Source organism: Acomys minous (genome assembly GCF_964271855.1).
Source record: "Acomys minous genome assembly, chromosome: 7".
NCBI classification, from domain to species: Eukaryota; Metazoa; Chordata; class Mammalia; order Rodentia; family Muridae; genus Acomys; species Acomys minous.
In genome coordinates this window covers 96,925,222-97,213,579 of record NC_140488.1, presented here as the reverse complement: position 1 = coordinate 97,213,579, position 288,358 = coordinate 96,925,222, and the positions used below count along the sequence as shown (strand labels likewise).

General features: G+C 36.6%; 2 protein-coding genes across 4 annotated transcripts; one reads left to right on the top strand and one right to left on the bottom strand.

Moving 5' to 3' along the window:
• Positions 1 to 31,506: 31,506 nt before the first annotated feature.
• LOC311601535 (RNA polymerase-associated protein LEO1-like) lies at positions 31,507 to 33,377 on the bottom strand (the record flags this gene model as incomplete). The annotated part of the gene is given in 2 exon segments (XM_084789032.1): positions 31,507 to 31,544; positions 31,547 to 33,377. Coding segments are annotated over 2 exon segments (1,869 nt in total).
• Positions 33,378 to 67,776: 34,399 nt separating this feature from the next.
• GLRA2 (glycine receptor alpha 2) lies at positions 67,777 to 270,535 on the top strand. 3 transcript variants are annotated; one of them, XM_084788990.1, is made up of 9 exons: positions 67,777 to 68,347; positions 70,494 to 70,627; positions 112,560 to 112,627; positions 120,854 to 121,077; positions 141,287 to 141,369; positions 144,087 to 144,224; positions 146,046 to 146,260; positions 219,983 to 220,132; positions 269,030 to 270,535. In XM_084788990.1, exons 1-9 carry the CDS (start codon positions 68,280 to 68,282, stop codon positions 269,306 to 269,308), a joined length of 1,359 nt encoding a protein of 452 aa, XP_084645116.1. In that variant the 5' UTR covers positions 67,777 to 68,279; the 3' UTR covers positions 269,309 to 270,535. The 3 variants fall into 3 exon arrangements, with proteins under 3 accessions (XP_084645116.1, XP_084645115.1, XP_084645117.1); XM_084788989.1 differs by lacking the exon at positions 112,560 to 112,627 and adding an exon at positions 112,401 to 112,468; XM_084788991.1 differs by lacking the exons at positions 112,560 to 112,627; positions 219,983 to 220,132 and adding an exon at positions 112,401 to 112,468.
• Positions 270,536 to 288,358: the final 17,823 nt, after the last annotated feature.

Sequence of the window (288,358 nt, the reverse complement as noted above, 5' to 3'; positions counted from 1 at the left end):
TCCTGTGTTGAGAATCTCTGTTTAGCTCTGTACTCCAATTTTAATTGCGTTATTTGGTTTGTTGCTGTTTAATTTATTGAATTCTTTATATATATTGGATATTATCCCTTTTTCCGACATAAGGTTGGTGAAGATCTTTACCCAGTCTACAGGCTGTTGTTTGTTTTATTGACAGTGTCATTTGCTTTACATAAGCTTTTTCCATTTCATGGGGTTTCATTTATTAATTGTTGATCTTAGTGCCTGAGCTGTTGGTGCTCTGTTCAGGAAGTTGTCTCCTGTGCTAATAAGTTCAAGGCTCTTCCCCTATGTCTACATGTAGGAAAACTGTAAATAGATCCATGTTTATCATGCTCCCCAAAACTAAAGTCCAAGGACCTTAACATAAAACCGAAAACATTAAATCTATTAGAAGAGAAAGTGGGGAAGAGCTTCTTGAATTCTTTAGGTGAAATCTCTCTCAGTACAGATAACTCTCTTTGGATATATTCTCAAAACTCATTTGATATAGGCCATTATTTTTAACTAGGGCCATTGAACAAGATTGATGTTCCACAGGGATTATTTTGGAAAAGTGGATATTTTTTAGGTTTGCCTTCAATTTTAACACAATATCACCTGTTACAAAAATTAAGTATGGAGTATGTTGAAATCCTAATAACATAAACTTTAAAAGAAGACGACCATCAAGGTTGGCAGATCTGGACCTGGGGGGTCTGCACTGCCGTACAAACCAAGGACAGTGCATGCAGTAAACCTAGACTACCTATTCAGATCTAGTCAAAGGACAATGCATTTTTCATTGTCATGGGGAGAGCAGAGACTGACTCTGACATGAACTCTGGGGCCCCTATTTGGTGGTGAGGCCTGGTGGCACTCAGAGGAAGGAGAAACAGGCTATCTAGTTGAGACCTGATAATCTGTGATCACATGTTGAGGAAGGAGGTCCCCTTCTGTCACAGGTCTAGGGGAGGGGAATGGGGTGAAAGAGAGAGGGATGGGGAATGGGAAGACACAAGGGAGGGTATAACAATTGGAATGTAATCTGAATAAATTATTTAAAAAAATTTTTAAATAAGGCAAAAGAAAAAGAAAAAAAAGATGGAAAGTAGCCTGGTACTGTGGTGCATGCTTATAATCCCAGCACTTGGGGAGGTAGATTTCTGTAATATTGAGGCCAGCCTGTTCACAGAGAGCGTCCAGGACAGTCAAGACTACATAGAGAAACCCTTTCTTGAAAAAACCCCGAAAAAGGAAATTAAAATTATTGATTTTAAAAAAGGAAATTAAAATTATTGAAGCTGCTGCTTCAACTTTATAGAAATCTGATTTTTAAATTTCCCTTTAATATAATTTCAAGGTCAATAGAATTTTACTATATAGCTTGATTTTGAAGGATTTAATAATATCACAAAAATTTATAATTAGGAGAGTCATAATAATTGATACTTTGAAAGATACTTTTCAGAAATCAAAGTGCTTCATAAATTAACTTTTTAATTGTCACTTTAAGCCAAGATTTGTCTTTTTCATTCATGTTCTAATTTACTTATGGCAATGCTACCTTTTCATTTGGGTACAATTTTTTTAAAAAGGAACTCTGCTTGCAAATTTCTTTTGAATAAAAGGTAGAATAATGGAGCTAAACTTTCTCAAAATTAGTAATAAATTTCAAGGTAAAATAAGCTTCATTATTATGGTCAGATATATTTTGTTATCATAATAGCCTAAGCTGAATTATTATTTTAGCTGTCCATTTTCTGACAACATTATGCAATTTATTTGCATCTTTGTACTCTACGTTATTCAAAATATAATTTATGACTGTCTAAATGGCCTTAAATTGACTCCAAAAATTATAAGCCATTGGCATTAAAATATTGAAAACCAAAAGTACATTAATATCACTGAGAATAGGAGATGATGACCTTCATTGTACAGATTCATCAGCATAGCAGTATTAATCTTAGTACTTGAATAATGGTCTTCATGTTTGATTCTTTTATTGAAAATTCTAGAAGGTTTTGCTTATAACCTTGTCTAGAAAAATGAAGGTTACATAGAATGACTTTTAGTGCTGCCTTCCAACTTCTTCTGAATCTATTTATTAGGAAAACAAGTTACCCAAGGGGGATATAATGTTGGTTTCTCTATTTCTCTTAAAGTGGGTTGCTTTTCACTTTTCAAATGTTCACTGATATTTGTTGAGAAATCGATCTTACAAAATCATATTACTGATATTTAAGGGACAAATCAAGGGTTTCTGACTAGAGAGGAATTTTATTGATATTCTATTATTAGGAATAAAGAAAAAGCATGTTGTTCCAGTCTTCATTTTACAGCTGCTGGTAGTTTTACTCTAAATATCAAATTATATTTCCCTTTATCACTCCTCATAAAAATAACAGTGAATCTATGAATTAGATCACACCATTAGCTATGATCACCAGATGGCTTAAGGACAGACAAATGATCAGATTCTTATCCTAAGAACCTTTGTATTTAATAATTGATGCTGGACATGTGTCACTACTACTGTTCTCCATTTAATTACTTTTCTATTTTCATCAAATACATTAATGAGAAGAGCTCTAATAAATCATGTGCAAAACCAGCAAAGCACTTAATTAACATGTGCTCCCCTGATTGATAGTAATCGAAAAGCATAGCAGTGTTGAAGTGTTGCTTCAACCAACATGAACAAATACAAGTTTGAAAGCATGATAGAAGAACTCTATTCTTGTTTAAGAGCTAACCGTGACAACCACCAACCACAATGTGATTAGAGAGAGAAAATATTTCAAAGACAGTGCACTCATAAAATGCACAAACACATACAACATGCATATTCATATGCACACAAACTGTGCAAACACGATCAGATCAAGTGAATGGTTTTAAGCTAAAATTGTTGCCAAAGTTTCATGTGTGCTGCTGTTTATGGAAGTTGTGAAACCTTCAAGAGGTATGACATGGCTAGTGAGGATTGCTTACAAGATGCAAGGCATTTGGAGTTATAGGCCAACCGTGACTCTCGTCCAGTCCACTACTTTCTGATCCACCAAAATGTGAAGCAGCTACTCCCCACTCCTGGCAGTATAATAATAACAAAGCCACCTCAGTCACTGTGTCTTGGACTATCTACCCTCTGAAATTATGAACCCAAGTTTAAAAAAAAAAATCTCTCTTCTGTCTACCCTATCAACAAAGAGCAGGTCCTACCTCATCTAATCTGAAATTTCCCCAGAATATATGACAAGATCTACCTCACAGCTAAAATAGGTTGCCTATGTTCCCAATCAGTTTTAGTATTCACCAAGTGTACATATGGTAGAGCACTACTTCACCTCAGCTAAGGCTCCCTGGCTGATGGAAATTCCTAAAGACTATTCTCTTCTCCTTCCAACCCCTTTCCCAGCACAGTGAGATAACTGGATGCAGCAATCTTTGATTATCCTATGTAGCATTTATCTTATCAAGGGTTGCTATGTGTTTGGTAAAATGAATTAGGGATTTTTGAATGCGTAAAATTTGTCTTACAGTTCGTAAAATATTCCAAATGTAAAATAATCACAAAGAATAAAAGGAAGACTGAAGAAATTGGAGTATGTACTAGGGGAGAAAATTTGCCCTTTCTAAATTGACACTTGTGTAACCAAGAGAGTACAAAAATTAAGAGCAGAAAGATTTCTTTTTGCTCACAGAAACACAAACCTACTTTTTTACAAAGTCTCAAGAAAGAAAAGATTCACATTATGTAAATGTAATGTAAAAGTAAATGTAAAATGTAATGTAAAAGTAAAACTTATTTCTACATAAAATACAGTCAATATATGGCTTAAGCAAATAAACCAAGACATCTTCTCATGAACTTAAATGTTCAAAAGATAGGTTTAAAAAAACAACTATAGTTGTTTAGTGCATTTCACAAAAGCTAATGAGGATAAAAGTTGCTTTAAGAATCTTCTAGATGCTGGTGAGGCCTCATACAAACAAAAGCACATACACATAACTTTCACACTTAATTTAGCCATGGAACCCATTACAGAAAACTAGAATTGCTGTATTGTTTGGGCTTTAAACTTTCCTCCAAAAAGTCTATGAAATATTTCCCTTGTTCTGTGGGTCTCTGCCATCTTTCCTACTCTCTCTCATTTTATCTCAGAGTAAACATTTGTTCATTCCCATTTAGGACAATAAAACAGTGAAATTAGGCTTTATTTCTATACATAGAAGGCTATAAAAGGATGTCATTTTCTTTCATCTGTGATCAATGTAGGGATTTGCTGATATTATGAAAAGAAATGATTTCAGGTTTTCATAGGAAAAGAAGTAGTTCTAAACTGAGAAAATATGGAAAAGAGGGTCATTTTTTCCTTCACATTTGATGGCATGAAAAGGAGTAGAAAGCAAGGGAGGATATGAATGGACACTGAAGCTTCTCTGGCTTTTTCTTCTCTTTGACAGAAGAACACACTTTCAGAATGATTTTACAGAGGACCTCATATAGGCAATTAATTATTGAAGTCTTCTGAAAGGTTCTCATTTCAGTATGCATAATCTTAATAAAGGTGGTCCAAAGCAGTCCCTAGGCCTAGGAGACCTTATCAGTGGCTACCTTTGTCATAACAATATGGAGTTGTCATGCAGTATAATCTGTTATAGTTCTGTTGGGCCATTGGACCGTTTAGTTTCTCAATGTACCAGGCTATCAGGTCATTTCAGTCTTTCATGAATGGTCAATCAAAGTCTAATCCTTCTATCCAGGAGAGATGGATTATTATTTTTTTACTCTCTAGCTTTGGAGCCTAGTCTGACTTGAGACACTTGGAATCTTGGGCAGCCTTGTGCAATGGTATAGCCTTTGAGCAGTTGGATTTAGGAGTTTGAATATAAGCAGTATTGTAACCATAGGTCATAGGCTGATTGTCACTTTATCTTTCACTAAAAACTCAAGCACCTCAAAATGTAGTGGCTTCAACTATGATTGTTGCTTCTCTTCATGATTTCAAAGTTTGAAAATTGGGTTTGGGTTCCACTGGGTAGTGTCCATCATTCTCCTGGGTAATGCTTTCAGCTGACCTCAGCTTACTAGTTTTTAACTAGAGTCAATGTGGGCTAGAGCTTGCTAATTTAGGATGATCTCAGCGGGGGGGTGACTGGGACCTTTAATCTTATAACACCAAATTTGTTCATTTTTTGTCATAATTAGTTATGGGTGGACTCAAGAAACATGTGGATCTAAATAGCTGAATTGGGATCACTCAGAGATGTTGTTAAAATTAAGGTTTCAGGTCCAATTAATATATATATATATATATATATATATATATATATATATATATATATATATATATATACACACACATATATGACATGAAAGTGGAAGTAAACTCTAGGAAATGGGATAGTAGTCAGGAGAGCAAAGAGAAGGACTAAAGGGCAGGAATAAAAGGGAGTCTAATGTCATCAAATTCCATGATATACTTGGAAAGCATCTATATGAAACCTAATCATGTCTGCTGAGAATATACACCAGTGAAAATTACATATAATGTAATAAATACTTTCAATACCACAACTACACATAGACATGCATATACATAAACAAAGACGGATGATTGAGACAATATTGTTAAGTACAAAGTATCCTAAGTATACAGAATGATGTTATTGTGATAAAAAAAAAAAGTCCCTAAGAGAAGCCAAGGCTACATAAAGAAACTCTGTCTCAAAAAAAAAAACAAAAACAAAAACAAAACAAAAACAAAAAACCCAACAACAACAAAAAACAACCAAACAAACAAACAAAAAACAAGGAAGAAAGAAAGAAAGAAAGAAAAGGTTTAATTTGACTCACAGTGGATGGTTACTTGGTTCTTTCACCCTTGGGCCTGTGGTAAGGCATCATATTACATCTCTGAGCAACTGTTAATATTCACTTTGTGGTACTTGGGAAGCAGGAGGGGGGGAGGAAGGGGGCTAGTGCCTAAATATTTTCTCCAAAATCACATTCCAATATTCTAATTTCCTCCAAATAGCTCTTACATAGCAAAGGTTCTAGCATCTCCAAAAAAGAAGTGCAGACTTAGAACTGTGACTTTGGATGGCATTTAAGGCAAACCATAACACAGGTATTTTCTGATCTAAGTTTTCCAAATACTGACACTAATTCTGATACACTTATGACTAAGTAATATGTCATAACCTATATTTTGTAAAACAGCACTCTAAGAAGTATACTCCTAGCACATTTATTTAAATAGTTTTTGTTTATTCACTCATCTCTACATGGTGTGTACATAATGCCTTACCATTTATCCTTACTGGATATCTCTTATTAGTCACTCTGTAGTACCAATGTTTCTCAGACTCATGTGTGGTAAAATGGCATATGGGTTGTGAAAGAGAGTATGAAGCTAATAGTTTTTCTAGTTTCAACGTTGTCATTTTTGTTTGTCTGTTGCGTGTGTGTGTGTGTGTACATGCATAAAAGTATAATTGACAGTGTAAGTTTAAAACCCAAAGTGAAGATCCATAGCTTCATGATGACTAATTTAACTGTTTAGAAGTTTGTTCAGATGTACAAAGTTAGGAACTAGGCAAGTGTTGGAGTGGTTACCTCAGTCTAGCTGTGTGATGTTTTAATAAAGTGATTTTTATTTATAAAAAATAAAAGAGGAAACAATAATATGTATGTGCTTGCATGTGCCTGCATATGTGTGTGTGTGTGTGTGTGTGTGTGTGTGTGTGTGTGTGTGTGTGTGTGTGTGAATGCCAGAGGACAACAAAAGCCTCTTCTTCAGTTTCTATCAACCTTATTATTTGAAAAAGTGTCTTTCACTGAAGCCAGAGCTCAGTAGTTTGGCTTGTTAATGCCCGGCTGGTGCTCTGGAGAGGGTAGATTCTCTCTGGGGTTGGATTGTGGGTGCCCTTCTTGTTCACTTTATCTCTTGGATGGCGAGAGCTGATGGCTCAGGCAAGCGATCAGGATTGAAAGAAGAAAAAGGAAGGAAAGGGAAAAAGAGCCCAAGGTTTCTTCTCTAGGGACTGGCTGTACTGTGGCTGAGGAGAACTTAAACTGACCACCTTTTTTCCTATGGCTGAGGCTGTAAAAGCGGCTTCTGGCTAGAGACTGCACGGGGTCGTAAAAGGAGGCTCTTTGATAGGCCTCTTTACAGAGATCTCCAATAAGTTGGTGTAAACATAGGCTTATTAGCTGTAGAAGGCTGATGGCCCTGAGTCTGCTAACTTATTTGCGAATCTACAGAGAAATAAGAAGTAAGAGAGAGATAGAAAATAAACCACTCACACACATACATTCAAGAGAAGAGGATCAGGAGAAAAGGTGGATGAAATCAGGCATCTTAACTTCAACTGAAGTTGAGTTGCTCCATTTTTTTCTCTCCTCTGTTCTCCCCCTCACGTTTATTGTAGCCCATATTTATACTTCTGAGAAAAGGGAATTACCTCATAGCCAGAACAGTACAGTTAATCACAAAAGCAGATGAATTCTAAAATACAACAGGTTACATGCTTTAAATCTAAACATTTCTTATCTATGTATCCATTACATAAGTTCATGGTGAGTTCAGAATGACAAAGATTGACAGGGTCTAAAGTTAATAGGGTCAGAAACTTACAAGAGTATACAACTTATCAGTTAGGATGGACCTGACTATACATTATCCAGCTATTTCTCAGTTCGTTATGAGCTCAGGACAATAATTTTGTCTGTCTTTCATTCTAAGAAACAGAGTAAATTCAGACATCTCTAGGTAACTTCATTCCACATAGGTTCACATGGAGTTTAAACAAATTTGGCTATATTTATGGTCAAATACCAGGATTCATGGTGCCATCTGCGGTGGAGGCTTATCTGAAGCCACAAATCTGCTGGTAGGCTATCCTAGTGAGGCATCTGGAGGTCCACAAAGGTATTTATTGCAGCTATAAACTAACTTTAACTTTTAAAACTATTTGAGCCAAATCAGGAATTCCATAATCAGGGATTAATTCATCTGGATAACTAAAAGTACATCTTCAATAAGATCCTCTAGGAAGTTTGCTCAATCAGAGCTGGTCAGTACCCAGAAAATAACAATTCACACCAATGCCAGATGTATTTACTTTTGGTTTTTCGAGACAGGGTTTCTCTGTGTAATCTTGGCTATCTTGGACTCGCTTTGTAGACCGGGCTGGCCATGAATGTAGTCCTGGCTGTCCTGGACTCACTTTGTAGACCAAGCTGGCCTTAGACTCACAGTGATTCACCTGCCTCAGCCTCCCTGGGTGCTGGGATTAAAGGCATGCGCCACCATGCCCGGCTCTAATGCCAGATTTCAGAGAGATGCAGCAGTGCACAATTGACAGGGTAGTCAGAGGTTGGAAGCAATTCTGGGGCACATCACGATACAGACCTTGCAAATATCGGATCACCTCCAGAGATCTCTCATGCCTCCTGGACTTTCCCAAATCAATGGCTCCTAACAGCATGTTAGAGGCTGGAAGCAGTTTCGGGGTACATCGTGGTATAAGACCTTGCAAACACCAGATCACCTCCTAGACAGCCCACATGCCTAGTGAGCCCCTTCAACAGGGCAGCTCTTGGCATTGGCTAGACTGGCTGACCATTGATCCTCAGACATCTCCTTTTCTTCTCTTCCCCAAACCTAGAATTTCAGGAACACATGGCTTCGCTTGGCTTGAAACATGTGGTTGCTGATGATCCAAACTTGGGGTAACATGTTTGCAAGGCAACCTCTTTATCAAATAAGCCATCCTCTCAGCTGAACACTTGTCTTATTTTATTTTGGTTTCTTCTTAATTTATTAAATTGTATTTTCCTGTTCTGCACTCCCTCCCTCTTTCACCCTATTTCCTTCCCTTAGATCTGTGACAGAAGGGGACCTCCTCCAGTACTATATGATCATAGCCTATCAGGTCTCTTACTGATAGCCTGCTTACTCTTCCTCTGTGTGCCACCAGGCTTCCCCACCAAGGGGAAGTGTTCAAATAGGGAGCACCGGAGTTCATTTCAGAGTCAGTCTCCACTCTCTACTCAACTGTGGAGAATGTGCTGTCCATTGGCTAGATCTGAATATGGGTTCTAGCCCAATGTACTGCATACATTGTCCTTGGTTGGTACAACAGTTTGTGTAGGCCCACCTGAGGCCCGATCTGCCAGCCTTGATGGTCTTCTTGTGGGGCTCCTGACCCCTCTGGGTCTATTTGTCTCCCCATTCTCCCATACTTCTACCATCTGGAGTCCCAAAAGGAAGACCCAGCATCTATCCCAGCCCCCCTGAGTGAAGACTCTCAGAGAATATCCATGTTGGGCTAGTGTCTAATTATAAGTGAGTATATAACATGTGTATCTTTCTGGGTCTGGGTTACATCACTCAGGATGAACATTTCTAGTTCCTTCCATTTGCTTAAAAATTTCAATCTTTCCTTCTTTTTAGTAGTTGAGTAGTATTCCATAACGTAAATGTACCACAGTTTCTTTATCCATTCTTCGACTGAAGGACATCTGGGCTGTTTCCAGATTCTAGCTATTAGAAATAAGGCTGCTGATAGTTGAGCAAATGCCATTGTTGTGTGGTGGAGAATCTTTCAGGTATACTACAAGGACTGGAATGGCTGGATCTTGAGGTAGTCCTATTCCCAGTTTTCTGAGAAAGTGCCAGATTGATTCCAAAGTGATTGCACAAGATTCCACTTCCACCAGCAATGAAGGAGTATTCCCCTTTCTCAACATCCTCACCAGCAGGTGCTGTTACTTGAGATTTTGATCTTAGCCAACCTGATGTGTGTAAGATTGAATCTGAGAATCATTTTGATTTGCATTTCTCTCATGACTAAGGAAGTTCAGCATTTCTTTGAGTGTTTCTCAGCCATTCTTTATTCCTCTGTTGATAATTCTCTGTTTAGCTCTAAACCCTATGTCTTAATTGGGTTATTTAGTTTGGTGGTGTTTAATTTAATGAGTTTTTTTAATATATATATATTTTGGATATTAGCCTTTTGTCAGATGTAGGGTTGGTGAAGATTTTCTCCCAGTCTGTAGGCTGTCGCTTTGTTCTGTTGACAGTGTCCTCTGCCTTACAGAAGCTTCTCAGCCTCATGAGGTCCCATTGGTTAATTGTTGACCTAAGAGCCTGGGCTGTTTGTCTGAACGGTTGTCTCAATGGACAACCTCCTGAGCTTCTCTATCCCCAGTTTCAGATTCAGTAAGAAACAACAAGTTCTTAGGCCACCTCTGCTGCTCTGAGAGCCACAGCTTGAATATTGCTGTCATATATTCCAGTCTGTTTTATCTGGTTCAAAAACTGTAAAGAAACTCATGTTGTCTGACTTCGGCTGCTGATCTCTAACCATACTGGCTTCATTTCATGATTTGCTTTTGTTGCTTTCTGATTGCATTGGTTCCTGTGGGCCTTCCACTATCTTAGACTTGCCCTTGCATTGTGTAATGAACATAGTGGATTCAGCTGGTGTTTCCCTAGAGCCTGCCAACTGCACTTCAACCATTGTCGCACTGACACATTTCCTAACTGTGAAGCTGTTCTTTATGGTCCTCTATTTTTTTTCTCAAAATGCAATAAGATGGCTCATATCCCAGTCTAAGGATGGTCTCCGTCCCATGAAGTTGAGAGTGTTGTCTCCTCAGTGATAGCAGATCCATTTCTTATGTTATTCTGATAACAATTATCATTTGTTTTAGGAACACCTCAGCTTGGTCCTACTGGCCAGGGAGGGAAATAAAAAGATGTGTGTTATTGTACTTTATTCTCTTTGGAAAGTGAGTGACTACAATAAAGAGAAAGTGAAAGATTCTTGTAAATTTTATATATGTGGTGGGAACTGCATGATGCAGCAAGTTATTATATTTCTTTCTCTTCTCCAAATGCATAAATATGACTTTTGGTGTATTCATTCTATTCATTTTGCCCTGGCTATGAAAAGCGGTAGAGGGAAAGGATACAGAGATAAATATAAACTTTCTTAAAATTCTACTGCTACTCAAGTCACCAATGGAACATCTTTAATTGTTTAATAAAAATAATAGAGAGCTTATTACTATATTGAGTACCCTAATCATCACCCTATTGTGAAAAGCCACAATCTCCTGGAAATGATAACTGATTAATGCTTTGGGCACTTTCGAGGAAAATACAATTTGTGAATTGGATGTCATCAAGTAAGTTCTCTCCCACACTCATAGATGAGAGATTCCTTGGGGCCAGAATGATGTTCTGGGGATCATTAAAGCTGATACCAACATCTCCCATTCACATTTATAAGTCAACACTTATACTTATGGTTGTCTTATCTAATGAGTAGAGCATGTTTCCTGAATTTTCATCTAGATAATTGAGAAGTTCAACTTCTTTATGGAGAAAAAAATTGGACTTAGTGCCCAGTTCAATCTGGAATCACTTCCAGTGAAATGCAGAATATTTTTATCTAAGTGAGAATATTTAATTTTCGAATTACCACCTACACTCAGGCAAGAAACTCTAATTAAACTCTGTGTCTACACACAGAAAGAAGACATGAAAGTAATTTGGCGACTTGTTGAGAAAAGAAGGGTTTCGATGGGAGAGGGAGGGAGGGAGAGAGGAAAGAAACTGTGTGCATTGGAGAGAGAGAGAGTGAAAGTGAGAAAGAGAGAGAGGGGGATTAAAATTCATTGTATCAATGTATGAAATACTGAATAAAATTTTAATAGTTGAAATATTTATGTAACTTTTCCATATAGTCATCTAAAATTAAAAGTACTTTATTGAACAGTATAAAACATATACTCTAGTGAGAATTTTGGTTTAAAAAAAAACCCAGTTATGTTATTTGAATATGTTTTTCTTTTAATCTTAGGTGTGGGATATGGGGCAGCTGCTTCAAATTGTCCACAGCCATTAACGATGATTATCTCCTGCTCTAGGAGGGACACGATTTTTGCCAGCTGCAGATAGATTAATTCTGGAGAGGATATAAGAGGGAGAGCCCTGAGAGGGCTGGTAGTGGCTGCTTCTCTTTCTACTGTTGTCCCCTGCTGCTGGTGGTCCCTGCTGCTGTGTTTTCTATTGCTGGGTTGCTGGGTTGCTAGGTTGTTGGGTTGCTGGGCTGGGTTGCTGGGCTGGGTTGCTGGGCTGGGTTGCTGGGCTGGGTTGCTGTTTGGAGATACCCTTATTAGCAGGAAGTAGTTCAAAGTGGTCTATGACCCCTTTCCCCTCTAGCCTTCTTTCTTGCCTGCCTAGTCTTGGGTGCGGCAGTTGAAAGGGACTAGGGTACAGAAGTGTGGTAGATATAAGAACCTAATAAAATAGCTAAAAATGCACACCTACAATATACTTGTCAGATACTCCTTAGGAGTTTTGTTTTGACTTTGGAAGACTGCTACAATGGTCTTTCACAGAGACTTCCCGAGAACATCACACAAGCCCTGAAGTAAAAACATTCTCAGAAATGTTTTCCTTGGAGCTAAGTTTTGCATGCTAGCCAAAGAGAATATTTTAAGAATCCCCCAACTGCACTAGAGATGGGGTTAGAGGAAGGACCGTAGAGGTTGAGGTCTTCTGACAGCGAGGTCCATGCCATCCTTCAAGGGTGCAGTATGAAAGGGTAGTAATGTCGCTAAGACTATATGCTGCAAATTAAGATGCAAATTAAGTTGGATGCTAAGCTTTTAGAAACCTTGGCCTTAGTCATGGTGTCTCTTCACAGCAATAGAAGAGTGATCGAGAGACTTAGGCAGCATTGTAAGGAGCTTTCTCTTAGATCGCTGAGATATAAATCACATAACACAGTTTAATGGAGTTAAAATCTGCATATACATATTAATATTACAAGCAAACCAATACTTGTCAGAGCATATACAGGAGGAGGAAGTCCCCCTCAGTCACAGTCGTAGGGGAGGGGAGTAAGGGGAAAATGGGAGGGAGAGAGGAATGGGAGGATACAAGGGATGGGATAACCATTGAGATGTAATATGAATAAATAAATAAAATTTAAAAACTTGTTAAAAAGAGTTTTGTTTATTGAACTGACATGTAGATTTGGTCAAAATCATGATTAATACTGGCTAGCTTTAGATAATACATTACCCACCAATGATTTAAAGTCTCATTTTTACCTTTAAGTCTTAGATCTCCTGATATCAATGCATTCAAACAGCATTATCTTGGCTACAACAGAATCTTTCCCTGATGTATCAATCAACTCCTATTTAAATAGTACCTCCTGGTAATCATAGTCTGTTATATGACCTTTGGTACTCATGTACAGTTTGTGTGTCCAGACTTGAACTTTTGAACCACACTAGAAGAAATACAGGGCCTTGCCTGAAATTTTGGAATTGTAACTGACATTCAAGGTTCTACTAGGACTGCTAACCTAAAAGGAGGCAAGAAACATTCACAAGTGATGTATTATCTTATTTTTCACTATATTTTGGAATCAGAGAAATGCAGAGAGAAAAAATAGAAGAAAAGGAGATAGAGAAAGTTGAAGGAATACAGACAACGTCTTTTTTCTTGGAGCTTTGATTTATTTTTTTTATTTTTGAAATTTTTATTAAATATTTTTACATATATATATTATTACACATATAAACAGTAAACTACATGCAGCAAGAAGAACCATGAAAGAGTCAGGAATTACATGAATGTTATATTCTTAGTGTTTTGGCTATTTGTATTTGGCAGCCTTGAAAAAAATTCTTTCCTATCTTGCTGATTCTAAAATTCTGAATGTAAATCAAATATCTATCATATCATATCATTATTAACTTAAACATCTATTTAGACCTAAAAAGTCTTAACCCCTAAAAAACTAAGCTTAGTTGTAAAACTAAACTGTCTTAAGCCATCATTCTAAACCATTTCCTTGATTCCTTGGTAAAAAAAATAATGGCTTTTTGCTTATACTAGTTTGAATCCACTGAAATCTATTTTCATTCTGTAAATGCACCAAAAACAGTCCAAGGTAGTATGAATGCCTTATCCATACCAATGTCCAATTCCATACCTCAAAATCCTACTAAATGCACCTGAAAATTTCATATACACATGTAAATGTACCCCATTGGCATTAACAATGAATTAAAATATAGTATTTATGCTTGTGGATATATAATACATTTTAATCAAATGATTAACTTCTTGTCACCTGACAAATGCATACTTTTAGAGAAGTCAATTTCTATTATTAGTTTGTGGCAGATTTATAACCATTTCTTCTCTAAACAAAACTGACTCACTCCTATCATCAATCAATAGTTGACAAGCTAGGGAGTGAAACATCCCTATATGCATTGGAATGATAACTGTCTTGATATTATATAGATCTTAGGCAGGCAACTGCAATAACTTTAGTTCATGAGTACAATAGTCCAGTCATGTCCATAAGACACTATTTCACACTGACCTCTGTCTCTTATGGTCTTTCTCCCTCTACTCTGAAGACTTTCCTGAGCCCTGGGAGAAGTGTTATGATACAAATGGCCCATTTATGCCTGAGCACTCCATAGACACTTATTCTTTGCACTTTGACCAGTTGTGAGTCTGTATTAACTGTGTTTCTCTACACAAAGAAGTTTCCCTGATAAAGAGAGAAAGCTGTACTAGCTTGCATGTATAAGGATACATATTTAGAAGGCAATTTGATACAGTGTTTGCTACACAAATAACAGTGGTAGGTTCTTTCCTAGTTTACTTCAGTAATTGTGCAAGAATGTGGAATGCAGATTATTTGAAATTCAATTTAGGCTGGTTCTCAGAATGGAGATACTATTAATTCAGGAGCAAAGAAAGCATGACTATGTTTTCTATTGCATGGGTGACAGAGTAGATTTCAGGGTTAGGAAAAGGAACAGGTAGATGAAAAGAGAGAGGGAAAACAAGAATAGAAGTAGGTAAGAGAAAAATGACTCAAGTAGAAAATATAACACTAAACTAGGTTCTGAACAATGATATGATACACTTTTTCATTTATCTTCTAGAGATTTATTGGCTGCTTAAAAGAAATTATACTGGAAGCTGAATAACAAAGACAGATTTTGCTCACTTTTCACACCATCGCTCAGGGATCAAAATTTAAGCCTTATTTAACTGACTCAGATTTAATACTGCAGCCTGAGATTTTTCATTGTTGTTTTTGTTTGCTTGCTTGCAGTCTAGTTTTCAAAGGGTCTTCTGGCTTTATTTCTGATCTATGGTATCAGATTCTACTTTTCACCTTCTGGCGTGATTAGTGCCTAGGTGGCCCCTCTCAGCCTTCACTAAGCTCTTGGTATTTACTGGATTCTCAAGTCAGTGATAAGTCCATGTCAGGACTGCTCCTAATGGATTCTCTCAGTGAAGTCAATGGCAAGTAATAAGATGGAGATGAGCACTTGGTATTGGCAGTTGGCTCTCATTGCACACTGGCAGTCTAAAATGAGGATCCAGCTGCCCATCCTTGAGTTCTTTCACAGTTTAACAGTGGGTATTTACTGGCAGAGGAAGTGAGGCCTGTCCTGCAAAAATGAATGGGTGTTAGAAAACCACCCAATCTTCATTACTAAAATTAGAATGTTATTATGTGTCTTCACGAGATATTCTAATAAGCCAATTATATGTTGAAAATAAGAGATTTTTCCTTTAGTGTACAACTTCAAATGAGTTCCATGAGATTAATAGAAAATACTGTTATCACTTCAGAGCCTGAAGAGTGATTATGTCATGCTGGCATATAAACAACACATAAATGCACACACAGAGAAATCCTTGGTGGTGAACTTCTCTTTCAATACAATGAAATTTAGTCATATCTATAAATCTGTGTTCATATATACTCTAACATCTCAGACTGTAATTATGGCTTTGGAAAATTGAAACAAAAAAAGGCACAATGAAATGTTTCCATTTTATATTATAGAATTCAATACAGTTAAAAATGAATATAAGTACAAACAACAAAACAATTAGGGCCAACCATTTGGTTTAATTATATGTCCCAGACTTTTGTGAATGTGATACAATATCCCATTGTTGAAAATCAGAGAGAAATCTTTCTCTGACAGTAAATGGACTTAAGAATCTTAATAAGCCTTCCTTGATGGTTCATCATGGATTACATGAAATGTGATGTTTAAAGAACACATTTATATATGAATTTAGGTAAGGATGCTCAATGAATTATTTACTGAAAAGCATTTTGTCTGGCTAAAGTAGGCTATGGGTGGAAGTATTTCTATGCATAGTGTGCATAATAAACTGAGTGAGCCATTCCATTTATATAGACAATATTATTCTGCTATTACTTTAATTCCAGGGAAATCCCATTCTGTTCAAAAATATGTTCAGTGTCATGTTTTGAAAGTTCAAATTATTTATCAATGCATGGGAAACAGGTAGGACAAATAATGTTTAAGAAAAAATTCTGTCATTTGACTTTGTTTAAGTCAACTACTGTTATAGGGCTATTTGTTAAAATGTTTTTAATGTTTTTGTTACATCTTAGAACGATGACCAAGAAATATATTAAAACTCAATGGTAATGGACCAGAGAAAAGCTAAGTGGTGTGTGAGTGTCTCTAATTATAAAATTGCATTCACAAGAATAAGATAAATTACAGATCATCTTGACAAGGTACCTAAAAAACTGAAGGTCTTAATGTTGAACATGTCAAAATAAGATTTTTCTTACCATCATTATCATTAATGTCATCATGTTTGTCATGTTCCAGATGTAAAGATGAAATTTTCACTCTCCATGGAATATTTAATACTCATATAAGTCCTTTGAGATAGATATTAGTTTCCCCATTCATAGCAGGACAAATTCTCAGAGCCCCAAAATAAAAACCTCTAAGATACAAATAACATAGCCATTAGTGCCTTTCTTAATAAAGCATATTTAAAGGCTCGAGGGCAACTTTGTTCTGAATTATCAGCATGAAAGAACTATCAGAAAGTGATTTAAAAATCCATTACTTGAATAGTCAAGATTGGTAATATATAGACACACTCAAAAGCTTTTCGTTTTGACCTCTTATTACTGTAGTAAGTAGTAGCACCCATTTTCCTAACTGGACATCAGAGAGGTAGAAAATCTAGAGACCAGAATGAGATGCTGATTTTGGAGAACAGCTGCCTGACTGCACCTCAATACCTCTTGGATTACTTAGGTAACTTAATCTAACTAGTCCTTAGTTTCTTTACTTGAAAATGATAAGAAACAATATCTTAATTTAATTGGTTTGTAGTAATTATCACCTGGAATATTACATGCAATATAGTCACTATTACAGGATAAATGTTAATTCTTATTATTTGACTACAATATTTATTTCTTACAACTAAATTGTTCCCCAGAAATTATGATTGGCCCCTTTCCATATCCAACACCATTAGCTTCTAAATCTGTCTCCCTATGATAATAAACTACTTAATAGCAGATGTCTAGCAAAATTGTCTTTTTTATGACTGAGAACTCAATGATGTTTTAGTGCATTAAAATGTGTCAGTAACAAGACAGATCTTTTATTTCAGGCCTTGGACTATTTTGTAATAGTCTCACAAATTTCAAAAGTGAAGTCATGATGATTTAAAGTAGCTACTGTATTCTATTTACGATGCAAAGAGGAAGGACGGAAGTATTCTATAATGGCACCCTGTACATACTATGACTTCTCTTGAGGAAGGATTTCACTTCAGTATGGTCCTTTTTTCTAATGTTTAGTATCCTGTATTTTTATTACAATCTTTAAAATGATCAAAGTCAGTAATAATGAATATTCCTGGCAACAATGTATTAGCAATATCTCAAGTCACTGGGTAGTAGTATTTGGGCATAGCTTTAAGAGTCTTTAGAAATATGAGTGATAGTAAGCAGAGATATAAGTATAGTGTAGAGAGACACAGTTGTTGGAAAAATATTTGGTAAGGCATCCATTATAAACCCAGAAAGGGTAAAAGCTCTGCTTATGTAGCAACCACAAGATTAATCTGATGTTGATAGTGTTAACCTGATCACCAAATGCTTGGTACTCGCTTTGCAGACTGAGACACAAAGAGAGCCACTTTATCATGTTAGTGATGGCATCTGTCATCTCTTAAAGTCTCCTGGTCGATAAAGTCATGTCAAGTCCTCGATCTTGAGGACAGATGCAATTAAACAACTCCTAGAAAGCATTTCGCCGATGAGCCACAGCATAGAATAATGATTATTTTTGTAAACATTGATGGTTTTATCCAAGGAGCTCAACTATTCTATTTCTATACAGATCTAGGTCTCTGCCACAACTATCTAGCCTTGGGCTCATGCCCAAGCAGCACTAATTCTTAAAAATAATGTTTTCTTTGAAGCCTTGGTGTTACAGCAACATTGTTTCTTTTCCTTATTTCCAAAGGTAAACATCTATACTGTTGTATATTCCTTTGCTAAGAGTCAAGCCTATAAGTATCACCTTCTAAAACAGCTTCTTCCATATCCAATTCACTTGGTAGTGTAACCCAAAAATTATCACTTGAATATGAAGCCATTTCTAATTTTAACTGCCTATAGAAAATTAAATTCTGAGCTGGATTGTGTTTTATAGTTATACCTCGAAATCAAAAGAAAGAGACTATATAGTAAATGTATAGACATACTATGTCCAAACTTAAGCTATGTATTCTGTGTGTAATATATGAACCTTAATATATTTACTTATAGATGGAGTCTGTTTAGCAATTGTTCAACAAACCAATCTCATTGTTTTTACTGTGTAACTTGCATATAATTAATATGTACAATACGGTATTTTGGTGAAATTACATGTAGTGAAATTGTTAACAGTGAAAAAAGTAGCATATATTTAATTTCACATTGTGTCCTTGTTTTGTGATTAAGACCAAAAATCTACTCTTTGTTCACATCTACAAGAAGCAACAAATTGATTCATTAAAACTCTCATGTCCTCCTTTATATCTTTGCTTACCTTAAAAACTGTTCTTTGATGTAAAACTACATTTCCATGTTCTTCCCTCTCATCCTGTGTATAACCATAGTAAATACTTGTATTTTATGTTTCTGTATATTTTGCTTTTGTGTTTTTATAATAAAAGATATACACATAAATAAGATTATGCAGTCTTTCCACATCTTACTCATTTCACCAAGCATAATGTCCTTCATATTTAACTTTATGTGTCTCTCTTAATTTTTTTTGCGACAGAGTCATACTCAATATGTAATCCAGGCTGGCCTTAAACTTATAGTATTTCTGCCTTAGCCACCCAAGTGCTAGGATTACAAAGGTCTGGCACAAGGACAAGCTCAGATTTTAAAAGTATTCATTTTTTGTGCTGCTCTAGGAATCAAACTCAGAGATGCACCTATCTTAGAAACCCTCTCTATCAGCGAGGCACAACCCCAACTCCAAAGTCCTTTTCTTTTGACACAATTCTTCCTTTGTATTACACATTGGATTCATCAGAAAATCCCCTTCTCTTCATAGCATACTTGAAATCTCACCTCGTGTAACAATCTCTATATCTATCACTCTATTCTTTGTTGATCATCTCCTATGTGGATTTTTGTATTGACCTCATCACTAGTCTCTTTACCTCTGCTCTTGCATCATAAAGGCCTACTGTCAATGACACCCCAGAGTTACACTTTAAAGATCCAAGTCAGACCATGATACTCTTCTGCTGAGAACCTTTCAGTGGCTTCCATATCACTTTATGATTGACTCCCAGCACTCCCCTGACTACGTCTCCTGTTTTTCTCCTTGTGCCATCCGTTAGGACGAGAGTATTTTATCTTTAGCATTATGTCAAGGAAAGCATCTATTAGCTGCTATTTTGTGTTTGGCTATTTTCTTTCAACAGTGCAGTGATGAATACACTGATATTACATCATGATGAAACAAAAAAGAGAGACCTGAACTGTGCTCACATATACACGGAAGACAGGATACATTAAAATGTGAAAATACACAAATAGTCAATGAAAAAAAAGCCTGAAGTAGTACTCATAGACAGAATGGTTGGCACATGGTATCAGAGAGTAAATAAACCATCTTCTCAATAATGAGTTAATAAAGAAAAAATTGATACTACCTTACACAAATGTGCTTACCAAGGAATACATACAATATAATTTTAACTATGCAATGTACGGAACATGTGGAGTGAAATAACTTTTTGTACGTAAATTTTCAAGAAGATATACCATGAAGTACAAAGTGTCATAAGAAGAAAATTCAAGGATATACTTAATTCTGTGGTGGGGTAGGATACAGAAGAATCTGCATGGGTGCTTAGAAATTTCAGGTATTTGGGTAACAGTTTCTTACTCTGGATTGTAGAAAACATGGATTAATTTACTGTTCTTTGAATTGTATACATTCTATCCTTTGTACTTCAGTACTATGCTCAGTAACAATATGATGCTCATGAGTGGCAGAATTTTCTTAGAATTGTGCTGATCATTGTAGTATTCCAGACACACATGAATGTGTCATATTTAATTTAATATATATTTCATAAATTTAAATTTCTAAGTTGTATTGTGATAGGTGAAATATTAAATGATCCTATGCCCTTTATTATTACCATATCAGACACTACAGATTATTTGAAATCACTGTTCTAGAACATTTTTATTTCCTTAGATTACACACTGTTTTTATCCACCTCTTACAAATGCAATTCTGTCAATATGATCAGTAGGAGATGAAGCAAAGATTTACTTCCTAGAGTTTTGTTGATCCTCTTTGTTAAAAAAAATGACATTAACAAATATGTCAGACTTCATATTTCAGCTTATTTAACTCATCAAGTGCCAGCATGAGACTGCTTATTTTTCAGATTTAAGAACTCAAAGATAACTGGTTTCCAGGCAAATAAGTTTAGCTTTCACCAACAAGATTGTGAACAGAATTTCATGTGCTAAAAATATTCGATTTGAAAAATTTAAAGCTATGTTTCTTCCAAGGTAGAATGAGTAGTGGCCATCTAGAAAAAAGACATACTGCAGAGCAAGAAAATGGTCTTCTCATCCATTTTCTAGGTTTTAATTTTCATCTAAGTATACATTGCAAATCTGAATAATTTAGATCCTAGGACTTTAATGAGTATCTGCCTTTGTTCTCAAGATCAAATAAATGGGTTTCTTTCCATATTTTTCTTGCTTTTGTGGAGCAGAATCTGACCTTAGGATGTGGTTTTCCTCCTTTATTTTCAACTATTTGTACACCTGAACATTCTAAACCATGGCTGCATATATCTAATATGGCTGACATGAGGGTAGTGAAAATTTGAAATTGAGGTTTTAATTTGAAGAAATAATAAACCGTTCTGTTCTCTCATGTGTCTAAGCCATGAATTTCTGAGTGGTTGCATAGAAATCTTGCTTTGGTACTTCAAATGCAGAAATGACTAAATACTCCTTATTAATATCTCTTGTTGGTATCTTTAAAAATTTCAAGGAGAAAGAAAGATGTGAGCCTTCAAGATAAGATTCAGATCATATTTTATCTTTTTGTAACATTTGTATTAAGTGGTACTCAAGTTCTCACAAGAACCCTCAACTGATAGTAGGAGGAATTAAAAGTTGAGTGTGAGTTACAGTTGTAGCAGTCCTGTCTTTAGTCACAAGGCTCTGGTAGATGCTAACATTGATGATAAAATAGGGGTTTCTCACACCTGATGAGCACTTATCAAGCCATTAACAGTAGGAGTGGTAGAGTAGGAGGGATAGAGCTGCTTTCTGTCTGAGCCCAGGCCATTAAGCATATGTCTATCTTTCCTGGCAATGCTTTATTTCAAAGTTATGAACATTTAAATGATCCATATTCCTGAATGCCTAAAGAGATAAAAAATCTTTTAAAACACCACTTAATTACTACCACTAACAAGAATTCATTGATGCACAAGCGATGAAAACTCTAAAACTCATTGCAGATTTTCATAACAGTAACAAGAATATTCACAAAACAATTTCTATCTTACCATCCAAATTCTAATTCTAGCCTCAACAAAGAAGGCATATTTTGCTATATTTAAGTCCAAGTTTGTTTTTTATATTTTTACTCATTCATTGTTTCTTTGTTATCATTTAATGTCCAAATCACTGGTGTTAAGTCCATGAGGTGTAGGTGCTCAGGAACTCAAAATACTGTGTATAACAAATCTTTAATCATTTTTATCTGTAACTATTGTATGCATGCTGAATAAAAAGATGTTCCAGTATATGAACTGCTAAATTTAGATATCTGCACATGCTGTAATTAATCAACCACAAGGCCATGTAAAATCTTTTTAAATATGTACTCAATTTTAATCCCATTTCAAGTATTTCCTTAATCAACTAATCCTAGAAATATAAGTAAAATTATGGTGATTTGGGATTTTTTTCTGATAATATAAACAGTTACTCATACTGCCTCCCAAAGCTCATAAGTGTTACAAAGCTTTGGTTTACATCATGTAGAGTTAGGTCTTCTTCTACTGATTAATATGTACAAATTGATTATATATAAAATTTGGAGCAGCAGGAACCCCTCCCCCCAACTACTGATGAGAGACCTTCAGTTATTCCTAGAACAGAAATTGGGATATATGTCTGGGTTCTTTACAAAGGAACCTGAATAAACCCTTTCAAAAACCAAAGAAAACCCTTTCTTCTTATCTAAAATGATTGATTCCTTATTGTTCCCTCCAAATACCACAATATATGTCCAAACATAAGGAAAAAATAAGACCTGAAGCAAATTCAAGAGACGCTATGCCTGTAGTCTCTTACTCAGACTTGTATTAATTTTGACTTTCTTAGATATTACTGGGGAGGGGATGTACACAGCTAACCTATTGGTCCGTGTCCTCTCCTTTCAAACAACTCTACCACTCATTTCATGCTACTAATCCTTCTAAGGCTCAAGTTGTGTGAAGACAGGCAGTCAGCTCCCATTTCTCCAGAGGCTGCATGGACAATGTGTCAAATATCTCTGCAGTTCTGGTTAAATGGGCAAATTTATCTGTTCTTCTTCAGTGAGCTGAGATTGAAGTCATTGGGAAGTGAGGGGGCAGCAGGAGAGGTGACAAAACTGGTGACACACTCTGGCTTCAGTCCCAAGATTAAAAGATAAGATGTGATGACTCATTCCCATGTAACAAATTATTTTCACAGTGAAATTAATTGGAAGACTGGGTAAAAGTACAACCTGATATGTATCTTTTGCTTAAAGTTTAAATGGCAAGGACAGGCAATTTTCTTAAGAATAAATTCTTTTTGTATAACGAACTCCTTTAGCTCACTTGTATGTATACCACAGTTTTCACCTCAAATTACAGTTTATTAGCTTGCAAAATTCACGTTGCAGTTGATAACTGGGAAGGGAAGAGTGAAGCAGAGAATCTGTGGCTGGATCAAAGACAACAACTACAACAAATAAAACAATGAAAATCTTGTGTCCTTTATGCTAAATCAACAGGAGCCACTTCTGCTGTAAAACAACAATCTCTGTCTCTGTCTCTGTCTCTGTCTCTGTCTCTCTGTCTCTGTCTCTCTGTCCCTCTGTCTCTGTCTCTGTGTCTCTCTGTCTCTCTGTCTCTCTCTCTCTCTCTCTCTCTCTCTCTCTCTCTCTCTCTCTCTCTCTCTCTCTCTCTCTCTCTCTCAGTAGTAGAGTAGTGAAAAGAATGGAGAGGAGGGGATGACAAACCTAGAGAACAAAACCATGTCTTTCCTTTGCATCTGTGGGTTTTCTTGGGCATTTTTAAATGCTGGCTTATCACACTTCCAAATGGGTATAATGATGGCCAGCTTCAGCCATCAATGCACGCTCCAAACATAATAAGCACTAAATAAATATTTATTAACAGCAGCTGACCAAATCAAGATTAATTTAGCAGATTGTGATTTTTTTCTTCTCGTTTCCATTTTTCCCTCTGCTGCTCTCCCTCTAACTGATTTTACATCTCTGAATTCCTTTAACTAGGCTCAAAACAGGGATCACGATCAGAGTCACTGCAAAATATGCTTACTTAGCCTTGGCATTATGAATAGAAAACAATGTCTTTCTAGAGGAAACATACTATAAACAGTTGTGTTTATTCTTTTTTTAAAAGGGAAGTTATCATTCAACAATTATTTTAGCATGTGTATTTTCTCTAAAGTGGCTCACAATCATACTTTCCCTTTTGCATATTTATCCAAAGGTCTCTAATTCATCATATTGAAGAGATATTTGCATGTCAACATTTATTGCAGCACGCTTTAAAATAGTTAAGTGAGGGAACCAACCTAAATGTTTATCAACAGGAGATAAAAAAGAATGTGATATAAGTAAACAATGGAATATTTTTCACTCCTGGAGAAGAATAAAGCTATGTCAGAAAAATATATACAGCTGGTAATAATTATATGAAGCAAATTAAGTCTGTCTCAAAAAGAGAAAATATTTCTCAATAATGTATCTTCAAATACTAGAAAACTGAAAAGTCTGAACTAATTCCCTTGAGACTTTTTTTTATAAGGTTCTAATTCCATTCATGAGAGTGGGGCTCTTATAACTTAATCACTGCTTTAAGGACAAACTTCATAATATTTTTACATTAGATCACAGGTTCCAAAAATATATATTGTATGTACATATATTAAAATCTGGAAAATAAAATAGATGACAACTCTACTTGAAAACTGATAGGCAAATATTTATGGCAGTCTTGATGTAAAATATAATCCAAATGACTTTTGGGATATTAATTATTTGTGTGATAATATAGCTGTACAACAGTATAGTACTCAGTAAAAAAGGAACCAAGGTTATAAAAATAACATGAATGTATCTCAAATATTTGTGTTCAGTGAAAGAGAGTTGTCTAAGAACTTATGTCAAAACATAAACATGCCACATGTAAATGTATTTATCTATTTTTAATTTTTTAGTTTATATAATTATTTGTAGTACATTTTGATTGTTATCCCCTTGCTTATCTTCCTGTTCCCACCCTCGCTCACCATTCTGCCTTATTCTGCTTCTTTAGCCCTCTGACAGGGGGGCCTTCCTCTCCTACCTTCTGACCTGAGGCTATCATGTCGCATCATGGTAGCCTGCTTCCCTTTTCTCTGTGTGCCCACAAGGCCATCTGCCAAGAGACAGTGATCAAATCACTGGCATCAGAGTCCCTGTCAGTGGCAGTTCTCACTCTCCTCCCCCTGACAACATGGAGAATAAGCTGTCCTTCGGCTACATATGAACAGAGGGTCTAGGTTCTCTCCTTGCAACATCCTTGGTTGGTGCAACAGTTTGTGCAGGCCTCCCTGGGTCTAGATCTACCAGGCTTGATAGTCACCTTGTAGAGCTCCTTAACCCTCTTTGTCCTTCGATCCCTCAACTCTTCCATGCAATTCTCAGTGCTTTGGCCAGATTCCGGCTGCAAATCTCAGTATCTTTCCAAATTCCATGTTGGGTGGAGTCTCTCAGAGGACACCTATGTCTGCTTAATATCCACTTATAAGTGAGTATATACCATGCATATCTTTCTGGGTCTGGGATACATTACTCAGGATGATCTTTTCTAGTTCCATCCATTTGCCTGCAAATTTCCAGATTCCCTAGTTTCTGATAGCTGAGTAGTACTCCACTATGTTAATGTACCACAATTTTTTTTATCCATTCTTTGGTTGAGGGACATCTAGGTTAAACTTCAAGACTCTGAGGAAAGAAATTGGAGAAGATATGGGAAGACGAAAAGTTCTCCCATGCTCATGGATTGGGAGAATCAACATAGTAAAAATGGCCATCTTACTAAAATCAATCTACAGGTTCAATGCAATCCCCATCAAAATTCCTACACAATTATTTACAGGCCTTAAAAGATCAATTTTACACTTCATATGGAGAAACAAAAAAACCAGAATAGCTAAAACAACCCTGTACAATAAAAGATCTTCTGGAAGAATCTCCATCCCGGATCTCCAGTTGTACTATAGAGCAACAATAATAAAAACAGCATGGTACTGGCATGGAAATAGGTTGGTTGATCAATGGAATTGAATTGAAGACCCAGATATAAACCCACACACATATGGACACTTGATTTATCATGAAGAAGCCAAATCCATACAATGTGGAAAAAGATAACATCTTCAACAATTGGTGCTGGTCTAACTGGATGGCTACATGTAGAAAAATGGAAATAGATCCATATTTATTACCCTGCACAAAACTAAAGTCCAAATGGTTTTAAGACCTTGACATAAAACAAGACACACTAAATCTGTTAGGAGAAAAAGTAGGGAAGAGCCTTGAGCTCATTGACACAGAAGACAACTTCCTGAACACCAACAGCTCAGGCTGTAAGATCAACAATTAATAAATAGGACCTCATGAAACTGAAAAGCTTCTGTAAGGCAAAGAAAACTGTCAACAGAACAAAAAGACAGCCTACATGATTGGGAAAAGATCTTCACCCACCCTACATCTGACAAAGGGCTAATATCCAAAATATATAAAGAGGTCAAGAAATTAAACATGAACAAAACAAATAACCCAATTAAAAATGGGGTAAAGAGCTAAACAGAATTTTCAACAGAAGATATCAAAAGGCCGAGAAACATTTTTAAAATGCTCAGCATCTTTAGCCATCAAGGAAATGCAGATCAAAAAGACTCCAAGATTCCATCTTACACCTATCAGAATGACAAAGATCAAAAACTCAAGTGACACCACATGCTGAGTATGTGGAGAAAGGGAAACACTAGTCCATTGGAGTGCAAACTTGTACAACCACTTTGGAAATCAATCTGGCACTTCTCAGAAAATTGGGAATAGACCTATCTCAAGATCCAGCAAAACCACTACTGGTCATACCCACAAAAGATGTTCCACCATACAACAAGGACATTTGCTCAGCTACATTCATAGCAGCCTTAACAGCTCCATATAAACTTAAAAGTAATTAAATAAAACCATCATTTTTCAGACTCTGTGCATGAAATTATTTGCAAATGCTAGCCCCCAGGTATTCTCCTTGTCAGGTGTCCAATACAAATTCTTATAGTATTCATTGAAAGGCACACATGAAAATTTTCATGATGCTACTGTTCAAACTACCCCATCCTTTTCAAGAAGCTACCAAGATATCCACTAGTAACAGAATGGATAGATACAGTGTATATGTGTGAGTGAAGAATGGACTGCAACTATACATAGTACATCCACATGTTTTCATAAGTTAGTACTGAATGTAAGGATCAAACATAAAAGCTATAACAAAACGAAGGTCTTAGATCCTGGGGTAGCTTCACCTTTGGTGGGGGAATAAGTAGCTGGAGATAAAAGAGAACATCTAATTGACCTGGGTGCAATTGCTGTGAATGTTCAGAAACATATCAAGCTATAGTCTTTTGATTAGCATATTTGTTTTATGCATGCATTAATGCACTAAAACGTGGATATGCATTGTGCTTTCCAAGAAAAGTTTTAACAGCTTGTATCAGCTTTGCAATTGGGATTTTTGCCTCAAAAGTCATTGTGACCACTGAATTACAGAAGAAAGGATGGATATTGCATGACACTGAGATGTAAAGTGATGTATTTTTTCTGGATTTTCTAAGTAGAACAACCCTACATCCTGTCTTATTTAAAGAAACTGGTAGCCCTGAAGCATTCTTCAGCCCTGGCTGTGTTTCTAAGAAAGATGCCTCTTTCCCTCAGAGTAGACTGCCCAAGACTAGGGTCTTTCACTAATAAACAGGGAAAGTTCTGAGCTACTCAGATGGTAACAGAGCTCTTCTTGGAAGAGATGGACTCTGAAGTCCACATGTTGCTGGAGTTATGAGAGACTGGGAATCACTTTCCCATAGAACCACGCAGATAGCTGTCATAGCAAAATTGCATGGGATTTCTACAACTTGCTGAGAGTCAGGTGGGAGAGAGAAACAGAGAGATTTGAGCTGAGGCTCACCACAGCACCTGGCCTTTAATCAAACTCTTTTCATGTCTCAAGGTAAGTGCAGGGACTTGGTTTCCTGTGTCACTTCAGAGGGCTGCAGCTTCAGTGGTGGCTTCAGGATAAGTGATTAAATGATGTCTTTCATTGAGTCCTTGCTGGTGGATCAGAGTCAGCCAAGGCCTCACAGGTTTCCATACAATGTGTTTCCCAATGCCCAGAGAAAGGGCACAAATTGCACCGGACCCTTTGAAAGTTTTCAGTGAAACGTATTCTCCCTTAGTATGATTACAGCTTTTTATATTTCCCTCTAATATTATGTATTCGCCACTTAAAATTATGCTCAATACAAGAGATCAAAATGTCCAAGAAGCATATATAAATCTTTTAAGAAGAAATAGGCTTCCTTTCCACATTTAATAATCATGCTTTTTGCACTTGTGATTAATGTATAATTTCAACATAGGGTAGTTGGGAAAACAAAGTAACTATTTCCTAAACATTACAGAAAACTTTAATGCAATCTAGCTGATGTTATGTATTACTTTTGGACAATGTTTCAAATACTTACCCAAAGAATACATATATTTTGTTGGGTGATATAAGATGTTACTCTATCCTCTAGGAGAACTTGTACAATTTGAATGAGAAGTAGAAAGGAGCTTGAGGGAGAGAGAGGAAAGAGAGAGAGAGTCTACCAAGTACAAGTTTATTGAACATGAAGTGTTTATGAAGCTCGTGACTTACAATATATATGTTGACACATACATATATGTATATTTCACATATATCGTAAATATAAGGCTATATATGAAATGTGTATATATTTCATATATGTATATATACATTTAATCTTTGCATTGAACATTAGTTTATTGGCATATTTTTCATTTATTTTGTAATTCTTATTCTTCATGCATTATATCATGACCACAGTTTCCCCTCCCTCCACTCCTCCCCGACCTCTTACCTTCCTCAGATCCAATCCTCCTCCATTTTCCTTCAAAAAATGGATGAGGCAGGCCTCCCAAAGATACTGAACATGACCTAATAAGATAGAATAAGAAGACTGGCACAAACTCTCATATTAGTGCTGGATGAGGCAGTCTAGTAGTAGGAAGAGGGTCCCAAGCATAGCTTATTTTATAAATGACTGTCTACACTAGAGCCTTAAGCCTGTACAGAAAAGAGCAAAGAGAAGAATGCAGTTTTTGTTGCCTAGTGATATCTTCAGACATCATTACTATTGTTAGCCTGGGAAGCAAAAGTCCATTGTACAGAATTGAACTGGGTCTCTGGGTTTTTGTTTGTTTGCTTTTGCTTTTATCTGCATATGTGAGTATGGGACTGTGTTGGTACCATCTCACCCTGTTTTGAGATAGGGCCTCTTGGTTTCATGATGCATATGCCAGTCAGGCTGGCCTGTGCACTTTGGGGACTCCCCTGTATCTTCCTTTCATCTCTCAATAGAGACATTGGAATTAAAATAGTGCACTATTGCACCTGGCTTTAGATTGGGACTAGGGATGCAAACTCAGGTCCTTACACTTAGGTGACAAGTACTTTTCTAACTGAGCTATCAGGATAATTCTGTTTCACACAATCTAAGACCACTCTGAAAAAACCAAACCTTTGTTTTAAGACAGTATCTTGTGAGCTGATAGTCACAGCTGAGAATTCATTATTCTTTGGGTAAAAAGGAGGAAAGAAACCAACGAGGATCAAATTGATGAACCCAGCCCTAAGGAGGAGAAGTAGGCACATCACTGGCCAACAAAACTAGCCTGTGTGACAAGTTCCAGTCCAGTGAGAGGCCCTATACCAAAAAAATGAAATTGTGGCTAGTACTCAACAAATGACTCCCAAACTTGTCCTCTTGCCTCCACACACACATATGCATACCTGCATATCCATAAACAAAAAGAGGGAAAATAAATATTAGAAACCAGTGGTTTATATGACCCTGATTTCCAACATTTTTTTCATTTTAGCACCAAATTATTAGAAATCCTCCACAATCCCCACATGCTTTTATTCTAAAAGGTTTAAACTATTATCTGGGCTCTTTATTAATCCCCACCATATGTGCCAGAGGCACCTCCTGCCAAATGTCAGGCCCATTTTATAGATATAGGATTTGGGCAGCTTAATAGAAGGCATGTCAGTCACACCCTCAAAGGAGTGAGGATCCAAACCAACTGTGATCCCACACTTGCTGGTTTCCCTGCTGTTGCCCTCTTTATTAAGAAATGTGGTTTCTCTTGGTTCCACTCTGGTACTGCTTCTTGGATGGTTACTAGGCAACTTGAGCTATCACAGTCTGACTGGTTCAAGATACCCATGCATCAAAGTCTTAGAAAAATGAGGAAAACCTTTTTTATTGTATGCATGTTAAATTTAGCCTAATATGTCACTGCACCCAGGATCAGCTGTGGGAAACAAATCGTTGATGCAGCACCAAATACTGTGAATCTGATAGATTGGGTTAATTATAAGCTGGTAGTCATGTCAATATTTTAGACCACATAAGAAGAAAAAGAAAATGCACATGGCTTTGTCTATAGAGTTTAGACCCCGAGGCACTCAAATAAATACTTGTAGCATGTAGAAAATGATGTAAAGGGTATGATGAGAGGTCAAGCTAGAGGAGAGAAATCATACAATAACCAGGGCAGCTGATCTTAGCTTCCCCGGACTTTCTTGGCAATTTCAAAATGAGAAAACAAAAAGGTGAAGGGAGAGGGAACAAATCATCAAGTTACTTGACTCATAATCCCAGGAAGGAATTTCTTAGAAAAGGAAAGTGGTAAGTCTGTTATAACTCGATTGTGGATCCATATAGACTTTGCTGTGTGAAGAAAGTTTTGCCCTTGAGGACAGAGGAAGTTTCATAATATTGTTATGGGCTTTCAAACAGTAGTTCAGCCCCAACCTATAGCATAATGCTCGGTGACACAATTAGGTAAAAAAAAAAAAAAAAAAAAAAAAGGTTAAAAAAAAAAAGGTTCTACCTCTTCAGAAGGCACAAGACGTGGTCCAGGGAGAATGTTCACTCCCCTCTGTTTAATAATGTGCGTATTTGTACCCAAACCTAACATTTATAAAAAGTTCATTTTGCAGTTTTAAAATTGTGGCAACAACTACTGACATATGAGTGAATTAATAATTGTACCTCAGGATGTTCTTTGTTCTTCACAAACCCATCAACACAAACAAAAGAAAAATACCCACAAATGCCCCTGAAATCCTCTAGTTTTACATTGTGCTGTATCATGTTGAAACACCATGAGTGATTATGAAATCCATATAAAATGCCCAGCATCCTGTTATACAGTAAATACTGGCCAGTAGCTTGGGCTCAATCAAGGATATATGCTATTGCTTTCGTTTCATTTTTTTTTTTAACTAAGTGCTTTTTAAATTTTTACTTATTTTTTCATTTTCTTTTGCTTTTAAATGTTCTATTACAACTAAATTTTCACAAAATAATTAATCACAATCAAAATAACTCATATTTAAATCGTATTTATAGACAAACTCTACACTGGATATATAAAACGCATTCACAGTTTGTACTTCAGTCATCTTCTTCCTCCTCATCACTGATCACATACCCTTATGCATTTTGTATCCTTTATCATCATCTTCTGCTTTCCTCTTTCCAGAAGATGCACCTTCCTCATCACTGTTGAGTTTCTTTGCTTTGAGTAATCTTTGAGCCTTGTCTTCTTCTGAGCCCTCATCACTGTTTGAAGAGTAGATTCTGGCCGGTTCCTCATGAGTCCTTCCTTTGTGGCTGGCTGCCAGGCTGACGGACTCCTTGCCTTCCTCCTCCTTGTGTTGAGAAGGCTCCTGGTAGCTGGTGCTCATGCCCTGCTGGTGCTGCTTCTCTCTCATTTGTCCCTGCTGTGACTCCCTCCTAATGGAGGCCCTCAGGCGAGCTTGCTCTTTCTTAATCAGGTTTGTGCGCTGGTACTCAGGGTCACGGCCCACCATGGGTAAGATTTTGATCTTTGGTTTCTCTGTATATCTCTTTGCAAGTGACAGAGTCATCTTCCTGTGTGTGGCACTGTCTGTAGAGTGAGGTCTGAAGGTGAGCTTCGTCTTAAAGACAGCCTGCCCCTGCAGCTCAGCACCTTGTCTTATGAAAAGATGGTTATGGTAACCCTGCAGTGGGGCTTTGTACACATCAAACACTTCATTCCCTACATGTAAAGATATGCTTCCATCTGACCACTTGACTATCCGAGCGTTGCTTTGTTTAATCTCATTTCCTTCTTCATCTCTGTGTATCCTCCATCTTATAGTATTTTCTCCCTTCAATTTTAACCTGGTTCTCCCTTCTTCATCCAATATCTCCTTTTCTTCAAATTCATCTTCATAATACTGAGGATCAAAAGGCCTGGGCTCTACACTGAGGAAGTTGGGCAGTTTAACAAAACAGAAGTAGTTTCCTAGGTCAGTGTTTACTTTGGGGATTTCTACTTCTATTCTGGTTTCAGGTATTGGCTCCTCCTGCTGCTGATCCTGAGGCAAGGCATTTTCATCCACAGGCTGTCCTGGAGTAGGGGGCTTATCTTCCCCATCACTCCCTGAAGATATGACAATTACATCTCCAAACAGATCCATAGTCCCACTATTTTCTTCGGGCACCTTGGTGTCACTATCCGCTTCCGAATCAGATGGAATTGCATTCTTGAGCTTCATTCGTAAAATCCCATCTTCACTGTCACTGCCTCCTGTGGATTCTGACTTCTGGTCCTGCTCCTTATCATCATCTGAATGCCTTCTCTCATCATCCGAGACTTGTGGCCTTTCATCATCAGAGTTTTGCATTTTCTCCTCATTGAACGCCTGTGGCCTATCCTCATTGTCTGAATTCTGCTTCCAGTCATCATCGTCAGAAACTACAGGGCACTCATCATCAGAATTCTCCTTTTGCTCCTCAGACAGCTGTTGACTGTCATCATCAAAAAGGTGGGCCCACTCATCAACTGTGTTCTGCATATTCTCCTCGTCATCGTCTGAGTTCTGTAGCTTATCTTCATCAGACCCTTGCTCCTGCTCCTGGTCATCGGTATCATCGTTGCTGGCTTCAGAGCCACTGTGCTGAACTACGTCAGACGGCTCGTTGTCCTCATGGTCAGAGTGCTCAAAAGCCTCTGAAATATTGTCTGATTTTTCGGAGTGATTGTCACTGCCACTGTGAAGAGAAGTCCCCTCCTCTTCACTGTTATCTCCAAACAGTTGCTCGTTATGGAGGTTACGGAGCTGTCCTGAATTACCTCTTTCATCTCGATCACTCTCGCTGCCGGTGGCAGAGTTGTTGCTGCCGGATGCAAGGTTCTCCTGGTCAGAGTCTGAGTCAGACCCAGGATCAGACTCTTTGAGCTCGAGCTCAGCCTTGCTCTCGGCTTCGCTCCCGAAGAGATCCTCCAAGTCCGACATGGCAGTTCCGTTCAGTCCTCGGCTTTGGCCTGAGAACCCGGGCCTGCTTTACGGCTGAGCCTGCTTTACGGCCGGAGCCAACCAAGCACGACGGTGTCGTAAACACCCTGCTTACTTCTTTATTTCTTTATTCACTTTGCATCCCAATTTTAGCCCCCTCCCTCCTCTCCTTCTGGTCCCACTTTGGACCAGGTCCTTGGCCTGGCAGGCTTCTTCTAGAGGGAAGGTTAAGGAGCACTCCTGGCTGTGTCTTCAAGCAGGCAGGAGAAAGTACTTTCCTTTCTGTAGACTTCTAGCGAATAAAAGAACCCTAAAAGAGTTTAAATAAACATTGTTAGTCATAATATTCCAGTATGAAAATAATTTAATGGTTTCATACAAACCAAACACAAGCTAATTAAATATAAATTATGGTTTTGAAAGCAAAATGAGATAGTAAGATATTGTTTACCAAGAAGCTATTTTTTTTTTAACCCATTGATTTGTTACAAAACCAGATAGGTATGGAAATAGAATGCATATATATATATATATATATATATATATATATATATATATATATATATACACACTTTATTTTCTAGCAATTAGTGAAATACATATCAAAATAATTTTAAGATTTCATTTTACTCCACGTAGAATGTCAAAGATCAACACAACAACTGACATCAAATGCTGGAGAAGGATTGCAGAAAATGTAAAACTCATTCCCTGTGGGTAGAATTGCAAACTGTTATAGCCACTATGGAAATCAGTGTGGAAATTTCTCAAAAAGCTAAAATTAAATCCACCATATGACTCACATATACCACTCTTTGGCATATGCCCCAAAGCCTCGATAGCTTACTCCACTGACACTTGCTCAGCCACGGTCATTGCAGGTAAATAGATGGAAATAGAAAAGATCATACTGAGTTATGTAACCCATACCTTTAAAGACCAGTGCCACATGTTCTCTTTTATAGGAGGTCTCTGGCTTTAAATCTTCAGATGTGAATATATATTTTGGAATAACTGAAGAAACCAGTAAAGTAAAAGGGGGACCATTACAGAGGAATTAGGGCATCAAAGGAAAGAATAATAGTGAGATACAAATTATTTTATGGAGAAAAACAGAGAAAATGGGGGGGTCTAATTAGAATGAGAAAGATGAAGAAGAAGATAGGTGGGTAAATTACTGTAAGGATGTCTGGAAAAGGCATAAAGAAGCATACTATCAACTATCTATATAAAAAGATTCAATACATGTACGTTTGTGTTCAAATATACTTATGTAGTTTAAATTTAATGCTCCAATCTGGGCTGACAATGCTTCCTTCAAGAGTTTAAGAATATCCAACAATGTCCTAATCATCAGGCATGAGAAACCTATTGAGTTGTTGGTCAGCATTGTCCAAGAGACTCCCAAAACAATAAAGGCTATTGTGATGCCAATGGTTGCCTTCCACACTCTCCAGAGGTGGAAGACAACCCCCTGTTGCTGAAGACACTGTGGACTTCAGACACATGGCTCAGAAACCCCTGAGGTGGAAGAGCTGGAACTGATTTTCTCCCTAAGGACTAGCTTTCCTGGTAGCAGAAGGCACCATGTATGCTTTCAAAGAAGAAAAACAACCAACAGTTCTACCTAGATAAGCTATGATGCCTATGAACCATAACAATGATCAAGTCAATCAGAGACCAGTCATGCCTAGTCCCGGAAATCTAACCACTTACCCACGGTAGTGAAGATTTTGATCTTGGAGGAAATCCCAGTATTGCCACTTTACAAAACCAGCATAATCCATAATTTCATTCTAAACATTTGTCCTTATAGTCACAGATAAGTATTGTCTTCAGTCCTTATCAAGGAAATTTCTCTTTGTAACAGAGAACATTACAGAAAACTACAACCAATCAAAATGCAGTTGTGAAGCCCAGAGCCCAGTCCCAAATTATGCATCTACAACATGGCTCCTACACCTAAGGCTCAGAGATCATTGCAGAAGAGGGGACAAAAAAATTGTTGAGAGCCAGAGGATCAGTAAATTTCTTTGTGAACTTGAGTCCCCAAGTCAGAAACTATATCCATAAACTTTCACTGACCTGACTACATAAACATGTGCAGAACAAGGACAACAATAAATAGGCATGCTAAAGTGGGCATAAAAATCCTAAGAGGCCTAAACCACACACAAAGAACTACAGGTAACTAAGGAATGTTGAAAACTAGAGAAACAGTCTTTTCCAGGTTAATCCAACTGGTTACCCAATACGAAGTGGTCAGCCCTGAAAACCTACATGCAAGTAACAATGTACTGACTGGGCAGGTACATGTGTGTATGTATGTGTGTATGTGTATGTATATATGTACTTATGTGACAATGATAAGATTTTTAGGGGTAAAAGGGAAAGGGAAAATGACATTGGTGTTTGTGATATACAGTTACAAGTAAACTAAAAAATTTAAAGAGAAACAGTGGTTTTAATAAGCATTAGAAATAAGTACAATGTTTAGACATCAGTTGATTTATAATGAAATCAGACAGAGATGGAAACAAAATATAAACTATATACTTCATTAATAATTGAGGTGAAATGACATAATAAATAGTCAAAAAATAAATTCAGTAATCAAAGTATAAGATTAACTTATACAACTATAAGTTTCATTTCCGTGCCTCAAATAAGACCTGTAGAGACATCCCATACTCCTTGACCAAATGTCTGAACACAATACAAATGTTATCTCTTCCAAATACCTATATATTTAGTGCAATTTTTAAAATAAAAAATCCAATAGAATTTAACTAGACAAATTATTTTTAAGTGGATGTGAGAAATACGGACCCAGAAGATCCTTTTATGGGTGAGTGAATTTATAAAATAGAAAACAAACAATGTATGTGAGAAATCAAAGTATGCAAAAGTTGCCAAGAAAGTTTTAGCAAAAGTAGAAAATATAGGCTTCTTCTCCTGCCTATTAATATTAAAGATTGGTTTATTCTAGATGCTTCCTCTCAGCATCTGTTTTGAGGAACTCATCATGACACAGTTGTTATGATCATTTCAGAACTGACTCATATTTGCAAGGAATGTCAGAATTTACATGGGTTCTGTGCTTATGAATAGGATGAAGAAGCAGGTAGGGGAAGTGAGGCTAAGCTTTTTACAGCTAAAGGTTCTAGTCCAGGGTTTGTCAATCTGTGGGTTGTGACCTTTCTTGGGGGGGGGGGAGGAGAGCGACCTTTTCACAGAGGTCATCTAACATTATACATTAAAAAACACAGATATGTACACCACAATTCATAACACTAGCAAAATTACGGTTATGAAGTAGCAACAGAAATACTTTTAAGGTTGAGGGTCATCTAACAGGAGGAATTGTTTTAAAAGGTCGCAGCTTTAGGGAGGTTGATAACCATTATAGCCAGCTGTGTCTCAGATGAGCTGTGGGTCCTGAAAGCATTCCTGGGATCACTTCCCCGCTGCTCTCTGCCTCTCTGTTAGGCTTTTTAAAGCATTTACCACTGTGCCCTGGTCCTCCTCCTCATCTGCACACTTTGCCTTGTTTTTCATCAGTTGCCTGCTTTGCTTGTAAGTCTGTGATCTGGCGCTGCGCCCAGTGCTTTGTTCTGGCCTGGCCACCTTTATGCTCCACTTGGCTTTGACCCAAGATCCAGCAATTTTTTCCTCACTTGCTTCATTCTTTCCGCTGTCCAGAATTCCAGATTTAGTCATAGCCTCATTCGCAATTATACTGCTCCCTCCCTAGAGGAAAAAAAAAAGGTCTCTAGTGGATTATGACAAGTGGCTAGACTCGGAGAGATTTGATGCCTGAGAGCCTGTCTGATTTATCAGCCCTGCATCTCAATCATAGTTTCATTCGTTTGCTCAGGCATCCGTGGCAAAGGACGACAGTCTGGGCTTAAACTACAGAAATGTTTTTCCTCAAGGTTCTGCAGGAAAGACATCTAGGATCAAGCTGTCAATGGAGTTGGTTTCTTTTAGAGCCATTCTCTCTGTGCAACTTTCAGATGGCCATCTTCAATCTGTTCCTTCCTTCCACATATTATTTCATTTAAAAATTTTTTTAAATTATTTTTTTACATGTACATGTATATTATTACACATGAATACAATAAACTACATACAGCAAGAAGAACCATGAAACAATCAAGAATTATAAAAATGTTACATTCATAGTGGTTTTGACTGTGTCTATGTCCCAATTCTTATTTTAAAAAAGGGTGTCTGTCAGATATATTGGGCCAGAAGGCCAAAGATGATGCCCCAAAGTTATACAGAGTGTTGGGTGACTGTTCAGGCAGCAATCTGTCTTAGTCACTTTTTTTTTTCATTTTGGAAGCTGCTTACCTGCACTCTGGGTTCACTCAGGTAATTAAGTTTTGTCCTTTCTCAAGTCTCTGATGGGTTTGAAGACCAGAAAGCTTAGTCTTTCAATTAAGCTTAGTAGGTTAGTGGTTACGACGTTTTTAGATCAATATAGATGTTTTAAGTTAATAGAGATGTGATATGATAGATATTATTCTCCATTCAGAAATTTAGACCCAACAAGATAGGAAAGATGTTTACTTCAAATTTGCCAAATACAAATGGCTAAATCACTATGAATGTGACATTTATATAATTACAGATTGTCTTGTGGTTCTTCCTGTTTCATGTAGTTTATTTTATTCATGTGTAATAATATAAATGTATATGTTAAAAAAGAAACAATAAAAATTTTCAAAAAAAGAGAAAGAATAAAGGACACTCATAACATTTGACTAAGGCTCACCCACTGACCTCATTTTACCGCAGTTAATTCTTTTAAATCCCAATGTCCAAATACAGTCACATTCTGAGTACTAGGGGATTAAAAATTCACCATAGAAATTTTGTCACGTAAAGGAAAGACCCAGTTCAGTGTACAGCACTAGTTCAGACACCTACATCAGTAAACATTTCTACCAGGAGAAAACTTTGAGCCAATTATTTTCTTTAGGCATCACTTACTTTCTTTTAAAAAATAAAGAAGATAAATTGTGATCTAGTAGAATTGTTGTGAAAATGAAAGAATAATAAATATAAAAAATGCCTGAATTGTAGTTGTTACTCAATAAAGTATTATTACTATCTTCCCAGTACTACCATAAGTAAGAGTACATTTAAGAGTGATTATATACATAGAAATACTAAGGTACTCATTCACTTCATAAGTACTAATTGAGCACGGACTATGCACAATCATCTCCCATTATTTCTGGTGATTATTTTATATGAAGTTACCCTGAATACTGAATTATTACTCCTAAAGGAAGTAAAGAGTTTTGCTCTTAACAGCCTCTAGGCACACATTTTTATCACTTTATCAATATATAACATTATTTTATGTGCATTCACATTTAAAGACACCTTATTTAACATATAACATTGATTTATTGACATTGTACTCCTAACTATCAATATGACTGAAAGGTGTTTATCTAATGTATGATTCTTTTCCATAAAGCAAACCTTCTTGCACTCTCAGACCTTTTACACTTAAGGACACAAGATAGCATTGAAGCAGTACTCCTGGCAAGCATTCTTATTTTATTTCATTCATTTTACATGATAGGCAAGGGCTCTAATATTGAACAGCATTGTCAGCACATAAAACACATTTGAGACAATGAGTATACAAACAAAGAAGACAAAAATGCAACAAAAAGTATCATAAATTTGTCCTCAGCAGGGTATTTTGTCTTAGTTTGAGAATTGAAACAAGAAGGCAGAATTACCATTTTGCTCAACTGAGGTTATTGATATGCATGCACATCTGAAGACTACTTTTTTGTTGCTTTGCACATATCCATGAAGAACTGTGAAAGTGTTGTGAGTACTTATGTTGAAGTTTCATATAAATTTCCAAAAGTAGGTAAATTCATCAATACATAATCCTTGGAAACCACAGATTGACAGCATACTGAGCACTATATTAAAAATCTAGCGCAAACTTAAAAAAAAAAAAAAAAGAGTTCCGTAAGCGATACTTACTGTCTAGAAGGTGACAGGTGGTAAGGTGGCAAAACAAAGGTTTAATGAGTGACCTAGTGACTGAAAGGGCTGGCAAAGAAAAGAATATTCTAAGCATCCCAATCTCCTCCAGGACCTATCACTGCACCTTTTGAGCCATCAGTTTCTTTTATGGCAATGGGGTAGGTGCTATTACAGTGAGCTCCAAGATGAATAATGTAGGTGGTCAGCATGCTTTCCTGTGTCCCCAGGCTTATGGGATGTGCTTTCACTTGACTGAACTAGAGCTAGCAGTCTCCCTTATCTTATGTGGTCTCTGTGCATGACATTGCTTCTCTTCGATGTGGCTTGAACTCACCTTTCAGTGCTCTATCCAATGCCAACAACCAGAGATCTGCAAGAAGGAGAGTATGTACATTTTTCTAGTCCCATTTGATCTTGTTCTATCCCCCTAACCTGCTACTAAAATTTAAAACAAGGATTCTGTGCAGATAATAACATGGAGAAAGAGGAACACTTACAAAGTTTGGTAGGAATGTAAACTCATAGAGCTACTGTGGGAATTGGTGTAGAGGTTCCTCAAAAAATAAAACCAAAACTACCATATGACCTAGATATACCAGTAGCTATACCAGTTCTGAATATTTATCATCAACATCCCACCAAAACACTTGTATATCCGTGATTATTTCACTAATTACACTAGCAAGATATGGAATAAACCTTGATGTTCATCAATTGATGGATAGATAAAGAAAATATGGTACATATATATGGTAGTCTTTTATTCAACTGTAAAGAATAATGAATGATGAGCTTTTGATAAAGTAGATGGAATTAAAAATCACCGTATTAAAGAAATAAGCCAGATTCAAAAAGGAGATTATTGGGGGGGGCAACAAAATGACTCAATTGGTAAACATACTTTCTGTCAATCCTGGAAACCTGAATTCAATCCCAGGATCTCACATGTTGGAAGAGACAACTGACTACTCTGACATATACATACCATTATCTTCCTAACTAACTAAATAAATATAAAAATGTTTAAATGCTCCTGTCACATGTTTTTTCTTATGTGTAGAATCTAGAAGTCTGTGTGCGTGTGTGTGTGTGTGTGTGTGTGTGTGTGTGTGTGTGTGTGTGTAGACATGAAGGTAGAAAGATGACTATGAGAGAAGAAGAGACATAAAGTAAAGTGAAAGGCTAATGGAGAGTAGGTAGGGACACAAAAGAGAGAAGTTGTATGGGAGGACAAGAAAAAGTATGACATATGCAAAATACATTACACTGTATTTTAACTTTAAAAATTAATTAAAACATAAGGAACAAACAACATTACAAACAAGTATTCTTCTGAGTTCCAGCTATACATACTAACCACTAGATAGGCTTTGAACAACCACCGACATCAGTATGTGATCCAGAGCAATCTGATAGGCTCTGGTGGTGGGTTCCTAGCATCTTTACTTTCTAAGGTTTCCTTAGTGAAGAACCACTACTTTCAGTTCTTTGCCTTCAATTCATCACATATAGAAATCTTTGTTAGTGTCTGGTGAGTATCAAGATACTGGGTTATAAGTTACAATCCCAAGTTTAGTTTTTTGTATTAATTTATTCAGATTACATCTAAATTTTTATCCACTTGCTTGTCTTCTCCTGTTCCTCCCTCCCTCCCTCTTTCACCCTATTCCCCTCCCCTAGGTCTGTGACAGAAGGTGACCTTCTCCCCACCATATGGTCACAGCCTATCAAGTCTCATCTTGGTAGCCTTCCTATTCTTTCTCCGAGTGCTTCCAGGCTTCTCCAACAAAGGGAAGTGGTCAAATATGGGGCACCAGTGTTCATGTCAGAGTCAGTCCCCAACTCCACACAACTGTGGATAATACCCTGGTCCTTGGCTAGATCTGAGTAGGGGTTCAATATTTACTGCATGTGTTGTCTTTGGTTGGTGCAGTAGCTTGAGCAGAACCCCTGGGTCCAGATCTGCCCATCATGATGCTCTTCTTGTAGGTTTTCAGGACCTTCTGAATCCTTCTATTTCCCTATTCTCCCCTATTTCTCTCACTTAGAGTCCCATTAGGAGGACTCTGCACCTATCCTGATCTCCTGGTAAGTGAAGACTTTCAGAGGACATCCCTGTTGGGCTAGTGAGTTTATACCATGTGAGTCTTTCTGAGTCGGGTTAACTCCCTCAATATAATAATTTCTAGTTCCATCCATTTGCCCACAAATTTCAGGATTTTCTTGTTTTTAATAGCTGAGTAGTATTCCATAGTGTAAATGTACCACAGTTTCTTTATCCATTCTTTAGGTTCTGGCTATTACAAATAGGGCTGCTATGAACATGGTAGAGTATATGTCCTTGTTGTGTGGTAGAGCACCTCCTGAGTATATTCCAAGGAGTGGCATAGCTGGGTCTTGAGGTAGCCCTATTCCCAGTATTCTGAGAAAGCACTAGATTGATTAGCAATGTGGTTGTACAAGTTTGCACTCCTACCTGCAATGAAGGAGTGTTCCCCTTTCTCTATATCCTTGCCAGCATGTGTTGTCACTTGAGTTTTTTATCTTGGCCATTCTGATGGGTGTAATATGGAATCTCAGGGTCATTTTGATTTGCATTTCACTGATGACTAAGGGCATTTAGCATTTCTTTAAGTGTTTCTCAGCCATTAGATATTTCTCTGTTGAGAATTCTCCTTTTAGTTCTGAGCCCCATTTCTTTTTTTCATTATTATACTTTTTATTAATTTGTTCATATTACATCTCAATTGGTATCCCATCCCTTGTATCCTCCTGCTCCTCCCTTCCTCCCACTTTCACCCTATTCCCCTTCCCTATGTCTGTAACTGAGGGGGCCTCCTCCCCCTCTATATGATCATAGGATATCAAGTTTCTTCTTGATAGCCTGTTACCCTTCCTCTGAGTGATATCGGGCCTCCCCATCAAGGGGATACAGCCAAATATGGGGCACCAGAGTTCATGTGAAAGTCAGTCCCCACTCTCCACTCAACTGTGGATAATGTCCTGTCCATTGGCTAGATCTGGGTAGGGGTTTTATGTTTACTGCAGGTATTGTCCTTGGTTGGTGCCATAATTTGAGCAGAACCCCTGGACCCAGATCTGCCCATAATAATGTTCTACTTGTAGGTTTCTAGCCATTTCTTGATTGGGTTATTTGGTTTGGTGGTGTTTAGTTTCTTGAGCTCTTTATATATTTTAGACATTAGACCTTAGTCAGATGTAGGATTCGTGAAGATCTTTTCCCAGTCTGTAGGCTGTTAACAGTGTCTTCTGCCTTACAGAAATTTCTCAGCCACATGAGGTCCCATTTATTAATTGTTGACCTTAAGGCCTGGGCTGTTGGTGTTCTGTTCAGGAAGTTGTCTCCTGTGCCAATATGTTCCAGGCTCTTCCCTACTTTTTCTTCTAACAGATTTCTAAGTTTAGTTTTAAAACTAGCATCACTGGCTCTCATAGAGGGACTATCCTAAAAACTTCCAACTCAGAGGTTGGGAGGGCGGGTGTCTGGAAAGAGATTTGGAAATGTTGAAGGCTGGCAAATATGAACCTAGGGGGGCCTGCACAAACTGAGACACCAACACAGGACAATGCATGCAGAGAACCTAGACTCCTGTTCAGATATAGCCAATGGACAGCTCATTCTCCACATGGAGAAGGGGAAGGGAGAGTGGGGGGACTGCCTCTAACATGAACTCTTCTTCCCCTTGGTGGAGAGGCCCTGTGGGAGCACAGAGGAAGGGGATTCAGGCTACCCAGGTGAGACCTGATAGGCCTGTGGTCAGATGGTGGTAGAGGAGGACCCCACCTGTCAGAGGTCTATGGGAGTGGGATAAGGTAGAAGAGATAGGGAGGATGAGCATAGGAAGATAAGATCTAGGGGTTCATAATTAAAATGCAATGTGAATAAATTATAATAAAACCAATACTTAAAAAGTATTTGACAAAAACAGAAGTTGTAATGGGGAAAAATGGAGCTAAACAGGCTAACTGTAATGTCTTGCTTGTTGGTTACTTGCTTTTCGAAATTTTACTAAACTTGTGAGTAAAATAAAAACCAATCATTTTGAAAGGAGCCCATACAAATGAGGAGGCCTAAACTTTAAAAAAAAATGTTGACATCGCAGTTCTTTAGCATCTAATGAACTCGGAAGAAACTCCATTTATTGACTCCTGGATCTACTTTGGTCTGTAAGGTTGGTCTCCACAGTGATGAACACACAATCTGCTGTCATGGATTTTGATAGGAAGAGGGATTTGTAAGAAATACTAAATACAAGACAGTTTTACCACAAACTCTAAAACATGTTTAGAATAAGGAATTCAAATAGTTTTATCTCCCTCACTTTGTAAGACCTTTATGCAAATGTTTTAGCCCCCCTCCACACCCAGTAAAATCAATTTTCCTTTTACGCAAAGGCTCCCTGATGCATTCTGGAAATGTAATGGTCTGGATTAGTGATTCTTTTTTCCCTTCCTCCTTCATTTCCCATATACCAATCATTTTAAGACTTAGTCAACTAAATAAGACTTTGAGGTTGAACCCAACCAATGGAGAAAAGACAGTCACCACCTGAGTTAGAATAAAAACCAAGCGCACTTTCTGTTTATGTGTTCTGTCTTCCAAGCATCCCTTCTTGATCAAGAGAAAAGTTTTGCCTTGTCGGGGAAACAAATACACTAATTAACAGATTTCCTTTACCACAGTATGCTCACAATGTCATTGATGTCTGTGTAGTCATAAATTTGGAAGAAATAAATGATGTTTTTCCCTCCAAAGAAACAAAAACAAGAAGAAAAAACCTCATTGTTTACTGAATAGAAATGAAAGTAGTAGATCTTTCACATGATAGCTTGAATACTTCACGACATGAATTTTAATGCTATTTTGTGGCTCTAATCATATCCCTTGAGTGCTTTGGTCAGTGTCCAAAGAGGGCAGAAAAGACATAGGTTTGAGCCAAGCAGGATTCTCTTTTTATTGTTTGTTTTTGTTTTTGAAAAAAAAAATAAATGTGTCTGAGTCTTTGAAGGAGTTCAGATCAGAATCTGAGAGGTTAGCTTAAAATAGATTGGAGTGGGCAGATGAACAGAGTAAAGGCAGTAGGCTCTCCATGCAGGACCAAATGCTGAGTCAAATGAAAAGAGCACTTTACGTTCCTCTCAAATGGCATGCTGAAACCTCGTACTTATGTTACCCAGCAAACCATTTTAAAATAATATGCAGAAGGTCTTAAGGTGAATGAAATTTCAAGACTAATTTAGACACACTGCTTATAAACAGTAGTGCTAAGACATTTCTCCTGTTTAAAGTTATCCTCTGCTGTTCCATTAGGTTAGGATACTCAGTCCATGAGTCTCACAAGGAGTAAAATATATAGCCATCTTCCAAGATCCAAGATGTGATGCTGTTTGAAAGTTTTGGCAGTAAAAGAATTGATGATGCAAAGAAGCTGAGACATAAATTTGAATCAGAATCTAGAACATTCCAGAATGAATTAGAAGTTGAGATCAGGAAATATTCATAAGGCAACTAACTAGAAGATACCTCCTACCCACAAGGATGGCAAGTTTGATTAGATGATATCTCCAAAGACTAGATGTGATCAGATGACAGAGGTAAATAAATGAAGACTAGATAATGGTTTGTTGATTGTTCATCACACACACACACACACACACACACACACACACACACACACACACTAATAAGTAGATAGAATGGGTCTACACAAAAGTGAATCACAAATTATGGTATTAGAGGCAGAAAATAGAAAGCCAGTCTTAACTATTGTATTTTTGAGATTAAATGACTTTATGAATTATAAATATGAAAGGAGACAAAAGTGTTCCTAATGGAATGTTTTGGATAGAACTAGAAATGATCATCCTGAGTGAGGTAACCCAGACCCAGAAAGACACTTATGGTATATACTCACTTATAAGTACATACTAACCCAACATAGATGTCCTCTGAGAGTCTCCACTCAGCAGGGGATCAAGACAGATCCTGAGACTTACAGCTGGACTCCAAGAGAGAGTGGTATGGAAGAATGGGAGATGGAAGGACCCAGAGAGTTCAGAAACCACAAAAGGAAGCCATCAAGGCTGGTTGATCTGGACCCAGGGGGCCTGCACAAACTGTTGCACCAAATAAGGACAATGCATGCAGAGAACCTAGACCCCCTGTTCAGATATAGGCAATGAACACCTCATTCTCCATGGTTGTGGGGAATGTGGGGAATGACTGCCTCTGCCATGAACTCTGGTGCCCCCTATTTGATCGCAGAGGAAGTGGAAGCAGGCTACTCCAATGAAACCTGATAGGCTGTGGTCATATGGTGGTGGAGGAGGTCCCCTTCTGTCATAGGTCTAGCGGAGGAGGATAGGGCAAAAATGGGAGGGAAGGAGAGAGGGTGGGAATAGGAAGATACAAGTGAGGGGTAACAATTGGGATGTAATCCGAATAAATTATAATAAAAAAGAAAGAAAAGAGAAAAATCTTTAAAACAAACCAAACAAACAAGAACAGAACTGTCATTAAGGAATAATTAGGCCATTGGGTACCTCCTCATAGAATAACTAAAATTCTGGTTTCTTTGGAACATTTAAAGTTGAAAAACTCTAAGTCCTGAGCAAACAGGAATGGTTGATTATTATAATGCTGTCTAATCCTGAGCCAAGACTATGTACTTTCTGAATAAGAGAAGGCCTGTTCTAAAAAAGCCTATGAAAAGATCTAGCCAGGAGGAGAAAGGCTAGGGAATTAACAATGTTCATTTAGAGCTTGCACAATTGCTTTGAGATCTTCTGAGTATCTTTCATTTCTTGGTTTCTACATTTGCCAAATGATTGCATGAGACTCTAGAAATTACTTTCTTTCTTTCTTTCTTTCTTTCTTTCTTTCTTTCTTCTTTCTTTCTTCCTTTCTTCTTTTCTTATTTCTTTCTTTTGGTTCATTTTGTTTTCGGCTTTGATTTTTGAACAACAATGTTTTTTTTCTTTTATTTAAAGGGGCTGAGAGATGGCTCAGCAGTTAAGAGCACTGGCTCTTCTTCTAAAGGACTCCAGTTCAATTTCCAGCACCCATATGACAGCTTACAACTCTGTGTAACTCCAGTTCCAGGAGATCTGTCATCCTTGATGTTATATGTAAGTAAAAGACCAATGCATGTAAAATAAAAGGCCTCTCAGAATTAGAGACATGAACATTTGTGTTCTTTAGGCTAAGGGCTGGATGGACTATAACCATTAAAAATATTTTTCTCATGTAATATATTTTAATTATGCTTTTTCTCCCTTTACTACTCCCAGTTCCCACTCCCCCTCTCATCTCAAACAGGCTTCTACAGGATATTAATAAAATATAATAAGACAAAACTAATACATTGGAATAGGTCAAAACAAATGAAAGGAAAAGAGCTCAAGTAAAAGCACAACAAAGAGATAAAGACAGAGACTCACTTGGTTGCACATTCAAGAATCCTGTAAAAGCACTACCTCAGTGGAAAAGATATTCAAAGCAAAGGGACCCATGAAAGAAGCTGATGTAGCCATTTTAATTTCTGAAAAATAGATTTCATACCAAAACTAATCAGAAGAGATAGGGAAGGGCACTGTATACTCATCGAAGAAAATTCCACAAAGAAGACATTTCAATTGTTAACATCTATTCAGGAAACAGGAGGACAACCAAGTTTATAAAAGAAACAGTACTACAGCTTAACTCATATATTGACCCTCATCCTCTAATAGTAGCTGACCTCAGTACCCTACTAACACCAGTAGACAGGTCATCCAGATAAGAATTAAACAGAGAAATGCTGAGTTAACTTATGTTACAAACCAAGTAGACCAAACAGGCTTTTACAGAATATTTTATCCAAACTCAAAAGAATATAACTTCTTCTCAGAACCTCATGGAACTTACTCTAAAATTGACCAAATTCTCAGGAAAAAATGGAATGCTCAACAGATCCAAAAAATTGAAATAATGCCCTGCATTCTGTCAGACTACCATGGATTAAAGCCGGATCTCAACAACAGAAACAAACTTACAAACTCATGAGCTTACAAAATCATGAAAACAAAACAACTGAATGAAAATAGGTCAATTAAGAAATTAAAGACTTTCTAGAAATTAATGGAAATAAGAACACAGCCAAACTCATGGGACACAATGAAGGTGGTTCTAAGAGGCAAGTTCACAGCACTGAATGCCTACATAAGAAAATTGGAGAGATCTCATACCAGTAAGTTAACAGCACACCTAAAAACTCTAGAACAGAAAGACGAAACCACTCCCCCAAAGAATATGTAGCAAGGAATAATCAAACTCAGGACTGAAACCAATAAAATAGAAACAGACAAACAAGAAAAACAATGCAAAGAATCAAATAAAGACAGTTGATTCCTTGAACAAGATTGACAAACCTGTATTCAAACTAATTAAAAGGCAGAGAAAGAGAAAATCTAAATTAACAAAATTAGAGATAAAAGGAAAAATAATAACACACTGAAGAAGAGCAAAGAATCATGAGGACATAGTTTGTAAACTTGTATTCTAACAACTTGGAAAATCTAATGAGATGGATAATTTTCTCGATGCATGCCACTTACCCAAGTTAACTCAAGATGAGATAAGCAATTTAAACATATCTAAAACCACTAGTGAAATAGAATCAACCATTAAAAGTCTCTCAAAGAAAACCAACCAACCAACCAACCAACCAAAAAAAAAAAAAAAAAAAAACCAGACAAATAAGCAAAAACACAAGGCTAGATAGCTTTAGCACAGAATCCTTCCATACTTTCTTTTTAAAAATTAATTTAAATTTTAATTTGTTCAATTTACATCCCAATTGTAGCCCCCTCCCTTGTTGCCTCCCAATCCCACCCTCCCTCCCTCATACCCTGTCCCTCCCTCTCTTAGTCCTCAGAAAGGAGAACTCTCCCCCCAACATCTGACCTAAGCCTATAAAGTCTCATCTATACTACTTGTGTCATATTCTTCTGTGGCCTGGCAAGACCACCCCACCATGGGGAAGTTAACAATGTGGGGAAGGGGAGAGTCCATGTCAGATGTAGTTCCTATTCCCTATATTGTGGGACCCACAAGGAGACTGTTCTGCCTATCTACTACATCTGAGTAGAGGGTCTAGGTCCATATCATATATGGTACTTGGTTGGTGCATCAGCCTCTGTATTGTAGTGTGGTTATCCTGTATAATGTGGCTAATATCCACTTATGACTGAGGATATACCATGGGTGTGTTTCTGAGTTTGGCTTACCTGACTCAGGATGATCTCTTCTAGGTCCATCCATTTGCCTGCAAATTTCAAGGTTTCCTTGTTTTTAATATCTGAGTAGTATCCCATTGTGTAAATTTGCCACAGTTTCTTTATCCGTTCTTTGGTTGAAGGACATCTAGGTTAATTCCAGATTCTGGCTATTATGAATAAAGTTGCTATGAGCATAGTTGAGCAAATGTCCTTGTTGTATGGTAGAACATCTTTTGGGTATATGCCCAGGAATGGTATGACTGGGTCTTGAAGTAGACCTATTCCCAAACTTTCAAAGAAGAGTTCATATCAATACTCCTAAAATTATTCCAAAAAATAGAAGCAGAACAAATATGACACAACTTGTCTTATGAGGTCACAATTATCTTGATACATAAAGCCCAAAAAGTCACAAAAAGAAGGATAATTTCAGACCAGTCTCCCTTATGTACATAGATGCAAAATTCTCAGTAAAATACTTGCATACTGAATCCAAGAACACAAAAAAAAATGTCATCCACTAAGATCAAGTAGGCTTCATCCCAGGGATGCAAGGATGGTTCAACATATGAAAACCAATAAATGTAATCCACTACATAGACAAAATGAAAGAAAAAAATATGATCATCTCATTAGATGCTGAAAAATCCTTTGACAAAATCCAACACCACTTCATGGTAAAAGTCTTGAAGAGATCAGGAAGACAAGGCACATACTTAAACATAATAAAGGCAATATACAGCAAGCCAATAGCCAACATCAAACAAAATAAAAACTCAAAGCAATCCCACTAAAATCAGAACAAGACAAGGCTACCCACTCCCACTCTGTCCATATCTCTTCAATATAGCACTTTAAGTCTTAGCTAGAGCAATAAGACAGCTAAAGGAGATCAAGGGGATACAAATTAGAAAAGAAGAAATCAAAGTAACCCTATTTGTAGATGATATGATACTCTACATTAAACAACACCAAAAATTCTACCAGAGAACTTCTAGAGCTGATAAACACCTTCAGTTAAGTGGCTGAATACAAAATTAACTTTTAAAAATCAGTAGCTCTCCTGTATACAAACAATATATAGCTTGAGAAAGAAATCAAGGTACATTGGAAATTGATGGAAGAATCAGGTTACTGCTTTGATATGCTTGCTTGTCATGAGAATAAAGGATAATGAAAGCAATATTCTTATTGTGGTACTTCTCATGAGACAAACTTTATGCATAGCAGATGAACCAGTTTCAACTGTTACCCTCAATTGCTTAACACTTAATCCATACCAAATTGAGTTCTTCTGATAGTCTGTTTCTAGCATTACTTTTTTACTTTGATCTATGAGATTCTGTCTACAGTCATTCTTTTGTCAAAAACCTATATGTTTCAAACTGGATGCAATCTTGCTGCTGGATGAGCCTCAGCTCATATCCATGGTGGTGGAAAGATATGAGGCAAGAGACAATGGTCTATCACTACCTAATCTAGTGACTCTCAGCAAATTATTTTACCTCTCTAAACTTCTTGATTTCATATCTAAACAGAAATGTTTTTCCCTCTCATTATGGTTGTGGATATTCAATTATAATGTTTGTCAATTGTTTATTATGCTATATGTTACTTTAAATGTAATCTTTTTATGTAAACTGGGCTTGTTCAACATGAGTTTCATGAAAATGCATGTCCTGGTTGTTTGTTATTGCTCTTAAATGGGGGAGGTATCATAGAATAGAGAAGTAGCAATTGGAAACCTTTAGATATGGATTTTTAAGGTAGCTAGTATCCACAAATACTCTGACTAGCAATGATGTAGATTGTACCAGTTAAAGAAATGTCTGGCACACAATACAGCATGTATCACTTACAGACCTTTTAAAGAAATATTCAATATTATTTATTTACTTATCCTTTTTCTTCATGGTATTTTCATTTATTGATGTATGATAAAGAAACACAAATCAACGATAACCTTTATTCAAAAGACACTGAAAAAAAAAAGCTGTTTCCAAGGCAAATGGGATGCATTCCAAAGCCAACTGGCATTTCTGATTTGTGTTACTCATGCCATTTCTCAAAACTGCCCAGGGATAATTAAAAGTCAGAGGAGGAAATTTAATTTTTTTCTGTTAAGGTATAGTGGCTATAGTAAAAGGAGAGCATTACCATTTTAGAGGAGGAGGAGGAAGAGAGTAGTACTTGATTAAATCTAAAGCAAGCAATCAATTCTAAGCGTATGCTATGGTCAATTTATCCATTAGCTGCTGGACAAGAGTGGCATTTGGAGCTGACTTTTCGAGGCATTGGCACCAGGCCATTCCTGAAGCACACAGTCATTATGGAGACATTTAATTAGTGCATTTTGCATGATTGCCTATGGACACAGGAGGAGCAATGTGCCATTTGGCCCTTTTTAGGGTTGGTTGATGGCTAGAGAGGAGGCCAGCCTGCCGAGTCATGTTAAGTCCTATGAGGTTAGGAACTTTCTACTGTTTCTATTTTTTAACATCCTTCATTCACTGAATAGGGCTGGGAATGTACAGGACACTCAGTAAAATGTCTGTTAAGTGAATAAGTCGACTTCTAGGTCAGCAAATTTAAAATACTTCTAGAAACCTGATGGTATCACTAGTTTAGTTCAGGATAGCTGGTCCTAGAAAATGGCAGAGCCATTATTTAAATGCAAAGCTTTTCAGTTCTAGAGTTCATGCTTACTGCTGTCTGTTGCAAAATTGACACAAGAAATAAATGTTATGACCTTCATGATTGGAATGGCCTGTGACTTGGGTACCCATCCCTCAGGCCTCACTGGGGCTGTTGCCTTTCACTTCTCTTCTTCCTAGGGAGGGATATCATAATGGTGCCTCTCCAACTCTTACAAGGAAAACAAAACTGGATCTTTTCCTGTGGGCAAAAAGTCCTCCTTTTCTTTATTTTCGCGTATTGGATGTATTCTGCTCTTGCCTTCAAGCATTCAAGTTGACACTTGGGAGCTCAAAAGATTGTAGTTTAAATCTAAAGTGAATCTGGCTCTAAAATCCTATCTTGCCTTTACGTGGTTCCTAACAGTCTTGTGTACCACCATGTCACCCTTAAGCAACCTTCAGTTGAATATTTTTAATATGGTAATGGAACTAACAACAGTGTTTAGTTTAAGTAAACATGATAATGTTTTTAAACAAACTGACCTCCTTTTTGTGATCAGCCAAGAAATAAAAATAAAGACAAAAACAAAAATAAAATTGCTTGAGATCTGTGATGTATCCTGGGGTTGGGGGCATTCAGACTTGTCATATTGAAGAAGCAAAGAGCTATCAAAGCTATAATCTTGGGATCCTGTGATTTGTCATTAATAATCTATAGGAAGTGTCAAGAGAAGATTTCTGTGTCATATTTAAGTGAAATATGTCTTACACCTAAGGAAATAGCTATATGTGAGTTTAAGATACAAGGTGAAGCCATAAAAGAACAGAGGAAACTGGGAATCTTCTCTCCAAGAAGAATTTGCCCTTGACTCTTGTTGGCCTTGGCCTGTGTTCCTTTTTTCTTCATTAATTTATTTATTGTTCATTTTACATTCCAATCACAATCCTGCTTCCTCCTCTCCTCCCAATCCCACCCTCCTACCCACTTTCTTCATACCTCCTTTCATTCACCTACCTCCCCACCCCCTGGTACCAACACACCTTGGCACATCAGGACTAAGTGCCTCCTCTTTTAAAGTGAAAAAGAGCACACCAGAGTGTGATCAATACCAGGGAGTACTGTGGTACAGACAGAGATAAAGACTTTGATTTTCCAGTTGAAAATAGTAATCCCAGTCAGGCTACCATTGACATTTAGAATCTTTGCACTATGCCTTTCTAGCCTTTCCTTTCTCTCTTATTCTTCACATCTTCATTGGCTCAGCCCCTGCTTTTGTTCTAATGTAACATCACAGAAAAGCTTTAATTGAATTGACGTGAGTACAATTCCTGGCCCTCCTTAAGAAGATTTCATTGTTGTTTTTGCATTAGAAACCTGTTGTTGTCTGAAACTAACACTTAATTTTCAGTGCTTTTTCTCTCGGAGACTTTTCCTCGTCCCTGAAATGGTTCCTTACTCTGTGTTTCTTTCTTAAAGAACTACTGTTACTAAATATTTTCATTTGTCTGATAGTTTTTTCTTTCTGCCTTATGTTTTGTAAAAGAACTTCGCAGACACTCAAACATAGATTAGAAGCTATGATCCTTCAGAATATTGAGTAAGTATTTTGGTTTTGCTATTTTTGTGTTAATAGTATTGCTGATAAATCACCTTGCTTGTATTACATAGTGTTGTTTTTTTTTCAACTTTTGACTTTATGATCTTTTATTTTGTTTTTCATTAATTAATTAAGATCCTGATTAGAACTTCTTCTCCCTCCTCTCCTTCCAGTCTCTCCCTCTCACCCTCCTCTCCTTATGCCCTCTTTGTCCTCAGAGAAGGGGAGATCACCCTATGGATATGATCCTACTTTGGCATATCAAGTTGTAGTAGGACTGGGTACATTTTTTTATGTTGATACTAGATAAGGCAGTTCTGTTAGGGGTAAAGGATCCAAAGACAGGCAACAGAGTCAGAGACACCCTCTGCTCCTGTTGTTAAGGGTCCCATATGAGGACCAGGTTATACATCTGTTACATATCTGTAGGGGACTTAGGTCCATCACATGCATGCTCTATGGTGGTTCAGTCTCTGTGAGCTCCTATTAGCCCAGGTCAGCTGATTCTGTAGGGTTTCTTGTGGTGTCTTTGACCTCTCTGGCTGTTTTAATCCTTCCTCCCTGTCTTCCGTAAGATTCTTCGAGCTCTGCCTAATGTTTGGGTGAGGGTCTTTGCCTAAGTTTTCATCAGTTACTGGGTGAAGTTACTTAGATGAAAGTTATGCTAGGCTTCTGTCTACAAGAACAGCAGAATATTAATAGTGTAGGAGTAGACTCTCACTCGTGGCCTGTTTCTCGAGCTGGGCCAGGCATTGCTTGGCAATTCCCTCACTTTCTGCTCCCTCATTATCCCCAGTCCTCTTATAGGCAGAAAAATTTATGGATCAAAGGTTTTGGTTACAGGACAAGAAAGTTTCATGTTCCATATCCTCCTATTTCTAGAGTCTTAGCTAAGGTCACCCTCATAGATCTCTGAGAGTTTCCATTGTCCTAGATTTCTAACTTGTCTCAAAGACAGCTCCCCACACTGATTCCAGTTCTTTCTCTTGCCATCATCCCACACTTGATCCCTCCTGTTCCCCTTCTCACCTCATCTCCCACCGAGTTTCCTTCATCCATTCATCCCAGATGTCTATTTTATTTCCCCTTCGCAGTGAGAGGGTCTCTTGGACCATACTTGTTACTTAACTTCTTTGGGTCTGTGGATTATAGCATGGCTATTCTGTATTTTATGGCTAATATCAACTTCTAGGTGAGTACATACCATGTGTGTCTTTCTGGGCCTGGGTTACCTCACTTAGGAGGATATTTTTTAGTTCCATTCACTTGCCTTCAAATTTGATGATTCCATTGTGTTTAATAGCTGAGTAATATTCCATTCTGTAAATGTATCATATAGTTTTTATCCAGTCTTCAGTTGAGAGACATCTAGGTTGTTTCCAGTTTCTGACTATTATGAATAAAACTGCTATGAATATAGCTGAGTTTGAGAGATGGCTCAGCCATTAAAGGCTAGGCTCACAAACATAGACATGGTATTGTTTTTAAAAGTAATTTTCTGGCTGTTTTTTTAAAACAGGGTTTCTCTGTGTAGCTCTGACTGTCCTGGAACTTGTTCTGGAGACCAAGCTGACCTCTAACTCAGAGGTGCACCTGCCTCTGACTCCTGAGTGCTTGGATTAAAGGCATGCACCACCACCACCTGACTGATGTCAAGGGTTTTAATGCAACAATATTTCATTGTTCCTGAATCTCACTGAAATCCCTAATTATGATGATTCAAAATTTTCATCACTTCTGAAAAATTTTTCATCATTATGTCTTTAGAAATTACCTCTTCTGAATTCTCTTATTTTTTATTTATTTTTATTTTTTATGACTTTTTTATTGAAAAACAAAATCATTCATATTACATCTCAATTGCTATCCCATCCCGTGCATCCTCCCATTCCTCCCTCCCTCCAGTTTTCACCCCATTCCCCTTCCCTGTGACTGTGACCGATGGGGACCGCTTCTTCTCTTACTTTTTAAACTCTTATTTAATGTGTGTGAGATAGCCAGTACCATACTATCTTTGATTTAGCTACATGCATCTTTCATATCTTCAAATGCTTTGTCTTTGTGTCTTGTTTTCTTGGTGAGACTTTGTCCATTCCAGTTCAATAACTGTCTCATTTGTCATAACTAATATGACATTCAAATGGCTCACTAGCTTCAAAAAGTTAATTTTACACTTTCACTTATAGATATTATATTTGGTTGTGTTCTAGATCAATTATTTCTTTCTAATCATGTCTTTTTGTAATTTCTAAGCAGATTTAATACATTTCTGACAATTCTAATACCTGATATATTTTAATCTCTCACTGATTGCTTCTTTAGCCCATACTCATGAGTTTCCTGCTATGTGTCCTGTGATTTGTATTGGCAGATCATCTCCACAATAACTTTAGTTAAAAGAAAACCTTTAAATATGATGAAGTTTGTTTCCCCTAAGTAAATTATCATTCCTTATATAAAGATACTTGAGCTTGCCAATTTGGAGGAATTTTAAATAAATTTGTGACTTGAAGTATTTTGATTACGGATTTACTATTACTTAGTATCATAAATATTTATGATACTTTCATACTACTACAAATTTTATAATTTTGTGCTATGTTTAATGTCAAGTTTTTGCTAACCATGTTTTCTAGCTATCTGTATGTTTTACCACATTGCATGGCTCATTTACTTTTTTGGGTTTCAGGCTGCCTCTCTCATTCTCCAATCTCCCTAAAGTGCCACTAAAACTTTAGTCACAGGTCTCTGTAATCAAAAGATACTCCAAGACACTGTGCTTTTAGCACTTGAGTTTTACTATGAATTTGTGCTTTTGTGTTTTAGGGCTCTGAGAATTTCCCCTATCTCGAGGACATTTTATCTTTTTTTTTAAAAAAGCACACATATATTTTATTCATATATTTGAGACATGTTTTAGTGAAAGTCTTTGCAGTCCATCTTATCTTTATTATTCAACTACAAATCTAGCACACTTATCAAAGACTACTGCCCATTGAATCATGCTTTCTTCTATTTTAACGATGCTCCCATCTATAATGAAACTTGGTGATATACACTCAAGTTATAGAATGCAGAAAAATGGAGACTGTATGACTCCCAGGGCTAGTTTAGAAGAATTCTTACATCTGCAGTTCTTACTGTGGGGAGCCATTGTCTCAAAACTCACCCATAATGGTGTACGAACCTGAGCATCAGGGGAAGAACATGCATGTGTTTCCTAGCTAACTGTCCCAGCTGAGCTCCTGCTCAGTACCCTATGACTAGTGTAATATTGCAATCATGTAAGCAAACCATTTTGGAAGTGTAGCTCATCGAACCTTCAGATGACTCAAGCCTTAGCTAGTCCTACTTGTCATACAATTCTGCTCTACCACTCCTGAGTATACACTGAAAGGAATCAAAGTCAGAATATCAGACTATAAAATCAAAATCAGAATAAAATAAAGATACCTACGCCCTCTTGTTTATGTCAGCACTATCCATACCAGCCAAATTATGCAGTCAGTGTAAATGTCTGTTAGCAAATGAATGCATAAAGAAAATGTGTTATATTCATAGTAGAATAGAATCAGCCACAAAGAGGAAAGAAATTGCATTATTTCCATACAATGCATCAAATCAAGGATCAACATGTTAAACAAAATAATACAGCTACTCTTAAAGACAAGTATCATATGTTTTGTTTCATATATGTGATCTTAATAAAACAGAGAGGAGAGAGAGAGACCGAGCATTGGGGAAAGGTGAGAACAAGGGATACTAACTGGAGATATGATCAAAATGTATCACATGCATTGTAATAATGGAATCAACTACTTTGTAAAATTTATATAGGATTTAGTACACACACACAGACACACACACACACACACACAAACAGTTATTCATGAATTCAAGATGAGGTAGTTTGGGAAACAGGAATATTTGGAGGGTGTAAATGATTCAAATGCAGTATATTCATATATACAATCCTCAAATAATACAAAAAATTGTCTTATACTAGCATGTTTAAAGACAGTTTATTATATAGCAATACATTACTAGAACAAATATATATTGTATGCCTTTTTAATTAATTTGCTTCTATATATTATAATATGCTGTCCTAATATGATAGATCATCTTGATTTTTCCAACTCTCAGAAGATGATAACATAAATTTTCTATTTATACACATTTTCACACACATCTGTCTGCCACTATGTGTGTATGGTGGAAACTTTAGATATTAATCCAAATATTAATATCTAAGGAACATTGAGAGAAAATACAGGGACACGTGATAGAAAATACAGGACATGTAATATTTGAATCATGTGCCTTTATTACCATAAAGTTGACTAAAGAAACCATTTTTATATCTCTATTACAATATTTAAAACAGTTGACTTAGAAAAGATTCATTAAATGTAATAACATTTGATACATAACAATTATTCTGTTAAAATTAAAATATTAAAAATATGTGCTATAAAGAAAAAACACCACCAATTAAAAAAAGATATATAAGATAACTGGTGGCCACTGTTAAATAATTTGGACATATAAGTCGAGAAAAAGAAATAAACAAATTGAAAGGGTTTTTTAAATCAATTAATAGGTATTTGGTAGGCAAAATCCAATCTGTAAATATATCACATTGGCATTCAACCACATTAGTAATCAGACAAATGCAAACTAAAATCAGTATGTGATGGTATTTAACAGTCTCCAGGTTGACAAGAATTAAAAAATCTGAAAATGCCAAGTAGTTGGTAAGGATAAAAGTAATTACACATTTTCTGCATTACAGGAAGACTATACATTGTTATTACATATTAAGATACAATTTGGTAGCATCTGACAAAACTTGGCCAGTGACTACCCTGAGATTGAAGAATTCTTCCTCCAAATATGTACCCTTGAGAAGCATTGCACATGTACAGCGGAAGAAATGCTCAAGAACATTATGCAGCATTATTTATTGTAGCAAAAAAAAATCCAACTAGAAACAACTCCAAATCTCACCAGCAGTGGAACAGATAAATAAATTGTGGAATGCTCATTGAATGAAGCAGCAGAGCATGAAAATGAATAAACTCTTGCTAAGTAAAACAACATGACATTGGCTAAATAAAGCAAAACACAGAACACAACTTATGAACACTTTACATTATGAGTAACTCTTTAAGATTTCTGTAAGTACTAAAATTACAAAGTAGAGAAAGATACTGGAAGACATTTAATATAGAAATCAACACAAAAGAGAGAACAATGGATTAGCACTTGGGTTTACAGAAGTATTGTCAGTTTTCTTTGTCTTATAGATTTCCTTTTTTTGGTGTGTGTGTGTGTGTGTGTGTGTGTGTGTGTGTGTGTGCGTGCGTGCCACAGTGCATGTGTGGATATTAGAGGACTACTTTGGGAAACTTTTTTACTCTTTGCACCATAAATTCCTGGGATAAAACTCATATAGTCAGGCTTGCATGCAAGTACTTTCAGCGGCTGAGTCATTTTGTCAAAGTTGATTATCTTTGTCCTAGTTTATCTGTAGTTACAGAAATATTTGTTTTATTAGCCTTATATACAAGTTACCTATTCTCTAAACATATTTTAAAGTGTACAATAATCCATAATGTATCATTTTCAAGATGCAGTGAACATACCAGTTAGCAATGGAGTTGACAAGGCATAGAACACAGAAAGAAGTCTGACAGTAAAGCAGGCTCCCATGCAAGGAATGAGTCATGGGCACAAATGGCTTAAATATTCACTATTATGAAGCTGGAGATGGGATGACTCCATAAGTTCATTTGATTTGTGCTTACTCAGTGTTTTCACATTTTAATCATAAAGTCATTGTCATTTTTCTAATGTAATGTTTATCATTAAGCACTTCTGTATACAACCAAGAAGCTTGTACATTGGATTACCTGATGTATTTTCATTCCAGATGATATGTCATGCTCTGTGGTATTACAGCACCACTATGTCATTTTCTAATTAGTAACATATTTGGAGGACTAACAAGATGGCTTTTGTGAATTTGTCAAGGTAAGCAAGCACCAGAATTTAGGCTGAAGAATACATAAAAGAATGTTCACTTGTGGTATTTTTTAGGTACCAGTAAGTTACTCTCCCTGTGTTAACAACACTAAAATTCTACTTCCATCACATTATTTTCATCTTTGCGTACATAAGTCCTTAAACACCACAAGTAATACTTTGCCTCATTATTTTCAAAACATATATAGCACTTTATTTATTGTAAATACTTAGTCTCTTTTTGTTGGTTGGCTACAAATGGATTAATTAGTTATACAAATATCATCTCTGATTCTACCATCTCTTCAGCTACCATTGATTTCTAATACAAAACTATTGCTATTATTTCCGTTTGAATCATCTACTTGATCTGAAATCACATTTTTAGAATTTTGTGAATCCAAGCCAAGTCCAGAGTAGACATTTTAGAAAATGAATGTAGATATTAGAGACATCAGCTGTAAGAATGTAAACTCTGAGAACTGTCCAAAAATTTTTTTCAGTAAGACATTTTAAAGATGAAGGTAACATGAATGGCAGTTTCAAATCAGATCTAGGGCAATATAAGCATGTGACCTTGCAACAACCATTTCTTGTTATTATTTATTTTAATATTTACAATATAGCAGTGGAGGAACGTTTCTAACAAGGTTAAATGTCATTGCATTGAATTTATCCTCTAATTTATTTTTTGCCTTTTTATTTGCATTTCTCACTTTGGCCAATAGAACAGTAATCACGTGCCATGAACCATGGTTGGAAATGGAAATTATTTCAATTTGGGCACATTTATGGCCTGTGAATACTGAACACTAATAAGTTGATGAGGTTCGGTTATGAAATGACTTCCAAGTAATTTAATCGAGAAATACTCTGGACGGACATCTAGCTGTCTGCTTGGGAGCCTGGGAAAGCAGTAATTTCACATTTAGGCTTTCTAGCCTTGAAGCTTGCAGTTCTGCAAGCTGAGTATCTCTGTACATTCCACAAAATACAGGGGACAGAAGCAAACTGTATTTCCTAAAACAAGAGAACCTGGGAGTAGAGTCACATCAGTTCTTCGCATTTTTCCCAGTGGCAATGCTGACCATTGAAAACTGTCTTAAGTTTGTTAATATTACTGTTTGCAGTAACCTGTACAAATGAACATGTAGAGGCTATGCTTCCTACTTCATCATCCTTCTCTCATTCTTATCTTCACAGTAACTTATCTAATATTAAAGAATAGGGGCTTCAAAATGCCTTTCATTTCCAATATAACTATGTAAAGAAATACAGAACATGTGTGTCAGTTAGCTACCTCGTGAGTCATGTGCTGTTGTGAACTCTGCATGGGGTATCTGTCTGAGAGACAGACCTACTTGATCAATAACACATTTGAGGTGGTTAATTCTTTGTGTCAACTTGACTGACAAGAAACTCATAGGAACTGGTAAAACATTATTTTTGGTGTGTTGTGAGTGTATGTCTGGAGGAGACTGGTGTGTTAGTCAGTGCTAGGAGTGGGGGAAATCATGCTTCAAGATATCAGAACTCCAGAGTCTCAAGTCCTGAACTCCAGCAACTTATATTAATGATTGTTGCTCTGGGTTTTCAAACCTCTAGTCTTGAACTAAATGTTAAACCACTGACTTTTCTGGTTCTGCAGCTCTCTTACTTTGACTTACTCACAATACTGGCATCTCAGGACCTCCAACTTTAGATGACCTGTTACCTATTACAAGCCTTTTAGCTGCTGTCATTCTATTAATCAATCTCACTAATAAACCACCTACTTAGCCATCTACATACAAGATTATATATAGTTAAATAAGGGCAATTTCTCATACTTATTTAATGAACTATGTGATTAAAAAATCATAACAATTCCCTAATCTGATGCCAAATTTTTTTTCATCTTAAAACCTATTCTAGTTTTGAGCCATGTGATAAAATGAAACTATGTTAAGGCATATGAATCTTTCCCACAATTCAAGAGGATCATTTTATTAACTGAAGTTAGATTTATTATTCTTTCTGAAGAAGCAATTCCCATCAATTAAAGATTTTATAAAAACAACTGGGTGATTTATTAGTTCAAAATTTCTCCTAATATTCCCTGTGCATCAATTGTAAGTTAATGCATGCTTTTATAACCTCAACTTAAACTTTTAAAATGGAAAGAGCAATGCTCATTTTTTAGAAGAGTTTGCTTAGTGACTTGATGAAGGATATTTATGTATAATACACCTCTTTGGCCTTTCCTTCAAGAATTTGTCTCTGAGGCTTTTAATGTTAATTTTTCATTAATAATATTTGTGTGTATCAGTGTGCATATGTTAATATAATGGTGATCAAACTGCCGCCAAGAAAAGACATTTACTGTAACAACATCAGAATATGGTTATTAAAAGCAATTATAGGCATACAATGTTCATCCAGTGACTTAAAGAATAGTGTCAGTCACACATGTTGAGAAATAATTCTGTTCATTTGTTAATTAGCATAGAAAGTATTCCTTTGTCAGTTGATCATAAATACTCTGAAAAAATAATGAAATTACATGAATGCTACACTCTTCTTTGGAAAAATATGGGTGTTAATTATTTTTCTGCCTCAGAATTTATTTTTGAAACCTTTGAAACATTATTTACCTGCTAGATATTTGGGGGGATTCAAGACAGGATTTCTCTGTGTTGCCCTGGCTGTCCTGGACTCACTTTGTAGACCAGGCTGGCCTCAAACTCAGAGATCTGCCTGCCTCTGCCTCCTGAGTGCTGGGATTACAGACATGCTCCACCATGCCTGACATTAACTATTTTTGCTACATATTTTTTAAGACAGTTATTAGTAAAGGATACTGACATTCATCTAAAATGTTTCTTTCACCTATCTATTTAAATGTTTTAGATATATAATGATATAAAGACCAATCATTGTGTGTTTATTTTATAACGTTATATAGTGGATCAAATATTCTCACTTTTCTAACAAGAAAAGTACAGATTGGGGTTACTATAAGCTGCAACAGGTTGTAATTTGGTAAGTTAGACGTGAAGGAGGATTAGACTTTAGGATGTTCATTGCTTCACAAACTTTTTCAAAGTTCCCAAGTCTTACTGTCCTTGAAAGTAGAATTGTCCAAGGAACAAAGTCAAAACATAAATTTGAGCAACCAGTAGATGCCAGGGACTGAGAATAAGAACCTGAAATACTTCCATAGCTATGATGTCCTGTGACATTCAAGAGTATTCTATTTAGTAATATTTAAAATGATAATATTATCTACATTTTAGACAATATGAGAATGAGGTTCAGAGGAATTAAATGACTTGTACATGACCACATAACCAATGATTTTTAGAAGTAGAACTTAGTTAAGTTATATTCACAACCCTCTACTTTGATATTTATTTCATGTTACAATGTTCGGATCCACTGAAATTGATTTCCTTTCAAATAGTCATAATCTCAAATCTTTGTTTCATAATAAGTAAATTTGTAGAACGATTTGTAATCTTATATAATTATTTATATTGCTTCATTTAATCAGTATTTCTGTGTATACATTTAAAATTATCATAGGGAAGGGGGATTGGGGTGAAAGTAGGAGGGAGGGAGGAATGGGAGGATGCATGGGATGGGATACAAAATGAGATGTAATATGAATTATTTTATTTTTCAATAAAAATGTGTTATTATTTAAAAAATAAAATAAAATACAATTATACCTTAGGTGCCATTATTATTATTATTATTATTATTATTATTATTATTATTATTATTATTATTATATGTATTGTCATTAGCACTAAATATATGGGAATGCAATACCAGAATGAATCTGCTATCTCTGTTCATTGTAAAACTTATCTAAGTCACTGTAAAAAAATTTCTTTAGAGGGTCAACTCAAAAGAAGAAAGGGATATTTTTGCTTCATTGTTTCAGAAACTCCAGCTAGTGGTTGCTTGACTATATCTCTGTGGGGCTTTATTGATGCAAAACATCATGGTGTAGATTATGTGATACAATAAATGTTCTTTTTATGTGATACATCATGGTAGCCTCAACAAAACCAAACAAAGAACAGGATACAAGGTATAGACTTCAAGAACACATTCCCAGTGACCTACTTCCCCCAACTAGGGCTCGCTTCTTGCAGTTTCTATCACGTTGCAATAAAACATTCAATTATGAGCTTGTTACAAGGTTAATCCATCAAATTCCCATGATCCATATCATGTTTCCCAAACTCTATCTCTAAACATTGCTTTGAGAACCAAACTCCCAACACTTTATGATTTGAGATACATTTCACATCCGGTGTGTAACACTAGCTAATGCTAACATGATTCGTGAATAACAGTTTGGGAGTATTAAGATTCCTTATAATAGGAAGAGCTGGTAGAGTTGTGAAGGGTAAGGAAAGCTTCCATGAGGAAAGAATTTTTTAATATAGTTGAGCATTCCATTAGATTAAGCACTATAGCAAGCATAGGAAACTAATGATTAGAAGGGATTAGAGGAGCAGAGTTAAGTATAGTCAGATTATGTGGAACTTTTAGACCATACTAAGTCATTTTTTGTTGTACCCAAAGATCAGTAGAGAACTATAGCATTAATTAGAAGCAGTGCATGATCAGATTCTAGTTTTGATCCTTTATTCTGGTTGCACCATATTGAAAGAGATTGTTGGTTCTAGTGGGCCAGTAAGGTGACTAATACACAGCATAAGAATCTCACAACTGGAGTTGGGGAAGGTAAGATGTAGAAAAATGGGTAGATTTGAGAAATAGCTGGAAGACAAATGAGGCTTTGTGAAAACTGTTGTGGAGACTGATGAAAAGGGCATCTCAGAGGGTGTGCTTTGCCCAGTAATTAGTGATACTGAAGTAAATACCATAGAATAAGATCAGATGGATCTTTGATACATTTTATTTTAGCATGAGAAGAATTTGAAGGTATACAGAGATATGAAACAGAAATTATCAAAGATGCAGATGGATGACGTGTGTGTGTGTGTGTGTGTGTGTGTGTGTGTGTGTGTGTGTGTTTTACAGAGAAAGTTTGTGGAAGTTATAGAATCATAGTATTTCCTAATAGAGATTCTGTATTTCTAACAAGTTCTTATTACCTAAGGGTGATGTTTCAAGCCCATGATCACACATTGGATAGCAAGGCTTTGAATGACCTTTTGCCAGAATTGTATGCCACTCAGACGGTGACACTTTCTGAGATGCTTCTGAGATAAAACACAGCAGTGCCATGTATTCTGTTTACATTAAAAAATCAATTGCATACATTTGTTTTTATAATTCTTAAATCTAGAAAAAAGTGCCTCATTTTAAACGACAGCAAAAGCTATATTGTGTAGTGTGAGACATCTCTGTACTCCAGCTTCAAATCTGTTCCAAATTCATCCACATAGAAACTCGAGGCCTAATTGTATCCCGCTGGCCTGATATTCCAGCCAAATTAAAATCAATTCCAGAAGTGTATCTCTTCAGTCAATTCTACATAGAAAAAAATCATATGGTGTGTGTGTGTGTGTGTGTGTGTGTGTGTGTGTGTGTGTGTGTGTGTGTGCATGCTTAAGACTATGTCCAAAATAAAATAGAGATAACAGTAGAAGAAAATGATTTGTCCCAAATATAATACTGTAATGATGCTCAATGTAAAACAATTATTTCACACTTTCTTTCAAAACATAGAACCATGCTAAAAACCAAGAGGAGCTAAATCAACCAGAAGAAACTCTATGAGAATGATGCCTCATTTCATTTAAGGGGGGGTCTGGTAGGTTTTTGGTTGCTTTCTTGGGCTATAGAAGGTTATTTTCATTGAGAGTTGGTTATAAGTTATTATTGGTCTTATTTAGAGAGAAAACAAGGTTGGACTCAGAGATGTCTCTCTTTTAATTTATCTCCCATTCTTAGGTTTGGAGATAGGGGTTGAAAAGAAAGAAAGGGGAATATAGAAATATATAGAGAATATAGAACAAAAAATAAATTAGTGAATCTACTCCTCAACTTAAGGCCTCAATTGTCACTCACAAGGTTTTTTTAATCTACCTGTATAGAATTTTGTCTATAGATGCATAATAAGTTTCATTTTAGATACAGTGGTATAGAATTCAAATGTAAGATTATTCATCATGCTCATTACATATATATGTATATATATAGTTCTACTCTAATATGAGATATTGTACCCATATAACTCAATTATAATACAAAATTTACTTCCAATACTTCGAAAGTGCTATTGGTGGCTGTTTAGGATAAATATAAGTTATACAAGTTTATTATTAGTTGATCAAATCATGGTCATATCAATTACTAGTCTATTTTTATTACAAGGATATACATCTTAGGTTCAATAGATAGATATGATTCTATATAAAGATAAGATAAAATAGATAAGGTCTTCAAAAACCTCAGAGACATACAATATAGGTTATTTAAAAATGTTTTTATTATTTTAAAGACTCACTGATAATGAGACAGATTATCCCGGGTAACACCCAGCCTCCCTTGAAGAGGATGATGAGCAGCAAAGAACCTCCTTATGGAGATGGCTTCAAATGTGGCAAAGAAGTCACTGGGCAAAATGTCCTCATTTCTATCATAGACAGAATTCTGCCTAAAAAAGGACAAACTTGAATACCAGCAGAGCCGACAGTCAAACTCTGCCAAGACAGAGTAAGCAAGTCCTCAATAGTTCCTGCTTCACAAATAAATCTGTCAGATATATTGGGCCAGAAGGCTGAAGATGATGCTCCCATGTTATAGAGAGTTTTGGGTGACTATTTAGGTAGCAAACTGTCAGTCATCTTCTCTTTTGGAAAGCTACTAACCTGCACTCCCAGTATACCCAGGTAATAAAATTTATTCCTTCTCATGTCTCCGATGGGGTTGAAGACCAGATAGTTTAGTTTTACTATTAAGCTTAGTTGGTTAGGGGTTAAGAAGTTTTTAGGCCTAGATGGATGTTTTAAGTTGAAAATGATGAGATATGATAGATATTGATTTACATTCAGAAATTTAGATGAACCAAGAGAGGAAAGATGTTTTCTTCTAGGCTGTCAAATACAAATAGCCAAAACACTAAGAATGTAACATTTATATAAAAAATATAGTGAGTTGTAAGGCTATCACAAAATTGTGACACTATATTATTTTACATCTGGAAGATAATTTATAGAGGATCTAATTTACTCTCTTCATTTTATTTCTCAGTTTTCCTCAATTTGGATTCAATATCTTTTAAGTCACAGAAAGAACTCACGTTCAGTTTGCCAATGACTTTCTTGCAACTGAGGCCAAGAAATATTTATTTATTTTTATCTTACTTGACATATTTATAGTATGTAATGTCACCAGTCTTGTTTCTCAGAGTTTTTCCCTTTGTGACAGAGTAAACTCCCAGTTTTTCTCTTGTTCCATCTTCTTGTCAGGCACACGCTCTTATACATGGCTTACAGACATTTGATTTCCTAAAGGTTGTATTCTAAGACCTCATTTCTTCTCAGGCCTGTAGTATCAGAATTTGTATTTCAGTGGGATCTTCCTGTATTAAAAAAAAGTGAAAAGAAACTTAGATTTTTTCTCAGAATTTACCATTAAAAAGGTATTAAAAAGTATAGATTTATTTTTTTTTAATTTGTGCTGATATTTAAGCCAATCCGAGGTTAAGTTTTTCATTTCTGGAATAAATTAAACAATAGTAGTGCATTATCAAATCAAACCCTGTGGTAGAATGCCAAGATAGTCAAGGTGTTACATTTCATAGACAAATGCAAATTCCTCACCCACTTCATGGTATCACATTTCCATGGGCTACCAGTTGCTAGTGTTCAACTAGTTTTCCTTTCTCTTTTTATTAATAGTATTTTTAAATTCAATTGGAGATATCAGGTTACCTGATACGCTTTTGTACTGGACTTAGAAACTTTCATTACTTTCAGTCCCTTTAGCCAACATAGGTGAAGAAAAGCAGCACTTAATTATTCACCCCTTCCTGGTGATTAACACCTGTGCTGGGGAGGTAAAACTAAGCCCCTGGTCTCACTTTTTGCTCCATTTCTATCAGGGAGCCCCGGTCAAGCCTTAACCAGGGCAGAAAAAGATTGCTACTGCCCCCTGCTGGCTCACTGTCTTTTTTCCTTTCCGTAGTTCATGACTTGAGGATGTCCAAAGATTTTGAGCCACTGAACAGTAGAACGAACTTTCTCAAGTAGGGAGAGAGATCCGTTGAGAACAAGAGGTTAAAATCAAAACAAAACACTCAAGAGGCGAGAAAGGCAGAAAGATGTTCTAAATTAAGTTGCTAGTCTCCGCGAATCGTTTTTTCTTTTTTCTTTCTTCTTCTTTTGTACACGAAAGCTTCTCTAAGCTGAGAAAATGCACCTTCCACTTCAGTACAGGACTTATCTTTCCCACTGGTTTCCACTGACTAGATGTTGACTTCCCATACCCCTATTATAATTTAAGTAGTGTGGAATTTGATCTGTGTTTTCCTAGTTTACTTTTCTGATGCCTAAGCTTCATTCCGGGCTCTTCTGCTTCAAACTCCTGTCCCGCCTACCCACAGGCATTTCTAGGAGCTCAGACCCCAGCCTCTCTCTCCTTTTTCCCTCTATCAGGACCCTTAGCACCGCACCCCTTTCCGTAGCCAGTCACTCTTTGCATTTCAACTGCTAGCGCATCTCCTCTTGAATGCCTCTCTCCGACCCCCGCCCCAAGCTACTGAAAAAGGAAACATGCGCACTTCAGAGCTAGGAGCTGTCCGAGTGCTGAAATTTATAGGCTGGGTAAGATCACGTCTCCGTCTCTTTCTGTAGCCCTCATTCCAGCACAGGATCTCAGCATTTTCCCCCTTTCCTCCAAACACTCCAACGCACAGAGTCTTTTCTTCTCCCTCATTTACAACTTCTTTTAAAAAGAGAACATTTTCTAAAGAAAGGGGCTGTGCTGAATAGAAAAGATATAAAACAAAAGCCACAGCAGCCCGACTTACAGCATGGCATTGTCACCAGCCCCCTTTGCATGGTAATGCGATTAAGGTAGCAGCATTTTTATTATTCAGGAAAAGCAGCTAGGGGATTCATCAGTTCTGAGGCTTTGTCTCTCCTGGGCTAACTGATGGTCCTGAGCCTCGGTTTGACCTGACCATGATGCCCAAGACTGGCACTTTTTGTTTTTTCTCAGCAAACTGTTCAACCCCAGATCTCTTTTTGATTTTCAAGGAAACTAGATTCCTGCCAGATTTTGAATCTAGACAGTAAATAGACACTTTGTTCTAGTCTTCTTTCTGGAATCATTTTGGGATATTTTCCACAAGCATCACAGAAACAGGAATGAACCGGCAGCTAGTGAACATTTTGACAGCCTTGTTTGCATTTTTCTTAGGGACAAACCACTTCAGGTAGGTGAAATGATTTTGCATGCTGATATTTTCCACATGAAAACTGTTTAAAAGAGAAAGTATGCAATGATCTATTTGTTTGTTCCCTGAATCATACTATTTAATGTTGTAGAGGAGAGTTTGGTCTCTTTTGTTCATTAAAAAGCTTAATTATGGTGGGAGGGAGGCAAATGTTCACAAAAGCAAGTTTCATGTTGTATAGCTGTACTCTATGCATTTCAACAGACATTTTCACAGTCAATGTGATATTAAGATTAAACTAGAGAGTTGTGTACTCTTTACATTTCAGTATAAGGGTGATATCTTTTGCTTTCAAATTCTTCTGGAAGTCATTTAAAGGGATTATTGGGTGTAATGTTCTTTTTTCATATGGTGGAAGTGACTAGATTAATTTCCCAAGAGCATTCTCATTTTATGCAAAATAAATAAGAACCCTGATTCTCAGCCAACTTGGGACTTCTGTTATATTTCACCAACTATAATCATACTGTGAAGTCTATGATTTGGGAATTTTTTCAAGTAGTAAATATCTTTATACAACTCCATTCTACTGCTTGATCTATTTGAGAATTGATTGCATATCAAATTTTAATTTAAATGACATATTTGTATTTATGCCCATATAAGAAATGGTGTGTGTATAATTAAAACAAGTGAGAAGTCATTATTTGCATGCTTGCATTTTCTACATAATTTACTAATTGTGAAATCAATTGATACTTCAAAATATCAATTTTATTGCCAGTGAGTGAAATAGCCAGTTAATGACATAAAGTCTAAGACAGGCTAGACATTAAAACTGAAATTAATAGAAAATATAGGACATTTAATGTTTTACAAGATTTTATGCTATTTTTTTCACAGAACCAAGAGAAATTGAACACATAGAAATAATGCTATGGGTACTGGGAAAACCCACTCTGTTCCTTTCAGTTTTACACCTCTTACTATCATTAAGAAAGATTGTAGGCTGGGTTTTTATTAGTCATCACCATCATCATCATCATTACCACCATCATCCTCAGCCTCACTCCAACCACCATCATAATAAAATAATGTTTGATTAATCAGATGAATCTGCATATGGGAATGTGAGTATTTCTGGATGACTATATCAATTTTAACTCTTACCAAATGTTCATATTATCTTTGCACTTAATGCCTCTTATTTGAAAAACTGGTATGAATGTTGTTTTATCTTAATGGCAATTTTAACACATTTTTCAAACACAACCATATATTTGTGTGTGTGTGTGTGTGTGTGCGTGTGCGTGTGTGTGTGTGTGTGTGTGTGTGTGCATACAAACACTTTAGTGGCATTCAGTCAGCTATTCATGTATTGTGAAAGATTTTTGTTACAAAATAAAAATGCAATTTTATATGATCTTTATGTCTTCTAATATGAACATGAAAATCTGAGAAATTTTTCAGTCACACTTTACAAGTTTTGATAATGTAAAAGGTCAAATGATTCAGAAATTATATTTCATTAATGCTTTATTGGAGACTCAGCAATTCATATGTTCATATATGAATAAGAACTAATAAAACAATTGAACTAACATACTCATTATTGATCCATTTTAAAATGGTGGAAAATTTCCAAGTGAATGGTCTTCTTTTAGGTAACACTTTGGAAAAGGCTAATGTATGATTGCTGCAATAGAACAGTAGCAAGTGAGAAAATATGTATGTGATAATTACTTGAATTATTCACCCCATATTATATATTTATCACAAATGATAGACTTAAAGATGAAATGTTATAACAATATGAGAAAATGATTTTATATTATCACATGAATTTAAGAAGCTGTTTTGTGTTCTCTGATAATTCTAAAGACAAAAGTCCTTTGTATATCCATAAAATCTAGACCCTGAACCTATACACATTATCCTACTTGAAACAAAACATCATTAAAACTTGGAAACTTGGGTGAATTTGCTCAGGATTTATTCTTCACATCAGTTGAAGCTAACTTTAAAGAATGTGCAAGTTAAGAAGTTGATCAAGGCTTAAAATTTTACTATTTTTCTTAATGCTAGTATATTAAACGTCTTTGCCAGAATGTGGTTCAAATGTTTTGCATTAGTTCTCAGAAGATGAAAGTGTAATTCTTACTAAAAGAGTTAATAATGTGTTCAGGGAAGCTTTCTGCAAAGACCATGACTCCAGGTCTGGAAAACATCCCTCGCAGACACTATCTCCTTCAGATTTCTTGGACAAATTAATGGGAAGGACATCAGGATATGATGCAAGAATCAGGCCAAATTTTAAAGGTAGGTTCCAGTGAAAACTAATGTACAGCCTTGTGAAATGCCTCAGGTGTAGGAATATTTTCCACTAAGGAACATTTTTAGGCTTATTGTTAAAGAGAATTGTCAACTATGTCATTTGTTTTATTTTGCCACTCTTTTACATTATTTCTAGATTTAAACATCTTAAATTTTACCTAGCACTTGTTGTGTTCAAAAATATCCCTTTATTAAAGATGGACATGAAGAATAAAAAACTTTCCTTGATTTTACTCTAATCTACAAGTAACCCTAGTGGCAGAGATTGTTGTCATAATCCCTACTTTTTTTTAAGTGGGACGGTGGCTGAAAATGAGTACAAGAGTAAATGAGTTTTGCTTGCATGAACACCTATGAGAACACACATCAAGTCCAATGGTTACACCAAAATACTCAGTTGTTTTAAATATCTATATCAATGTAAAGTTTACATTTTAATATAATTCATGTTATTTTCATTATTTCAGGCTTCTTTAACTTTTAGACTCTATTGGAAAAGACTTTAATTTAATATATCAGATATTTTCAACTCCAAGTTACTTTAACATTTCAATTATTGACTTGAAATTATTTATCTGAGATTAACAAAAGGAAAGAATATAGGCGTCTAAAATACACCTGTCAGAGATGGTAAATACTTTCTTTGTTTAACTGGCAGAAAACAGAAGATTAATTTTGTTTTTGGTTGTTTAACATTACAAAATATAGTTGTTAGTCTGTAGAAGTGATTAATTTATCCATTTGTTTCTTTTTACTCTGAATCAGAAAAAGAAACTTATTAAAGAAAATAACTGTTTCTAGAACTGAATTGTTCTGATGCTTTTGTTTTTAATACATATTTTAGAAGGCAAATATCCTTTCTAAATATTGAGTGTAACATAATGCACTGTGAAGTGTTTATGATATTTTATAAAGGGGAGACTTTGAATCTATTATATAGCAATTCATACATCTCTTTGATTTTGCTCATCAATAATTTAATTATATTACTTTCCTTGAGTTTTGACTTTATTATTGGCAAATATGAACATGAAAACTAAATTCTAAATGTATTCCTTCTTTAAAAGCAATGCCTCTGAATATACTTTCTTTTGAGCATTTTCTATAAGTTGTATATCATAACTCAGACAAAACAAATTTTCTTTTATTTGAAAATGTTGCTAAAAAGACAGCTAAGTTCAGTTTTCCTGAAGAACCGGATATTTGAAATGAAGTTATATGACTAACAAGCCTAGAATCAACTTTCAATAGGATTGGTCACTCACATATTTAGAATCTAAAGCATATTTGCAACACTAAATGCTGGGTGCTTTGGAAAACAAAAATGAAACAGGTGTATGGCAAAAACCATTCAATGAGGGAAAGAAGTTGTTATATTAGTTAGTATAGTATTTGAAATAAATTAAGTACCATGAGATAGTATGGATAAAATAATAGAAGGTCCCTCAAAGTTGAGAGATAATTTCCTACTAAGCCATTCATAGAAAGCCTTCTTTCATCTAGATAGTAAAACTGCTCAAGTTCATAAGTATTTTTGTGTGATAAGAGCAATTGCTTATTGCCATAAAATAGTAGTAAGACAAGCATTTGTGTGACCACTTACTATTGGAATGTATACATGAAATGAACTATGATTTTCACAAGTTCTTTTTCCTCTACTATTTTTCTCTGTGGATGTCTTTTAGAACTTATGGTTCTAAAAGATAAATGAATAAAGAGGTTGAGGTTTCCTGTGCAAAGTCACCTCTTTGTGATCTAGCCAAGGCAAAGGAAAAAGTACTGGATTTTTAAAGGACTTATAAAAGATAAATGAAAAGAATATCACTTTCAATTCCAAAAGGAATGAGTGTCACTGGGTTTGTCTTCTCCCTTTAACTCTTCATTACAGCAAACCCTATTATTCCTTCACAACCTTATTTAGATAGCCCATTTATATTTGACCATGCCAATTACTTGACACTTTTCCAAGGTACTCTTTACTTTAGGGAGTTTGTTATTTCAATGTACATGACTTTCTAGTATTTTAAAGTGAAATAATTCCTCTTCCTTGGCACTCTAATAAAACATTATATGTCTAATAAGATGAGTACGCATATTTATGTTTTATTAATCTACCCTACAGTGTGTTTAAGAGGGCAAGGTGCCATCCTATTTAACATATAAACGCATGAGTGTTTAGCAGTATAAGGCAAAGAATTCATCCTTTTTAGTATAATGAGAAAATAAGAAATGAAAGAAAGAAATGCAGATTAAATTGTGAAAATTATTGCATCTAATTAACTTAGTAGATGTTGAGAGTGGAACCTTGGACAGCAGTAGACACAGTGGCAAATAAAATTTATCTTAAATTAGCAGTGAGAAAGAAATTAAAATAGAGGAGACTGATTTTCACACGAACTCTAGTGCCCCATATTTGACCACGTCCCCTGGATGGGGAGGCCTGGTGGCACTCAGAGGAAGGATAGCAGGCTACCAAGAAGAGACTTGATACCCTATGAGCATATACAGGGGGAGGAGGTTCCCCTCAGTCACAGTCATAGGGGAGGGGAGTAAGGGGAAAATGGGAGGGAGGGAAGAATGGGAGGATACAAGGGATGGGATAACCATTGAGATGTAATATGAATAAATTAATAAAATATATTTTAAAAAGAAATTAAAATAGAGAAATAATTAGGAATTTGAAGCATCAAGAACCTAGGAAGAAAGCTACATACTTATTTGATAATGTACAAGTGAGAATTTTAAATAATGTATAGAAATGAGAAGCAATTAAGAGATGTAATTGCGTCTAGTATAGGGAGAGACTCCTTCTAAAGCAAATTGGTCATGATAATAATAAACATGATGATGCTGCTGACACTGATAACAACAGTGATTAAGAAAAAGAGAGAAAAACAAATATTTACCACAAGAACAAAAGTCAAAGCCAAATATCGGCTACTAAAGTACAGAGAATGGCTACTCTATGAGCCATAGGATATCTTAGGAGTTTTCTCTATTTTCCTTGCTTGTCTGTTTTGGAAAGAGAAAAATCAAATACAAATGTATAACTTTTTCCTACTGAAAAGCTTTTTTTCAGGTGTACTTTCAAGTCAGTAAAATATTGCATGTCTCTTCCCTGTTCCTGATGGACTTTGAAAGATGTCATAATAGTCCTACATATATGAAGGGAGATAGATGCACACTATGAAAAGAAACCAGAAATACTCCAGTCTTAGCCTCTGTAATTGAGAGACAGTCTTAGAAACTACAGGAAAAAATAGCTTTCTGATGTGCTAAGGCACAAGTGTATAAACAAAATCATGAGTCAGAGTTGCCAATTGAATTCTATCTGTAATATCCATAGAGATGTGAATCAGATCCTACCAAAACTTAAATGTTCAAATTTCCCTGTACAGGTAAAAATACAGATATACCCATCCACAATTACCTTGTCCAAGACCATGGCAAATGTTGATTCTGTATCAATAGAGTTGCCTCTTTCCTCCACTTGGGTTGTTTGCGTCATTTTAGTTGATTTATCATGGTGTTGTTCCATCATCCTATCACATTTGCCATTGTCACTATTATTGTACCTTGAAAATGTAACTTTCAATATTAAGCTTTTATGAAATGGTCAAATGTGGATAAAATGCATTAGTTCTGTTTCTCATTTTGAAACAAAACCTGTATCTATTTTAATACAATTTTCTTTGAAAATAAAATTAACCTCAATTTAAATCCTGAATCTCATCCCACCGTGAACAAATACATTCCACTGTAGAAATCTTGGGGACAGGATTTGTAATAGATAATATTAGGGTATAATATTATTCCACATCTTTGTGCTTACCATGTAAAATAATTTTTCTCATGTCTAGAGATCTGTGTTTGAAAGTGGGATCTGTGACATGAAAACCAATATTTGCATTCAATATAGCCTTCTTAAATTGCCAAAGACTTAGGAGATAAAAGAATGTTTCATATGTAGTTAGAGCTAGATTGGTCCTCTTCATGAAAGCAAAGACCTTCAGACTTTGTCTTTTGGAGACTCTGTAGATCAATGCAGTTGAAGTAAAGATATGAATATCAATTCCTGTCCAGCTGGCACACAGTTGTAAATGATACCTCTCTCAGTTAGGGATAGTGTAGCCAACCATGACCATATCTTTGATCACATGGACATTGGATATTACTGTGGATTCTAAGAAAAGGGGATACGATACTTCTAAGTAGTCTGCAGAAAGTAGGAAAAGGCCTCAAGCACCCTATAGGGCACCAAAAACCTTGGTTATTCTGAGATCTTCATTTATTAGAAACTGCAGAAAGCATTGGCTCAGCTACCTTGATAGAAATTATGGAATCATATGAGTTATCCATTGAATAAGTACTTTCTTCACAGAATTCCTACTCTGTTTTATCTTGGGATTTCCAAAATTAGTCAACAGGCTTGAGATAAATCCAGGTTTTAAATTCCTGGGATGGGAAAAAAGCCCAATGGAATAATGCCAATGTTGAAACATATCCAAGTAATTCTTAGAAAATAAAAAATGCTTGCTTTTCAGATATCAGTAACTTTAAGTGTAAAAATATAAAGTATATAAATATAGCATATAAATTTGAGATGTCATTTTTTTTTAAATTGTGGCAATAGCACTCAGTTCAAGTGGACTAGAACTAAGTCTAACTACAAGAAGATATCATTCCTATTAAGATAAAATGTTTGTCCTTGACTATATACTGAAAATGGAGTAAACTAGAAATTTGAGGAAACTGTAAGACAACGAAGGGGGGGGGGAGAAAGAAAGAAAATTAGATTACTCAAAACAAGAATGCTGTAATTTTAGGACAAAGAATAAAACCAAGTTACAAAGTGTTTTCAGGATTTTAAACATCCCCTTCCAATGTACATAAAACATTGATTATAGATCTGTATATATGCCAGGTTTGTATATGCATTAAAGGATTTGAAAGATGCACAGGAAAACAGTAGTTACCTATTCAAAGTGGGGCTAGTTACCAGGGTACTTAGGACAGAAAGAATTTTGGTCATTACACACATGTCTATTTCTAAAGGAAAACTAATTAGTAAATATTTATTGAAAAGTAGAATTCAAGGATTAGTCTCTCTCAAATTTCTCAGGTGTTGGTTACAGATTAGAACTAGTGCCTCTTTACATAGAGTAACAGAAATGTGGCCTCATTTCAACAGTATTCAAAACTCCTGCCTGAAATTCCTTCACTAATGTATTTTTTAAGTTACCTTGTTACTATGATGGCTCAAATTATATTAAAACACATGGTGGATCTAACAGTAAGGGTTATTAGTTACTTTCTCCGAAACTTATTTGGGAGTATTCTTTCTAGTCTGGAAAATGTAGACCATAGATTTGGAGGTTTGTTTTAATTATTTCAATTTTTTTCTTTGATGCTTTTTATCCATGCATAAAAAGCATTCTTATTACTCTCATCTCTCGCTCTGTCAAGCTCTCAAGCTGCCGAAAAATCCATTTCCCACATTTATGTCTTATTTTGTTTTGTTTTGTGACCCACTGAGTGAGGTTTTGCTTGTTCTCCTTTGGTTGGTTGGTTGCTTGGCTTTTGGAACAGGGTTTCTCTGTGTAACAGAGACCTGGCTGTCCTGGAATTCTATTTGTAGACCAGGCTGGTATCTAACTCACAGAGACACACTTTTCTCTGCCTCAGGATTCTTGGGATTAATGGCATGCACCAGAATACCCAGCTCACTAAGGGAGTTTTTAAATAACAAGACAATTGCAGGTAAACACATGGGTCACAAAATTTGCATGTAGCTGTTTTGTTCGAGAATGGCGTTAATGAAGATTTGAACGTCTGAAGTCCACTGATTATATCACAATTCACTTTAGCTATTGTGTGATGTACGAACATTAATTGGTATATTTATATATACACTAGCCCCCACTATTTGCCTTAGGCCCACAGGATACTTCTCAGAAATTTTAGTTAGTATCAAAATGAAAGCACACATGCCATCATAATGATTCAGGACAAAGCTCAAGCCAAAAGGTTTAGCAGCATATCATCTCCCATTGCATAAAGACAGAATAGCATTATAGAAAAAGTCCTGGACTTGATTCTAGATGATTCATTTTTATGTTGTGGTTCTGCCACTCTTTAGAAAAGATATCTTCACACTAATATATGTCTTGAATATTCTTGTGTCTTTAACTGCCTTGTCTGGGTTAGTCTGAGAGTCAAATGATCCAAATAGAATCATACATTTTAATTGTTTTCATCTGTTAAAATTTTAGCAAGTAAGTAGCTGTAATTACTTGCAAAGGCTTATACAAGATTGGGACTTAAAACATTCCATCATATGGTCAATAAGAGCCGCCCAAAACAATGGTAAGAATATAACAAACTTCCAAAAGTTATTCTTTGATCTCCACAGATGTATTGTGCCATGTACATGCTCAGAAATCCACATCATAACAAGAGGCATGCACATATACATACACATTGATAATAAAAAATAAGTTCAGTAATGGAAGAACGAGGGCTTTTTGAGACCATGAGCTCGTTACTCTACCTCACCCCACATCTATTAGTAAATAATGGATGGTGGGCCAGAAAGAAACATTTTCTTCAATGGCATAGCCACTGTTAAGGTGCTTATGTCCTATAAATGATCTCTTACATAATATAAATCAACAACAACCACAAAAATAGACATGCAATTAGAAGGGAGACTAGTTGTGAAAAAGAAAAGGATCAGTAGCTATGAGAGGGTGAAGAGTGGTGCATGGGATCAAAATACATTATATACATGTATGGAAATGTCATAATAAAACCTCTTATATTATATCCTTAATATATGCTAATAAAAGTAATAAATCCAAGTTGAACTTGTTTTAAAATGAGTATTATCAATAATGTTAGTTATTATTATGATTTTTGCATTATTTTAAACAACATTTACTGTGAATGTCAGGGCTTGTCCTTCGTGGTTATATCCTCATAGATGTATGATTTGTTTTAATTGCAAGAAACCATTTAGACATATTCTAGCAATTAGATTCTACTGATAGTGATTGTAAAGTAGATGGTATATATATCACCTAGTTTTCCTTTTATTAGTTTAGTGGGTGCATTTTTTTTAAGGCAAAAGGGTTCTTTGAACTACTTAAATATAAAGTCAAGTGGGATCTATTTGTATGAAGGCATTAATTTTTTCCTTTCAAATATCACACAGGAATATTATGTTGGATTTATCTAAAAGAATAAAACAAGTAAAAACTGCAGAATAAATTTTACCCAGTCCATGAAAGGGAGATCCTGAATTTAACTGGAGTTACTATGAGTTTTATTTTTTATATATCCTTATGCCTGGTTACTATCATTGCTATCATTGCAAGGTTCATTACACAAACACATGAAATTGATTTCTAATTTTACAGTAAGTGTTTTAAAGAGAGCATTTGATCTCTACAACGGGGGGGGGGCGTTTAAGAGAGGCCCATCATTTACTCTTGAGAAAGTGTTGCATAACTCTATATATATTTTCTTTACTGAAAAAGCATGAACATCTTGTGCTGAGTTCAAGAGAGCTTTCTGTCCCTTCCTATATTGAGGGACAAGTTTGTTCATTTTGTTAATAAATAGTAGTTTAATTTTAAGAAAAGAAAGCCAAAAATAATGACATAAAATATTAAGGTGTATGATCAGTTGATAATCGGGGAGTATAATACATCTAGCTGGAGTTATTGGGTTTAGAGTAAAAAAAGCCATCAATTTATTCTTAATAATGCTATAATAGATATTTTGTGGTGTTGGATTAGACAATTATTTGAATGAGGCATTAGAAAGGGAAACATATTTATTTATCAAGCCTCTTAACATGACTTTTGGAAGTATTATTTATTATATACTTTCATTCACTGAAAATATCTTTTCATATAATATATTCTTATCAAAGATACTTAAGCACCATGACATTCAGTATTTGTTCACTGACTTATCTCTTGAGAGTACTGTTCTGGATATTTATGACTAATTATAGATACTTGTAACATGAAAAAGCTACTCAAGGATTGATATGAAGAAAAGATTTATGTATCTGAGTGTTATTCAGAAGTGTGGATGTCATTTAAGAATAAAGTTAATAGTTTGTGCAGCTGAAGCCTAATCTGGATCAACAACTCAGAGAATTACTAGGAAAATTCAAGTAGGAATATGAGGTCTCTTTAAATCTTGTCCTGAGGTGTACATCCATCTTTCCATTATGAACACAAATGCATCAAACTGTGGCTCTGTTTTATGTGCACTTCCATACAAGAGGAACATCATGCAGTGTGGAATTTATGTGTCCAGCATATGTATGTGTGTGTGCTATATGTGAGAGAGATAAAAAAAAAAAGGCTGAAACATGGAGAGATAGAATGACCAAGTGAGTTGTGGGATTGAAAGAGAAAAGTGTTCTTATTGGTAATAGAATAGTTTCCTTTCTGTTGGACTTAGTAAGCCTGCTAATATTAGTAAGACTGCCCTGTGGCAATTCCATGGTGAAATGCACTGTGAGCTTACATTTGGATACAAGATGTGATGCCAAATCTATTTGGGGCAATATTTCCAAGACACAATCTTCTGTCCATACTCTTCATTTCTACATATATCTGATGCATAATTAAAAGGAAAGAATAGTTGGGTGAGGGATTCAAAGAACATAGAGTAAGGAGTATGCATCTCCAGGAAATGATGAGAGCTGGAAAGTATTGTTTGTTTACTATTCCCTGTCTGATCTGGAGCTATTTATTGTTACAGTTCTGCCTCTCTAGGAAACTTCATCTACTTTAATACAGAAATTTTCTTCCATTTTTGAAACTCAAGTGTGTGTGGGATTTAATATAATCTCTGATCTTCTAATTTGCTTCTATTTAAATATCTTAGTGTTGATTCCTAAGAACCACTTCATGTCCAACAAGAGAGTAAAAAATATTTTTGTCTTTAATCTCACAAATGTGCTGAGAAGCAGAAACTTATTTATTTAGCTTGGAACCTCAAAGTCTCTGTAAAGTAAGAGCCTCAAGTATTTGGCAAACTTCATTGTGGTCACTCAAATTAGATAATATGATCCAGGTGTACTTATAGCTGTCCCATATTATAGTCACAATGGTTTCTTGTATTCAACTTTTTCCGTTTAGCTGACTAATTTTACTACAAGGGCTTTATATGCAGTATTCTGGATAAACAAATTTAGGATTTAATATTAAAACAAATTCACAATAGAACAGATGTTTCAAACACAACGAAATGATCAAAATTCAAGGAAACAGGTGTGTTTACCCTGATTTGAACATTATACAGTGTATCCACACACTGAAATGCCACATGAAATTTTACAAATGTGTACAATTTTAATGTGTAAGGTAAAGGTTGAAACACATATTTTGTGCCATACTTCTCAAGCTTTGCTTCTGCTGAATCTTTGGATGGAGAGATCTGAAATATTCAACAGATCTACTAGTTTCTGAAGTTTAACAACTGTAGGGCTAGAATATTTAAAGCATGATGCTTTCTTTATAGTGCTTTGCCTAAGATATTGTATGCCCATAAGGCCTTTACCAAACCAAGAGCTGAAACACCACAAAGAAAAAACATAACTTAAACTGACTCTCATGTGTCATACTGCGGTTCTGACAGCTTTGGCCAGTCCTCTGATTCACTGGTATCATTTATAAATAACAGACCTAGATATTTCTTTAGTTTCAATCCAATATTTGTAGTACCTGGTCTTGATAGGCTAAGTTAATAGATTTCAGTGTGTTCTTTTGTGAATTATTGATTCATCCACAGAAGATCTTTAGGTATATCCAATCTTGATAGAGAATTGGTCTTTTCTCTGGGAAATAATTAATTCTATCCAGAAATTTTGTAGTAGTCCATATTTTATTTCATCATTCAATACTGTTAAGAGAGTTATTTTTCCCTAGGAGCACCTGGAAATGTACAGTTGAGTTACTGAACAAATAAGCCAAGTCATGCCTTGGTTTTGGCTTAGGAGACATAAATTCATGTATAAGACAATATCTGGAAAAATAGCTAGTACATATATGCTTACATTTTTATTTTGAGAATTTCATACAGGTATGTAATGAAAAATGATTGTATCTATCCCACTTTTCCCCTCCAATTCTCTTCTTTTCTACACAATATGCCCTCACAACATTATGACACTTTTATAACTCACTGAGTCTAGTTAGTATTGGGACTGTGTACATCGTTGTGGGTCCATGCACTGGAAAATGGGAAACCTACTAGTGGTCACATCCTCAAAAAGAAGAGTTCTCTTATTCTAGCAACTCCCCACTGTCAAAAAGCTTCTTGGTAATAGGGAAGACCTGGAGATTACTGGCTGGTTTGATCTTGTGTAGCTAACCAGAGTTGAAGTGAGCTCATGATTCCATTAGTCATGTCATATACAGAAGACAGAACTTTAGAATACTCTTCTCCGTCCTTTGGTTCTTTCATTCTTTCTGCCTCTTCTACTGCAATGTTCCATGGACGTTAGGGGTGGTGGGGTCCCTTTTAGAAATCAGAAGGTAAAATTGAGGACTAAGTAAAAGAAGTGGGACATAAAAAGCCATGTGGAATTCTATGGTTTCTATTGTTGTGATAAGGACCATGACTAAAATCAATTTGAAGATGAATGAGTTTATTTCATCTTACTGCTTGTAGTTCACCATCTTGGGAGTCAGAACAGGAACTCAAGGCAGGAACTTGAAGGAAGGAACTGGTATAGAGGCCATGGAGGAATGTTATTTACTGTCTTGTTCCTCGTGGTGTGCTCAGCCTGCATTCTTATATACTCCCAGGGCTATCATACCAGAGGTGACAGCACTTACAATGAGTAGTGTCCTTCCATATAAGTCATTAATTAAGAAAATGTAAATACAAATAAATGTATTCTAAGTTTGTTTGCTTAGGGAGACACCTTAGTCATTAAGGTGCTTGCCATGTAAACATGTGCACCTGAGTTCAATTCTAAAGAACCCATGTTTCAAAAAGCCAGACATGGTGGTGTATGCTTTTAGTCCCTGCCCTCGGGAACAGGAAGCATGTGGATACAAAGGCTTGCTGTCCGGATAGCCCATCTGACTTGGAAGGACCAGACCAAGAAGAAAGCATGTGTCAAGTTAAAGGTTGATAGCATATGTGGAATGGCATCAAAGGCTGACCTTTGGCTTCTATACACATGCATATACATGTACATACATACCCACACATATATGGCACTGATATGAGCACTTATCTCTTGTCCATGTATATTACACATATAAAATAATCTTTCATATATTTAGATAATTCATAAAAATTCTAGAAAATGTTTTCAATGAGATGGATGCAGGAGAAATGCCTTGGAAATGTCACTAAATATCTTGGGAATGGATGTCAAACATGCATATATATTATAATTCTTTAATATTACATATATTAAGCAGATTGTGTGTTATCAAATATAATATGATTTTACATTTTTCTTTAAATTTTTTTATTATTTAATTAATTTATTCAGATTACATCTCAATTGTTTTCCCCTCACTTGTACACACCCGTTCCTCCCTCCCTCCCTCTTTCACCCTATTCCCCTTCCCTATGTCAATGACCGAGGTGGACCTCCTCTCCCACTACATGGTCATAAGCTATCTTCTGAAATTATCTACTAAGTAAAGAAACATGAGGTTCTATTTTTCTTTCCTCGGCCTCTTAGAATTATATAGGGAGTGGAAAGATAATGAAGCTACCTCAATTTAATCAATGACTCTTGATCTGTGCCATTTATTTCATACAGTAGATAAAGGCCCATTGGTGATGAAGCTTCTGCACATTTTGAAGGAAAATAACCATTTATTTAAAGCATTGCCTCAAGATGTCCATGGTGACATCATTAACATTGCTACTATTATGGTGTACAATTAACATTAAATCTTTTGGTGATTGTAGGTTGGAAGTGAATGAAGATTGATCATGTATTTTTAAATTATTTTTATTTGTTTATTATTACAATTTATTCATATTATATATCCCCTCTCTTGATATTTTCCCATTCATACACTCCCTCCCTCTTCTGCCCTATTCCCTTCTTCTAGACCTCTGACAGGGGGAGGGGCCTCCTCTCCCACCATCTGAACACAGCCTATCAAGTTTCATCACGATAGCCTGCATCCCCTTCCTCTGTGGGCCCACAAGGTTGCCCAGCCAAGGGGAAGTGATCAAATCGCGGGCACCAACAGTCCCTGCTCCCCATCTCCCAGGTAGAGAATGAGTTATCCATTGACTACATCTGAACAGGAGTCTAGGTTCTCTGCATGCATTGTCATTGGTTGGTGCATCAGTTTGTGCAGGACCCAGGGGTCCAGATCTATAGGCCTTGATGGTCTCCCTGTGGAGTTCCTGACCCTTCCAGGTTCTTCCATCCCTTCATTCTTCCATACAACTTTGAGTGCTCTGCAGAGTTCAGAAGCCCTTACTGGGTAGAGTCTCTCAGAGGACATCTTTGTTGGGCTAATATCCACTTATAAAACAATATATACCATGCCTGTCTTTCTGGGTCTGGGTTACCTCACTCAGGATGATCATTTCTAGTTTTATCTGTTTGCCTGCAAATATAAAGATTTCCTTGTGTTTAATAGCTGAGTAGTATTCCATTATGTAAATGTACCACAGTTTCTTTATCCATTGTTCTGTTGAGAGACTAGCACACCATTTTTTTAAAACCCTGTCTTCAGCTTTTCTTTTGATTAGCCTGGGTATCTGACTCAGACTCCTTGTTATCACTTTCTTCCAATATCAAAGCTGCATGCCCATTTCTAATGAGGCATTGGATACTGGGTGGTTTGGTAAATCCTTAGTTTTAGTTATCATGGAATATGAGCAAGAGGATACGACTTTATTCTGTTATATATTTCTTTCCAACTGAAGCAAACAAAGTCTTCACAAAATACAACTGTTATAGAGATATTTCTGAAAGAAGATGTTGTGCACACCGGTGCTATACCTAGTGATGCAGCAGCCCTGCTACCACAGTTGTAATTTTCTTTTTCAGAGGAGTTTTAGTGGTTAAATGCTTTTCTAAAGTTTGAGGTCACAGCTTATCATTGCCATGGTTGCTATGATATTCCATATTCTCCCCTCAGAAATATCTTCATTCTTTTCCTTGATACCAGTGTTCACTCTGATAAGTTACACAGATACAATCGATCTGATTCTTATCAAACTAATCCCACACTATAATAAGATATATTCTCTATAGCTCTCCAAATATAGGAAGAATGTTTCATTGTCTCGGACACCTATCCCTTTTCTTTCCCCTAGAATCTACATTTCTAAGATTTAGGTTTATTTCTCATGCACATTTTCCTCATTTATTCACAACTTCATTCACTTTTTCATCAGTAAATATTCCCATTGAAAACACAGCAGTGACTTTTGTTCCATAGTTCTCCTGAATGACAATGGAGTTTACAACATACAGGGCTCACAGAAATCTATGAATCTGACACTTTGGCAAATATTCGGAAGCTTATTAAATAAAAATTTCCTAAACAAGAGAATATATTTACCCAATAGAGAAAATTCTAAACTTCTGTCTACTGCATTTTTAAGTACCATGAATACACACATGATTTGTTTCCTCTGTCCTTTTGGATCTGGGCTTACAAAGACCTTCCAGGTAAACAGCATTACACACCACCGAATCCTTCCAGTGAATTCGTTTAAGAAATAGCAATGTTTAGTTAAAAGCACTGTAGCATGGGTGAAGAAATATCAGTGGTGCTTTATGGAAGTATTGGTATGTTGAGGCTTCCATGATTACATTTTTCCTTTACCATGGGGCTTTTCTTCTTTCCCCAAATGTTCAAAAATATAGTTATTATGTAGAAATTTGGTGCCATGTGCTAACAATATGTGCCAAAATAAACAGTGCATACATAAAATCTCAAGTGAGCAGGTACACTGTCAGTGTCCAACTTTTCATATAAATGCCAGAGGAAATTATCTGCTTCAGTGATAAGGCAGAATACTTGAGGGTATTAACTAAAAGTGTCCAACAGTGACATTATGTAATATGCCATATAAATTGCAGAATGACACCTTTGGAAAGAGTTATTGACTCCTGAGGGGTGATGTGGCAGGTGCAAGACGACATAGAAATATAGAATGGGTAATAAATAGCTCCTACAGGAAAGCTAAGATCAGAAATAGCTCCTGCACTCTTTTTAGAAATCCATAGTGCAGCTGCTCTGGAGGGACTGATTGGCTGTATCTTTATCTGAATGCATGAGAAAGGAAATAGAACTGTCAGCCAGGGGTGCACAGAGCTTCAAAATCTTAGGCTCCTTGCAGTTCTTGGGCCTCTAATTAGTCTTGAAATTCTTCTAGGACTTCTGTCCACATTCTGATACACTTGATACACGTGCACATGGGCTTACAATGGCCTTCATAGTTAGGTTCATGACTCTATCTGCCTAAGCCTGGCTTTCCCCAAAGTGGAGATTATATGCAAATGACTTTATTATGGAATAACAGCCAGGAGCAATGGGTAAGAGAGTAAAAACTGGACAAGAATGAAAACTAAGACAAGATCCAACAGACAATAGCCTCTGCTAGACCCTTTAAAAATCTAGAATGGAAGATACACCCCATAGTTGTCCTGGTTGGAAACAAAAAGTGAACACTTATATTTACTTGTAAACGTTATTAATTAAATACTAATCTCAAGCTGTACATAAATGTATAAATGGAATACATCGTTATAAGCCTTTTTCTTCCCATGTGGTCCAAATGAGTTCTAGAAGCCTCCAGTTTTTCCATGCCCTCAAATGTTTGCTTCACTCTCTTTCAATCATAAACTAGCTATAGAAGGATAGGATTGGACTTATTTCATTCTCCATACTACCTCTAACATTAGCAGCCAGCAAGCAGCCAGTAAACACTCATTAAATAAATAAATAGGTAGATAATAATATTCTTTAATCCCTAAATCTGGAATGATCAAACCTGGATATGAGCTACTCAACTAAAATATTCAATCCACCAATATTTGTTTCATTTAAAATTCATGAAGTCTATTCTTATGTGCTAGTTCATTTGGCTCTTTATAACATTTCCTTGAACAGAAAACAGGCAGAATTTCATTTGCCATTCTTGTTGTTTAGAAGGAGAAAGAAGTTATTTTTATGGGTCATAAACTGACATTATCTTTCCATATTTATAAACCCTAGGATGGAGAGGAATGTGTGTCATTAAAAACAATGACAGAGTCATTTAGTCTCTATCTGAAACACTGTATTGAATATATTTCTACAATAGTTGTTTATCTTTCAATTAGAGGTTTAATTCAATTTGTCTTTGAAGCCTCAGTTTCTGTATATTTCCTGTCTTTTGAGGAACTAAAGAAGTAACTATGTTGAATGAGTGAATTCTTGTATATATGGACAATTATTAAGTATACACCACATATTTGAGACTATGCTGTCATTATAGTGTATATGGTATTATATAATTATAGTGTATGTGACATTACAGCCTGAGACCTTGCCTTCCCTCCTGCGTTTGAGGATAAACAGGTTTTATTTCCTGCACACAATGCTGAGTAAGCATGTACTACATTGATATGGTATTTTACTTAACCAACAACAATTTACACATTCTGCCAACTCCTTTCCTAAGCATCCTAAGTATTAAGTAAATAAAGCCAATGGTGCCTGAATAATAGTAACTATTAACATTTAATATGTCTGAACTGTCAAGAAGTCATGCTGAAGATATATAGTCTACCTATTGGTGACTGCCCTTACCTTCTTCTAACCAGTGAGCTTATAAGGCTGAATATAGAATGGGGAGATTTAAAGTAACAGCACAAAATAGAGAACAGCAGATAGAAAAGGAGTCTCAAAGGAACAAGAAAACTGAATCTTAGAGTCCCTCTTGTACTGGGAAGGAAAGAAGCTTTCTTTACTCTGATAATGGTTGGGAGTAGAGGGGAAGGTATTCAGTAAACTTAATGTCCAGTGGCTTCTATATCCTTTGTGAAGTTGTACCCTGCCATTTGCCACAGAGACATCATTTTTACTAGCACAAGCTTCTCTTTGATGCAGCCATTGTGCAGTCAAAAAGCATATGAGACCTCTCATGTGTTGATATTTGTCTGCCTATTTTCAGAAAGTGTTTAAAAGTTCAGATACACCATAAGTGGTTTCTAATACTATGTTACACCCAGGTTGTCTTGTTGACCAGGAAGATAATTTGTATATTTTTAATGTGTTAAGGATGAATACCAAGAAGATGCAGCCTAAAAGTATAATGCAAAAGTCTCAAACAAAAAAGAAGAGACAAGAAGGGACTCAGTATTCAAGCTATTCATTAACTGGATTTTTTTTACCTTTCTCATTTCACATCATTCTCATTGAAGAGTCTAAAATATTTAATAAGAATATCTTTAGCTTATAGTAACTGGGTTGTTACTATGTGTTAAGTTTATGCTGCATTGCATATTAATTCATTTAGTTCTCCCAAAAACCTTGTAGAAAATTCATGCATGTTATAATTATCGATGCAGGTTAAGAACCAGAATGTAAAGCTCACAGGGTAGCTCATTGTATTAGTTGTTTTTTCTCATTGCCATGAAAACATACCTAACAAAAGCATCTTAAGGAAGAAACTGTTTAATTTGGCTTGAAGGGTCAGGGAGGCAATATGGTCCATTATGGCAGCTGTGATAGTTTTTAAAATGGCTTTGAGGTGTAAAAGCCCATATCATGCCAGTTGGCTCTCTACTTCGTGGTTGTTGTTGCTAATCTGTGAGCTCTCCGCTACTGCTCCAGTGTCATTCCTGCCTATATGCTATCATGTTTCTGAAACTATAAGTAGTCTGCAAACAAACTCTTTATTCTATAAGTTGTGCTGGTCTCAGCAATAGAAAAGACATCAGGAAAGGTATGGCAGCTAGAGAGAGGTAACTGGTCACATTCCATCTCTGGTCAAAAAGCAAAGAAACATGAAGGCTGGTGTGCAGCGAATTTTCTAACTTTGTATTCAGTCTACATCCCGATTCCATGTCATGGTTTTCTGATATTTAGGTTGGGTCTTCCCATCTCACTTAACCTTGTCTGGACAATCATTCACAATCACACACAGAGTGATTATAAAACTAGAAAGCTGGCAATGGAGATTAACTGCCAGACTCATTGATACAGAGTAAATAAGAGGGAAACAGAGTAAAGGAATGGCTTTTGATTTCAGGCCATCACCTTCATTACCATTAGTGGATTTGTGGTGCTGTACATTGACTTTATGAGTGAGCCTTGTATTTATTACTTAATTACACAGCCATGTTAGGGGCCTGTGAGTCTGCAGGCCTGAAAAGGACTTTGGAGTGTCTTGCCTCAGGATCTGTTTATTCTTCAACATTATATCCTGAGATTTGAGCATATTATTAATTCTTTGTAAATATTTGATGAATAATTAAATGAACAAGCAACACTGATTTATCTCCAAATACCCAACAGCTTTTTACATGGGAAGTATTGAAACTAGTTTGTATGTTGAGAGGTAGCTACAGCACGGAGCAGTATATGGTTGAGGAAAAGAGACTGAGCACAGATGCTGCTGCTTTCCTCGAGTACATATAAATAATGTGTGTGTGTGTGTGTGTGTGTGTGTGTATATACTTTTTACCACATACATATATACAGCAAAAATTCTGAGAATGGCATTTGTAATCTTTTTTTTCCAGAGCATATTATGTTTGAACATTCCAGGAAAAGTCTGGCAATGCATGAAACATGCTTTTCATTCTGGCATTATTATCCACTCGCATAGTTTATGTCACAGTAGAATTAGTTGTATGGGCAATGGGAATATTTTTCCATTTATTTATTTACTTAATCACTTTACAGCCTGATTATAGAGCCCTCCCGCCTTTCCTCTCAGTCCAGCCCTTACCTCATCCAGACATTCCTCCCTCTACTTCTTCTCAGAGAAAGGGAGCCTCACCCCTAGGACCAACCAACCCATCCTGGCACATCAAGTCACAGAAGGGCTACGTGCATTCTTTCCCACTGAGACCAGACAAGACAGGCAAGCTAGTAGAAATGAATCCAAAAGCAGACAACAAGCCTTGCTCCCATTGTTAGGGGACCCACATGATGACCAATCTGCACATCTGCTGCATATGTATAGGGGGCCTAGGTCTAGCTCATGCTTTTGTTTTGTTTTGTTTTGATTGGTAGTTCAGTCTCTGTGAGCCCCTATGTGCCCAGGTTAGTTGACTTTATAGATGTGGTGTCCTTGATCCCACCTGTTTACTCATTCCTTCTTCCCTCTCTTTCACAAAACTCCCCAAGCTTAGACTACAGTTTGGCTGTGGGTCTCTGCATCTGTTTCCATTGGTTGCTGGATGAAGCCTCTCAGAGGACAGTTATGCTAGGCTCCTGTCTGTAAACATAACAAAGTATCATTGATAATGAAAGGGGTTGGCTCTCTCCCATGGGGTAGGTCCCAAGTTTTACCAGGCATTGGTTTGCCATTCCCACAGTCTCTGCTCCATCTTTATCTCTTCACTTCTTGTAGGCAAGACAAATTTGAGGTTGAAGGTTTTATGGGTGGGGTGGTATCCCTCTCCCTCCACTGGGAGTTCTGCCTGGCTACAGGGGATGGCCACTTCAGTCTTTATATCCTCCTAAGCCAGAAGTCAGAGCTGGAGTCACTGCTATGGACTCCTGGGTCGCTCCCCTGTCCCAGAGATGGCCCCTCCACCAATACCTCCAAAGATTGACTTCCAAAGTGGTTGTACAAATTTGCACTTGAGTTTCTTGAGTTCTTTTTATATTTTGGATATTAGCCCTTTGTCAGATGTAGGATTAGTGAAGATCTTTTCACTCTATTGACAGTGTCCTTTGTCTTACAGAAACTTTTCAGTTTCAAGAGGTCACATTTATTAATTGTTGGTCTTAGTGTCTGAACTGTTGGTATTCTATTCAGGAAGTTGTCTCCTGTGCCAATGAGTTCAAGGCTATTCCCCACTTTCTCTTCTATTACATTAGTGTATCTGGTTTTATGTTGAGGTATTTGATCAACTTGGACTTGAGTTTTGTTCAGGGTGATAGATATAGATCTATTTGAATTCTTCTACATGCAGGCATCCAGTTAAACAAGCACCATTTGTTGAAGATGCTTTATTTATTTCCACTGTATGGTTTTGGTTTCTTTGTCAAAAATCAAGTGTCTGTACCTGTGTGGGGGTTTTCCTGCATCTTTGATTCAATTCCGTTGATCAACCTGCCTGTTTTGGTGCCAATACCATGAAGTCTTTATTACTATTGCTCTGTAGTACAGTTTGAAATAAGGGCTGGTGATACTTCCAGAAGTTCTTTTATTGTACAGGATTGTTTTAGCTATCCTTGGGTTTTTACTTTTCTATATGAAGTTGAGAATTGCTTTTTCCAGGTCTGTAAAGAATTGTGTTGGGATTTTGATTTATCTCACAGTAGATTTAACTATATGGACCTTGGGATTATTTTAATCTCATAACTTCCATCATTAGAATATAATGAGAAGTATCAAGTGAGGTAGGAAGTGTATAATTTTATTGTCTCTTATTACTTTATAAAATATTTATAACAGGAATATATTCCAGGCTTGCTGGGTGAGCAGGGAAGGAGAAGTTCGGAGAGCTGATTGTTGCGGTCCTGTTCTGTCAGGATTAGCAAGATTATGTTTGAAAATTCACTTGGTCTTCTGTTAAGCAGAGGGATATTTTCCTGCTTGTATAAAATGTTAAGTAAACCTTGTAGCAAAGTGCACATTGACTACAAAATTTTTAGGAGAGACATTGAAATGGTTGAAAATTTCTAGAAGTAGTGACAGAAACTCTGGGTCCTTATAGAAATGTATAGCTTTCCCTAGCCTTCCTGTGACAACAAAGGAACAGATATAAAGCAACTCTGAGCAAAAAGTCCTTGTCTATAGACTTGTGCAACTACTTATCAAATTATATCATGGATATTAGGCATTCTGAGTAAGTGGAAATGGCACTGAGTGAAGTATAAGTAATAGGTAGAACATTATTTGGCTATGAGTAAAGTTACAGATGCCAGACATGATAGCTCTTGTCTTAGTTACTTTTCTATTCCTGTGATAAAAAATACCTTGAACAAAAACAACTTGAGGCAAAAAGGGTTTACTTTGTCCCACAATTCAAGATGGTAGTCCACCCTGGTAGGGAACCCACACCAGTGGCAGCTTGAGAGAGCTGGTCATGTTGTATCTAAAATCAAGAAACCCATGCTCAGCTTGCTTTGGAAATGGTCATGTGGCTTTTTCTTTCAGTTTGTTTATATGATGGATTACACTGTTGGATTTCCATATATTGAACTACTCCTACATGCCTGGGATGTTGGTCATGTTGAATGATATTTTTGATATGTTCCTGGTTGAGTTTGCAAGTATTTTATTGAATATTTTTGCATTAATCTTCATAAGGGAAATTGGTCTGAAATTTTATTTCTTTGTTGCGTCTTTGTGTGGTTTAGGTATCAAGGTGACTGTGGCCTCATACAATGAGTTTGGTAATGTTCCTTCTGTTTCTATTTTGTGGAATAGTTTGAAGAGACTTGGCATTACCTCTTCTTAGAAGGTCTGGCAGAATTCTGTGCTTAATCAATCCAGCCTTGGGCTTTTTTTTTGGGTGGGGTACTTTTGAATGACTGCTTCTATTTCCTTAGGAGATATAGGACTATTAATTTGTTTACCCAATCTTGATTCAATTTTGTTTTTTTTTCCCAACCCAAGCCAAGAAGCTTTATTTGTTCTTCCTTTTCAGCATTTAAAGAAAAACCTTCACTTGTTTCTACACAGTAATATAAGAACGAGTTGCTGGGAAGGATAATTTAATTGATGTCTTTTTCACTGCTATTATTTATTTATTTATTTATTTATTTATTTATTTTTATTTTATTTTATTTTTCTCCTTTATTAATTTATTCTTGTTACATCTCAATGGTTATCCCATCCCTTGTATCCTCCCATTCTTCCCTCCCTCCCATTCTCCCCCTTATTCCCCTCCCCTATGACTGTTCCTGAGGGGATTACCTCCCCCTGTATATGCTCATAGGGTATCAAGTCTCTTCTTGGTAACCTGCTGTCCTTCCTCTGAGTGCCACCAAGTCTCCCCCTCCAGGGGACATGGTCAAATGTGAGGCACCAGAGTATGTGAGAAAGTAATATCCCACTCTCCACTCTACTGTGGAGAGTGTTCTGTCCTTTGGCTAGATCTGGGTAGGGATTTAAGGTTTACCACCTGTATGTCCTTGGCTGGTGCCTTAGTTTGAGCAGGACCCCTGAGCCCAAATCTGCCTATCATAATGTTCTATTTGTAGGCTTCTAGGACCCTCTGGATTGGTCATTGGTGGTTATCAAGAAAAGTGTCCATTTCGTTTAGATCTTCAAAATTTGTGACTTATAGGTTTTTGCAGTAAGGCCTAACAATTCTTTGGAATCCTCAGTGCCTATCATTATGTCTCCCCTTTCATTTCTGTTGTTGTTGATTTGAATACTCTCCCTCTGCCTTTTAGTTAATTTTGCTAAGGGTTTGTCTATCTTGTTGATTTTCTCAAAGAACCTCTTGGTTTCATTGAGTTTTTGATTCTTTGTTTCTAACCTATTAACTTCAGCCAGAATTTGATTATATGCAGGAATCTATACCTCTTAGGTGTGTCTGCTTCTTTTTGTTCTAGAGCTTTCAGGTGTGTTGTTAATTTGCTAGTATGGAATTTCTTCCATTTCTTTGTGAAGGTACTTAATGCTATGAACTTTCCTCTTAGCACTGTTATCATTGTGTCCCCTAAATTTAGGTATGTTATGCCTTCATTTTCATTGAATTTTAAGAAGTCTTTAATTTTAAAAAATTTTTCTCCATGACCCAGAGGTCATTAAGTGGGAATTTATTCGGTTTCCATGAGTATGTAGGCTTTCTGTTGTTGCTGAGTTCCAACTTTAATCCATGGTGGTCTAATAAGATGCAAGGGGTTATTTTGATCTTTTTGTATCTGTTGAGATTTGCTTTGTGACCAAGTATATGGTCAATTTTGGAGAAGGTTCCATGAGGTGCTGAGAAGAAGGCATATTCTTTTGTGTTTGGGTAAAATGCTCTGTAGATATCTGTTAGGTCCATTTTATTCATAATGTCTATTAGTTTTAATATTTCATCATTTAGTTTTTGTCTTCATGATCTGTTTATTGTGGAGAGTGGTGTGTTGAAGTCTCCCACTATTAATATGTGAAGTTTGATCTGTGATTTAAGCTTTAGTAATGTTTCTTTTATGGATGTAGTTGCTCCTGCATTTGGGGCATATATGTTCAAGATTGAGATGCCATCTTTCTGTATTTTTCCTTTGCTTTAGTATGAAGTGGTCTTCCTTATTTCTTTTGATTAGTTTTAGTTGAAAGTTTATTTTACTTGATACTAGAATGGCTGCTTCAGCTTGCTTCTTGGTTCTGTTTGCTTGGAAAACCTTTTTCCAGCCCCGAGGTCATGTATACCTTTATTGCTGAGGTATGTTTCTTGCATTCATCAGAATGATGAGTTCTGTTTTCACATCCATCTTGTTAGTTTGTGTCTTTTTGTTGCAGAGTTGAAGCCATTGATGTTGATAGATATTAATTACCAGTTGTTAGTTCCTGTTTTTTGGATGTTGGTGGTGGTAGAGTATGTGTGAATGTTTCCTTTTGTTTGGTTTTGTGGATGTGGGGTTATTTTTTCCTGTGTTTTCTTTGGGGTAGTTAGCCTCATTGGGTTGGAGTTTTCCTTCTAGTATCTTCTATAGGCCTGGATTTGTGGTTAGGTACTGTTTAAACTTGGTTTTGCCATGTAATATCTTGTTTTCTCTATCTATGGTGATTGTAAGTTTTGCTTGGTATAGTAGTCTGTGTTGGTGTCTGTGGTCTCTTAGTGTCTGCATGATAGCTGTCCAGCTCCTTCTGGCTTTCTTAGTCTCTGCTGATAAGTCAGGGTAATTCTGTGTGCCTTTATATGTGACTTGGTCTTTTTTCTCTTGGAACTTTTAGTATTCTTTCTTTGTTCTGTACATTTAGTGTTTTGATTATTATGTGGCAGGAAGATTTTCTTTTCTGATCCAATCCATTTGGAACTATATAGGTTCCTTGTATATTTATGGGCATTTCTTTCTTTAGGTAGGGGAGTTTTATTCTATGATTTTATTGAAAATGCTTTCTGGGGTGTGGAGCTTGGAATATTCTCCTTCGTCTATTCCTATTATTCTTAGGTTTGGTCTTTTGTATGTCCTAGATGTCATGGGTGTTTTGTGTCAGGAGCTTTTTGGTTTTAATATTTTTTGACTGATGTAGCAATAAGTTCACCTGTATCTTTAACATTTGAGATTCTCTCTTTAATCTCTTGTCTTGTTGGTGTTACTTGTGTCTGCAATTCCTGTTTTCTTCCCTCGGTTTTCCAACTCCAGAATTGCCTCAGATTGTGTTTTCTTTGTTGCTTCTAATTCTCATTTTTAGGTCTTGAATAGTTTTATTCATTCCTTTCTTCCTTTGGATTACATTTCCTATAAATTTTATAGGTTTTATTCAATTCCTTCATCTGTTTACATGTATTTTCATGTATTTGTTTCAGAGATTTATTTTCCTCCTCCATGGAATCTATCATTTTCATCACCTCATATTTAAAATCTTCTTGTGCTTCAGAGGTGTTAGTATCCCCAAGGATTGCTGTGGTAGTATCACTGGTTTCTCATGATGCCATATGGCTCTCAATTTTGTTGCTTGTGTCCTTTCGCTGGCCTCTAGCCATCTGGTTGTCACTGGTGTTATCAGGCCTGAAGGTTCCTCTTATGGGGTCACTGTCTGTGGCCCAGGTGGGCCAGGCAAGTCAAGAAAAGGCAAAGAGAGTTCCTAGCCAAAGGCTGATTGCTAGGGCTCCCCAGAGACCTCTTCACGATGGCAGCAATAGGTGTTATAGCATGCACCCAGCTCAGTACTACTAGGTTCACTGTCTGTGTCCCAGTTGGGTCAGGCAGGAGAGGATCAGGCATGGAGAACTCCAAGCCAAAGGCTTTTTGGATGCCCCTCAGGCCTCCTTAGTATGGTGGTCAATGTGTTTTGTGGCCAGTGCCCAAGTCACCTCTGTGGTTTCACTCTGTGTCCCAGATGGGCCTGGCCTGAAAGGACTTGGTGGAGAGAGATCCAAGCCCCAAATTTCTCTTGTACCTCAAGAGCCTCCTCTGCTCCTTTGCTGGCTATGTCCTAGATGGCCCCAGTCAGGTGGGGAGCAGAGAGAGAGAGAGAGAGAGAGAGAGAGAGAGAGAGAGAGAGAGAGAGAGAGAGATCCAACCCCAAAATTGCTTGGATGTACCAAGGGCCTCCTCTGCTAGTTCCCTGGCTGTGTCACTATTGGGCCCAGCCATTGGGGAGTGGGTGGAGATTGATCCAATCCCAAAACTGCTGGACTGCCCCACAGTCCTTCTTAGGATAGCAGCTAATGTGGACTGTGGTGAAGGAGAGATAAACCTGTTTTTTAAGATCGCAAGTGTGGGATTGGAATGGTCTCGTGAGAGAACAGGTGAGGTTAATTCATTAGAAGAGCAACCACCTCGTGCAGGAGCTTAATTGTTGCCATCTGAAAAGATCCCTTAAAAAGACTCTGGGAGGAGATATATAAATGAGCCCAGATTGGAGGCGGGGCTATTTGGAGACTTGGGATAGTTTTGGCTGTTCATCGCTGTACTTCTAGACGACACTCCTAGAGAGAATTGCTTGAGGGAAGGCTTCAGGGCTCCGGCTCCTGCTGAGGTTCTGGGTTCTGGTTACTCTAGGTTCCAGCAGAAGAAATCCTGCTGATTGTGCCAGGAGAATCACTCCTTGGAACTGAAATCCTTACGGTTTTGTTATTGTGTCCATTAATCCTCATTTTCTATTGTTTTGGTTAGTCTGCTTATAAGTGACGTATGCTCGGTGACTAAGTTGTTAATAAAAGATATTGGTTAAGAAAATTGAGCCTACACTGTGGCTGGTGCCTAACTCCCCTCTGCTGGTTTGCTGTTTGTGTCCCAAATGGGCAGACGTTCATTTCTTTACAATGAAGTTTTATTTCATCTGATACAATATGCAAAATAGAGTCTTTTGGTCTCAACAAATCTGGTCTTTATCATGAAAGAATTATATATATATATATATATATATATATATATATATATATATATATATATTCCAAATTGTTCATTTGGCAAAATATCCCAGCTTTCATGCTTTCTAACTATAGACTTCTTGACTTCAAAGATGATGTCTCTAGTTATTATCATGAGCCCACAATAGTAATATGTCTAGTGAGAGAATAACTTCCTGCACTTCAAGTGTAAATCATATCTGGTGAATGAGAAGTAACTTGGCTTCTTTACATTTGATGGAAAAGTTCTTTTTGGCTTAATGCCAAAGAACACATCATATTGTGTTGCAGGTACAAGTATATCATATCAGGATTTAGACTCTTTGTTACTTTAAATATCTCTAATTATGCAAAATTGGGATGTTTCAAATTTGACAAAGAATATGAGATAGAGAAAAATAATGCAGATCCAGACTTCAATTAATAGTTATACAATTATATCTTTTCCCTTTTCCCTTACATATAAAGAGCTATGCTAATCTCCTGGAAGGAATATATCCTCTCCTTTCCATTTTCACTACAAATTCACTGATTCCTTTCGTCTATTCCATTCAAAGAACATTCTTATTATCATATTACATTATAGTCTGATTCATGCCGTTATATGACAAATTATAAGTTAACTAAATGCAGGTGTTGTGTCTATTTTGGTATTCTCAGAGCCTTATAGGATACAGTTTTAGTATTTTATTCACGCCTTTAAGCTCTTACAGCATTAGTGTATAATTTGACTTCTGAAAGGTAGTGGCTACATTCCCAACCTCCCTAGTTCTACAACCCTTTAATACAGTTCCTCATGTTGTGGTATCCCCCAACCATAGAATTACTTTCACTCCTTTCATAACTATAATTCTGCTGCTGTTATGCATCTTAATGTAAATATTTTGAGAGATAACAGTTTGCCAAACGGGTTGTGACTCACTGATTGAGAACCACTTTTGTAAGGCTTTCTCTTACATGAACCATATTGTCCATCCTTGTATTACACAAGAAGTGAAAATGAATTTAATGACTTTGGAGAGGCCTTTTATTTACATCAATGAGAATCAATGTAAAATAGCCAAACTCTCTTTTCCTTGAGAAGAATAGTTCAGTGATATGTCTATAATGGTTTCTACAGTTGCTCACAAAAATGGCTTCATTTTTTTAATCAGATAAAAATTAACACATTAACTCATCTTTTCTTATCTACCTGCCTTCTCTACTTAGTCTTGAATATTCATTTCCTATCCATGTTATTATTTACATTAATAATAACGTATTTTAACCTCAGTCTTTGGCATAAGGAAAAATAAACATCCTTTACATATGATTCCATTAAATGCCCTTTTAATTAAACCAAATTACAGAGAAACATAGTGTAACATGAGCTAAGACCTAAAAGTGCTATGCTCCCTAAGTGCTGGTGACCCATTAGTCAAATGTGAGCACTTGTAAAAATGAAGAACACTATTATGATTCCAAGGCAGAAGCCCTAGTTGTTAGGAGAGAAGAGTACATATCAGAAACTCTGGCTTCTATTTTTAGATCCCCACTGACACAGAAAACCTGTTTCCCAACAGTTCAGTGGTGACCTTCTCACAGTCAGAGAAATGGTGCATGATGCCTAAGGAGAAAACAGGTTTCCATTTGTAGAAGCCACAGAGGAATAGATGAAGGAAATCAGAGCTTAGATCCTGTTCCTTGGCAGACATGGTGTATTATGATTTCTTTTGACAGCTAAATAGAAAGTGGTGTATTGCTTCGCAGTGCAATGGTCATGAAGAGTATTTAGGTCTTCAAACTTGCCATGCCATGCTCTGAGCTTCAGCCCCACAAAGAGTGCTGATCTTTACATTAAGATCATCTTTACATCTTTTGAAATCTTTACATTAAAAGACAAATTTCCAAAAAAAAAAAAGAGACAAATTTCCAGTCTTATTGTAACTTGTTATGTCATGTTCATTTTATATCCTTAGGAGGCCTGCTCTTTTCTGAAGGGAAACAAAGGAAGCCTGGACCTTGGGGAGAGGGAAGGTGAAGTGAGGAACAGCTGGGAGGAGTGGAAGGAGGGGAAACTGAAGTCAGGATGTAATGTATGAGATAAGAATTTTAAAAATGTAAAATTATGACTCTTCTACAGATATAAAATCAACACATGTTAAAAAGTGTTTAAATTTCAATCAATTAGGAAAACAAAGATGGCACAGCCAGATCAAAACAAATGCCAAAGAACATACATAAAGCGAGAATAGTAAGATCACTGTGGAAAGGAAAGCAAGACTTTACCTCTCTCACAGTAGGAGAAAGAAGTTATTTGAGCTTTTACAGAACAGAATTTGCATGTCCAAAAGATAGTTTACGCTACCACCAGTTATATAATTACACAGTCGTACAATAGCTCTTATACAATCAAATAATAACAAAGGATATGTTGTACAGAAAATGCATAGGTGTTCATGGAAGGGAATTTTTCCCTTAGATTGAGTAATATAAAACCCACAACGAGTAATCAGTTATTTTCTCTGTGCAATAGCCCTGGCTATCCTGGAACTGTCTTTGTAGACCAGGCTGGCCCCGAACTCAGAGATCTGCCTGCCTCTGCCTCCTGAGTGCTGGGATTAAAGGCGTGTACCACCACACCTAGCCTACTTCGTACTCTTTTAAACTCCAGGTTTTTGCATGAGTAGAGGTGAGGGAGATAAATATGCAGAGTAGAGAAAACAACTGATTCTCAAAGGGAAAGACTCATCCTAGATCAGGCACATTGAGGGTGGTATGACTACTTCAAGAGAAAAATCTCGAAGTTTATAAAGAAGATCTTTCTGTGATAAGAAAAGGGAAGAAAACAGAAATAGCTACCATGTCTTGTACAGGATCTTTTTTGTAAGGTAGTGTGTAGGTGGATGAAGACAAGGTTTCTCTGTATAGATCTGGTTATCCTGCTCTCTAAACCAGGCTAGCCTTGAATTCAAAGATGCCCCTACCTCTGCCTTTCAGGTGCTGGGATTAAAGGCCTGTGCCACCACCATCCAGCTCAGGCACATGTTCATCTCTCTCAGCAAAATTGAGAATTGAGTAAACAATTTCATCTTTTAAAAATGAGGAAACTGGAACCTAGAGAATGAAGTAGCCTCCAATCAAGTAGTCAAACAAATAGTGTATAGCAGAGGCAGAGTATTAAAGCCAGCTTTTATGACTGTAATGGCTTTTTAATGTTATTTCATGGTGTACTGGTGGAGAGGCGTGAAGCTCAATAAACCCCACCTCAAACAGAGAAGCTCAACAGAGGCTTCAAAGAAGCATGTATCCATGTTTCTCATTGGTAATTCTCATGCTTTGCCATAATTCCTTCATTCCATTGAGTGCTTTGGAGAGACAACATAGAGTTCCCCTGTGAACTCTTAGGCTAAAATAACACACTTGATTTAAGTGAATTACTTGTATGGAGAAAGGCTAGACATATGCACTCACTACATCACTAAGCTACTGGGATTTTATTTCCAGCGTATTACTCTTTGAACATGAAGAGATAAATACAGCTCCTATTTTTTCACACAAAGGCTCATATTTTGGTCAATAATATACATTATTGAGTGCCTAGTATATGACCAAAACTATACTGAATACACAGTGAATCAGACACAAGCCATGGCATGTACACAGCATACTACAAAAAATTTAGACCAATATTTTAAAAAATAAGAATAGCACAGCATGGAAAAGTGTATAGGATTTGGGAAATGCCAAGAAAGATACCTTTCAGATTGAATAATTTTTTTAAAAAACACTAATAAAATGTTATTGGATTGCAAAGAATAAGAGCAGCAAAGATGGAAGTGAATGTGTATGTGTGCATGAACCACATCCATGAGTTATTATGATAACCCGAAGGATAGCATAATTTTTTCATTACAAATAATTAATACCAAACATCTATTTTTAATTTGTTAAGAACTGACAAGTTGATGAACTTGATATTCATTTTGAAAGTAATAGAGGATTCAATTAACAAGAGAAAGTCATGTTTAATTCTATTCTTGCAACTTCCTAAAATGAAAGGAAATGCCATTTGTGTTCATGAGACATTCTCAGGTCCCCTTATTTTTACACTGATTTCAAATGGCATTTAAATTTTTCTTCTTCTCAGGGCAAATGGATCCTTATTTATTATCTAAAGCAATCCCAAGACAGAAGGAACCTTATGTTTTTCAGTGCTTCTCTGTCAGCTGGCATTTTATTATGACATAAATAGAAATATATGTAGATCTACAAATTACTTTAAGCCTAAAGGTTCCATTTTTCCTCAAACATCTTAAAAACAAGAGATGAATCTCGTACAACAATGTACTCTAAATCTCCACTAACATTAATACCCACGTTATATATATATATGATTCTGCAATAAACAAAAAGGCAAGAGTTTACTTGTATGACAAACATCCCTTGGAGCTGCTTGTTTTATAACATGGCTTTTTGTTTCAGCTGACATTTCTTAGGGAATGATTCAAGATATTTTCTGCAAATTGTTTTTGACTCATCATTAATGCTTGGATTGGTCATATTTAGCACCACAATTCACCAACTAATTATAAATGAGAACTAGACGATCAAATGTAATGACATATAATGGGCATTCAGTAACTACTTGATGTTATGAGGGACTAGAGGTGTCTAAGAACAAAATACATCAATCTCAAAAAATGTCTGCCAATTTAATTTACAATTTGCTTTCATAATGAACAAGCACAAGGTGTGAGGTTTATATCACTGCCTTGTTTTTTAAGTATTTATTTATTCATTCATTCATTCATTTATTATTCTCTTTACATCTTGGTCATCCCCATACCTCTTTACCTTCTAGTCCCACCCTCCTTCCCCTCTTCCTTTCTCCCTCCCCTATGCCCCTGCCAGCAGTTTCTCTTTTCTCTACAGACCTTTTGTCCTACTGCACTCCTCTCTCCCCAGGTCTGATCTCCACCCTCATATCTATCTGTGCTTCCTCTCCTACTTTGTTCCCTCTCTTCAACCACTAACTCTGTCTATTCTTTTTACCCTTCTAAGTAAGGTTTAAGTATCCTCTCTTGGATCCTTCTTGTTACTCATCTTCTTTGGGTCTATGCAATGAAGCATGTTTATCCTGTACTTTATGACTAAAATCTACTTATAAGTGAGTATATACCATGTGTGTCTTCCTGGGTCTGGGTTACCTCACTCAGGATGTTCTTTCCTAGTTACATCCATTTCTATGCAAATTTCATGTTTTCCTTGCTTTTAATAGCTGAAAATGCACCACAGTTTATTTACGCATTCTTTGGTTGAGGGGCATCTAGGTTGTTTCTAGATTCTGGCTACTAAGAATAAAGCTTCTATGAACATAGTTGAGCAAATGTCCTTGTACAATGAGACTCTTCCAGGTACATGCCCAGGAGTGGCATAGCTAGGTCTTGAGAGAGGTCTATTTCCAATTTTCTGAAAAAGCGCCAGAATGATTTCCAAAGCGGTTGTGCAAGTTTGCACTCCCACCAGCAATGGATGGATGTTCCCCTTTCTCCACATTCTCACCAGCATGTACTGTCACTTGAACTTTTGATCTTAGCCATTCTGACAGGTGTAAGATGGACTTTCAGCGTCAATTTGATTAGCATTTTCCTGATGACTAAGGTCATTGAGCATTTCTTTAAGTGCTTCTTGGCCATTTGAGATGCCTCTGTAGATAATTCTGTTTAGCTCTGTACCCCATTTTTTAATTGGGTTATTTTGTTTGTTGGTGTTTAATTTCTCAAGTTCTTTATATGTTTTGGATATTAGCCCTTATTTGGATGTAGGGTTGGTGAAGATCTTTTCCCAGTCTGTAGGATGTTGTTTTGTTCTGTTGACAGTGTCCTTTGCCTTACAGAAGCTTTCCGTTTCATGAGGTCCCATTTATTAATTGTTGTTCTTAGAGTCTGAGCTGTTGGCGTTCTGTTCAGGAAGTAGTTTCCTGTGCCAATGAGTTCAAGGCTTTTCCCCACTTTCTCTTCTAATAGATGTAGTGTATCTGCTCTTATGTTGAGGTCTTTGATTCATTTGGACTTGAGTTTTGTAAAGGGTGATAAATATGAATATATTTGCATTTTTCTACACGTAGACATCCATTTAGACTAGCATCATTTGTTGAAGATGTTGCCTCTTTCCATTGTATGGTTTTAGTCCTTTGGTTGAAAATCAGTTGTGCATAGTTGTGTAGGTTTACTTCTGGGTCTTCAGTATGATTCCATTGATCAACCAGTCTATTTTTATACCAGTATCATGCAGTTATTAAATTAATGTTGCTCTATAAAATAGCTTGAAGTTAGGTATGGAGATACCTGCAGAAGTTCTTTTATTGTACAAGATTGTTTTGGCGATTCAGGGTTTTTTTTTTTCATGTGAAGTTTAGAATTGTTCTTTCAAAGTCTGTAAAGAATTGTGTTGGTATTTTGATGGGGATTTCATGGAATCTGTAGATTGCTTCTTGTACAATGGCAATTTTTACTATGTTAATCCTACCAATCCAAGAGCATGAGACATCTTTCCACCTTCTGATATCTTCTTCAATTTCTTCCTTTAGAGACTTGAAGTTTTTGTCATACAAGTCTTTGACTTGATTGGGTAGAGTTACCAACACACTTATTTTTGGCAATTGTGAGGAGTGTAGTTTCCCTAATATATTCCTCAGCCTGTTTGTCATTTGTATACAGGAGAGTGACTGTTCACTGCCTTGTTTTTCAATAGTTCCTTTTATTGAAAATAGTTTTTCTCATACAGTATATTTGGATCATCTTTCCCCATTCTTCAGAGATCCTATGCACTTCCCCATCCACCGAATTCACCCATTTCCCCTTCTTCTTGTCTCTGTCTGTCTGTTTCTCTCTCTCTCTCTCTCTCTCTCTCTCTCTCTCTCTCTCTCTCTCTCTCACACACACACACACACACACACACACACACACACACACAGGCAAACAAATACTAAAAAAGAAAAACCACAAAACACACACACTTGCATGCACATACATATACCATAAAAATACAAGACCAGAAACTGTAATATACAAGCAAATGACTATCAAGACAAAAATTGTGCAAAAAAAGCAAATAAGTCAAGAATTTGCAAAAATTACCATTGAGTTCATTTTGATTTGGCCATCTATGCTGGACATGGGGCTTGTCTTTCCCTTGACAAGTAGATATCAATTGAAGATAGCTTCTTGGTTAGGCATTAGAGTTTGTGTCTACTTTCCTCTCTCAGCACCAGGACCTTGTCTGGCTTGATGGTCTCTGTGAGTTCATATGCATGTCAGTCCTGTTGTGTCTGGAAGATGTTGTTTTCTTGGTGTCATTTTCTATTTCCTTTTCTCCATAGCTCCCTGAGCCCCAAGGAGTACTATACTAACTCTTTTTTTTTTTTTTTACCACAAGTGTCAATAGGCATTCTCTAATTCACAAATTTTGTTAAAGTAGGTTAAACATTGTCATAAGAAAGTAATATGGCTGAGAAATGTTTTAATTATAGCAATAGCATATGGTGAAGCAGAAGAATATTCTTTTTTTAAATTAATTTATTCTTGTTACAGCTCAATGGTTATCCCATCCCTTGTATACTCCCATTCTTCCCTCCCTCCCATTTTCCCCTTATTCCCCTCCCCTATGACTGTTCCTGAGGGGGATTACCTCCCCCTGTATATGCTCATAGGGTATAGCTCATTTTATTACCATATAGCACATGATCCTTGAATACACCTTCTCTCAGCTTGCTACATTAAACATTTTTTTAATATAATTTAGTATTCCTTAACTAGGAGAGAATTTGTTCAGGGAGAACATTTGTAAATGCTAGGGTCCATTTCTACAAGGAACAAGGAGCTTCTTTTGCCTAATTGCTAGAGACTAGGGATGCTGCTAGACATTTTATAATGATCCAGAAAACTCCCCACAACCAAGAAATAACTGCACCCACATGCCAATGTCACCAAGGTTGACACATAATATTAAAAAAATATATCAGTAGCAATCATTTCAAAACCATGTTGACTACATGAGTTCTCCAGGCACAATGTTGTGACACAATTCTAGGAGCAAGAAAGTTATAGAGAGTGGTACATTATTGATGAGAAGATCCGTAAATTTGAAAAATATGAATTTACAGAGTAAAGAGAAAAAAATTGATAATATCAGCAACATTTTAGTAAATATTACCATTAGAGGCTGTAAAATTATATTTTTAAACAATTTATATGAAAATGATTGGGTATGGAGATGTAGTATTAGACAGCTGTTAAGTGAATAAAAATAATAAATATACAAATATATAAATCATTGTTTTTGCAGAGGACCCAGGTTCAATTCCCAGCACCTAAATGGTGCTTGCAACCATCCATACCTGCACTTCTACAAGATCCAATGCCCATTTTTAACCTCCGGGGTCCCCAGGTATGCATGTGGTTCACAAATATACATGAAAACAAAACACTCATATATATGATAATGTACTTCCTGAATACTTTAACAGTTTGAGAACATTGAAACAAAGATAGTAATATAGCAAACATTACTATTATTAATAACAACTATTTATGAACAAATATACATTACTACTAATTCTCACAATTGTTATCACTAATCCTATTATAAAGAAGAGCTAACAAATTTAGAGAGTTTCTGTAATCTGATTACTCAACAGGTTGTAATAATTGGAGATAGCATCAAAGAAAAGCCAAACTAGTAGCCACTCTATTTCTTTATTTCAAAACTACTTTTTTGGGTTTTTGGGTTTTTTAGTTTGTTTATCTGTTTTTGTTTTATTTTGTTTTGTTTTTGAGACAGAGTTTCTCTAGGTAGCCTTGGCTGTCCTCAACTTACTTTGTACACCAGTCTGGCTTTGAACTCATGAAGATTCTCCTACCTTTGCTTCCCAGGGTGTGTGCCACCAAGCCTGGCTGGAAAACTACTTTTGATTAATATGACTTAAAGTTTATGTTTTTCAAAGTGGAATTAGTTTATGCTTTATACTATTGTGCTTTGCTAACAGCACTGACTTTCTCAAAATTGTTCAGCCTTAAGTCAGGCATGGTGGTTCATGCCTGCAATTGAAAGTGATAGAGGAAAGCTTATATAGGCTTTGGGGGCGTGCCTTGGGCTATATATCAAGACCAAATAGACTATGACTCAAAACCAAAACAACAGAACAATGATCACCCAACATAAAATGATGTAGCTCATCCTATTCTTCCCCTTTATGCCATGGAGAAAGCACAATACAATGATAACAATTTGCCAATATTTTCAAATTCTCTGAGATTAAGCAAAGACATTTGCCTATCTGTCCATGCACTATAACTTTGCACAGGATCAATTAGTAACTGGTACAGATGTCACCATTTCATTTGTGGTATAAAAAGATAATTTATGAGGTCATTTACTATACTGCATGGGAATTTTCTCATTTCTATCAATATTAGCTGGTCCAAAACTAGTGGTTTACCAATTAATGAAGATATAAGAATCAATATTTTGCTAGGTCTTTACCTCTGAATAATTTGTCCTTTATGAAAGTACGGATAGACTAACCAACAGTATGCAGTTAATTCATGGTGAATTTTCAACTAAGTTGCTTATTATAATTGCTTAGATTATTTCTAAAGTATGATGATGACATTTGCAATTTTACTTTCTTTCAAATTACGTTCTTTAATTCTTGTCTCACCACATGATTGCTACTATGATAAGCTGTTCCTCTTTGCAGTCATATTATCTTCCAAAACTTTCTGTTGACCATCACCACACTGTATAATATAAAAGAAATTCATAAGAAACAGTGCTTACTTGTGCCATATATCAAAGTTCTAACTATATTTTTTTAATTCACCTGTGATCTAGTTTTTCTTTATCTTTTGAGGCAACAGCAATGATTATTATGTTAGACAAAAATCTGATTCCAAAGGAAATTTAACTTCTATATGCAGCAACCACAAATATTTAATATTCCATTTACATACAAGGGACTTACTCCGAAGCAACTCTGATACTTGAAGACATGTTAAATTATTTACAAGAAATAAAACGCAAAATGAAATGTCATACTTGACTATTTGTGACAAAAGAGAAAATATGATATTTTCATGTTGAAATTCAAAGACTGTTCTATTCCTGCAAGTAATCGTTCACCTAAAATTGATGTTGGATAATATCTGGGACAAAAGTAACTACTAATGACTAACTGTCTTGGTGTCATACAAGATTTTCTTCTTGATGCTTATTTTTAAATAAAAAATAGCATAAAGAATTTAAATTATGGAATGTTTCTTCTTAGCATAGAAAGCTCTGTAAAGATGAAAATACATTATATTATACATATGAATTTATGTAAATAAGATTACTTAAACTAATGATGAAAATACAGGGATATTTAAAGAGAACATGGCATATGTTCATAAAAGAGTCATTTCACCAAGAATATTGAACAATTCCAAACCTATGCAACTATATATCTAAATATCAATTTTTCAACACATATTCTTATTCTTTAATTTTTATTCACTTCTATTCATGTATATGTGTCTGTGTGCATTGTGCACGTGAGTGCAGTGCTCACATAAGTCGCAAGAGAGTGTTGTATCGCTTGGAGCTGAAATTACAGGTAGCTGTGAGCTGTGTGATGCAGTGGCTGGGACACAAATTCAGATCCTCTGCAAGAGCATAAAGTTCTTTTTTAACTCATTAGCTATCTCTCTAACCTCTCTACAAATATTCCTAATCATGACATTTGCCACCATTGAACTGATTCTATTCAACACTCTCTTTTAAATAACATTAATCTCAAACCTATCATTACCCCACAGTAAACAAAACAGAATGGTTAAATGTAGGTCTTTAGTTCATCTTTTACATATTGACTGGCTCATTTCCCTCTATTGTTAGCATTAATTTATGTTTAAAAATGCATAATACTGTTTGTAATAGCATGCATATGAATTCTAAAATACATGAAAAACACATCTATATATTGATGGAAGAAACAAACATTTATCTAACATAACAACAATGAGTTATTTCAATGCATAATTTTAATATACAAAACAGCATACACAGAGAGATCATTAAGGAAATAGAGAACATGAATAAAATTTAAACCAACTCAATATAGCAGACATACACAAAAAAACTTACCTTATGAGCAGATTATATTTCCAAGTACACTTGAAATATTTTTCAGAGATTTAAATCAAGTCTAAATACATTTTTAAAGCTTGAAATCATTAAAAAGCATCTTTTCTGAGCCAGGCATAGTGGAGCATGCCTGTAATCCCAGCACTCGGGAGGCAGAGGCAGGTGGATCTCTGTGAATTTAGGTCCCAGCCACCATATCACACAGATCACAGCTACCTGTAATTTCAGCTCCAGGAGATACAACACTCTCTTCTGACTTATGTGGGCACTGCACTCATGTGCACAACCCACATAGACATACACATGAATAGCCAATCATGGTGGGTAGGACTACTGGGGATCAGTAATACACAGAAAACTGCAAATTTCACAGGGTTTTGAAAATGAGAACATTCTTAAAGAACCCATGATTCTAAAGAAATAGAGATAAACCAAGAAAAACTCACACAATACATAAAATTTCAAGATACAAGGAAAACAGTGCTTAGAGAACAAGTTATAATGTAAATGTTATACTTCAATGATTGTGTGTGTGTGTGTGTGTGTGTGTGTGTGTGTGTGTGTGTGTGTGTGTGGAGAGAGAGAGAGAGAAAGAGAGAGAGACATAAACCCAAACTCTGAAGAGGAAAATAGAGAGTAGAAAAGCAGTTATAGTATAACAAAACCAAAAGTTGGGTCTTTCAAAGTTCCACAGAAGTAACAAAGTAACAATCATTTAGCTAAGCTGACAAAGAAAAATAAAACTGAGATGGTTCAAACTTTGAGAATCAGAACTTGTAATTGCAATACTGAAATGGGAAGCAGAAATGGGTGAATCCCTAGTAGCTGTTTGCCCAATTAGTCTAGCCTACCTCGTGAAGTTCCAGGCCAAGGACAGAATCTGAATCCAAAATAAATAAATAAGTAAATAAATAAATAAAAATTTTAAAAGGGAGAAAAGTGCATAAGGAATGAAACCCAGTAGTGTACTCTGACCTACAGACACACAGAAGCACACAGGCATGCACACATATGCTTGCACCCCACATACATTTACATACCACCAACAAAAGTCCATTTTCAATAAAATTTAAGAAAGTAAAGCATATATACATATTGTAAATCTAGAGAATGTATGTTTGTACACAGGAAAACACAAAACACTGATGGAATAAGTTAATGAAGTCATAAATTAGAAAATTGTATACCATGTATATGTGAGCTATTGAGACAAGGCAGCCCTTCTCAAGTGAGTTGGGGCTAGTTGATGAAAAGATTAAGGGAAAAAATTAAAGGAAGAATGAGTGAGAGGAAAAGGTGGAAAGGAAGGATTTAAGAAGAGAAAATAGGAACAAGAAAGGTAAGACTTTTGCGGAGGAGACTAATCAGAAAGGAATGCCATGAGTATGCTAATAAATCAATCAGAGATGTTAATGGTTTCTCTCTACTCGTTACAGAGCACAGCCATTTCACTGGTGATCGCATGTAAGAGCATGCTATTGACAATCAAAATGTCTAATCAGATTATTGGACTAAAATACAAATATGTTGGCACACAGTAGCATAACCCTTTAAAGCAAATTTTAAAAAATCCTTCAGGCCAAAAAAAGTGAGTCTTAGTATTTCAGCACCTTCTTATCATTAGAATCGTAGCCAATTAGGGCAGAAGCCTATTGGCTATAGAAATTTTACCCAAGGACCATGCATGGAGAGGACCTTGGCCTCCTGCTCAGATGCATCCAATGGGCAGCTCAGTCTTCATAGTGTCCCCTAGTAAGAGGAGCAGACACTTTCTCTGTCGTGGACTCTGTTGCTTCCTCTTCCTCCTGGTGGGGTGCCTTACCAGGCCACAGAGGAAGAGGATGAGGCAGACCCCATGAGACTTTGCAGGCTGGGGTCAGTTGGTAGGGGAGAAGGACTCTACCTCTCTGAGGACCAGGGCAGGGGGATGGGGAGGGGTGAAAGGGATGGTGGACTGGGAGGAGACAAAGGAGGGGCTGCAATTAGGATGTAAAGTGAATAATTTTTTAAAAATGAAATTGAATTATAAAAAGAAACTTTGCCCTTGTAGTTAAGAATCCTTAAGGTTAGGCAGTTTCTGTTAGTTATAAATGTTATGACCTTGAGAAAATCAATTTAAGTGTCAGTTAGAGTTCTGTAGAGGAACAGAAATAATAAAATCAATATATAATCAGAAGGAATTTATCAGATTTCCTATACAATACAGTTGGAGTGATCCAGCATTTCTTATCTCATACCAGAGTGGCTGAAAGTCCAGTAGTTTTTCAGTTCATGAGGCTCAGTGCCTCAGTTCTCCCAATCTGGTACTGAAGGCCTGGAGTATTTCTGGAGAGGCACAGGTCCATCTTGGGAGCTTGAGGAAGCTGGTCTTCGTAGCATTGAAGGAATTATCAGAAGTATAGATCAACATTGCTCAACCTGTGGGTTGCGGCCTCCTTCAGGTAACATATTAGATCACCTGCATATCAGACATTTACATTATGATTCATATAGAAAAAGTACAGCTATGGAGTAGCCATGAAAATAATTTTATGGTTGGGGGTCAGCACAATACTAGGGTCGCTGCATTAAGAAGGTTGAGAACCACTGATATAGATAAACTTGTAAGCAAGAATGAAAGCCAAGTGAGCAGAAAGCATTCCTTCTTCCATATTCTTTGTATCAGGGTTGGTATCAGAAAGTATCACCTACATGTAGGGTTGGTATTCCCACATCACTCACTGCAGTCAAGACAATTCATCTAGACATGTTCCCAGGTCCACCTTAATACTTCACTGAGACTCTCTTCCTAAGTCATCAGAGGTGGTATCAAATTGATATTTAAAAATCGACCACCACAGTTAACTACTTTTATGCCTAATTTTTTTTCATTGATAAATGCAAGACAGAATAGTACCTAGTCACCGAAGCATGACATACATTACTCACTGGCACACAATGAGGTTTTAATATTTTAGTTCTTACAACACCTTGCTTTAAAAATAGCTCTTTTTACCCAGGGTTTTCTTTCTGAATTTTTAATTTTTTATTATAATTTATTCAGATTACATCCCAATTGTTATTTCCTCACTTGTATATTCCTATTCTCACCCTCCCTTTCTCTTTTTCTCTTTTGTTCTATTCCCCTCCCCTATCCCTATGACAGAAGGGGACCTCCTCCTCCACCATATGACCACAGCCTATCAGGCCTCATGCCTTTCTTCTGTGTGCATGCAGGGCCTCCCCACCAAAGGGAAGTGATCAAATTGAGGGCACCAGAGTTCATGTCAGAGGCAGCTCCATCTTTTTTCAAGTTTTTACGTGCAAATATGATTTCACTTCAAATGAAATGCTCAGGACTGAAGAGGTCAGATCAAGAAATATCAAGTATTTATGAGAGCAGTTTTTGTTTTGTTTGTTTTTTTGAGACAGGGTTTTTCTGTGTAGCCTTGGCTGTCCTGGACTCACTCTGTAGACCAGGCTGGCCTCAAACTCACAGTGATCCACCTGTCTCTGCTTCCTGAGTGCTGGGATTAAAGGCGTGCAATACCACACCTGGCTACTAGAGCAGTTTTTAAAAGCCTCTTGTGAGAATTAAAACAATATGTGTATGTGTGTGTACATGTTCATTAATGTAGGCACACATACATGTGTGTGTGTGAATCTTGAGGACAAAGGACAAGCTGTTGAGGGTGTTGTTCCTCAAGTGACATCTACTTTTGTTGAGATAGGGCTTCTCTCATTGGCATGTAACTAACAAAGTAGGCAGAGCTAGTTGGTCAGGGGTTCCCAGGGTTTTGCCTGTCTCTATTTCCATGGTGCTAGGGTTACAAGCATGTGCCAATACAATAGGCTTTTTAAAAAAGTGTGGTTTCTGTGGACTGAACTTATAAGACTTAGAGAAAAGCACTTTACCTAATTAGCTATCTCCCAAACCCTCTAAACTTGATGGCGCTAATGTGCTTAGGATATGATAGCTTAAAAGGTATTTTAGGTTCACACCCACACTGTCAGTTAGCAGGAAGAATAAAACAAATAATAACACGACCAAAGCTTCTGATGTTTCCAAGCCAATTGGGTAGACCAGACAAATAGATAATTTGTAATAGTTTGACATCAAAGGTTTAAAATTTCAATTTTCTTCTTTAAAATATTATAATAGTGCAAAGTGGATTCAATGAGCATTTTGAAATGGCTTTATCCTTTTTAAAAAATTCCTATCCTCTTATCATTCATTTTCTATTTTGATTTATAAAAATTCATTATAATCTAAAATGAAGTACTTCTTTGTGGAGAGAAAAAATCAAACACATAAAAATTCTCATGACATGTTTCTATGTGGTCTAATTTACTTCTTACTAGCAGAAAATACATTTGTGACAGAATTGTATAGCCAAGAAAGAGAAAACTCAACTTTTTCTACCAGGCTTTGAGGCTTTGTGCCAAACTTCTCCATTCAGAGCTTGCCAGCTGCCTAGGTACAGAGCCAAATAGGGTGTTGCTTGTACTCAGCTGATGAGAATTTGTCAAGTAAAAAGGAATGCATTTCTGTAGAGGAAAATTGTGAGTGCATAGAGGGTTTGCAACAGGGTTTTCCTATATCAGAAAGCATTGGTGTAAATTTCCAGGGAGGCAATAAACATATTCCCTAGAAAACATCAAACAGGGAACCTCTGACAGTGATTTACCTTTTGACAAACGACAAAAAGAAAAAGAAGACTACTGTCATTCTAGTTCTGCATCTCTGGAGAGAAGAGTAGATCTTATTTTGGTCAAAGTACACTGAAAATGTGGCAATCCTTGCTTTACACCAAATTTGCTCTGGCAATAGTATAAATATTAAGTGACATTCCTGCCTGTGTTTATATGTTAATATAAGTTGGCTTAGTTTGTTTATCTTCTTATAGTCTGTTTTCTTCACGGAGAGTTAGAGTATACCTAGAAGAAAAGGAGTAAATTCAGAGGCATTATCAGAAACAAAGTAACATGCCGATTTAAAGAGAGATGATTCAGATCCATCTGGAACTCCCAGTTCAGCACTATGTTGATTCCGTGGTCCAGATTATTTCATTACCATTGGTAATGCCTAAAACACTGATGATCTAAAGATTTGAGGAGAGCAGCCAACCAGATGGCTATTGTCGCATAAATTTATGCTGATGAATTCAGCTAAACAATCTTAGCATGTATTTTCCAAACTCAAAACTCTTTGGAGGTAAGTTATCATTGCTTACTTGCCATTTTTTCAAAGTACAAGTGGGAAGTTATCATGCACTGCTGGGTGATTTTTTTCTTTGCAGTCTCATCATCATTTTCATTTTGTGTACATCTCTAACCACAGATGTTGATGGAGCTGTAATGTTGCTTCAATGTCTATTGCAATATTTTTATTGCATTCTGCAGGTCCTCCAGTAAACGTTACTTGCAATATTTTTATCAACAGTTTTGGATCAGTCACAGAAACCACCATGGTAAGTGCTACAGTGCCACTGGCAAGAGAAAAACGTGACTCAATTATGCCATGAACACAACCTGTCAAATTTTCTATTGTTCAACTTACAGGGCCTCCTGTAAATGTTACCTGCAACATATTTATCAACAGCTTTGGGTCAATAGCAGAAACTACAATGGTGAGTGGGCCTGAGCATTGAAGCCATCGTGTGAAGGAATGGGATGTGGAATCACCGCACCCTTGCATATTTACATGACATTTACTGAGTGCCAATCTCTAACATAACCATTCTCTAAAAACAGACATTTATACACCTTAATTTCAGAAAGTCCTTTGTCAAGGAGCTACAGCTTAAAACCAAGTGATCTTTTACCCATCACCACATAACAATTTTGTAAACATATAATTTTCATTGGGGTTGCCAGAATGAGCAGAAATAAATGTCAATTTAGGAGTATGAAAATATGTTCATTTCCAATGTTTCATGAGTATAAATTTTTAAAGTTTTACACATGATCATCATTGCCATTCTTTTACTTATTATTATAAAGGCTAGGCCATCATCAAGCTGGCCTGTTGTACACTTATGATATCACAAAGAGAGATTCAGAAGAGCACAAATGTACACACCTATATTCATATATGCACATATAATTTTCTTAGCAATAGAAAGTAATATCAAGCTCACAGCAATTACACAACATTTTCACATCCTTGAAAACATACACCTAATAAAATACTCATTGACAATATGTAGTGCAAACATCTTTCATCTATTTGAAATAGACTCAAGATCTATACAATGTGCTAAAATAGCTTATCAATAAAATGGCCATGTTTCCAGTGAGCCAGACCATTAGAGCATTATCCAAACCCCACAAAGCTCTAGATTACAGTATAGAGATTACATCTGGGGTGAAATATTTTCTTGGTATTCACATGGTTTATTTAAAGTTCTTAGTTACTTGCTTCTAATTTGTATGGTTATTAAATTATATAGCCATACTAGTGGATGATATCACAGTGAAATAGGAGTTGACTTTGACAAAGTATTATCATAGCTGAATCCTACAAAATGTCAAGAGGTGAAAAATGAACATATGATGTCATCTAAAAATGAAAAAAAAGTTTCAGTAGATTTTCTCCTTTAAGCTTCTAAGATCATGTTTAATGAATTGTTATATTTTGTGGTGTCTTTTGATGGAAGGAAAAATAAATTTACCTTTACTAGTCAGTTTTATTTGCAAAACATAAAATGTAATAGCATCTAGTGCCCAGTTTAACATTACTCTGAAGCAGCAGCATCCAGAAAAAAGATTTTAGCAGGATGTGTAGTACATTAAGAATTTGCCTAAATAGGTTAGCTTTGATCAACTCATGGGAAACACTAAGCAAGAAAAGAATAACCCAACTCTGGGCTTGACACTCAGTCTCTGTCTCTTCTTATTTTCCTTATACCTTTAAAAGAGGGACAACGTTTCCAGTAGCCCACTGTCACCAGCTTTACACGATGGCATTCAATGACCATATTTGCACGACCTAATGCTGATTGCATTAATTAGACTCCTAAGTTGCCTTGATTAAATCTCCCCATTGCATTTTACTCTCAATAAAAAAATGTAAATGTGCACCTTCATTAATACAAGAAGATAAACATTTAAAGAGATGAAAATTGAAGTAATGGATACCCAATTTTCCTCAGTCTTTAAGATTATAGAGCTGTTAAGTACATGGGCTGCTTAGCTGCTTCCTGGACACTAAATAAGTGTCCTTTGTCATGTTTCCTATGAAAAATGGAAAGTGTTGCTCAAAGGTAATGTCAACAGCCTGTCTATCTGCTGTGCAAGATAGATCACATTGCATGTTTAGAAGAGTGTTGCATAGTGTGCTTCTTTTATTTCACTTATTAGCTTTTGATGTAATGACAAGCTTCTTTTAGTTTTGAAGAGCATACACATATATATTGTTTTCTTATGGCTTTGATATGAAACTAAAAAAAATCATCATGTTTATATTCAAGAAGAAATTCTCGTGTCATGGAGGGTATGGACTAGCAAATGCTTCCTAAATGGAAAAACAGGAAGTATTTTAGACCTTGGGAGCCAGATGCACTCTCTCTCTCTCTCTCTCTCTCTCTCAAAAATAACAGACTGCATCAAATTTGCCAACCACAAATTTAAGACATTAGTATTTAAGTAGATATATTTCAGTAAGAGTGTGGCTATTGCTGTATTATAAAATAGGTCTGGCTTCCAAGATGATTGAAGCTTTGCCTGGTGTCTACCAGGTTGTCTAAATTGGGTTAGGCTACAAAGTAGCACAAACTAGTGGTTTATAAACACTAGAATTTATTTATCTACTCTTGGAGGCTGGAAGCCCAAGAAGAAGATGCTCATGCACTCTGGTGCTGATGAGGGAACTGTTAAGGTTATAGACTGCTAACTTCTTGCATCCTCTCATTCTAGAAAGTTCTTTTGCTCTGCCCTCATAATAGAATACTATCTTGTTGGGAGTTAGACTTTTAAAAGTGATGTTTGAGAAGTTATAAATATTTAGCCTAATACATGTTCACATACTGTCACAGGCCAACTGTACTTTATCAAAAGTCTAGGATTCTACAGTCCATAAATTTGCTGACACTCCCCAAAGCTGAACTCAAAATATTGGTCAAAATTAAACAGAACCTCAACTAATTTTAGTTGCAGTCATAAACTTTAACTTCTATGCATGTCAATTAGTGTTTTCTGTGGGTGATAGTTTTGCTTTCTCTGACATTTCAGCAACTATTTTTTTCCAAAAATGCTTCCAAACAGAGTTTCTGATTATGTTTATTTTCTTCTGTTTCTTTACACCTCATTCTCCTACACGGATGGAAGTAGCATTATTGTTGGTTTAGTTTTAGTTGGTTGTTTCTAAAGAAGACATGATTTTCTGTTTCAAGAACTCAAGTCTCCTATGGTATCATACAATCAGCCTCAATCCATGGTTAATGACATCACACTATGTTATTGTTAATGCTGCCTGTTAACAAAGTATTGACTTACTTACAGAACCATTTCTTTGATACAAGTGCTGAAAATATGCACTGAGAGGATAGTATATTGTTACTATAAGGAACAAATCTGTTTTATGGAGCATCAGAATGATATGTTACTCAATAATAAATATTGAGAGAAGCCCATGGATTTGGCCCTGTACTATGATGATTCAGCAGATATGTTTTTTTAATTTATTCAGTTTACATCCTGGTCATAGTCCCATCCCTCCTCACCTCTCAATCTTACCCTCCCCTCCTCTTCCCCATCCCCTCCCCCTATTCCTCAGAGAAGGAGAGTGCCCCTTCCCATCCACCCCAGCTCATAAAGCCACGTCAGGATTGAGTGTGCCCTCTTCCCTTGTGGCCTGACAAGACAGTCCTACCAAGAGGAAGTAATCGAAAAGCTGGCAAGAGAGTCTATGTCAGAGAAAACCCCTCCCTCCTTCCCCTTACTAGAGACCCACATGAAGCCTGAGCTGCCCATCAGCTTCATCTGCGTAGGTCTATGCAAGGTCCTTAGCTGGTATTTCAGGATCAGCAGGCCTCTCTGGGCCTTGGCTAGCTGGATTCTTGTGATGCTCCTAGCAGCAGATATAATTTTGAATAGTCTTCAAAACTTAGAAGACCAGGAAGGAACATATCCTGAGACAGGTTATATTCTGTTTTTGATAGTTACTTTATCCTTTCCTTTTTTCTCTCCCCCTTTTCTTTAGTTGCTAATAATTATTGAATTTACAGGTCAAGAAATATATTTACCACCCTGTCTTTCTTAAGGTTGAGGCAGAACTTGAAAATATTAACAACATAAATAACAGCTAAGGGTGTTTCATTCCACTATATGCCACTCTTCCAAAGACTGAGGCATCAGAAATGGAGATGAGAAGCTTTCTTCCAAGCTTCAAATGGCTGCCTGGAGCAATGTCAGTGAATTCTGTGTGATTTGGGCTTGTAGGTGCCTCTGTACTACCCATGCCCCAACAGTAGATTCTGAGTCTTGGCGTATTTAGTGGATGTGAAGAATAGATAGATGTACATAAATGTATTTGCCAGTTCCTGCTACACTCCATGGAGTTATTTTGCCATTGATCTGAAATTGAATTCCTGAGGAACGCAGATGAGAAGGTGGACAGAAGCTGACATGAATGCCTGTTGACCTATAACCACTGAAAGAGCATAACGGTTTACTTTAATTCAATAGCTGAATATACGCACCACAGAAAGGTACTAACCGACAAGAGATAGCATATTTTTCTGTTTATTATTTCTGACATCTTAAAGAATAATCAATATATTTCCATAAACTTGATATTCTGTTAAGATGATACATGAAATGAACTTACTCCCTAAATTAGTAGTGAAATACGAAAGGCCACATTCATCACAAAGCACCCACCTACCAACATAATTTAAAATGCAAGTTCTCTGATTAAAATTAATACAGTCAGTTTTGGGATCATGAAAGTGTTTTTGTAGTGTAGGCAGGTTTAAAAACCAAAGTATGACATAAGCATTTTGGAGAATCAAGGAAACATACTGCTATCTGTTATATATTTATAACTAGATTGAAAACTGTACACACACACCAAGCAATAGGAGGAAATGATGAAGTTCAGTGTGCATATTTATGAAATAATGTGCCCAACTTTATGTAAAAATTCAGAGCTATGCATAGTAGTGCAAACTAATTCACCCAAAGGAAACAAGGTTTATGGAGTAGGCATTGCTTTAGAAGGTATCAGGAAAAGAAACTTGAAAAATTCTAAATTTGACATAAAGGACTATTATGGAGTGTAGGTATTCATATTGCTAGTGTTAAGACCACAATAAAGATTATGAAATTTATGTATGTATTTTGTTTTTAAAATGAAATATATACACATATATAATATAAATGTTTCTATTACCTTATCCAATGCCCAGAAAGCCAATAATATAGAAACAAATTTTAGTACAAGAAAATATGTCATTTATTTGAAGTAGAATTTGTCCTTAGAGAGTGCTGGCAATGTAAAAGAGAATATACTCTGCATTTAAACGTCTTTCTCAGTGTTTACTTTCCCTTTAATATTTTATTGAGCCTGGAAGCAGGAGAAAAGTCAAAGACTACAAAATTATATAACTACTCTCTTATGATTTGTATTATTAAGTCGTGAATTTATTTGTAAGTAAACAGAAACTATGCATTAATGTATTACACGTTCCAATGCATTTATCATACACTGAAAATTATAGTAAACCTGAAGAATTGCACAGACATTGCTGAAAAATCATTTCTTTGGCAATCTACTTTCTCTATATTCTTGTCTGTCCCTATCTATTTTTAAGTACTTTTAAGGATTGTTATCTATATCTCATCATTAACAAAATTATGGATAAACCTTAAAGACTACACATCCAAAAGAATATCTACTTATAATTAAAAGGTGTAGTATATATTTTATTTCATATATTGTTGGATAAAATATATTTCCTTCTACATATTCTTGTTTATAAATAATGAAGAATTTATTTTAAATGAACTTTAAACATTTAATGGTTGAAATGAAATATAATTGTCTTGGTGCTCTTTAAAAAATTCTAACATAACAAAGAAATGCTCAAAAATTTTGTTTTTTTATTAAATATTTTTATATATACTTTTATATTATTACACATATATACAATAAACTACCTATAGCAAGAAGAACCATGACACAATCAGGAATTATATAAATGCTGCATTCTTAGTGTTTTGGCTATTTGTATTTGACAGCCTTGAAAAAAACATCTTTTCTATCTTGGTGTATCTAAAATTCTGAATATAAATCAATATCTATCATATCTCATCATCATCAACTTAAAACATGTATCTAGACCTAAAAACATCTTAACCCCTAAACAATTAAGCCCAGTTGTAAAACTAAGCTACCTGGTCTTCAACCCCATCAGAGACTTGAGAAGGAATAAAATTGATTACCTGAGTATACAGGGGGTGCAGGTTAGTAGCTTTTCAAATGAGAAAATTTTCCTGATATAAAATTCAAAATATAAAACCAGGAAATATTGGGTAACACTACTAGGGACCTGGTATAATGATTTATTTTGAGATATTTTTCTTAAAAGTCATCACTTTAATATATCATGTCACTGATTTAATATCCCCTAGGGTAGGTCAATAGGCAAGTGTAAATTATTCTCAGGGGCAGAGGAGGATGACAAGGATATTATGTTTGTGACTTTTATTGCTCACTGATTTCTAGCTGGCTTCCCATGGCCTTTTGCACCCTAAGGTATTTCCTAGTGAAGAAGCTCTTTTTTTCTGAATAGTCTGATATTTAGCCCTTTTGCTTTTGTTATATACAGCTGCACTCATTTCCTGGAATTTGAGTATCTCTAAATTTATCTAGGGAAAGAGAGCTTCTTCTTTCCTATTCCTAACTGAAACAAGCATACAAACTCTCTCCACCCCCAAGACTTCTTTAAGAATTGATTCTCATTCCAAGAAACAGAGAGGAAGGAGCAGCATAAATCAGAGAGTCCTCATTTCCTTCCTTCAAAAATCTTAAGAGCATCTCACATATACCAACACAAATACAAACACCATATTGTTGCCTTCTTATTTGTCCCTTCTTTAATTTTCACAGATCAGGCTTTCTTATTCACTATTCACACAAATAGCTAATGATTAAATAAACATCCATTCACAAGGAGATACTGAACCCCAAATAATCTCTTTCTGACTACAGTTCTCTGGTCTCTTTGGACAACTCCAAAAATGAATGATAAGAACATTGGATCCCTGCCATTCAGTCCATCGCTCACTGGGACAGCCAGTGAGCTAACAAGTTGGGAGGACATTTGAAGTACATCACAAAATGGCATCCACTCTGATTTGAAGATTTGGGGTGTAAAAAATATTGGTAGCTAATAAATGTCACCTACTAAACCTTTTCAAGTTAGAATGTTCATGATGCATAATGGATAACCTTAGTTACTTACTATTAATAATGCAGCCTTTCCAAAAGATCTGGGGTTTGGTCTTGATTTGCAGTGGTTAAAAGCTATTTGATTTGTAGCTGTTCCAGTCTACATTAGGAACCCTTCCTTATAGCATTCAAATTTTCTATAGATTGATTATCAGAAGTCTATATTTTTAAAAAGTCATAAAATTTTAATAGGTTACTATATCTTCATCTCTAAAATGTTTTCTTTTGACCATGGAAGAATTAATGAAAATATTCTATCCTTTAGTGATTTCCATGGTATCTGGCAAATTGAACAATATGGTATTGTGAGATTTTAGGAGCCTAAGTTAGAAAGGTTTCAATTAAACCAAGACAGACTAATCACCATTTAAGAAACATAATGATCAAAAAACAATTACATGCCAAAGATGTGAAAATGAAGCCAATAGGGCTTAATTGAAAGGTGAGAGAAGAAAAACAAACAAATAAATATGTCTACCACCTTTAATAACTACAAGTGACAAGAGTGATTAGATCTGACATCACAGTCCTGGTAGACTAGGGACTCCCAATGATGCCTCAGTCAGTCTAGATCAAGTTAACTAGTGCTTCCATGAATCTAGAAGTCTGAATACAAGCCCCTAGAAAAGTATTCACAGTCACATGCTGATTAATTAGCACAGAAGGAAATGTTCCCATCAAGTGAGAATGGCAAGGCTTTTAACCCAAGGCTCCCACTAGGGTGAAAACCTTTGTCAGAAAGTTTTCATATTGGAAAAACATGAACAATTTCTATTGGAATGAAGCATCAGTCTACTTTAGACTTAACACATTGAAAGAATTCAATGAAATATTCCAGAGTTTTGAAAGTAATTAATTATGAAGGAAATCATTTTGTCAATGTGAAGCATCTTAATATTTTTATGATTTTAACAATATTGGTCTATCATAACATGATTTTATAAAATATTCACTCCCACTTTTCAGGAGGTTGTTTTTCTTCTATATAGAGCATCTAAGCAAAAAATGAGTTTAAAAATAATTTCATTTCTGATTTAGAAAATGAATCCGATTTATTTGGTAATGTGCCATGACAGAATGACTTCTGTACTCATCATTACCTTGTTATACAGAAAGATCATGTTAAATTAATATTATTTCAATCAATAATTAATAATTCAATAAACAGTCAAGAAAATCAATTTGCTTAATTGGTGTTCTGACTCGGTCGAATCTTTTTTCTTCTTCCTCTCCACCCCAAATCTTACTAGAACTGGATGTTTTATTTTCACCAATGAGTACAGAGACATGTTTGATCAGGCAAAAAGACTTTACCAAAACAGAAAGAAGGGGAGAGGGAAAATAAATAGATTTCTTAAGCCTGGTGGGCAATAAGTGGTTCTTGTATATAAAATTTCTGTAGGACTACCGAGTGAACATTTTTCTGAGACAACAGTGGAATGATTCACGACTGGCATACAGTGAGTACCCGGATGATTCCCTGGATTTGGATCCATCTATGTTGGATTCTATTTGGAAACCAGATTTGTTCTTTGCCAACGAGAAAGGGGCCAATTTCCATGATGTCACCACTGACAACAAGTTGCTGCGTATTTCCAAGAATGGCAAAGTACTCTACAGTATCAGGTAAGCCATTGTTGGTTATATCTCTTCATTTCTTGGGTCCTAGAGATGCTTGATTCTTCAGGACAGGATGTGTATGAATATATGACTTTGTGGTTTCTTCTTTATTATTTTAATCTTAAAGTAAGTGGAACATTTCACAAGGTTCCATGGTCTTACAAGTGTGATTCACAACAAAAGTGTATCAAGTAGGCTTATGGACAGGTGATGGTATTGTATAAACCTATAACCAAACGTATTAAATAAAGAAATTGCAGGATCTTCAGTCTAATTGGCATGGACCATAACATAGTATATGAATTCTCATTTCAATAATTCTTTCATTAAACCATAGACAGAATATTCAATGCATCAGCTTCATCATCAACAACATACTCTGGGCTGAGAGGAGATTTTATCCTAACCTCATTTGTACTTCTAAATAAATATACAAACTTAAGTCCTTTATCTCTTCATTTTTATTGGGCTTGAATTTGTGATAGAAAATTTCTGAGCTTCCTTTTTTTTTCTGAGACAAGATCTCTGGTCTGGGCTGGTCTACAACTCCGTATGTAGCAGAACATGATACTGAACTTCTGAGCCTCTTGCCTCTAACATCTGGACACTGTAGTTACAGGAAGGAGCTACCACTCTCAGTAGGGGTGGGACTGGAGATGAAAGCCAAGGCTTCATCAATACCAGGCAAATACGCTACTGACAGAGCTACATCCCTAGGCTCTCATTTTAAAACATTATGTTCAAATGTGTCCTCCAGAGTCTTTACATCTCTAGGCTTAAAAAATTGTCTTGTTATTCTCAATACTGATAAGCATCTCTCTGTGGTTGTGCAAGGTTCTTATTTTTTTTTTCTGCCTTGTATCTCAATTATTGCCATACATAAGTTAAACATAAAAACACAGATTTTTTATTTTTACATATACATTTATGTTATTACACAAATATATAACAAACTACCTATAGCAAGAAGAGCCATGACACAATCAGGAGTTATATAAATTTTACATTCTTAATGTTTTGACAATTTGTATTTGACAGCCTAGAAGAAAACATCTTTCCTATCTTGGTGCATCTAAAATTCTGATTGTAAATCAGTATCTATCATATCTCATCATTATCAACTTAAAACATCTATCTAGACCTAAAAACATCTTAACCCCCTAACCAACTAAGCTTAATATTAAAGCTAAACTATCTGGTCTTTAACCCCATTAGAGACTTGAGAAGTAATAACATTGATTATCTGGGTATACTGGGAGTACAGATTAGTAGCTTTCCAAATGAGATGACTGACTGTTTGCTACTTAAATAGTCACGCAAAACTCTTTATAATGTTGGAGCATCATCTTTGGCCTTCTGGCACAATATATCTGACAGACATATTTGTGAGGCAGGGACTATTGAGGACTTGCTTACTCTGTCTTGGCAGATTTTGGCCATTGACTCTGCCTGCATCCAAGTTTGCCCTTTTTTAGGCAGAATTCTGTCTGTGGTAGAAATGAGAACAGTTTGGCCAGTGGCTTGACACAGATTTTTTTTAAATCAGAGATTTAGCCAAAAAGCCTTGACTCTTACCATGGTCCATGTACCAAGTTTCATGATCTACAAAATTATAAGACACAGATCACAATCTCCATCTGTGGATATTCTTATGTAAATTAAAGATGTAGATGTCAGAGAATATTTTCTTTAAAGGGCCAGATTTCAGTCATTTCAATTGTGCAGACTGTGATGCCTCTATAACAAATACCAATGGATATCATGTGAGAAAAAATTCAATAGTGCAGGGTAATGCTGGCACACTAGACCTCGTTCTTTGGCCATGGTCATTCAGGTTAAGAACCTGTTATATAACTTGGTTCTTTACTGTTTATTTCATTCACAGACCTAGTAATTCCATAGCTTGTTCCAGGTTAGCTGTCTACTATGGAATGCAGCAAGCTGCTCATTTGGGATATGTGGCAGTATCAGTGTTTTCCTAAAGAATCAGACACATTCCTTCAATGCCAATTTCATTGTTAAGGAAACTATATTCTGCATAATATTCCATTTGTGTGATGTGCGATGCAGTGTTGGGCATGACCTAAGTTGATGTGACCTGATAGAACGGGACATATGTAGAGCAGGATGCTGGAAAGGAGAGTTATAAAAAGTAACACAGTGTATCAGCTGCTTCAGCTAGTCTTTTGGGCCCCGAGTGGTGTTTGTTCTAGTAAATACCTAGCATTGTGCACTGCAGAAATAAAATCAGGTTGTTGCCATTTCTTTTTGTTTTGCAAAGGTTTCTCTGCTCTATATTGGAGAAGGATCTATATTCTTTGGACATAAGTCCAGAGGCAACTGTGATATCTCTGGTTCTGAAAGGTGGCACAATTCTCTTTACTTTGATTTTGAGGGGTTTAAGTTGTGGATAGTCGCTGAAATCTGAGGGAAAAAATTCTTGGCCATGGAGAACTAGAGGTGCCACGTTTAAGAAACACAAATTTTATGCTTTTGGCTTTTGTTGTCTGTGTTTTTTTTAATGCTGGCTTGCAGTCATCTTGCAGTCGCTTGACCCAGGGGGACCTGCACAAACTGCTGCACCAACCAAGGACAATACATGCAGGGAACCTAGACCCCCTGTTCAAATGTAGCCAATGGACAGCTCATTCTCCTAGGTTGTTGGGGAGCAGGAACTGCCTCTGCCATGAACTCTCGTGCCCCTGCTTTGATCACTTCCCCTTGTTGGGGAGTCCTGCCCCCCCACACACACAAAGGAAGGTGAAGCAAGCTATCCAGATGAGACCTGATAGGCTGTGGTCATATGGTGGGGGAGGATGTCCCTTTCTGTCAAGATCTAGGGGATGGGAATAGGGTGGAAGAGGGAGAGAGTGTGGAAAGGACAAGATATAAGCAAGGGGATAGCATTCAGGATGTATTTGAATACATTATAATAAACTAAAATTTAAAAATAAAATATTATCCAATATAGAAAAAAGAAAGAAAGAAACACAAGTCATTGGCAAATTGGATTGCAGAAGTGTAATGATTTTTCTAAGAGTTTTCAATGAGCCAGACAATACCTTGAGCATTAAATATCCAGGATGAATGAGATAAGACCCTTGCCCTAAAAAGCCTCCATTTTACTGAGGCACAACCAATTAAGAAATAATAATAAATAGTAAAAAAAAAAGAATAGAGAAGTAATCATAGCTTTATCATTTGTTTTCTCAAAATGCTGTTAAAATCTGAGTCAGTGCTTACAGTTTTGAGGGGCATTAGACTCAATTACTTAATGGACATGTCTGTTGTCTTGTTATTGGTAGTTGTTTTCTTCCTTTAAATTAGATCACTTCTGAGAGTTCACCTGTCCTTGTTTCATTCAGTTGCTATGGTAAGAAACTGGGACCTAAAGCAACTTGCACAGGAAAGGATGTGCTTGGCCTATGCTTTCATATTGCAAGCCGTCATAGAGAAGTCGGGGCAGGGACTCCAACTAAGAAGCATGGAAGGAACAATGCTGCTTTCTGGCTAGCTGTCTGACTCTGACTTCCTCCTGAAAGGATGAGAACTGGATTATTGTCTGGGCCTTATGGCTCTGTACCTCCGCCATCAGAGTCATCTAACAGTGGCTATCTAATACCAGGGAGACCTAGAAGTTGGTCTTTTTTTCTGTCTAGAATGCTGTGTGCCTTATCAATTCCAATCTGGTGTCAAAGGCTTAGAGGGTTCCTGGAGAGCCATTGGTTCTTCATCTATGTTGGTATCCCAAAAAGCTTTTTCTAACATCAGTGAAGGACTCAGCAGCAGCAGCATCAACAGCATAAATTAACTCTGTGGCAAGAGGAAAGCCCAAGTGAGCAACAATTTAATAATCTTCCTTCTGTTGTGACGTTGTAAGCATCTGAGATACTACCAGAAGGGGTCACCCACATTTTCAGTGGGTCTTTCCATGTCAATTAAGGAAATTAAGACAATTCCTCCATTAAGTCTCCCTGCTCAGGTTATTTTAAATTTTGTGGCAAGTTGACATTTAAAACCAACTGTCACACTCTCTCAAACCATCAATAATTATAGAATTGTTTCTGCACAAAACAACTTCTATCTCCAAAGCCTTTGCTTGCCTCATCCTTAACCTTTGTATGAGCTAAAACCTACTTTTTTACAGCACTGGAGGCAAAATGTCTGTAAATACTTTTGGTTCAGTTCCCAGTTATAGGTGATGATGATTCAGTCTCCTACCTTCCTATAGTGCTGGAGTTGTAATAGAAAACCCATGGGGACTGACATTCTTGTCCCTCTACTAATACATTGCAGACACCATTGAGAGTAGGTAGAGTGTAGGTTTCTAGACAGACACCCAACTGTGCCCCCTAAACAATCCTGTCTGATGACCAATTCTATCCACATATAAAAGGCTAACATTTCCCACATTGCCTTCCATTCTTGACTCATACTGGGGCCCGATGCAAGAGCTTCAAAGGATTAAGATTCTAGTTATGGAATGATTTTTTATAGAATGAGATAAAAGAACATTCTTTATTTAGATGACAGAACTGAAAATAAAATGTACACTGAAATGAGACTTACCTAAATGTTACCATGATGATGCTGTGGTTATTTCACTCCGTGCTAATGAGCCCCAGAAACACATATTTGTTAGTTATGAAAAGCTGTGATCCTATCTCTATATGCACAACTAGATCATGTTTATCTTTATATCTTATAACCCAGGAAAACTATAACATCATTTAGTAATTCTGTCTCCAAATATCCATTAGTTTTGTGACTTAACTTAATGCAGTAATTGATGACTATAACATAAGCACCCACACCAGAATTAAGCACTAAATCAGGGAAGTGCTGTTAAACGCCATGGAAACCACATGATTCCATTATTCTTAGAGAAAAGTAAGGTTGTGAAAGTTGGAAGAGATGACATGCACTATGCTGGTGGTTTGAACAGGAGCTGAGTTAAGTGATACAGAGAGGATAGTTTTAGAGAAGGGCCTTCAAAAATGTAGCATCTGGGAATAAATTTATGAAGGCATTGAAAATGTACTGTGTACATAACAAATTCTCATAGTTTCTGGAAAGCTCTGTTGAGTTTGATTGAGTTCATAACTAAAAACATACAATGGATTGGTTCATATGAAACTCAGTTAAGACCCTCATATGCACACTTTAAGGAAAAGAAAAAATTGTTCATCAAATTATATGGAAGCTTAATAACTACTTGTATTTGAGTTCATCTGACAACCTAGCAATAGACAGATTTTTCTGCATTTGGAAGTAACTTTCCCCTGCATTAACAGCCATCCATTTGCTCTTCAGGTAATTACGTAGAGACAGAATAACAAGACGGTATCTTGGGACAACATGAAAGCCATACTTCCTTCCCTTATTTAATTTGTCCTCTAAGATTACAAAACAGCTCTCTCCAACCTCACCAGCTCATCATCCTGACTCAGTTTCCTCTCCAAAAGGAAACGTAACCAGGAGAGCACACAAAATCCAGTGTTCCTTCTGACACTATATCAACTTTTCTTTTCTTCCCAAACTTCAAAACTCCTTCCTGATTAATTAAAATGTTTTCTCATGTTCTGGGCAGCTTGAGAACAAGAGGAAATTCTTCCTTTCAAGGTGCCTGGTTCAAACTGCTTTTAGACCTTGAAACCCTTCTCTCCCAAAGTATCCAATTCTAGAAGAAAAGTGAGAAACCTGATTAGGAAGCATATCAGGGAAGATTGAAATACCTGTGGCCTTAAAACCTTCAGTGAGAGTCTGAACTGTCAGAAATTTTGAGCAATTTCACAAGCACAATCTCAACCATTAACCTCTGCTTCCATGAGCAGAAGAAACTGTAGGGCATTTTCAAAATGCTAAGACCTATATAGTTTTAGGCAATTCTACAGAGATGATTGACTGGTTCAACAATTGGCTAGATATGTAGGTGAATCTTATTCACAATGTAGGTTTGAACCAACAGAGTGTAAAAGCCAGTCTATTATTACTCATTACTTAAATTTTCTTATGTCAGGAAGCCAAAGGGAAAGCCATAGGTTTTAGTAAAGCTGACTTCTGTTGACAAGGACTTCTGATGCTTTTGAAAAATCCATTCATGGCATTAATCCCCAGAGAAACATGCATAATGTCACTGTGGTCCTTTCAAGACATATAAATTATTTTGGTACATTCTCCCAGACTATATTCTAGAGCAGTGATTCTCAATCTTTCTCATACTGTGGTGAGCCCCAAACCATGTTTGAAGCATTTAAAACTACAAGCAAACATATGTCCTATAGAAGGTGTGATGGTGATCTCTGGGCAGTAATTATAAGGTGGATAATTAGGTACATAGATAATTATGTAAGTTTCTACAATCCTGGAACAAAGCCATTGATAACTGAGTTACTTCAAAGAATAATAAAACAACAACAAAAAAGATATCTCATTTCAGTAAGGTTATTGAACAGTCAGATGAAAGAAAGGAGGGAAGCTAGGCCAATTAATGATAAAATGCTATGGACATAAATATCAATTCTGAGGGCCAGGAAGACTTAGATTCAGACCCAATATTGCTAAGTGATTGTAAAAAGTTATTTAACATTTGTTAGAACTGTAGTAGTTTTTTCTCCATTCATACTAAATTTCAGTGAATCTCTTAGAGGATAAAAGAAAGTGGAAAGGCAGTTCTCCCTACCACCCACCCTAATTTATATGCATATATAGATTCTATTTAGTACCTAAGCCATCCAGATACAACATATTTTCCACACTTAGTACAAATCAGATATTCTCCCAGTCTTGTGTTTTCTCCTTTGGGGAAGGCAAATGCCTAATAATGGAAGTGATAATTGCATCTTTTTTCAGATAATAATTAGGCTGGTTCTGGATCTCCCGTTTTAGATCTTTGTTAAAAGTAAACTTACTGACTGTGCGTGATTTAAAATTGCTATCTCCTGTGTGACTTTTCCTGGGGAGAGATGCACACAAACTTTTATCTATTCACCTCAAACTTGCCATTGATGACAGACCATTGAACAAAGAGAGAATTCTACTCAAGGGTATCTTCGCAAATCAATGTATTCGTCAGGTTTGCTTATAGGCACATGGATATAGAAGCTACTTGCAGGAACATTGGTTCTCAAAGACAGCTGTATCACTGGAAAGTCCCATTCAAAATTTGGGTAATGATTTATAAAGTCTGCATTACTGAATTTTCTTGCTCAATGTGCGAGCCACTCCAGGAAAGAGTTTTCTCTTCCCCAGAAACTTTTCATTTTTTTCATATAATCTTAGAGAGGGGCCTCAGGAGCCTAACAACTTTCCTGAGTAACAAATGCCTCCCTTCTCCCTCCAGGACAGAGTGTTTCAACTTACAGAAAGCACCTTTTTTTTTCATTTTGTTTTGTTTTGAGGCAGAGTTTCTCTGTGTAACAGTTCTGGCTGTCCTGGACCCTATTTGTAGACCAGGCTGGCCTTGAACTCACAGCAATCTGCCTGCCTCTGCTTCCCTAGTGTGGGATTAAAGGCGTGTGCCACCACGCCAGGCACCATACTAAAAGTTTCAATGTCTCAATGCTGCAACATGCTAGTGGATGAACAAACACACATTATGGTCCCATGTGTCAGTAGGTATAAAGTTACTTTGATTTGCTCAAAACCATATCTGCATTTCACAAAATACTGTCACTTGTTCTGGACTCTGCTTTGTCAAAAGTACCATGATCCAAAACAAAATGCTAAAGTCATTGCCATATAGGTCTTTTTTTATCTCTTTCTTCACCTCACTACTGCTGTTAATAGCTATAGCATTGGATACATAGTGACAAGGGTCAAGTCATTTCCTATTGTTTTAATGTACAGGCTAGTAACAATTTATCTTAAAAAATATTTGGGTGTATAATTAAACAGTAGATATTAAATGAATTTAAAATTTATTTAAATCTGCTACTTGGAGCTCTTTTTTTTTCTGGTGTTCAATTTAGCCCTCTCCTTATTCAGCACCTTCACAACATTTTTCAGAAAATGTGAAAGCATTTGAAGTTGTAGCTGCAGATACATCCGTTTTTCTCCAAGTGGAATCTAGTACAGATTTGGACTTAATTAACATGAGCCAAACATATGTGTGCACCACACACAGATGGAAAGAGTTATTATATTTTTGTCCCTCCTAGCTGGTATTGCTCAATGCAGATGGGTATTTCCTATGATGCCTTCTTAATGTTTGGTAAACATGGACCTTCCTACTCAGCCACTGAGATTTCAGGCAGAAAGAGGAATAGAACAGCTGATGATCCAGACAATGTTGCCGTTGATATCCTCCATATCCCAGCCTCAGACTGAAGAAACAGAACACTGGGCTTGCCTATTTGGAATCAACTGAGAGCAGAGTGTGTAATCTTGCAGCTTAGGACTAACCTGTAGATCTGGGCCAGTCTAAGACAGTAGTAAAAACATGATGTGCCACTGCTGTCCAGCCACACTCCTTATAAGACTTTCAGTATCCAAGACTTGTCCTAGGAAATGTGGGTAGCAAAACTAGGACTCTATCAGCTGGTTTACACAAAGACAAACATAACTATTAATACCTCAGACATTCTCTTCCTAGCTTTGTATTTTAATAGCCATGGGGCCCTGTAGTTAAATGTTTATGTTTATTAGTTGATTTATGTGTAACAGCCAAGAAATGGTAGGATTTGCACAAGGGTAAATTGAAATTATTCTAGAGCACTTAACTCCTAACAATTTCACAATGTTTATGTGAAGATCCATGTCAAATAAAGCCATGCCTGTGCTTGTCCATGGGTCAGGAGATCAGGAGTCCAGATGTGGCATGGAGTGTGCAGCATGTTCTCCATAGAGTATATATGACTAGACTCAAAGTAGTAATTTCATTATACTGTTTCCATAAGAACAAGTTTAATTCTTTTTTACTCTTTCCCCTGGTCTGGCCAAATTTGGACTGATAATTATTTTGTTGTGTTTTAAAGGAGAGCTCCTTATGTGTGTACCTTTGTTTCCAACTATATGCATTAATTAATATGTTCAAGACACCCTTCTCTGGATTTAGGATGTTACTCAGTGTGTGTGCTTATCTAGGTCCCCAAAGTAGGCCTCTAACTCCATTCAGTTTATAGGTATGATTTATGTTACCAAAAAAGATCACTTAGGTCAAGGAAAATAAGACTTTTTAAATGGAGACTTGGAAAAAAACTTTTATTTATTTTTTTAATTTTATGTTATTAATTTATTCTTGTTACATCTCAATGGTTATCCCATCCTTTGTATCCTCCAATTCCTCCCTCCCTCCCATTTTCCCCTCACTCCCCTCCTCTATGACTGTGACTAAGAGGGACTTCCTCCCCCTTTATATGCTCATAGGGCAGCAAGTCTCTTCTTGGTAGCTTGCTGTCCTTCCTCTGAGTGCCACCAGGTCTCCGCCTCCAGGGGACATGGTCAAAGGTGAGGCATCATAGTTCGTTTGAAAGTCATACCCCACTCTCCACTCTACTGTGGAGAATGTCCAGTCCATTGGCTAGATCTGGGTAGGGGTTGAAGTTTACTGCCTGTATTGTCCTTGGCTGGTGCCATAGTTTGAGCGGGACCCCTGGGCCCAGATCTGCCTATCATAATGTTCTTCTTGTAGGTTTCTAGGACCCTCTGGATCCTTCTACTTTGCTATTCTCGCATGCTTAAAGTCGGAGAATACTGGGTATGGTGTGAATGTCTTTAATCTCAGCACTTCGAAGCAGAGGCAGGCAGATCTCTGTGAGTTTAAGACCAGTCTGAACTGCATGGTGAGTTCTAGGCCAGTCAGAACTACACAGTGATACCCTGACCCCAAAAAGTTGGAGAATAAACTCACAGCTATTAAATATCCCCATATAAAAGTGTGATCTCCTTGAAGAATTTTTAAGTTTATTTTTATCCTTTATATACATTACATCCCTACCTCAGTTTCCCCTACCTTCCACCCCCAGTCACCTCCCACATACAAGTATCACTCTTCCTCCTTTCCCTTAAAAAATAAAAGAGCAGGCCTCCCAGGGATAACATATGGACATGGTGTATCAAATCACCATACCCAAGGTACAAACCCTCCTATCAAGGCTGGACAAGGCAATCCAGTAGGAGGAAAAGGGTCCCAACCACAATAAAAGGAGTCAGACATACCTCAATCCCAGTTAGGAGTCCCGCAAGAACAAGCTACACAACCATAACTTATATGCAGAAGACCTAGCTCAGACCTATATAGGGTCCAGGATTGCTGCTTCATTCTCTGTGAGCCCATATGAGTCCTGTTTGGTTGGTTCTGTGGGTTGTGCTCTCATGGTATCCTCAACCCTTCTGTCTTCTAAAATCTTGCCCTCATCTTTTTTGGTGTTCCTCTGGCTTCATCTTTTATTTGTAGGTCTCTACATCTGCTCCTATTAGTTGCTCAACTGATGCCTCTCTGTGCTAGGCACCAATCTATGAGTATAGCAAAGTATCATTAGGAATCATTTCCTTGACTTTTACCAGTCATATTTGGTTCTATCTTGGGTCTCACTGGGTTATCCAGCCTCTGGTTACTACCCAGCCACACACTGTTAGGTGTGCCTCCCTCTCGTGGTGTGGGTCTCAAGCTGGACCAGTCATTGTTGGCTACTCTCACAAGTTGCCCACCACTATTACTCCAGCACAACTTGCAGGCAGGGCATATTGTAGGCTGACGGTTTTGTGGCTGGATTTATGTCCCTTATGTAGTTATAGAAGATGGACAGTTCAGGCTCAATATCACCCATTACTAAGAGAGTTCACTAAGGCCACTGTCTTATATTCCAAGGAGTTTCTACTGCACTAGGTTTCTACATTGCTTCCTCCCAAATGACCCCCAATTTCAGCCATCTCTCTAAGTACTCTTCCCACTGCCTGCACCCATCTGTTCTCATCCACACATACCCCCCATTCCACCCTCGAAATCTATTCTACTTCCCTTTCCCAGGAAGATCTAGGTGTCCCTTTTGAGCCCTCTCTGTTACTTAGTTTCTCTGGCTCTGTGGATTATATCATAATTGTCCTTTACTTTCCAGCTAATATCCACTTATAAGTGAGTACATACCATGAATATCTTTTTGAGTCTGGGTTATCTCACTCAGGATGAATGTTTCTAGTTCCCTCATTTGCCTGCATTGGCAAGTAGCTGTAATTTTGTAAACAGCTAAGTAATAATCCAATGTCTAAATAGTATCACATTTTCTTTATACATTCTTCAGTTGAGGGGCATCTCAGTTGTTTCCAGTTTCTGGATATTATGAATAAAGCTACAAACATAGTTGAGCAAGTGTCTTATTTCAAATGTCTGACATAAGGTATCCCAAAATATTGCCAAACTATTGCTATAATCAGTTACAGCCTAGGTAGGGTGTGATTTAACACCAGCTCCTCTTCCTAGCTGGTAGCTAACCTAGCTCCTGATCGTCTTGCTGTCCTCACAAGATTGTTTGTCGTAAACTATTCTTGGTTTTGTTGCTCCAGCTCTAACAACATGCTCTCTAGGATGACCTCGATTATCTCCCTCTTGTGCATTGTCCTAATACAATCACAAAGCAGCCTACTTTCAATATGTGCCCTGCTCTGGTGTATAAAAGAAAGAAATATTTCCCAAAGATGAAGGTAATGCTCCTGAAAACTTACAGATTCCATTTTCAAATTTTCTCTTATTTACTTTACAAAAACTCCTTGTTTTTCAAGTTTATTATTTGACAGTGAAGTCATCCCTTGGGACATGTAAAGCAGTGTTTCTTAAAGAAGCCACTGGGATGCCATCAGCCCTACCTGGACTTCTCATTAAAAAGTGCCTAAGAATGTGAATTCTTTTAAAAAATCCCTCAGATGATGTTCTTATCCACCAAAGATTAAAACTCAAAATGCTAAAGACAATCAAATTAGCAGAAGGTTTTAATACACCAATTATCTCTCAATTTTTCACTTCTTTTTCCAATGTGTGAGTCTTATTAATGATGTACTTTAAATGGGATTCATTTATTTTATGTGTGTAAATGTTTGCCTATATGCATTTTGAGTTGTGAGCCGACATGTACGTGCTGGGAATCAATGTTTGGGCCTCTGGAAGAAAAATTATTCTTTACTTCTAAGCCATCTGCTCAGCTCCTAATGATGCACTTTTCACTTCTAAGTTGGTCCCAGGATACCTCCACTTTTAGGGTCTCAATGGGTTATGATGACAGTCTTGTTTAACTCTCATTATATCCTATCAAATCATTCCAAAACTAGATTCTCATATGTTTCAGAAATGTTAAGATAAACAAATGAACTGTTTAGAAGATCTAAACTTTACAGTAAAGCCATTCTTTTTTTTTTTTACTTTTTTTTCTCCTTTATTAATTTATTCTTGTTACATCTCAATGGTTATCCCATCCCTTGTATCCTCCCATTCTTCCCTCCCTCCCGATTTCCCCTTATTCCCCTCCCCTATGACTGTTCCTGAGGGGGATTACCTCCCCCTGTATATGCTCATAGGGTATCAAGTCTCTTCTTGGTAACCTGCTGTCCTTCCTCTGAGTGCCACCAGGCCTCCCCCTCCAGGGGACATGGTCAAAGGTGAGGCACCAGAGTACAGTACGTGAGAAAGTAATATCCCACTCTCCACTCTACTGTGGAGAGTGTTCTGTCCATTGTCTAGATCTGGGTAAAGCCATTCTTATTTTCTCAAGAAAAGAATGGACTATATTCTAGAATGTTGGACTACAATGCTAGTTTACTTAGTGGTTTTATTACTGTGATAAAACAGCATGACTAAAATCAGCTTTGGGAGGAAAACAGTATATCTGGTGTACAGCTTGTAGCCCATCATCCAGAGGCGTAAGGGCGGGAAGTCAAGGCAGAAACCTTGAGACAGGAACTGAGGCAGAAGTGATGGAGGAGTGCTGCCTTCTGACCTACTGCTTATGGCTTCATCAGCCTCTTTCTTATAGGACCACCACCCCAAGTTGTCCCCACCACAGTAATATGAGCTTTCCTACATAAATCATCAATCAAAAAATGCCCTACAGACTTACCAACAGGCCAATCTGATGGAGACATTCCTTCTGCTGATATTCTTCCATCCCAATTGACCCTAGCTTGAATCAAATTGACATGAAAACTAGCCAGTGCATACCCTAGTAGGTGTGTGTGTGTGTGTGTGTGTGTGTGTGTGTGTGTTCAATGATTATATCATCTTTATATACTATTTTCTAGGAAGTCACTAATTTTTTTTTAAATGCTATTACTTGTTCTTAGGTTTTCATCAGATTCCAGAGGGTAAATTTGACTATAAAAGGAAAGCTTTGACTTTTAATTACAGTTCAGAATCACAGAAATATCAAACAACATGCATATAAGGGTAAGCAAGGAAGCCACGAGATTCAGTGTACAGCTCTTCATACGCTGCAGCTACCACCAGATCTCCAAAGTCATAATAGTTCTGATGCCAGAGAAAATATAAAGCTAGTACACTTTATAAGGAGATACAAGACAACCAAAAATGTGACCAATTCTGCTGGCTTACCAAAGGAGGATACTAGCTTGGTAACAGGTTCCTTTCTGAAAGAGGAAATATGGCGTATCAAAAGTCATTAGTGTTTGGTATCAGTTTGAGTGGGGTTTCTGTAAACTTAAATTTGGTTTCTCTAAATCAGAGACAATTCTGTTTGCCTTGAATGATTGTTCTCCCTGACTGTACGGGAATGGGAGTGTTTGGCCTACAGCAAAGCGACCAGAGATATTATGAATCTTCTTATTGTCGTCATGATCCACTTTTAAAAATACTTTGGTACTGAAAGAACACCACATGTTGTGCACTCTCCAAAGTATCCATATGCCATTGTTTGCTGTGTGCAAAATATAGTCCCCAACAAAGGGAAAACAACAATATCCAGGAAGCACTTTTTCCCTCCTGAAAACAGGAAGATCCTCTGTCCTCTCTGTCTAAATAAGACAAATTATTGTATCCACTAGAACTAACTCTTCCAGAACAGCACATTGCAAATATTTGCTTTAGGGAAAGCAGACAATACATTAAAATGTGTGTTTTTACCTGAAAGTCTACTTTCTCTTCAAATGGTATTTTTTCCCTTCAACACTCTCACTGGAATAGATCCCCAGTTTTAACACTTAGCTTCTTATGAGTCATAATTGCTTTAAGACTCAAGAAACCTTCTGTCGCCATCATGTTGTTGTTTTAAATTATTGATTTTCATTGTTCTCACAGTGCATGACCAGCCTTGGTTATGGACCTAGCTACCTAACTGCGGCTCAAGGACAGACAGCACATTTTGGCACTTTGCTTTGGGTTTATTCAGTTTGTTTCTAATGAAACATCTAACGACTAACAAAAGGACTCAGGCAAGCTTTCCTGGATTCCTTTGATAGTCCTGTAATTTAGTTACACTCTGTGGGCTCTGATAACCAGCCTTCACCCTTTTAAAGCCATTGTCATTTCCTGGTCCCATAGAATGAAAGTCTGAAAATTTCCCACAGGGTTCCAGGGTACTGATGGATTTATTTGTTCAACAAATATTTTTTGAATGTGTATTTGTCCAAAGAATAGTTTTCAGACTGTATAAGAGAAGTCCAGCCTTTATGAACTTGAATAGTATTAAAAGAGAAAGGTCACATGAATTTTAAAAGTACAAAATCATATTTGATTTAAAATAGGAAAAAGATGATAAGCTATTCGTAATATCAGTATATACCAATAATTTAAGCTTTAAGCAAAATATAACTCCAAGAGTTGGTTGTATGAGCAAGGTGGATTGAATAGGGAAGGAAAAGCAAACACATAGAAAGTGGGGAAATGGGGTTTCTGTATTTTGCTTGATTCTTTACCTTTAAAGTCTAAATGCTTGCTCAGCCTTATTGCTTTCAGTAAAGATCTATGGCCTATGGGACTTTAGTTCCTTTTTTTGTGGATTAAAAAAAGGAATGAGGGGAATATGTATGTGTGTATGTATATGTGCATTGACAGTAGGAAAATGAATGATTACACTTTAGGAAATGAGTTCATTAACAAAAAGCAAAAGAAAGCAGGCTGTCCTCAGATTATTGGAGTTAGGTTCAGTGGTCTTAATCTTTCAGGATATGGATAAGGACAAATTTGGCATGACTGTTAATGTGAAGTCTGAGTTTCAGAAAATTTTGGAAGAATACTTGACTTTTAAATAAAATACTTAGGTCTGTGAAATTCATCAAAATTTATCACGTTTTATTATTTAGTTATTTTTTTACAATGAACTTACTTAGTGCAATTTCTGAATCTTGGTAGAAAATAGTATGAAGATTTTTTAAAATTCAAATCACATTTAATCTTTCCATAAAAATGAGGTTATAGAGAGGTTCTGGTCTGGAAGGAAAGCACAGAGAATGTTCTGGGGGTGATGTAAATGTTATAAATCTGAATCAGAATGTTTATCACTAAGGTAGATATAATAAGAAATAAAGAAGAAACCAATTTTAGGCCTCCAGATGCATGTTAAACCAGACATCATATATCTGGGACTCTGCAATTCATGCAGGACCAATTAGATTTTTCAGTTCCTTCCCATTTGCTCCCCCAACAACATGATTTAACAAAGTGTGCAGCTGCAAACCCTCTGTTTGACTATTGGTGTTCATTGTGTTCCAAATGTAAAACCTGTTTTAAAAGAAATGTAGGTAAGCAAAAGGGAAAAAAAATCACTCAGTGAGTGCTCATCTAAAAAAGGATTCAGGGATAGTTTCATGTTTGTGGAGAATTTTTCTCAGTGTGTTCGGGCATCTGTGCTGTTAATAAAATTCAGTGTCCCTGTGGGATTGCTAAATCTGACACAAAGGCAGAAGTAATTACGGGAGAGTTTCTCTGCTCCCTGAACAAATGTGGACAGTTCATTTTGTAAAAGACCACTGAAGACAGGCTATGATGATGAATAGCAGGGTTGAGTTGTCACAATTGCAACTGTATAGTCTTTAAACTACACCCATTTCCATTATTATTATATTGTAATTTCTCAAAGATAAAGTTTTCTAGATTATAATGAACTTTCCATATTTTCTGGTGTTGACTCACTTTAATTATCAACACTATCTGATTATTATTATATGGAAAACATTTTATTTTTCCTTTGTAAATTGAAAAATACAGCTATGTATATATTTGTGGGGCAAAAATGATACTATGATTTATGAATACAATACAGAGTAATTAAATGAAGTTCATTAATTTATTCATCACCTAAAGCTTATTTTTGTGTTGAGAACATTTGGAATTTACTCTCAGCAATTTTGAAATGTATAACACGTTATTTATTAAATTCAAAATATTGTGCAATAAATCTCATAGAAAAGCACTCCTTTCTGACTAATTAAGGCTTCATACTTGTTTATAGCAATATTTACAAGAAAAAAGTAAGAGAAGAACATATTATTGTGTGATAAAAATATTACCCCTTTGAAAATGGGGGGGAAAAGAAATTAATTTTAAGGCTGTGAATCCTTTTGTTTGTTTGTTTGTTTGTTTGTTTGAGACAAGGCTTCTCTGTGTAGCTTTGGCTATCCTGGACTCATTTTATAGACCAGGCTGGCCTCGAACTCACAAGGAACCACCTATTTCTGCCTCCCAAAGTGTTGGGATTGCAAAGCATGCACCACCATGCCCACCTGCCTGTGGATCTTTTTGAGTTACCACTATTCCATGTTTTAAAATCCAGCTATTTATTTATTAACAAAGATTTTCTTTGTGCTTTTTTCCATTGTCCTTATTTTGAAGGGTTCATGACAATAATAGTAAGAAAACTTTTCAAAAGAAGTCTTCACACAGGGGAAATGTGTATTAACTCCAAAACTGATACATATTTTTATGTCCAAAGATGCTATTTTAAGCCAGATGTTTACTACTTAAAGCCACATTTCCTCTGTAATCATGGAGTCTGGAATCTTAGTATGCCCTCCAAAAGACAGCTTATTCATTTAGTAATGAAGTACAATACTGGCTTTGATAATAAGATTATAATGAAAAATACTGAATAAAATAGAATTTTCTAATTTTACCTTTCAGCTATTATTTTGAAAAGACATTTTTTTCATTTCCGAAAGATGACAAAACTGATAATGTATTTTATGAGTATTTTTAAACAGCCTATACTTGTCAACGCAGACACTACAGAATAAATAAAGGCAAAAAAAAAACAAAATAAAAAACCCAAAAATATTTCTAACAATTAAAAAATCTACTTTTAACAGTGGGATGTATTTGTTTTCAAGACTGAAAACATTTTTCATAATTAGCTTTGCATGTCATGCTTGTCTCAATCACTGCGGTATTTTAATGCATTTGACAACCATCAATGTGGATTCCTTATTCTCATTTCAGATACCAAATCTTTCTTTTCTTTAAAAATCTGTGCTACAATTTCTTTGTGCTTGAATATAATACAAAATGTATCATAGGAAATAAATATCAGCAAATTAGGATGGGGTTGAGGATTCCCATAATGTCAGCAAGTTTGGGGTGATGTGACAGTCACACAAATTTTTGGATATGAAAGATGATTGAGAAACAATGAACAAAACTTGAAGCTATTTACTACTAGAATTGGAGTCAAATAGGAATGAACATCATATCTTTTGCTTCCTAACTTGATAGGCGAGGAACAAATGTTTAGCAAGTTTTAATACCTTGCTTTGGGTACAGTGTAGTTTGATCCAGTAAAGCAACAGACTGGGAAAAGATCTTCACCAACTCTGTATCTAACAAAGGGCTAATATCCAAAATATAGAAAGAACTCAAGAAATTAAACATCATCAAACCAAATAATCTAATAAAGAAAGGTGGCTCAGAATTAAACAGAGAATTCTCAGAAGAGGAATATCGAATGGATGAGAAACAAAGATATGCTCAACATCTTTAGTCATCAGAGAAACAAATCAAAATGACTCTGAGATTCCATCTTACACACAGCAGAATGGCTAAGGTAAAAAAAACTCAAGTGACAGCACATGCTGTCGAGAATGGGGAGAAAGGGGAACACTCCTTCATTGCTGGTGGGAATGCAAACTTGTATAACTACATTGTTAATCAACCTGGCACTTTCTCAGAAAACTGGGAATAGGGCTACCTCAATACCCAACTATTTCAATCTTTGCAATGTATTCAAAATATGTTCCAGACAACAAAGGACATATGCTCAACCATGTTCATAGCAGTTTTATTCGTAATAGGCAGAACCTAGAAACAACCTAAATGTCCTTCAGTCGAAGAATGGATAAAGAAACTGTAGTACACTTATACTCACTTATACTATGGAATACTACTCAGCTATTAAAAACAAGTAAATGCTGAAATTTGCAAGCAAATGGAATTAGAAATGATCATCCTGAGTGAGTTAACCCAGACCCAGAAAGATACACATGGCATATACTCACAATTGGACACTAGCCCAACAGAGATATCCCCTGAAAGTCTTCACTTAGCAGGAGATTGGGATAAGTACTGAGACTTCCTATTGGGACTCCATGTGAGAGAGATAAGGGAGAATGGGAAAATAGAAGGATCCAGAGGGCCCTAGAAACTACAAGTAGACCATCAAGGCTGGCAGATCTGGACCCAGGGGTGTCTGCTCAAACTACTGGACCAACGAAGGACAATGCATGCAATAAACCTAGAACCCCTATCCAGATCTAGCCAATGGGCAGCACATTCTCCACAGTGGTGTGGATAGCAGCGACTGACTCTAATATGAACTCTGGTACCCTCTTTTTGACCACTTCCCCTTGGTGGGGAGGCCTGGTGTCACTTAGAGGAAGGGTAATCAGGTTACCAGGATGAGACCTGATAGTCTGTGATCATATGGTGAGGGAGGAGGTCCCCTTCTGTCAAAGACCTAGGGGAGGAGAATAGGGTGAAAGAGGGAGGGGGATTGGGAAGATGCAAGTGAGGGGATAACAATTAAGATGTAATCTAAATAAATTACTTAAATTAAAAAATATATAAATCTAAAAAAAAAAGAAGAAACTGGAAGAAGAAGAAGAAGAAGAAGAAGAAGAAGAAGAAGAAGAAGAAGAAGAAGAAGAAGAAGAAGAAAAAGAAGAAGAAGAAGAAGAAGAAGGGAACCCAGCTCTGTTGATTATCAATTCTAATTGGTTTCCTGTGGAGGGGGGAGAGCAAGAACTGCCTCTGACATGAACTCTTGTGCCCACACCTGATTTTATCACTTGTCCTTGGTGGATTTCCCTTGTGGGCACACAAAGGAAGGGGAAGCAGGCTATCCTGATGACGCCTGATAGGCTGTCATCCGATGATGTGGGAGGAGGGCTTCTCCTGTCAGAGGTCTAGGAGAGGGTAATAGGGCAGAAGAGAGAAGGAGGGTGGGGACAGGAAGATAAGAGTGAGGGGATAACAATAGGGATGTAATATGAATAAATTATTATAAATAAAAAATAAAGTACAAAGAGTTTCAGAGCAAGAGGTATACACCATTCACGTGAGAAATCAAAAGGAAAAATGATGGAAAAGAGATGGTAGGTCAATGAATACATTGATTTAAGTCCCAGGTAAGGTTTGCTGGAACTCAGGAAAACTCAGTCAATGAGACCAGAGTCTCCTCCACTGGATGCAGAGAGAAAAAGACTGTACAAGGCTGTTTTATTCTGTTTTTGTTTTGTTTTGTTTTCACTCAAGGATGACTTGTTCTTTAACTGTGGAAATCCTAGAATGTGTGCCACAGTATTTTCCTAATTCATTCAGGTGGGTTGTTAAACAAAAATTCTATGAAGCCATGCACTTGCCCATTTGATGGAAGAAGAACTATTATTTATTCCCTCACACCACGGTACATATATCTGGGATATAATTCTTCAACATCATAAACCCTATGTATTTTGCTTTTCATTGTGAGCAAGAGCCCATTGTTCATTCATATTACTTTTTAACTTGAGACTGGCAGGCTTATTGGAAGGTGTCAGAATTAGGAAGGGGGGAGGGAAACACTCAGAATTTAGGTTGAAAATAGAGAGTAAATGTTTATAATGAAATCTTACAAAAATATGGTTTAAAGTAACTAATGGCTACTCTTCATTAAAACAAAGTATTGACCAGAGAGCTTAGATTTCAACATATGAATTACTATATTTTACTAATGATAAATGGATTTTTGTCTCTTAAGGATTATACTTCACAGATTTTAAAGTAGTTTTTACATTTTTTTTTGTTCAGACTCACTTTGACTTTATCCTGTCCCATGGACCTGAAGAACTTTCCAATGGATGTCCAGACCTGTACAATGCAGCTAGAAAGCTGTAAGTTATTAAGATTAAATGACCACTTGCTAGTTGTAACCACTGACTTGCCTGTTCTATTGTGTCAGCAAGGAAGAAATACTTGTAAGAGTCATTCTCTTCCAATTTACCAACTCCAAAAGTCTTAATGGAAGGTGGGTTTTTAATAGGAGAAGCTCATTATCAACACAGGATGACAACGTTTTAGTTCAAAATGTTAAACAATTGTCCCTTCCTCAAAAAAATCCCACTCAATTCTGACTTAGCAAGATTTTCTATGAAATAAAAAATTTCCCTTGCATAATTTTAATTATTAGGCATCTCACCTTTATAAAGAATCACTGTCTAATCAGAAAATTATATTTCTTTCTGTCTTACACTCATGGAGACCAAAGTATCCAAATGGATTCTGGTAGGAAGAAATGATTGCTTTGAGAATGAGACTCAAAGCCCTTCATCGTAGGATGCTTCAGATGGGAAGAGTGTTGGGACAGACGCTCAGCAGGAGTGTGCTATCCTAAAATGCTAAAGGCCTTGGGTTTGATCCTCAGCAGTACTAAATGAATAAATAAAAGGTTGAATGGCATAAGTTGACATGGAATGAGATTTGGCATTTTCCTTAGATAAGCAATGAATACACTAGAACATGATGAAGGAAATAGGGAAATGTCATCTTCTTTGTCCCCTTTATGCTCTGACTCTGTTACCATTGAAATCTTTGACATGTGCCATGAGTTGCTCATGCCTCCAATGTAGTGGGACTTTCAGTTAAGAGACATGACATTTCCTCTGACTTGCTCTTGTCAGTTTCTCTGTTTACAGAGTTTAAAAATAATAATAATAAGTGCTGCTGACAGGGATGTTAGGAGATTTAATGAGTCAGGGGCAAGAAAATACTTTTAACTGTGGTTTAGAAATATCATAAATGTAAAAAGATTGATAAAAAAGAAATAGTGACTTCTTTCTGATCATTTAAAACTACCACAGATTTCTTGAAACTTCTTATAAAAATAAACAAAATAACAAAACATCTTTTATTTTTAGATATTGTCAGAGATAAAATGAGAATTTTTTATTTGTGTGTTACATGTATTTATTTATTCCACGTTGTCTAGCTCCTGAGAGGAAAGTTGAAAAATATTGCTATACATAATGAGTCTCTCTTCTACTATTCCATATCTCCCAAGCCTTGGCCCAGTCATTTCATTTTCTCTATAAAACGGCCTAGATCTATCAACTGAGATTCATCTGAGGCATACAAAGCTTCACATGATTTGCTTTGTCCCTTTAAGTATTTGTTGGAGGCAGTTAGGATATATTCATATAAATGGGCAGTGGAAGAGATAGGTTAGTCATTCTTTTGTAGACAATCAATATTTGGACAGGGTCCACATTCCAGTTTGCTGCTTTCTATAATTTCATTTTTTTCTTGTAAGATGTTCCAAAGAATCTAGGCACCAAATAAATTTGCCATTGATTTCTTGGTAGAGTTGGTGAATCACTATTCTGTAGTAAGCAAGAACGGGAATTTATAAACTTAATAAACATGCTGCAGTTATTAGCCATCTCACTCTTCACAGACTATTCTTTCTCCTTCCCAGTCTACTTTCCACAGTTCAAATACCAAGAGAAACAAAAAAAAACCCACAAAAACAAGGAGGGTAAATAATGAGTGAAAAAAGATTAGCTGTCTTTTCTGGGATGAAGAAATATGCAGAAACATTGACAAATAAGGCCCAATTAGGCAGGCTCTGGGAGACAAAGAGTTAACTTTGATTTACTGAACCATTAACTATCGTACAATCTATGATTGTAGTCAAATAATAATAGGAACCTGTCTTACTTTATGTGAAGAATGAATGGGGCAATTTAGCAATGCACAGCACTGTTCTTGTAGGGTTTGCCTTTGTTTTGAGGTAGGGTCTCATGTAGCCTAGTCTGGTCTTGGACTTGCTTTGTAATCAAAATTCTGATCTTCTAGCCTTTCCACCTCCCAAGTTGAGTCTACAGGCATATGCCACCACTTACTATTTTATGTGGTGCTGGGGATTGAAAGTAGGACCTTGTCCATGTTAGGCCAAAACTCTACCAACTAGGCTCCACCACTAGCTTCCTGTATCACTGTTCCTGGTACACATACTGTACAAGGTCCTCTTAAGTTATTTGCCTTTAGCCCCTCACACTTGCTAAAATGAGTGAGAATTTACTGTTAGTAATTAACATAAGTCTCCTACAAGTAAAGCTAACACCCCAGAAGGGGCCAAATGTGCAATGGTAATACTTGCAGGCAGGTTTATAATGAATTCTTTCTCATTAAACATTTCAAAAGGAGTGGTTTCATTTGAAATACTAAGACCGGCACCATGAATTGGATTGTCTTATTGAACTGCCACAGACACAGCTCTTTCAAGCGAAGAAAATCTTCAAAGGTTTTTTGTGTTTGTATATTTGTTTGTTCTTCAGAAAGAGAGAGAGAGAGAGAGAGAGTTAGTGATTAAAGAGGCTGGAGATAAAAGATTCTATAGATTCCTTTCTCTTGTTATATACACGCACACAAAAATCAGAAATACCTTGCTGTGTTCAGTTTCTCTGTATCTGATGACATGTACTTGTGATGACTGCAGCAGCTCTCATTAAGACAGTACCTGAAATGCTTCCCCTGCTTGTCCACTTCTGTTGTTAGATTGTGCCCTTTCCTAGAAAAGATAGACTTTTTTGTTACTACTTCTTTCCTCCAGTTGGCTACACCATGAATGACCTGATATTTGAGTGGTTAAGTGATGGTCCTGTACAAGTTGCGGAAGGACTCACCCTGCCCCAGTTTATTCTGAAAGAAGAGAAGGAGCTCGGCTACTGCACAAAGCATTACAACACTGGTAAGGTTTTCTTTCACTTGCTAAACCCAAGTGGTCTCCATTTGCATATCAGATCAGGTATCCTATTATCTTAATAGCTACCCAATCATGAAGCATGAGCTTAAGAGAATCCTCAACATGTAGGGTTCTTGTACCCTGTGGAATAGACTTGTGAGTGCTTGAGATCATCTTCTAGAAACACAGAAGAGGGAATTAGGAATCTTTTGTTCTTTTCTTACTGAGAGACGGCTGTTGAATGAATCAGAGGAAAGGTGTAGAAGACCTCATTAGTTGTGCAGAAAACATAAATCTTGGCTGTTCCTTGCATCCACTCTTCATATTTCATCCTCAGGTCAATTTGCACTCCTGGCCTTAGTGGAAGAAAGTGATAATGGCATAGTTCTGTGAAAACCCAGAAATAGAAATGTTGTGCTCTGCCATGCTGGAGAGCAATGTGAGTCTCAATGAGCATCATCTGGAGAGAATTCAGCAGGCTCTAAAGTCAGGTGCTCTCTTTAGCACAGAAAGACATATGGTGTGGGCAAGACTGAGGTAGTGGAAGCAAGTGGGTATCTGTTGTTATATCTGTTGTTACCTGGAAGATTATACTGAGCTAGGACAGCTGATAACTTTTATCCCAGATGTTCTAGTCTGTTGATAACATGAGGTCGGATGGTAGAGAGGCAGTCACCACTATCTGCCTTGGGACTCTTCTGAGTAGAACATCCCACAGAAACCAACAGGGACTTTTTAAGAAGCACCTCAAAGCTGATTCCAAGGTATTCTTCCTAAGAAAAATTCAACCCAATCTTTTGTCTTTGTGGGTAATAATCCAAATGACTTGTCAGGGTCTAACACAAAGCCAATAAAGGAAAAAAAAAGAACATGTCAAGAGACAAGAACACTACTTCCTAGTAGTAATGGGAAACATTGCAGCATCTTCCTATGCACTCTATTTTATAGAATGAGTAACAGTACAAACAATTTCTACAAATGAATACTCTAAGGTTCTTCAAGAAATTCCCCAAAAGGCTAGAAAGTTTTCACAGTGAAAAGAGTATACACATACTCTACAAATGTACTCTTTGGTTTTACCATTGAGAATACAAAGATATACAGCTAATTCAAACACTCAGGATGTTCTTCTCACTACTTAGAAGATGATGAGGAGCTGGGGAGATGCTTCAATCAGTAAAATGCTTGTCATGCAAACATGTAGACCTAAGTTCAATCCTCAGCATCCAGGGAATGGTAGCACATGCTTATAACTCCAGCACTCAGGAGAGAGACACAGGTAGCCAACCTACTCTAATCTGACAGCCCCAGGAGCCAATGAGAGACTGTCACAAAAAACAAGGTGGAAGGCACTTGAAAAATGACATCTGATTTGGACCTCTGGCTAACACATGCGTGAATACACACACACACACACACACACACACACACACACACACACACAGACGCACATGAGAGAGAGGATTGGTTCCAATTGTTCCTTATCACTTGATATATGTTATATATTACACAGTAATAGTGTATATCAATGGTCGCACATTATGTGATATATATCACATATAACACAAATATTCTTGAACTTTTTTGTCAGTGACAGATCCAGATCATATGAATTCAGTCGGAAGGCTCTTTAGCTCCTTCATGTTTACATTATTATTTCCATTATTAAAAGAATTCTAAAAATTAAATTGATTGTGCAGGGTAAGCATTTGCCTGTAATCTTTCCAATCAGCTTGAAATTTTCTTTAGTTTTCCAAATAAAATAGGAGAGTACAATATGGAAAATAAATTCAAATCAGACTTCAAATCATCTTTTTCTGCTTCCAGGCAAGTTTACCTGCATAGAGGTCAAGTTTCACCTGGAGCGCCAGATGGGCTATTATTTGATCCAGATGTACATTCCCAGCCTGTTGATAGTCATTTTGTCCTGGGTCTCCTTTTGGATAAACATGGATGCAGCCCCTGCCAGGGTTGCCCTTGGCATCACAACAGTCCTAACAATGACTACCCAGAGTTCAGGTTCCAGAGCTTCTCTGCCAAAGGTAAGAAATAACCTCACTTGGCAACAAGTGACCTTAGAGACTCTCCAAAGTTCTTGTGGACCAGGAAATTCTGTGAGGACAGAAATTGTGCTATTCCATTATGATGCTGGACAGGCAAGTGCACTAGGAAAGTGGAATGTTGAGTTTGAGAGTATCAAGGCTCTGATAATATGAGAGATCCTCACAATCAGATCTATTTTTATGTAAGAACGGCTTCCTGCTGTAATAAATACTGCTTCAATAAGGAAAAAAACGTTTCTTATGAAATGCTTCAGCTCCCTAGAACTGTCCATATATGTGCTTTCTCATTTTGAAGAGTACTTTGAGCCATTGGCTTTGGTTTTATGAGAATGTGAGTTCAATTTAGTATCCAGCATACTCAGCATACTCAGTCCCATGCTGGTTGAATGGTCTCTCTAAAATCCAGTTTCAGAAAATAATTGAGATGTAATCCTTTATGTTTAGTTGTGTTGCATTTTATGTGATAAAAAGTGCTAGAGCATGTTCAATGTTATCTCTGGTGTTTGCAACATAAGATCATGATATAGTGGAGGCTTGTGGCTATAACATAGGTGGAATAAATACCAGAAAAAATTTAGGCAACTTAATTTAGTCTCATACTTCCCAGGATAAATATAATATTTTCTAATTTCAAATGGAAGCAAGTCACCTATCTCTGACATGTTTTAAAACATTTTGTGGAATAACAAATAGAATAAAATACTTGTGTCATATGCCTACCAAAACACAGATGTCAGAAATACCCATCGTTTTTTCAAGTACAGAATCACTGATCCATTTTAGTTAATAGAAATTCTAATCTACTCAATGCCCTTATGCCAAACAGGTTCATTTGCTTATTTCTCTCTAGCTATTACATACCACCATCATTACATGCTATTAAGCTGCAGGATACACAAATACATGTTTTACAATTTAATAGACAGCTAAAATATTGGTGACAATTTGTGAGCAGATAATGTCAAAACATAAGACTTTTAAATTCCAACCTCCCATTGCTATGAAAAAACTCATCACTTATTTGCAAATCAGATTTTTGATTTTCAGCTTTGTAAATGTGTTATTCATTCTGTGGAGCTATTATGATTCTGGATCAACAGGCAAAACTATTACAAGTAATGGTCACTGATCAGTGATATTTTCTGTAGAGATAATCAGGAACTCAGATGAAAACAAAAGGGTATAATTTAAAATAATTTTATACTTGTCTTTGTACACATAGTGGTTAACCTTTTGCCATTAGCAGACTTCTCTTGCTAAATGTATTTTAAGCTATTATTAAACATAGTTGACTCTCAACTGACCATCAAGAGATGTGACTCATATGTAAGATGGAGAGAAACTAAAGTAGGATTAAAGCATGAGTCATGGAAAATGAAAACTCTTGACTATCTATCTATCTATCTATCTATCTATCTATCTATCTATCTATCTATCTATTTATCTATCTATCTATAAATTAATGTTTATATATGTATATATACATATACATAAACATTCATTAATTTATAAACACTACAGATCCAGACGAGATGACCCATTGTGTTACTAGTCCATATATTCCAGGGCCTACTGTGACACTTTGTAAAGAATATACATGTACATTTTACATGTTTATGGAAAGAGGATATCATTAATGTTAATTTTCCAGTACATAACAGTTGTTAAGAAATTAATGTATGTTCTTCACCTTTATTTCTGTTTCTATAAGCCTCCCTTATTTGTATCAATAGAGAATTTAGATGCAAGTTTTCTGTCACTATGAGCTATGTCATTTCTCATGGCCTTAAAAGGCTATTATATCTTTTTTGCAGTGGTGGAGACTGAGCCTAGTCTTTCTTACAAACATTAGGCAAGCACTCTACCACTTCATGAGGAATCTCTGATGACTTAGTAATAGTCAATCTGATGTATCCATCACTGTTTATTTTATCATCTTATCTATTGAAGGGCGTCTTTCTTGCTTATATAAAGATGATGATTATAAATACATTCACACATGACTGTATTGAATGCTTTGAGTAGAGTGAATTGGGAAAGATGCATGGGAAGGTATCAATAGCATGTGCACAGCCTGTGTTCAGGAACTTTGTCATCCTCATTGTGTTAACCTCAGGCCCTAATCTGCATGTGGCTGAAATTAGATGATTAATGCGTCCTCACTGCTGATTAACAAATTAATGAACAGTCATGGCCCGGCGACATGAAACGATGTATGACCTAAAACATACCTAGAATGGATTCTAAGAATGAGACTTCACATAAAACATTAGAAAATGTTCTGCTTTAACTTGTTAACAACATTGTCACTACCCCAGTGTCACATCCCTCTCTCCTCCCGAAACTAGTTTAGTTTTTCCCCAATGAGCCTAACTCCTAATTTGATGTCTTTATTTCTCATGTGAGCCACTGAGTTTAATTAGGATTGCTTGCATTAGGATGGGTTGGGAGTATTTCATGGAACTTGGGAAGCAGTGAGTTCAAGGCTGCCGTGGCTAGAGTTTTAATATAAGGGAAGTGTTGTAATAACATGGCATGTACCATCAAGAAATGTACTTTGTCTAATATCATACATCCCCCTTTCCTAAAGTATTTCATCAGACTCTGGAGAGTTTAGAAGACATGTATAAAGATACACTGTGAGATTCAAGCATCTCAGTAAGCACTCAATTCTAGTAGGGTGAGTGTGAGTAGAAAAAATAACAACTAGAAAGAGTTCTGTGCCAACCATGTAGAAACTGGGATGAACAATTTACACAGGTAGTGCTTTATCTTGTCATCATTTAATATTTGAAAAGGGTAACTAAAGATGTTCTTATTTTAGAAATGAGTAAACAGGCTTAGAGAGGTGCAGAGGAATTAAAGGCCCAAGACTGAAATCCAGGCCTGCTTACATTTCATGAACAGCCTTATGAAAAGAAGGTGCCAAAGTTTTAGATGACAGATTAATTAGGTCTAGTTATGTTGCCAATAAGACAAAACAAAGATGACAATACTTAATACATGAAAATAATATGCCTGCATATATATGCACATTCCTTTATTTGTAATAGGTAATCTTATGAAGAAGTTAAGATCCAGAGAGTACGAATAAGCAATGGCCAGGCTGTTCTGCAATCGCTACCATTGAACATATTTTGCTACCATTGAACATATTAATTTGTCTCTGTCTTCCCTGCCCTTGGAGGACTCATGAGGTTGTAAGTAATAATGTGTGACACGTAACACATGTTATATGAGACACACACACACACACACACACATACCCCTTATAATTTAAAAGACAGCTAAAGCAAAATACATTGAAATAGTGCATTAACAAAATTTTAAATGATCAGTATGTATGCAGCAACGTAGTGCATATAGTTTTTCCACACTTCATCCACTTGTGTCTTGACTTCCTCCCAATCCTATGGCAGATTTGACCATCAGTGAATGCTGAGGGTCTGCCTAAATGTTGCATTTTAACTATAATCACTTTTAATAGCTAAGCTGTAAGCACTGCTTGCTTGACTTGAACTGAAGTTCCTTAGAGATTCTAAGTGGTTCCACATACCACATCATTTCTGGTGAACAGTGAATTCTTATGCAATGTCTTGCCATCTTCTCTTAGCCACCATCTCCATATTCCTAGGATTCATGAGATTAGATATGATAGATAGTGATTTCCACTCAGAATTTTAGACTCACCAAGATAGGAAAGATGTTTTCTTCAAGGCTACCAAATACAAATAGCCAAAATACTGTGGAAGAAATGTTAATAGAATTCCTGATTGTTTCATGGTTCTTCTTGCTGTATGTAGTTTATTTTATATATATGTAATAATATAAATGTATAAGTGAAAAATAAAAACTATCTTAAAATGAAGACATCCCTACCGTCTTACATGTTGCAGTTGACTCATATTTACCTATCTTCCTCACCATTTTTTGGCTGATGAACTCAGGCATGCTTTTCTTGCTAAATACAAGTTAGCCAACTGTGAATGTTTCTGCTTTCGCCCCACTCTGTTGGGTATTCCATCTAACCTACTGTCTTCATATAAATCCCAAACTACTGAGAACACATGAGAGGTTCTCAGAGGAGTTCTTCCTTTCTGAACCTTGGAAATTTGTAATTTCAGCAGCTCAGCAAATATTTGACATTTGGAAAGGATTTCAGTCTCTTCTATCCCAAGAGTCAGAGTGAAGGAAGCCACAGGACTGATACTGATACCATCTCCAAATTCCATTGTTTCAATTAATTACCTAAGCGTTCTTGTTTTCTTTCAAATCCATGGACTCTTTTTGTTTAATTGTGGTTACATTAGTATATGTACATGCATACACATGTATTTCTAAATATAATATGCTCAATATGTGTGATGTTACTTGTTTGTATATTTTCAGAGCTGACCATTTGATATAAGATAACCAGTTGGTGTTCTTTTCCCCAGAGAAGTTGATTTTCCCACTACCAACTTTTCTTAGTTGCCTGTAGTTCTTTGTGTAGGGTTAAGGGCTCTTAGGCTTTTCCCCACCTACTTTGGCATATCTATTTGTGTTATCCTTGATATAGACCAGAAGGCATAATTTTCTATACACAGCATTTGTTCTTCATAGAAAAACCCTTCCCTTCACCAAATATGAACAGTAATCCAGCAATATAACACCTTAGGAAAAAATATGAGGCAACAGAAGTTTCTGTTGCTGTACAATCATACCTAGTAATAAGCATTCTTAATTTTAGACTTTATTCTTAGGAGGACAAGAATTGGCTCATGTCCTTGTATATACAACTTGGCATAATACCTGATTTCTAGTAGACAATTAGTAAAGAGTCAGTTAGTGAATTAATGAACAGTATTAAAAATATCCAAGTGGTATTCTTAGCATAATTTAAGTAGTGATTTATTCATCAGTTCCTTTGCTTGCTTAATGCTTGTTAAGTATTTTCTTTTGGCCATACATTATGGTAGGTAGGTATCAAAGGAAGCAAAACACAATCTTTAAACTCAGGGCGCTTATAATCTGGTAGGGCAGAAATAGCCATTTGGAATGCTGATGATTAAACAATGTGGAATACAATAACATATCATGCAGGATGTCTAAGATATTAACTGTGATGGAGAGAGAAGGAAAGGAAGGCAATAAAGGGGGAAAGACCAGTATTAAACAAATAGCCTGAGGCAGAGAAGGATCTTGAGTTGAGTCTATGAAGCACATTAAGTAGGTGACGGGGGAGGAGGTAAAAGTCATTCCAGGCAATGAGGTCCTTTTACTGATAGTATTTGCGTGACACATATAAAATAGAGTAATTTTTTTTAGGGTAGAGAGACAGTCTGGGAAGGTTTCCAGCATGTTTCACAAATTTCAAACACATTTCAAGTAAGAAAATTGTGTTTATTGATTTCAAGTTAGTTTCCTGACTTCCTGCCAACAAAAGGGTTTGTAGTTGTTTGGTTTCTTTTTATGTTTTTTTCCTTTTTTGTATTTAGTTTTGTTTGCTTGTTTGTTTGTTTTAATTTTTCAGAAGGTCCACCCCTCCCCCTAAATACAAATAACATAGGAACCTTCCCATTTGAAGCTATCCTGTTGGTTTTAAAATATACATCTCTGCTAACTTCTAAGAAATACATCTACTGACAATGTTCTAACCACTTTAAGCATGAAAGTCCTGCAGGCTGACTACAGGCTGGATGAGTTATTTCCTTTCCAACCCACAGGAAAATAGCAGGGTGAATAGACTGGAATGCTGTGAGCTATCAGGCAGACTTGGTATCCACACAGGTTAAACAATTATTTTAATTTAGCTCATGTTTGTAATTATAGCAGAGCTATTTGAACCTACTCCCAACATAGTCTTGAGTTATCATTTGTGACTATAGTCCAGAGACTATAGAGGTAAAAGCACACACTTCAGTAGAAAACAGGTGTGGCCACCCAGGTGTTCGGGTACCTCTGACAGGTCTGTAACTACCTCTTTGGAGCAAGGATGCAAAGGAATTGTCTTTAGCTTATTAGCTAGTGTGCTTCATTTTCTACAGAAGTACATTTCCCCCTTAGTTTTCAGCTATCTGGGCCAACTAAGGCCAGATGGACCATTTTAAGCAGCTGCCAAACTCAGGACAAGTTTAGAATTTAAAACAAAAGACACCATAGTCCTGCCATGCTGGCTTTGCTTTGTCCCCCATCAGAATGCTTCTAACTAGAAACTTCAGTTAGAGAAGCTGAAGGCATTAAGGATGATACTATAGCTTTAAATAAGATTTGGTTGCATATCTGTATTAGAGTCAGGCATACCATGAGCTTCTTGGAATAATTGGTGTTAGGTCATACTAGTATATTTTAGAGGGATTGGAAACTGTTCTGTTTTCTAAGTCATCAGTACTTTTGAAGTTCTTGGTTAAAATATTAAACAGGGAGAAAGCTAAGCTTTGACAAAGTGATCTGCGGGTCTTTCCTGATTTAGTCAGATGTTGGCATATGTGAGAGAGTTCATAAACTTTCCATTCTGCTATTTCTCAAGCCATAGCAAATTGAAGAATCATTGATGTAGGAAATATGTGATAAAAATATGCAAGGAGATGACTTTTGTGAATTCTCTGTGGACAGAGATGGAGTGCCATTGGCACTTTAGTTTAAGAATGTTGCTGACAGCACTTACAGGGAAGCTGACAGTGAGAGAAGTTACCTAGGCTGTGCTTCTTATCAAATTTCTGACAAGACTCAAATGGTTGGGCTTCTTTTTGAGGGAGTTAGTATACCAAGGCTCAGGATTCTTTTGAAGTCTTCCTCATACTACTCTTATAATGAGTAACTCTGGTTCATACATTATAAATGTTGTTAGTTCCTCATTAAAGCACATAGAAAATGGACTATTGTGGTGCATACAATATAATGTGAGACCCTGTCTTGAATGCTCAGGGTATAGGAAAGAAGTAGGAACCCTGTCTTTAACAATAGTATAAAACACAATGAAGCAGACATTTTACAAAAATGGCATGGTAGTGTACACCTTAAATCCAAGCACTTGGGAGGCAGAGACAGGTGGATTTCCATGAGTTTGAGGCCAACCTGGTCTACATACTTAGCTACAGGACAACAAAGGCTACACAGAGAAGCCCTGTCTCAAAAACAAAACAAAACAGCAGACTTGGTTGTTGTAATTTCCTCCCCACATACTAGCCCTTGGCTGATCAACTCTCCTTTTATTGATTGAAGCTTTGGCCATGTAATCTAACTTGGAAAATGGACAGTGCTCAATGAAGACTGAAAATATGGTTTCACATTGGGGCTGGCTTTTTCCTGACCATTTAAGGGTTCCCATGGCCATTTCTCGATGAAGAAAGCCAAGTTACCTATTTGAAAGAAGAGGCACTCACCAATTATTTTAGCCACTAAGATGACAGCACCAGAGAGTTGATATTATCATTTGTCAATACACTGTAAATAAGTAAATGATTCAACCCATTACTCTCTGACATCCAGCCCAGCTGACCCTGGACGACATTATCATACATGCATGCAAATAGACAGATGGCTGTTGTCTAAAGCCACTAAATCTTTAGGGTGCTTGTTTCAGAGCCAGAGTTAACGCACACAGCTATTGATGAAGTTGGATACAGAGGGCTCTAGCTGCTTAAAGAAGGATTCTTGACCTAGTTGGTAACTTCTTAGAAGAAAAGGAAGGAAAAAAGAAACACTTGAACTAAATTTCCTTGAAAATCAATGAAGATTTTCTTTGTAAACACATTCCTTACCACCATTCTGTTTTCAAGGAAATAACCCATACTAACTTCAATGTTTATAGAACAAGTCTGGAATAGTTTATATTTAGTCTATTTTTATAATTTTCAAACCACTCTTAGTGATCAAAAATAGATTTTTCTCTCATAGAATACATCCTGATCACAGTTTCCCTTCCATCCACTCCTCCCAGCTCCCTGTTAACTCTCCTCTCACCCAGATCCATTTTCTTCTCATTTCCCCTCCAAACCACTCTTAAAATTCTTCTTCTTCCTGGTAACTTAGTGAGGAACTTTGGGAAAGTTTCTTGATAGTTTTTGAAACAAAGTTCCAATTAAGCATGCCTATCTCTTCTTATGAAATGTCTGTCACTACCCAAAAAGCAGCAGGGTGCTGCTAATAAGCATAGCAATTTGAGCCCTCACTAACAACTGGGTAGGCTTTCCTTTTTAGTACATCTCTTTGTAATAAATATACATCTTTCATAAAGAGAATCATGTCCTGATATATAGGCACTGTAACATATTCATTTATCTAAAGGACATTATCATTATAAATCATTGTAAAAAAAAAAAGAAATGCTGGCAATATACAATATGAAAGAAAACATGAGCAAGCCATCAACTGATGCATAAATTTTCTATGGCTGTGTAACAAACTTCAGAAGTTGAAATACTTATTTATCAGGCCATAGTTCTGTAGGTCAGATGTTTGGTATTGCATGATTGGGCTGTCTGTTCATGATTTTACAAGGCTAAAACACAAACCAGAAAAAAAAACTATGATTAGCATTTCTCTGTTGAAGGTCCTTTTAAAGACCCTCATCTCATGCAGAGAAAACCAGTGTCCTTGTGATGGGGAGCAAGGGCATCCATAATTTTTCCCTTATTGTCTCTTGCTCTGACCTCTCATTAACCTATCCCCTTGCTCACTGCTCCAGCCACACTGGCCTGCTTGTTATTTCCTGGCGATGATACTTCCCGCAATCTCTGAGCCATTACAATAGCCACATGTGCTTTTAATAATGTACCCCCAGATCTTCACAGAACTCAACTTTGTTGGGTATACTTTTTTCTCCATGGCACAGATCTCCTGATGGAAATATTGGGATTCATATCAAACAGTCTCCTGGATTATATTTATTCTACATGATACAGTCCCCTTACTATTAACTATAATGTCTGTGAAAAGGATTTTATCTCACTCACTCCTTATAGCAGAACTTATCTCATAGTGTACATTCCGTAAGTGTTGGTTAAACACACAAACAGGCATATATTTCTTTATGATCTAACCTTTGAACACTTTCCATATAAGCTTTTCTAGGACACAAAGCAAGTAAAAGAGAACGCATATGGCCAGGGCACCATCCTTAATGGGTTATTTTTTATCACAGACAATTATGTCTGTGCATATAATTCTAGTATGACAATGCCTTTTATAAGCTTTTACTTCCCTGATAGCAAGGAAGAGTTTAATATTCAGTTTTCTTTTGGTAGCTAGTCCTTATCCAGCTTTCTAACCAAGGAGATAATTAAATAATGGTTTAGATAAGAAAGCATCCAGACAGACTATTTTTACCTCAGCTTTGCTTCCTCAGCACTGTCACAAACAGTTTGGAGGGCTCATGGTCTGCTGACTCAAGCAACCATTATCCTTTCTCACTTGTCCAGTTTGTTTGGATCCAAGCTAATACTTTATATTCTGATAAGGTATCCAAAAGCTTTTTTATATGGAATTTCTATGGTAGCTCTGTTCCAAAAGTATAGACGCATACTCCTTCAAAGGAATTCAAATACCAGAAAAGTATACATACATATCATTAGCTCTCTCTCTCTCTCTCTCTCTCTCTCTCTCTCTCTCTCTCTCTCTCTCTCTCTCTCTCTCTCTCTGTGTGTGTGTGTGTGTGTGTGTATGTGTGTGTGTGTGTATGTGATGTGTGTGTGTAGATATACACAGAACTTGAATCTACATAGGTAAAAGTACCTAAAATATTACTTAGAGATAACTAAAATGTTGAAGGGAAGGAAACTGGTAAATACTCAACAAGAAAATGGTTAAACAGACTGTGGCCCCAAACAATGAAATGTGAGATGGGATGAACTGCCATCAAAAATAACAAAAATTAATCTCTTAAACTAGTAAAGTTACCAAGAATCAAAGAATACCATTATGTAACTTTGTGGTCTTAAACATTTTTAAACAGGAAAACTAAACTAAACTAAACTATACTGCTCAAAACATAATTATTCTGACCTCAGAATGGCTAGGCTAGTTTATATTACCACAAACAGTACATAAGAATTCTTTTCCCCTACTCATCCTACCCAATGTTTTTTCTTTTATGCTTTCTTGGTGATGGCCATTCAGCCTGGGATAAGGGAACCTTAATTTGAATTTCCCAATAAAGCAGATATTTAAAACTTCATGTAAATTTATCAATCATTTTTACTTCTTCTTTGGAAAAAATGTTGAGTTTACTTACCTGGATTGTTACTTCAGATTTCCATCATTTGTATTTCTGCTGCTAAGAATGGCTTCAGATAGTGTCAGCTCTTTTGCTTGGATGTGAAATTCAAGATTGTTTTTATAACTATTTGAAAAATGTTACTGGCATCTTCATGTGGGTTGCATTAATTTTTGGTATTAATTTTCATAATATACACATTTTCACCCTGTTAATTCTGAAAATTCTTAAGTGTGAGAGGTATTTCTATCTTTTAGTGTCTTCAAATTCATTCCTTAGTGCTCTCATTGTAACATTCTTTCACATGCTTGTTTAGGTTTATTTCAAGCCATTTGTTCCTGGGGGTAAGGCATCATGAGATTTTGCCCCATTTGCTTTGTTATGTCTATTGTTGTCTTGTCAGTTCATATTTGGACAATAATGTTGATGAGAATTTATGGGTATAGCTTCTGACATTCCTAGGAAACAACCTCACACAAAATCCCCTGGTCTTCTGGCTCTTACAATGCGTCTTCCCGATTTTAGGCAATGATCCCTGAGCTGTAGGTGCAGAAATTGTTTTGTAGATGTATCACTTGGGACAACTCTCCATTAGGATTCTTATATTTTTATGTAATAGTCTCCATCAATTGCAAGAGACGTTCCCTTGATGTAGGCTGGACTACACTTCTCTGTGGCATCAGTAATTAAGTAGTTTTAATAAAGTGATGGCTGTTGGTTTTCTTCTGAGATCGGCGACTTCACTAGCCCTAGGTAGTTGCCTAGGTTTTCAGTTTGATGATGCATGGTTTCATTCCTATTGAGTGAGCCTGAGTACAGATAGAGGACATATACAGAAGTAGTCAACACAAAAGCCTTTCTGACTATGAAGATATCATTTGATATTTTATCCTCTTGTCTGATCAAAATTTTTATCACAAGTAAGGCTCTTTGGAGTACTCTAACACTTTATGAGTAATCAGATTGTCCTAGTCCCTTTTGCTGCTTCTCCCCTCACCTTTAGTTATTTTTCTCACTACTATGTTCTTTGTCAATGGAATAGACTATAGAAACATATCAGAAATATACAGAGCAAAATTTCCATTTTAGTACCCTGATATATAACTATACTTTAGTTTCTGTTCAGTTCTCGGATTTGGTATGATTTTGTTTAAACCCTCCCTCAGTATATAATGACTTGAAAATTTTCTCAAGGCAGCAAAGCTGGAGCAACAGTAGGACTAACCTCAGTGTTTTCCATAGTTCAAAGATCATTATCTTTTTTGTGAACTTTAACATCTTAAAATAATTTTTAGTATAATTTAAGATTTGTTTCATTCAGGATAGAGGATAATAACTACATTGGCAGTATAGTGGTGAGCCTAGCTGCCTTCTAGGATAAAAAGAAAATGTGACCCTTGTTATTCTACTTTGAGAAGAGGTAGAACTGACTGCCATCACTTTGAATGTTTGATTTGGTTATAAAATTTGAATCATTAATAGAATGTAAGTAAATGAAATATGACAATTTAGATAATTGAAATAATTATCAGAAATGGCATGAACTTGTAATGTTGATAACATGGTTGTTTTAACCATGAAGATTAAATTGATTAAATATATAGTCTTTGAACTCAAAGTCTGAGGATAAATTTTTATGAAGGAATTTATAATTGGCATGCATAGACATGAATATTTATATCCTCAAAGAGAAATCAATTTTGTTCTAAAATATTTCATCAAAAGATGTTTCAAGGTAACATGTCCTAATGTGTTTAGACTTATAATCGCTTCAGATTCTTTTTTAAATTTTATGTTAACTGCTTTGAGGAAAGGAACTGTGTCTCCTGTTTAGTAACTTCACTTCACATCTGTTCTTCTGGATGCTGTCATACACTCACAGTTATTTACTTTAATAAAGCTCAGTTTACTCAGTGAATAGCCAACGTGCATATACCAAGCTAGGCAGTAATGTTCAAAAAGTAAGATAGTTCCTTCATCAGGGTTGATTTATGACCAAGTACATGAGTCAGCAAACATCAACTGAAAATGGAGCAGAAAGCAAATAGTTTATGTTTATAAGCCATAAGGTTCCTGTTGCAACTACTTATCTCTGTAATGGTTTCTCAAAGACAGTCATAGACAATATGTAAGCAAATGTACATGGATGTAGTCCAGCAAACCTTATAAGAAAAATATAAACAGAACAATAGAAGCATCAGAAAGGTAAGAAAAAATGTTATGGGGTATCAAAGAAAACAGGTTTGTATGCCAACTCCTGGTTTGTAAACACAATGAATGACAATGTAGCCAGCGATATTTGAGTAGGTGTATTAGTACTAGAATTTCAGTAAATAGGAATGAAGGGAGAAAAGCTGAAACAAATAGATGATGAGAGAAGGGGGTCATTTGTTTAGCTACAGGTTAATTGTATTACATTGTGAAACAGAAAAATAAAGAAATGTGAATCCCTCACATCAACCCAGATGGAGGTAATGATATCTCGTGGATCTGCTAACCTCTTCTTTGGTCCTATGTCCCATTCTCTTTTCTCTCCTACTTGTCTTTGTACTTGTCTTACTCCTCTACTAGACAACTCCTACATTTTAGACAGATATTACATACTAATTACATCTGGGTCTTCACTGTTCCCTAGAAGGAATTTCATAGCAGAGGAAAACTGATTATAGGGTTAATAAGAAAATTATTTACTTTAGCCCAAACCATTGGAAATTTCCAGGTAAACAGTTAAAACTTAAAATAGTTTGAAGACCAGGCTACTGGCAAGAAGTAGAAGACATGTTCACTACTTAATAGATTAACAACTTTGTTTTTCAGCAAGACTTTGGTAAAAGATCTTGCAATTATGTATAGGTTAATTCCTTTAATTCTGTCATCATTTAGATTTATCATAATTACTAGCCACTTCAAATACAACTTCTAAGTTGCAATTCTCCACAGTCTATCTCAAGGAAAAAAATCCATATAGGTAAGTACTGGGGTCTTATTTTTAATCAAAAGGTTAATTAAGTAAATTAATCTTTGTGTTTGAATATATTTTGCATGGAATTTGGAATAAATAATTTAAATGAGTTCAAATCAAATCAGCACAATATTAAATGAATAATAAAGCTTAGGAAGTAAGTTAAAAATTGTGTTCAATTAATTATGTAGCAAATTTTACCTGTGAAGACAGGAAAGTTGAGAATGATTCTAAAAGCCAGGCAGTGGTGATTGCATGCCTTTAATCCCAACACTCTGGAGGCAGAGACAGTTAGATTTCTGAGTTCAAGGTCTGCCTGGTCTATAGTGTGAGTTCCAGGAGAGCCAGGACTACACAGAGAAGTCCTGGCTTGAAAAGCAAGAAAAAAGGAAAAAAAAAAGAGAAAGATTCTAAAATCCTCCCAGAATTACTAGTACCCTCTTATAAATTATCTTGTAACGTGTGTAATGCTCACTGTAACAGCTTCTGAAAAACATCACAATGACTGGCATTTCAATAAACTTTTGGAATGGCAGGAAGAGGATACAACTGCAGAACTCTAAGCCAACATTCTCACATCCACTGATAAAATGAAGAAAGGCAGCCAGACATGGACTCGGACTGTGTACATGTGGCAGATAAGATGACCAAATTCCTTAAATGAAGAGCTTATAGAAGGAGCAAAACGTGACATTATCCATCATCAGGGATTGTTTACATAAGCCCCTGTGTGTCTGTGACATTGCATGGGTAGTAGCTTATGAGCAGTATTGTTTTTTTGTTAAGAAATGTCAGCAAATAAGTTAAAGAAAACATAAGAGCCAAATGTACTCTGTACTCTGTACAATGTACTATATGAGGATACAATCTAGCCTTAAAAATATTAGAAAACAAGCAAGTGTACATAAAAATGTTCTTTTTTCCCTTTATGTGAATTAGTTAAATCATGAGCTATGTCTCTCTTGTTATGTCTATTGGAAATATTCTAGAGGATTGTTTTAAGAAATGTCTCTGACTCACAAACCAGAGGGACCAAGCACTTAAGTTTGTATTGAGAAGAAAAAGAAGTCCCCCACCAGACACACACACACACACACACACACACACACACACACACACACACACACACACACACGCACACCAAACACTATTCATAGTCCATTTTGGCCCATCTGAGATTGACTCAAACTAAAGCAAAAAACAAAAGACAATAGTGATGCATATGCCAGAGGGCCATAGGATTTGAATGAACTCTCATTGATCAAAACTGGAAATATTTAAGAAGTAAAATAAAATAGTATTGGACAATAAACTATATAGTAAATTATATATCGATGGGACTATGCAGTTCATATAGTACTGCATGTTACATGTTTCATATTATATCTTACATGTTACATAAAATGACTGAGTTTAAAAATAAGTGTTTTAAGAATGTGAATGTTAAATAATTTGTAGAAACATTCTTGCCAGAAAGGAGTAAGGGAATCTTATCTACTCATTAAATTAGGGCTCCCATAACAATTTGATTACAGCCAGGAACTGTGAGTACATGTTCAACCCCAGCATGCAGGAGGCAGAGGCAGGCCTACCTCTGTGGTTGGGGGACCAGCCTGGCCTTCTTAGTGAGCTCAGGGCTAATCAGTGCTACTTAGTGAGATTCTGCCTAAAAAAATTGCTATAAAATTCAAATATATGTAAAGGAGAGGGGAAGTACAGAATGGAAAGACTTGGAAAACAGTACTTTTGCTAGTGGCAAGACATGTTGATGAGGAATGGTATGTTATATATATAGTGAGATGAGAGTGGCACTTACCTTTAGTCTTCCCAGAAGTCTATACTCTTGATTTAAACATGAGAAAAAAACATTTGATACGTCTAAGTTGAGAGACATTCTAAACTTTTTCTGGGCAACATGCCTCAAAACTGTCAAAATCATAAAAAAGGGAATATTTAGAGAAAAGAAAAATCTAAGAAACTCAGATAAAGGCAGCCTAAAAACAGATAATAATGAAACATCATGTAGTATCCTAGAAGGAACACTTAAATAATTAAATCATAAGCTAACTTTAAGTCCTGCATTTACTGGAAAGTTGTTCTCAAGGGAACAGAGTCTCTCTCTCTCTCTCTCTCTCTCTCTCTCTCTCTCTCTCTCACACACACACACACACACACACACACACACACACACACTCACACACACACACACATACACACACATACATGAAATAGAAAGATACTTGGTTGTGCAGAACTCCACCATGTATATAAAAACTTTTTTTTCTCCATAGTAAAGCATAATGAACAGGGTAGATCAGCACCTATCCACTAGAGGTGTAGAAATAGTATCATAAAGTATCTAAAATTGAGATGGAATATAGACTTAATTTGAAGCACAAATAATTAGTACTTCTGAGAACGTACAAGTCCAAATTCCCTTATTCACACTTATAAAATCCCCCAAACTCTGAAATCCAAAAGGTTTTCTGCAGCTCATTTGGCAGCAAAACCTACTGGAAACTGATGGGAGACTAATTATAGCCTTTACATATCCCATTTAGTGTGAATATTCATACCCCTTTCCAAAGAAATATTAATGTGTTTGATTACAGGGTCTTTCCCAAGCCCTTAAGGAGTAAGTAATGTGTAATACATTTTATATGTTACAGGATTACCATAATAAAAGTTGAAAAACCCTGAATTGCAGTGCATAATTGCTCCCATGAGGTTCATAAGAGATAAGTTTATAACAGTAAACATATTGAAGTACATTAATATCAATTTCTACATAGTTCTGAAATCAAGAGCTTAAAAAATAAAAGAAGGAGAAAAAAAACAAGAAGAAAACCTTTGAAACATTGGGAGTGATATATGCTGACCTCAGTAATAATACTTTATTTTTATGTCTATATTATTTAAATATTCTTTGTATTCCTTATTATTATTTTAACCATAAAATAAATCTTGGCAATAAGGATGGCAAACACTCTTATAAGTATTTTAAAGAAAACAAGAGTAACTAGAGAACGTTCATCAAATAAAGAATAGGGTCTCACCACCAGAGTTGCTAACCACTACTGCCCTTGACCTGTGCCTGCAGGATCTCTGATGGTAGAGGATTTATTCAGTTGGCATTTTCAATATTTAGGAAAAAAACAACAAAGCTGCTTCATCTCCGGTTTCTTTGGTGTTTGGAGAACTGTGTGAAATCCACTCTGTCATAAATCTTTGTGAGAGTTGTGGTGAGGGTAAAGAAAATGTCCAATGCAACAATATTCTACTTTTAGCCAGATCTTCAAAGTAAGAGGATGTTTCCATGATTTGTTTTACCTCGGCAACTTACATCTTCCATGAGACAAATTTCTATCTTCCCTTGCTTTGTACATAAAAGCCAGGTTTCAATGTGTTATATGGCATTCAAGTAAACATGTAGGCATTACCTGATAAAGAATGTATTTCATTCTTTTATTATATAATTGAAATGTTTTGTATCCTGTATAACATAAAGATATTCCCTTTAATGCCAAATGTGCCCATTCTCCAAGGTGAAAGTAATTGTTTACTTAGTAACTTATAGAAAATATAATTTCAGACTCAAAATTTTATATGCGTTTTATAATTACAACACAAAATAGAAAGCACAATATTTATTCATTCAACCCACAATATTTGATACAAAAAAAGATTCCATAAATATCTAAGGTATTCCCTTCTGCTGTAATACTCTTTTTGTTTTGACCAACAAAATGTACTACTATTAATAGTCCAATTTTATAAATACATTTATACATAATTGGAAGGCCATGATCACCATATGCTTACAAAAGTGGTTCTCAACTTTCCTAATGCTGAGACCCTTTAATACAGATCTTCATGTTGTGATGACCCCCAACCACAAAATTATTTTTGTTGCTATTTAATAACTATAATTTTGCTACTGTTATGTATTATAATGTAAATGTCTGTGTTTTCCAATGGTCTTAGGTGACTCCTGTGAAGGGGTCATTTGACTCCAAAGGCATCTCAACCCACAGGTTGAGAGCTGCTGTCTTAGGATAATGCCCCTTTGAAACATAGGTACTCATTAAGCATTTACAGAGTAAATAAATTGATCTTAAATTTTTTGGTGAGGCCATCTTTTGCAACTTCTAAAAAGTCCAAGGTTAAAGCTATCCTTGAATCTGAGTCTCTTATTGGCCACATATGCCCATGGCCTAGCCAGTTATAACTATCTCTAATGTTACTATGTAATCTATACTGATATATTTTATACATAAAGTTTTCTATGGAACACATTATAAGGATAATTTCCTTCTTTCTTCCTTTAATCTTCTGCCAGTTTTCTTCAGGGAATCACCCAAATTTTCTTTCTGACGGGAGTAGGGAGGCTAATTGTAACTATGACCCTGATGCTGAAAAATATGAAACTAAGAACAGCATATCCCACAGAGGCAAGGAGCTATTGTGTTCTTGTATAGCACAGAGCTTGTCATGAAACAAAAGCTCAATGCCTTCTTATCAAATGAATAACTAGAGGAACAGGAGGAAAATGGGTAAATTTCCCCCTGAGGGAAATCTCACATCAGAGGAAAGGAAATCTTCAACATTTGATTATTTAAATTGATCCTTGTGTACCTTATAACTTACTTCTTCATGTAATGTAAATGATTGTGTTCTTCTGTACCCAGTAACAATGTTTTTCATTTTTAGGTTTTAGTGTGGGAGACCTAATCAAAGTTAACACTTCAGTTCCAGCCCCATATGTCTCTGTGCCTTCTATCTCTTAAATGCTATCCACACTTAGAAATTCCAAGTTTTCTGTTGCTTTGTGTCTTAGTTAGGGCTTCTATGTGAAGCGACATCATGACCACAGCAACTCTTACAAAGGAAACAGTTTAATTGGGGCTGGCTTACAGTTTCACAGGTTTAAGTTCATTATTATCCATAATGGGAAGCATGGCAGGGTATAGGTAGACATGGTGATGGAGGAGCTGAGAGTTCTACATCTTGCTCTGTGGGGAGTAGAAGGAGATTGTGTGCCATCCTGGGCATAGCTTGAGCATAGGACATCTCAAACCCACCTCCACAGTTACACTCTTCCTTCAACAAGGTCACACATCCTGTAGTACCACTCCCTATGAGTCAGGAGTGAGTGGTACTTGTATTTAAACTATCACACATGATAAGATTGCAAAGTCTTAAAATGCTTGGGAAATCCAACCATAAAGAATATTTTGACCACGTCTCCTGAATGGGGAGACCTGGTGGCACTCAGAGGAAGGAAATCAGGGTACCAAGAAGAGACTTGATACCCTATGAGCATATATAGGGGGAGGAAGTCCCCCTCAGGCACAGACATGGAGGAGGGGAGTAAGGGAAAAATGGGAGGGAGGGAGGAAAGAGAGGATACAAGGGAGGGGATAACCATTGAGATGTAATATAAATAAATTAATAAAATAAAATTTAAAAAATAAAATAAAAAGAATATTTTATATGAACAGGAGAGAAGCTTGATGATTTTTAAGTGAATTTCTGTTTATTGAGTTCATTTTTTTTTTACCTTTAATATGAATGCTTTCATGTAACTCTTTTATGTTACAGTACTTGACATAACTGTTGGAATAATAAAAAGAAATCTTATGAAATATGTGAAAATATTCACAGTAAAAACAGTTGTCAAATGATGACTTGTCCAGAGCAAATGTGTCATAGGGAAACTTCACATATTTAGTGATCCAGTCTCCTTAGTAGGGAAACTACTTTTTATCTGCTTCCTGGCCAAAGCACAGCTTTCTCTTTGCACCATCGTGACATAGTAACAACCAACCCATAGGAAGCAGAGACACATTTTAAGTTACTATCAATTTTACTTTCTTTCAACTTAAAAGGAAGCAGAGACACATTTTAAGTTACTGTAAATTTTATTTTCTTTCAACTTAAAATTTAGCTTCCAGAGTATCAACTTTCTCTGTCCTATTTTCACATATAGTTTCTCTTGACATCTGCACTCCCTCCTCCCAGTATTTGCTTTCCTTCAACATGGCTGTGGGAAGTAAGAAAAGAAAGCCTTTCTTGAATTTTCTGTTGCTTTACTGAGAGATAAAGGATACATAGCAGATAGGCTTAGGGAAGGAAATGGACAATGCTTTGCCATGTTTCTCTGAACGTTATTTAACAGTATGTGATAATCTTATAAGGCAAATACTGACTGAGGAAATGTATTGCTTACACCATGTAGAAGGGATATTGCACGCATGAAAAGAGCCAACATGTCTGTTCGATCACATAGAATACATTTTCCAGAGAATTTTCCTCTTTTTCTTTTTATTGGAGAAATATATTAAGGTATAAATTAAAATGCATTAATACCTTAAACATTGCATACAATCCATATGTTCACATTGTAGATCAAGATATATGGCACTTCCAGCACCCTCCAAAAGTTCTATTTCCCATCAAATCCTTACCTTGGAGGTACTGACATTTCTTATTTGACATTTGATTTGTTTTTCTCTTCTTCAATTAGCTTAAGTAACATTTTATAGCATGTTCTTTTATGATGGGCTATTTTCAGGAAACCTCTTCTTCTGAGATAGAATATGTATATTTATATACTTCTATTTTTTATTTCTTTGTCCATTTGCCTCTTCTTGATCCACATCACTTCCCAGTTGTAGGCTATTCTGCTTTGTATCCTCTATCAAAAGTTCATATGTAATTTGAATGAGGAGATGCACTTATTCACCTTGAGCATATATCTATAAACCAAGTTGTCAGGCTGTAGACCATGAATACGCTAAATTTCAGTATACGTTTAAAGTGTTATCTAGTAGTCCAAGCAATTTGCTCTCTATCAGCGATATACTAGAATTCCTAATACTTTACATGTATGCCAACACTCATTATTGTCAGTTTTGACTGTCTGTTCAACTACTCAGAATTTTTTTGTAGCTCATCATGGTTTTATTTAGCATATCTCTGCTGCCTAATCATGCTGAGAAAGCAACTTTGTGTGTATAGTCTCCATTTAGATAGCTTTTATGAAGTGCTTGTACTGTGTTTGTGTCCATTATTTTATTATGAAAGCACAACACCATTTGAAGTCTTATATTCAAGTACTCTATTGAGTTCTACATGATTTGAGTAAAACAGTATAATGATCTTTGTCATGGGTAATGGTTGGTGCCTTTTTAGAAGTCATTTGTGGTAACTCTAAAGCAGTGATTTTAAAAGGACCATTCTCTTCCCAATTAAAATTCTATATCATAACGTTTTCTTTCCTGAAGATTTTATCATGGGTGAGATAAAATTCTATACCATTTAATGACTCAACTACAGTACATTATATATGTGTATGAAAGTGTCATAATGAAACCTATTATTTTGTATGTTAATTTACCTGAGTTTCAGCATTGTGGCATTACAATGAAGATCTGCTGGTGCAGACAAGGATCATAACAGGATTTGTTTAGCAATTTTGTACTAATCACGGGAACTACAGAAAGTACTTTAAGTGATGCCCCATTTAGAGCAAACCACCAGTGAATATTGGCTACTGATATCATTCTTCAGGTATGATATCAGGTTCTTATTATCAAGTTTAGAACATTACCCAACAAATGTGAAAATAATTGACCTATTGATGTATTGATTAGCCTATTGACTGAACAATAACAGTGAGCTGGAATCTAAATCTCTAGGCCTGGCTGTGAAAAATGAAGGCTAAAATAATTGCTGAAGCCCACTGTAAATGTTCTTTCTGGTCCATTTGGTTTTAAAGATCTAGAATACACCCAATGATTCCATTAGTGTATGAGTTAGGAGGTTTCAGACTCATTATACATATTCACGACTATCAGATTTCCATTCTAGTTTTAAGTAGGGACTAAAATAATAGGAGAAAGAGAGTAGTTTCTTTTCCAAACAGCCTTGAAAACAGGAAGATTTTAATAGTATAAGAAAGTAGGTTCTATAAGAATCATTTTGTGAAATCTACAGAATATTCCATAAAAGTTACAGATCGAAGGGCATCCTAATGGCTAGAAAAAGCAAGTCCAAAGTGGTAGGCAAGAAAATCACCTGAAAGAACTCCTCTCTGCCAGGAACTTATAAGAAGCCATGGGCTTTTTCTCTCATTAGTCCCATCTTCCTGGGCCAGGTGCCTGGCAGTTCTTGTGCTAATGAGTATCTGCTCTTCCTAATATGGAAAGAAATAAGTCTTCATCTCTATCCCTTTGCTTGTGCCAGTTGCATGTCAGAAACAATTTTTCAGGAAAAGCTCACTTTAAGTCCCAGCCAAGAAGGATCAGTGTTCCAGGTTTTTGGTCCAGAGGATATAAGGAGGCCAGGGAAGAGTCTCAACTGCCTGCCCTTCTTCTACTGACTTACTAGATTGAGAATGGACTCACACATATCCTTTATCACAAAATATTATTAAGATATTTGCTTCCCATAAATGTTCATGTAAGAATATATGGTTTGCATTTAGCCATAATTTTTTCACAATACATCCAATTATGGATATGTGGATTTCTTGCTATTAGGTTTAAACATTGCTTAAGATTTTTTAAAGAAAAAAAGCTTACTACTACATGGTTTTAAGAAAGTGATCATTGGGAGTTATTTGGCTATTAAAACAAACAATCTTAGGGTTTTGTTTTATATATTCTTGGTTGGGTTGTATAGCCAATTAAAAAATACTAATTACATCTCCGTGACATTTTCCTCTAGATCTTATGTTCTGATGAGTTAACATGTTCATTGTTATGTGTCAGTATATGTGCTACAATTGAATCTAGAAGAAGGATATTATCTAGAGGTACGCCAAATCTAATCAACAAAGACACTAGCAAAAAGTAGATATATCTAACTGGTTTGGAGAGCAATCAGAAAGATACAGGAACTAGAGATATATCTTAGTTGGTAGATTGCTTGCCTAACATGTATGAGACCATGGGGTAGATTCCAGACCCACATAAAATCTTTGTATGGTGGTATGCTCCAGCAATGGAAGCAGGAGGAATTGGAAGTTCAAGATCATCTTTCACTACATAGTCAGCTTGCCCTGAGATAAATGAAAGCCCACCAAAAGGACCTCAGAGAATTTCAAAGCAGAGGGGAGATGCAGATTTTGCTTATAGATGGAGAAAGCCATGAAAGAACTATGCCTATAGTTAATCATAAGGAACTGAAAGAGGCTTTCAGAATACAATGATCAACAAAAAAGGTACCTCTCTCCTACAAGAAATTGTATCCTGCCAATAATTGGAATGAGGTTGGAAGAAGACTCCAAGATCCTATTGTGAACACAGCTTGCTTACACGTTGATTTCAACATTATGAGACTATAAACACAACACTGGAGCATGCTATTTAGGCTTTGGCCTACAGAAATGAGCTGATAAATGTGTGTTGTTTAAGCCACCAGATTTGTGGTACAGTACACATATGTCACATTAATATCGTAGATTTTACTGTGTTCTCTTAGATGGCAATGAATAGGACTGGGTAGAGAAATTTAAATCTTCTGATAAATTCTCAAAGATTAGCTCAGGTTATTCAAGGTCATCTCACTAGGAAGAAGCTCCACTTATCATCTTAATAGCAATTGTCATAATATATTTAGGGCAAGAAACAATGAATACTGAGGATTCACCTTCTGAGACTGTAAGTCTCCAATAAAACATTTCCCTTATAACTTGCTGTCAGCCTTCTGTCTTACCATAGCAATAGAAAAGTAACTAAGACACTTACTAAGTAAATGATATACCATTGACTAAATCCCCAAACCTTTGGTGTGGTTTTAATTCGTATTTCTTTAATGGCTAGTGAAATTGAATATTCTTTCATACTTTTATAAAGTATTTGTAGCTAATTTCTTGTTGACTGGTTCTCACTCCATTTATTGATTTGGTTGTTTGATTTCTTGATTTATTTTAGTATTCTTTGTATTCTAAATATTAACCTTCTATCACATGGGCAGTTAGTAAAGATTTTCTCCATACCATAGGCTGTCTCTGTACTTGATTATTTCTTTTGCTGTGAAAAGCTTTTTAGTTTGATTAAATAACATTTGAGTAATATGCATATTTATGGGGGAAAATATAGTTGTAATAACTTGGTAAATCAGGCAAGGTAAAAAACTGTGCCACTCTCTTCATAAAAATCTGAAAGAAAAAAATGCCTAGAATCTCACATCAGTCTAATTCATTTTATTATCCTAACTTAGCAGTATTTCTTCTGCTAAGATTTCAGATGATGGGTTTTCTTTTTCTTTTTAATTAGCATGCTTTAAAAAATTACAACACTTGTCTTACCCAGCAGTTAATTTTATTTCCTACTTGAGTGATTCTAAATAGTATAAAGTATTGTTCTAGCCTTAAATATTCTTGTTAGTCAAATTATAATGGCAATTTTAAGAAAAGGAATGAGCAGAAGATAATTCTGCTTATTTAGCCTTTTGGATTTACATTTTGAAATAAGCAATTTATTTTTACTTTCTACCTTTATGTTAAACTGTAGAACCAATGGCAGTATTTAGAGGTATGTCATAAATAACATTCAATGTTAATTTCTAAAAGCACACTTAAGCCTTCATTTAAATGTGAAGAATTTTGATAATAGTATGAGTAAAGTTGTGGCTGCCCATTTTTATTATAAAGAATTTAATTAGACATATTGGTATTTTTAAAGCACTGATGTTATTTTATGAACAACATGAATGGCACAGATGGGTAAAGGTAAGTAGTAAAGCCTTTCACCTGTTCTATCTGTTACGCCTATTGCTCAATAAGTCTATTTGAATAGAAAAAATCGACAACTTTGGAATAAATCGCATACCGTAATTTGAGCCTCAGACTCTCAATATATGTCAAATTACCTTATAAGTATCTCCTTTATCTGGTAAAGGTGAACATTTGCTTGATGTTTTAATGGTCCCTGATTCTCCCCCTAATGACTATTTATGCTTCACATTCTTATTGGAAATATATTTCTCATTCTCTTTCTCTGAGAAAAAGAGCACACAATTACAGTAAACTCTCTTTTTAGTATTTTCTTCTTCGACTTCACAACTGGATACTGTACACAAATATGCATGAAAATGGAAAATACATTTCCAAAAGTAAAGTACTTTGAAGATAAGAACCAACAGAACATAGCGTTCAGTACATTATCTTACATCTGTGTAATTAACTCAAAGAAAAACTAGATTCATGGGACCGAGGGGAGGACATCCTAATGGAACTCTAGATGAGAGAACCATGGGAGAATAGCAAAGTAGAAGGATCCAGACGGTCCTAGAAACCTACAAGCAGAACATTATGATAGGCAGATTTGGGCCCAGGGGTCCCACTCAAACTAAGGCACCAGCCAAGGACAATACAGGCGGTAAACTTTAAACCCCTACCCAGATCTAGCCAATGGTCAGAACATTCTCCACAGTTGAGTGGAGAGTGGGATATGACTTTCTCACGTACTCTGGTGCCTCACATTTGACCATGTCCCCTGGACAGCGAGACCTGGTGGCACTCAGAGGAAGGACAGCAGGTAACCAAGAAGAGACTTGATACCCTATGAGCATATACAGAGGGAGGTAATCCCCCTCAGGAACAGTCATAGGGGAGGGGAATAAGGGGAAAATGGGAGGGAGGGAAGAATGGGAGGATACAAGGGATGGGATAACCATTGAGATGTAACAAGAATAAATTAATAAAATTTCAAAAAAAAGAAAAACTAGAACAAGAAGACAGTGCTTTTGGAACAGTCTACCTGGGGCTTGCTAGGCTTGGAGCACTATTATGTAGCTGGTTTCCCCACAAAGTGATAGGGGTTAAGTTAATTAAAACTATTCATTTATTTCGGTGGTTCTCAAAATTTGTTATCTTTTTTGCACAATACCACCATTGATCCTTTGTTAATTGATAAGTACAAGAAATCTTGTCTATGCAAAAATAGTTCAGCAGTCCAACCTGGGCTTTTTTGTGGTACCATTAAAGCTTTTCATCTCAAATAAGTGAAAACAGTTGGACCCAACTATGGAAGGCCAAGATGAAATCATTGGGAAAATGAATTTCAAAAACCTAAAAAAGAAAACTTGCCAATTTACTTGTGTACTTAATATTCAGCAAGGCCTTGTTAAATGTTATATATACATATATATCACATTAAATATATATTTAAGATAAATAATCTCAATCTACACATGGAAGTATATATCATACTAACAGAGTTATTTACATATAATTTTACTTAATATTTAATACAGCAATCTATATTAAAGATACTATTATAGATGATGGAATTAAAATATATATATATATATATATATATATATATATATATATATTACTTATATAGAATTAGGCTACATAGATAACCTATAAGTGCCATACACAAAACAAAAATTTAGAATATTCAGATTCCAAAACCATGCACATATGGTTCCAATTTAGGTTCCATTAATTTCTTTAATTGGCACAAAGTATTATATTGACTAGCTTATCTGTTTCTTAAGTACAATTTCAGAATTCCCTGGGTAATTAATTAAACCATTTGATTTAATTAGGTCATTCCGTTAATGGATAAAAATAGAGGCTGTGGCTCACCTTGTTAGCCCATTGTATAGTTTTATAAACTGAGGCAAGAAAAGTTCTATGACTTGCAATCTCTAGAAAGGGAATATGACAATTCTTCAGAAACTCTTTCTTCAAAGACTCTGCTTTTCCTGGCAGCCTCTCCTTGTATATATACCAAACAGTTTGCTTAAAATCTTTGCAATAAGTATAGAAGGTTAATTTAATATAGAGGGACAGACTGAATCTTAGAGGAGAAAAAAAGGCTTAAGAGGTGGTAACTGGAATGTGTAGAAGGATGTATGGCATGAAAAGTGAGGCTTGGCAGATGGAGAGGGTTCAATATCAGGAGAGAGTGGGCATCCTAGTTGTTATAACTACACAGCTTTGCCTATGTGGGCATGATCCTTTAACAATATTAAATATATCCATGTGTGGTGGCGCACACCTTTAATCCCAGCACTTGGGAGGCAGAGGCAGGTGGATCTCTGTGAGTACAAGGCTAGTCTGGTGTACAAAGACAGTCCAGGCCAGCCAGGACTACAAGAGAAACCCTGTCTCAAAAACAACAACAACAAAAACAATGTTGAAGATACTAAATGTTTACCCTTGGTTTTTCCTTTCCTTTCCTGCCATCTGTGTCCCAGGATTTTGTAAAAGACATAACAAACACCTATAGGTCACGGTTTTACATGTGCAAAAACCTGAGTAAATCAACCAAAATAGGTCATTGTTTACTTTTGAATTAGCTGAACAGAACTTGACATGGTGAAGCATGAACAGATGTTGGACACCGTACAATGGGATTCAAGAGCAACTAATTAAACTGTAAGAAAAAGGCAAAAAGGAGGAGAAATAACAAGGGGGAGAAAGGGGTAACCACTTCAGAAATTGTCTGGGGTACAGGCAGACTTGGGAGTTAAAGATTATTTTATAGAATGTCTAAAATACACCCGATCCAGACATGCTGCTCAAAAATATTTGTCTTCATTTGTAGAATGTAGATGGATGGATTCCAGGTAACACTGACTAGAATACTTTATATTTGCACAACATGTTGTATTTGGTAGTACCTTTACTATCCATTGTATTATGAAATTTACAGAGCTTTCAAAGGCAGGCAAGATTAGATCTCCTTCTTTAAATAAATTAATATATTTATTCACTTTACATCCTGATCATAGTCCCCTCTTCTCCCAGTTCCCCCTTCCTCTATCTTCCCCCCTCTCCCTCCCCTATTACTCATAAAAGGGGAGGCTCCCACCCACCCACTCCAGCTCATCAAGTTACATTAGGACTGAGCACATACTTTTTTCTACTATGCTTACAGCAGTTTTATTCATAATAACCAGATTCTGGAAGCAATCTAGATGTCCCTCAACCACAGAATGGATAAAGAAAGTGTGGCACATTTACACAGTGGAATACTACCCAGCTATTAGATCTCCCTTTCAAAGGAATCAGTAAAGGGCCAAGTAATACTTGTGGTACCTGCTAGTGCCACAGCTGAGATTTCTTAAAACTCTCAGCCTGATTATTTAGAAGGAAAGGAAACAGAAGTAGTGAAAACAATCTGCTAATAAAAAAAACAGACCATTTGTCAGGAAATAGAAGTGAAAAGAAAAATGCTGGGAAACTAAGAATAGATGTCATTTCATTTGTGGCAAAGGAAAGGAAGTTTGTTGTTTTCTGTGTGAAGGAGTATTCACATTTATAATATTTTTAATTGAAAATAGATTCTTCTCTCATACAATACATCCTGAATAGTTTCCTTTCTTTCCACACCTCCTAGTTGCTCTGAACTTCTCTTCCCCAGATCCACTTCCCCTCAAATTCCTTCCAAAATGAGCAGTCATCCATGAGACAAAATCCAACACAATAAAACAACATACAATAAGACAAAGCAAAAGCCTTCACACAGAGGCTGGAAAAGGCAAGCCAATGAGAGGAAATGAGTTTCAAGAACAGTCAAAGAGTCAGAGATACATCTCCTCCCACTGTTAGGAGTCCTACAAAACACCAAGCAAACAGCCGTGAAATAAAGACAGTGTACCTGGTTCCAGACTCCTGCAGACCCCATAATTGCTGCTTCAGTCTGTATGAGCCCATTTGGGTCCTGATCAGTTCATTCAATGGGCCATGTTCCCCTGTTGGCCTCCATCCCCTCAAATGCCTACAATCTTTACTCCCCCTTTTTCATTTTGTTCCCTCCAAGGGGAGAGACCTTGTAGAGACCTCCAAGTTAGAATCTTTCTCCATGAATAATGTCTGGCTGTGATCTTTGTACCAGCTCTCACCTGCTACCAGAGGAAGCCTCTCTCATGACAGCTAGATGAGCTACCAATCTATGAATATAGCAGAATATCATTAGGAATCATTTCATTGGATTTTTTGACCAATCATGTTTATTTCTATCTTAGGTCTCTGGGCTATCAAGTCTCTGGTTCCTGGCCATCTAGGCAGCGATTTGGCTACCTCTCATGGCCTGGGCCTCAAACTAAACCTCATGTTGGTTGGCCACTCCCATGAGTTCTGTGCCACCATTGCCTCAGCACATCTTTCAGACAGCACGGATTGTAGATGGAGGGTTTTATGGCTGGATTGTTGTCCAGGTTTCTCTTTCCATAGCCTGCAGAATATCTTCTCACTCCAATGAGACTAGAACATAAGGGTGCCAAAAGGATGTCCTCCCCTGTGTCCCATTTTCCTGGTAAGTGAAGACTTTCATGGGACATGCCCCTTGGGCTAGTGTCCAGATATAAGTGTGTATATACCATTTGACTCTTTCTGCTTCTGGGTGAACTCACTCATTATGATCATTTCTAGCTCAATCCATTTATCTACAAATTTCAGGAATTCCTTGTTTTTAATAGCTGAGTAGTATTCCTTAGCGTAAATGTACCACAGTTTCTTTATCCATTCTTCTACTGAGGGACACTTAGGCTGTTTCCATGTTCTGGCTATTATGAATAAGGCAGCTATGAGCATGGTTGAGCATATGTCCCTGTTGTGTGTTGGAGCATCTTCTGTTTATATTCCAAGGAGTGGAATAGCTTGGTCTTGAGGAAGCCTTATTCCCAGTTTTCTGCGATAGTGCCAGATAGATTTCCAAAGTAGCTGTACTAGTTTGCATTCCCACCAGCAATGAAGGAGTGTTCCTCTCTCTCCACATATTCTCCAGCATGTGTTCTTGAGAGAAGCATGGGAGAATGGGAAAATAGAAGGATCCAGAGGGTCCTAGAAACCTACAAGTAGAACATTATGATGGGCAGATCTGGGCCCAGAGGTCCTACTCTAACTATGGCACCAGCTAAGGATAATACATGCAGTAAACTTCCAACCCCTACTCAGATCTAGCCAATAGACAGGACACTCCACAGTTGAACGGAGAGTGGGATCTGACTTTCAAACAAACTCTAGTGTCCCATATTTGACCACGTCCCCTCAATGGGGAGGCCTGGTGGCACTCAGAGGAAGGATAGCAGGCTACCAAGAAGATACTTGATACCCTCTGAGCATATACAGGGGGAGGAGGTCCCCCTCAGACACAGTCATAGGGGTGGGGAGTAAGGGGAGAATGGGAGGGAGGGAGGAATGGGAGGATACAAGGGATGGGATAACAGTTTAGATGTAATATGAATAAATTAATGAAATATATTTTATATTTTTAAAAAAGAACATAAGAGTGATAGCTCTATGCAGGTACCACCTCAATCTCTTTACATTCAATGAGCTGAGTGGGTAAGATTATTGGAATGTACATAAAAATAGTGATTTATAGATAAGTAGTATGTGCTTAGAAAGAAATGAAGTGAGAGAATGGGAAGATTGATGAAAGAAGTTAAATGAATGTGAGCAGGAAAAATTAAGGTCACAGAGGAAGAGTAATGAAAATTTTAGATTCATTATTATATTATACATGAAAGGTAACAGAAAATAAAGGTGGAGAGTTCAGGATATAACACCAGACACCTTTGGATGGCAAACTAAGTGGTTGAATCTTAATTTATCAAGCTTTGAAGCACCAATGACAGTTTGTAAATACAGAAATATCACAATAGCTACTTCAAGGGTTTCTTGTGAGTTTTTAATGAAATATTAGTATAAATGCTTCATAACAATTATTTAAGGAGTTAATATAATTGTTTTCAATTATTCATTCACACAAAACAATTTTAATGAAGGCCTAATATATATTAGACACAGTGTTGGCACTTGGCAGTCATAAAAAAAGTTTATCACTATGAATTATAGCTCACCTCCTAGTGGGAACATGAACATTAAAACAATTATAATTAAATACTCTTAGGAAAATGTGCATATGGTGTTATGAAAGTATGCAGGGAGGTCTGAATGAATTTTTCCTAGAAGAATCACAGGAGAAATTATACTTGAACAGACTACTGAATCAGCGATGGTCTACATACAGGGGCTAGAATTATTAATCTCTTAAAAAGAAAACAAGAGGTTGTGGGCATAGCTCCAATGGTATAGCATGTTCTCAGTATGTATGAAGTCCTGTATTCAATCTCCAAAATCAACATACATACACACACACACACACACACACACACACACACACACACACACACACACACACAATCACAAACTGATAAAAGGAAACACTGTGGTTAGACAAAGTTTATTGACTGCTCATAATAATTACAACTCAGAAAATAAAAACCGAGGAAAGTAGTGATTGTCAAAATTAAATTGTTATTTAAGAAGAAAGTCTTGGGGAACATAATTATAAGACACATAACTGAACAAAAATAAAAATAGCTGTTACAATTAAATAATAACAAAACACCCTATAAAATATTTGGACAAATGTTTACAGCAGGCATTACAAAAGAAGATATATAGGTGGTCAATATACATAAGAAAAAATGTGTGACATTCTTTGGAAGATAATTTTATAGACCAACTAGAATGACTAAAGTGAAAAAGATTGTTGATATCCTACCATATTGTGGAAAGATTCATAGACAGTTAATGGCTGATGAGGAAGGAGAGACTTCTTCAGAGGAGTAAACAGCGATAAGGTGCATAAGCAGATTATCTCCCATCCTCCTGTAAGCAACCCAGAAAAGCTCACTGGGTCACACACACAAAAAATAGAAATGAATGTAGAAAAGCACAGTGGTTAGTTGGAAGTGGGAGGTGGACAAGAGAGAAGGACAAGGTACAATGAGTATGATTCACTACATTGTGTACATATATGGGGATACGATAATGAAGTCTTTATCATGCGTAGTAATGTATGCCAATAAAAAAGTTGTTGTTACCTAATGAGGAAATGTGGAGCCCCTGGAAGAATGTGGCAACTAGTTTTCCAACACAAATTAAGGTATTCTGAGAGTAGGAGAAATAGTGCTCTTAGTTCTCTGCATTTTTCTCAGTTGTGGTTTTTGTAATAGTCTCTGTGTTGTAAAGAGAAGTTTCTTTGGTGAGGTTGTGAAGCCTTTATCTATTTGTGGAATAAGGATAAATGTTAAAATGTTGGTTTAGTATAATGCTTGTAGATTCTCCTCTATACCTTCACTGGCCCTGGCTGTTTCCAGTTACAGGCAATATTTTTCTCTTGTTAAGCACTCCATAAGTACAACCAGAGAGAACAATTGCTAACACACATGTGCCAGCAATTCACCACTAGGGATATTATGTCATAATGGTTATTGTTGTAGTTCATAGATAGATGGTTATCTAGGTAGGACTATTGGTTGCTTTTGTTGGAACCTTGCATGGCAACTTTTGGTACCATGAAAAATAGTCTTCAGGATGGAAATCTTCATATCAGATTCAGCTCAAGTCCTTCATCTTCATGGTCTTGTCCTTGAGGAGCATGCTGTTTTCATAAGAAAAGGGTTTTACCTTCAGCCTTTGAGAGGCATCCAAGGGCAACCACAATCAACCACTCAAAAGGGAGCTTCTCAAGCTTAGTGTTGTAGTTTTGTTAGACCAAATGGCTCTTTGGAGAGCATTATCAGCCCAGATGGAAATTTTTCATTTAAACTATCTATGTATATGTATGAACATATTTATATTTAATATATGTAATTTTAGCTAAGTGCAAAATGGCTCCTTATGAGTTTTTCAAACATCCTTACTGTTACCTTACTCCCTCCTTCTGCATTTAGCTCCCCCTTCTCTATGAAAGCATCACCTTGTTGCTCTTCGAATCACTTGTACCCTGATATTACCTCTCTATTGTCACTCTCTGTCTCATGGTCCCTTTTTAATTTGTTGGTTTCTGTGGTTACTACAGGTTATATCATCAAATTTGAGGATGTGGAGCTAGGATGTTAATATGAGAAAGAATATGCGATACTTGTTGTTCTAGGTCTGGCTTACCTTACTCAACATGGTCATTTCTAGTTCCATCCATTTACCTACAGATTTCATGATTTTACTTTTCTGTACACCTGAGTAGTATTCCATTGTGTATATGTACCACATTTTTATTATCCATTCACTAATTGAAGAACACTTAGGTTGTTTCTATTTTCAAGCTATTGTGATATACCAGCAATGAATATGGCTGAGTAAATATCTAGGGAATGGGATGTTGAATGCTTTTGCCAAATACCTACATGTATAGCTGGATCATATGACAGACTTGTTTTTAGCTTCTTGAGGATCTTCACACTGATTTCTAGAGTGGCTAAACCAGCTTGTTATTACACCAACAGGGAGTGAGAGTTTTCTTTTCGTCTTTTTAGCATTTGTTGTCAGTTGTTTTGGGTCAGTCTAACTGAAGTTTTTTTTTTTTAATCTCAAATTTGTTTTTATTTGTGTTTCCCTAATTGCTAGGGATGATAAAAATTTTTGGAGATATTTCTATTTTTCTTTATAGAACTCAGTTCAAATCTCAGTCATATTTTTAAATGGGCCATTTTTGACTTTGTTCTTTGAACATATAAGTTTAGATATTAATTCTTTGTCACATGTATAGCTAAAAAAGATTATCTCCCATTTGGTGGGCTTCTTCTTTACCTTATAGATGGTGTTTTTAGGTGTATAGAAATGCTTTGCTCTTCTGAAATCCTACCTGTCAGTTGTTGACCTCAATTCCTGGGAAAATGGGGCTCCACTACTTAGGACATTTCCTACATATATATCATATAGAGCACTGCCTGTTTTCTTCTAACAATTTCAATGTTTCAGGTTTCCACCTAGGTCTCTGATCTATTTGGAGTTAGTTTTTGTGCTTGGTGCTATATACAAGTCTAATTTCATTATTTTTCTTCATGTGGACATCCAGTTTTCCCAGCATCATTTGGTGAAGATGCCTTCCTTTCTCCAACTTACATTTTTGGTACCTTTGTCATATATTAGATTACTGTACTTATGTGTACTCATGTTTCAGTTTTTAATTTTGTTCCATAAGTCTACATGCCTATTTTGCACTAGTTTCATATTTTGTTTACTATGTCTCTGTAGTTTATCTTAAGATCTTAAATTGTAATTCCCCCAGCTTTGCTCTTTTTAATCAGAATTGTTTTGGCTATCCAAGTTCTTTATGGTTCCATATGAATTTTGTCATAGTTTTTTATATTTCTGTGAAGAATGAGGTGGAGAATTTGATTGGAATTGCATTGAATTTGTAAATAGCTCATTGTTAGAATGATCATTTTCATAATGTTAATTCTATCAATCCATACGCATAGAGTGTCTTTTAATTTTCCAGTGTCTTTTTAAAATCTCTTTCTTCAGAGGTTTCAAGTTTTCATTGTAGAGGTTCTTCACTTTCTTGGTTAGGTTTGTTCCTAAATATTTTAATTTTTGAAGCTATTGTGAATGGGAGTATGTCCACAATCTCTTTCTCTGTGTAATTCTTGATGGTGTATATTGACATATGTACACTGATTCTGTAGTTTTCCACAATGCTGAAACTGCTGATTATTTCTAGGTGTTCCAGGGTAAAATTTTAAGATCGCTTATGTACACTAGCATGTCATCTGAAAATAGAGATAATTTGACTTAGTCTTTTCTAATTTGTTTCCCTTTAATTGCCTTTTCTTGTTTATTTTTATTGTAGCTAGTGCCTCAAGAACAATATCGAAAAGAAGTGGGCATAGTGGATAGCACTGTTTCATTCCTGATTTCAATGTGATTACTTCAGCTTTTTCTCCACTTAAGATGAGGTTGGCTGTAGGTTTCTCATATATGGCTTTTATTATGTTGAGGTATGTTCCATATATTCCTATACTCTCCACAGCTCTCATCATGAAGGCATGATGGATTTTTACCAAAGACCTCTTCTGCTTCTACAGAGATGATCACATGATTTTTATCTTTAAGTCCATATGTGTGTGTTGTTGCTGCTATTGTTGTTGTTTACATTTATTGACTTTTGTATGTTGAACCATGCCTGCATCTCCAAAATGAGTCCCGTTTTGTCATGGTGGGTGAATTTTATGATCTATGTGTGTATTTTGTTCGCAAGTATTTTATCACAGAAATTTGAATGTATGATCATCAGTTATATTCACCAGTAATTTTTGTTGTTACAGTTGTTGTTGTTGTTGTTGTTGTTGTTGTTGTTGTCATATCTTTACCTGGTTTTGGTATTACAGTGATTGTGGCTTCATAAAAGGGGTGTGGGAGTGCTCTTTCTCTTTCTCTTTCTGTTTTAAAAGTAGTTTAAAAGGATTTGTTGTAGATCTTGTTCGAAAGTCTGGTTGAATTCTGGTACAAATTCATCTGGTTTTGGGCATTTTTAAGTTGAAAGGGTTTTCTGTTGTTATTGGTCTGGATAGATTGTTGACATTTTAGTTTAATTCTGGTCCTTTGGCTAAATATTTTAAAAGTTGTTCATTTCTTTTAGATTTTCCAACTTCGTGGAATACAAGTTGTTAAATTATTCCTTTATAATACTCTCAATTCTTTGGCCTCTATTGTATCATTCCCCTATTAATTTCTGAGTCTCTTCATTTGAGCCTTCTCTTTCGTTGGGATAGTTTGTTCAATAGCCTCATGTTTATCTTCCCAAAGACAAAGATAAACATGATAAGATGAATTGAATCTTTCTTTGTATATTTTCTTTGTTTCTCTTTCATTAATTTTTGCTGTTTTTTTTTTTTCTTTCATCTAATGGGTTGGGTTTGGTTTTATCCTGTTTTTCCAAATGTTTTAATTGCATCACTAATTCATTTATTTGAGTTCCTTCTGGTTTTTAATGTACTCATTTACAATTATAACTTTATCTCATAAGACTCCTTGTAATGTCTCCCACAGGTTTTTGTGATACGTTTTCATTCTCATTTAGTTAGTTCCAGGAAATTTTAAAATTATTTCCTGGTTTATCCTTAACATAGTCATCTCTCAGTAATGAGTTGTTTAATGTCCATGAGTTTGTATATTGGCTAGAGATTTGATTGTTGTCTGTTTCAATTCTGTTGCATTGTGATCAGGTAGTATACAATACGTGACTCCAATCATTTAGAATTTGTAAAAATTTGTTTTGTGCTTTACTTTAGAAAATCTTTCATGTGCTGCTGATTACAATGTATATTCTTTGCTGTTTGGATAGAATATTCTATAGATATCTGTTAAAGTCGTGTCACATATGATATCAATTAAATCTGATGTTTCTCTATTTTTTGTAGGTGACCTGTTTACTGGAGTAAGTGGGGTATTGAAATCACCTACTATTACTGCATTGATGTTAATTGGTGTCTGTAATTTCAGTAGTAGAAATCTTAGACTCACATGGTATATACTCACTTATAATTGGGCACTAGCCCAAAAGGCATGTCCTATGAAAGTCTTTACTTACCAGGAGATTGGGATAGATGTGAGAACATCCTATTGGGACTCTAGGTGAGAGAAGTATGGGAAAATGGGGAAATAGAAGGATCCAGAGGGTCCTAGAAACCTACAAGAAGAACACTGTGACAGGTGGATCAGGGCCCGGGGTGGGGGTCTTCTCAAACTATTACACTAACCAAGGATAATACAAGTAGTAGACATCCAACTCCTACTCTGATCTACCCAATGGACAGGACATTCTCCACAGTTATGTGGAGAGTGGGGACTGACTCTGACATGAACTCTGGTGCTCCATATTTGACCACCTCCCCTTGGTGGGGAGGCCTGATGGCACTCAAAGAAAGAATAAGCAGGCTACCAAGATGAAACTTGATAGCTTATGACCAATAGTGGGGGAGGAGGTCCCCCTCGGTCATAGACGTAGGGGAGGGGAAGAGGGTGAGAAAGGCAGGGAGGGAGGAACAGGAGGATACAAGTGATGGGATAACAATTGAGTTGTAATCTGAATAAATTAATTAAATTTAAAAAATAAAATTGGGTGTTCCAGAGTTTGATCCACACATGTTTAGGATAACACTGTGTTCCTGGTCAATTGATCCCTTGATTAGGATGAAGTATCCCTTTTTATCTCTTCCCATAAGCTTTAGCTTAAAGTCTATTTTGTCAGATATTAACATAGCTACGGCTGCTTGCTACCCATTCCTATTTGAAAGGAGTACTTTTTATCTTTAAAGCTAGGATTTTTTTGTAGACAACACAGAGATAGATTGTTTTTCTTAATACATTCAGCCAACCTCTGCATTTGACAATGCATCAAGACAATTGATGTTTAAAGTTATTACTGAAAGGTGTGTGTTGACTCAAGTCATTATGTTCTTCATTTCCATTACTACTTGTATGCTCAGTGGTACCTCATGTTTTAATAATTATAGCATCTTTCTATACTTTCTGAAGACATTTCACGCTACTTATTCATCTCTTCAGCTCAACATATTGCTTTCTATATTTCTGTTATTCTTAATCTGTTGGATATAAAATGTTAGGCTGTTTATATAATGTAAAATTTTGCTTTCTTCTTCAACTACTGCAGACAGTTTTTCTGTTTACACTACTCTAGATTGCCCATTGTGGTCTTTTAGGAAGTGAAATGCACTGGTCCAAACTCATCTGACTTTCAAATATGTCATTGAGAAACCAGCTGTTATTTTGATAGTTTACATTATATTTGACTTGTGTTTTTCCTTTTGCAGCTTTCGTTACATTTAAGTGTTTTAAATTATGATATATCACGGAAACTTTCTTTTCTGGCCTTATCTATTTGCTGTTCTGTGTGCTTCTTATATCTATTCTTAATTTGTGATCATTTTCTTCTCTAATCTTGTTGCATATCTGGTCTATGCTATTGAATTGGATTTGTCTTGCTCATCTATGCTTATACTTCAAATGCTTGATCCATTGTGACACTCTTCATTTCCAACATGTTTCTTTCCTGTGCTATGTAAATTTTTCCACATTCTTTGTTTAATTTGTCTACATCCTCTACTCTATCTTTGAGCCTTGTCATTCTACCTTTTGCTCAATTCATTCTACTTATAAGACCTTTCATTGAGTTTTCTAGAAGGATTACTGGGTTTCTCAATTCCATCTTCATTGTAGCTTGAGTACTCGTCATTGTTTCTATCTCCTTATTGAATCTCATCTTCAAATCCTGGATTGTCTTTGTCATTTCCATTATCCTTATGTTTTTGTTTTCTTGAGTACCACTCATGAGTTTGTTGTCTTTAAATTCATTCTCTTTAAGTACATTTAGCTATTTCTTTGTGTCTTCTTTAAAATCCTTTAAGTTGGTGATAAGGTTTATGTTTTTCTTGTAAATTCTATGATCTGGTATTTATCTATCGAATCTCAGAGGCAAACATTTCTAAGGGACTGGCAGGTTTTATGGGTGCTATACTACCTTGATGTTTTAAATTATTTTTTATTTTTGTGAAGAGATCAGTGTATGTGGACTTCTTTTGTTAGTTCAATGTCTGATATGGATAAAGCAAGTTGAGGCAGAATACAGAATGTGTACACTTGGTTGTTCCTATAGATTGTCTATATGGCTTAGGTGGAATGAAGTCAAGTGGACAAAGCAGGCTTTCTGGAATGGAGAATGTACAGTCTGGTCCAAGTCTGGAGTTTGAGAATGAATCTGGATGTTGGGGAGTGTGTATGAAATGGAATAATCAGTCCAACTCACTCAGCTACCCCCTAACAAAGGATGTCCAAGGTATAGCTGCACAGACAGATTAGAATATAATACATGAGAGACCTATACATTGGAGGTGGGAATGTTTGCCTCATCCAGAGCCTGAATTTTGGGAGATGTACAAGCATGAATAGTCAGAATAGGCTGTTCCCTGGATGTGGTACCTGACCTCGATTTGAAGAAGTTAAGGAAAGTGCAAACGAGTGGGGGGTGGGGTATAATCCAGTGGGCCCTGGTGAAAGATATGCAGGATCTGGCTGGGCATGAAAGACTATAATCCTTAATATTATTTTCTTCTCATATCTACCTAATTTAATGACAAATATATTCTTGAGAAAATCTTTGATTTTTCTCATCAGGGATATATATTTCTAATGAATCCTCTAAAATATGAAAGGACTAAAATGTTTAGCAGATATAAAAAGTACATTTTTGAAAGCTGACCTTTAATTTCATTGAAACTGTGGAATTATTTTTAAATGCAAGAAATAAACCAATGAAACCTAGAAACTTATAGATGCCAATCAAATATTATATTCTAGTTTAGGTGAAATTATGTTGCATTATTAAAACATAACAAGAGTGTTTGTTTTTTTTTTACTTTTTTTCTCCTTTATTAATTTATTCTTGTTACATCTCAGTGGTTATCCCATCCCTTGTATCCTCCCATTCTTCCCTCCCTCCCATTTTCCCCTTATTCCCCTCCCCTATGACTGTTCCTGAGGGGGATTACCTCCCCCTGTATATGTTCATAGGGTATCAAGTCTCTTCTTGGTAACCTGCTGTCCTTCCTCTGAGTGCCACCAGGTCTCCCCCTCCAGGGGACATGGTCAAAGGTGAGGCACCAGAGTATTTTTACAAGACCACTGTGCTAATCACCTTTAAGAATTAATAAAATATTGGAATAAGGAAACAAAAAAATCTCTGCACATCATAATTACTATGGGGAAATCTTTAATGAAATATTGTATATAATAGATGATAATTTGGAAAGCATTCTCAAATTGCTTTAATCACCTTTGTCTCCATTAAGCTGCTAAGTTAATTAAATAGGCAAACCAACTTAAGACAAGAAAATTGATTTTTTACGTAGGACACTCTCAACATAGTAGCAGACATAAGAAAAAGTTTGGTTTTTCATCATGATGTGAAAATTAAGCTGTATTCAGAAAAAAATAATAAATCCCTGTTCCCTTGTTTCCTGCTGTTTCTTTGTTCTTTGATGACATGTTAATCAAGTTCATATGGCAAAAAAAAAAAAGGAGAATGCATCAGAACATTCCTTGTACCTTTCACCTTCAGGAAAGCTTCTGTCTCATTAGGGTGACTTTGCGACTAGTGTTTTCAGTGTTTTTCCCTAATGAAACCTGTGAGCTGAATCATAGTGAGTGGATCCCAGCTACTTCTTACCTACCAATGAATTCCCATAGAAAGCTGTTTAACATAGACTCAAAGTAGGAGATGTAATCTGTATGTTGTTTATCATCATTACCACCACCACCACCATTATATTTTCATTATACAGATACCATTTCTTTTTTTAAAATTTGGTCACTTTACATCCCGACTGTAGCCCCAACCCTTTCCCTTCTCAGTACTACCCTCCCTCTCTCATCCTCCTCTCCCCTCCCTTAGTCCTCAGAAAGGGGGAGCCCTCTTCCCCAAACATCTGACCTCAGCCTATCAAGTCTAATTTGCACTGCCTATATCTGCCAGGAGGAAGTGATCAACAAGTGGGCAACAGAGTCCATGTCAGAAGTAGTTTTTACTCCCCATATTATGGGACCCACAAGGAAACTGTGCTTCCTGTCTACTACAGCTAAGCAGAGAGTCTAGGTCTTCAACATATATGGTACTTGGTTGGTACATCAGTCTCTGCAGCACGCCCCTCCTCTGCCCGGATGTGTTGGTTCCATTGGTGTTGTGTAGTTCCTGTCCCCTCTAGGACCTTCTATCCCCAAACTCTTCCATAAGACTCCCTGTACTCCACCCCGAAGTTGGGATAGGGAGATTATGATAAAAAAAAAAAAAAGAAAAGGAAGATAAAGAAATGGTATCTGGCAGACCTGAAGAAACTAAATAACGAGGACCCTAGAAAGAATGCCTAATTCTCATTCAGAAAGGCAAATAGAATAGACACTGGAAGCAATTGAAGAGAAGGAGCAAGAAGGGAGGCTACCATAGATATCCTCTGAAAGACTCCATCTAGCAGGGGATCAAAGCAGATGCTGAGACTCACAGGCAAACTTCAACTAGGATCTGGCGTTCAGCAGGGTTCCTCTGATTACTTGGGTCCCTCAGAGGGATCAGCAGCACAGTAGAACAGCGGCTTGGAGGCCAGAATGCTGTATTGGTTCCTCTGTGGTGATCCTCTGTCCTCAGGGGTCCTGCACGCGATCCAGTATTCGGGAGGAAGGCACAGTGCTGGGGGTTTGTGACTCCTGAACCTCACGGATGTCCAGTTGCAATGAGGTGGAGGAGGCTGCTTCTGATCCTCCCCAACTCTTTAGTCTTGGAAGTCCCTAAGCCTGTGTTTTGGATCAGCAGCCTGTTTTGTTGATCCTCTGTTCTCCAGGGGGCCTGCACTTGTACCACTATTTGGAAGAGTGCAGAGTACTCAAAGTTTGTGACTTGCAAACCTGGGGTTGTCTGGCTGTGATGGGAGGGGAGGGGGACTGGAGGGATGGCGAGGTTGGTGCTCCTGGGTTTTTTACTTCAGTTTCCCAGCCTCTGCTCCTCTGCTCTCTGGACAGAGTACATATTGGGCACTACTATATTGGAATCCCTCTTCCACTTATCATCTTAAATGAATAAAAGATAAAACCTTACAATGGCTCCATAACTGACACTCAAACACACATCTTTCTGTGGATTTTGACACTAAGAATTGTGTTAATGGATGGAAATTTAAAAGGGGAATTATTTTTTCCTATAGTTGTTTGCTTTTATCTATATGGTGATATTTGTAAAGATCTATTCATGTCAAACATGCAATCCCTGAGATAATTTTGTACAAACATGATTATATTCCTTATTAGTCTGTGGAATCTGAATAACATCAAGGCCTCTACAACTTACAAAAACAGGATTTATTTACTAATAAAGTTCAATCCAGACCATTGACATAATTCCAGAAAAGCAATTTGTCTAAACTGAATAAAGACAAATGTACTTTCATTTGTACATAATGGATTGACTTACTATAGCATATATACATACATAGATACATGAATACATATATAATAAAACAATGTATTTTAATCTTAATACCCCCAAAGAATTAATTATTTTGTATTGGATATTTTTAACCTTTCAATTTTTTCTATATATTATGTTATATAAAACTCTAATGTGATGACATTTAGGGATGAGGGCTTTATTTTTTTAATCATATAGAAGTTTATTAAATGAGCATGGGGAGAGAAAAGGGGGGAGGGGTACCACAGAGAGAGAGACAGAGACAGAGGAAGAGAGAGGAGGGAGAGAGGGAAGAGAGTGAGATGAGGACTTTAAAATGTGATTACGTTGAACTAAATGTATAAAGGGTGGAACTCTGTGATGAGATGACTTCAGTGCTCTTACAAGAGATAACATGAAAGAGCTTATGTTGTTTTTCTCCAGCCTCATGTAAGCCTTTTCAGAACAGAGCCCTCACCACACTTCTCTGATAACGATACATTTACATAATTACCCACCAATGACCACAATGGACGCTATAATGTCTGGGGCTGAAATAAAGGGACCTTGGAATTCTATAGTATTCAAGATGGAACAAAGTGAAAGATACTTAGCTAAAAACAATTAATCCAAGTTGTAATAGCTGTACTTAGTAGGGCTATAAACTCATGGCAAATTTTCTAAAGATAGAAATGGAAATTTGCTTGAGTAAAAACCTAGAATATTGAAGATTTATTATATACATACAAAGAATTTACACTGAAATAAATGACTATAAATATAAACATTTAGAAGGCAATTTGACATGATAATGTAGCAAAATAACAACAGGCCTAGAGTGCAGTGGTTCTTAACCTTTCTAATGCTGTGGCCCTTTACTACAGTTCTTCATGTTGTAGTGACCCCCCAGCCATAAAATTATCATTGCTACTTCATTTTGCACTCTAATTTTGCTACTGTTATGATTCATAATGTAAATATCTGTGTTTTCCAATGGTCTTAGGATCTCTCTGAAAGGATCATTCAACTCCCAAAGGATAGCAGACCACAGGTTGAGAACCATTGTTCTCAGGCCAATGACCTCATAACCATGGGCTTTTTACCAAGATACTGGACAAAGCATAAAATTTCTCTCTGTGAAGCAGACCATAAATTCAATCAGAGAGCAACTAGTTACCCAGCAAGTTATTAAAAAAAGACATATAGTTGGAGGAGCTTGCTGGAGAAGGCACTGGAGAGTTGGGGGTGTATGGGATAGGTATGATTGTATATCATTGTATACTTGTGTGAAGTTCTTAAGAACACACAAAATAAAATAATACAAATTAGTGAAGATCAGAGCCAAGCTGAATTTTGTCTGTGTATCATGGAACTAGGTACTCTCTGTAAGTCTCCATTAACACTATTGAGTGAGTTTCTGTTCTCCATCCAGCACAAGGACATCCAGACAAGGATGTCTTTATTTTGTTCATCTACTCCTGGTTTCCTTCCCACTGTAAATTAGGAAATTTGCTGGTGACATTACATTTTTGTGTAACCTCTTTGCTATTCTTGATGTCAGTAATCCCAACTGAGGATATCCATAGACAGCCCCTGGAGGAACTTGCAATCATATTCTACAGTTGTCCTTTGGAATTTGCTCCAGTCACAGAGTTGGTCCATAAGGGTTTAATAGCTTGTTTCTGATTGTCAGCTCTTTGAATGTGTTACTACTTGCCTCTTCACCCCTATATCCTACTGGTACTTGTTGCTTTTGATTCTTCTGTGCTCAGTTGATTGCATGTGTATACTGTCATGTCAACTGTTTTCCTGCACATGAAGATCTGATGTGCATAATCCCAAAATTTCCTCTGCTGTGTTTCATTGTTGTAGACCATAATAGTGAGGGCTTCACCCATACAAAAAACATATTTAAATAAAAATGTTATAAAGAATAAAAAGTATAATAAGATGAAAAATACCAAAGTTAAATCATATTCATAAAGACTGAGAGACCTGGTTTGAGGCAGGTCCCTAATGTGAGTGTTATTTTTAAGTTCCATGTTTTCTTATTTCTATGTGTTTTTTATTTTACAATAGAGATACAATTCTGTAGAATAATCATAATTGGTAATTATGTATGTCCTTTCATCTGAAATGTATATTCTACCTTATATTAGAAGATCCTTGAGATTCAACTCACAATATCTATTTTCATGTGTTTCTCAAATTGTCCTTGGTATAGTTTTTAAGGTACAGTGATTGTCCAAAGATATATTCATAGCTAATACAGTACTAGAGTTTCCATGTTCTGTCTCTGTAAACAATGGTCTTTTCATCCTTGGATACACCACTGTATCTCTTGATAAGTTGATTCTTTTTGTCTGTTAAATATAAATGAATTTCTACTCTATGTGCATGTTTTCTGCTTTGGGAATGAGGCTCTAATGGCCAATAAAAGAGAATAAACCTTGCCTTCATGAACTTATAATAAAGTATGAATAATAAAATATAAAGCAGAATAGAGGCATAGGTAATAATAAATACTAAAAATAAAAATAAACTATAGCAATGTGTCATAAGGTGAGCGGTAGGCAGGAGTGATCTGATTTTAATCAGCTGTGTGGTCAAGGAAGAACTCTCTGAAGAGAAGACAGGTTAACAGACTCATATGATATAAAAACAAGTCTAGACCTTAGGATCCAAAGAACTTTTAACAATAAAATCCCCCAAAAAAGGCCAGCCAGAGGCCAAGTGTGCTTGCAGAAGTACTCAGGTAACTTGTTTTAAGTATTGAATGCATCCAAGGTTTAGAGTTCTTAAGTGTAATATAAATTGTCTAGAGTAAAAAAAAATCCAGTATTTGGAACCATAGAAGAGTAACCAATATTCAAAGTGACATCACTATTGGCTCAACTTTTCTACTTATCAGAATAGTAATACTGTGAAATCTGTCTGTATGACTGTGCCATCAAATAGAGAGAGCATGTCTGGCTTCAGGTAATACCTTGATTGTAGCATAATTACTACTGGTCTCATAGAAAGAAAATATCCATGTAGACACATCCCTCTGCTTCTCTCTTTTTCCTTTGAACTTATCTATGTAGAATATTGCATGTGAATTCCTCAGAAAACCACAAGCAAGAAAGAAGCAACATTTTGGGTACTAGGGAAATGACTCTAATTCCAAATTATGTGCTAAAATTAAATGTTATTGATTTTGTTGCTGCTTTGCTTCTAGAGACACTAGTTTTTAAAAAGATGTCATCATTTTATTTCTACAGTTCAGTTACTGAAGTCCACCTAAGGCTAATAGATTTATGTCCCCATTATAGAAATCTTAATTGTAAGGGCTATAGAGATGGCTTAGCAGTTAAGAGCACGTGTATGCTCTTCCAGAGGACCCAGGTGTTGTAGTTAAATTATCAGTATTGCCTAATAATTGTCCCATGTCGAGTGCACTTGTTGTTGTTAATTCATCAGTATTGCCTAGTAACTGTTTATTATTAGGCCTAATATAGCTATTACAATAGGATTTTCTAACCCTCTAGCAATCAATCAAAACACAGATACCTATTTATTTCAAAATAGCCTTAGTTAACCTAGGGCAGGGCAGATATCAATCCTCTAAACTACTTTCCATAGTGGGGCAGGTCTTCTGTTTTTCATGTGTTGTTTGGTTAAATAGATACATTATAAATAGCATTGACTAATACAAAAGAACACTAATTTCATTTCATATCTATCTTTAAGTGTTTTCTATGTTGTCAAATTTAGTGGCCCTTATAAACTAAGTATTGTATTCCTTACTAGCAAGAAACTTTCACATAGAGTTTGGGCAATTTGTCCAAAGTCATGTGAAAGCAACTGCACTAGCCTTTAAACTCTGCTCTTCTGAATCTACCACGTAAGCTCACTCATATTGTTTCTGTGTCTAATGAAAATCCTTATCCTACAAAATTCTGCTTAAGAGCCTACTACCTATGAACCTTTTTCTTATATACCTCTCATCACGTTTAAACACTACAATAAAGACTATGTAGTTTCTATTTTGAGCTCCTATTCTGTATCAAGCTCTGTTCTCATTGACCTTATATAAGTCCTACAAAATTAGACTGCCTACTGGCCAAGCAATAAAGCGGTTTTATTCAAAGTCCTACACTGTGAAATTAAATTGTAGTTTCAGTCTCTCCAAAAGTTCCAGTAGAATTGCACTCAGAACACAGAGAAGTGTTCCTTGGGATCCTGCCTCATCCTCCTATACAGCTCTTCACATCTCTCCAGCCATCCTCCAAAAGAAAAGTTTCAGAGTTACCTCCAGTCTCAGGTCTTGCAAACTTTGAACATTTCTTCTTAGAACTTACTCAAGACTGGAATTTCTCCTCTTTTTGTTATCTGCTTTAACTCTTCTCCTTCTTTCTAAATCCCCTTCTTTCACTTTAGAGTAACTATGTATCATTTCTGGCAAGTCATTCTATGTTTTGAGCTTAGCAATTCTCCAAAGACATCAGGGCAAAATCTCAATTCACTGACTGCATCAGAGAGGCTGGATACACTAGCAGCACAGAAATCTTAGTAGAATGCGGGAGTCATTGGTATGTTCACATTAGACATGCTGTCTACACTTTCTCAGTCCACCACCACCAAGTCTGAAATGCAGTTAAATTTTTGCCATTTTATGATGAGAGAGTATTCAAAGACAGGAAATGATTAGCTCCTTTACTCAGTGGGACAGAGTGAATGAATACAGACACAGAATTTGAGTCCAGTATGAGTGAATAAAATCCCCACACAGTCAAGCCAGTTATTTAATGGATTACCTATTCCTGTGACTGTCCCTTAAGAGTCTATACATTTTGTACAGCATGGATCAGAAAACTATGCTCCAAAGACCAAACCCATTATATGATTTTTGAACATAATTTTTGGAATATAATCATATTTATTTATATACATATGTCTATGACTATTTTTATTTCAAAGATATGATTGTGTAGCTATGAAAAAGGCTGTATGGCTCACAAAGCCTAAAATATTTACTGTGTAGCCCTTAACTGAAGATGTTTACTGCCTCCTACTCTAGAAGATCTTCATTGTATTTGTAACAGTTAAGCATAAACAAGACAATGTACTGCCAACTGATGTTCGGAGTATGTTCATTACTTATGTTATATTAATCCACTAAACATATATTCTTTCAGTGACTTTATATAATTCAAAAATGTCATATAATATAGTTTCAACAACTTTTGGATCATTCTGCAAAGGTTTAAATTGTTAGTTTCTTAGTTTATCTTCTAACTAATGTATCATTCAGGTTTTCATTGACCTTTGGTCCCTACTGAGGTACCTGGAAGGTCTGTGGCAGAGAAAGGGCATAGTGATCCTGAGGAACAGTATTGAGGACACTTAACTTAAGCACAGCCTGAGATGCCATCTCTTGATGATAAGTATGTGGGAATAAAAAGACAAAGGGCAGGGGAAAAAGTTACCCCAAAATTAGGGGAGTGGATGACAGCCCAGATTGCTGGATTTCTAGAGCTTGGCAGCTCTGAGTCCTACTGTATCACTGAATGCTAATTATTGTCAACCTACAAAAAGCTCTTATATGGCTGATACTTTTTATGTATGAATGTTTTGCCTAAATATGTCTGTACCCCACAAGGGTGCATGTCCATGGAGACCAGAAGGGGGCCTAGAACTAAAGTTAGACAGTTATGAGGCACTGTGTGGGTGCTGGGAATCAAACCCAGTGTTCTGGAAGGCAAACCAATGTTCTTAATTGCTGAACCATCACTTCATCCTGAGGATAAATACTTATGATCATATTTTATATGACAAATTAAGCATTTGATAAAATTACTTGTAAACTAGGTTCTAGAAATATAGTTTCAGCCAGCAAATTTCTCATGAAATATTTATGAAATACCTACTATTCAGCATGTACCTTTGAGGCTTATCAGTGATAGGAAGAAAAAGAAAATCTCTAAACCATTATAGGATGCATCCAAGTAGAATGGAACAGATAATAAATAATATACACAATAAATTAACCCAACTATAAGGTATTTTAGTAAAAATAAATGGAATGGAAAAAAGAGTTGGCAAAGTGAGGGAACTTGAGAAGTCAAATATTGGTACAGTTTAAACAGCATGATCAGGGAAGTCCTCATTAAGAAGATATTTGAGCAAAAAACTAGATAAAATAATGGCAAATGTTCATATACAAATCTTGGATAGTATAGTCCAGGCAGAAGGAACAGTCGGTGGGAAATTCCTAGGATGAAAACAACAAAGGCGATAATGTGTCTTAGGAATAGGGTAAAAGCAATTTTGGCAGATGGTATCAAAATAATGTTGCTATATGGACCATGTTGATGTTTCTTGATGATTGGAAGGATTACAGCTAATACGCTAAGTGAAATGACAAATGTGGAAGATTGAACAGAGAACACATACGATGTAATTTATGACATTAAAAGACTTCTGGTGCTGCTTTCTGGATGGCAGACTTGGGAAGCAAAGGAGAGTAGACAGATACCGGATAGTGGGTAGTAGAGTATTGAGGTTACCAAAGTGAAGAATTCTGGATGCTGACACCAGCAGCTGACTTTGAAGAGGTAAACAGGATTGGATTCTGCTGCAAATCTACAAATGTAGAGTCATCATTTCTTGTAGACTGACCACAGATAGGATTTTTAAAAAATAGTTTTCTTGTTGTAGCGACTGCAATACTGCTATTACTAGCCAACATGACAATCAGGAATAGTATAGGAAAGTAGAGTAGTGTAACAATTCATGAGACAGTGGAGTTTTCAGGAAAGTAAATATATGAATATGGCATTAATACAAGTTCTTTGATGTACATCCTGACTTCACTAACTGAAATATAGCCCTTACCATTACAGCAAGGCACAACTGGCTAAAATACAGAGAGCAACTGACTGTGGAATGTCCATCCATATCTGACACATCTACAATACAACCTTTACAACTAAGATTCAGGATACACCATGGAATGGCGAGCAGAAAATTGTAAAAGCCAGAGGACCAGGAAAACTAATGTGGCATTGTGTCATCTATATATGACAAGGAAGCTGCTTCCATGAAATGACAACAATAGGGCTAGCTTTAGAAGACCTAAATAATAACAACACCAATTGGCATGGCTAAATGTATGTGGAAAATTTCACAAAGCCCCACCTATAGATGAAGAGCTAGTCAATTAATGGTTGATAAGAAAAAAAACCGGGTTTTATTTTTTATAGGTATAAACACCCTAATATGTTATCCAGTCCTGGGAAGTTAGCTCCAAATATATACATATGTGTAACACTAAATAAACACAGCAGATTACATATACACATATATACATACATATATGAATATATGTTTGTATAATAGCTACAGATTAAAAATCTATGAATAAAAATGCAGGTATTCTTTTATTTTCTAGACTATGAGTGCTTTAAAGGCAAGACTCCATCTTATTTATGTTTTCACCCCTACTCCCAATATCAGGATACAGTAGAAACACTATTTTACTAATCTTCAGTGCTGCTATGAATGATCACAAGATTTCACAAGACCAATTTTTCCATTTTGATAGGGGAATATTTTGTGATTATAATAAAAAGACTTCAAGCCATTCAACTTTAATGGTGTTTAAAAGTGTTCAGAAAGCTTGCATGTTCGAACAGGGCTATCTACCCACTTAAAGGACCAACTATGGCCTTGAACTCTTGGCACTGTTCCTGCCTTTCCCATGATTTTAGCTCTACACTCTAGTTAAACTTGCTTTAAGAGAATGACTCCAGGAAGCGTTTCCAGTTTCTGAATAAGCTGGATAATCAGATAAACTGAATTTGAAAGAAAAAAGATAAGAGTGTTCTTCCACCTGGGAAGAAGTCTACAATTGTCAGACAGAGCTAACATAAATTAATAAAGTCTAAGGATTAGATAGCTTTATTAAAACTTAATTGAAAAGTGGAAAAGAATTGTCATTATCATGCACAGTCTAAGAATTCCATATTTTTTCAGAGATTCCTAATAATTTCTAAGATAGTTACTCTAAGATTATGGCTCATTAAAACTAGTTGCTCTGTCCAAATAAAACTAATACTAATATAAATATTTTATCATTTTTAATTTTCAGAACATATTTAAGTGAGTGGAATAATTAGCAAGTAGAATTAAATTGTAAGAGCACCTGGCTATTCCCTAGTTTGTTACTATAATTCCCTCTGTTGGTTCATGATGAATTAAAATGAATTATACATTCCAGGGTCTCTCTTTCTCAAGTTCATTAATTAAAACAAAACACATACACTCACGCAGATACACATACAAGAAAGATCTACTAATGACAATTCACCATCAATGAGGTGTTCTTATTTCAAGGTGGAAGTCCTTTGTTTTCAGAATCTAGAAAGCTTAGTTACTATTTTTTCCTTCACTTCAGATTGTATATTATTGCACAGAAAGATGTGCAACACAATTCACTTAAGCTAATCCATTTTTAATGCTGCATTTCAAATGTGAATAGAGACAGGAAGCAAATTTGCTCTGGAAAGAATGTCAGCCCCTGCTCCCACAAACATAAATGTGCAAATTTTAGAACTTTAGGTACAAGTGATTTACAAAAATGTTTATTTACTTTTATAAATGGGCAATGCATTAGTATTACTAATATTATAAAGTATTTTTAACTTTCCCCAACTACATATTTTAGAGATCAAGTGCTTAAGTTCATAACTCTCAGCAAGTAAATATTTTATTTATTGATTACAAACACATTAAAGCAATGCTAACCTACAAAAGGACCAATACTTCTGATAATAGGCTGAACCATTTTTTGTTCAATAAAATCAACTTTTATGTGCTAGTAGATTTTGTTAATTCAATTTGTTCTATTTTATATTTGTATTATTACTAATTTGTTATTCATTATATTTTACATAGACAAATGTTATTGATTCCTCTATATTAATTTGGTACTTCACCTTGCTAAATTATCTTAATAATTGAAGTAGATGTTTCAATTGGGTCTCTTTTTTTCTGGATAGATTGACATAATGATTATAATATCATTTTTTTCTAAATTCTATGCTTCTAGTAAAGTTGGATTGTCTAATTGACTTAATATATACCTCAGTTACAACATAGGCATTCCAGTCTTATCCTGATATTAGTTATAATTTTATGAGTCTCCATTAAACAAAAATCCAAACTCTGAGGACATCATAAATTTATGTCAAATTAATATTGTTGAACTTTTATCAAGTATATGGGTTAAATTTGATAAGCAAGAATCTATCACATTAGAATATTACAATGTACCTCTCTCTCCACATCCTCGCCAACATGTGGTGTCATTTGAGTTTTTGATCTTAGCCATTCTGATGGGTGTAAGATGGAATCTCAGTGTCGTTTTGATTTGCATTTCTCTGATGCCTAACGAGGATGAGCATTTCTTTAAGTGTTTCTCAGCCATTTGATATTCCTCTGTTGAGAATTCTCTGTTTAGTTCTAAGCCCCATTTTGCAATTGGGTTGTTTGGTTTTGTGGTGTTTAATTTCTTGAGTTCTTTATATATTTTGGATATTAAACCTTTGTCAGATGAAGGGTTGGTGAAGATCTTTTCCCAGTCAGTAGGCTGTCGCTTTGTTCTCTTGACAGTGTCTGCTGCCTTACAGAAGCTTCTCAGCCTCATAAGGTCCCATTTATTAATTGTTGACATTAAGGCCTGGGCTGTGGGTGTACTGTTCAGGAAGTTGTTTCCTGCGCCTATGTGTCCCAGGCTCTTCCCCACTTTTTCCTCTAACTGAGTTAATGTCTCTGGTTTTAAGTTGAGGTCTTTAATCCACTTGGACTTGAGTTTTGTGCATGGTGACAAATAAGGGTCTAATTGCATTTTTCTACATGTAGACATCCAGTTAGACCAGCACCATTTGTTGAAGATGCTATCATTTTTCCATTGAATAGATTTGGCTTCTTTGTCAAAAATCAAGTGAGCAAATGTGTGTGGGTTCATCTCCGGGTCTTCAATTCGATTCCATTGATCCACCAGCCTATTACTTTGCCAGTACCATGCTGTTTTAATTACTGTTGCTCTGTAGTACAGCTTGAGATCAGGTATGGAGATTCCTCCGGAGGATCTTTTATTGTATAGGATTGTTTTTGCTATTCTGGGTTTTTTATTTCTCCATATGAATTTGAGAATTAATCTTTCAATATCTTCAAAATATTTTGTAGGTATTTTGATAGGGATTGCATTGAATTTGTAAATTGCTTTTGGTAAGATGGCCATTTTTACTATGTTAATTCTCCCGATCCATGAACAAGGTAAATCCCTCCATCTTCTGATGTCATTTTCAATCTCTTTCTTCAAAGGTTTGAAGTTTTTTTCAAATAAGTCCTTCACTTGCTTGGTTAAAGTTATTCCTAGATATTTTATATTGTTTGTGGCTATCGTGAAGGGAGTAGTTTTCCTAATTTCTTCCTCTGCCTGTTTGTCATTTGTATACAGAAAGGCTACTGACTTTTTCGAGTTTATTTTGTATCCTGCCAATTTGCTGAAGGTGTTTATCAGCTGCAGGAGTTCTCTGGTGGAATTTTGGGGATCGCTTATGTACACTATCATATCATCTGCAAATAGGGATAATTTGACTTCTTCCTTTCCCATTTGGATCCCCATGATCTCCTTTTGATGTCTTATTGCTCTGGCTAGAACTTCAAGAACTATATTGAAGAGATATGGGGACAGAGGGCAGCCTTGTCTGGTTCCCGATTTTAGAGGGATTTCCTTGAGTATCTCTCCATTTAATTTAATGTTGGCTGTTGGTTTGCTGTAAATAGCCTTTATTATGTTTAGATAAGTGCCTTGTATTCCCGATCTCTCCAGAACTTTAAACATAAATGGGTGTTGGATTTTGTCAAATGCTTTTTCTGCATCAAGAGAGATGATCATGTGGTTTTTCTCTTTCAGTTTGTTTATATGATGGATTACATTGATGGATTTCCGTATGTTAAACCATCCCTGCATGCAAACTAGTACAACCACTTTGGAAAGCTATCTGGCGTTTTCTCAGAAAAATGGGAATAGGGCTTCCTCAAGACCCAGCTATCCCACTCCTTGGAATATACCCAGAAAATGCTCGAACACACAACAGGGACATATGCTCAACCATGTTCATAGCTGCTTTATACACAATAGCCAGAACATGGAAACAGCCTAAGTGTCCCTCAGTAGAAGAATGGACTAAGAAACTATGGTACATTTACACTATGGAGTATTACTCAGCTATTAAAAACGAGGAATTCCCAAAATTTGTGGACAAATGGATTGACCTAGAAATTATCATAATGAGTGAGTTCACCCAGAAGCAAAAAGAGACAAACGGTATATACTCACTTATATCAAAACACTAGTCCAAGGGATACGTCCCATGAAAAACCTTACTTACCAAGAAAGTGGGTCAGAGGAGAGGACATCCTATTGAGACTTTAGGCGAGAGTAGCATGGAAGAATGGGGAAATAACAGGACCCACAGGGTCCTGGAAACCTACAAGAAGAACTTTATGACAGGCAGATCTGGGTCCTGGGGTCCTCCTCAAACTAAGGCACCAGCCAAGGAGAAATAGGCAGTAAACTTCGAACCCCTACCAAGACCTAGCCGACGAACACGATATTCTCCACTGTTGAGTGGAGAGTGAGATCTGATTCTCACGTGAACTCTGGTGCCCCTTTTCTGACCATGTCCCCTGGATGGGGAGGCCTGGTGGCACTCAGAAGAAGGATAGCAAGTTACCAAGAAGAGACTCAATAATCTTAGAGCATACATAGGGGGAAGAAGTCTCCCTCAATCACAGACATAGGGGAGGGGAGAAGGGGGGAAGTGGGAGGGAGGGAGGAATAGGAGGAAACAGGGGAAGGGCTAACAATCAAGATGTAATATGAATAAATTAATTAAAAAAAAAAGAATATTACAATGTAATATTTTTCATTAGATTGCAGACCAAGATTAATTCATAGCAGACTTCTACTTTTAAAGTGGAGATCCAGATCCTGCCATATCAAAGAAAAACTTGATCACAAAGCAAATGTAAAAATGACATCAAAATTACAGACAGGCATGGTGGCACACATTTTTAATCCCAGAACTCAGGGGGCAGAGACAAGTGGATCTCTGAGTTTGAGACCAGCCTCGTGTACAAAGTAAGTCCAGGACAGCCAAGGCTGTTACACAGAGAAACCCTGTCTCAAAAAACCAAAAGAAAAAAAAACTTATAATTGCACATGAGTCTCTCTTAAGAAAATGAACACAAAACACTATGTAACAAACCATGATTTTCTGCTTGAGAATTTATATAGCCAGGGCTATGAAAACAAAACAGGACCCATAGCTAGGAGTTTGCTTCAAGTCTCAAGAGAGACTTGGACTTTTAAGGACTCTTAAAAGATGAACTAAATGTGTTTTACAGGAGCTTTGCAAAGGGTGGAATGGGGGGTATGGATAGAATGTTGTCGTTAAATATAAAACATTCTCCACAGTCCCCTGTATTGGACACTTGGTGCCAGTTGCCAGTTCTATTTGGGTTCTATGGCCTAGCTGCTTATTGCGAGGTAATGAGAATTTTAAGACATATGGCCCAATGGGAGAAAACAGGTCACTGGTCACATGCTTTTGAAGATATCCTTGGTTGCCAGTTTCTTCTTCCACATGCTTCTACTACTCTGATATTCTACCTCACTCCAGGACCCAGAAACAACAGAGCCAAGGACTATGGAGCAAAATCTCTGAAACATCCTATGAGCACATACAGGGGGAGGTAATCCCCCTCAGTTACAGTCATAGGGGAGGGGAGTAAGGGGAAAATGGGAGGGAGGGAAGAATGGAAGGATACAAGGGATGGGATAACCATTGAGATGTAACAAGAATAAATTAATAAAAAATTTTAAAAAACAAAACAAAAATAAAATAAAATAAAATAAATCTTAAAAAGAAATCTCTGAAACACCTGTGTTCAGTCCTCATGTTTTAACATAATACTATACTGTGAGCCATATGAGGGAAAGAGCTTTCTAGTGATGATGGTGTCTTCTCAAAATTCTCATGTTCAACAGATTTCTTTATCTACTTAATATTTAACACTGTCAAAAAATCCAATGGTCTTATAAGAACATCAGGAGACACCAAAGGTCACTTTCTCTCTAGATGCACAAATAGGTCACAGGAAGTCAAAGTGAATAGGAAGGCATGAAAAGAAGAAAGACCGTCATAGAAAATGAATCCTGCCATCATATTGCCCTATACTTCAAACCTCTAAACCCCTGAGAAGATAAACGTCTATTGCTTAAGTCACTTAACTAGAACATTTGAAGGACATTTTTTATATTTTATTAATTTATTCTTGATACATCTCAATGGTTATCCCATCCTTTGTATCCTCCCATTCCTCCCTCCCTCCCATTTTCCCCTTACTCCCCTCCCCTATGACTGTGACTGAGGGGGACCTCCTCCCCCTATATATACTCATAGGGTATCAAGTCTCTTCTTATCTAGGATATTTTGATATGGTACCACAAGTTGGTTATTATAGAGACCTACTGTTCTCCTTTCAATATCTCACAGCATCTAAAAAAATGTGTGGCATATAGGAAATCTTCAGAAAATGCTGCCTTGAATTTTAATATTCAATTGAAGAGCTTGCTTGGGCACTGGACGTAGAATTCCCAACATACCCCAAGGCCAGTGTAACTTCATACACAGTATAGAATAACATTCTAGGCCAAACAATGCCTCACCTACAGCTTCAAAATCAAACTGTTTCAGAAACAAGAAATTGAGCTGAGCGGGGGAAAAGTATTTAAAATTACATCACCTGAAAAAGAAGAGTTATGTCACCAGATTTTTCTTCGGATTGTGTTTTATTTTTATAACTAAGTATTTGCTGCCTCAGCTCTATCCATCATATAAAATCTGTAGCTTAGGGATCATGCTACCTTGTGTATGATCCAGAAAATTCAGAATTCTGAAATAAGTCTGGGCTCAAGAAATATAAACAGAAAATAATGAGATATTTAAGAGATCAATACCAACTCTACAGCTATCCACTAAAGGAAGATCATGGGAAACTCCAATTATCTAGTTCGTAAGCAAATTGAAAATGCTACTTAACAAAATGGGAAATAAACATGGGAGGTTCATGATTAGAAATGATATGAATTTTAGCAAACAATTCAACAAAGTATTAAAAATAAGTCATGAATAAGTAGAATTTAATTAGTTGTGCTAGGATAATTTGTTTTAAGAAAATATATTATAATATTTAATATTAGTTTATCTAAGGAAATAATCATGCAATTATAGTCTGAAAAAATAAGCTTTGAAGAAATGTCATTGTTTCTTTTAACATATTATCTCTGGTTTTTATTCAATTGTTCATTTTTATGCTTATCCTACTGAGATTTTTATATTAGTGTATATTAATTATAGAAAGGAATGGATTTCATTATGCTGTTTCTATACATGAATATAATATACCTTACTACATTCACCCTTTCTATTATCCTTTTATCCTTATTTTCATCTAGTTCCACCTATTTTTCTGTACATGACATAAATTTATTATTTTTAATGACTGAATACAAGCTTCATATATATATATATCTATATATATATATATAGATATATATGAGAGATAGAGATACATATGTGTGTGTATGTGTCACATGAAGTAAAGCGTATCTTATATGTATTATAATTTCTTTATTCATTCACCTGTTGAATGACACCTAAGCTGATTGCATAAATTCTTATTGTGGATAGGGCTGGAACATTCATAGATATTCAACTTTTTACAGTAACCAGATTTTGATTCTTTTGGATATGTACTCACAAGTGTATCGCTGGATCACAAGCAAGTTCCATTTTCAATTTTTTGAAGAACTTCCATACTGATTCCCATAATGACTGAAAATTTTTTCCTTTAAAAATCTTTTCTGAGATTAGTTTCTATTAAGTTATGGGGTTTCTTAACTGAGAATTTCATCCATGTTCACAAATATCTATGTATAAATGAACCAAAATAATATGTCTTGATTTTCTTTTTTTGCTATTCCTTGCCATTATCATTTTAGTGTTTTTATAACTTAATAGAGTTTGTCTTTTGATAATTTTATATATCTACAATATGCATTTTGATTATTATAACCCTCAATTCCTCTCTGATTTCTATTACTTGCCTCCCTACAAGAACATTTTCCATATTAGTGACTTAGTTGTTTTGCTTTGTGGAAGTTTTTGAGACAGGATCACACTTTGTAGGCAGAGCTACATCAAATTGGCTTCCAACTCACAATCCTTTGTCATAGATTTCTTAGTACTGGAATTATAGGCATGTGTCACTCTACCTAGATTACTTATTCTAAATAATTATATTATCCCCTTTCTCTTGGATTAATCTTGATATCAATTTAGTTAATGTAAAAGCTATCTTTTATTGTATTTATTTTAAAACTGATTTTTTCTAACATATCCATTTTTGATTTTGTATTTATTAATTCCTTCTCCTTTTCTATAGTGAACCGTACTGTATACTAGTAAATATATTAAATATAAATCTCATTCTGAATACTGTTCTATGTAAGTCCTATGATACGAACCATTTTATTACTTCTAGATACTACACAACGTTCCTTTACATTTCTCAATTAAGTATTGAAAACTAATTCATTATTCCCTAGAAAGTAAGAACTTTCATTTCTGAAGATTTATTGCTCTTGTTTATTTATAGCTTTTTCATATTACTATAAGAAAATGTTTACATGTTATTTCCCATTTTTGAAATGTTTGGAGTTACCTTTACTATATAAGTGCATGGTTGACTTTTGTAACTAGACCCTAGGTACTTGCAAACAAAGTCTCATTTTTGTTTACAGAGTTCAGAAAATATAAGCTGCATCTCCTTAACTAATTGTGTTATACGGCTCTTCCATTTTCTCTCAATTTATATTTACTTAGTTTACTAGATATTCTTTGAAGATACTTTCTCAAATTTTGCATAGCCTAAGGCCAGTCAGGCTCCCTTTCTCTCTGCTTCTCTAACACCTGTACTTCCTGCTGCTTTCAACTGTTGCACTGGATTATAATTGCATATTTACTTGTCATTTCATACAAGCCCTTAAGAACAGGGCCTGTGTCTTATGTGCTGTTGCTTCCTCTTAATGTGTCAGCTTCCCGCCCATTGAAGGACTGTCGAATCACTTGTTGAATAGCTAGATGAGTATTTCCTTTACTTTTCCAACTTTGGAATTTCTCACAGAAAAGAAAACTGGTCAGATGGAGAAAATGGAAGGAAATATTAAGGATAGATTGGAGAGATCTACCACACTGGTAGCCAGATGTGAATCAGTAGCACAGCATCTGCAAGTGCAATAGGAAAAATGGTGGGGTGGACAGTGTTCATTACCAGCATTGCCGATCTGCCCATCACCTCTCATTTCAGTGTGCTGACTCTGAAGACACCATAATTTTATATTAGATCTCTGGCTCCAATATGAAGAAACTCCCTTATCTTTTTGCCTCTCCACAGTGAAAATTCCAATTGATTAGGTATATCCCAATTAAATAAATATTGATTTTGTTAAAGTATTTAGCAATGAGCTGTCACTGTCAATATAATTTTTCAGAACAGAGGCCACAAAGGGAGCCTATAGATCTTAATAAATCTTTCAAGTGGCTCCTCCACTTCTGTGCCTAGTTGTGCTTTGGGAATACTTGCAATTTATAGCAAGCACCCAAACTCAGTCATGAACTTTCCTTATCTTTCCTTCATCTGAAGGAATGAGAGCATTCCATTAGCTGATCAAGATGTGCCTCAGCTCTGGAGTTGGGTGATTGCTGTTTTATTAGCCAGCTTCAAAAACCCCAGATCACCATAGGAGAATTAGTAGAAATGAGCACAGTACATATCAAACCTCACATAAATCCTTGGGTTATAAGGTGTTGAGATAGATGGAAAAGATTCCAACTTTTAGGACAAGGGTGAGTACATGTCATCACAGTAGGAATAAGGTTGAATCCCGTCCCACAGTTAGCATTACCTTTACTAGTTTCTTTGATGCTGGGGAAATTGCTCAACATCACTGGTTCAGCATATGCATAATCATATGTAGAAGTTGCATGAGAAATATAATAAATTTTTTGTAAAATCAGTGTGCCCTATGCAACATATATAGTAACAATTATTAGTGGTGGCAATGTGCTTCATAATGTTAGGGTGAATTGGTTAAAATTATACAAACTTAATATTTCCATTCTATTCACTATTAGTTGCATACCTTCCATTTTACCCACATCATTTATATGTAGAGAAATCTTCAGTTTTTAGCAAAGACAAACATTAATTATGGATTATAAATGCATAAATTTAATGCTAATGACAGTCAAGAGAATACAATGTTGAATTTATACCAGGTTTATTGAAAATTTTAGAGGCAGAATGTCATTCAGTTGTTTTGATAATTAATAGTTTGAGATTTAGAGGTAAAAATCCGCTATTTCAGGCCAAAGGGTAATTTTAAAATAAGACTCTTTGGAGGAAAATTATTCCCCTGCCCCCAACACTGACAGCATTGACTTCAGGACAGAGCAGTTGCTCCTAAATCTCCTAAGTGCTTCTATTCAGGGAAAAGTCACAGGAGACTGACTCTCACATTTAACTTTAATGAAGATCTTAAATTGGATGAAACTATTAATTAATCTTACTAATTTGCAGTACTCAAGGCATTGGCTCTAATGATATTATAGAAACATAAGAGGCTAATTTCACCATGATGATGAGAATTAACATGTGTGAGCACTTAGAAGATACCAGGCCCATTTCTAAGTTCTGCCTACTTGTTATTTCATGTGGACTTGAGTCTTTACAGCAAATCTATTAGGTGGGCTCCATTTATTATCCTTATTTTTCATTTGAAATGTCTGAGGCACAGAGTCATTTCATGTCTTGCCAAGTTATTCAGCTAGGGGGAAGCAAGGCAGGAATAGGACACCCAAAGTGCAACCCTTAGAATCCATTTTATCTCTCTGCCTCTTCATCATTTAAAGATTTTTCATGGTATTACATGAGTATTTTTTTTAATCAGTACCATTTGCTTCTAAGTGAGTAAGTCTCCACTTTAGAGAAGTTCTACCCTGCTGTGTATTGATGTTCAATGGCTATATATTATCAGATGACACTGGAAGTGTTAAGAAGGCAGAGAAGAGGGCCTGGAAGCTATTTCTAAGACTGTCAGGCCTCATCGTCTTGGTATTGGAACTCCACACTACTATTGACTTAATTCTCTCTCCCCGCCCCCCCCCCACTTTTTTTCCCTTTGAGTCACAAAGGAGAATCTCAGAAAGAGGGCAGTTGGGCCAGCGGTTGAGCAAGGCTGTGTACCAAGTTTGCAAACTCCACCAGTGGCTCTTCCAAAAGCCATGTCCCTGGCATCTTCTCACTGCTGCTTCCATCATGACTCTGCTGCTTCCTCTTAGTTTCTATCGTCGTACGTGATTGAGTCCTCCCAAGAGTCTCAAACTGATCAGCAGTCTCTGAAGCAGATGTATGCAACTGCTTTATATGTGCTCAGTGAGCCCAACAAAAACCTTTTCACACTTCCAATTTATCTTTCAGCTATATAGTATGCTTCCATAATGAAAAAAAAATAATAATGCTATCTGATGGCATGGCCTTTTTTATTTCTTCAAAAAGCTTACATATTTATTCATGTCATTTTACTGAAGAAGCTGCAGGATTGTTTTTAATTACTGACAGACTCCCTGAGGCTAGTGTCTATTGCAAATATGCATCTAATTATTAGTGAGTGATTTGTGCTTCTGTTTTTTGGGGTAAGCAGGGAAGTAGGGAGCTGAGTTGCATCAAAATGCTTCTTCACTGCAGGAAATGGACCCAGCTGAAACATGGTATGTAGTAATTTATACTAACAAAAAGTAAGATCAGCAGCACAGCCAGAGGCTTTTGTCCCACATTAATTCCCCCCCATCCCCGCCTCTGATTGACCTGTAACTCTTTTTGCTTGCTTTTTTCTCTCTCTCTCCACATGGAACCTGGAGCATGGTGGGGTTCTGGACTCTTTCCATTTTAGTTTCACTTAGGAAGGCATGAAACAGCAAGTAGGTGATTAGCTTCAAGAGCTTTAGGTTAGAAGATACTAGGCTTGAGTGCCCTGAGTCCAAGGCGGGGAAGACAATGTTTCTATCAAGTTGGCTCCCGTGGAGATATCCTTGCTGACCTCAAGCCTCCATTATGAGTTCACATTTAAGTATAATGCTGATGGTAAACTAGACCACGGGAGAGACTACGGGAGAGAGGAAAGCCACCAACTCTGCCATCCAGTTGAAATAATATTTTATATGTAAAATACTCTTCAACACTTCCCTGTAAGAGACCCTGTCTTTATCTCCAGGCTGCCATATTCCAATGGCAAAAAGATTAAAGCGTACTACTGGGAATCTTATTACAAAGAAAAGGTATATTGTTCCCTAGAATTAATACTAGATATAATATATCTCTCTAATATAGCCCCCTGATTACAACTCACAATCACCAATTGTCTACATAGCTTACCCATCAATCATCTCTAAAATCAGCCTGCATTGTGTCTTATTCTTCTATTGTTGTGTCAAAACACCAAGACCAAGACAATTTATAAAGGAAAGCATTTAATTGAGTATATGATTTCAGAGGGTTAGAGTCCATAATGGTAGAGCAATGGCGTGACAGCAGGACAGCTGAGTGTGTACATCTTGATCTGCAAGAAGGAAGCAGAGGGAGGCCTCCTAGAAATGTGTGAATCTTTTAAAATCTCAGACCCTGAGCCTAGCAACACATCTCATAAACTCTGCCCAAACAATTCATCAACTGAGGATCAAAAACTCAAATATATAAGCCTATAGGGCCTATTCTTATTCAAACCACCATATGCTGTGAGCACACTGTCACTATAGGATGATGAAAAGCTTATATGCGTTCACTTAACACTTGCCCATCTCCTCACTCTGATAAGGTTCTGAGATTCAGAAATAATCAAGAATGAGAAGTGTAACCAGCGATGCCTTCCTGTTATGGCTTCTTCATCTCATTCTAGAGTCATGCAACTAGTTTATGTATTCTGAATCAATAGGGACGTTTCCCCAGGAAATGGAGACCTCTCAACTCTTTAATACTTTTCTTTCCATCAATCCCCCAGTCTAGAGGCTGTAAGATGGAAAACATTTGTTATCACCATAAATCTAATGTACTGCTCTAAAACATATCATTTAGTATAATCTAAAGAACAAGACTGAATTTTTTTTTTGAGACAGGATCTCTTGAACTTCTGAATCTCCTAATTTGGACTGTTACTAGGATGTGCTACCACATCTGTCTTGGGAGATGAAAGCAGGACTCATGATTATACCTGTGGCCTTGTGTATAGTAGGCAAGCATCCTACCAACTGAGCTATATTGTCAGGACCAAGAGTGTGGATCTCTCTCTCTCTCTCTCTCTCTCTCTCTCTCTCTCTCTCTCTCTCTCTCTCTCGTTAATGTTCTTTATTCCCTTGCTTGTTTTTTAAAAATATTTTTATTTTGTTTCTTTTTTAACATATACATTTATATTATTACACATGAGTAAAACAAACTACATACAGCAAGAATAACCATGAGATGATCTGGAAATATATAAATGTTACATTCACAATGATTTGGCCATTTGCATTTGCCAAACTTGAAAGAAACATCTTTCCTATTTTGTTGGGTCTAAATTTCTGAGTGGAGATTAATATCTATCATATCTCATCTCTATTAACTTAAAACATCTATCTTGACCTAAAAAATCTTAACCCCTAACCTACTAAGCTTAATTGAAAGACTAAACTATTTTGTCTTCAAACACATCAGAGACTTAAGGCATAGAACTTAAATACCTGAGTGAACCGGGAGTACGGGTTGGCAGCTTCCAAAATGAAAAAAAAAATGGTTGAGACAGTTTACTGCTTGAACAGTCACCCAACACTCTCTATAATGCTGGAGCATCATCTTCAGCCTTCTGGACCAATATATCTGACAGACATATTTGTGAGGCAGGAACTGTTGAGGACTTGCTCACCCTGTCTTGGCAGAGTTTGGCTGTTGACTCTGCCTGCATCTAAACTTGCCCATTTTTAGGCAGAATTCTGTCTGTGACAGAAACAAGGACATTTTGCCCAGTGGCTGGTTTGCCACATTTGAAGCCAATTCCATATGAGGTTCTTTGATGCTCGTCTTATATTCCCTTGCTTGTAAGTGTAAAATCAGACCCTAGATTAGGGTAGAGTTTGTAAATAAATGAATAAATAAATAAATAGAAATGGCAACCTAAGGACATGAAGCACGAACTGCTGAGAAAGCAAGTGAACACTGTGCTCACCTTTGAATATTGATGCTCTTCCATGGGTGTGGGTTAACAATTCTGCTTCTTACATGCCCACGCCATTGCATGTACTTTCTTAGCTTTTCTTGAATGCAGACTGGGTCATTGAGTGAAACTACAGCCTATGAGTAATTCCAGACTTACCCTCAGAGATACAGAGGTTCCCCAGAGATCAATAAACTAGAAAACTATAGTTTGAGGTCAATCCAGGTTAATTTTGAGTTGCAGCTCAAACACTGGCTGCAAGATTTTGGTAAATTTAAAGAGAAAACTCACTTATTATTATGGTAAGAGATAACTTAATCAGAGCTGAGTGATGAATGCTCTTTATTGATGATGATTGTTTTCTTATTTCTTTGTAACAGTATATCAGGCTTTATGACATACAGGATGTCAGTACAATGAGATTCCCCTCTATGTGAACTTGGATTACGTGAATTTTAAATAGGACAAGAGAAAAATACTAATAAAGTCTTAATGGATACATGAAATGCAAGAGATTCAACTTTACATTTATTCCCCTGGGGAACATTGCCTTGAATTATGCTAGTTTTAAATTATGCAATGTCGTCAGAAGGTCATCCCTTGCAAATCAATGAGTGAGCATCTACAAACTGCCAAAAGAGTGTTAAGATTTACAGAAAGCATCCTACTCAAATCTTTACTGACCCCATTAGACTGAAATCCATGGACCCCCACCTCAGTATGAAGAAACTAAGAGTCCAAAAAATTAAGCCATTTCCACAAGTTCATTGATCATTCAACTAGGACTAAAACAGAAGCTAGCCAAACCTCAATATGCTTATCTCCCAACATACAAACACTGGCTGAATTAATATCTATTTAAGAAAGCATCATCTTGTCATTCCATAATGTGATCTTTTAAATATTGACACTACATAGCTAGCTCTTTTCTTCAATTTCTCCCTGATTTTCTAATAGCGGCCAATTAGCTCCCAACCTCCCACTTATTTCTCATTCCTGCCCAACTAGAGAAGAAACATATGTCACATTTTATATCCGAAGATGCAGTCTTAGGAAGTAAGCAGTGGTAGTGTTCCTGTTAGCTGAGAATGGAATGGAAAGTTGGCAGGCACAAACACAGGAAAGATGTTTTTCTTTAGTCCCGCTTCTCCCCCTTTCTTGAGATGCTTTGGCTTCCTCAGATGCTTTATTTTCAGAAAACTTGAAGGAGCATTTCTTCAGGGTGCAATTACAGTACAGTGAATTTTGCCTGGTATTGCTTATATATTTTGGCGGTAGACAGTTGTACTTTTCTAGTACTCCTTCTTTCTTGAAAACTCACATGGGATATATGGCTTTGTTAGGCCATTTTGAACAGTTTTCTGGATTCTATAATGAAGAAAAATGTGTCCATCATATAAAAAATATCAGCTAGCTAGACTTGTATAACACCACATGCCAAACAAAACCAACTGATTCCCAAAAGTTTTTAGAACCATCTGTAACCAGTTGGTTCATTCAAGTGCCAGGCTTGAAGGTACTGCCACCCAATGGCTATTTATGCAAACAACACTTTTGTGAGAGCTCTATTGTAAATTTCTTTGCCCATGTTCCAAGAGTATCAGCTATGAAGAGAAAGTTCATGAAGGTTGGGACACTGACATAGGCCAGATAGTCAGCTGTGCCACTATAAGTCTTTGCCAAGGAAATCTGATTTCCCAGCATTAAAGAGCAGGTGTAAGCTGTTTTAATTAGGCAATAAAAATCACTTCTTGGCCCTGAAACTATAAAGACAAAATCGTATACCTTCATTAATCTTTGGCACCACAGTTAATTTAACTGTCTATTTTTGGATGATATAATGAGTGAATATAGATAAGAAACAAAAGAAAAAAACAAAGCCAGAATTCTTCTTTCCAAACTTGTTGATTTTTAGTGTTATATGATTTTACAGTGCATTTAATAAACACATCTTCCATTCTTGAACTTGGGGTGGAGATAGGGCTGGTATACTTCATAACATCCAGCAAAACATAAGTTGATTAGATGTGAGAAGCTTCTACTCCAGATAGTGGGAGTTGTTCAAGCTACTCTGGTCAACAGGTAGCCTTCATTTCAACAAACATTAACAAAAGTTCATTTCAAAACTTTCCCTTCTAAGTTTTATAAAATGAAATTGCTCTGTACAGAACCAAAGAGCTTTTTTTTTCTGTCTTACCAATTTGTGCATAGTTTGAGGAGAACTAAACAATTATCCAAGCAGGAGGCTATGAAAGATAATTGCTCTTAAAAGAAAAAAATAGGGCTGGGAGATGGCTCAGCAAGTGAGTGTTCTTGCTGTGAAAGCAGGAATTCCAGAGTTTAAATCACTAGTACCTACATAAAAGATCTATTTGGCTATGCAGGTCTGTATTCCAAATGTCAGATAACAGAGACACTGGGATCTTGCTGACCAGCCAATCATCCTTCATCCTAGTTGAAATGGTGATCTTTACGTTCAGTGAGAGACTCCTCAAGAAAATAAGGTGGAGAGTGATAGAAAAAGACCCCTGACTTCTTTCTCTAGCCTCCACATGTGTGCACATAGGCATGCATATCCCTGCCACATACATACACATACACCTTCTATCTTCCAACACAAAGGAAAGATAGCTGGGGACATTAAGATTGTCCAATGAATATCACTTTGCTTCTTTTCTATTCATGAATGCTTAGTTGATCATAGTCATTTGGGAATCGTCTCTACCGCAGGAAACTTCTCTCTGTACATGTTCATAAACAATCCCTTTTATTTCGCTTCTAGAGGAATGTCACAGCTCTCTGGGGTCAGCCTACTGGCTAGGTATGTACTTTAACTGACACACTGTCCTAGGGGAATGCTTGCTTGAGGAACGAAGAGAATAGTTGTAAAATGATAACCCATAATTCTGTCCTGGGGAATCAATGTGGAATAGAAAATACTCCAGATCATAAACAAATGGGCCTCTTGTCTTGGGAAATGCTGTAGCGTCTGAATACAGAAAATAAGATACAAGTAAATAAACTCATAACTTTGAAATTGAGTTGAGTGTGTAATCGATGAAACACTGGCTTGAGAAAACATTCTCAAGTTTTCAAAAACATGAGGAACATTGAAAAAGCATCAGTGAGAATTACCTCTAAGGAATGTTGACATGAGGCCAAAGCAACAGTAACTACAACATGTAGGTGCTTAACTAGCACCAAGAAAACCAAAACAACCCGCTTGGCTCTAGTTTTCCACCAGATAGGTCATAAACTCTTTGAACTGTAAAGCTATAAAAACATAATAAATCTTCTTTCCCTTTGTGAAAACAGACCCAGAGTCACAATAACACCATTATCTAACAGCTCTAAAATCCATGAATACTGAGCAGCACAAGAGGCCTGACCTGTGCCTTTCCATTCTGGGCTGTTGCAGACCTTAGGCTAGCTGGTGGTTTCCCACTCCAGGTAGCTGACAAGTGGTGGGCATAGGACACTACAACGCAGAACTTCTGCACTCAAGTGCTCTTTCTGCCTCAGCCTCATGAGTAACTGGGGGTGGCATGATTCTAAAATAATAATAAATAATAAATATTATTATTATTGTTAATCAATAATTAATAATAATTTAAATTACCTAAATTTATCCTTCATTTAGTTATATTCTTCCTAGTTCACTCTTCATATGAAATGGTGATTGTGAAAGAAATTTGAATTTCTGTGTTTTTGGAGAATTTTTCAGTCAAAAGCAGATCATAGGCACTTACTAACAGCTGAAAGCCTGGTCCTCAGTGGCATAGATAAAAAGGAACTGAATTTTTATCCTGAAAATATTCTTTACTTCAGTTTTGTAGATAAAACACACATGCATGAACACTAAACTGGGTCAAGTAACTATAAATACATTATAAAACCCAAAGATGAGTGAGACCACAGTGGGCAGAGAAAGCATCATAGTGAAGATAGAATTTGAGCTACTCCTTTAGTAATTATCTGGAAATAAATAGAGATGTGAGAATTACATAGTGGGCAAACAATTCTAAGCAGGATTTCTGAATCCAAATAGCATTCACATTTGGTACTAGATATTTCTATACCCTGTGCTCCTCACTTCAGTTTCAGGTATTGCCTAGTGTTCTTGAGAGGAGCATCACCATGAATTAGGATTCACTGGACTGGACACAGGTTCTGGGGGGTTGGGAGCATTTATTCTATTCCCTAACCTTGGGTTTTTTCAACTCAAAAATTGCTAGCATTTGGACTGAAAAACTTGTGGCTGGGGAAATCCTGGCCTTTATAGGATGTGTATTAGCATCCCTGACCCATACTAGTAGCACCTCCCAGTGGTTGTGACAAGTAAAAGTATCCGAAGATATTACCAGGTTTCCCCTGAGGTGCAAAACCTCTCCCTTGGTTTGTAAACTGCTGATATAAACTATGAGTCATAGTAGGAATGGAGTTGGCTTCCTGGGGGTGAGTAGAATTGCTTAAACAAAGTGCAAAGTTTGTGTTATGGAAGAGTAGGATAAAGTTAAATAACTAGGGCAGACACATACTGTACAATATTTGAATCCCAGAGCCTAGAAGAGGCAGCCATAGTAACACTTAAGCACATGTGTTTCTAGTTAAAATTGGTGTTTTGAAACTTATCCCACAGACGACAAAGGGCAAAGTGCCACTAGGAGGTACTGAATGCAAAGGGACCTATCGTTACAATAGCCAGATCAACGAGTTGATGGCTGAGACTGTAAAGACATCTTTGGAATGAGAAATAAGGGGAAAACATGGGAGTGCTTTGCAGATAGAAATGTGAAGATTCTACATCAGACTGAATACTAGAGGCGAAGGCAAGGAAAGAACCAATGGTAAGAGTTGCTAGTGAGAGGACTCTAATAAAATAAATGGATGAGGGTACATTTACTTAGGCTCTGCAAATAATAACTGTAGGCATTTTAGAACAAGCACAAGAGCGAAGGAGATGTCATGGCTGGGAGATAACTTTGGAATTACAAAAAGCTGAAATTAATGGATGAGTGCAAGGAAAGATTCTTTCTCATTTATATTACACCCTACTTGGGAGGAGATGGTCCTGGGTTTTTGAGAGACCTGCCTTCTTCTATCATATGGAACTGCTCTCTTAAATGAAAGACATGGCCTAAGGGTTAAGAAGGATTATGTCCTAGGGAATGTTTTAGAGGGCCTTAAATAGCATGCATACTTTCCTCCACATTCCATTGTGTATTGAACTGGACTAGAAAATCTAGTTTTACTGGTGCAGGAAATGAGGCTCACAAGAAGTTAGCCAGTCTTTGTGGTAGGATATACACCATCACCACCAATAACAACACTTTCTGCCACCCTCAAATACACAGAAATAAGAAATTTATAGAAGTGGGTGGATTTGTTGACAGAATGAATATAGGGTGTAAAATTAAAGGAGAAAGAGTTACTAGCCCAAGAGGCATGTCCCATGAAAGTCTTCACTTACGAGGAGATTGGGACACATGTGAGGACATCCTATTGGGACTCTAGGTGAGAGAAGTATAGGAGAATGGGGAAATAGGAGGACCCAGAGGGTCCTAGAAATCTACAAAAAAGAATATCATAATGGGCAGATCTGAACCCAGAGGGGTCTGCTCAAACTACTGCACCAACCAAAGATAATACATGCAGTAAACATCGAACACCTACTCAGATCTAGCCAATGGAGAGGACATTCTCCACAGTTGAGTGGAGAGTGAGGACTGACTCTGACATGAACTCTGGTGCCCCATATTTGACCACTTCCCCTTGGTGGGGAGGCCTGGTGGCACTCAGAGAAAGGATAAGCAGGCTACCAAGATGAGAGTTGATAGCCTATGACCATAATAATAGTGGGGGAGGAGGTCCCCCTCAGTAATAGACCTAGGGGAGGGGAATAGGGTGAAAGCAGGAGAGAGGGAAGAACGGAAGGATACAAGGGATGGGATAACAATTAAGATGTAATCTGAATAAATTAAATTAAATAATAATTTAAAAAGAGTTAAAAAGACACAAGACATGGAAGAAGATGTCCCCTAGAGGTGTCACAGATATGGCCATAGGGTCTGAAAGAGAACCAGGCTCACATGAAAGTAGAAAATGCCAACAGAAAGAGAGATACGGAAGGAAGGAAAATGTTGCCTTTTAATAAGATCTTTGATTTGGGGTACAAAGAACTGTATGGAAATTATGAAAAGACTTATATGCCTATATTTCATTTGAAAACAGTATGGAAACCATGACTTTTTCTGTCTGCCTGGAACCTACACCTATCTACCTGTCATCAAACCCCGACCCCTAAAATGCACCCCATATGCAAATCAATGGAGTATCACCATCTTCTATCTTCAGAATTCTGTCTTTACAGTTTCTTCTAATCATTAAACTCCTTTAGGCTAAGAACTGGTAAAAAAATTTTTTACATAAATAATCACATAGTGTTTTAGGCTCTGCAGGCCATTTTGGTTTTTGTCACAGCTACTCAACCGTGCCACTTTAATATAAGTGTAGCCACAAGCAATATGTAACTAAACAACTATGGCTGTATTTCAGTAAATATTTGGAAGCTATTCAGTGAGTCAGATCCGACCCTTGGGCCATGATTTACTGCTCCCTGGTCTACTGTGAACAAAGTCCCCAGAAGTGTAATCAGAGAACTTCTGGGAAGAATCAATAAGTATCTTAGTCATCTCGCCTCTTCTGATTTACTTTTCACAGTACCTACTACAGTGCTTTTCATATGGCACTAGGCTATGAATGTCTGTTGTTTTTCGTTTCGTAATATCAATTTAGAAATGGCTTTCTTCAAAATTATTATTGTCATCTATACTGTGTGTGTGTGTGTGTGTGTGTGTTTGTGTGTGTGTGTTTGAGAGTTGTGTACTACAATCGACATGAGAGGTTCAGAGAACGACTTGGGAGTTGATTTTCTCATTTTACTGTGGAGCTGGAGTGTCAAAGTGAAGCCATGGGGCACGGTAGACAGCTTTACTTGCTGAGCCTTCTTGCTGGTATAATTAATCTTAAAAGGAGACCTGCCATGATGGCCAAGGTAGGAGGGACGATAAGTTCTAGGTAAGCCTGGCCTATGTATTAAGTCTCTGACTCAAAAGAAAAAAAAATAAACATAAAAATAAATTAAAATAAAAAGTAAAGAAGCTTTTAAAGAAGCCAAGCCTCTGACACATAGCAGCATTTTGAGAGCTTAATTACCATTGAAAAACTATCTTGCAAGTTTGTAGTAAAGTAGTTCACTATGGGATCATGTAAGCCCAAGAATCATAAAAAGACTGTGACAGGAAAAGATGTGAGCTATAAACTTCTAAGGATTAGCCACCAAAGGGAGAGAATCTGACACTAGAACTGGTTAAAAGCAACAAAAAGGAATTGCAATCCTGAGAGAGCAACACCAAGGGACATCACATCATATGTAAAAGACATTGCCCAACACTCTCTAACCCCATGTGAATAATGCATTCAACGCCAGCACTGAATACTGAATACTGGAAAGAGGTTCACGATTTGAAGGAAACTGAGAAACCAATGAAAATCACTAAGATAGGGAAAGAATTCATTTATGAGCAGCTGTAAAAGAAGCCAAATACGTGCTGAGCCTGCTGATGATCAGCGGACGATAGGAAACGTCTGCTACTATGTCTGGTAGTAATTAGAAATTACTGAATGCTGTAAACACCAGGAATAGGAAGAATGATGGTCGGTTCTACTGGCCTTCACTCTGTGAGTATATCTCAGGGACTGACAAATTCTTCTCATTATGAGATCCAAAAAATTTACAGGCAGTCGAATAATATATAACCAGGAATATTGTGGCTAGTAATGTTCTGTTATCATAGAATATGCTTGTTTCAGATGAGCAAGTGCAAAACAAAGGATTGCTTACTAAGGAAGAACATTCTCAAATTCCTGGTGTGCTAAGAGAGTTTAAAATTTGTTATATTACACTTATTTTGAGACAGGGTCTCTCTGTGTTAGCCCTAGATGTCCTGGACTCGATTTATAGACCTGACTGGCCTCGAACTCACAGCGATCCGCTTGCCTCTGCCTCTCTTAAAGGAGTCAAATATATGAAGTTGTGGATATTAGGTGATAATTTACAATTATCTGATTTAATGTAAACAATGCAAAGTGGCTAGATTATTACTTCTTTTTATCCACTTACTCATTTATCCATCTATCCATCCACCCTACATAACTTGTTCTTTCTTAATTGCTTTTATTTTTAAGATTATAATACAATTATATTTCTCCCTTCCCTTCCTCCCTCCATACACCTCCCATATAGCCCTCCCAGCTCTTCCTTAAATTCATGGACTCTTTTTATTTTCACTCATTTTGGACACATATATGTATATACATAGTTCAGTCTTATCCTCAACTTGTCAGGTTCTGTGTTGGTAATACATAGAGTAATTCTTCACAGGGTCATTCCCACAGAAATAACCAAATTAACCCAGACACACATACAAAACAAGCTTACAGTCTATTGATAGGGCTAGGAAACAGGTGGCTAAGGGAAGATAAATTCAGTAGAGTACAATAAGAGAATAAAGAAAGTGTCCCCTAACCCAGATGAGAGAAAGAAGGAAGGTTTAAGAAAACTTACTAGGACAGCTGGCGTTTCTGATGGGTTTTCTGAGAGACTCAGAAAAGGTCTCAATCAGACAAACTATGAATAATCATCCCAGGTAAAAATAGTAGTACATTCCAGGGGAAGAAGATGGCAAAGCACAATGCCAATTTGGAGCAATATACATGGGACTGGCAAGTAGTTCCAATTGTCTAAGATAAGTAGTGTAGAGCAGATGACAGTCTTAAAAAGAATAAATCACTACCAGGATGCCTGCTGTAAGAGAGTGTCTTCTTGAAATGAAAAAGGAGCCACATTTATGAAATCTCAACGATACGGTTGGCCTAAACAATACCTGCATTTATGTCAAAATCAGTTGAAATACCAACATAGATGAGGGAAATTTCTCAAGGCCCAAGCATGAGATGAAGTGCTACAGGGAATCAATGAATGCTCAGAGACAGAGAATCTGTCTTCTCTAGGGACTCATCTGCCTGATAGGTTATTCAGTCCCAAGTGTTCAGTCTTAAACATGCATACATGAGCAACATTAAATGGACTCAGTAGAGGTGTGTGTGTGTGTGTATGTGTGTGTGTGTGTGTGTGTGTGTGTGTGTGTGTGTGTGTGTGTAACAATACAGATTAAAGAAAAAGAGGTCATGAAATTGAAAAAGAGGAGTCATCGGAGGAGTTGGAGGGAAAAGAAAAGGGTGAAAATGATGTAAAACCGGTACATATATATGAAATTTCTGACCAAATAGCAATGTTAATAACTACATTCTAGTAAGATTGTAGGTATTTTCCTTGTTAATTTCTTTCTTGTAAAACTCTTTCCATTAACAAAACCATACCTATATGTAGTCAAATAATTACAAGCTCTTTTTTTGGTAGTTATTCTATCCTTGACATGATTCTAAACTCCTTAAGTGATTTTCTTCAAACAGCTCTGCAAGATACTATGATACTATGGTACTATGACTGTTCGTATTTGACAGCTGAATAATGGAGTCAGTGAGATGAAGGAACTTGGAGATGTTAACAGCATTCTATAATGATATATTTCTTCCTCACACTAAACCAGTGGTTCTCAACCTTCCTAATTTATGTGCCCCCCTTAATGTGGTTCCTCATATTGTGGTGACCCCAACCATAAAATTGTGTCATTGCTATGTTATAACTGTACTTTCCTACTGTTAAGAATCATAATGTAAATATCTGATATATAGGATAGCTGATATATGACCCCCAAAAGGGTCATGACCCACAGGTTGAGAACTGCCGCTCTAGACTTTATGCTCATGTCCTCTGTGCTGCTGCTAACTTTCTAACCAAATCAAAGGACGCTCTATACCATGCTCTGCTGTAATTCATCCCAAAACTGATGTAACAAGTAAGTACACAGACAGTCAGATATTTGGGGAGAAGGATGCTCACAACAGCAAAATTTGTAGTCAGAGAAGTGAAATTGAAAATAATCTAAAAGTCTTATAATGTGTGCATGCATTGGAAATGATGAATTAGGAGAAAATTAAAGGGCATGATAAATACTATAAAAGTCAAAGGAAAATGGGCCATAAGCCATGCAATGCTAGAACCATACTGCTGTACGTGAGTAGAAAAGAAACACACTAGTCCACACTGTGTTTCAGTTTGAATATTAGCTTTCAAGTTTTAGTTTTTCGCCTTTAGGTAATAGTTTAATCCTTCTTTACTGCAGTTTTCACTTTAGGAAATGGGGTAACACAATTGTTATAGGTTTTAACACTTATATACATATAAAATACTTAAAAGTGTGGCTAGCAGGTACTTAGAAAAGTAAATGAAGAAAAACATAATAAGTAAACCCATGCAAATTAGAACTGAACAGTACATACTCACCTGGCATTTTGACAAGTGTCTTTGGCAGCCTGGGATCTGCAATGTTAAAACACCCATTCTTGTTTTTTCCCTGCACTGTGTGAAAATGTGTATAGAGATGTTGATCTTAGCAAAGCAGTAAAGTCACAAGGATCCTCTACTCCTGGCCATTTTCTCATCTGTCTCACCATCTTCTGTGTGGTTCTAGCACATGACTTTTATACTTTTTTATTTTAATGTTATAGCACTTTTTATTGGTATATATGTATGCGGTATACTGTGATGTTTGATAATGTATTCTTTTTTACCTCTGAAACTTGAACCCAAAGCCCCACAGATGCTGAATATGACTGCTATTACTGACCTGTATAGCAGAACCTGATGTAATATTGTGATTCATGTATATGTTAAGTGACAGGCAACTCATGGTAATTAGCATATCCACCATCTTAAACTTTTACTATTTCTTACTGGCAAGTTGATTCAAAATCATCTTTTCTAACTGCTTTGAGATATACGGTTTATTATTGCTAATTATATTCATCATTCTGGGCCACATAAAATTAGAGTTTTTCCTCAAATTATAGCATTATCCACCTCTTCTCCAGAGGGTTCTATGAGATAAACGTTTTCTTCTCTCAACTTCTATGAGGCAAACATCTTCAGAGTGAGATCGCTGTTTCACTTAAAATAATGTATTTCTGTTCCAATCACATAATTTCTGTGTCCAGCCCTCTATTGGTGGACATTTGCTGCAGCATGAGCTGCAGTAGCTTTCTAAAGTAAAGGGTAAAAAAAAATCCTTGACCATTACTTGTGCCATTCACATAACTATTAAATTAGGATTTCTAGAAAGCCTTCACAGCTTTTTTTTTTCTCTCACCCTACCCTGTTCCTCAGGTCTCCTATGTGAAAGCGATTGACATCTGGATGGCCGTGTGCCTTCTGTTTGTGTTTGCTGCCTTACTAGAGTATGCAGCAGTGAACTTTGTCTCCAGGCAACATAAGGAGTTCCTTCGTCTACGGAGACGACAGAAGAGGCAGAATAAGGTAGGGTTGTCTCTCAGTACAGAATCATGTGGAGCTTGAGGTGGCCAACCAAGCAATGTAACTCAAGAAACGAAACACACAATGAATAAGAAGGTGAACTTAATTCTTCCCCTAATAAATTACTCCACAAGCATGTCCTTTAAAGTGTTGGGTAAGATTAGCAGGTTTAGTAGATAAAATTATGAGGCACACAGTTAAACCTGAATTCCAGGTAAATACATTTTAATATAAACATATCCCAAATAATGCATGGAATATTCATACACTAAAATGTTTTGTTGTGTATATGAAGTTCAGATCTTCTTGGGCTCTCTGAATTTTATCTGACAACTCTAATTGGCCATATAGGTTCAAACTGACAAAGTTATTTTTAAATCCTGGCTGACCAGTGATAGCTTTTATGTGTATGACTATGCATACATAACTGATGTGATGTTTTTGATCAGTTGATCTGTATTTATGTCAATGGCTCTCAACCTGCCTAGTGCCTTGACCCTATAATGCAATTTTTCATGATGTGGTGACCCTCAAACATAAAATTATTTTCGTTGGTACTTCATAACTGTAATTTTGTTACTATTGTGAATCATAATGTAAATATCCAATATGCAGGATATCTGACATGCAGCCCTGTGAAAGGGTTATTTGACCACAAAAGGATCATGACCCACAGATTGAGAACCACTGCTTTATGTGATCAATGTGCTACGGGTGCATGCTGCATGTTGATAAATTCAGTTAGACTGATTTCATTGTTTGTCTTGAACTTTGGTACAGAAAGCTTAAGTTTTGACTCATTTACAGATTCACATTTGAAATTTGCAGTTCAATATATTCAGTTTAGTAGGTCCTAAACTTGCCTGTACATTAGAATCACCTAGATACTCTTTAAAAACTACTCTGACCAGATTTGTTGGCTCCATTGGTCTCCTTGTGGAACTCCTGACCCAATCCAGGTACTTCTATTCCCCAACTCTTTTATAAGATTCCCTGTGCGCCACCCCAGAATTTGGCTGTGAGTCTCAGCATCTTCTTGGATCTCCTGTTGGGTGGAGTCTTTCAGAGAACCTCAATGGTGGTGGCACACCACCACCAATTAAATTCATATTTCAGAATGGGGCTCAGTATTTCCACAGCTCTTAAGGAATTCCAATGTATGGACATGCTCAGAAAGCAAGCTTTGGTTTATATCCCAACCCCATGAAGGTACAGAAGGTACAGTACAGAAGCACTGTACCTATTTTGTGCTTCTGACTCGACAAGAGACATGGCAGTAGATATAGACTGTTACTTTCTATAATAATACCACTTTTTAAAAAGTCAGAATTGAATGTAGGTCACATGAGCTATATTTCTAAATCCACCCTCCAAGGTCTCATAAGTTAAACCTGCTAATGAAGGTAAATCAAATCCTGACTCATACGCTTTTATGCTGGAGGTTTTTTAAGTGTTTCAATCTTATTTCTTATAAATACCTAGATATAAAACTGAGACATTAGTAAATGCTGTTTACTTTAAGAAGTCTGTATGTATATGAGCAACCTGAGTCCTGGCTTCATCCATCAAATGTTTTAGAAAGTCCTCCAAAAACATATACTGTTGGCCTACCTGTCTCTTACACTTAGCTACATTTCAGGAATATTTTATCTGTCTGACCTAGAAAAAAACTCTCTCTCTCTCTCTCTCTCTCTCTCTCTCTCTCTCTCTCTCTCTCTCTCTCTCTCTCTCTCTCAGACACACACACACACACACACACACACACACACACACACACACACACACACATATACACATCCCTTTTCCCTGGATTGGGCTCCCTGGAAAAGCTACATATTATATAGAGAAGTCTAGTCTAGTGGTACAAACTCAGGGTCACTTGTTTTGTACAGGAACTGCTGAATTGTGTTTCAGCTCATAAGCAGCTCAGACATTGTACCACATGTGTTATAAGCCTGTATTTGTCTTTCGGTGGCTTTAATCACTCAGCAAGCTCTTTAAAAACTAATATTTCCCAAGCTCCCCAGAATTTACCTTATTATAATGGACTTACCTAGGATTTTTATGGAAAATGATAATTCTCAGTGAACTCCTCTGAAGATACTGACTTGTAAGGTTTGGAGGGGAACACAAGAATGTGCAGAGTTCACTAGCATTCCAGGTGATTCTGGTAATGAGAGAAAGTTAAAAACCACTGTATTGGCTTGCTGATTGTGACTACAGATGGAAAATGGCTTTTATTTTCCTTCCAAAATCTGAATAACTGGTAACATATATTGGAAGGCAATGTACAAGGGAAATGAAATACAAAGATTGTAGAGGACAAAATAGTGTAGTAGTTTAAAGATTAACTGGTGAGTGAGAATGTTGAGAAATCAAGAATAGATTACTTGATAATTTAGCATTTAAGAGAAAAGATAGAGTAAAACAAACTTTGGTGTGTTCTCCTTGACAGCATCAGACCACTGCCTGCCATCTATTCTTCTATCAATTTGTTGATCACCTGTTAGACTAAGCCACAAAATGAGGGGTTGCAGTGGAGAATGAGACAAAGAAGTGGCAAATGAAATTGTAGAAACAGATAGATACTTTTTAGAGTGGTATATAAGGTTATACTTTATGCTAATGAACTGGAATTCAACAGATCGTCTTAAATTTGCCAATAGGCTAGTGAGTTACGGTATGAAAATGAAGACTGGCAGCAGCAATCAGTTAGAGAAAAAACTGTATACAATAGATGATGGTGAATTTAGACTATGGCATTGGTTCTGAGAATGAAGAAACGTGGTCATATTTACAACTAAAGCAACCATTCATTCACAAATATTTATTTGCTATGTATTGTGCACAAAACACTAGATGTTTAGACCACATTGTAAAACAGGCCAGAAAAATATTTAATTCTTTGGCGAAACTCATAGTGGTTATGACTTGGAGGTAAAATCAACGGGTCAAAATGCTTTTATCTGAGTATGTGAGCGAAAGAAACAAACAGAACATGGCATAAATTTTTGTCTTAAGGAACTTGGATGTTATTAGATTAGGATGAATAATATTGTAATAGAAGCAAATTTAGAGTTGCCTTCCAGAGTCACATTTGATATGATCAGGTTTAGATGCCTATAAAACAGCTCAGTAGAGTTGGCAGCAATTAGATAGATACATGTGTTCATGAAAGGGATAAATTCAGTGACCAGGAAGCAGATAATCTTTGAACTCTGCAGAGGTGAGTGAAATCACCTTACAAAGGAATGGAAATAAAGATTTTCTGAAAAGGAAGGACTTCATCTGTTGGAAAACATGTCTAGACTAGGTTGACTAGAAAAATGAACAAAGGAAACAGTGGCAGATTTTAGCTAACATTTGCAACGGCCTTTGTCATGTTGGGAAGATAGAAGATAGAATTGAAAAAAACATGTTCATGAAAGAAATTTTCCCTACCTAAAATAGAAGACAAAAGAATACACTTGACTCTGAGGACTAGGGAGGGAGAAGGGGGATGAGGGAGGAAAAGTGGGACCAAAAGGAGAGGAGGGAGCAGGCTAAAATCAGAGTGTAAAGCAAACAAATTAAAAATAAAAAAATTTTTTAAAAGAATATACTTGACAAAGGGAATACTCAAATGAAAAGGAAGATATTAACACCACGTTGATAAGAAAGCAGGAATTCAAGAATAAATGTCTTAAGTATGTTTTAAAGAAAATAGAAGATTGCAGCCTGCCCATATTCATGGATTGGAAGTATCAATATTGCTAAAATGACTATATTAACAAAAGCAGTCTACAGATCCAATGCAATCCCTATCAAAAGTCTAGACAAAAGTGTAAAATCCAATGTTAATCTCACAGCTTCAGCATGGCTATTCTAACCGTATAAGAGTTCATTGTGATGTGTATTGGGTTTGAGGAGTTTGGTGTGTAATGTTTTTTTGCAAGTTCTTAAATAATAAAGCTTATAAAGATAAGAAAGAACCATAGAATCCAGAGCAAAGATGTTGGATTCATATAGAAGTATGTATTTTATTTTATCCCTGATTTCATTCATCACCAACTCACTGTAGAAATACTAAAGCATGGAGAAATTAATTTCTTCATGATTGTGCCTCACGAAATGAACCAGCAGGATCTCTCCAAAATCCCCACGTGTCTCACCATTATGCAGAGGAAATGGAACAATAACTATGATTGCTAATCAGTTGGTAGGTTCATTAGTAGTAAGGAGCAAACTCTTAATTCTTCCCATGAATTCTGGTATTCATTATAGCCTCAAAGTGTTGTGGAAAGAAGAAATGTAGACACTTTGAGAAAGAAGATAGAAGCCCTCACAAGCACTTTGGGAGAGTGGTAAGACGAGTAATTTGAAGGAAAAAGATGGAAGTAGAATGCTGGGGCGGAGACAGTAGGCACCCAAACTAGACGTGTCATTATGTATCTGAAGTAGCATCAGTAAGTAAGTGTATACTTTCATCCAGGAAACTAGCAGGCTCAGGTTCAGGTAATGAGATGACAGATGCTTGAGTATATATACAACTATAGTTTTTCTAGACAAATACTAGTACATGGAAGGTGAGAAGAGCATGATAGGGAGTTGGAGGAAGAGAGGAAGGAAAAAAGAAAGGGCATAAGGAAAATGTGGGGCTAACTTTACTTGGCAGAGAGTAGATATGGTGATGTGCCAGAGCTAAGATAGGTAAAGTAGGGAGGAAATGAAAGAGACACTAGCTCCTTATGTAGATCATGTACCAGGAAGCAATAAGAATACTTGAGTTTAAAGAGAGACATCTTTTAAATATTTTTAAATTTTTGTATTACTTCTTTGAAATTTTCTTCCATGTATACAGTGTGTTTTAATCATATTCAGCTTACTTCGCCACCTAATACCTCCCAGATCTGTTTCCCATAGCCCACTCTATATACTGGATTTTTTTAATAACCTATCTAGTCCAATTTGCAATGCCCATATGCTCATGGTTGTGATGTCATCCACTGGATCATGTTCAACTTACCAGAGACCTCACCTTAAAAATTGATATTTTCCCTTTCCCAGAAGCCATTAATTGTCAATGAGGCCTAGATAGGAGTCAATGGTTGTGACCTTGTCCTTCTATGCTAGAAAGTTGACTGGCTTGATTCCATGTAGATCTTGTCCTGGTATCCAGAGCTCCTGTGAGGTCATGAGTGCAGCATTTCTGGCATTAACAGAAGATGCTGTTTCATCCTGTCATGTCTGGCCTCTCAATCTTACAATCTTTCCACCCAGGCTTCTATGATGGCTCCTGATCTTTGGCGGGGGAAAGCGTGAATTATGTCAAGTGAGAGTTACAATTACTGCTTTACAAAATGCACTACTTACTTAAAAATGGAATCTTCATGTCTTCCATGAAGATATTCTGAAGTCTGTGCATCTCAAAATGGGTATTTAAATAACCAAATGTATGGCTTGAGTGAGAATGTATAATGAATAAAAAAAAAAAAAACATTCTTTGTCCCTTAAGAAAAGCAGACTAAAAAAATTACTCAGTACTATTTTGGATTTTTTTTCTTATTTTTCTCTTCTCATATCTCCCCTTTCCCATCCAACTTTACTTTTTTCCCCACCCTTCCTCCCTCTTCCACCCTATTCCCCTTCCCTAGACCCTGACAGAATTCTTCTCCCTTTCTCTTTCAAATAACAAACAAACAAAAAACAAGATGGAACTAGAAAAGATCTTCCTGAGTGAGGTAACCCAGACCCAGAAAGACAAGCATGTTATATTGATATATGATCACTTATAAGTGGATATTAGCTCAACATAGTTGTCCTCTGAGAGACTCCAAGACTCCTCTCAGTGAAGCAAGGGCCCAAGAGGGTTCAGGATCTCCACAGGGAAACCATTAAGGCCAGCAGGTCTGGACACAGGGAGTGCGTGGGTGGGGGTGGGGCACAAAGGGGACCTGTACAAACTTTTGTATCAACCAAGGACAATGAAAGCAGTAAACCTAGACCCCCTGTTAGGATCTAGCCAATGGAAGCTCATTCTCCATGGTTGTGGTGGGAGCAGGGACTCTCTCTGACACAAATTGTGATGCCCCCAATTTGATCACTTCTTCTTGGTGGGGAGGCCTGGGGGCACACAGAGGAAGGGGAATCAGGCTATCTGGATGAGACCTGATAGGCTGTGGCCATATGGTGGGAGACGTCTAGGGGAGGGAAATAGGGTAAAAGAGGAACAGAGGGTGGGAATTAGAAGATACAAGTGAGGGGATAACTATTGGGGTATAATGAGAATCAATTATGAGCACATACAGGGGGAGGAGGTCCCCCTCAGTCACAGTCATAGGGGAGAGGAGTAAGGAGAAAATGGGATGGAGGGAGGAATGGGAGGATACAAGGGATGGGATAACAGTTAAGATGTAATATAAATAAATTAATAAAATATTAAAAAAAGAAAAAGTAAAAGTAAAAATAAATAAAGCAGAAAAAATCAAACAGGCAAAAGTTTTGGCATTTTCATTTTTTAAAGTCTGATTTGAAAAAAAAGTTTCATCAGATGCTAACATTAATTGAGGGCTTGCTATACGCCAGGCATCATTATTAACTTTTTGTGTATAATAATTCATTCCTTCTCCACTATAACTGTGAAAAAAGTGTAGTCACAAAATCCAGCTTATTTTGAAAAGTCATGATTTAGGCCTATCATCCCAGTGCCTTGTGTGACTTAGCATTTTTTCTAAATTAATCATTTAAAAAATAGTTTATTAATGTCTGAATTAAAATAAACTGAAATGTTTTAACCTCCATTTTGTGCATGTAATTTGAACAAAGTATAGATTTAACATATAACAAAAGCTTTAAAAATGAGAAAAACGCTATCCCAGGCCTCTTTTATGACATTTTTCAATTACGTTGTCATAACCAACACTCCCCTGCTAGGAAAGCTTGCATGGAGCTGGGTCATCAAATGAAGTGCACTCAGACACAAGAGGCTGGCAAGAAGCCAACCTCTTGGTGTCTGAAAGGAGTAGGGCACTGCTGCCCCTATTGGCCACTTGTAGTACAAGTGTGCAAGATTTGTAAAGCCACTGTGCAGACACTTGGCAGCAGAAATGGTAAACAAGGAAAATCAAAGATTCCATGAACAGAAAACATACATAAAAGTGGCTGAGCAGTCCTGTCGCTGAGACTTTGAATGCTTAGGATTGAGCAGTTTGATCATTTTTGTATGTTACAAATATTTAATTGTTTCATTTAACTGCAACATCCAATGTACAATGTTCAATATATATTCAATATACAGTGGCACTGTAATATGTTAGTGCCACTTTCTATTATCAAGAGTGCTGCTATTATAAACTATTGCTCTAGCAGTATAGTGAAGGTAGTTCTTTATCCAGCTTTATAGATGAGAAGTCAAACCAAGATAGTTTAAATAGTATCCCCAAAGTCACAATGCAGACACTGTCTGCCATTCCTAGCCTATTGTTTTGAGTTTAAACACCTTAGTTTATTATCTATTGCAACACACACTTAAATATTTTTAATGTACTATATGATTTTTTTTTGTGCTTTTAAGAAGCAGTCAGAATCAAGGCTGCAATAAGGTAAGTAAGATGAACCACACAACTGTGAAATCAGATCTTGATTATTTTATTCTAAATTTTACTTTTTTCACTGTGTATTTTTGCATCAATAATGACTTTAAATACTGCATGAAAATCTCACTTATCTTAAATTCCTGAGTTCTGCCCACTCCACTCCTCAATTTTGTACCTAGACTGTCCTTTGCTTTTTCACTCCTCAGCCTAAGCTAGTCAAGTGTTAACAAACTAATTTCCAGAGGCCCTGATCAATTATAATCCAATTAAATCAAGCAAACAAACAAAAATTCACCATTTTCAAATGTTCAACATTCTCCATTCAAGGACATCTCTTTGATTTTCCACTGAGAACCTGCCCTCTGAAGAATAAAACTGATTGAGTCCTTTGAAGATCTTAGAATAAAACAAGAACATCATTGCACAGGGACACAAAGGCGTTGAGATTCATTCCTGATCAGTGGAGACAGTCCCTGAGATTGCATTGGCATGTGTGGGAAGAGTTGCTTGGTGTTGACTCACAGACAGGTTATGAAATAGGGTCACTCTCAAGAAGGGGTCAGACAGTTTACAGCAAGGTGTATTTACTTTAATTTTCTTTTCTCTGTTTTGCGAAGCACCTACTGTCTTTTTTATCAAAGTAAAGTGTCTCAGAGTCCAACATAACCAGATTTTCACTGACACAACTGGCAGAACTCGGTCTGTTAGAAGTTTACACCATATATGTATGTGACAACCCCATCTTTATATTATCTGATCTTTGTCAATAAGAAGTGTTCACAGAGTATGAGGGTCATAACAACTGTACTATGTGAACTTTAAAGCTTTAGCTTCATTTACCTGCTTTTGTCCCTGATGTCAGATACCTCCAGTCATTCACATAGTCCTGGTTTCTTTCATCTCTGTGACCAAACAGAAATAATGGCTATTTGACATATGGTTATGGCTTTAAGAACATGTAATTACAGGCTGACTATTTAGACATTTATTCTCCACAACCAGCCCTGTCAAAATAATGTACCAGCAAGATGGCACAGTGAATAAAATCACTTGCCACACAAACCTGACAAACATAAGCTCAATTCCCAAAACCCACAGTGGGAGAACCAGACCCTCTGCCACTGCCAAAGTCCTGACCCTCCACCTGCACACTATGAGACATGAACCTGTACTCATCTATACACAGAGAGAGGGGGGCGGGGGTAGTGATGATGATGATGATGATGGTAAACAAATAATTACAAAATTCGAAAGGAAAACACAAGGCCTCTTTATTTGACTAGAGCACGGTCAGGAAGTTGGCCCCTAATCAGAATGTCTCAAATTCTAGTATATCAGAAAGGAAGATTTCAGTACAAAGTTTTTGAGGCTTTTCTCCTTTTCTGACCCATTTTTCAGTATTAGCTACACTACTAACTCCTCAAAAATTTTCTTGATTCTATAAGAATGTAATAGTTTCATTCTTTTAAACAGTAGATTTGTTCCTTTTAATAACAACTATCACTTTTGACTCGTTTATTGTATATATTTTATTTAAGAAAACATAAATTTGAAATGATACTAAGGCATAGCCTTTTGGACATTTTACCTAAAAATACTTTAATTATTCTCTCAACCAAACATTTAATAAATCCATTAGAGAGAAATAAGCATACAAATGAAATGAACTAAACAGATTTTTAAAATAAGACTTTAGCCACAAATCCTTCAGTGTTCCAGGCTGGTAAACAGTTTAAGAAGTCCTTGGCCTTTCAAATGCATAAACCAAGAAGCCTTATATTGCCTGCTATTTAATCACTGTTCCAAGGATCTTCAGTCTTCCAGTTCTGCTAGGGCACCTGGCATTACTGATAAAGGCCAGAACAGAATGACCCAGCATCCATGGTCACCTAGAAGTGGCTTTTAAATTGATGAGATTCATTTCAGAAAGTATGACTCAATGTCTCAGAATCTCCACAGATAGATCAGACTCCTCCTTAGATTTAACTAACATGGTGTCAAGAAACTAACCAAATTCATCAGCATATGACAATCAACATGCACAGGCTAGTGTAACCCTTTTCCTCAAATGAACATTCTCAGTTTCTAGCTGATTCTTTGAAGAATCTCATCTTTGACTGGTTAAAAATCCATCTTGTTACTTTCCAATCTCTCAGAAGAAGGTTAAATATGATTCATAAAGTAGAAAAATTACAGTTATGAAGTATAAATGAAATTAATTTGTGGCTGAGGGTCACCACAACGTGAGTAATTGTATTAAAGAGTGGAAGCAATGGGATGGTAAGATAGCAAGTCTTCTGGAATATTCTGTGCTAACTTGGCCTAGTCCCTCCTGTGATACAACTGACAGCCACTTGCCATGCAGTCTTCTTTTTTCATTTACTAATGAACATCTTGAAGTATGAGTCACAGAAATATAGTGTAGATATGATCAACATGTAACATATCAGTAGTAGTATGCCATCTCTTTGCCTGACATTTTGGTTGTTTTAAATAGAACACCAGATTGTAGAACATTAAGTACTTATATTTCATGATTGCCTCATTTTAATATTGTTAATGCTTATTAAATTCAAGGTGTTTTTATATTTATTAAGAGAAATAGTTACCAAGTTATCTGTTTTTTATTAGAGCAGTGTTTTATTTAAAAATCTGTAGTTCTGTTGTTCATAAGCAATTATAAAACTGAATGATTTTGGGTTTTTTTACTTTTTTTATTAATTCATTCATATTATATCTCAATAGTTATCCCATCCCTTGTATCCTCCCATTCCTCTCTCCCTCCTGCGTTACCACTACTCCCCTCCCCTATGACTGAAGCAGAAAGACTCAAATGGTATATAATCACTTATATGTGGACACTAGCCCAAGGGGCATGTCCCATGAAAATCTTTACTTATCAGGAAAGTGGGATAGAGGGGAGGACATCCTAAAGTTATCTTTTAATTATATGGATAATATGTTCTATAAAAACCTGGTTTTATAAATAATCCTGTAAGTTTTCATCTCATTAAATGTGGACCAATTCTCCAGTCCTCTCCCTCCTCCCTTCTCTCCATCCTTCTCTTTTTTTCATTCCTTTATCTCCTGTGTGTTTGTTTATGTGTGCGGGTGTGTGTGTATGTTTGTGGTGGTAGAACCCAGGTCCTCATGAATACTAGCCAAGATCTCTACCATTGAACAGCATTCTCAGCTATATTAAACTTTCTTTACATGAATTCAATCATCTCAAAAATTAGCAACAGCATCTAGCTTTGCATTTCTTTGTAAGAAAATAAACATCAATTTCCTATTGTCCAAAATGAACAGGAACAAGTATATGGTCTATCAAGTATGTAGTCTTAGTGTTGTCTAGCATGAAGAGTCAGGTATGGACAAATGGGCGTGGTTTCCACATGTTGAGTAATATGAGGGGCATTACATCTAAGGAAATGGGGATTTACTTTAGATGGTGTCAAGAAAAAGCAGGGGCTATTCTCTGATTGCATTTTAATACATCCTATCTATAAGATGACAAACTAACAACAAAGATTTTGGTCTAATTGGTAAAGAAGTGGTGATCACTGTTTCAACAAATACCAGGAGGTGTTAAGTGTTTAATCTATGTTTAGACAAATTTAGAAGGAGCCCTGCTTCTTTCCCTCATTTTACCATGAATGCTCTGAGACTAACTTTATGTGAGGTTGGTATTTTGTGAGATGGCTTGATGTTTTAGAGGTGTACTTTTGTTTCTCCTAAAATGAAAGATTTAAGTTGTCAACATCAACTATGATTGACAGGATACTTAAAAACAAATCCCCAAATACCTAAAATCCTTTGCCCCTTTTTCTCACCTTTAACACAAGATTCAAATTATTCACACCATAGGATTATGATAAATATGCGTTTCCTTGAGTAAAATTCATGAAACAGAGTGATGATGTGGTGATGGCCCCACAGGTAAAGGGCTTGAGGCACAAGCATGAATACCTGAGTTTAGATCCCTAGAAACCATGTAAAACCAGACACAGTAGTGCAACATCTATAATCCCAGGACACTCCCAGAGATGGTGAGTAGAGAGAAGAGATTCCCCAGAAGCTCCTGGGTTACTAGCCTGTTTTATGCAATAGTGAACCAGAGGAGGTCATGTTTCAAATAAGGTGGAAAGCTAGGACTGACAGTCAAGGTTGCCCTCTGAAGTAGGCAGACTGTAGGATGAATGTGCCTGTGCTCATATGTACATACACAAATAAATACACACACATGCAAATGAAAGATATGACTCGTGGCCAGGCCCTAACATATGGAAAGCAGAAGGAGGTAGCAGACTCTGGGTGATAAAATCTTGATCAGCTTGTTGCAAGAACTTGTGACACTAACCCATATTAAACAGCATAGCTGCAATTGCCTCCCTCACACCATTCCTCTTGTATTATTCTATCAAAAATGAACTACATGGAAAAATGTGTCCTGCATACATCATAGGAGTGAGATAATGAGTTTGTATTTTGTATCTAAACAAGAGCAGTGGAAAGAATCATGAGGAAACTCAATTTTTGGCTTTACTTTCCATTGACACTTGCTGTAGCTAACTAAACTAGACGTAATAGATGAGAACTTTCCCCACATTAAGACCCTTCAACCCCAATTGGAATGCTAACTGGATTTTAAACAGGGTTGCTGGAATGCAAATGTCACTATCACTAAGTCTAACCTGCCAACAAACCTCAGCAAATTAAGAGCTCATTAAACTATAATCAGAATAGGTTCCATCTTGGAGATCCCTGCTTAAAATCTCTCACCGTTTTCTACACCTTTCAAAAGGTTTAGTCAGAGCAATATTTTTTCATGCTGGGGTGACTTTGTTCCTCAGTAGACATTGGGCAATGTCTGGAAACTTGTTTGATGGTCCCTAATAGGACACAAGGTTCTTGTGCCATCTAGTATGTAGTGGTTAGGGGTGCTGTTAATCTTCTCATAGTGTACAGGGCAGCTTCCCACAGCAAAGAATTGCCCAGCCTTAAATGCTGCCAGTATTTATATCTCCTGGGCTTGCTGTGGTAGGAGGTCTAGATAGATGTTTTGAGTTGATAATGACAAGATACGATAGATATTGATTTACATTCAGAATTTTAGACTCACCAAGATAGGAAGATGTTTTTTCAAGGCTGCCAAATACAAATAGCCAAAATGCTACGAATGTAGTATATATATAATTCCTGATTGTTTCATGGTTCTTCTTGCTATAGGGAGTTTATTGTATATATGTGCAATAATAAATGTATATGTAAAATATTTAATAAAATTGTTAAAAAAGAAAAAAGAAAAAGTGTTACCAGTGCTTACAGTAGGAAAACCCATGCTTACAGCATTTGAGGAATACATTTCTCTATGTGTAACAACACAATTTGTTTTCTGTATCTCCCCTAAACAGAGCACATCATCTACCTATCAAGAGGGTATTTTCAACACTGTTAAACCAAAAGTAAATTTCTGAAAAAAAATGAATACGCAAGGGCATTCCTTGGGCAATGGCTAGCTGTCTTTTCCTTATATCTGTGAAAGGCATAGCCAGAATAAAGCATCTGTATCAAGAGAGTGTTTTCAGTACTGTTAAACTGAAAAATAGTTTTCTGAAAAAAAAAATCACACATATAGGGGTATTCCTCAGACAATGGCTAGCTTTCCTCACATCAGCAAAAGGCAAATTGTCCAATGGCCTATATTGGAAAATTGGTTATCTTAATGTACACTCAATTGAGTTCATTAATTTTTAAGGCTTTCATGCATCTCAACATTATGTGTTGAGATTAAGATGAACATCTGAAGAATGTCTGTAGATCAATAGATACAGTGATGTTTAATATAAAAGATGAAAGGAATACAATGGCTTATTATTAGTCTGCAATTGTTTCATCTATTCTACAAATCCAGTGGGAACTTTTATGAAAAGCTCATGCTTATAATAACAATTAGAATAATGATTAGCAATAAACTGTCATAAGCATACTTGCCCAGTTGCTGGCCATAGCAAAGCCTTCATAGACAGCTGTTGGCATGCAGACCAGGCCTTGATCAACCTACTCCAGGCCATGATTCTCAAACTTACATACATATGAGGGTCACTGGGAGGCCAAGGGAGAACACAAATATCTGCCCTTCAGTCTAAGAAACTTTACTTTAGTATGTCAGGATAGAATCCATGACCACACTTTCTCATGAATATACAGTGAGTAGTAGCAACCCATAGCATGCCAAGATGCCTTTTTAATAAGAGCAGTGCTACAATTAACACCCAACTTGGCTACTATTGTGGTCATGTCAAAGCCATTAAACCCCAGGAAGCGATTGGGAAACAAATCGCTGAAAAGTTAACAAACAGGAAATTTGTAAGATTTAGATTTGAAATCCCTGTAGATTTCATTTACATTGTCTTTGAAAAGTAAATCTCTTAATGGTGATGCTTAATTTTCTTTCCTTTCAGGAAGATATAGTGAAATAGTGTATCTTCCTCTTTATCATTGTTATTATTTTCACATTCTTCCACATGTTTTGAAAGATGTTTAAAAATGACTTCATAAATTCTTAATTAAGTTAACAACTACTTCTTTATTAAGTGTGATGTTGAAAACTTGTAAGTATTCCCGAGAGTAGAAAGTCTATTTTTTTTTTACCTGAAAAACTGAAGAGTTTAGACGAGGCTTCAACAGATCTGCATCGATTAGAAATTTAGATGTAATTGCAGAAGACATCAGAATAACTGTCACAGTACTTTGTAATTCTCTGTATTATCAGGGTACAGAGCTGGTACTTGTCAGGAACATGGTGACCTTTTACATTAAAGGGCATTTTCTTCTGAGCTTTCTCTGTTTTGTTAGCAGTGGTGACAGATTTATGATACTGTAAGGCTTATAATAAGGAACTCCTTTATACAAGATTCAAGTGATTTGCAGAATCAGCCTTGCAGAAGATATTCCTGTCCTTTTCATGTATCTTTCCAATTATTTCTTGCATACCAGGGTGCGATTCACTATCTCTATTTTTGTCCTTACTTTTCTTCCTACTTAAGCTTAGTTGGGTTTTTGTTTTTTTGTCTAGTTTTATATTCTTCAAAATTCTCTCATTTCTTTACCTTCCATTTTTAATTTATTCATATACTCTGTATAAATGTATCATATAAAGTCCAACACCTTTTTCTTTGGGATGTTCACAGTCCATGAAAAGCTAGATTAATAAGCCCAAACATTTCCTATGCAGCTATGACATATTCATGATAGCGGCTATAGAAGTACCATAGGACTGCACTGGAGAGTCCATGATGGTGTAAATTGTTGATATATCACCCATTATCACTGTGATATTTCTGCACTCTAATGGCTTCTTACTACATCCTATACCTTAATTTGATTTAAGAAGTAAAAGTGTGCCTTACTCAGTCAGGTCCTAGCAGCATGCTCACATTTTTCAAGGCCAGCTGAAAATGCGGAGGACATACACTTGAATGACCTTCCGCCAATAACTGTCGGGGCTGAGGAAAAGTATTGTGGTTTACTTGTTCCTTTTAGGCATTGTCCATACTGGCTTCTAGTGATTCCTATGAAATTTAGCTCTAAGAACCAATAATAATTTTGTTTACCAGGGCACCAAGAGTTGGTGCCTTGTCTCTCTTGAGTACAGGGGTGGGTCTTGCATCATCCCTTTAATAGTTCCTCATCTCATCTCTCAGACCACTTGCATTCATATCCTTATTTCAGATACTCTAGATAAAACTAACTGAAACAAACACAAAGACAATTGAGTGACAAAAGAGGAGGCTGGAGAGGTGAGCACTTCCTGTGCAAGGAAGGGTTTGTATCATGTCAAAGAGATTTAGCCTCCTACTGAAAATGATAGGGAGGCATGAAGAGCATTTAAACAGGGCATGGTAAGATTTGCATTATAGAAAACTTAAATTCAGCTGGATACTTAGGAGAATTCTTCAAAAAGAGAAGGGTTGGATACAGGAGAACAACAAACGGTTCTCTCTATAATCTCTTTAAGATGAAAAGTGGCAAAAAATTTAAGTGCAGATGAAAGAACTAAGAAAGCAAAATCAACATGTCATGGATTGTCTGAATATAAAAAGGTCAAGAAAAAGTTTAAGCTGACTTTGAGAAGTATGACTTTATCAAGAGAATGATTGTGAAGCTACAAGATAAAGAGTTCGGATATGAGTTTGGTGTATAACAAGCCAAAGTTCGAGACACCATGATAGAATGTTCCATAAAGCAATAGTCCATTATGAAGATGAGAGGACAGGGCTGGATGGACATGTTAGAAAAGCAGAAGAATACAGATGGATCAAAGCTGTAGACATGGATGAAAACTGAAGAGGAATGTAAAAAATGAGAAGAGAAGAGAAAAAGCTGGAGAAAAACAGAAGGTACAGAAAATGAAGACTTAGCGAAAGAAATGGCAGGAAAGGATCAGGAAGGGGTAGGAAAGGAAAGGAAAGGGAGGAAGAGAAGCTGGAGGGCAATGCCCTGTGGGCAGCAGCATGTCAAAGACAGACAGGAAAAGGAGCCTACAAGACAATCACAAACAATGTGGTGCCTTCACCATATCACAAAGACCTGGGTCCAGAAAAGTGCTGAAAACACACTTGAGGAGCTAGAAGACTATAATTTCTCTTGAAGTAGATTCTTTTGAAAGGCTTTAGAGATTATTCAATGTGATTTATATATTAGAACTATACAACTACCGTTCTATATGGCAAGGGTCAGACTGGGATGAGGAAAATGTTGCAGTATTTTTATTTAAACACACTCTTAGTTGTTGCACAGTTAGTTTGGAGTTACCAGTAAGCCCCTCTCTAAAAGCACTGATATTTATTTATTCACACTAGTTTGCCTTTTTGTAATGTTTCTGGAACTCGCTTTCCAAATCTGGGACATGTACTAGAAGCTTAGCAAAGCTTGTCTTCAGCAGATATGAAAATGAATTACTAGAAGAACAAATATTTTCCATCATTGTCATAACAAATCACCAGAAACTTGGTGCCTTACAACCAGCCAAACAGTTGCTATAACTCTGGGAGACTGAAACCTAACACAGATCTCACTGGGCTCCCAGACACCCATCAGAAGGGCTCTGTTGCTTCTGGAATTCTGTAAAGGGGACTGACAGATGTGATTGCTCATCAAAGGAAAAGAGAGGGCTACAAAGGCAGTCATGTACAGTGACCCAAATTTGGCAGTATTTATCTGACTTTACCTTAGAGGCCAGACCTTTCAGGACATGAAATCATCTTTTAAAAGGGGGGCCATTATGCAGAGGGATGGAAGACAAAAATATATCCTGGGAAGGGAGAGGTCAGAAGCAGGGGAACTCAATTATGTAGTTGATGGTGAGGAGTCTTTGGCCTTCAAAAAGCAGCAACAACTTGGGGCACTGAAGCCACAAAACTGATAGTAATGACCAAAGGATGCTATGTAGACTTTCATGGGATATATGAAGAAATTAACTCCCTGTGGTCAAAAACCTGTTTAAGTTATTTTTTTTAATGACTGGAGTTTGTTGGTGGTGGATTTTAAGCTAACACATATCAATCTAGAGTGTGTGTGGGGGGGGGGAAACAATGTATGAGGCTAACGTACAGAAACTGTTTTTGTTACTTTTGTGTCTGTGTCACTGTAAATGAAACACATGACAAAGCAACTGAAATGATAGGTGTATTTATTTTGGTTCATGGTTTCAGAGGGTCTAGTCCATCATGTCAAGAAGGAAATGGCAGAGTAGAGTACTTCAGGTCCTGGTGAACCAAAATGCAGAGAAAAGGTGGTGACAGGAATGTAGCCCAGGATAAGACACATTAAAGGACTGGTCACCAGTGACCCCCAAACAACTCTGGTTAAGTCTTACCTCCCCTCCAATTTCCAAAATACCCTCCAAAGTAGCACTAAGTATCTAAAGCAAGAACATATGGGAAACATTCAGATTCAAGCCATAATGCCATCTTTGGTCCATTTATCTAACAACAATCTAGGAGAAAATCTGATTTTTATCTTCTCCAATGTGTAGAGTCCATTCACACTGCTTGACTCATGACTTCCTTTATCGGTTTTTAAAGCAACCACATTGCATCTCTCTGTTATTTCTCCTGTGATCATGTCTCCTTCTGGCCACATTTGAGAAAGAGTCCATTTTAAAGTTCATTTGATGACATTGGGTCTATCTGTATACTAACTCAACTTCTCTAACTTAATCACAACAATAAAACCCCTTACTTTACTCTTTAAGGTCAGACATTCACAGGTTTCAAATTATTCTATCTTTCACAAATACTGATATTTTTCTGCAACTCTGAGGGTATATTCCATGCATACTCAGTGCAGGATAGGTGTGTATGGAGAAAATGCTGGAGGAATCTTCAACTAAAAAAGACTATTGAGTGATGGCTAAACTTCCAGCATTGTCAAACATTGTTAGGTCAAGTCCACGTCTCATGGGTTTAAACTTAGCTTATGGACCATGGTAGCCCTGTGAACACTGATACATCCTTTATTGATGTTCTACCATTTTCCCTCACCAACTCTCTAACATTGTCTTCTAAAGAAATCTCTTTCATAACCGGGCATGGTGATACATGCTGTTAATCTCAGCACTCAGAGAGGCAGAGGCAGATGGATCACTGTGAGTTTGAGACCAACCTGGTCTACAAAGCAAGTCCAGGACAGACAGCTTTACAATCATGTTAAAAAGTAAAAAAAAAAAAAAAAAAAAAAAAAAAAAAAAAGAAAGAAAGAAAGAAAGAAAAACGAAAAGAAAAGAAAAATACACTCTCCCCTGGTCCAGGGGCCTAATGAGAATCACAGCATACTGAACACCACTCTCTGTTTACCAAATACTAAACAGCTCCAGAGGTCCATCTTCTGTCCATGCTTCGGGTTAAAATCTAGGAGTGCTGAGCACTAAGCCCGAGGGCAGAATAAACAATCAAATTCTTCCCACTGAATCTTACAGTTGGTATTGTAAAGATAGTTCTGTGCTGGCATTCCCAAACTAGTTGACAGCTCTCACAAAATAATTCTTTTGCTTTCTATTCTGGTCATGAAACCTGTGACTTGGCTCTTTAATAATACAAAGACTATTGTGGATGTCTTCAGTGTCCCTTTATTATCTTGGTCCTAATTGCTATAAGACACTTTATGGTAAGTCGAGCTACAGTCATTTCAACATTACAAAGACTCACATAAATAGATCAAACTGAATGAAGACTGGTTTGTGTAAGCACAGCACTCATCTGTCTTCTATCAGTGATATTCTCATTGGCAACAGGCTCATAATGGGATAAGGAAACACTTAGAGGAATCTGGAATTATTTTCTCCTTGTTTGATGAAGCAGCATCTGACACAACCACACCCATTTAGAAAAATGCATGTTTCTGGCTCCATGTGAGACAGGGTTGAAGGAAATGGCCACTGTCTTAAGTTTTCTCTTTAAGCTGATGGACAACCCTAGAATTTGCTGGTTAAACAGCTAGTTTTGAATGCTTCCTTTATAAACTCTTTTCTTAGAAAAGGAAAGAGGATGCAAAAATTGCCTGAAACCTGTGTTCTCACAGCTTAAGGGGTCAACAGGAAGAAAAAGACAAGTGCAGAAAAACTCTAATGCAGTGTAGGTGTTTCTGAGGGAATTCCTGGAAATGTAGGGTGCTCCAGGCTCTTAAATAAAGCTTATTGTCTAGAAAAAAAGCAACAATTGGGTTTATTCTTGTTATAAAATTAACAGTAAGCCATGCTGTTTCTCTGATTCCTGTGAAGAAGTAAAGCAGAATTAAATAAGTAAACAAAAAGTGAAAGTTATGCTCTTAGAGGTGGCATTCAGAGCTCACCAGCAAAGGGCCTCATCCTGCTTTGCTGCTAGACCTCACATCTACATCACAGGAACCTAGAGATCACTGCATACCTCAAACTTCAGATGAACATGAAAATTGGTATCACAGACACTTTCTTTGATCTAAAGCAATGATTCTCAGATAGGATCTACATTTTGCCTGACCCAGGGAATATTCGGCATCATCTGGAGGCACTTTAGTTTATATCTTTGGAAGTAGGAACTGTATGTGTCTCATGAATTGAGTAGCTTGAAGCCCAGACACCTGCTAAAGCATCTTGTTGTGAAAATTATCCACATGTCATGAATGCATGGGTTAAGAAAGGTCTAGTGCGAGGAACAAATATCCTGCACACACAGAAGACTGAGGGTTCTGAGAAAAAGGTTATATTCTGTGAGCACAATGCGGTTGCAAACAAAGAAGTCACTTCGGTCAACAAGTAACTACAACAATATGACCAAAGAGACAACCAAAAAGTTCTTGAAATTAAAACACTCTCTGTAAGAGAGAGATTTTACTCTCTACTAGGCTCTTTTATTTACACCAGTTGGCAAATTGGGGGTCCACATGCTGGTTCTTAGTACCCCTGCACCACTCGTCATCTATTTCTGTGCTTTCCTTCTCCTGGCTTTCAAAAAGGCATTTGGAAAAAGGGTATTTTTAGAGTTGTTTCAAACAGCAGGGCCTCTTTACGCTTTGTTCTGAAGTGCCTGTCATGATGTATGGTACCTCCTCAGTACTTGTGTGTAATGTATTTGCTTTTTATACAGTCCTTCATAGCTCAGAGATCTGAAAGTAGAAATCCAGCCCTGCCACTTCTTAGGTGGGACATTTTAAATGTGCATACCTAAGTGTATTTAAGAGTTCAGACTACTGGAGTCTTAGGCCAAACTGCAGGTGAGTAGGGAGAAAATAGACAGCTACCTAGAATATTATAATTGAATTCATTATGTAAACTTGTTTTCTCATGCTCATGCAAAATGCCCTTGGCTCTTTAATTAAAACTATGTTACATATTATTTTGATGAATGTAGTTGTTGTTTAGTGCATAAGAGAATCACAACTATATTATTAAAAATATAATATAATAAATACAAGCACTTAGAAAGAAATACAACACTATATTGATGGCTACTGCTTAACCGAGTTGGGAACCTCCTTAAGGAAACTCTAGTTTGACTGAAGATGGACAACAAAAGACAAACAGAATCAATGAACAGAAAGAAAAACACATAGAACTGTTTGGATACCTGGGAAAATTTAAGCCATCGAAGAAATAGACAATTAGTGGAAACATGGCCCATATGATTAAAACTGCAAAATGAAGCTTGGATAATCCAATAAGGTCAATCATAAAAGTTATTCCCATATTGTGTGCTTGTGCGATCTATACTTTTTATCATGGAGGCATGTTACTAGTCAAAATTAAGTCAAAAAACTATGTCAAAGAATTAAGTCAGCAACTTTGAATACTAGATGTTGTGAAGGAGATTCTTCTTCTGGAATCTCTCAAAAACATAGAATTATCTCTGGCTATGTCATCACAAAAATCTACAAGAAGCAAGGTACAAATAGTACATTGGTCTCAGCAGCAAGTGGCAGGGTCTAGCACAAGGTCTCAAACATAGTGAGGAGACTCACAGACTCTTGTGCAATCCCAGTGCCTTGTGGAGCATGGTAGATAACAGTTGCAATGAATTTAAGCAGTATTTAATTGGCCTTTCGATCTAAACCAGGACTCTGACAGGCACTTGGAAGCTTCTCTATCAAATTTCCCTATGAATAGTACATTCATATTATATGGTAGATGCTCAGAAAATATTAAATGAATGAATACTAACAGCAAAGAAAAGGAAACCATTTAATGCAATAATTTTTGAACTGTGAGATGTGGTTGAAGTCAATTTAGTGGTTTGCCAGCAATGGAAAAAATGAAAATTAGGACATAGACTTGAAAACTGTTAGTTTGAAAAAGTAAATACTGCTTGTTCAATGTTTGTTATGTTAGATTTATTAATGAGCGCCAGAGTATGTGCTAGGCCACAGATAAAAGATTTTTATACACATGTGGTTTGCATATAATATTGGATTATTTACCTTATAACTCTTTCAATTTTATTCAGGTATAACTTATAAAACTGCATTAATGAAGTATAACTTGATGATATAATATACATATTCAATATAATAATCATCCCAATTAACATAGCCCTTTTTCCTTTTTGTGAAAATACTTAATCTCTATCTTCTTAGGAAATCTCAAGTATATGTATGGTGTGATATTTTAACATGTACTATACATAGGAGCCCTACAACTTATGTCTGGCCATGACCAACAGCCCTCACTTTCATTCCTCTCAGCATTTACCACTTCTTTCTGTTTTGATGAGCCTGATTATTTTGGATGTCACAAACGTGCAATAATGAGGTATCACATAACAAATATGCTTTGAAACCCATGTAAACAAATTCACAGAGGTTTCTCCATTTTAAACCTCCTCAGACACCTTTAAGAAGCTGGCCTAGGTCCAGAAGCAAGGGTCCTGAGCTTCTGTTGCTATGATGGCAGGTATAGAAGCTGTTTCTTGTACTATTCCACCTCACTCAACTCATTAAGCCCCTTCTTCATCTTACATAGGCCACCTGAAAGGACTTTGATGCTCACAATCCAGTGGGCTCATCACTTGGTGACCTGTGCCTTAGGTGTTGAAGCTCTGTCAGACACAGCTGGGTACACTGTTTGCTTTATTAGAAGGCACACAGCTGGGGAGGGAGAAAGCAACCTCAGCCTAGCCCGTTCAGAGCATTTTTCTGCGAAAATAGGTCTTCCCAGACCCACAGGAGCCATTCTCGCTGCTCCTCTAAATCTATTGCACTACGGTGTGGGAGAGGAAGAGGGGCAATGCCTAAGTTCTTTGCTACACGCCTTCATGCGCATCTGCTTATACAGGAATGCAGTTGGCCAGAAATTAAATCAACAGATACTGGAGTTATTTTCACCTTGTGATCAATCTCTGTCTTCTGTGGTTGACTGCAATCAATCTTCCCTGTGGGCCTAGAGACAGGTTATGTTTCTGAAGTCTTAAATCTGGTAACCATAGTAATGAGCCCGAAAGAAAGGTAGATCTTCGAAACGCACTGCAGATACTTTATTTAAAAATTAAGTTTATCTATTATTTCCCATTTTCCTTTTTTATGAAAGAGGTTCTTATGGGTAGTTAGAGCTCAGGCACTAATTAAAAAGGTTGCAAGGAAGGTGTAAGAGAGCTAGGGCACAAAGAATCTACAAAACCAAATAATAAGTGAGAATAATGCAATGTAGATTGTTTCTAGTTTATTCTGCCACTTCGAGTGTCCTTGGGAGAAGCCACAGGAAAGTACCTCCTGATGGTTTACAGTGTTCACTTGCATCCGTAACTGCTGATTTAAAAAACAGAACTGCTAGCCCCTACTCATTTGAGAAAAAAAAAAAACTGTTGTAAGAGGATTATGCAAATTCAGAGGGATATAAGATTGGCTAGAGTTGGTGGGATACTGATTTTGCACCTGGAGTCCTGTATTTATTTTACAGGTGTGGAAAGCAGTGAAAGCTCATAGGTGTCCTACTGCTCAAAACCCCTTAAGTCTTTTCCAAGCCACATGTGGGTGACTGCAGCCTTAACTTAACCTACCTCTTCCAAGTTGGTAGAAAGGCATCCAGGGCAAGACAAAACATAGACTTGATCTTATTGACTGAGTTCTCAGTTCTTTAGTTTATTGACTCCCTGCAGAAACAAACAAAAGTACCAAACAAACTTTGACCACCAACAGCATTGATTTCTCTCCCTCTGCGCAACTTGTATCAGAAACTGAGCAGTAAAAGGAGGAAAGAAGTGACTTTTAGGAAGGTCATATTTTTGTTTCTAGATTTCCATATATTTGATTTGTTAGACTGTTGGAGTAGATCCACTTTAATACCTAATTTTCTTCATTTAATGCAAGATTTATGCTGCTGTTTAGAAATATTTAAAATTTCATGCCCTATATCTTATATATTCGTTATTAGACTCTTCACAACAATTATAGCACAACTGAACTATTTTTGTGGGGTTGATTATATTGGAGAGGTTTATTGAACCTCAATCAGAATGATTAGAAAATTCTGGGAGTTAACACATGTATATAGCTTAGTGAGTATGTCTTTTCTAAACTTCAGTCATTACCTTCAATATGGCTTGTTCTCTTTGACTTTTTATTTTCATAATTTTTACATATAGTCAACGTTCCACAAATGAAAGGTACCTAGTTACATAATCCACAAACCACCTGATGTTTCCAGCAAATGGTTAAACACTTGCCTGTGTCTAGCATCCAGGAATTCGTGAGCTTTCAACACGGTGTGTTCCATAGTCAATTGTAAAGTTGTTGTGACAGAGTTTCTCTGTGTTTCCTTATCTATCCTGAACTCACTTCGTAGTACAGACTGACTAGGAACTCACAGAGATCTTCCTGCTTCTGTTTCCCTGATTGCACCACAGCGCCCGGTTCCCATATTCAACTGTAAAATTTTAATGGTTCATTCTCATCTTGGGTTTAATTCTGTCTCCTGCTAATATCAATGAATCATTATTGATTAGCTCCCTTGAAACAGTTAGGATAAGTCTAAATTCATAAAGACCCTCTGCTCTTTAGAAAATAGCTCTCATATGATCTAGTTTTATCTCTTCTCAAGGCCAGATATTTTGGCCCTTCTAGAGTTCCTCCTAGGGAATGCATTCAGGAATATTCAGCATCCTTCACTGTTCACTCTATTCTCAATATGTTCCTTATCTTGTGGACCTGTCCTTTTGCCTATCATCTGACTTACAGACAGTGTAATACGGAGATCACTCAGATCACGAGACCCCCAAAATGACCACCAGGATTCGACACCAATGCAACATACAAAGGGTCCTGTAATACGGGCTCAGAGCTTCGAATCACAATCCTTCCTGATGCAGCAGGATAGGAGAGTGATACTGGAGCTTCAAGGGTAATGGGTTTACAAGGAAAAAAATTGAAATTGAGGGTTGGCATCAAGGGGTAGTAAGGAAAAAACCATAAGTGGGGGTTGTGGGTCTCAGGAATGTCAGCCTTCAGGCAGGTTGGGTGGAGGCTGGATCTCAAGGGAAAGTTGTGAGTCTCAGGAATGTAGAACTTAAGGCAGGTTGGGTGGTGACTGAGTCTGGAGGGGAAGTTTTGTTTGTTTGCTTGTTTTATCTCAGAGGAACATTGGGAGTTAACTGTATCTCATCGCTCCAGTGAAGTTTCTGGAGATTGCTGGTAGGTCTAGTCTATGCCAGTGCATAAACTTTCTGGGAACACAGAAAGTGAAATCACCTGGAAGACAAGTTCTCATGTAGAACATCATTAATTGTAGAATATACATTACATATAGAATATGTTTGTCCTTACAACAGTAGTCTACAAACTGGCTTATCAATGAGTCTTTTGAGAAGTTAAACAAAAACGTCCTGGTACACCAACTCAATAAAAGAACAACTCAGTTCTGATAGAATTGAAGCTGATGTGAGCAGGTTAATACACATGTAAGTAAAAAAGAGTCAAATAAGACAAAAGCGGAAATAATAAAGAATAATACTGGGTCTCATTTGATAAGTAGCTCATTGGAGTTACTTACTGAATTGGGTAATTTTTTATATTCTAAACAATATTAACATCACACTAGCATCTTTTGAACATACTTTATAAACAAAGAGCTATTATTATATGCCCTTTTAAAGAATGAGTCATTCTTTCCATTTTACCACATAGGAGACTGAGCCACATAGAGTGACTTACCTAGCTCCCATATTGGTTAGTAACAGAAGCAAGATTTAAAGAATTCCATCTTCCTGACATAAATCATTAGTTTCATATCCTGGAGACTTGGGACACAAACTCAACAATAATTTTCCTAAAACCATTCCTTAAAAACACTTTCCTATTTATTTAAACTAGCCAGAATGGATTTCTATGCTTTGCAAAAAATTCTCCCTGATTAAAATGTAGGATGATATGCATATACCTATACATATGTGCATGCACTAACAATTAGTTTTAAAAGGCTCCATGAATTTGAAGGGAGCAGGGAGAGACATATGGAAGGAAGAAGAAGAAAGGGAGAAATGTAATTATATTATAATCTCAAAAGCAAAGTTTAAAAATTACATGATTAAAAGACACAAGCTCCTAGATGCATGGCACAAACAGTACATTTGAGCTGCTCTGTACTTGCACCAAAAAGAGGGTTAAGTTTAAATGAGGCTGAATTTACATGAGTTTACTTTTTGCACACTGAGGTGCATTCTGTGGTATAATTACAGATATAATGATACTGGTTTCATTAGTTAGTGTACTATAGACTACATCTTCTATAGCTTTTGGTAGCCATTGGATGCCTTAAGCAATGCAGATATTATATTACATTGTAGCTCTGTGTGTGTGTGTGTGTGTGTGTGTGTGTGTGTGTGTGTGTGTGTTTCAGAATTTAACAACTTCAATAATGCATGTTTTGTGGTGGGAATGTTTCTATGCACTGAAGGATGGGTAGCCATATAGGGGGCTCTACCCACTAGATGTCAATAGAACACGCACCATGACAAACTAAAAATATGTCTCTGGACATTTCCAAATATTCTCTAAGGAGAAACATTGACCCTAGCTACAAACTATTGTTCTACACGCATTCCGTCAAACCTATGGTGCATTCAAGAAAATATCTGTCTTCTTCATCCTTGTTTGTCTCCCATTTTTGCTACATTATAATGTTCAATACATATTATTGAAGAAAGCTATAATATTTTTCAGTAAAACATAGGTTTGTAGTTAATATACTGGAATATTAGAATACCTATCTCCATTTCTGTTTGGTCAGGAGAATACACTAAAAATTTACCAAAACAAGAAGTTTAATCTATTAATTAGGATTTAAATAAATGTGCACATGACCAAGAGAAAAAAGTCCTAAGAAGCAACAGAGAAAAGAAGAGGCTTCACCTGAAGTTAGATGGTAAACCAAATGCTCACAGAAAAATCTTCAGAAGCCTACATTTCTAGCTACTAATGCAGCATGGGAATGTGGGAGTCCACAAAATTCTGCAGTACCACATGTACAATATTTAAGGACTGCCAACAATAGTAACCTCTGCTTTCCTTCCATCTTCTAAATCACCAAATATTCCTGACTGGCAAATCTCATCCCCAAACCAATACAAAGGTGAATTCTTGATAAAGAGTTTTTCATGACCTTCAACAGGAGCTTTCATAGGTGTGGTGGCACCAGTTAAGCAGTTCATAATCCTGAGAAATAAGCACTATGACACCATGTGGTCTGTGTGTGTGTGTGTGTGTGTGTGTGTGTGTGTGTGTGTGTGTGTGTGTGTGTGTGATACATACCATAGTAATAGTCTGCAGAAATTAGCTAACAGGATCATACAACTTAGACATCAACAAGTTCTTAGTGTGGTTTGCCATTGGTGGGATTGCTATCACTTTTTTGCCTTTAGTAGAAGAAGCATCCCCTGAATATCTGTCTCCTCCAATCTCAATGTTCACACTGTACCCAGCACAGATGGCAAATGATGTTAATAATTGAATAGCTCATAGACCAGATGGAAGATGTTCACCTTCATGCTTATTTGAATTCAGTGTGTCTTTTGAGTATCCTAGAGCAAAATTGACAGGAACTACCAAGAAGGCATTTCCATATACGAGACATAGCTACTCTCTTAAGGAATTGAAACACCACAATTATGTTATTGATTTTTTCCCATTACTAAGACTAAAGACAACATTTTTTACTTTATAGACTTTGACCAGAAAGCCAAATGACTGAACAATCACACTCAGTTCATTAAAAATATGATGCTGTAGGTGAGGTGTGCTTCAAAGAAGAGTGAAATATATTTATTATAGAAAAGTGGAATAAAATATATACACTCAAAGTGTGTGGTCATCAGAGACTGAATGGCTCATGAAATCTAAAAAAAATCTCTATGTACCATGTTATCATAACATTTACAGTAGATATTTGTTGGTCTCTTGGCTAGCAGGACAGCAGTAAGAGTTGAGCTCTGAAGCTGAAGGGAAAATTACAAGATCAATGAGCAATGAAGTGATAGTCATTGGAGAACTTTTAGCTAAAGAAGACCTGAGTTGACCAACATTGTAAGAGTTTCCTTCTAGTTTCAATATTGTGGGAAACAGGTCTTGGAGCCATCTGACCATGTTAGAAAACTATATGATATAATACTCAGAGTTGGAATACTTTTTGTGGGCCATAATGGGGGACTCAGACCAGCATATAGTGTTAGAGGAGAAATAAGAGATTGAATTCTACCTTTAATCTTAATCTGAATTTTCATACCTGATATGTTTCACAGAGGTGCAAAGGAGACTAGAAAATGTTGTCTTTCTTTGTGCACATACATGAAAAGGTAGCCAAAATTATTTGGGGGGATTATTTTACTACTTTTTTTTTGGTTGATAGGCATTTCCCAATATTTTTCCATATGAACTCTATTTATAATAGACTACAGATAGAAAAAACAATTATGAAACAATCAGGCAAGCCATATGTAAAAGTTACATTCAAAATGATTAGCTCATTTGTATTTGGAAACCTTGAAGAAAATACTATCTATCTTATCTACATCAGTCTAAAGTTTTGTACCTAGGCCATTCTCTTTTATATCTTGTATTTATTAATCTAAAAAACAACTTTTTAGACCTTAAAACCTTTTCTTAAATCCTAAACAACATAAGAATAACTCTGAAACTATAACTACCTAGTCTTCAAATCCTATCAGAGACTTGAGAAGGAATAAAATTATTACTTAAGTAGGAAGTCAGGCAAGCAGTTTCCAAAACTAAGAGATGACAGAGGGAGTTTACTGCCTGGTCAGTCACTCATTCTTTCTATATGATGTTGGAGGATCATCTTCAGCTTTATGACCTGGTGTATCTGGCAGACATAATTGTGAAGCAAAAAATATGAAGGACTTGCTTACCCTGTCACAGCAGTCAACTCAGCCTGAGTCCAAGTTTTGTCTATTTTGGGAGGCATATTGTCTGTAGAGATGGCTGGGACATTTTTTCCCAGTGGCTAGCTTGACATTTGTGAAGCTATCTCCAAAAGGAGATATTATGATGATTGTTACTTTCATTGAGGTAGGCTGCAGATGTTGCTGTGAGCTGACATGTCTCAAGTCAAAAATGCTTTAAATTAATAAAAATATATATTTAAATGCCTTATTTGGTAGATATTTGAAGATTTGAGGACCATCAAGCTATCTCTTTACATATATTTACATAGTATATAATCATATCTATCTATCTATCTATCTATCTATCTATCATAAATCTGAATAGGCAAATGTTGATTTTACTATCTGTTAAACCTAGAATGTATATTTCTATGATCAACTGGACTAGTATCTGATATGACCATGAGTCTGATTGATTAACCATTAACTTGTATAAATTAATTATACCATTGTAATAGCAACTTTTAACAGGACAGAGAGTAAACTTTATATTTGTAAATGAGTTGTATAGATCCAATACCAAATACCAGAGTAGAAACATGCATACATATGTGTATCAAAAATAACCTTTAGGCCGGTCATGGTGGCGGATGCCTTTAATCCTAGCAGCACTGGGGAGGCAGACGCAGGCAGATCACTGTGAGTTCAAGGCCAGCTTGGTCCACAAACCTAATCCAGTACAACCAATGCTCCACAGAGAAACTCTGTCTCAAAAGCCAAACAAACAAACAAACAAAAACCAAAAAAACCCAAAAATAACAAAAATAACCTTAACTTTGAATCATTATATAAAATTTTATACCAATGTATCAAAAATAACTTTATTTCTGTACTAATATACAGAATTCTATACTAATAAATTAAGAATATTTCAGAATTAAAATAGTTTTATAGTTGAGAGAATATTTAATATTTATTTTAGCATATTATTTATATAATTTTCTATATTTTCTATATTTATCTTTTTCTTCTTTTTAAACTGTATTTATGTTTTTAGTTTTTACTTTACATACTGATCCCTGCCCCTCCTCCTCCCTGTCCTGTTCTTTCATCCTCTTCCCTATTTTCCCCTTCTTCTTCTCTTCATAAAAGCCCTCTCCCCTACCCAACCCACCCTAGCAGGTCAAATTCTACCTAAGCAGGCAATACAGTCCATGTCAGAGACAGTGCACACTCTACTTGCTAGGGGACATACATGCACACCAAGCTGCCCATAAGCTAAATGTGCGTCGAGGGCCTAGATTCAGTCCATGTGTGTTCTTTGGCTGGGGCTTCATTTTCTCTAAGCCACTGTGGGCCTAGGTTATTTGCCTTCTTTTGGAGTTCTTGTCCCCTCTGTCCTACTCCTTCTCTTCCACAGGCCTCTCCGAATTCATCCTGATGTTCAGCTGTGGGTCTTTGCTTCTGTTTCAATCTGCTCCTGGGTGGAGCTACTCAAGACACAGTTGTGCTAGGTTTCTGTCTATAAACATAGCAGAGTATTATTAATAGTGTTAGGGGTTGACTCTCTCCCATGGTCATGCAAGTTATGCCAATCATTAGTTGGCCATTCCCTAGATCTCTTTTCCATCTTTATCCCTGCACTTCTTGTGGGCAGGGTAAATTTTGGCTTGAAGGTTTTATGGGTGGGTTGGTGTCCCCATCCCTCCACTGGAAATCGTGCCTGGCTAGGAGATGGCCACTTCAGTTTCCGTGTCCCCTGCTGCTTGAAGTCTCAGCTAGCATCACCCCCCATATCCTCTCAGGAAGCTATCCTGTTGCAGGTCTCCAGCTTGTCCCAGAGATGCCTCACCTCAGTTTCCCTTCTCTCGCTCTCAGCTCTCTTGCCTCCTGCCCCGACTCTCTCCATATCTGATCCTCACCTTCATTTCCCTCCATACACTCTTGCCCACACTGTTCCCCCTCTTCATTCACTCCCAATGTCTTTTCTATTTCCTCTTTTGAGTGGGAGTCAAGCAACCTCCTCTGGATACTCATTGTTACTTGGCTTCTTTAGGTCTGTGAATTGTTCTATCATAATTCTGTACTATATGGCTAGTATCCACTTATAATTGAGTACATACCACATGTGTCTTTCTGGGTCTGGGTAACCTCACTCAGGATGATGTTTTCTAGTTCTATCTATTTTGCTGCAAATTTCATGATCTCCTTGCTTTTAATAACTGAGTAGTATTCCATTGTGTAAATGTACCTTTTTAAAAACCTGTTCTTTGATTTATGAACACCTAAGTTGTTTCCAGTTTTTGGCTTTTATGAATAAAGTCGCTATAAACATAGTTGAACAAATGCCCTTGTGGTATGGAGGAGCATCTTTTGGATATATGTCCAATATTCTGAGAAAGCACCAGATTGATCTCCAAAGTGGCTGTACAATTTTGTACTCCCACCAGCAATGGAAGAGGGTTCCCCTTTCTCCACATCCTGGCCAGCATGTGCTGTCACTTGAGGTTTTGATCTTAGCAATTCTAATGGGTATAAAATGGAATCTCAGAATCATTTTAATTTGCATTTCCTTGATGACTAATGTCATTGAGCATTTTTTTATGTGTTTCTCAGCCATTTGATATCCCTCTCTTGAGAACTCTTTTTAGCTCTGTACCCCATTTTAGTTTAATTATTTGGTTGACTGGTTGGTGTTCAATTTCTTGAGTTCTTTATATATTTTGGATATTAGCCTTTTGTCGGATGAAGGGTTGGTGAAAATCTTTTCCCAGTCTGTAGGCTGTCATTTTGTTCTGTTGACAATGTCCTTTGCCTTACAGAAGATTTTCAGTTTCATGAGGTCCCATTTATTAATTATTGATATTAGAGCCTGAATTGTTGGTGTTCTGTTCAGGAAAATACCTCCTGTGCTAACAAGTTCAAGGTTGATCCCCAGTTTCTCTTTTAGTAGATTCAGTGTATCTCACTTTATGTTGAGGTCTTTTATCCACTTGGACTTGAGTTTTGTGCAGGGTGATAACTATGGATCTATTTGCGTCTTTCTACATGTAGCCATCCAGTTAGACCAGCACCATTTGTTGAAGATGCTTTTCTTTTTTCCATTATATAGTTTTGGCTAAGAAGTTGTGCCACTTACTTTTAGTGCAGGTTTTCCCACCTCAATTAGCTTACTTAATAAAACTCTTCACATGAATGCACATAGGCTAAATAATCCTTCAATGGTGTGCCCAGAAATGTATCTCCTACATGATTCCAGATCCTGTAAAGTTTCCAATTAACACTAATTACCATAATAACTCTACAGATTGCTACTTGTGATGGTTATTTCTTCATTGCATACTAGAATGGGTTTATAGTCACCTGGAAGATGGTGAAGCACACCCTTGGAGATTACCTGGAAGATATACCCCCACTGAATGTGAAGAGTACTTTCCCATGGGCTGGGAGGTCCCAGATTGAATGAATCAAAGGAAGAAAACAAGAGATCCAAAAGAGTGGGAGGAGGTCTCCCTCAGTCACAGTCATAAGGGAGGGAAGTAAGGGGAAAATGGGAGGGAGGAAGGGATTGGAGGATAGAAGGGATGGGATAATAATTGAGATGTAATATGAATAAATTAATAACATATTTTTTAAAAAATAAAAAAGAGTGTTGCATCCCTTTCCATCTCCCTTCCTCCATCCCCCTCTCTCTGCTTCTTATTTGCCACAATGTGATCTGTTTTCCCACCTTCTTCACCACGATGAATTGAATCCTCTGAAACCATGAGCCAAAGTAAATCCTTCCTCCACTAAAGTGTCTTCAGGCAACTTTGTCAAAATGACTCAAAAGTAATAAATATAGTATTGATATTTATAAATGAGTTTTCTTTGTCACCCTCCCCCCCCTTACCACATATTTGACCTTATTATCGACAATGAAGATGATACCCTGGTGAAATTTTTTTCTTACCAAAACTCATAGAAATAACATCTATAATATAGGCAATTGAATATATTTTGCATAATGACATGTAAATGATACACAGCTTCACCATGAAGGTATTAATTTGTTGAAAGATATTTTTGAGAGATAAAGTTCTTTTGAACCACAATTGTAAGATATACACAGATGTTTGGCAATTATTATAGGTTTACAGGGGTTCCCTTTCCTTACCAAACTCAAATAGATGTCATATGAGTTCAGTTACTCTAGTATTATACAAATATTCTCTAGTTTTTGCCATGAGTAGTAATGGATAAAGTATCATCTATTTAGTGGCTATTTTCATATCTAGTATATATCAACATTTCATTGGCCTAGCTCTAATATTTTGGTTTAAAATGTTCATATGCACAAATATTTCTTTATTTTCTGGAATACCTATCTCATGCATTTTGTCTTTACAAAATGTACTTTTTCTTCTGATGTTTTTAATAGAGAAGATCAAATTTTCATATAACATAGGTGCTCACTAGCTTAACATTGTGCCAACTAAATACTGACCAAAAGTAACTTGGTTCTTGAATGACAGTTATGAGTTTAATCAAGTTTTCCCTAGTTTCACATAAATCAAATAAGCCACATGAAAAAACAGGTAAGATCATGGTTTCTCATACTGATTATACCTTTTTTTCCTACAACTCATTTAAGAAACACTAGCTTTATATGTATTTAGTGTAAGGAGGCTCAGTTAAGTATTATTCTGAGTAACAGAGACATCAGGATATATAAAACTAAGTCCTCTCACTTAAAAGTCACATGGAAAAGCCTGGCAGCTGGTGTGTAAATAAGAGGCAATGGGTACTATTGTGGACACTGGTAACAGTTGCTAAGGAGAAACCTATGGCTTAGGCTCAGGGGTTAAGAAAAAGCACCGAGAATGCAATGATGGTAGAGTGGAGTCCAGAAAGGCAAGGAGTAGTTCACTGTTTGAAAATAGTTTAGAAATATTGTATACAAAAGGAAGTAGTTGAATAAAGTCAAATATCCAATCCAGTAAGAAAAGTAGGTATAAGGCACGGTATGGAGGCCATACAAAAGAGCTTAATAGGGTTCATTAAGGAAAAGGTGAAATATTGAACTATATTGAGCTTGGGAATAGAAACAGCAGAGGTCAATAGTGGCCTTAGGATTTGTGAGACCTAGTGAGAAATAAAATTGTAAGGCCCTGTTCATAAATTATAAATTTCAAGAAACCTACAACAATGCATCAGACCAAGGGCAGGTCTGTTTTAGACGTTGGCTTTTTTGTGTCTGTGTATTGAGCATGCCCATGCTGACTGTAACAGTGGTTATCATTATAGAAGAGGAAGAAAACAGTAAGACCCTCTTTTCATGCTATCTGTTTTCTAACTGGGGGGAAAGATCATAAACATATGAACCACCTAGATATTAGTAACCAGGCAACATAATAACATTATTAATCTTATAGTCACAAATTCAGAATCTGGCTAAATAACTCATCTTTTTATTTGAAAGAAGAAGAATCAAAAGAGCAAAAATATTGAGGCACTATCCTAAGCTCAAAGCTATGAAGTAGGAAAGATTTCAGCTTTACACAAGCCATTTGTCTTGCAGACTGGGGTATTCTTCTACTTTTTGCAATGTCCAGGAGACTGGATCTAGTGTTAGTGGGGAGGAAATGGAAGTTCTTTGAGAGAACAATTGACCTAGAGCATTGGATGAAGAAAAAATTGGCAAGCAGAAGGCAATTTCTGTCTCCATCTCCTCCTTCACAAAAGACTACTTTTTCTGAGCATTTAGTCAGAATCAAAATTTCATTATTACAAAATAACTAAATATTTTGGATCCAGGAAATGTACCAGGAAGTACTGCTACAGACTTTGATACAATCCTAGAAAGTCACCTTCTGCTGAGTGAAGACAATAGTATAAATCAGCTATCAAAATATAGAGCTCTTGACCACCTGTTCTTTAATATGAATGATAAAAATTTAAATACTAAAAAGAAAACCTAGGAATAAGTATTAATATCCAAACTGGCAGTTACATTATACTAGAGACAACTGTGTATTATTTATGATTTACACATGGCCTTGTGTATCTCAGTGCTACTACCGTAAATATCCTCATAAACTTTGCATAAATAATGCTCGCTAGAATACCCTATATACTTATCTCTGTGTATGTGTATATTGATAATCTCTCATTCCCTATTTAGATATCTATAAATCTTCTTATTTTAAGAAGACAACTAATACTTAAGAGTAGCTATTATTCATCGCTGTGTTTCTAGTGCTTGCTTACTCTATTATAAGACTTTATTTATTAAACATCAATGTTGATTAATAAATAGAATGGATTACTGAAGGGTTGTGGTGTCCTCCTAGTGGAAGACCTGGGTACAATGAAGGCTTCAGTGGATCAAGGAAAAAGATACAGTCAGTCATATCTAAGAAATACTTCCATTTCTCTCCTTTTTGTCCCCTTGACAACTTCTATTTTCACTAATCAATAACTCATTAATTTATACATTTACACCTCAATTGTAGTGCCCTCTCTCCTTCCAGTCCCACCTTCCCTCCCTCTTCCTCCTATCTGCCTTCCCTTACCACTCAGAAAAGTTTACTCCTCATCCAACCCAGCGCATCAAGTCACATCAGGACTGAGCACATCCTCTACCACAGTGGCCTGCCAAGTAAGCCCCACCAAGGGGAAGTGATTGAAAAACCATGCAAGAAAGTCCTTGTCAGAGACAGCCCCCACTCCCCTTTCTAGAGGACAGACATGACAACCAATCTGCCCATCGGGTACATATGTGTAAGAGGCCTAGGTCCAGTCCATACATGGTGTTTGGTTGATGATTCAGTCTCAGCAAGCCCTATGGGCCCTAGTTAGTTGGCTTTGTTGGTCGCCTTGTGGAGCTCCTGTTCCTCTGGGTCCTTCTGTCCTTGCTCCCACTCTTCCACAAGGCTATCTGCATTTCACCCAATGTTTGGATGTGAATCTCAGCAACTGTTTTGAGCCATTTCTGGCTGTGACCTCTTAGAGGACAACTCTCCTAGGCTGCAAGTATAGCAGAGTGTAGATAATAATGTCAAGGGTTGGCTCTCTTGCATGGTGTGGTCAGGCATTAGTTGGACGTTCTTTGCTCTGTCTTTATCCCTGCATATCTTGTAGGCAGGGCAAATTTTGGGGTTGACAATTTTTTACTGAACAAAGTAAACAAAAAATAGATTTTAAGTCCACTACCTGGTTTTAATTCTTATAGATATTACCATACCAAGTTTTACCTGTCGGTAACTATTTTATATTGATATAACCAAAGTATTTAAAGAGTATAGACAGTCGCTTTTATTTGTATTCTTTTGCAATCTTTACTTAACTATGTCTTCCTTAATATTTATGTTTACATATTTCCCTTTATAGTTTAGACTATTTTCTACTAGGAATTTTAATTTTTGATCCCATTTGACTATATGGAACATAAACGTTGTAGAAAGGGTTGAATATAAATCATTTTATGTGGGTCAAATCCAGAATTAAATGAGCTATGGTTTAGTAGCTAATGGAAGGTCTATGCATAAAGTGAAAAAACAGTCACAGGGCAATCAACAAGGATTTATCAAGGATTTATTAAGCATGTATCAGAAATCCAGTACTGAATCTAATATCAAAAAGATTACATAGCAATTTCTATCTTTTGTGTAGTTCCGATATGTATTTCATAAAGAAAGATACTTGTTCTTGATTTTATAACAGCGATTGACTGATAAGTAAATGTGATTCTTGGACATTGTTACTTTGAGAATGTCATCAGGTTATGACATTAGTGTTCTTCTGTGGCATTGCTATTGAGGTGAAGCAAGAAGTTTATTTTTTGAGCAGTGAATAACATCTCCTATCAACAAAGCAGTTCTTCAGTAATACAATCTCTGTAACAGGGTGAATATTGGCGTCCTAGACAACGATGCTGCAGCTCTGATAGCTAAAAAAGATACAGTCAGCTATTTTGAGAGAGGCCAGATTACCTGGCCTGGCTTACAGAACAGTATTCACCAATGCTACGTTTAGACTGATATTTCAAAACAGATTTGTTTATGGTTTTTATGAGAGGGATGGAGGGGGAAAGAGAGAGGGAGAGAGAGAGAGAGAGAGAGAGAGAGAGAGAGAGAGAGAGAGAGAGAGAGAGAGAGAGAGAGAGAGAAGGAGAGAGTTTATAGGCACCACATGCATGCAAGTGACCAAAGAGGCTATGGGACATTAAGTTCCCTGGAGCTGGAGTTACAGGCAGTTGTGAGGCACCTGATATGGATGCTACCGGGAACTGATACTAGAGCATCTACAAGATCAGCAAGCACTCCTAACTGCTTCTCTGTCTATACAGGCCCCAAGTCTGCCATTTTTATGTCTGTTTTAGATGTTTTTAAATTTTTAATTTAAAATTTGAGATTATAATTACATTTCTCACTTCTTTTTCCTCCTTCCTAACCTCCCATATACTACTGCTTACTCTCCTTTAAATTCATGCCCTCTTTTCCCACTAATTATTAGTGTATACATATATATATGCATATACAAATATATTCTTAAATATAACTTTCTCAATCTGTATAATATTACTTGTATGTTTTTAGGGCTGAACATTTGGCACTGGAAAACTTAATTTTTAAAGATTAAGAAAACATCATTTATTCAGGAACATACTCAAGCCTATGCTTTCATAAAATTTCTCTTTTTAAAAAAGATTTATTTATTATGTATACAGTGCTTTGCCTACATGTACACTTGCATACCAGAAGAGGGCATGATATCACATTGTAGATGGTTGTGAGCCACCATACCAGTGCTGGGAATTGAACTCAGGGCCTCTGGAAGAGTAAACAGTGCTCTTAACTGCAATTTATCTTATGCCAAGACTTCCAGTTTTAAGCACTAGCTATTAAAACTAAAAAACTTGCCACACCAATGACTCAAACAGCCTGTTACAGTAACTTGGTGTTATCACTTCGAACTCAAAGGCACAAAAACTAACATAGTGCTGTACTTGGGAATTTGGAAATAGCAGGCTAAGGATAACTTTTCATGGTTGCATGACTTCTGAAAACTCGGCAGGAAGACTCAAAGGTTGTCTCTTACTTGACAGCTGGGAGTTAGGCGTCTGTAAACTTATTCACTCACATGTTGGGTGCCTAGATTGAGAGCTCTCAAGACTAGCTAGTTAATTAGAGCACCCATATATGACCTTTCCATATGGCTTAGCTTCCTTTGTACATGGCAGCTGCAGGGTAGCAGGGATTTTTATATGGTAGCACCTGAGTCCAAGCACAAATAAGCCATGGAACAGGGCAGAAACTCTGTATCCTTTTGCACATTATCTTAGGAATTTATAAACTGTCATTCTACTGCATTCTGTCAGTTACAAGCAAGTCATGGGTTTTCCCAATTCAGTATGTGGGAATGTAGATCCTGAACTCTCCGTAGGAAGAGTTGCAGTCTCATCAAAGAAAACATGTGGATGGAAGCTATGATAGAAGTTATCTTTGATAAATAAATTCTGCCCCCGTACCCTTCCCTTGGTAAAATCTACTTCTATCATGCACACAGATCATACCTGTATTTACTCTCAATGACCAACAAGATACACATCTACATGAATGATAAACTAGAAAGCAGTTTTTCTTTCTTTTTTTCCTAGTGTCGTTATTTTCTACATAAAGAAAACTAGTTGGTGATGTATAAAAGCCTCCATAAATGACAGTGAGTACAGTTATTGATTTTTAAACACATTTCAAAACTCAGGATTGCATCATTTACCTCAGAGAAGACACCTCATAGTAAGCCCTGGGCTCAGAGCTTACGATAACGCTTTGTTTTTTTTGTTGTTGTTGTTGTTGTTTTTTTAGATTTTTTTCTCCTTTATTAATTTATTCTTGTTACATCTCAATGGTTATCCCATCCCTTGTATCCTCCCATTCTTCCCTCGCTCCCAATTTCCCCTTATTCCCCTCCCCTATGACTGTTCCTGAGGGGGATTACCTCCCCCTCTATATGATCATAGGGTATCAAGTCTCTTCTTGGTAACTTGCTGTCCTTCCTCTGATTGCCACACTATGGAATACTATTCAGCTATTAAAAACAAGGAATTCCCAAAATTTGTGGATAAATGGATTGAGCTAGAAATGATCATAATGAGTGAGTTAACCCAGAAGCAGAAAGACTCAAATGGTATATACTCACTTATATCGGCATATTAGCCCAAGGGGCATGTCCCACGAAAGCCTTCACTTACCAGGAAACTGAGACAGAGGAGAGGACATTCTAGTGGGACTCTAGATGAGAGAATCATGGGAGAAAGGCAAAGTAGAAGGACCCAGAGGGTCCTAGAAGCCTACAAGTAGAACATTATGATAGGCAGATTTGGGCCCAGGGGTCCCGCTCAAACTAAGGCACCAGCCAAGGACAATACAGGCGGTAAACCTTAAGCCCCTACCCAGATCTAGACAATGGACAGAACACTCTCCACAGTAGAGTGGAGAGTGGGATATGACTTTCTCACATACTCTGGTGCCTCACCTTTGACGATAATGCTTTGTTGAGCTTGGAAATAATGCCCAGAATATCCAACAGACAATATGGAGGTCCATGTGCTGCTACAGACATTTCTCTCCCAAACCAGGGGAAATAAGTGATGTATAGCTATCATTGCTTAGTGAGATGTCTAGAAGGTGGGTACGCTGGGGTTACCAGGTCCCTGACTAGGGATACACCCTTGAGAGTTGTTTTCTCTCTGTTCTGTAGTGCTTATTCTATTATCTGAATAGTGCTTCCTCCTAAGCCATGGCATTTGTTTGTAACTAAGTAACTCTTTTTTAAACTATTTTCCCCACCAACAGAAGATTAAGGTCTCTAAAAACCTCTTTTCATTCTGTACTGTTTTTGTTGCTTTCAAGCCAAAAAGATACAATTCCCTTACCTGTTGGAGCTTTGAGGATATAAATTTATAATTCATGTCATTACACAGAAGTCATACCCACAAATCTCTTCAGGATAAGCTCAGTATCCGTTTGACAAGTGCAGATTTTAGAGATCTACTGCACAGCATACTTAAATTAAAAATTATCTGTTATATATTTCAAAATTGCTAACAGAACCATGTAGATGCTGCTGGCCAAAAGTGACAAATATGTTACTTGATGGAAACCTTACAAGTGATACATTTATCAAAACCTTACCTTATTCTCCATAAATGTTTACGGTTCTTATTCATCAATTAAAGATCGGCCTTTCTTGAGCCAGGCATAGTGGTGCCCTCTGTATTCCCTGTATAAAGGGGACTCCGGGAAGAGGAATGGGAAGTTGTGGAGAGTCTGGATTACTCAGTGAGACTCTCAAACTCAAAAACAGAAAGAAAGCTACCTTGCATTACCCAAGGCTCCTTCTTTATAAGGCTTCTGGGGCAACACAGAGTCTCAGTGCTCTTAGGAGTTTGCTGTTCAGAGATATCTGCCAGGCATGCTCTTAGAATTCTAGCAAGACTTGCTCTCAGCAGAAATCATGAGCTCACAAGGCACTTGTTTAGATATTTCTTGAGTTGTAACAAAGAAAGTTTACAGACCCTCTCTGGATCTGATCTTTCTCTTAAGGCTTGTTCTTATCTAAGGACTCTTTGAAAGCTGGAAGAAATTGACTCTGGATCCTTTATATTTCTTCTAACTTCTAGTTGTACATTTGATACCCACAGTATTCTGTCTGGAAATCTCTTTAGCTGGATCAACAGATGTATAATATGTATTTTCTATTTTCACAGTACCACAGAAATTTCCACCTTCTCCTAGACTTCAGCAAGTGCTTTGTTCTCCTTCCAGTTTTGCAAACATTTCCTTGTGACCTTTCCAGCTTCTGTCTGGTGCCTGGCCCCAGAGGAGCTGCTACAATATTTAGGTGTTGGAGATACTATTGATTATGAATATAGTTATGTATTGCTGTATGATAAATCACCCCAAATCTCAATGACTTAAAATAACAGTACTAAGTTCTTTGTTTCTCCTAGTTGCCATGTGTCAAGAATCGGGGAAGGTCTCAGCTGAGTCATTTCAGCTTAGGATGTGACCTTGGATGCAGGAAGACAGTAGAAGGAGCGGCCAGATAGCTTTCTCTTCTCACCTACTTTCAGAGCTTATTTGTTTGCTCTCTCCACGTGGGCCCAGTATTTTTCTTTTACACTTTAGTTGTCTCAAAGCAGCCAGACAACTGAAAGAGAGACTCGGAGGTCTAAGTATATGGTCTAGCAAGCCAGAATGAAACGCCAACGCCTACGCTGACCAAGCTTTTAAAGTTACTTAGCATCCATTCTCTTGATTAGAAACAAGTCAAAGGCCCATTCAAGGAGAACAGATACGTACTTCCATGACCAGTTTGAGAGATACTTCCAGGATAAGCTTATAGGGCTCCACTCAAAGAGCCAAATGACAGCAACTCTATAAAGCTTTGGAATGTTCATCTGAACATCCGTTGATCTTCAGCAGCATAAGGAATTTAATCTGAATCCATGATCACTTGGCAAAACTTATCTGTCCAAACAAACACTAAAAAACAAAAACTGAGGTACTATTTAAAAATTGAACTTTAAGTGTTTTGATTAAAAGTTGACTTTTACTGTAAGTTGTCTTTTAGATTTCTATCTTGAAGATATTTTTAGGTAGAAAGACAGCCACTCATGAGTTAACATGTAACCAAGTATATGTTTCTGAGTGAGTTGGCCCTAAGCATTTCCATCTCAGTCATATTTTTCCAAAGCCAAAAATGATCTTCCTTAGCCAGACACAGTGGCACATGCCTGTAATCCCAGCACTTGAGAGGCAGAGGCAGGCAGATTACTATGAGTTCGAAGTCAGCCTGGTCTACAAAGTGAGTCTAGGACAGTAAAAGCTACATAGAGAAACTCTGTCTCAAAAAACAAAATTCTCCTTTACTGTCTTCTTCTCATTTACTAGCACAATCATTCATCTAGTGGTTTACACTGGAAGTTGATCTTGATAATTTAAAATCCATTTTTAGAAATATGCAGCATGCATGTGTGTGTGTGTGTGTGTGTGTGTGTGTGTGTGTGTGTGTGTGTGTATAGGTATGTGTTATATGCATCTGTGTATATAGTTTTAGTTAACTACAGTTTTCCCAACAGAATGCATAGAATGCAAACATTAAAAAATCAGATTTTTTGTCTTTTTACTTACTGTCATCTTCCTACCATTTGCCTTGAACATAGTAAAAATTCAATAACTACTGATTAAATGATAAATAAATGGCAGGTAGTTAATAAATTAAACTCAGAAATCCCTTCTTCAAAAACCAATAATAGGTGGACATGTTGGAGAACATATATAATCTTAATATTTGGTAGACTGAGTCAGGAAATTCTGAAGACAAGACCAGATGGATTACAAAGGAAGACTGTTTTTAAAAAAACAAAAAGAATTGTATTAATATTCTCTCTTGAAAAAAAAATGACTCATGAGTATGAATTTCCTATAGAGAAATTATCTTTTGTAATCTGCTCAAAAGGCTGGAAATATTGATTTATTTTACCATCTGTCATTAAGTAACAATGAATTATGGTTACTTTTGCTAATTTCTACTTTATTCTGAAAATCTTAGTCAGACTTATAATCCATAATTGTTAAAGGAAACCATTTGGGCCTTGATATAGACAAAAGTTCACAAAATCAAAGACTTTTAGTATCTTCCAAATCATATAGTTTGTGTTCAGATCAACTTGGTCTTGAACCTCAGCTTTACCATTTATTAATAATATATTATTATAAAACCATCTAGCCTCAGTTTGTCTTGTGATTTACAAGGTTGTTCTCTCAATAAGACTGACTAATATATAAGTACATAACATGTATTCATAATCAAGAAATTATATATATCCATATATATCTATTTATGTTTATTTATATATGTCAATCCATAGAAATTTGCATTATGGAGGAAGGAACTGAGGTCCCCCAAAATTGAGGAAAATCTCTTAAGCCAATAAATGTATCCAGGCTCATATTAAGCACCACCTAGCCATCATTTTTTGCTTGATTTTTCACTGAAAATTCATTGTATTTGGACTCACACTGTTTTCTAAGGAGGGCTAGAGACTTCACTGCATCCTTGTGTTGATTGAAGCACACTAGCCTTGAGTTCCAACTGAACAATTTCCAGTTACAGTAGAAAGGACACTAGAGCCAATCAAATAATCTGGGTATATTTCCCATTCCCCAGCATTTAGAAATCCTCTATTTCTTACTTCCTAGGGCATAAAAGTCTGAGACATGGAGTTCACTAAAATATTTTATTTTTTAAGTGCCATGTTTTTAAGTTATATTGAAATCATTTTCTTATAACATGTTCACTGTGTTGCAATTCTGGACAGCTTTTGATTCATTTTATTGCAAATAAAAAATGGGCACATTTAATGGCAGGTAAAATAGATGCACAAAATGAATAAAAATCAAAATAAATCTCTAATGATTTTCAATGCCAAAGCTGTACTTTGTACAGCAGAAAAGATTGAGATACTGTCAATGGAGGATATAAAAAATGAATGCATTGAACCTTCAACCACATGAGTCATTTTCTATAGAAATTTTACTAATCGGCACATGACAAAACAGGTAGCTAGAGGTGTTTGCTGTTTGAAGCTCAGCAATTGAAGATGTTGTATTGGCAGCAATAGTTAACAGTTCCCAGCTAATTAGAAAAAAAATGGAGCTAAGCTGAAAACTCCTTCCTAACTAGGATGATCAGACTTATATTAGTTGGCATATTTATGAGCCATGCATACAAATTGTTCTTTATTTTAACTTCAGTATAACCTTGACTCGGTTTCATTTCCATTTTGCCCCTCATAGCAATCTTGCCATAATGCTGTAACATTTTATTTTGAACCTACTAGAAACTAAATTAGCCATTCAGTGTAACAACAACAACAACAAATCCAAATTGGTTGCAGTTGTGTTTTTCAAAATCAAAACCATATCTCTTGATGCGGATAATTTAGGCTTCTATATTTAATTTAGAAAGCACTGAACCAATCATAAAAGTAAATAAGAAGACCCTTAACCTAATATTCAACTCACCTGTATATCAGGAATTAAGTAAATAACACTCACTACTACAGCAAATTTTAAAGGACTGATTTAATTAACCATTGCAATGCTCAACAGAATATCTGAAATACTGTTGAATGAATGAGGAAATAGTTTTCAAGCACAGTGGAAGCCTCTTAAAATGCCACCTCGCTCATTTTTCACCAAGCTTCTGTTAAACACCCACAGTTTGCATGACAATGTATAAAATAATGATATTCAAACCTGGCATCCTTCTATTCTACCTCTGGTACTTAATTGAATGAGTTAATCACTTTAACTGTCCATTCACAGGGTTTGCAGAATGGCTATAGAAATGGTATGAATGAGGCAGTCTGAAAAGAAACATGGATGTGCATATTTAAAGCGCTTTTGTTTTATATGCTAAAAACAGGTTACTAGCTAACTATTTTTTTCAGAATTTGCAAATGTAAGTGACTATTATCTCACTCAAGCAGTGATATATGCTTAATCATGAATTTCTAAATGGTTCTTCAAAGGAAGAATAGGAATTTGTGAGATTCTAAAGTCAAGGAAAGAAGAAAAGCACAATAAGCTTGGGTAGATAAAGAGAAACATATGGTGAAGGATTGCTTCCACCTGAGAATTAATTTTAGACTTAATAATATAGAATTCATTCTACATTTCAGAGACAGACATTAGAACTCAAGGAAACCAGTTGTTTCAAACCTTTTACATTAGAATCACTGGGTGTTAAAACCTGCAAATTCTAAATTCTCACTCACAGAGTGTCCCATCTAAGTGGTCTTGAAAGGAAAGTGATGACACAAGCATATCTGCAAATTTCTCCAGAAGCCACAGCAGGGATCCACAGCTCTAGTTGGATCTTCACTTTTTTTTTTTTGGCATGAGGCATCTGTGATCTGAGAAGACAGATGTGCATGCCTGAGATCAACACAGTTTATAAACCTCAGAGCTAAATCTAAGACCTAAGCATCCACATTCTCAGTCTGGATCTCTATAGCACTTTACATCACTTCCATGATTGTAATTGGTAGTTAGACACATTTGAGTGGATACCTTTTCCATGTTGACTAGCCCACTCTTATCCTAGGGAGTGCTTTCCCTGCCTTATCAAACTGTCACTATTTTTCCCCTACCTTAAAAAATAGTTGCCAAAATACCTGAGGTTGCCTATAACCAATATGAGGAGTAAGTCTGTCCTCCTAATTACCTATATGGTCCCTTTCTTGCATGAAATAAGTCTTCAGACAGTTATGAAGGCATTGTTATGGTTAAGAATCCATTTACTCCATATTTTGGAATACTTATTTGAACCTTTGAACCAATTAAATTATTCATATGTTTTTCAATTTAACATTTTCTTTGAATGAGCTATCCATTTTATGCACCTTATTTTAAACATCTGAGAATCTTTCGTCTATGTCCTATAATCTGTTTGGTGAGGCTTACCTCTGAAGTTTTTATTTGGTATCCTAAATTTTTCATGTTCAGCTGTATTTTACTCTGGGTTTTCTTTAGTGATTCTATTTCTTTGTTAATTTTGATTTCATATCAAATTGTTTTCATGATTTCATTAAACTGTGTTTTTATAGACTCATATCCTCTAACATTTTATAGACTCATATCCTTGAACATTTTCATGGTTGTTATTTTGAAACCTTTTTTTTTATGTACTTCAGCTATTTTGCATGTTTCAGGACTTACTGCAATAGAGATACAGATTTTTGGTGGAGTATTTGCAGCTCACGTTCATGTTTTTGGCCTGGGGTCGATGCATTTGTAGTTATGATGTTTGAGGTGTTTCTTGGTGTTGATATTTAGTCATGTCTTTTGAAGATGGATGTTCCATTCTATGGTTGCTGTTGCTTACTCTGGGTCTCAGCCAAATGTGAAGGCTATGGAGTCCCTGGTAGGGAGTGCTTCTTTAGGTCAGAGAGTGACAGAAAGGAAAGGAGATGAGCGAGGATGAAAGTCTGAGAGGGGCCTCTGGAAAGAACTAAGGGAACCTTGGGTTGACATTCATCAAGAGGTGTAGTTCTCCGGGAATGAAGGTGGAGTGGAAGAAAGCCCTCCTGCAGGCTGGCTGCGATGGGACTAAATCTGGAGAGATCATAGTTGAGGACACGAAGTTGTTTTGAAAATCTCCTACCTGAGTCCCTTGTGTGGCTATTTGGAGGAGGGGTTCCTGGTAAAAGGTGTTTCTGAGGATCTGTGACCAAAGAAGGAATGGAGATGGACTAGCAGAGAAGGCTGAGTGGTAGAGCGGAAGTGGGTCGTCACCAAGAGGCAGAGTCTCCAGGGAATGGAGATAGGATAGGAATGGCTCCTGCCAGTAGGCTGCTAAATCATCCATTTATTCTGAGTTCATGCAATTGTGCACAAGGGTCTACTCAGATATCAGGCTAAATATTCTTTGCCAGATTCTTTATATGATAATACTTTTAGGTTATCTTTCCCACTGCACTCTGAAAAGCTATACAAGTAGAGCTCCTCCTGCCAACAAATACATTCACTTCCTCATGAAATTTAAACCAATGCTTGACACAAAATCAACACCCAATAGTTTTTGAATGAAATCTTCCCCATTAGCTTTTAGTAAGCAATGGGACATTGATTATTAAAACAACTTTTAAAGGGTAATCTAACACAAATCACAGCTTGGATGGATTGCTGTATAAAGTAGCAGTTTCACAACTACTTTGTACAAGAACTTAGGTCTGGTTCACAGTGATTATAAATCAGATGACTGAAGGTTATAATTAATGTTCTTATTGATTGCACTAGAGTCATGTGTTAATGAGAACAATGAGGAACTCACGTCTGGTACTGTTAACACAGGCAACTGTGCATGGCCAGTAAGGTCATGGACTCTAGAAGAGAACCTATTACTCTCACTTCCATAAGCCAGTATAATTTCCAGCAACATTCTAAATATGTATTCTTATATATACGGATAAATGTAACTTTCATCCCTCATCAAAGAAGCTTCATTTGGTAGCAAATGGAGACCATTTGACACAACTGGCCAAAATGCAGAGAACAAATGACTGGGGGCGGGGAGAGCCCTATCCCAAGCTGATACATCTGCAATACAACCCTCACACCTAAGGCTCAGAGAACATCATGTGAGAGGTGGTAGAAAGATTCAATGAGCCAGAGGACCAGGACATCTACTGTGAGGTACTATCCTCTATACATGCCAAGGAGCTGCAGCCATGACAATCTTAAAACTATGGTCACCTAAACAAAACTACACAATGAAAATGCTAGCTGATATCCCAAAATGAATAGGGAGAATCTCCCAAGGCCCCACCCCCAGATGAAGAACTACAGGCAGTTAGTGCTGCCAAGAAAGGGAGAAACAATCTTCTCCATGATTGACAGCCTGATAAGTTATCCAATCCCAAATGGTCAGCTCAAAATGTATGTACATATGAGCAACACTAGACGAAATCATACACACACACACACACACACACACACACACACACACACACACACACACCAATAGTAATTGAAAAAAAGGTCATGAATTTGACAGAGGCATATGAGAGAAATTGGAGTTGGGAATTGTGGGGTGAAAATGCAGCACTCATGTATGAAATTCTAAAATAATAATAAAATAAACATAAATATCCATCAAACAATGAATAATTAATGTTTGAAATGAAATGGGCCTTCTGTTTCCTGGTCTGATTTTCCAAGAGATCATATATGGCAAATGGCAGCAGCATGAAGTGACTAACAATTATTCACACCTACTATCTCTCCAGCTCAAATTCCAAGTCATTACCAGGTTGTAATGCAATATTCAGCCATCTTTAGGGCTGTCCTCACCAAAGGCACTTTATCACAATAGGTGATATTGATAAACAAAGGCTGTAAAGACTTTATTAAACTCTGTTATTCATTTTCAAGCAGCATGTATTACTCACAGAGGGAAGTAGCATATGGGTATTGATCTGGCTAAGTAAGCCACATGGAAGTCAATCTGTTCTTCTTGATTTCTGCAATGGCTCATCTGAGCACATGAACTATAATCTACCCTAGCCATTCTGGAGTGCTTGTATGTCTCTGTAATCTGCACTGTTGTCTCTCTCCTCATTTGCTCTCAATGAAGTAGACTAAAATACCTGCTTGCACCTTTACCTATCCAGGTCCTCTTGTGAATTTAAAACCTCATTTGAGTACACTAGGTACCGTCTGTCCTCCTCCTCACTCTATTTTGAATGCAGTTGAGCTCATATTCATATTATGTTCAAATTTATCTATTTGACATACTTTTTATATGTTACTGAAGGTATTACAGACATGTAGTTAACAACGACGAATTAATACTAATACCAAGGGTTTTTGTTGTTGTTGTTTTCTTTTTTTTTTCCTTCTTTATTTTTTTTTTATTTTGGGAAATATGCCATGAGCATTATCAGGCAAGCTAAAAAAGGGCAGTAGAGGATTACAAAGCATCATAAGAAGCAGTAAAGCTAGCTAAAAGAGAAGATAATTTAATCTGTGGCTATTTGAAGATAGTTGGTATCAAATAAGTCATTAAATCCCACCAGCTGATTCCCTATTTTGACTCTGATTCCATTTGTCTCTAAGATGATTTTCCTTTCAGACCAAGTGATAAAAAATATTTTCTGCCTGGCATCTAACTTTTGTAGAAATAATCAGCTTAAAACATCACTGGCATTGACTAATATGCTATGTTTAAATATGGTAAAGAGTCTTACTAGCCAAAGAATCAATATTAAAAAATCAATATTGGAAATACTGTCTTTGACACAGATATACATGCCAAATGATAAATACTTAATCTCCATTATATAGCTGAAACAAACTAGAGAGCCAGAGTGGAAAACAATATATAATTAAGGGGTTCATCTTAAATGAAGTATTAATGAAATAAGTAAAACGTAAATGACTCATGATACTAAAATTTCTTAATTCTGGCACAAGTATGTAACAGAAATTAAGTTAAAGTGTGTCACGAGAAAGAATAAATGAATGAAGAAATTAACGAACGATACTCTTGATATATTTATAGTATAATATGAGAATTTTGGAAACTGGTTTTAAAACAGTCTAACCAGATCTATTGATTGGCAAACAGGATTTGGAAAAGTCAAGACTGAAGATAGCATACATGTTTCTGTTTGTTGATTAATTAAGATGCTCACAAGGTCATTGTTTTTATATTAAAATTTTCTAACTGAAAAGTTAACGAATAATATCTGTGCTATAAATAATTGAATTGAACTCAAAAGGGCACTCCCTATTCCAAGAACCTCCTACACTAACAGTTAACTATAATTCATCCTTATAATTCTAAAGAAATTTAAGAACCTTCCATCAAATTTGACTGACAGTGTGTGCTTCCTGTCTCCATTCTGCCAGGAAGAAGATGTTACTCGTGAAAGTCGTTTTAACTTCAGTGGTTATGGGATGGGTCACTGCCTCCAAGTGAAAGATGGCACAGCTGTCAAGGCTGCACCTGCCAACCCACTCCCACAACCCCCAAAAGATGCAGATGCTATCAAAAAGAAGTTTGTGGATCGGGCAAAAAGGATTGACACCATATCTCGAGCTGCCTTCCCACTGGCCTTCCTAATTTTCAACATCTTTTACTGGATCACATACAAGATCATTCGGCATGAAGATGTCCACAAGAAATAGATGTACCCTATTGACCTGGGACCTTCTTGCCTATGTGTTGTGCTTGTAAATACACAGTAATATTGTCTTTATATCACTTTGTCAGAGAAGAACATTGAGGGAGGGGGGAGGGAGATCATGAGGGTGGGGTTTCTGGCACCTACATGAAAAAAGACAAGTTCTATGGGCAATGAAGAAAACTGCACAAAATTAAGGTGTTGCAGAATCACACGAGTATAACTATCATCCATAGTCTTTAGCATTGTTCTTTAAGATGACACATCACTCAGACATGATGTGCAAGGTCAAGTTCTCGAGGGCTGATTATCTTATGGTTTGATTTGATGAATTCTGGTTCTAAAATGTTAGTTTAATGCACGCACACATACACACCCTAAAAATGCTTACAATCTGACAACAGTAACTAGTCAATAGTAAATCGAGGACCAAACTTTTTCAGGAAAATGCTGCCTCGTTTTTAAAACAAGCCTCCTGAGCTATGATCTTTACAATATCTGTAATTAGTGTTTCACCCAAGAAATCCTTTCACGGGTTGTAAATTCTTTCTACGTATCCAGAAAACAACAACAAAATAAACACAAATGACAAAAGAACAGATGTCTACTCACTGTCTGTGTAGGTGTGTACTTTGATATTATTTTTTTCCTGGATGTAAATTGGGGGTTTCATTGTGTATTGTCTAATTATTGAGTTACTAGTATACCCTCTTAAAACAAATATTCATTTTTTAGATCAAGTTAGCATACTATGTATATTTTTTCACTTTGGCTATATTTATGTGCTACTTTAAGTGCCCAAGTGTGACTTAGCTATTGCAGCCACTCAGCCACAGTGTTAATGGAAATGGTGTGTTCTGAATGGTCTAACTCACATTAGCTTGACCTTCCCATTTCTGCCCTTATTGTAGCTGTAACAACTAGTCCTAATGTTGATTGACCTGTAATTTCTACTTTCAATCCAAGTGCATATCGTTTTAAATATCCTTGATTAACTTAACAAATTTAAAACTGTACTGTGATTTTCATAACCCGTTGCCTTTTTGGTACTAGAGCTACGTGGTTTGAATCCTGGCTACATGTTTTAAGTAAGAAAAAAAAAGATGTATTTTTGCTTACTCAAAAGACAACCTGTAAAATTATATGGAAATAATTACATTTTACATGTGCTGTAAAAGGGATTATTTTAAAAAAAGCATTTGTTCAATTTCAATAAAGATTAAGTGTGCCACTAAGGTGACCAGAGTCTTTCAATTTTTGTAAAATGTGGTAATAATAACTAGTATGCTCATATGTGATCTTCCTCATAAACTTGAATCATTTATATAGCTATTAAATTATTTTTTCTTTTTATTACAACACCCATTTCCTTCCTCACTCTTTTTAACACTCTATCACCAAGGCTCAAAGAATATTATGGAAGAAGAATCAGAAAGGGCATAAGAATTGGAGGATGACAGCCCAGGGGTCCCGCTCAAACTAAGGCACCAGCCAAGGACAATACAGGAGGTAAACTTTAAACCCCTACCCAGATCTAGCCAATGGTCAGAACATTCTCCACAGTTGAGTGGAGAGTGGGATATGACTTTCTCACGTACTCTGGTGCCTCACCTTTGACCATGTCCCCTGGTGGCACTCAGAGGAAAGACAGCAGGTTACCAAGAAGAGACTTGATACCCTATGAGCATATACAGGGGGAGGAAGTCCCCCTCAGGAACAGTCATAGGGGAGGGGAATAAGGGGGAAATGAGAGGGAGGGAAGAATGGGAGGATAAAAGGGAGGGGATAACCATTGAGATGTAACAAGAATAAATTAATAAAAAATAAATTAAAAAAAAAGAAGAATTGGAGGATGAAAGGGATGCTGTGTACTGCTGTCCACTGAGCACGATAGAGTGATGGCTTTTATTTTATTGATTATAGTATTTGAGATAGTTTTCTCATTGTAGGAATAGAGAAATGGGTCAGGTGAGGTGACATGCACCTGTAATCTTAGCACTCAGGAGAAAAAGTCAGAGAAATAATTATCATGTGTCCAACACCAGCATGTGCTACATGGCAAATTCCAGGAAAGCTATGTGGTAAAGCTCTACCACAAAATAAAAAGGAGAGAGAGAGAGAGAAAGAGAGAGAGAGAGAGAGAGAGAGAGAGAGAAAGAGAGAGAGAGAGAGAGGGAGGGAGGGAGGGAGAGGGAGAGGGAGGGAGGGAGAGAGAGAGAGAGGGGGGGGGGGAGAGAGATTAACCAATTTGAAGAAAATTTAAAGCATGGAAATTTTCCAAGCCGCTGAAGAACGATAAACTCTGACAGTGAAATGAAACTTAAAAGATAAACTGTTGGCATTACCCATTCCCATTTTCATCAGAAATTCTGAGAGAAATTCTAAGAACCTAAAGAAAATAGAATTAACTCATTGTAACTTTTGCAGATTTTCTATAACTAAAGAGATATACTGTAATGTTCTCAAGAAGATGTTCACTCATAAGCTAATATATATGGCCTTGAAACCTATTTAAATACTGAATCATTTCTATAAAAAAGTATATGGCAAAGTGCTGTGAAATATGAATTTCACAGCAGAGATTAGCTCAATATCTATCAAAGTTGTGATCTTAGATTAAGTACTTTAAATTCAAATGGGTCATAATTTTAAAAAGAGCTGACTGGAGAAAATGAAGTTGACACCATTATTGCCATGCTTAACCCATAAATTCTCAAAAGCCAATAGATAGTAGGATAGTTGCTGTTAGGAATAGTATTGGTTTTCTTCTGTACAAGGCACTTTAGAAGACCTAGCCCTGGAAAGTCAACTGCCATGCTTTTTCGCATCATTACTACAACATGGTTTATGTCTTTCTTTCTTTCTTTTTTCTTTTTTCTATGCTCCTTGATAAACAAGTAGGGTGAAGTCTTTCTTTTCCATTCTTTTCAAGCACTGATAGAACAGTAAAATTGATACTAATATTCCTATCCAAAGGTACCTGACTCTAGAAGTGTCATAGAAGCACTACTTTCCTTTCTTTTGCTGTGATAAAACCCTCTGATCACAAGCAACTTGGGGAGGAAAGGGTTCATTTGGCTAGAGGAAAGAGGCTAGGTTGTCATGACTTTTCCACATGCCTACTAATCCTAAACTGCCCAGTATGTAATCATAATAATACTAGAAAAATAATGCTTTGCCAATTGACATAGTCATGTGAGTTTTCCCCAACACAGAAATCCCATGAGGTAACCATCTCCTGCTGCAGTTTTCAGACAATGGAATGTCTTCAAAACATGTCTCCCATTTCTACTATTTATCTTCTAAAACCTCATCAGAATGGCTTGAACATTTTTCTGGCATACTTAATACCTCAGCCGTGAACAGATACTACGAAGCTGACTAGTTGGAGGTTTCCAAAAGCCCTTCCAAACCATGTTAGCATTAAGTTCTTCATCTTTGCCACTGCTGAGAAGTACCAAATTCAGAAAATAGAATTGCCAATAAAGATAAAATGAATATCATTTTACATTTCACTCACTCCATTAATATGAAGTAAAAAACCTCTATCCAAAACACAGCACAACATTCCATGTCACAACTTTGGGAAGAAAAAAAATATATATATATATGGATTTATTCATTTCCCACTTTAAGCCTTAAACCAGTTTGCCAGATAAATCTAAATCTTATATCTGTCAGACATTCCTTTTAATTATTTCAACCTGTACCTCATACATTTTCTTGTTGTTACCATTTTTAATATGTAATTTGAATGAGCCAAACACTTGTTCTCATCAATCATAAAATAAGGTAACAGCACAAGCACATGTACATTATAGAACACTGAAAAATATCAACACAATTTAATGTGTTCAATTTTATTTGAACCTATCCACACCTTCTAGGTTGGCCAGCACACAAACAGGAAGTATAAACCCTTTGATCAGTACAACGACAAAAGCGTTACTGATTAACAGCTTTGCATCAAATTATTTATCATATTAGATGTTGAATATCAACTACAATTTGTCTCTTAAGTCTTCTACCTGCATAATTTCACAATAACCAAACTACTTAAGAAAAGAAAGGCCTGGAAAATAAACTCAGCGTCAATGCCCCTCCCTCATGTATGATAAGATAAATTGGTAAAGGGAGCATACAACAGAGTATTCACAATGAAAATGCCTGAGAGAAAAAGCTCAAAATTGTACAAGCAGCATGAATAATATCTTCAAAGTGACCACAACATCTTGTGTGACTGAACGGCCCCAAAGATGATCAACCTGAAATCAAGACCAGAAGAATGCAATTTAAGGGGTGTATATTTCCATTTTGATGGAAGGAAAATGACCATCACTTTGATACACATATTCCCACAGGAGGAAAGACACATGCTTCCCACTTTGGTGGAAATGTATTTTAAAAATCACAAGCAAGTCATTTCCTTCAAACTAAAAGCCATGTGAATTTGATGTTTGCATCTTAACAAGCCAGCATTTGGCATAGATGATTCCAAAATTAGGGAATGTGCACTTAAGCAGAGAAGCAAAACTTTGGGATGCCCCTTGTGTGGTGTGCTGAATACTCACCTTCTTATGGTAGATCTCAGAGTTGTTTCTGTTATGGACAGTTTTTTGGAGTTTATTTATTTATTCACTTTACATCCTGAATGCAGCAGGCCCTCCCTCTTCTCCTTCTGGTCCAAACCTTCCACCCTCTTTCCCCCTTCCCCCCGCTCCTTCTTCTCAGAAAAAGGGAGCACCACCCAGTTATTAAGACACCCCAGATCATCAAACCACATCAGGACTAAACATCCTCTTCCACTGAGGCCAGGTAAGGCAGCTTTGCTAGGGGGACGTGATCCACAAAGCAGGCAGCAGAGTCCATGTCAGAGACAACCTCTGATGCACTTGCTAGGGGACCCAAATGAAAACCAATCTGACCTTCAGTTACATATGTGTAAGGGGCCTAGGCTCCAGTCTTTGGTTGGTGATTCAGGCTATGTAAGCACCCATGAGCCTAGGTTAGTTGGCTCTGTAGGTGTTCTTGTGGCATCCTTGACCCCTCCTTCCTCCCACTCTTCTACAGTGCTCCTTGAGCTCCACCTATTGTTCGGCGGTGGGTCTCAGCATCTGTTTTGATCTTCTGCTGGGTGGAACCTCTCAGAGGACTGTTATGCTAGGGTCTCTCCTATGTGGTGGGTCTCGGGTTGGGCCAGGCACTGGTTGGTCATTCCTTCCATCTCTACTTCATATCTATCCCCGCACATCTTGTAGGAAGGATAAAAACAATTTTAGATCAAAGGCTTTTGGGTGGGTTGGTGTTCCCTTCCCTCCACTAGGAGTCCTGCCTGGCTAGACGGCAGCCACTTCAGTCTCCATGTTCTCCCTCTGCTAGGAGTCTCAGCTAGAATCACCCCCAGATTTTATTAAGCCCTTGGTCAGACTGCAGCTTCACTGTGGTCCCAGGTCCTCAGAATTCATGGAACCCAGGGCCATTCATATGCACAAAGCAGAAGTAACCCTGAGTTGAATTCAGTACCTACTGTTTCTTGAGGAGAAAGATTGAGGATTATAAGGAAGGAAGATGAACTAAGGGGAGGATAGTAAACTGAAATTCCCCTTTAAGGCAAAAATAAAATCACAAAATCACATCACTCAGCCTCAGCCTCTGTTGGCTTTCTCTCTTATGCAGAGAACAAGCCAGTGGTCTCACTGTGATGGTAAGATTGCACCCACTTTCCTCCCATGCCTTCTTGTTCACTTCCCTTCAACAATAAGCACCTTACCAGTTCTTAAACAGAGTGCTCTCCACAGGATATTTGCCTTCACTATGGCACACTATTTTTCTAGAGCAAAGGCAGGCAAGTTTTTTCTGTATGGGCTTGGCAGTAAAGGGGGTAAGGCTTCAAAGTCTTACAGTCTTTTGTGCAAATACTATTCTCTGTTACTGTAACAAAGGACAGCTACAACCAATGAAAAAATAAGTACAATGGACTGTGCTACATTAATACTTTACTCTAAAAAGAAAGTAGCAGACAAGTTTGGCATACAGGCAGTGTGTTCTCAATGACCCTCTCTGTCACACACACCACTGCCACCACCACCACCACCACTCCCACAGCCACCGCCACCACCACCAAGGGCAGCTCCAGATTATGAAGCAAAACTTTGTGATATTTTCAAGCTCTATATCTGTGCCTGATACTTGGTAGGTGTTTAATTGATATAGCATTTGTTCAGTGATTCATAGTTCACATTTATTAAGGAGCTAATTTAGTGTTTGCACAGGAGCTTTAGAGAAAGAACTGGGGAAGCTTTTTTTTTTTGCCTCATTAGATAAAAATTGGAAGTAAAAATTTCACTAGATGTTAAGTCTATTTTTAAAAGGACAGATCTGAGCTAGATACACATTTGCCAGATTTCACTCTGAAAATTCCTCAAGAGTCCAAAGCATTAGCCTGCCCACCTGGATAGCACTCCTAGATTTCCCCCATTTTTTAAATTAATTTACTCTTATTACATCTCAATGGTTATCCCATCCCTTGTATCCTCCCATTCTTCCCTCCCTCCCATTTTCCCCTTATTCCCCTCCCCTATGACTGTTCCTGAGGGGGATTTCCTCCCCCTGTATATGCTCATAGGGTGTCAAGTCTCTTCTTGGTAACCTGCTGTCCTTCCTCTGAGTGCCACCAGGTCTCCCCCTCCAGGGGACATGGTCAAATATGAGGCACCAGAGTACGTGAGAAAGTCATATCCCACTCTCCACTCTACTGTGGAGAATGTTCTAACCATTGGCTAGATCTGGGTAAGGGTTTAAAGTTTACCACCTGTATTGTCCTTGGCTGGTGCCTTAGTTTGAGCGGGACCCCTGGGCCCAAATCTGCCTATCATAATGTTCTACTTGTAGGTTTCTAGGACCTTCTGGATCCTTCTACTTTGCTATTCTCCCATGCTTCTCTCATCTCGAGTCCCATTAGGATGTCCTCCCCTCTGCCCCAGTTTCCTGGTAAGTGAAGGCTTTCGTGGAACATGCCCCTTGGGCTAGTATGCAGATATAAGTGAGTATATACCATTTGAGTCTCTCTGCTTCTGGGTTAACTCACTCATTATGATCATTTCTAGCTCAAACCATTTATCTACAAATTTCAGGAATTCCTTGTTTTTAATAGCTGAATAGTATTCCATAGTGTATATGTACCACAGTTTCTTTATCCATTCTTCTATTGAGGGACACTTAGGCTGTTTCCATGTTCTGGCTATTATGAATAAGGCTGCTATGAACATGGTTGAGCAAATTTTCTTGTTGTGTGCTGGAGCATCTTCTGGGTATATTCCAAGGATTGGAATAGATGGGTCTTGAGGAAGCCCTATTCCCATTTTTCTGAGATAGCACCAGATAGATTTCCAAAGTGGCTGTACTAGTTTGCATTCCCACCAGCCATGAAGGAGTGTTCCTCTCTCCCCACATCCTCGCCAGCATGTGGTGTCGCTTGAATTTTTGATCTTAGCCATTCTGATGGGTGTAAGATGGAATCTCAGAGTTGTTTTGATTTGCATTTCTGTGATGACTAAGGAGGTTGTTCTTTAAGTGTTTCTCAGCCATTTGATATTTCTCTGTTGAGAATTCTCTGTTTAGTTCCAAGCCCCATTTCTCAATTGGGTTATTTGGTTTGGTGGTGTTTAATTTCTTGAGTTCTGTATATATTTTGCATAGAGTTCCCCCATTGATTGTTAGCAGAAGCCATGGCCATTCTAACATGGGAGGGTGCTAAAAGGTACCCCAGGGGCTCTCTTGCATATTTGACACATTTCTTCTTATCTCTCCACAGTTAGCAGTGACTTAGTCTTCTATTCATGACAAAGTCATTCACCCATAGCTGTCCAGTGGCCCTCTTTTTTGTCTGCTGACTACATGGCACTTCAAGAAGCCCAAATGCTAAGAAAGTAGCTCAACTTCCGGTTCAATGAAGTCACTGTTGTGATTTATATATGAAAACTAAAATAATTCTATATATATGAAATATATATTTTTTAAATTCAGTGATGGTATTAAAAAAGTAAAATTGTCTCAACTCAGGAAAACACAAAATCAATGTATATCAAAATGCATTTAATTGGTTAGTTGATGAAAAACTAGAAAATTTTAAAAGAAGTCCAAAGAACATTTGAAAAAGTTTGTATTTAGAATGAATTTTACGGGTTTTCCTAGATTAGACACAAAACTCGCTGCTATCCAGAAGTGCAATAGCACGTTTAGGAGAACACTGAAACAGAATCTGTGAGATGTTACTGCCTAGTTTCAGGGTTCAGATAAATGTTTCCTTTTCAGTGTTCTTGTGGACCAGGGATGACATTGATTTTCTGTACTGAGCATGACCTTAAGGCCACACTCTTCTGGCAAGTTCTGTAGTACTTAGCTGTATCTCCAGATGGATACATTTTTCTGACAGACAAAAACTCAGTGCCATTTCGTATATGACCAAAACCCAGAGCCTTAATGTGACATGAGCTTAGAATCAAAATCCCCTGATTTCCATCCTGTTTTCCCTCCATATTCCAGGAAGAGAAAGTTATAGGTGGGTACTACTTTTCATTTACTCGAATTGCACATGATTATTTGTCCATGCTGCTGGAAGGCAAGTGGCATGGTCATAAAGACATAGTTTGTGGAGTCACATCTGAGTTCAAAGTCTCTTTCTTTTATTTGCGGTATTCTGATGTAATGCTTTAGTGTTCCAGGACTTAAGAAAGCACCAAATACAACATCTACCTCATCCAATTGCACATGAGATTAGCCTGATAAGTACCTGCCACTTAATGGCCACTGAGTAAGTAGTTATGATTTATTCCCTGCTTATCTTTAGTTAATAATATTTTCTTTCATGAATTTACTTTTCCACTATTTAAGTCTATAATAATCATATAAAATAATCAGCTTCATTATGATATTTTCCTTTAAGAATACCATGTACTTCGATTGTACTCATGCTCCATTACCCTCTCTTATTCTCATCTCATCCCTTCTACATATGAGAGAAAATATGTAATATTTATATTTCTGCCTTATTTCACTTAACACAGTTATGTCCAATTCCATCTAGTTCCTGAAAACAGTAGAATTTGTTATTACTTGTAGATGAATAAAACTTCAGTATGTATGCATACAAAAATTTATTTCTTTACCCACTTATCTGTTGATGAACACTTAGTCTGATTCCATAACTTGTTTTTGTGGCACAGTGGCATGGATATGCAGCTATCCTTGTCCTATCCTGACTCCCTTATAGTCAGAAAAATGAAAACTCTTACCTTTCAATAGAGTCTGGTGTTATTTCATTTCATGGAACTACCATCATTTCTAATCATAATTTAAACATTATAAAGGGTTGTCAGTCTTGTTCAGCTCATGTTCAGTCAATCATGTTGGTGAGACTGGAAAATCCATCAGCCCTCAACCCTACATAAGTAACTATAGACAACTAAGGTGTGCTGAGAAAGAGAGAGAAAAGTAATCTCCCTGCTTCCTGTGGGGTGAGCACACCAATGGGTAGTCTAATACTAAATGGTCAGCTCTGAAAACATATACATACATGTAGCATTATACAGACTAAGCAGGGTTTATATATGTATTTATAAATGTATATGTGCATATACACACACACACACACATATATGTTAATCAATGAAATAAGAGCTATGGATTGAAAGAGACTTTGGAGAGAGGAAAGAGCAGGGATAAATGATGTAAATTTAATATCAAAATATAAAAGCAATAATTTTTAAAGGCTTGCTGCAAGTAAAAGTATCATATGTTGAAAAAGTATTAACAAACTTGTTTGGTACCAGTTTTACATTCATGTAACTCAGAAAGAAAAAATGTATCTGTATATAGTGTATTTTGTGTGTGTGTGTGTGTTTTTTTTGTTTGTTTGGTTGGTTTTTTTTGGTTTTAGTTATTCGAGACAGGGTTTCTCTGTGTAGCCTTGACTGTCCGGGAATCGCTTTGTAGACCAGGCTGGCCTCGAACTCACAGGGATCCACCTGCCTGTGACTCCCAAGGGCTGGGATTAAAGGGGTGCGCCATCACCGCTCAGCTTATTTTTATTTTTCATGGCTCCTTTCTAGGCCTAGCTTACGTAGAACCAGAAAGTACCATGGAACTTTCCAAATGAAGGAAGCAACCAGTAGTCTACCCTGATATGACACATAAACAACAATCAGAATGGCATAATGTACAGTAATGGTACAGATAGATACCTTGATGTTAACCAACAGCCCTCTAACCTGACTTCAATTCCACGCAATAAGAGAAAAACCATGAATGGTATGGGGAAGCCTATTCAGAACTAGTGACAAAAAAATTTAAAGGCTTAAGTTGGCATGAGTAAGACAGTGGGAAAAGTTACTAAAAGGATATACATATATATGTGCAAATATATAATTATATAGATTATACAAACATGATATTTTTATTTCAATATCAATGTATGTTGATATATTATATAATTATATGCATATGATTATATACAGCAGAATTTTGCAGAATTTATGTAAATGCTATTGACAAAGTTCATTGGACTATATACATTATATTATATTATATTATATTATATTATATTATATACATTAATAAATTCCACGAAATCATACTGTGAGCCAAGTGATACCAGCCTTAGGCCAATTTCTCTTAATGCCTCATTTTATTCTCTTATAAAGTGGAGAAGCAAAATAATCTTGCATCAAAGGGTCTATCATGGAGTAGGTCTTCAGTACATGATATCTACCATAATCTCAGTACCAACATTATTCTTAGCAGTATCAGTAGCACCATCATCATTTTATACATAAGAAAACTAAGCATACCTTGGCTAACAGATGGCTGACTGTCCTAAGGCAGATCCTACCATCAGGTACTAGCCATTATGACTATTCACAATGCCTGTAAAATGTAAACAATGATATCTGCTCCATCTCTTTACCTTTCATGGAAGCTATGAGAATTTTTAAAAATATGAATGTCAAAAGACTCTGAAAATTGCTTCAAGGGTAAGGAAACTAGGGAAAGAACAGCACTCATAAATGGAACAATCGAGATTAAAGCCCAGATTGTATTTCTGCATAATTCATATTCTTATTTACTACTTCATATTGCTTTCACTAAAAGGAATTATTTTGGAAGAGATGCCATCCTTCCCTATATGATTTCTAGGTACCGTTTTGGATCTTTTAGTGGATCTTATCATTTCTGTCTTGTAACTGTTTCTTCTGGACACAAGTCCATTGCTGTCTGAACCAGGGGAATTGTGATTTCCCTGAATAAAGAGACTATGAAGAAGTCAAAATTATTAACAACCCTTCAGGAAGCGTGGTGGGGGATCATGAGGTTTATGAGGATCACCAAGAGCTCATGTGGCTCCTATGGTTTAAGCAGCTTGCAGGGCTTGTGAGCCTTTGTGAGGTGCACTGTAGGTCTTTCTCTTCATTGAGACAATATTAAAAAGTCAATGATTCTGTGAGTGAGACTCATCAGTGGCGCAGCTTTCTCTTGAGTCATCCATAATGTGGCTAGAACTCTCCATTGATGTTTCTACCTCTAAGTTGCTTAGGGGACTTCCCAGCAGTATATCTGCTTTGAATCAGGAACCCCAGTAAACTCATTGCTTCAGAGGTTAGATTTAGAATCCTTTCTTTGGTCTATTTGAACGTTCCCTGTCTGCAGTAATATAAATAAACATTTCCTTCGGCCTCTCAGGAAAAATCATATGACAATATCATCTCAAATTAGATGGCTTCAGTATTTCTCTATTACCATCTTATGAAGTTTCAGAGGCTGATATACAAATCGAATGGGATAAATAACAGAAATTTATTATCTTACAAGTTTGGATCTTAGATACATAAATCAGGGCATGAATGTAGTCACATTTTCTCTAAAACGTCTAGAAAGGTTCTTTTTTTTTTCTTGCTTCCTTTCAATGCCTGCTGGTAGGTAACCCCTTGCTTTGTAGATCCACTATCCCAACTTTTGCCTCTGTCTTTGCATAACCATTTTCACTTACTATGTGAAATCTCCTGTTTCTTTGTTTCTTTGTGTGTGTGTGTGTGTGTGTGTGTGTGTGTGTGTGTGTGTGTGTGTGTGTGTTCTCAGGTACATGTGGAGGCTACATGACTGTGTGTGCATGTGTACAGAGGCCAGAACATTAGGTGTTATTATTCAGCACCATCCACCTTTTTTTTTCTTCTTGTCTTTCTTTCTTTCTCTCTCTTTTTCTTCTTATCTTTTATTTCCCTTTTTAAGACAGTTTTAACTGGCTTAGAACTTTCCAAATAGGCTAGAATGGACAGCTGTGAGATCCAAGAATCTGCCTGAATCCACTAACCCAGTTTTGGGATTACAAGCATATGCCGCCACACCCAACATGTCTTTTTAGCATGCACTCTGGGGCTCAAACTCAGGTCTTTACTTTGCCTTGCAAATACTTTTCTGACTGAGCCATATACCCAGCTTTCTCTTCCCTGACAAGAATGCCATGAAGTATCAATCTTAATCTAGTGTGATGCCATCTTAATTCATTATAGCTGCAGAGATCCCATTTCCAAATCAAGATACATTCTGAGGTTCTGAGTGAACATTAATTTCAATAGAGATACTATTCAACCTAGTACCAGTATAGACATCAACTGTTTCTTTCTGGTACCTAGCCAGTGTGTGATACATACATCTTCTACTATATATAGCTTAGTGGATAAACACGCAGGCATTGGAATAAGATTGCTTGGAAGCAAATGGTCCTTCTGCTTCCAACAGCTGTGAGCTTTTGGGCAATGGTCCTCAAAGCTCTATGCCTCAGAGTCTCGATGTTTAAAATGATCCTAATTTCTCAGGGTTCTAATGAGATTTAAATTAGTTCATTCAAGTCAAGTGTTTAGAACAGTAACTAGCCCATAACAATAATAATCAACAAAGATTAGTAACATTATTTTTAGATGACAGATACAAATTTGCTAAATAAACTAATGAAAGCAAAGAGTGCCAGAAAGTACTAAACAGGGCCAATATTCATGCTGTTAATATTATAAAATATTTTCACATCAGCTCTTTCTCTGTGCATCAATGAACATTTAATTTAAAAGAGGGAAGGGCAATAAGAGCAAAAAAGGTAAAAGGAAAAGGCTTGCCTTCCCTTCCCCCTTGAGGCAAAGAAGAAAAAAGAGCCATGGAGAAGCAGTATTATTTCTAAGAGACCATGCTAGGAAAATGGAATTGCTTTTTGGAAAGTAGAAGATTAATACCTGGAGGGTCTAAAATGTAATTATGGTATTGATCTCAGAAAAACCTTGGGTGGGTCTAGCTATTTTTTTCTTCTTTGCTCTCTGGTATCATTAAAATGGGCTCACATGTCAGGTTCTGCAGACTGCAATGTGTCTGAAAACCATACATCAAGACAGGCAAAAGGGTCCTGCTGATCAACTCCAAAAGGAATCTCTCAAGGAAACACTCATAGCATGTCAGCATGGCTCTTTCTTATCAGGCAATTTTCCTAATGGCTTTAGGGACTGATTTAACAAGCTGCTAAGTGGCAAGGCAACCTTAGGTTGCAAATCAAGCGAAAGGTCCTGTGTTCTACCTTCATCGATCCTGTGTGAAGACTGTAGGAGAGGATGGAAAATTAATTAAAGCCCATTTTACATCTTTCTTCCAGCCCCTCTGAGGAGATGACCTTTTTTCCAAGTTCAAACTGTACCTCCTGTGAAAAGATGACCAAGGTCATTGAAGTTTTAAATGATCTTTGAGTGGTCAGTGTTTAGGAATAAGCCATAGGAGACCACAAGCAGTTTGGATTCTGTTGAAGGAAAGGAAGATGAAGAAGGGTGCTTTCCCCTTGCTTATTTCCAGGGTGTTGGAGCCACCAAAATCTCATGGGCACTTAGTAACTGTAACTCCTTTGCTTCAGCCCCTTCCAATCAGTTGAGATTCTGATACTCATCACCTTTCTAGTTTGGCTGGGCAAATCCACAGTCCAGTGCTTTAGGGTTTCTGATTGCCTTTAAATCCAGTGTGTGTGTGTGTGTGTGTGTGTGTGTGTGTGTGTGTGTGTGTGTGTGTATGTGTGTGTGAGAGAGAGGGGGGGGGAGAGAAGAGAGGGAGGGGAGAGAGAGAGAGAGAGAGAGAGAGAGAGAGAGAGAGAGAGAGAGAGAGAGAGACAGACAGACAGACAGACAGACAGACAGACAGACAGACAGACAGACAGACAGAAAGACTGATGGCTTGGAGATGCTGGATGTTATGGAAATGTTCTAACTGTAGCTCATCCTGAATGTATTAGCAGCCCTTTGTGTGTGGGTGCTGGAGGACAAGTTGAAGCTTTGTTTTTGTTTTCCGTTCATTGAAAATACATTCTTTTCTTCTTCTCTGGCTTCAGTGGGAAAGGATTTGTTTATTCCTGCTGTGACTTGATGGGCCAGGATGGGTTGGGGCTGAGGCTCCCCTTCTCTGAGGAGTAGGGGGAGGAGAAATGGGAGGAAGGAAATGGAAGGGTGGGGGTGAGAGGGGAGAAGGGGGGGACTGCAATCAGGCTGTAAATGGATTAAATAAATAAATGATGAAAAATTAAATAGGAAAAAGAGATTTTTTTTCTCACACAATATATCTAATTATGGATTCCCCTCCCTCTGCTTCTCTCAGTTTCGTTGGAACTACACTTCTACCCTGATCCACACTTTCTGTCTCTCATTAGAAAACCAATGGCTTTATAAGATAAAGCAAAAACTAACACATCAGAATTGGACAAACTGAAGAAAAGATGCTAAAAATCAGAAACTATGCTAATGCCCACTAAAATTGGTAAGTACTTTATGGTTTGTTTTGTACACATTACTAAAGAGAAGTGAAAAATAAGAATATGCCTTTGTTTTCCAGAATGGGTAGATCTGACAAGTCTATACTTGGCAGAAGTATAATGGAACACCTACATTGCCATTCCCTTTATTTAAAGAACCAAAGGATAAAATAAGCAGCTGCTGTTAGAAGTTAAAAGTATCATTACTTTTGGAAGGAACTAGTGAATGGTGAATGGGAATAGATGGGAGACTAGTAGGTGGGGTGTAGGACAATATCATCTATTTAGATGGGGGTGCTACTTACAAGGTGCAAGCAGATTATAATAATTCATTATACTGTAAATTTACATCTATAAAAAGCTTTCTAAAATGGTGAGCCCTAAAAGACCCCCCAAATGCTTAGTCTCACAAAGAATACTACACTTTAGAAGGAAAAGGAGGGGCAAGAAAAAGGAGGAAGAAACAGGGAAAAAAGTAAACCATAAAAAGAGAGATGGTGGAAAACACATTGAGAAATTTATTAGGTACTAAGAGCCCAAGATATCTACCACTCTTCTATATCACGCCTCTGCTAGACACTTTAAAATCCTGGCAATTACAGAAGGATCCAGAACACTTTTTCTACAGTGACAATGGCATTTATATTTGGGCTAAGTTTTAATACTGCTTAAAACATAAGTCTTCCCTATGGGCAATCCACTACACGTCTTCTAGATTATAGTGTGTCATCTATTCCAAATGCCATCCTGTTATTTCTGTCAGTTATTCTTCTTTCTTTGGTCCCTCTGGTATGCTGGAGAAGCATGTGTGTGTGTGTGTGTGTGTGTGTGTGTGTGTGTGTGAGAGAGAGAGAGAGAGAGAGAGAGAGAGAGAGAGAGAGAGAGAGAGAGTGTATGTGTGAAGCATTATCCTTGCTAATCCCAATCCTTGGAATTTTATCTCATTTGCTTTGATAAGGAATAAGGCTTCCAAAATTATGATAATGTAAAAATTAATTCTCTACTAATATCATTCCCAGATCATTCAGCTTCTTCAGGAACTGTCACCTTACTCACCGTGTTTTCTCTTATTAAACAAAACACTCATAAATACCTCATTTGCAATTATTACATATGAACAAATGTTCAATACTATTAAAACTATAAAATTAGCAGGGCAGGGCATGGTGGTGCACGCCTTTAATCCCAGCACTTGGGAGGCAGAGGCAGGCGAATTGCTGTGAGTTCGAGGATAGCCTGGTCTACAAAGCGAGTCCAGGACAGCCAAGGCTACACAGAGAAACTCTGTCTCGAAAAACCAAAAAAAAAAAAAAAAACTATAAAATTATTAATCACCACATTTGTTTCATTTATAGTGATTTTATGAATATTACATAAGTGGGAACTGTAAGAGATTAGCTTCTCATTCAACCTTACAATAAAATTGAGGCCAAGAAAAATAGAATAACTTGCTTTATGATATAAAGATAGCTGTGTCAAATACAAATGAAGCTTCAGGCTTTTCTGACTCCATCTCTAGCATCTTTTCAAATGTCTCACACTTTTGAAGAGCTTTTATTTCTCATCACATGTAGTCAGCATGAAATGAACATGATTCAAACATTGTTCACTTCCTATTGTAACCAAAAGCCTTCAGTTCCAATGTCTCTGGAACAAGTCATGTGGCTTTTACTTAAAACAAATAAGTTAAAAAGTATTATTAAGTAATATATTTCTTACTCCTTTGGTTACTAACGTATCTTTTCACTTTATTTTGAAATATCTTAAAACTTGAATGATAAAGAATAGTGCAAAGAACTATGCAACTTTATCCAAACTGATGATGCTTTCAGCATTTTGCCATAAATATGTTTTCTCTTGGGCTCTCTCTCCTTTGTCCCCCTCTTTCTCTCTTTTTCTCTTACACCCACAAGTTTCCTCAATAACATAATTGCATTTGTTGTTGTTTCTCAAGTTACTTTGGTATGTATTTTCTTTATTTTTATGTGTGTAGTATGTATGCATATGTGTTTGCTTGTTCAAATGCATATTGGCATGTGTGTCTAGAGTCCCAAGGCTAATATCAAGAGTCTTCCTCTATTGCAGTTGTTTCCAAACTCCTTAATGCTGTGCACTTCTAGTACACTTCCTCATGTAATGACTTCCAACCATAAAATCACTTTCATTGATGTTTCATAAGTATAATTTTGCTACTGTTATGAATCATAATGCAAATATCTGTGTTTTCTGATGATCTCAGGCAACCATTGTGAAAGGGTCATTTGACTCCCAAAAGGGTAATGACTCACAAGTTAAAAAATGCTTCTTAGTGCCTCAACCTTGTTCACTAAAGCAGGATGTCTAACACAAACCCAGATTTCACCAGTATGCTACTTTAGCGAGGCACCTTGGTCTGGTGATTCCGCCCCTATCTTCAAAGCATTGAGACTTAAGACCTGCCACTATGCCATCTAACAGGTTCTGGTGAGCCAAACTCTGGTCCTCACATTTGCACAGTGAACGTTTGACTCTGAGCATCTCCCCAACCCTCAATGTGTATTTTCTAAGAACAGAATATTTTCCTTTATAACAAATTCTCATAATATAATTCTCAAATCCAAGGAAATTGATGTTGTCATAATAATTTCACCTACCCTAAAATGCATATTCCAATTTTTTCAATTATTTGAACAATGCCCTTTGAAAAATATTCCCCATTCAGTCTGAGATCCAATCCACTACAACATTTATACTTCATTTTCATCCTTCTTTAATCTCCTACAACATGAAACAATGCTTTGGTCTTTCTTTTTGCTCATGGCATTGATATTCTTGAAAAACAAAGCATTTTCTACAATCCAGTTTTTAAATGTACGTTGTATTGGTTGGCTTTTGATATATAATGCATCACTTCCAAAGTGAGTGACTTAAAACAACAAAAATATTAGAATAAAACTTCCCATCATTATTATTCAGTTAGCCAGCTTGATGGTTGTTTCATTCAGAAAGCTTTGCTGAAGTAGTATGATCCAATAGCAATGTCCAGCCTGTGGCCTGAAGACTTATACATTCTAGGATAGCTGGGAATGCAGCTCAACATGTTTGTAGATGAAAAATCTCATATTGGTGTGTTAGAAGGTTGGACGTCCCTGGCAGGTAAACTTACTCTCATGATTGGTAGTTGCCTGTGTAACAGCTGCAGTGCTAAAGATGGCTTGGCTCTGTGTCTTTTGTCAAACACCAGACTAGCTGGGAACAATAACATAGTGTTACTTACAGAGTTCCTGTGCTCAGCCCCAGTACACAAACAGGTTTTACATCCTTGATTTGTGTTAATGATGTCTGATTAGCCATAGAAAATCACAAGGCCAGCCCAGAGTCTTAAAAAAAAACCAATGAGGGAAAACATAGATGACAATTGAATTATTTGCAGAATTTTATACTTTCCAATAGCAGTAAAAACCTGTGATAAAATATTTTTATGGGTAAATAAGTGCTAGTAGTAAAAGGACCAAAAGGAGGGCTTTCCTCCAAATGAGGTCACTAAAACCTGAGTCTATAACCATGGAAGAATCTAAATTCAAGATAACACACCAATGAAAGAAAATAGACTTCTTCTCATATTAGATAATTAGTGAAGGTTTTTTTTCCAATATATTGTTTCTTTGTTGATAAAAGGTTTAATTTTAAGAACCAAAAATTAGCTCTAATATTCTTCTACACTATAATCCTTATAACAATAATTATCTTATAATTAACATAAGCAACTAGATGACAGATAATTAATTGTGTACAAATTCCTATTATAAGAAAAACAACAGGGAAAGTGTATTTCTAGAGGGAACTAGAAGATCTGTCTCCGTGTTGGGAAATTAAAGGAAATCTTGAGACTATGCTAATGAAGAGAGCCTGAACTGTCTTTAAAGACAGTGATAACAATGCTTTCATTACTGTTCAGTGCAATGATACAGCAAGGAAATTCCAGGATGCTGTTTTATCAAAATACATGAAGGTAACACTGACTGTTGGGATAATTTTTTTGTTCACTGCAGAAAAATTTTACTATTCAAATGTTAATTTCTGTACAGAAAATTGATTACTGTGTGGACTTTGGTATTATTATATTTATGATTCATCACCTGGCTTAGTATTTTGTAAGTATACACTCCCATCACCTTCTGCTTGGTTTAATAAAGATCTGATGGCCAGTATCTGAGGCAGGAGAGGAAAGGCAGGACTTAAAGGCAAAGG

Bases quoted from the DNA above. Each gene is read 5' to 3' on its own strand.
- GLRA2 (XM_084788990.1), top strand. From the start codon at position 68,280: ATGAACCGGCAGCTAGTGAACATTTTGACAGCCTTGTTTGCATTTTTC. The intron at 141,370-144,086 runs GTAAGTTATTAA...TCTTTCCTCCAG, and splicing joins TACAATGCAGCTAGAAAGCT to TTGGCTACACCATGAATGAC. The intron at 144,225-146,045 runs GTAAGGTTTTCT...TTCTGCTTCCAG, and splicing joins CACAAAGCATTACAACACTG to GCAAGTTTACCTGCATAGAG.